Raw genomic sequence first — 210,786 nt, 5'->3', positions numbered from 1 at the left:
ACTAGCATGTGAGATGAGTGCAATTGTGTGGTAGTTTGAGCTTTCTTTGGCATTGCCTTTCTTTGGGATTGGCCACTGCTGAGTTTTCCAAATTTGCTGGCATATTGAGTGCAGCACTTTCACAGCATCATCTTTCAGGATTTGAAATAGGTCAACTGGAATTCCATCACCTCCACTAGCTTTGTTTGTAGTGATGCTTTCTAAGGCCCACTTGACTTTGCATTCCAGGATGTCTGGCTCTAGATGAGTGATCACATCATCGTGATTATCTTGGTCGTGAAGATCTTTTTTGTACAGTTCTTCTGTGTCTTCTTGCCACCTCTCCTTAATATCTTCTGCTTCTGTTAGGTCCATACCATTTCTGTCCTTTATCGAACCCATCTTTGCGTGAAATGTTCCCTTGGTATCTCTAATTTTCTTAAAGAGATCTCTAGTCTTTCCCATTCTGTTGTTTTCCTCTATTTCTTTGCACTGATTGCTGAAGAAGGCTTTCTTATCTCTTCTTGCTATTCTTTGGAACTCTGCATTCAGATGCTTATATCTTTCCTTTTCTCCTTTGCTTTTCGGTTCTCTTCTTTTCACAGCTATTTGTAAGTCCTCCCCAGACAGCCATTTTGCTTTTTTGCATTTCTTTTCCATGGGGATGGTCTTGGTCCCTGTCTCCTGTACAATGTCACGAACCTCATTCCATAGTTCATCAGGCACTCTATCTATCAGATCTAGGCCCTTAAATCTATTTCTCACTTCCACTGTATGATCATAAGGGATTTGATTTAGGTCATACCTGAATGGTCTAGCAGTTTTCCCTACTTTCTTCAATTTAAGTCCATGGGGTCGCAAAGAGTCGGACATGACTGAGCGACTTCACTTCACTTCTGGCAGGAAAACATAGAGTTGTTCAAATGGGACAGTGGAGGAGAATTTAATAAGAGAAGATTTATAAGAGTGTGGGGAGGGTTAAGGAAAATCCAACAGGGAATGGTGCTGTGTCCCAGTGCTAACAATAGCTGGGTCTGAAGAGGTGTGGCAGGGAGGTGGTTACAGGAACTTGGAGAGGGTGTCTATAGCTGTGAGGGAGATCTGAATGATGGGAGTTGTGCCTCTTGGCAGAAGACCAACCCCAGTGACTCTGTAGAGAAGGATATGGGGAAATAAAGACCCTTATCTCACTCTCTTCCCCTTTTCAGATAACCAGTACCTCCCATTGGCCAAATCCAACTAGAAACTAGAGGACAAGCCAGAATGTTACAGGCTTTAGAGGTCAGCTCTGTCATCACAGAGAAGGGTGTAGAGGGTAGAAAGTGGATATGAAGGGGCAAATGAGAAATGCCCAGTACACCAGTATTTCACAAACTTTTCCCATTCAGATATTACCTTCTTGAATTCATCATATCCCATGTATCCTATATATTCATCTATTCTTAATATTTTTTAAATGTCCTCACTTTTAAATATCTTATTAATAGGTCACAAAGAGTCAGACATGACTCAGAGACTGAACAACAACAATAATAAATGTATTACTAGTAATTCAGGTGATATGTGGCTACCTTAAATAGAAGAAAACCATTAAAAATATAATGAAAAAAATCATTTCCCCAAATTTAAAAATTAAAATTAATTGTTATAAGTGATTGTTTATCTTTTGAGGTCAGGTACCGTCTGGTCCTGCTGGCTTATCCTGTCCCCACTCCTGCTCCAGGTGTTCATCCTTCCATTTCAGCCATATTGATTTTTGGCCCCTCAAAACCAGCCATACTCTCACCCACCACAGTGCCTTTGCATAGGTTATTCTTTAGCATTAGTCAATGAGAGAACACTCTTAAAAATGCTAGGGAACTGAATAATACAACACATACTGGACAATCAGCTAAAAACAAGAGAAACTATGCTTTCCTGAAGACTATTCTAGAATTGCACTGGAATCACTAAACATTTGGTCATTAATCTGGGTGTCCAAGGTCTTGTCCTGGCATCAGACTTTAATTCTATGATCTTACATAAGATATTTAATGGAAATGTGACTCAGTTTTCGTCTATAAAATGAAACAAAAATTAGCATGGAAGCAGGAAACATGTGGGTACATATGCCAGCATCTCTTCACTTCTACAACTTCCAAAAAGGAAAAAAAATTACCGTCAAGAACATGGTAAATATACCAAATCAGCACCTAAATTGCTGAATACAGTTCTTGCCTATATTTGTTCTGTGACAGGAATATAGCATAATTTTCTAAACACCTAACCTTTACCAAATCTAAATTCTTTGTGCCCCACCAGATATCTTAATAGTGCTACATTTATTTATAGCTCTCCTTTGCAAAAAAGTCATCCAGCATACATATGTATGAATAAATGGGATAATAAATGGGGAAGAAGTATGGTCACCTTGAATACTGTTTAAACCCATTCTTCTTTCTTTTTTAATAGTGACCTCTGTTTTCTAGCTATAGCAATCAGAGAAGAAAAGAAATAAAGGAATCCAAATTGCTGCTTTCCTTGAGGTGGTACTTTCAGACATGAGGAGTTGACTTCATCTAGGCGTCATTCCTCTGTCTACACTGATGGTCAGGACGGTCTCCTTAGTTTTTCTCAGAACTAAGGAGATGCAGTTGACTAAGAAGGGACTTTTGCTTATGATTTGGCCTTTTCCACTGGACTTAAATCTCAGAGGATGCATTGATATCTTGAATAATCCACTCTCTTCATCCCTGCCCCTGGCACTGTGCCCTGAATAAAACTGGTCTGCACAGTCTAAGCTCCTTCTGACCAACTAGTACCAGCAGAAGATTGAGGGAGGGGGGAGAGGATTCCCTGTGGGATTCCCTTGTGGGACCTAAGGTCTCACAAGCTGCACCAAAAAGGTGGAAGGGAGTGAGGTTGGGCTATTATTCCCTCAATTCCTTCTCTGTGCAGTTTCTCCAAACTCATGTGTCCTATAAGACAGCCCTCTCTGTCTCAGTTTTGATGAACCGATCCCCTCTTCTCTTTTGCTCTTTGAAACATCATTCATTTAGTACCCTTGCCTTCAATTACCCATTTTGAGTGCCATGTCTTTCCCATCTTGAACCTTGACTAAAACAGGGGGTGATAGGCTGGACCTGCCCACCGCCTTTGAGTCACCTTGTGAGGTCTGAGAGTCAGGCCAACAAGAAGGAGAGAGGAGCCAAGGGAGGAAGAGGGACTGAGTCCTGGCTGACCACCTGACTTCAGTGATGCCCAAGGCTTTCACACACAGAATTTTTTTTATTATGTAATCCAGTATATATATTTTTCTTTGCTCAAAACATCTTGAGCTGACATGTCAATAGCTTGAAACAGAAATCTTAATGAAGGTGTTACTAAAAATATAGCTCTAAAGTGAAGACACCTGGATCCCTGATGGTAAAGACTCTACATCTGACTTAAATGCAGAACTGCCTTCTAGTTCCATTCCACCTGAGGCCTGATCCTACAGCTGATTCTGTTTTCAGATTTCTCTGAGATTCTGTCTCCCATACACCCTACGTGGGTATTACAATATTCATTGTCTTTAGTTAGCATGAGTGAGTCTCTGTTTCTTGGAGGAAAGTGAACATCATAAACAGTTCCCATTTTACACATAAGAAAATGGATGCCAAGATAAATGAAGAAACTTCATCTAAGTCAAAGGTAATGTCAAACGTGGACTTGGCAGGCAGGTCTTCTGGCCCAGGGCCTTTCCATGCTACCCCAGCTTTCTTGTGTTCCCTTTATCTCCCTCCCTTATGCTTTTCCCTTCCTATTTGCTCTGAAATTTTGTGGCCCTGTTGCCTTAGTAGTCTAGGTTGTGTCATTTTATCTAAGGGCATTGATGCTCTCCAACTGTCACAGAAGAAAAGTCATGGGCTTATCTTTTTCTGAGTTTCCATCCCTTGTTACTCATTTGCATTTAGCATGTGCTACCCTATGAAAGTTTGGGAGATGTTGGATAATGTTAACTTGTACTTTCCTTTAGCTCCCCAAGTATTCATAACTTACCATCTCAAGTGAGAGTACATTTATCTTGTATCAGATTCATCCTGGAAAAGTCTATAGTACCTAGAACAGTATTTAGCTCACATTAGAGAATCAGTATCCAGTATCCAGTGAGTATCCATCGACATGATTGATTCAAAGCATCTTATATTAGGCAAAATGCTGATGAAGCTGCCATGACACATTATAGTGGCTCCAACATGACAGAAGTTGGCCTATCCCACAGCCAGGAAGTGGGCAAACAGTCCAGGGTAATAGGCAGGTAGCTCTGTTCTATGAATTGATGCAGGGACTCAGTGTCCAACTTCTTACTCTGCCATTCTGCTTATGGTTAGAGCTGGCTCACTCATACCACATTCACATCTTGGCATAAGGAAAGGAGAAAAGGGAAAGGGAAGGGAAAGCAGGTAGTTTTCTTATTAAAATGTGATTTGAGTGCACACATATTATCTCTGCTTGCAGCTAATTGGCTAAAATATTGTCACGTGTTCAAACAGACTTGCAAGTGATGTTGGGAAATATAGAATATAAATGGTCAGCCATGTGGCTTGATAAAACTCAGAGCTCTATTGTTAAAGACAACAAAGACCATGTAATATCCAGTGAAATGACTAAATTTTTAAAAGAGCAGGTGGGAGAAATTCTTGGTCATTCCTGTCCGAGGTGTTTACCTAAGAGTAATGCAAACCTGTGTCCACAGAAAGACAAGTAGGTAAATGTTCATGGGCATCTTAGTCATAATAGCCAAAAACAGGAAACAGACCAAATGTTCATCAAGAGAATGTTTAAACATGTCATGGGCTATTCACCCAATGGACTATTACTCAGCAATAAAAAGGAACAAAACTGCTGATACATGAAGCAACCAAGGTTGACTTACCCATTTAGCATAGTAGGCACAGTGCCCAGGCCCATGAAAATGTTTTCTTTTAAAATCAGAAGGAAAAAATGAACTTTTAGGTTGATGAAAATATTTTATTACATAATGTATATTTGTCATTATAGCAACACAGTTATAGGAGATAAATTTTATTTTTTATGAAGGAAGGGGCTCATTGAAGTGCATAGGATCCATGAAAGTCATAACAGACCTACAAACAATAGAGATGAATCTTAAAAACATTATGCTGAGCAAAAAACTTGAGATATGGAAGAGTATGTGCTATATGATTACATTTAATGAAATCCTATAACAGACAAAACTAACAGATTAGAAAATGGTTGCCTTTGGGATGCAAGGGATTGAAGGCACTTTCTTAGGTGACAGAAATGTTCTGTATCTTGTTTCTGGTGGTAGTTGTGAAGATGAATACACAATTGTCTAAAAGCATGGAATAGAACCTTTTCCACCCATGCATTTTATTCTATGTATCCAGGCTGAAGAATTGATGCTTTTGAACTGTGGTGTTGGAGAAGACTCTTGAGAGTCCCTTGGACTGCAAGAAGATCCAACCAGTCCATCCTAAAGGAAATCAGTCCTGAATATTCATTGGAAAGACTGATGCTGAAGCTGAAACTCCAGTACTTTGGCCACCCGATGTGAAGAGCTGAGTCATTGGAAAAGACCCTGATGCTGGGAAAGATTGAAGGCAGGAGGAGAAGGGGATGACAGAGGATGAGATGGTTAGATGGCATCACTGACTCGATGGACATAAGTTTGAGGAAGCTCAGGGAGTTGGTGATGGACAGGGAAGCCTGGCATGCTGCAGTCCGTGGGGATGCAGAGAGTCAGACACAACTGAGCAACTGAACTGATTTTATTGTATATTAATTATGACACAATTTTTAAAAAAGAGAATTAACACTACAATGCTAATCATCTCTGCAACAGATTTGATTAATGAATTCTTGAGACAGTGTTAGCTGGCATGGTTTTAAGTTGCCTTTTAGCAGAAAAGCTCTAGGAACTCTAATAGAAGAATCCAACACTGTGGCAGAGCAGCAGGTAAGGAAACAGTCCACCTTGTATCAGTTAAGGTTTTTGGTTGCAAGCAACAGAAAATAGCTCTGGTTAGCTAAAGCATAAAGTGAAACTATTGCCAAAAAAAAAAAAAAAAAAAGAAAGAAAGGAAAGAAAGAAAAGAATAAGAGGAAGTATAATAAACAGCCTTTGAACACAGGCAGGAATTAAAGAAAGTGAAGAAACCAATCAGATCATCAGATCACTGGCCGATCCCAGGATGCCATTATTCTATACAGTTGCTCTGTCCAACCAAACTCAATCTCAGCTTCCCACAGCATCATTGTATAACCTTCCAAAGTGAAAAACCTAGATGAGAAGTGTCTGACTGGCTGCGCTTAGGTCTTACCTGCATGTAAAATAATTCCCTGGCATTTGGGAGAGGAAACATGTTTTACTTGACTTCTAGAGTAGGAGGTAGAGCCCTGTATCCCATTAATTTTGGAATTCCCTAAAATACGACTTGGAGAAGGAAATGGCAACCCACTCCAGTATTCTTGCCTGGAGAATCCCATGGAGAGAGGAGCCTGACAGGCTACAGTCTATGGGGTCACCAAGAGTTGGACACAACTGAATGACTAAGCACAGCACAAAATAAGACTAGTATTTGAATGCTGGGCAGCCAAAAATGACCAAAGTCCACAACACAGTCTATCTCTGTTGTACAGGTTCTGGCTTATGACTCTAACTCCTGTCCAGGACTTCCAAAATCCGGGACAGGCCCAGTGTAAATAGCTATGTCCTAATCCTGGTGGCTTAGACGGTAAAGCATCTGCCTACAATCTGGGAGACCCGGGTTCAATCCCTGGGTTGGGAAGATCTCCTGGAGAAGGAAATGGCAACCCACTCCAGTATTCTTGCCTGGAAAATCCCATGGATGGAGAAGCCTGGTAGGCTACAGTCCATGAGGTTGCAAAGAGTCGGACACAACTGAGCGACTTTACTACTTACTAATCCATGGATCTTGGCTCCGAAGAGTGTACAGGGGAGCAGGTGTAGAAGGTTGCTCTGGCTCAACCATCTAGAACCTAAGCAGGGAAACCTGTTGTACTGGTGAGACAAGGTGAGAGCCGGAATTGCATAAGAGAAATATTTGAAAGGCAGAGAGGATGGCAGGCCTTGGTGATTAATCTAGAATGTGGAAAGACCTGCCAAAGGAGTCAAAGGGGAGAGTCCGAATTTCTGACTTGAGAGGATTGAAGGTTGTGCAAATGAATAGAAAGTGACACCCAAGAGAGGCAAGGAACAGACTGGTTTTACTGCTGTTTGGGAGAGGTTGGAAGGGAAGGGTTACATTTCGATGTGAATTCAAGATGAAGATGTTCAACACGCAGTTGACATTATAGGTTTTGAAAAGGGTCAAACGCAGGTCAAGGCTACTGGCCGGAGGCCTTGGATGCAGGCCAGCTCAGCCCAGGGGGTGAGGAAGAACGCTGGAGAGAGGCGGCCAGAGATCCCCGACATTGAGATAGAGGTCTCCGAGCTTTCTACCCAGATGGGCGCGGCCACGTGCTCAAGGCGCGCCTGGGCCGCACCCTCCGACCCCGACCCGGCCCCATCCCTCTGGGCGGGGCGAGCAGCGATACCCGGAAGTCACCCGGAAGACGAAGTCCCGGTAGGCGTCGAGCTGGGAGGGGCCCCGCCGAGGCGTGCCAGGGGACGAGGAACGCGGGGCTGCAGGGATGGCCGGATGTCCCGGCCCGCAGCTCTGAGCGCCGCGGCTGCGGCGGGGGTGGCGGCGCTGGTAGCCGCCTTGCTCCTGCTACAGCCCGAGGACTTGGGGAAGGGGGCCAGCGTCAGGTAACTCCTCCGCTTGAGGGACCGAGCTGGGCTCAGCACCCCCTGTGGTTGGAGGAAGGAGGGGCCGGAGTCGGGGACACGGGCTCCCTGGTACCGGCAATTTGTGGCACCTGGGCGCAGCCCCTGTTCCAGCCCCTTCTGAGGTGTGGGTTGGCTCAGGTGTGGGGAACGGCCAGGGCGCCACGCCTTGCCGGTGACTCTGCACTTTCCCCTGGGCTCAGTCTGCGGAGAAGAATCGTACCTTCGCCCAGACCAACCCCCACACCCACCCTTGTTCCGGGGGAAGCACGGCCGCCCCTTAAACGTCCTGAGACCAGCACCTGTTAATGTTATTTCTTCAGCATGGCCGAGACAGAATCCCTGCCGAAGCTTCGGGAAGACTTCAGGATGCAGAATAAATCCGTCTTTATTCTGGGCGCCAGCGGGGAAACCGGCAGAGTGCTGTTGAAAGAAATTCTGGAACAGGGCCTGTTTTCCAAAGTCACGCTGATTGGCCGGAGAAAGCTCACGTTGGACGAGGAAGCTTATAAAAACGTGGTGGGTATTTGAGCTATGACTCAAAAGTGTCCCCGCAGGGTTTCTGCAGGGTGAGGGTATTTTCTGCTGCAAGGCTTGCTTGCAGTGGCCCCAAGAGGTGTTCGGAGCCACCCTCATAGCTCAGTTGGTAAAGGCTCATTGCCTGCAATGCATGAGACCCTGGTTCAGTTCCTGTGTTGGGAAGATCCCCTGGAGAAGGGAAAGGCTATCCACTCCATCCACTCCAGTATTCTGGCCTGGAGAATTCCATGGACTGTATAATCCATGGGGTCGCAAAGAGTCAGACACCACTGAGCAGCTTTCACTTCACTTCAAGAGGTGTTCAAGTGTGACCACGATTGGTCTGTGAGAGGCTTTACTGGAAGCTGGATTGTATGTCCGGGTGGGCTTCCTCCTCACTTGAACAAAGCCCTTCTCTCAGTCCAGACCCCCATAAGGTGGAGCCTAGGTGAAAGGGAGGCCAGGGACTAAGAGAAGAGCCAGGTTGCCAGGGTTCTCCAATATGGCTTCTAGAGAAAACAGTCCTGTGACCTTGGGCAATTTTCTCAACCCCATTGCTTGTTTTGTTTACCTGTCCACTCCACACTAATGTCAGTGAATCAGAAGATGGTTTGTGGAGTGGGAAACACTTTCTGGCACTGAGAGGTGCAGTTTTTCAGCTGCAAGAATTTGCCCTGCCTGACTTCTCAGGGCTGCAGGCTTGTGTCTGTAAGTTGAATCATCCTTTTACTGTCACTTACACTTTCTTGGTTGACCCACTGATACAGCAGATTGCAGTCTGGTGCTAATCCTCTAAATAGCTGAAGCTTGAGCTTGGTGGAAATTTGTAAAGGGAGTAATTTGTGAACTGCGGTAAATTAAACTGTAGTGTAATTCTGTTATCTCCAACTGTTCCCACAGGTTTCACAGGTGGAACATTCCAGTTAACAACTGTCTAACAGATAAATGTCCTTGACTCCTGGAGGTCATTTTGCATATGTTTTTGGTCTCTCAGGATTTTTCTGTTCTAAATGGACATCTTTGTTCAGACTTAGGCAGGTAATATGTGATCTTCATAGTGTGACTTCATGGGCCACAAAGTCAGATACTTCTGGCCGTTAGAAACTGAAATGGAGTTCTGTGCTTTGATGGTTGAGTTTTGTTGGCACTTCTTTTGGTCAGGCACTTTCTGTAAGCATTCCTTTCTTCAGCATTGGGTACAGTGCTTTTGAAAGAGAGGGAAAAGCAACATTTTATGTAAACTCCTGGATCATGGGAACTTCTGAAACTTTTCTTTTTGAAATTTCAAAGCAAACTGAAGAGGTTAGATAGAGTGTCATGAATATTCATAAGTGTGAGAATTAGCAAGGGTGCTTATCAAAAGTGCAGAGTTGGCATGAGACCTAGGAATATGGCTTTTTGTCAAGCACCTGCTGCCTGACTGTAATGCTGGTTTAGACTGATAGAAAGATTATTTTTCACATTTTATTGCTGAAGGAACTGAGGCATATGAATAACTCGGCCAAAATGATTATCATGCCTAGTAAGCAGCAAACCCAAGACTCAAACCTAGGTTTTGAGATTCCAGACACCATTTCCTTCCTTGACATTATACCTCATTGGTATTTCTCCTGGTAATATACAGAGAGGTCTTTTATTTTTCCAGAGAGAAGATTATATTCGAACCTGACTTAGGAGAGCTAGATCACCTGTAGTCCAGTTGTGTGTACTGTAGACATTTAAGTACAGTAAACATTAAGTTTAAATTTAGATTTATTGCTTTTTCTGGAAGAAAATGAGCTGTAAATGAATTGACTCTAGTAATATTCTCTCATTTATTCTTTAAATCTAGAGGGGGTATTTTTTTCCTGTTTGTTTTGTTTTAATAACATCAAGTAATATACAGCTATGTCTCTGTTGTCTAGAATCAAGAAGTGGTGGACTTTGAGAAACTAGATGACTATGCTTCTGCCTTTCAAGGTCATGATGTTGGATTCAGTTGCCTGGGTACCACCAGAAAAAAAGCTGGGGCGGTAAGGAAGAAATACACCCTTTTCCCTTTTCTCTTGTCAGTCACGTCAAAGATTCTGTTTTTGCTCCCCCTTTTGCTCTCTATTTGCTTTGCTTAAATGTATATTAGCACTTAACATTTAAGATTCCATGTGCTGCCCTAGTATTTGCTATACTTTGAATAGTACTGATAAATTCATCTTTCCTTCAACATAATCCTTGAGTTCGTATCCCATCATAGATATTTCATGGCCTTGCCTTTTGCAAATATTGTGGTCACTCCATCCTCTGACTAAGATTTGAGTAAAAGTAACTGGCTCATGCTCTTAGGAGTAAGTTTTTTGTTTCTTTATAAATGTCTTAAATTGATCTCTCTTACTTGAGTGATTTGCTTCAACTTATTTCCATGCAGAGCCTTAAGCTTTTGCACTAAAACATCAGAACAGAGGCACGATTCAGCTAGCTTCCAATGATGACTCAGCCTCCAGCGATGATTCAACCCCTGTGGTGATTCAGCCTTAACTGACTCAGAACTGTCTTCACACACATTTTATTTGCTTTTTAATGATAAATTGCATTCTAAATTGTATCGGCCCCTATCTAGAAGTCAAACTTTACTATGTAGTTAGAAATCAAAGCTTACTATATAGATCCTGGGCAAGTGTTAATTCGTACATCTTATTTAATTTATACCTTGACAAAAGTTTATCTCTCTGACAGAATTTACTTGCTGGAGTTAAACATGTCTGTTAATATGCAGGACAACAATGGTCCCATGCGGGCTTACCATAGGTTTATAAACAGGCCCAGGCATCAGAAACATTCAGAGAACACACAGTTAAGAACTATTGATTTATACCAACCAAGAAGTTAGGCTCAGATGTATTTCTCTGGGTTCTTTGGGTGATCCAAAGAATAATTCTATTTATGCTTTCATTAGGGATGAATTTCCAGATTTTCTGTAGTTTTGCCATGTGCGCAGAGGAACAGTCTGGTTTTTGAGTTCTTTGCTGAGAAGTGAGGATTATCAAGAAGTTTGACTCTCCCAGGAACTGGTACATCATCTCTCCTACGAAGGGTCATTTTCCTGCTGAGCAGCTCATGCAGTCTTTTTTGTCCCAGGGACAGTCACAAGCCTTGTGTCCTCTAAAAGCATGGAAAAATTTTTGTTCTAGTATACTGCAGGTTCCACGGTCTCAACTGCCAACCTGACTTTGGTGGTGACTCAGCAAAATAAAAAACACCGCATTAGGCATAGAGTGGTTGATTTTCATGACAGAAGGCAAATCTCATAGGGCTCTCCAGGGGAAGGTCTAAATTGTTTTATTGCATTCAAATTGTGTAATGCAATTTTAATCAGGATTTGGGTGTGTTCCCGATCTAGAATATTTTTCTTTTGATGGGAGTTTTTTCCCCACCCCACAGGCTGCTGCTCAATACCTTTTATTCTCCAAACAGTTTGAAAAGATAAAAGTAACTAATGAGTAAGGAAAAGACTAGTAAACCAAATATATAATCTCAGAAATTAGTTAAGGCATAAATGGTTTAAGAAGATAGTGATAGGAAATAAGCTGACGTTTCCTCCAGAAAGTCTTTTTTGTTTTTAATTTGACACTAATTTAGATTGGATGCAATATAAAGCTTGGAGGTTGTGATAACTTAAGGCAGTTTAAAAGAAGTGACAGTTCACAAGTGGCTAGGTACTTGTTTGATGAGGGCCTTACCCCACCTGGTATTCTAGTCAGGAACCCTGTCTGTTTTTTTTTTTTTTTTAAAAAAAGGTCATTGGATGGCTTTTGCAAAGTTGGTGGCTAGCTAAGTGTTGTTCTGTAGCTGTTTTGTAACTGAAATAGCCCACATTTTCGTCTAGTACCCAGAGTTTCCAGTAGAGGAACTTCAAGAAATTCAGGATTTCTATCTCTAGTGTTGAAGTCATCCGAGTAGTTCTCTTATTTCCCTTTCACATTCATTGTATTAGTTTGCTAGGGCTGTCATAACAAAAAATGATAACCTCCGTGGCTTAAAGAACAGCAATTCCTATCTCCCAGTCCTGAAGCTTGAACATCTGAGATCGGGGTATTGGCAGTGTTGGTCCCTTTTGAGAGCTGGGAAGGAGGGATGCTTTCCCAGGCTTCTCTCTTTGACCTGCAGATGGCTGACTTCTCCCTGTGTCTCTTCAGCAACCCACTCCAGTATTCTTGCCTGGAAAATCCCATGGATGGAAGAGCCTGGTAGGCCACGGTCCATGGGGTCACAAAGAGTCGAACACGACTGAGCAACTTCACTCACTGCGTGTGCATGCTAAGTCACTTCAGTCTGTCTGACTCTATGCGACCCTATGGACTATAGCCTTCCAGGCTCCTCGGTCCCTGGGATTCTCCAGGCAAGAATACTTGAGTGAGTTGCCAGGCCCCTCTCCAAGGGATCTTCCTGACCCAGGGGTCAAACCCGAGTCAGTGTCTCCTGCATTGGCAGGTGGCTTCTTTACCACTAGCGCCACCTGCCTGTGGCCAGGTCCACATTTCTCCTTTTCATAACAATACCAGTCAAACCATTCTCAGTATGGGGCTTCCCTTGTGGCTCAGACTGTAAAGAATCTTCCTCCAATGCCGGGGACCTGGGTTCAGTCCCTGGGTCAGAAGAGTATAGGTTCCTGGAGGGTATCCCCTGGAGAAGGGTACAGTTACCCACTCCAGTATTCTTGCCTGCAGAATTCCATGGATAGAGGAGCCTGCCTGGCTACAGTCCACGGGGTTGCAAGGAGTTGGACATGACTGAGCGACTACTCAGTATGACCTCATCTGAACTTTGACCTCATCTGAACTAATTACATCTGCAAACAAGGACACATTAACTGGAGATTAGGCCTTCAACATATGAACAACCATAAAATACAGTCTACCAAGATTTCTATTGACACTGGTGCTAGGGTCTGTTAGCCGTCTTGAGCTGTTTGGAAAACCATTTCCTTTAGCAGCAGCTGGTGAGATGCTGATCTTTTTACATTCACACACCATAGTTGTCTAATCAATGCAGGGACTTCATGACCTGGCCCTAATCCAGATGTGTTGTATCAGAATCTGAGGTTGAAAGCCTGTTTTTAATAGGCTTCCTGGGGGGTTCTGATGCAGCCAACTCTCTTCCTCTTGTTGGGCCTGCTTTCAGGAGGCGTTGGGCAGTATTAGTCCTCCTCACCTGCTGGTTTTCCAGGTACTGTTGACCCAGATGACTTTCACGTTGCTTTGGTATGTAACTTACGTGCCAGTGAAGTTTGAAATATCCCTTGAAAACCAGATCTACATTGGTTGTAAGTGAAGTGTAAAAAACTCACAGGTGCCACTGAGAATGGTGCTTTCTCCTTATTAAGAGAAGGATTTGGTTAGTGAGTTTGAGGAGGGTGTTATTGTAGTTTCATCTTTTCATTTATCTCCTTACCAGCTCAGCACAGGATTCTGAAGTCCAGGCTTTTGGAGTCTATCAAATGAACGGTGTCATTAATGTGGTTAACACAGCTATTGTCACGTTTATTAGGCATCATTGAAGTCTCTGGCCTTCTGATTCTAATAATACACTCTTCTATACCAGGCGCTTGCACACTGTTGTGGGCTGAATACAGCCTGCCTGTTTTTGAATAACCCTTGAGCTAAGAATGTTTTTATATTTTTAAGTGGTTAAAAATTTTCAAAGAGGAAAAATGTGTCATGACACATGAGGATATAAAAAATTCTAATTTCTGTATCCATAAATAAAATTTTATTGAAATATTCTCATTACTTTATATATTATTAATGGCTAAATTTGCATGATGATGGCAGAGCTGTGTAATTACAGTTGTAAATCTGCAAATATTTACTATCTCATCCTGTACAGGGAAAGTTTGCCAGCCCCTGTTGTCACCTCTACTGTTTTCTTTGATGTCTGTGAAGTGGTGAGGTCCCAGATGGTTCAGGGAACCCAGATTATAGGCTCTGTTTGGATACCGAGCGGCTATGGGGCCTTGGGTGTGCCAGTTAGCTCCTGTGGACCACTGCCTCCTTGTCTGTGCTGAGAGGGAGGTAACCACTGCAGCTCCTTTGGCCTGCAAAATTCTTTGACTTTTAAAACACAGAGAAAAGAGTGCCCTGAATGGGGAAAAAAAAAGAAATGCGTGAGAACATGGAGATTGACTCAGGAATCTCTGTAAGATTCTGTTTTTCTCTCCAGAGCTCCTTCGCTCACCAAGACCTTGCTTCTTACTCTGTACATGAAGTACAGATGTGCTCTCCAGGACAGGAACAAATGGGGTCTCAGGTCATACTGTCCATTGTTGGTCAGCATCTCTTTGTTTTCTAGTCTAATTTGTAGGGTTGGATTGAAAAGGGAGTGGAAGAGAAAGAATCTGAAGCAGAAATATGGCCAAGTGGGACCTTTTGCGGGATGATAGATCCTCCTTTCTTGGAAAAGATTCTTCTTGACTTTGCGTCATTCCCGCTGCTTGCTTGTCGTATCAGTCAGTATTGAAATACTGTGTCAGGATGAATTATTCCTAAGGCACAGTGTTCCCAGTGTGTAGGCGTTGGCAAGAATTAGAAAGAATACTTAGTAGCTTTGGATTGTCGTAAGACTTAAAGAGTAATTAGAGAATTGTCTCCCTAGATGTTTGTGGAGCTCACAAAGCTCTCTCTGCTGTGTCATATAAGTATATTGTGTTTATTCTTTTGAGCAGGTACTGGAAAAGGAAATTTATAGTGGCAATTTATTTAACCAATTCCTTTTTCTAGAAGGACTCTGATTCCTGTCTTAGAGTAAAACACACCGACTGTGGATCGTAAAGACTCAATAATAAAATGGACTTAATGCTCTCAGAAGAGACATCTTTTTTTCCCCTGCTATATGGTTAGAGAAACTAAATATGGTTTTTCTGAAAATTGTGTTTCTGGGATATGGAGTAGCATGTTTTAGTTTGTTTTTCTATTGCTTTTTTATTTGAGTTGCTAGAGAATAAGAAAGGGTGTTAATAATAAGATTTTAAAGATAGCTCCCTTCGGTCTATAAACAGCATCTTCCTCACTCCAGAGAAAACCAGCTGTGTGTCGGTGTCTCTGACTCAGTTGCTGGGATCCGTGTTTAGTTTGGTTTCCAAGTCCTTGAAAGCCGTTGACCCCTTTGCTTTTGAGTTTCATTCACCAGCTAAAAGGCCACGCATCAGGGTGGGGGAAGTGAAATTCAAAGTTTGTGGGCTTGGAAAAATGCGTATTTATAATCGGCTTGAGGGCTCAGAGGATTTGTGAAATCGTTTTGGATTAACAGCCATTGATTGCTAATAAAACAGTATTTCGCTTTGTCCAGAGAACAGCGGTGGAGAAAGGTATGGGCACCTTGTCAGCAGGGCCGATTGAGCAGGGCTGATGGGCCAAGCGTGGGGGTCGCAGCAGCAGCGTGGGTGCTCCTCCCGCAAGGGGCCCTTGTCAGCCCTTCACCAGGCGGGTGACAGGAGGGACGCCAGAGGCTGATGGCTGGGGTGCTATTGATGTGCCTTAGCTGACTAATCAGATTGAAAAAAGTCCCATGGTATTTATGTCACTTTAATTTTCATCAAATAATCGGAGACAACGGGACTCTATTAAGGAGAGGTTGATCCAGAACTAAAGCCAAATAAATTGGGGTCTCAGTTTAATCAAATTATCCCTTTACTGGCCCTGGATTAAGTGAGAGGCACAGCGTCGGTCTAGAGCCTTGTGATTGGCTGAAGCTTTCCCTTATTTTTAAAGCCGCTGATGAAAGCAGAAACATTTTTTAACAGGGATAGTTCTAATAATCCTTCTAAGAAATAGTGCTAAACCAGCAGCAGCAACAAAAAGGAATTCCACTAGTCACCAGTGTAATTTTATTGGAACTCATGGACCTGTTACCAAAGTCAGAGCTCTGCTGAATTGGAGTGAGGGGCAGAAAATAGGTATGGAAGAGAAGTAGAGTGTTTCCGAATTTTTCGATGTCATTTTGGGTAGTTCTTGGCACATTTTCAGCACATGTAAAAATCTCAATTCAGAGAATGGCTCAGGGGAGATCAGTCTCATCCCATTCTCAGAGTGTGCTGAGTATTAAAATCAGTGTGCTGCACACCCATTTGGAAAAGCAGCACTAGGGAATTGCAATCAGTGTGTACGACAGGTCTTCGAGTCCAGTATTAGGATTGAGTCTCAAAGTCTACAACACAAAAGGAGATGGGGATGATACCTGGCTAAGAGTTAAGGTTATGTCATCTAAAAAAAGGAAAGGCAAAGGAACAACAGACCTGTCCTGCAGGTCGTTTTCCTGGTCAAAGATTCTCTGTGGGGAGTGATGAGAAGAGAGGACAAAACAGGATTTTGGGGTAACAGTGATGCTCTGTTTTGGGGTCTGGGAGCTGGTTGCAGAAGATGTTTAGTTTATGAACACTTTATAGCCAGTCCTATACTGAGGATATGTTTTCTTTTATGATCTACTGCCATACAAAGTCTGGAAAGTTCGCTTGGACCCCTTGTTTTAGAATTGAATTCTGTATTAGTTCCTATTGCTGCTGTAACAAATTCCCTCAAAGTTAGTGGCTTAAAACAATGTAAATTTATCATCTTCTGGTTAGCAGGGTGATGTGGATTTTGCTGAGATAGAATCAAGCTGTTGACAGGGCTGCATTCTCTTCTGCAGGCTCTAGGGGAGAATCCATTTCTTTACCGTTTCTGGCTCTAGAGGCCACGGGGGTTCATGGTCCCTTCCTCCATCTTTAAGGCCAGCAATGGGGGATCCAGTGCGCCTCTCACTGCCTGACTCCAGCCTCCTTTTCTGCTACCCTTTTCCACTGTAAGGACTCTTGTGATTACATTGGGCCCACTTGGATAATACAGGATAACCTTTTTCAGTGTCAAGGTTGTTGTTACTGAATGTTGTTGTTCAGTCGCTAAGTCGTGCCCGACTCTTTGCGACCCCATCAAACTGTGGAAAATTCTTAAAGAGATGGGAATACCAGGCCACCTTCCATATCTCCTGTATACAGGTCAACAGTTAGAACCGGACATGGAACAAAGGACTGTTTCAGAATTGGGAAAGGAGTACCTCAAGCCTGTGTATTGTCACCCACTTATTTGATTTATATGCAGAGGAAAGCATGCAAAAGCCCAGGCTGGGGTGAATAACAAGCTGGAATCAGGATTGCTGGGAGAAACATCAACAACCTCAGATACACAGATGATACCACTTTAATGGCAGAAAGTGAAGAGGAACTAAAGAGCCTCTTGATGAGGGTGAAAGAGGAGAGTGAAAAAGCTGATTAGCAGCCATAAGTCCTCCTGCAGCCTTCATTCACCTTGGCCGTGAGGCCTCTAACACATTCACAGGTGTGGGGATTAGGATGTGGGCATCTTTGAGGGGCCATTATTCTGCCTACCACAACAATGAATTAGTCTTATCATTAGCTGGAGATGGTGTGAGGTAAGAAGGAACATGGGTACAAGTGGGAAGCCCTGCTTAGAGAGTCAGGAATTTGCATCCTGCTCTCATCTCTCTCACTTGTTAGCCGGGAGTTCTTGGATTGCTGGACCTTGTGGTCACATCTCCAACAGTGAGGGGGTTGGTTGTGATGTTTCCAAAAGTGCCTTCTATCTATCCTATGAAAGATAAATACATTAAGGGTCAATAACTACGAGAGGGCAGATTTTTAAAAATTTATTTATTCTTAATTGAAGGATAACTGCTTTACAGAATTTTTTTTGTCAAGCATCAACAAGAATCAACCTCAGGTACACCCAGATCCCCTCCCTCCAAACCTCCCTCCTGTATCTCTTCCCATCCCATCCCTCTAGACGGTTACAGAGCCCCTGTCTGAGCAGATTTTTAATTAAAAACAACAACAAAAAATCACTGGAACAGTAATTCAGCCTTCAGATTTGGAATCTTCCTTATGTGTAACTTCATTATATAATCATGGGTACTTGTGAAGTTCAGCTTCAGTGGACTTTAGACTTCTTTTCAGCTGTCCTGAGTTTGAAGATGCCTGGCTTTGTGGTGGTCCCAAGAAGCTATTACACGGAATTTGCTTTTCTGAATACAGGCATGTGTCCTTCAGTTAGACCCTAAAAATAAAAATTGTTTACACCATCCTCTCCCCTCTTCCTTTGATTGCCTCTTATTTTTTTCCTAGTTGGATTTGCCTTTTTTCCTGCTTTCACTGGACTTTTATTCATTCCAGTATTTTTGGAGCACCTATTATGTACTGGGTGTGTACAGATGCTTAGATGTGAACTAAGAAAGATCCAACTGCTACCCTCACTGGACTGAGTCTAGATCAGAGGTCGCCCAACATTCTTAATTATATGTTGTTGTTTATTCAGCTCTTTTGTGACCCCATGGACTGTAGGCTACTAGGCCCCTCTGTCCATGGGATTTCCCAAGCAAGAATACTGGAGCATGTTGTCATTGCCTTCTCCAGGGGATCTTCCCAGCCCAGGGATCGAACCCATGTCTCCTGCCTGTCATGTAGATTCTTTAACACTGAGCCACCTGGGAAACCCCCTTGGTTATACACCTGTCAGTAAAAAATTTGCAGATGTACTCCTTACTAACATGTAAAGTATGTTGTAAAACATACATAAAAGTTGGAAGTTAAATAGACTTCATTGTCATAGTGCCTGGATAGTGTCCGCAGCCATTCTTCTGAGACACTCCCACGTTAAAGTTAACACTGAAAAAAACAGAGAAGACAGGAGGAGGGTGGGTAAGGTTGTAAGCGACTCAAGACAAAGAAACGTGAGGCTAAACACCGTTTCCAAGCCTGATAGTATTATCGTTCGTTTGTGCTTTGCAGATTTGCTCGGTGTCTGTGTTTCAGTGTCACTGTCCTTGTTTTTTTATCACAGTCTGGCCTTGCTACCGAAGCTGGAACATCCATCCTGAGCGTCTTATCGGAGCCCTTCCCAGGGTCTGAGCCTGACGTTCATGCTTTACTCAGATTCATTTTGCTTGGATCCCCTCCCCTCCCCACCGCAGGACTGCTTACCTGCCACCCAAGCTGAGGAGTAATTTTTAAGGCAAACTCTCAGCTGTTTGGAAATAACTCATTCTTTTTGCCCTTAGGAGGGATTTGTCCGTGTTGATCGTGATTATGTCCTGAAGTCTGCAGAGCTGGCGAAGTCTGGAGGGTGCAAGCATTTCAACTTGCTCTCCTCTAAGGGAGCTGATAAGTCAAGCAATTTTTTATATCTGCAAGTCAAGGTTTGTGCTTGTTTCTGTCTTTTATATACTTTGGGAAACCTTGGCTTTTTGGCAGTAATATAAAATGCTAGGTAATACCAAAATGCATTAAATGCATTATGTTATGCATTTTTTTATAGCTGCAGGGACTGCTCTTTTGCAGGGATATATTTAGTAATCAAGAGTGATTTGAAAGATAGTTTTCAGTGTCTTCCCCTTTGTTGATTATCTGGTAAGCATGAGATGAAATGTTGCCATCTCTGGTATTGAAGATAAGCTCAGAACCCTAGCATCAGAAGAGACTGAGAGAGTTCAGTGCATCATCTTTCATTTTCTACTACATGTCATCTCTTCCTTCACTTTCCAGACTCTAGAATCTAAAACTTGGGAAGAGGATATTTACAAATATTGAGACCTGCAGAAGCAGATTGTCTTCAAAACCCCAAGTTACTCTTGTTGCTGGCATTACAGCAAGTCAGTCTTGATTACATACTAAACGTTTCTTTTGCTAACAGGGGGAAGTGGAAGCTAGAGTTGAAGAGTTAAAATTTGATCGTTACTCCATATTTAGGCCTGGGTGAGTATTCCTACTGCCTAGGAGTACCCCTTTAAGTTGGTTATTCTCTAGGAGCTGGTTTTTCATTTGAAGAGACTGACAAATAAGATATCTATGACGTGAATAGAAGTTGTATGGAGGGAGAGCACTTCCTCGAAGAACCCAGCTTTGGGCTTTCAAGAAAGGGGTAGATGGTTGTTGGTACCACGTTCAGAATAGTCTGGAATTTCCTGGGTAGCTTTTGCTACCTTCTTCAGAATCCTCTTCATGCCCAAATAAGACTGTTTTCACACTGGATTGGTGTTTGGGCTGCCCTAACACCACAAAATGGGAGGTTACCAGTCCAAGATCAAGGTACCATCAGGGTTAGTGTTGGGTGATGTCTCACTTGGGGTTACGGCTTTAACATGAATTTGGGGATGTTCAATTAACATCCTGTATGGGTTAGTGTTGGGTGACGTCTCACTTGGGGTTAGGGCTTTAACATGAATTTGGGGATGTTCAATTAACATCCTGTGTGGTCTGAGACTCCGGGAGATAGGGGAGGACAGGGAAGCCTGGTGTGCTGCAGTCCGTGGGGTCACAGAGTTGGACATGACTTAGTGACTGAGCAACAATAGTCTGAATGCAATTTACCATCTCTTCCCCTGCCTTTTTTTTTTCTCTTTAGAGTTCTCTTATGTGATAGGCGGGAATCTCGCCCAGGTGAATGGCTGGTTAGAAAGTTCTTTGGCTCCTTACCAGAATCTTGGGCCAGTGGGCACTCTGTGCCAGTGATAACTGTGGTCAGAGCAATGCTGAACAACGCGGTGAGACCAAGCGACAAGAAGAAGGAACTGCTGGATAACAAGGCCATCCATGACCTGGGGAAAGCCGATGACTCTCTCAAGCCATGACCACACTGGAGAAATGTTTTTTTTTTTATTGGCAGACTCAACACCTACCAGCTAATTGGTAATTTCAGAGTCTAAAAAAAATGTGCTTTAACTATCGTTTTCAGTTTTTGTCCAGTCAAAAAATTATTGTGCTCTGCCTCAGCGTTTTAGAACCTGGGACTTCCCTCATGGCTCAGATGGTAAAGAACCTGCTTGCAATGTGGGAGACCCAGGTTCAATCCCTGGGTGGTGAAGATCCCTGGAGAAAGGAATGGCTACCCACTCCAGTATTTTTGCCTGGAGAATTCCATGGACAGAGGAACCTGGCGGGCTACAGTCCATGGGGTTGCAAAAAGTCAGACACGACTGAGCAACTGACATCACCTGGGGAGCCTTTCAAAAACAGAGATCCACCAGCTCTCTGGTGGCCTGGTGTCTGGTATTCTGCACAAATAAGAGGTTCATAGGGGGACCTGAGTCAGAATTTTCTGACTCAGAACTTTTGCATTATGGGCACAGAAATCTGTTGTTGAATCTTAATGTTCTGATGCCGCTGGCATGGAGGCCAGCTTTGAAACGCTTTTCTGCAGAGTCACAGCAGCAGTGCACACTTTATGTATCATGCAGATGAATTCTGAACTAAAATTGTTTACATTTGTGTCTCTGAGTTACCCTGTGCTGACTGCGTGTTCATTGTGTAAGTGAACGTTGTGCCTTATTACTTTTGGATATATAATAAAAGTTATTATGTAACCGAGCTTATATAATTCATTGGAGAATTAAATAATTAATATGAATGGACAAGTCGTGGGTGCCCTTAGATTGCCCAGGTTTCATTTGGAATATGCAGTGTATTGACCAGTGGGGTGATAGTATAGCAGCTAGTATTTATCAGGTGATTGCTAAATGCCAGCCTTTATATGTGCTGTCTGTCCTTTAACCCTCCAAGCAATCCTTATAATTGACATCATCCCCATATCTTAGATGGGGAAACTGAGGCTCACTGTGGCTAAGTGCCTTGCCCAAGGGCCCAAAGCTAAAGCCAGAAAATAGCAGAACCAGGATTCTAACCCAAGTAAGCCTGAATCCATAGCTTCTCTTTTCAGCCACTCGGCAAGAGGGTCCAGTATCCATGTATTTCCAGGAAATTCCACCTAGGAATTTGTTGTTACTGGATCAGTACATGCCATGGATGCATAAGATAGAAATATCTGGGTTTCTCTGTTGGTCTAGAATCTAATGATTAACCACAAAATGTTCACATAGCCAGTTAACATGTCTCAAAGTGCTTCACTTTAAAAACTATGGAGAAGGAAAGGAAGATGCAGAAGGAAAGGTTAGAGTCAAGAGGAGCACACATCATGGGGCAAAGGATAGCAGTGAACTTCGTCTTAACTTCTGTGCTGGGGGAAGCCAAGTAGCGAATCTCAAGCTTCAGTGGACGCCAGAAGATAAAGGCTGTCCCCTTTAATGGTGTGTATGTGTCGTGCTTAGCTGCTCAATCATGTTGGACTCTTTGCAACTCCACGGACTGTGGCCCGCCAGGCTCCTCTGTCCATGGGGATTCTCCAGGCTAGAATACTGGAGTGGGTTGCCGTGCCCTCCTCCAGGGGATCTTCCCAACCCAGGGATGGAACCCAGGTCTCCCGCACTGCAGGTGGATTCTTTACCATCTGATCCATAAGGGAAGTGCAGACATGTGCGTGCATGTGTCTGTCTGTCTTTAGAAGGTATTGGACGTTTCCAATGTCAGTCATCTAGGAAAGAGGCATATCTTAGGATGGGATAAGCCCAATGTCAGTCATCTAGGAAAGAAGCATATTTTAGGATGAGATAAGATCTTGGAATGTGGGCTTTAAGAAGGGGGTAGAACATCTTCCTTCTTCATGGAGGGTGGGTTTCCTTTGGGGCTTAACTCTTGAAGAGTCTGTGTGTTTGGGTGATAACAAGCATGGGCTGCAAGAAGTGTGTCATGAAGTGAGGGGACCCCGTGAGGATATCTTGAGGCTGGTGGGCTCTAAAAGCAGCTATACCCAGTGCTCAGTTTTAAATTATTGTTTGTTATTTCCTTACCCACAAACCTCTGTCGGGTCTTCAACATTCTATTCTGATCTCAGTAGTGAAGCGGGGTGATGGGAGAGGGTCTGTGTTTTATTTCTTTGGATTAAAGAAAAAAGCTGCTCCCTGCTAAGCCCAGCATTGTGGTGACAGATAAACTTCGGACCCTGTCACTCCTCTAGACTGGGTGTTATTTTGATTACTGTTAACATGGAGTTGTTCAGTCTCTTAGGCTGTTCATGTCCGACTCCTATGCAACTCCATGGACTGTAGCCCGCCAGGCTCCTCTGTCCATGGGATTTTCCAGGCAAGAATACTGGAGTGGGTTGCCATTTCCTTCTGCCGGGGTCTTCCCAATCCAGGGATCAAACCTGTGGCTCCACTGAGCTACCTGGGGTGTTAATGGGATTTAGCACATTTTCCTCCAAATGTTATGCAGACAGGGGAAAGATAAGCCTTGCTGGAGAGTGTGTTGGAAGGATGAAGGAAAAAGCTGGATGAGCCCAGTTAACAAATGACTTTGAATTCATTAGTTCATTCAATAATACGTGCCACTCCTGTGTGCCACTGGACATGTAGGCAGTGGGTTTACAACAGTAAACAGTAAGTCTAACCTAGCGAAGCCAGCAGATAGTCTGGCAGTATCCTACAACATGGGCTTCCCTGGTAGCTCAGCTGGTAAACAATCCACCTGCAATGCAGGAGACCTGGGTTTGTTTGATTCGTGGGTCGGGAAGATCCCCTGGAGAAGGGATAGCCTACCCACTCCAGTTTTCTTGGGCTTCCCTGCTGGCTCAGATGTTAAAGAATCTGCCTGCAATGCCAGAGACTGGGTTCAGTCCCTGGGTTTGGAAGATCCCCTGGAGAAGGGCACAACAACCCACTCCAGTATTCCTGCCTGGATAATTCCATGGACAGAGGAGCCTGGCGGGCTATAGTCTGTGGGGTTTGCAAAGAGTTGGACACGACTGAGTGGCTAAGGAAGGCAGAGTGGCACATCCTGATATAAGGGGACCTAAAAACTAGTATTTGATGGATTCTGTCCCCTAGGGGTTACAGTAAAAGGAGTAAACTTCAGAAGACTGTAGCAATAATACAAAGAATTCTCATTAAGGAATTTTTTTGTTCACTCGGCAAATTTATTGAGTACCTACTATAAGTTAGGCCACATATTATGTGCCAGAGAAATGAAAGTAGAGACATGGCCCTTCCCTCATGCTCAAACAGTATTGTGGCTAAAGACTGAAAGAAAGGAAAAAGGGCGTCCCAGGTGGCGCTAGTGGTAAAGAACCCACCTGCAATGTAGGAGACAAGGGTTCGATCCCTGGGTCTGGAATATCCCCCGGAGAAAGACATGGCAACCCACTCCAGTATTCTTGCCTGAAGAATCCCACGGACAGAGGAACCTGGTGGGCTACAGTCCATGGGGTCGCAAAGAGTCCGAGGCGACTGAAGAGACTTAGGACACACGCAGGTGCTGAGAAACTGACTGGATGCTGCTAGGATGACAACGGAAAGTACTTCAGAAAAATGGTCTGAGACTTGCTGGCGAAGACAAAAAGTACCTCCTCTTCAGTAGACCTTTGTTATCATAGACAATAGAGATGGGAAAATGGGTAGCACCAAGTGAAAGGCTGGAGTGAAAGTTTAGTCGCGTTGGATTGTAGGCTACCAGGCTCCTCCTTGCCATTGCCTTCTCCAGAGGATCTTCCTGACCCAGGGATCGAACCCAGGTCTCTCACATTGTAGACAGACTCTTTACCGTCTGAGCCGCCAGAGAAGTCCCTGGAAAGTGGGGCCCAAGGAGGAGGCATGAGTTGAGATGTTAGGCAAAAGCCTGGCAGGCCATAGCAGTCAGGTTAACTGGATAAAATTTGTGCCAAGCCCAGTGCTAACATCTGGTACTAGAACTTGGGACATATACTTCACAGACAAAACTGCTTAAAACAGCCCTTCAGGCTCTGGCCCCTGGCACATTCCATTCAATGGTCTCTGCAGGTCCCTTTCCCCAGTCGCACCCCAGAGGCGCCTCGGGGCCCGAACCAGGGTGGAGTCCCAGGCTCTCGCCTGCGCTTGACCTTCTCCGCCACCAGAGGACGCGGCAAGCAGATCGCCCTCTACTAGCCACTGTTCCCTCGAATAAGGGATGGACTAGGGGAGCGATGCGGGCTGCGGAGCCGCTGTTGGCTCTGGGCTGTAGGCGAGGGCGTCAACGCTAATGCCTCCCGCAGCCCGAGGAGAACACAAAAACTACGTACAAGCTGCAAGGCCCAGCCCAGGCTTCCGCGCACATTCGGCGCGCGCTGCGTCCTCCCTCGCCCCGCCTACCCCAGCTCACGCGAACGACGCCGCGCATCTGAGGCCGGAAGTGCTCGCGAGCCGGCGCGCGCGCTCTCGCGTTTCCCGGCGTCCCCGAGGTTTCCCCGAGCAACGGTGCCGCTGCGCGCTCACGTTACTTCCGGGATTCCCAGGCCGGCGTTGCTCTGAGGCGGCTACGCGCGCGCTGCTCCGGCAGTTCCCCGTCTCGAGGCGCGCAGGTCTCCCAGGGCAGCCCCAGCCATGTGCTCGTTAGCGTCAGGCACTACCGGTGGGTACCCCGACCCCTCAGCGCGCAGGCCGCGCCGCCGTGGGGCCAGTGAGAGCCCCCCTCTCGCCCTGCGCCCCGGTCGGGGCGGAGGGGCCCAGCGGAGAGGGACGGGGAGGTGCAGGGGGGAGGGCCGGCCGGGCCCAAAGCCTTCTCCACTCCCTGCCCCTCGTGCGCCCGTTTAGCACTGGTGTCAGAGGCCGTCTGACCGTTTGCGTGTGCTAGGCGCCGCGGAGGAGGAGGACCCGCCAGGCCTGTCGGACAGCGGAGATGAGGCCAGCTGGGAGGATGAGGACGATGCGGATCTCCCCCACGCCGAGCAGCAGACCCCCTGCCTGTTCTGTGACAGGTTCGTCCATCTCAGCGCCAGGCTCAGGCCCAGGGTGGCCGAGCCACGTGGGTTTTCGTGGTCGGTTCAGCTGCAGTCTGTAACCGGAGTGGCTGCCCTGGAAATGTGGAACCCGTGTTTGGGAGTGAGGGTTTGTCCAGAGGGAGGAGCCATGAACTGGAAGCCAGGTTACAGTATTGGTCTTTGACGGGCCTTAGTTTCCCTTGTGTAAAAAGTGTTCTGGACTGGATCTGTGGTTCCCTAGTCTGGTTGTCGCCTAAAACACTTAAGAAAAAAAATAACAGATGCTAAATTTTGCACCTCCGCCCTTCTAAATCAGGGTTAGTGTCTAGGAATCTGCTTTTTAACAAAGATACTGTCAGAAGTGATTCTAAAGAATAACAAATTTGGGAGTCACTAAATTAGATTAATCCCTCAGAATCCTTCCAGCTCTCCCTTTCTATATTTGTTTGACAAGTAGAAAGCTTTTCAGGTGTAAATAGTTCCATTTGAACCATTTAAAGAATCACCTTTGTTAGCGGATCCCCACCTGTTGAAGGTGAAGGAAATTGATGCCTTTGACATTGCAATACCAGTGACTTGTTCAGAGTTGCAGAGCTGTGGTTTGTCTTATATCAAAACAGTGTTCTTTCCATTTAAAATTCTACCTCTTCATCTCAACAAGCTTTGACTTTGGCTGCTTCTCTGGGCAAGTGGGGATGAAAGAGGACTGATTGGCATTGACTAGTATTACTTTAATAAACATTTTACTAGTTCCTCCTGAATTTGGGCATGGTGCTGATTGATGGTATATTAGCTTCTCTTGATTTCGTCAGTTTCCACATGTATCCTCATTTGGGTAAATAAGGGATGTGTGCATATACTCTAGTCACAAAATATTTATTGAGTATCAGGGAGGTACTTCTTTGTGGTAGGCTGCTTAAATAGTACAAAAATAACTTATTTTGGTAAATGTTTATTTAAAACTGCTGCCTATGTGCTAAGCATAAAAATGTGTCTCTGTTGTAAATTCCTAACATTGTGCATCCTTCAGTTTTGCAGATAACATAATAAAGAAGCTTGGGCCTCCCAGTGTCTGTAATGCAAATCCTTGTGGAGCACAATAAGACCACTTTTTGAAATATGGCACTTTGGAAATATGCCAGTTATAAAATTACATTTTATGCTTTATTTCTAAAAGATGTTTGAGCTGTGCCAGTTCAGAGCCTCTGAAAACAAGAGTTGATACTTTGAGGAAAAAAGAGTCTTACATGGGGAATGTTCATGTCTTGAGAGAGAGATTATCAAAAGGATTTCTCTCTCTCAAAAGCTTTGTGATAAATTCATTGCTATTGTTTGGCAAATTAATCTTGACCTTTAAAGGATAGTTTGTTTTAGGTGTAAAATGGAACTCAGAAGTACTAACTCTCTTTAGAAGTGCTGGGATCCTCTTTACAGGTGGTTATTATTATTATTAATTGGAAGTAAAACTGGAAACTTGTAGAGTGAGGGGGAAAAGTTTATATTTGATAAAGTATGAAATCAGTACTTAGAGTTGTTAGGGGACTATTCCATGAAGCTATTGCTTGATTTTTCAGGTTATTTACATCTGCTGAAGAAACATTTTCACACTGTAAGTCAGAGCATCAATTTAGTATTGATAACATGGTTCACAAACATGGTAAGTATTTTTTAGAATAAAGAAAATTTTAGTAATGAAATTCATATTCAAACTTTGTTTTTCCACATCTCTTCTTTTTCTATACAAGTCTAATATAGTGAAACATATAGTAACGGTTTATGAAAATAAGGTGTTTTTGGCAAGTGGCTTTTGAGGAAATATTAATAAGTCATTCTTCTAGATAAGAGTCACTGTATTTAAGCTTAAATTGGCTTCACAGCTAAAAAGGAAAAAAAAACCGCCCTTGGCATGTGATTGCATTTTAGTCATTTTAAGAGAAGGGGGGAATATTAGAATAGGGAGAATAAGGGTATAGGTGGACTTTGGAAAAAGAGGCAGATCATTATGAAAAAAGACAGCCTACCAGCTCAGAGCACAACACAGACTTCAGGGCATAGGAGACTGAGTTTATAAGGAGTTCAGTAAGAGAGTATGGAAGTAGGGAGTGATAAAGTTAAGGTGGTAGCCAGAGGTTCAGATGATGATTCTGTTCTGACTTGGATCTAGACATACTTAGAACCTTCTACTTTAAATAAATATTGAAGAGCTACAGTATGGTACTAAAATTAATTCAGTAGAGAATTGACTTTTTGGTCCCTGTGTTTACTAATAACTAGAAAGGACATTACTGAAGAATAGCAAATAGGCAGATTTTAGGTCTTGGATACACACATGATGCAGTTATGTTTGTGAACCATAAGTTCAACTGCAACTATTTTTGTAAGCCATAAAGTACTGTTTCATTGTTTTTTTTTTTTTTCATATTTCTAATGTGCCTTTTAAAACTGGAATCATGCTTAATATAATTTTATGTTTTCACTCATCAAATAGGGGTTTTGTATGTTGTTATGTGTATGAAACACTTTCATATACCAGTATGTCCTCATAACAGTCTTTCGCCAGGGCTTTCCTGGTGGCTCAGCCGTAAAGAATCCACCTGCAGTGCAGGAGGCACAGGAGCTGCATGTTCAATCCCTGGGTCGGGAAGATCCCCTGGGGGAGGGCATGGCAACCCACTCCAGTATTCTTGCCTGGAGAACCCCACAGACAGAGGAGCCTGGAAGGCTGCAGTCCGTTGGGTTGCACAGAGTCAGACATGAGAAGTGACTTCGCACAGCACATGTTCTCATAACAGTCTTTCTCCTGACAAATAATAATTGGTTGGACATGCTATTTGCTCTCCCTTATTTTAAATGCTGCTTCATTTCTGAAAAGATGAGAACAGATACAAGCCTTATTGTTTTTTCATTTGTATCATTTAACTTAATGTAAAAGCTAGTACACTTTGTCTACTCTGTGTCTTGGCAAAATGATAGTTTGGTAGATGCTATAAAAATTGGGAAATTAGAGAATTTGGCTCTAGTGTCAACTGCTTGGTAAAATCTAGGGCCTAATTTTCCTTACTGGTATTTTTCTGAGAATAGAATTCTAAAAATTCCCGTTTTCTAGAAATGCAAGGAAGGCATTTAAAAATTTGTTGTCTATGGTTGTTGTCTCACCAGAGAAGCATCTCTGGAGCAAGTCAGTGAAACAAATCTCATGTTGAAATAAGTGATTTTTTTTCCCTTTTAGGACTTGAATTTTATGGATACATTAAACTGATAAATTTTATTAGACTTAAGGTAAGATGGTAGCTTAATTTACAATTTCGTTTAAAACCTAAAGAAATACTGTAGTGATTATCAGTGCACCCATTTTTAAGAGAATGTGAATAGCTGCTATATAAGGAAGTGTTTTAAATTTGACATTCATCATATTGGAATCCTGGACATTAGGAACTAGCACAATGCATAGCACCAGGTAAATACATGGTGCTTACATACATATATAAGTACCATACTTACGTGTGGTACCATACATACTTACCATACTTAAGTAGGGTTTTTAATTGCATGTGAGAGATGAATCAGTATTATGTGGCAAAGTAATTCAGTGTCAGATAAAGAATACAGTCTTTATGTAAAATCAGAAATTTCTGATTTCTAGTGGGGTTTTTAAGTGCTTTGATTGCTCTTTTTTTAAACACTTTCTTCTGGTCAGTTGATATTTATATTGCCATTTCCCCCAAATCCAAACAGTATAAAACTGTGCACCTGAACAATTAAGCAATCATTCAGTCAAGTTAATGAAATGCCAGGTTAACACAGATTCATTTTAAAATAGCAATTGTGTATTAATGTAGACATGTTTTCCTTTTTTGTTTAATTTTCTTTTGGTAAGGGGATTGTGTGATTATGTGCAGTGAAAAAATATGCAATTGATTTTACTTCCAGAATCCTACAGTTGAATATATGAATTCCGTATACAACCCAGTGCCTTGGGAGAAAGAAGAATATTTAAAGCCAGTATTAGAAGATGACCTTTTACTTCAGTTTGGTAAGCTGAACATCCAGCATCTGCTTTAAAGTAGGGTCATTTGTTACAGCAGAATAGTGGTTAGGTTTTATAGGAGATATGTTACCTCCTTGATTCTCGAAAGACCTTTTGGGTAGTTGGTTTCAGTAGGTAAGTTAAGTCACTTGAAAAGTGAGTCACACTAACAGTTACCGGGAGGGCTATGAGCTTGGGATAAACATTGTGTACAAGATGTTTGGAAACATAGGAGAGTAATTTTTAGTTGGCAGACTAATTTTTAATGTAACTCAAATTGACAACTTTTAAATCTAAATTTAAAAATTTAAATCAGATATAATATTTATTAGATTTAAGTAAATTTAGCAATATTTGCTGCCTTTACCTCATCATTAGATAATTGACGCTTCTTAAGATATCTAATTTACAGAGCTGTTGTTTTGGTGCAGAGCAGACTCCATGCTGATTCTCATGGGCTTACCCATGTACACTAACTCTTAAGCCTGCCTTGTGGCAGGTTCACTCATTTCTTTTTTTTTTTTCCAGAAATGTAGATTTATTTTTATTCAGAAATACTTTCATATTCTCTAACTGTTCATCAAAAGTTTAAAAATTCAAAAGGGACACAAAAAAATTACATGGGTCTTAGAAGCTATGTCAAACATGCGAGTTTTAAGAGTGTCATTTATACAGTGTAATTTAGCCCTCATAATTTTCTTATAATCAAATTATAGCAGGAACACAAACATACCATATATTACTCTTTAAAATTTTTGTTTTACAATATGTTCTTGTCAATGGGACACGTCAAAATGTTTAAACCTGACAGAAAAGCATTAAAAAAAAAAAAAACCAATGGAAGAAAAAAGTATCAGAAGCATACCTGTCCTTGACCTGGTGTGGAAATGGGGAAAACAGCAATAAGAAACGCTGAATCCATTCTCCCGGGGAGCGCGCTCTGAACATCCACACTTGGGTCTAGTGCTCTTTAAAATCATTTTACACTTAGAATCAATTCTTGCCCACTTTCAATATTCACGTTCATTGATGCCATCTGCATTTCCTCTTAAGGGGTTGGTTTCTGGGATAGAGTTAGGCAGGGACACACTGTTTAAAGGAAACCCAGTCTCACAGCTAGCCACAGACTCAGGGGGTTCACTCATTTCTTGACTGTAGCTTTCTTTCTGAGTTATTTGCTCTGTGCTTTGGTTCATTCCTTATTGAACTGGTATCTTGTGAAAATTTATTTGGCTTCTTATTCGTCCTTTATAGATCTGATTTATTGGAGTTCATGATTTATTATTGTTATTTTTTAATTTGTTACTTTCTTTCATGTTTCTGTGCCAGTTGGGTGACATAGAGGGTTGCTGTCTTTAGATCAGCAAGACTGTTCTAAATAGACACATACTGTCACAGATAGTAGTTTGACAATATATATTTGAGCAGTTCTCTGATAAGTGAGAACTGTGGAAAACCACTCATTTCCTTAAGAAGTACCATTAACAGGAGTTGTATGGCAGTGTGATGCTGTAGTAAGAACCTTAAAGTATGATTCAGGGACTAAGTGACCCTGGACAAAGCACTTAAGCTTTCTGTTTTTAAGTCTTCATCTGTAAAATGAGAGCTGGGGCCAGATTTCCAACTTTAATTCTAAAATTTGGTGAGGCCTAGGTTGATTCTCTTGTTTTTATAACCTCTCTTAAATTTTATTTTCTCCTCAGAAGTGACCAGAGTGATCTCTGATACATGACGAAGTGCCCACTAGGTGGTCTTCATGACACCCTAAGCTCAAATTGAACACTCACAGGTTAAAAGTAGTATGTTAAATTTTGTACAAACCTAACAAATGAGTCCTTCCTGTAGAGAACCCATAATCTAATAGTAGGTATGTTTTGTTTTTGAGTGACTGTCCTGTATTATATTAATAATATATGGTGGAATGTAGTAAGTTTCATGAGATGTAGAAAGAATAGGGCAGTTCAGAAGAGAAAGCAGTTACTCAGATCAATAGATACTGAGTGCTGTGTGGTGATTATGATGGATGCAGACCAGTATTGAACTCTTTACTTCCCAAAGGCATATAAACTTCTTTCAGCCTTAATTTTAATTTGTAAAAAGGAGATAATGACACCTGTCTTACAAAATTGTTGCAAATGTAATGCATATTAGCACAGTACCTGTCAGGGTAAGTGCTTAATGACAGAGAATTTGTTATTATTAGTAAATAGATGGAGAAGGCAATGGCACCCCACTCTAGTACTCTTGCCTGGAAAATCCCATGGACGCAGGAGCCTGGTGGGCTGCAGTCCATGGGGTCGCAAAGAGTCGGACACGACTGAGCGACTTCACTTAGACTTTTCATTTTTATGCATTGGAGAAGGAAATGGCAACCCACTCCAGTGTTCTTGCCTTGAGAATCCCAGGGACGGTGGAGCCTGGTGGGCTGCCATCTATGGGGTTGCACAGAGTCGGACACGACTGAAGCGACTTAGCAGCAGCAGCGGCAACAAACCTGGACATGAACTTTTAAACTGAGCAGTTTCTCTCATAAGAATTGGTCTTGAAGATACACCTCTAGCACTCTGAAAATACATAGAAAACACGGTTATTCATTGCAGCATTGTAATTTCACAGTGTTGAAAACATCCTAACTGTCCATATATGGAAGAGTGGTTGAATAAACTGTGGCACATCCATACCACAGAGCAGTAATCCTGTATTACAAAGAATGAACTGAGCTGGTGCAGAATGCTGTCCAGGACATTCTGTCTCTTTTGTTGTTTTCGTTTCTTTTTTGTAATTTTTTGGTTGCTCTCTGTGGCATGTGGGATCTTAGTTCCCTGAACAGGGATCAAACCTGCACCCCCTGCATTGGAAGCATAGAGTCTTAATCATTGGACTTCTAGTGGAGTCCCAAGACGTAGTGTCAAATGAAAAAGGCAAAGCTCAAAAGAATAGTATGATACTCTTCGTGTAGGAAAGATTTGAGAAAATGCTTATGGGTCTGCTCATTTTTGCGAATGAAATATAGGAAGGATAAACTAGAAATTGAGATTGGTGACTTACTTGGATTTGTGGGACAAGGCTGGAAAGAAGAGAGCAGAGACAGGTAACAGAGATGAGGGAGTGACATCTTCACTGAACATATCTTTGTACGGCTCTGACTGAGGACTGTAGTCATGTTTTTTGTAGCCTTTATACAGTTAAATCAGCAATGATGAGTCTGAATGGGTATGAGGGTGGTGTTGGTGTGAGGTGGAATGCAAGAACTCACAGATGAACTGAACTGTAATACAAAGGAATAGTGTAACCATACTGCATAGAGAGGGGAGGAAAAGAACTACGTGAGACCTTGGCTGGATGTTGTGCTGAGGCTACAGATAAAAAGTACTGCTGTAATCCAGAAAGAAAAGAGGTTTCTTGCTGGTGTGTGTGTGTGTGTGTGTGTCTGTGTTTGTGTGTCTGAGTCTCTGTGTGTGTGTGTACTCAGTTGCTCTGTCATGTCCAACTCTTTGTGAACCCGTGGTCTGTAGTCTCAGGCTCCTCTGTCCATGGGATTTTCCAGAAAAGAATACTGGAGTGGGTTGCCCTTTCCTTCTCCAGGGGATCTTCCCAACCTAGGGATTAAACCCATGTCTCCTGCATTGGTGGGCAAATTCATTACCACTGGCCACATGGGATGCCCTTCTTGGAGAGTATGGATTAACAATTCTGACACTATTTTCACATATGCCAGAATGGAAAAAGTAAGTTAGTATGGAGAAGAGTCAGGTTTCTCATTGTTGGAAAAGGAGGATGAATTGAAGGATGAAATAAATCTTGTGATGAGAGATTAGAATCAGAAGTACAAATTCACAGTATTTCTTATGTAGACAGATACAGAAATATGGATGTGTGTGCATATAGACAGATACAGAAGTATAGATGTGTGTGGATTACTATAATACATATTTATATACTGTCTAGCTCTGCTGAAAGGGCCTAAAAAAATGTCAGTAGCAATGAGCATCCCTCGTGTCTAGACCTTGATTTACAATCCTTTATTAATATAAGGTGCCAAGGGTCCTGAGAGAGGTGATTGATTCCATGATAAGGCAGGGAAAATACAAGATAAACCTGGGACATTGTTCCAGAAAGTAAGGAAGTACCTAAGAAAAAGTGAAAAGAGACTTTCCTGAAGAACGCAGGAAACCAACATGAAGGAGCTCCTAATGGCCAAAACTAATGGAAGAATTCCATGAATTCATATTGACATGAATAATCAAATGGGAAGAAGTAGCTCCACTTTAGCGTTCAGTTCAGTCACTCAGTTGTGTCCAACTCTTTGCGACCCCATGAACTGCAGTACGCCAGGCCTCCCTGTCCATCACCAACTCCCGGAGTCCACCCAAACCCATGTCCATCGAGTCGGTGATGCCATCCAACCATCTCATCCTATGTTGTCCCCTTCTCCTCCTGCCCTCAATCTTTCCCAGCATCAGGGTCTTTTCAAATGAGTCAGTTCTTCGCATCAGGTGGCCAAAGTATTGGAGTTTCAGCTTCAACATCAGTCCCTCCAGTGAACACCCAGGACTGATCTCCTTTAGGATGGACTGGTTGGATCTCCTTGCAGTCCAAGGGACTCTCAAGAGTCTTCTCCAACACCACAGTTCAAAAGCATCAATTCTTCAGCATTCAGCCTTCTTTATAGTCCAACTCTCACATCCATACAAGACCACTGGAAAAACCATAGCCTTGACTAGACGGACCTTTGTTGGCAAAGTAATATCTCTGCTTTTTTAACATGCTGTCTAGGTTGGTCATAACTTTCCTTCCAAGGAGCAAGCGTCTTTTAATTTCATGGCTGCAGTCACCATCTGCAGTGATCTTGGAGCCCAGAAAAATAAAGTCAGCCACTGTTTCCACTGTTTCCCCATCTATTTGCCATGAAGTGATGGGACCAGATGCCATGATCTTCGTTTTCTGAATGTTGAGCTTTAGGCCAACTTTTTCACTCTCCTCTTTCATTTCATCAAGAGGTTCTTTAGTTCCTCTTCACTTTCTGCCATAAGGGTGGTGTCATCTGCATATCTGAGGTTATTGATATTTCTCCCGGCAATCTGGATTCCAGCTTGTGCTTCTTCCAGCCCAGTGTTTCTCATGATGTACTCTGCATATAAGTTAAGTTAGCAGGGTGACAGTATACCTTGACATACTCCTTTTCCTATTTGGAACCAGTCTGTTGTTCCATGTCTAGTTGTAACTATTGCTTCCTGACCTGCATACAGGTTTCTCAGGAGGCAGGTCAAGTGGTCTAGTATTCCCATCTCTCTCAGAATTTTCCACAGTTTATTGTGATCCACACAGTCAAAGGCTTTGGCATAGTCAATAAAGCAGAAGTAGATGTTTTTCTGGAACTCTCTTGCTTTTTCCATGATCCAGCAGATGTTGGCAATTTGATCTCTGGTTCCTCTGCCTTTTCTAAAACCAGCTTGAACATCTGGAAGTTCACGGTTCACGTATTGCTGAAGCCTGGCTTGGGGAATTTTAAGCATTACTTTACCAGCATGTGAGATGAGTGCAGTTGTGCGGTAGTTTGAGCATTCTTTGGCATTGTCTTTCTTTGACATAGAATTTCTATTAATAAATGTTGGAGAAGAGAGACAGAAAATCAGCATTAGGCAAGTACCACAGTAGTAACTTGCGGAGAAGAGCCACCCATGGATGCTAAGATTAGTGGGCAAAAACTTAGTTGGGTGAGATAGGATTTGCATAGTTCAAAGTATCTCCCCTAAGAAATCTGTTACAAAGGAGATGTTAACTTTTGTGGAAAAACCAAGCAGACCCCACCACAACCGAGTGATCAAGGTTAACATCACCAGTAATAACCATATTGACATCATGAACCCCTTTGTGTAATGCTCTGAGGAGACAGCATTGTTTCTCTGTTGTTCTTGCCAAAAGTGTAAAACCTCATTCCAGTAATGAAAAAGTCATCAGCCAGTCCCAGGTTGAGGGACATTCTACAAAATTACTGATGAGTATTCTTCACGAGTGTCAAGATAGTTATTGGGCACATTATTGTATAAATGGATCAGAGTGCTAGTATTTTTCTTCAGATCTTTTATGTCTTTTTGGAGTTTTAAAAATCTGCCCCTATCAATTGTTGATTGAGATGTATTTGAATCCCTGACTGATTAGAGGATTTTCTCCTTTTACCATTAATTCTGTCAGCTTTGGCTTCATGTCTTTTGAAGCTCTCTTGTGAGATTTATTCTCATAATTGTTAGGTCTTCGTGATAAACTATCTTTTGTGGTAGCTTCCAGCAGCCAAGATAGTGTCCAGGTGATTTGAACTTCCTCAGATAGAATGCAGATGTGGCAGTTCTTCCTGAGTGTGGTTTAGGACTTTGAATTAGACTGTTTGGATATACTATAGGTATGAATGTTAATGTTTACTGAATCCTTTCTCATTTTCAAAGCTGTACACTTAACCTTTAATTTATAATTATTTGTGTGCAACTGGCCTGTTGTATGCAGGAGTTCTGCATCTTTGGATTCAACCAACCTTGGATCAAAAATATCAGGAAACAAATTCCAGAAAGTTTAAAAAAAAACTTGAATTTGCTGCCCAGTGCCAACTACTTAACATTGTATTTACAACTATTTGTATAGCATTTATATTGTACTAGTTACTATAAGGAATCTAGAGATGATTTAAAGTGCTAAGTGTAAATTGCCATTCTATACAGGGACTTGAGCATCTGTGGGTTTTGGTATCTGAGGGAGGTCCTGAAACAGAGCCCTTGCAGATACCAAGGGAAAACTGTGTTATTAATACTTAAAGTTTTTATTGTGACTAACCTATTGTAGCAGAAAGCAAAACACAGAAACTAGCTGAAACAAGCCAATTTCTTTGTTCAGTTCTTTAACAAGGTGGTTTGCAAACAGTTCAAAGAATTTTGAAGACACGATACACAATGAGAGTTACAGTAGGAAGTAGAGAAATGGTACACCATCCTTTAACAGTTTGGCAGTATTTTGTTGCTGTTGTTAATTTTGGATGAATTAAATAGTGGATGAATCTATAGTTTTTAAAGCAAAGAGTCAGTATTCTGCCAGACTGATTATCCTGCACTGCTTTTATAACAAGGTCAATTTAGGCGTTAGTCTTTAAGTTATATAATATTATTGTGAATTTGTTAAACTTAGTATTTTGTCTCAGCTCTAAAGAATTGTTGCAAGTAAAGACTAAATGGGGGAAAAAAATTCCTGTTTCCCTCAGTGCTGCTCTGAGGAGACAGTATAATACCTGTATTGTTTTTATTACTTTAGGTTGATGTGAAAGTTAATTAGACTAGTCAATGGATATTGAAGTTTTGTATAACTCACTAGCTCCGTATATTAATTTCTGTTTGCAGAATTAATGATTTACATACATTAACTTCTATAGCAGAAGTTACTAATTTACATATAGTGAAATTAAATCTATTTTTAATAATATTAGGAATTAGGATATTTAACAATATCAGCACTAAGACGGTGTATAGATTGCATACCACCTTACCCAAGATGAAAAACTTAGTGAATGTATAAAATTCCTTACCTCCATGTTGTCCTTAAGGAATAGCTAAATGTAATACCTGTTTTTCTATAGGTAAAGACCCAGAGACTAGAGGTGGCCCTCTGTGATGGCAGGACATGGGCTAGAAAGGCAGGCATGGGTTTGAATCATAGTTCACTCATTAAACAGCTGTATGACTTTGGGCTAGTCATTTTCTCTGAAATTTATTTTTCCCATGTCTTAAAACAGGGAAGAATGTTTATATTTTAGGTTTGTTTTGAAGATGAAACGAGATGTGATACATGAATTTGAAGGATACCCAATCAATAAATATTAGCATTTTTTTTCCTGCTACTTTTTTCGTTTGTCCTGGGTTTGATTCAGTGCAGTTACTGTTTGTTTGTGTGTTCCGTTTAGCCAACTAGTGAAAAACTTAGACTAATAGCAGGTTCTTTATAAACTCAAAATTTGGATATTAAATATTAAATGTACTGATTTTTCTTGGCACTTAGTATATATTTATTTGTAACACATGTATATGTGCTTCGTTGTTATAAAATGGCCTGAAAACAATGTCCATTCATTTTTTTAGATGTAGAAGACCTTTATGAACCGGTGTCAATCCCATTCTCATATCCCAATGGGCTCAGTGAAAATGCATCTCTTGTTGAAAAATTGAAACACATGGAAGCCAGGGCACTATCTGCTGAAGCTGCATTGGCTGGAGCACGTGAGGACCTGCAAAAAATGAAGTAATTTATCAATCTTACAGAAAATTAATGGTTTAGATCCCCCAAATAATACAGTTCAAGGTGGAATACAGTAAAATATTTCATGTACTAGAAAGCACAGTGTAGATATTTAATTTTAGTAATATTGAGGATATGCAGTATTTTTGTACATTGTGGCTATAACTAATTAACATAAAATTCTATTCTCATATACTTCTATGTAATTACTTTTATATTAATGGTAATTGTTCTCGGGAGTGTTTTCCTCTTGAGTGCTTTTGTTCCTTAATGCTACCTTCTTTTGAATTAGCTTCTTTCTAGTAGCTTTCTTCAGTTTACTTTTCTTCTCCTAGGCTTTTTAAAGTATAGGGATTAATACTTTTTAGATTTGGGGAAAATACACAGTTGCGATATTTGCTTTTAAAGAATCAAATGATAATTATGGTGAAGTATGTAATCAGAAAACTAAATCGATAAGATGGTTTTCTACAGTGCGTAAATTAGCATTCTGCTGGCTTAGTACTTGTCAGAATTTTACGTCTATACAGATCACCTGGGCAACACAGTAAACTATAGATTCTGATTCAGGAGGCCTTGAATAGATAGAGTCTGAGATTCTGCCTTTCTATCAAGTATATATATACCTCCAGCTTAACCTGTTAGATTTGTAAGTTGGTTGCTACTGCCTGAGTACCCATTTGATGGTTTGCCAGAATGTCCAGCAGGAAAAATAGTCAAGCGAATTGTAGTTTCCCTTCCTCTTTTCTGATATTTTATGCTGAGTAAACTAGTAACCAACAACACTTTATCTGCCCCTTTACACTTTCCCATGTATACATGATAGGTTCCTGATGTGTTGTGATCAGAGAGGGAACTGAGTTTTAGAGGCTGAGTGGATGGTGTTGGTGTGTGTAAATAATTTCCAGTTTGAATCTGCTTTCTGCCCATATAACCCTTCCACGATGTAATAAGATTTTGGAACAGTAGAAAAGTGAATAGAGTCATCGTATGCTTATTTTGTTGGTCGAAAGGTATCAACAGCCATAATTTGCAGTTGGCTATGCTTTTGTGGTTTGCAGAAGGAATGCTTCCAGCTGGGTTTGAGTACATCCATTGCTTAAAATCCAGCAGGGGGAGCTTTTTGTTGCTTAAGATAGAGCGTGATTTAGAGGCTCATCACACTCCACACTCCCCTCCTACCTCTGCCTCAGCCTCTAGCCTTTCCTTTTTTCATGGTCCAATAAACTTGTCTCAAGGGTGTATTTCAAATTGATTACAGACAATTTGCTCAGGATTTTGTGATGAACGCAGATGTCAGAGCCTGCCCGTCATCTACCACTGCCATTGCAGACCTCCCGGAGGATGAGGATGGTGTTTATTTCAGCTCCTACGGGCATTATGGGATACACGAAGAAATGCTCAAGGTTAGAAAAGAGCACAGATGTGCCAAGTCCATGCTGAAGGAAAGATAGAGTGAAACTGGTTCTTAACACACATGCTGTGTAGAACTGCCTTTTTCTTTTTTTTGAGAACTGCTTTTTAGATCTTTTTGGTACTTGATAGCTCATCTTACGTTGAAAAGATTATAGAAGTATCAGAATTACTGTAAATTCTACTTAAGATCATTATTAATCTTTATTATGAGATTACTTTTGCTTAAAATAGAACAATGGTAAAAATTGGTAATGATTTTAGGCTTCTCAAGAGCAACTTTTAAATAGGAAGAAATAGCTTTATATGTTTGTCTTTTAATGTGTAAAGGAGAAATTAGTGTTTTAATTAGCAGTCCTGTCATTAGTTTAGGCAAAGAATAATTCTTTGGTATAAAGTTAGTTGTAGATAATTCTCACAGTTATAGCATAACTTTTTTACATTTGAAATCAATGATAGAATTTCCTAAGTCAGATCAGATACTTGAACTTGGTTGGTTTTAATTTTTATAATGGTAATGTTTATATAAACTATAAGTAGATTTCTAGCTGTACCTGGTATAATACATTTTATCATCTGTTATAGATTATAAAATAGAAAAGTATAATTTTTTAATTTAATAAAAGTGAAAATATCTAACAAATGTTGGAGTTTAAAAATTACTGAAAATTTTCGATGTTTATCTGTCAATTTTAGATGTCACTACCTTCTTTTTTTCCTTTCTTAAAACCAACAAAAGAAAAATTCCCTTTTGAATCCTTCCTCAGATTGATTTATTTTACAGAAGCCTGAAGACTGTGTTCCTTGAAACACCTATTTAAAATAACCAGGAATATTTAATAACATGTATATATTTTGTTGAGTCAGTTTTGCAGGATTGCAGAGTTGGAGGTTTGCTGATTAATAGTAATTATAATTATTTGGAGTCTTAAAGCAATGTCATGTCATTTCTTCACTAATGACTTGTCACGGTTGGTTGTGCTTTTTGTTGTTCCTTGGGTAGTTGCATAGGATTGAAAATAACAGTTATAAATAATAAATTAAGTCTAGGATGCATTTATTTAAAAGAAATGGACATACATCGTTTTCCTCGTTAAAATTAATTTTATTGTGTCTAGAATATTTTCTTTTCTTTTTTCAAAAATTTTATTTATTTTTTTTAAATTTATTTTTACTTTATTTTGCTTTACAATACTGTATTGGTTTTGCCATACATTGACATGAATCCACCACAGGTGTACATGAGTTCCCAATCCTGAACCCCTCTCCCACCCCATATCATCTCTCTGGATCATCCCTGTGCACCAGCCCCAAGCCTCCTGTATCCTGTATTGAACATAGACTGGCGATTCGTTTCTTACATGATAGTATACATATATACTTCTTCTTCTTCTATTGTGTCTAGAATATTTTCTTTAAAGGAATTTTTCTTTGCCCATGTTTGTCATTTTAAATCACCCCATCAGTTTCAATGCCATGAACCTTTAATGCTTTTGATAGGGAAATTGTATTGGATTTTTCAGATTGGTAAGTTACTGAGACTCCTAGAAGATGGTACATCTGAGTGCTCTCGGTTCAGTCATCTGGGAAATCCAGTTTGGACTTATTTCCAAATCTCTCTCCTGGACCCTTGTAGCTATATTTCAGTAACTAGAGGATTTCATACCGGATAGAGTATCTTTAAGTCCTTTTGATCTTTAAGTCCTTTTGATGTACATTAAGAAGTTCCAGCTGAAAGTTCCCAGTGCTGTCTTTTCACTTGTAGATCTGGAATCACTTAAGAATTTTTATTAATATAATTTCTCATGCCTTAATTCCCCTTAGCTGATATACAGTGTAACCACCTCTCCTTGGATCATAGGAAATATGGATATAGTTCATTCAAAAAGACTATTTGTCCATTTTATATTTTGCTAAGTTACATACTGTGGGCGAATATGGAATAGTGCCTTATGTCACACAATATTTCTTCTGTTTCCTGTCAAAACAATTCTTAGCACCTATAATTTGTTCAAGGTTGTGCTACTACCAGAATCTCACATGATCTTTACATTTAAGATCATTAAAATTGATCATCTCACATGATCATTTAAAATTGAGAAGCCATACATACAGGACTTATTTTTATGCTTAGAATTGGCCTTGCTTTTATAAAAATATTATTTGGATTTTTTATTGCTTAGTCTCAGATACAGTTTTTTAATGACACTATTTTGTATATGCCTTATTTAGTGATTATAAATAAGGATAGTTTGCAATCTTATTTTTCAGAATCAAGATGAAGGTAATGTAGTTGATCAAGATGTAGTTGATCGCAGAATAGATGACATGAACTTTCAAAATCCTTCACCACTTTATCTTTCTGAAAGGAATTGTTGCTAATGTTTTAAATCTGAGATGTATCTCTCTCTCTCTCTGTTTTTTTTTCCCAAGAAAAATATTGTTTATCTTGGTGAACATTTATCCAGACTATAGTACCATTAAATAATTTTTCTTCATTTTCTTCATTGTATTTGTAGCTGACTCAGGCATTCTATACACCTTCATAAGCCTGTATTTTAAAACATGCTGTTACTTATATCGGTAAAATTTATAGTATATAATTTTTCTGTTGTCTTTAGTCTCATACTTAAATTTTTAAAATATTTGTAGGAATAATTCCATGACACCATGTATTAGTCTTAAAAGATTATTTTGCTTCTTAATATTGAGAAGCAAAAGAACCTCTCGTTCTTTTGTGTTTCTTAGTTTTAATAGGTGAGTGAAAAGATTATTTTATTTTTGTTTATTACCTTATTTTATATAGAACAGTTTTAGTGCTTTGTTGGAATAAATTTTTAGGAATGGTTTGAGGGCTTGTCTTTAATTTGTTTGGATTTTCACATTCAGTGGATTTTCCTCTCAAAAATTCATTTATTAAATCAAAGCTCTGCTATGTCCAAAGCACTGTGTTTATTAGTACACTTTGAATTTCATTGCACCAGGGTAAGCATCTGAATGAAAGCAGACGGATGTGTAGGAAGAGCCGGATGAAGGATTATCGTTGAGCAGCAGTGCATGGACTGAGGACAGGAGTTGGGGTGCTAGTGATTAAATTAGAGCAGTGTGATTGGTGAGAGCTTTCTGAGTGACTGCCTTCTTGACTGATGTTCACCCTTTGTGGGTATTGTTGTGTCAGCAAAAATCACTGGTTCTAGTGTAAGAAGAGTATAAAAATAGTATGAATGTATGAAATGGTATTTTTTTAAAGATTTGTAAAATTAATTACTTAATAGTATGTTTAAATTCATTTGAATATTAGATTCTCATAATAATTCTTAAAATACATAAATTTAATAAACCTGATCTAAAATTTTGTTTGTAAAGCAGTTAGGACTAATTCTATCATAAAACATGGAATTAATTATGGAATTCCCCCTGTAAAACAACTTCTAATTTAAGACTTATATATATCTTTTTTTATTTTTAATTCCAATATTGGCATAAACATGGTTTTGTCAGGGATGTGAATGGTATAAGTGCTATAGTGTTTGATGTTAACTACTTTTTACCAAGTGTGAAATTTTAAATTCCCGGTTTGAGATATTTGTATCAGACTCATTTTACTCCCTTAGCAACTGTGCCCTTACTGCTTAGTTTGCTGTCAGTACATGTCTCAGCTGAAGTGATTGAAAAGGGAATCGGCACTGTTCAGGAACCAACATAAATGTTAACGTTCAATGCCTGCCTGAGTCACAGGTCATATGAGACTCCGGAGTGGAGAAGTCTCATAATGTGGGCTGTAGGGCTCAAATGATTTACTTTAGGCTTATAGGCTTTTAAGTATCATTTCCTACTACAGACAGTTCTAGAAACAAAACAGTATTATAAATCACGTAGGTGCTGATTGATGACTTTCTTAGAAAACTGTACTCAGGTTAGCCTCATTTTTCATTATGTAACTGTAATTTTCACATCTGTCTGTTTTGTCTTTTTTCTCATATTTTAACCTAGTTCTACTACAGGGAATCAGGCCCGTTAGTGTTAATTATCACTTGAAGTCTTACAGTGATGGTGCACGTCAAGACAAAAATATGTACATTTTTAAGAACTTAGGTCTTATTTGACTTTCAGTGATGTTATTAAATGTTTTCTTTGTGTGTTGTTGCTGTTACTGTTCCTATTTTCCTTTTGAAAAAATATTTATTTGGCTGTGCTGGGTGTTAGTTTCACCACACGGATCTTTAGTTGTGGCTTATGGGATCTAGTTCCCCTACCAGGGATCGAACCTGAGCCCCCTGCATTGAGAGCTTGAAGTCTTAGCCAGTGGACCAGCAGGGAAGTCCCTATTATTTTCTTGTAGCAAAAAAAGATTAAACATGGGTTTCTAGGCAAAAAGGAGCTGTAGAAATGTATGTGATAATTAGCAGATATCTTCCTTAAAAAATTTTATTTGTAAGTATAATGTGATGTTTTCCTTTCTCTGCCCTAGGACAAAGTACGAACAGAAAGTTACCGAGATTTTATATACCAAAACCCACATATCTTCAAAGACAAGGTGAGTAGCATAGTCTATAGAATTACATGTTTCATGTGGATCTCAGGTAGCAGAAATCCTCTCTTAGGTCATTGTGACAGCAGTTGATTTCATGTGTGTGCTGTGCTTAGTCACTCAGTCGTGTCCCACTCTTTGCAACCCCATGGACTGTAGCCCGCCAGGCTCCTGTGTCCGCTGAGATTCTCTAAGCAAGAACACTGGAGTCGCTTGCCATGCCCTCCTCCAAGGGGTCTTCCCAACCCAGGGTTCAAACCCAGATCTCACGTGTTGCAGGCGGATTCTTTACCGTCTGAGCCACCGGGAAAGCCCAAGAAGACTGGAGTGGGTAGCCTATCCCTTCTCAAGGGGATCTTCCTGTCCCAGGAATCAAACCAGGGTCTCCTGCATTGCAGGTGGATTCTTTACCAGCTGATCTACCAGGGAAGCCCGGTTTCATGTATACTGGCTTTATTTCATGGAAGACTTTTGTGATGCTGATCTGTGGTGCAGAATACTGATACCAGAAATGCTGATTGGTGTTATTCATTACATTTTTTAAATTGAAATTCATTAAATATAGTGATTTAACTTAAACTTTGCTCAGTTAGGTAAGTTTTTCTTAAACCATGTTTTTGATTTACTGTGATTCTTGTTAATATCAAATGTACAAGATAAACCCCATATCAAAGCATTTAATTATTATTTTAGTTCACATTGATTAGTTAAAACTTAATTTAAAAACTCATTTGGTAAATAGGGTCAAATATTTTCAGGTAGAATTTATTTTATGTGCTTTTTTTGAGACCATTTTATGAGATACTTTATATTTCATAATTAGTCTTTATACTGCCTCTGGTTATTTCAAAGATGATCTTTCATGATGTGTATGAGTATGTGTGTGAAATTTGTGTCATATATTTTTTCCTCCCTTGTGAATTTTTCCATTTTTTCTTCACTTTCTCTTTCCCTCCTTCTCTTCTATTTGTTCCACCTTACTGGAAGTTAATCCACTAATTTAGTCTAGTATGTGATTGTCTCTGCCACTCGCATACCTTTGCTTGGAAATTTTCCCCCTCTCTTTCTACGTCAGGGGTTTCCCAGGTGTCTCACGTGGTAAAGCGTCTGCCTGCAGTGTGGGAGACCTGGGTTCGATCCCTGGGTCGGGAAGATCCCTTGAAGAAGGGTATGGCAACCCATTCCAGCATTCTTGCCTGGAGAATCCAATGGACAGAGGAGCCTGGTGGGCTGTAGTCCATGGGATTGCAAAGAGTCAGACACGACTGAGTGACTAACATACACACACACTTTCTACTTCAAGAATATGTATACTGGTAACATCAGGTTTTCATAGTTCCCCTTAATTTTAAAAGATACTTTTCTAAGATTATTTCATGGACCTTATATGATATTGCTGTAGTGACCCACGACCTTAATATATTGAAAAGACTGTTTTCCTGAGTTTTATGTTGCTTGGAATAACATATATATATATGACTGGCTTTTCATTTTCCATACCTGTTTCCTAAGAGCAGTATTTAACTTGTGACTTAGCTGAGTTGGAGATGTGAAATTTATATGGTTCTGATATCTTTTGGCCAACGCATTACCTATAAGGTAATGATGGCATGTATTTCTTTGTTTTTGCTAATTCCCCAACAGGCAGATTATTTCATTTTTTAAAATATTAGTTTTTATCAGTTCTTTGTTGGCTTTTTTATTTGCTTTCTATTATTATAGTGAAGACTAATCATTACTTTAGTAATTTTTATATTTGCACCTAAAATTCTAGAACAGTTTATTTTATATCTAAAAAAACACTTTCCAGTGAAGCAAATAATGTTACTATTAAAATTTTGCTTTGAAGTTAGATTATGCCTAGGTTTTTATTTTATTTTTTCCTTAATATGTTGTATACAATTTAAACATGTACTAGTCTGGGAATCACTAGTTCTGCCTGGCTACTCAGGATCCAGCCACATAATAATTTTAGACAGTGGTGAGTCTCTGGGCCTCATCTGTAAAATGATTAAAAAAATTTTTTTCTGGTTCTAAAACTTTAGGACTTCTGTTTTTATAAAAGCAGTATCTTTGAACTATCTTGTAAAATATTTTAAAAATACTTTTGGATACCAATGCAGTAAGAATTTTTTAAGTAAAAGTAGTTTCTTTTTCCGGAGAAGGCAATGGCACCCCACTCCAGTACTCCTGCCTGGAAAATCCTGTGGGTGGAGGAGCCTGGTAGGCTGCCGTCCTTGGGGTCGCTGAGAGTCGGACTCGACTGAGCAACTTGACTTTGACTTTTCACTTTCATGCATTGGAGAAGGAAATGGCAACCCACTCCAGTGTTCTTGCCTGGAGAATCCCAGGGATGGGGAAGCCTGGTGGGCTGCCGTCTATGGCGTTGCACAGAGTTGGACACGACTGAAGTGACTTAGCAGCAGTTTCTTTTTCAATATGTTCTGAATAGACTTTTGTCTTGTATTACATAAGAAAATAGTGAAAAGACAAAAGTATTAGTAATCATAAGATTAATCAGGAAATTAAGTAATTATGAATATTTCTATGTATATGAAACACATCTTACTGGGTTCATAGACCTGTACACAGTCATTATCTGCTGTTAATTGTTTGATAGTAACTGTTATAGAAATACCATATATATTATACACTTTTGGACAAAATACATGACCATGGAAAACATACAAAGTTTATTTTGTATTGTACCTACTGCTTTTGCTGAAGAGATTAAATCTGTCACAGTTAGGAGAGGGCTTATTAATAAATTGGAATTTGGCTACATGCTTTGTTTTATCAATGTGTGGTTAGGTTTGCTTGGCATTTATGGTTTCTTAAGAATATAATATAAAATATGTATCAATTTCTAATTCTTTAAAGCATATTTAGGATATAATTCTCTGTAATTAACAATAGTATTCAAGAGATTTTATGTGATTTGGAATACTCTTTTTTATATTATACTATGGCTGCAGATGTAGAAAATATACTACCCTACATTTAAATAGTGTTTGATAATTTATAGACTATTTTCAAACATATTTGTTGTCTCTTTGCTGTATAATATACCTGTAACTAGGGATGGTAGGTATTTATCTCCATTTAATGCATGAAGAATTTGAAACCAATAGGTTAAAGACTTGTCCTAAAATAGGTAACTAGAAAAACAGGACTTGAAGGTTTTAGTCCTAGTCTAGTGCCCTTAACCCTGTGCCACTGCAATTTAAGGAGAAAATAATTAGGGTGGGATTCATTAATGATATTTTAATTCTCACTATTTTTCATGCATAGGTCCTATGTGGCATGACAGAACATGTGCATGAGATTATTTAAATATAGTTCTTTTTAAAAATGTATGGAATAACATTTCTTCTTAAGTTTTATACCATTGTTTTTGTTTTCATTTTTCTTCATTAGGTAGATAAATTTCATATCACAGCTCTAGCTTCTGTATCATATATTTTTTAGGGCATGGTAGAAATTTATTTTTCAGAAAAGGGATTAAAATTAGAGTTTCTTTTCCTCTCCTTCCATCCTTCCTGCTTCCTTTCCTTCTTCTCTTTCTTAATATTGTTTTAATTCACAATTCCTGTGGAGGGCATATGGTTTCTCAGATTTAATTTAACTTTGGGTGGCATAATCTTGTTCTCACTTACTCATAATTAATTTCTATTTGTAGTTCATTGAAGAAATTCACAGTTTGGTGCCTTTTTTATGCTATTGATTATTATCTACAGTTAAAATGTTTTATATACATTCCTTCATTGTTTTATAAAATAATGTTAGTGCATTCTGTTATCATTCTCCCTCTTTCTTGGTTCTATCAAGTTTTAGTTTATTTGCCCGAACACCTAAATCTGAGCTAGACGTAATAAATAATTAGTATGCAACTAAAAATATAATTTAAGTATGCACTTTAAAAAAAGCAGCTTGACCTATGTTTGAGTTTCAGCTTTACAAATTACCCCCTGTATGATCCTGAATCTGTTTCTTTCTCTAAAGCTCTCTTTCCTTCAGAAAGAATTAAGTAAGATTTTATATATATATATATATGCATATATATGTAAATTATGTATGTGTGTAGTTTTACAAGAGAATAATACATACTCGAATTGGAGTACATGATATATATCCTGCTGTACTTCATTGTTGTCACTTAGCAGTTTCTCTAAGATAATCCCTTATTAATGTTATTTTAATGGCTCAAAAATTCAGTGTAAATTGTCCATAAGTTCTAATTTTTTATATTAGAAATAATGCATGTAAAAATATAAAATATTAAAAATCTTTTTATAAATGTAGGAATAGAATAATATAAATTCTAGCAGAGGACTCTCTGGGTCAGAAAGGTTCTACCCTGGATGGAGTTAGTGCTGCCAGCTTGTCTCTCCAGAAACAGTGCATGAGTGTTGATATTCAATGTTCCCAAACACCATCACCAAAGCACTGTGCTGTCAAACTTGGTAAATTGTACACTGATCTTTTATTTTTAATTTTGCAAATATTTCAATGAAAGTTTCTGGGAAGTCATCACTTGCTGTTGTGTTGTATATATTTTTACATTTTATTATCATTTTATGCCATGTAATATTTCAAGTTGATATACTATAACCATGCTATAAATATATATGCTCTGTGTTATAGTATTTACTTGATGGTGTGGTTAGTATATTTTATTTGTAACTTAAAAAAGTGGTTTTGCAGTGGTATTTTATAGAGTTCATCTTACAGTTTTGAACTTTCTTAACGTGTGAAGTGGTTATATTAAAATGTGCTGACTCACCCAAACAGGTAACATTATGGTCAGGGACAGTCGCATTCTCCCTAAGCAGCCTCTACCTTCTAAGAGGAGCAGAGAGGATAGGGGACACAGAGTAGCAGCCTTTTGACAACCTTATTTCTTCAATAGAAATTAAGACTGTTCAGATTCTCTCCTCTGGAGTCAGTTCTGGTATATTTTAAAAATGTAATGGAACAGACTTCCCTTATACTAGTAAACAGTGCAGAAGATAAAATGCATAGGAACAGATTTTAACTAGTGTGCAGGACTTACATGAAAGAGATTTTTAAAAAATCCCAAACTCCTAAAGAACATAAAAGATGATTAAAACAAATTGAAATTCTTACCATGTTCCTGAATAGAAAACACAAAATGAAATTGTCTGTGTTCTGTAAATTTATATTTTAGTTCAGTCCCCATAAAAATACTAAGACTTAAAAAAAAAATAGACAAGCTGATTATCTTATGCTTGTGGAAAAATGAATATATTACCTAGTGGAAAAGTAGTTGTTGAACAATGTAATAGATTCTTTTTAAAAAAATTTTATTTTATATTGGAGTATAGCCAATTAACAATGTTATGATAGTTTCAGGTGGACAGCAAAGGGACTCAGCCATACATATACATGTATCCATTCTCCCCCACATTCCTCTCCCATCCAGGCTGTCTCATTGAGCAGAGTTCCCTGTGCTATATAGTAGGTCCTTGTTGGTTTCCATTTTAAGTAAAGCAATGTGTACATGTCTATCCCAAACTTCCTAACTATCTCTTCCCCCAATTCGCCCCGCTCCAGCAACCATAAGTTTGTTCTTTAAGCATGTGAGTCTGTTTCTGTTTTGTAAATAAGTTTATTTACAAAGATTCATTTACATAGATTGAACATTGCTCAGTTGCTCAGTCGTGTCTGACTCTTTGCAATCCCATGGACTATAGCCCACCAGGCTTCTCTGTCTGTGGGATTTCCAAGGCAAGAATACTGGAGTGGGTTGCCAATTCTTCCTTCAGGAGATCTTCCCAACCCAGGGATTGAACCTTCATCTCCTGCATTGCTGGCAGATTCTTTACTGTTGAGCCACTAGGGAAGCCCTATAGATTGAACAGTATGATAGATAAATTCTAGCTCTGTTTTTCTTACAGTGGCTTCCCAGGTGGTGCAGTGGTAAAGAATCTACCTGCCAAGCAGGAGACGTCTCACGGGTTTGATCCCTGGGTCGGAAAGATACCCTGGAAAAGGAAATGGAAACCCATTCCAATATTCTTGCTAGGAAAATGCTTCATGGACCTATTTAAAATTCTAAAAGAGTGTGTGTATCCTCTCCCCTTGCCCTAAGCTCTGTTCTGTGCTTGAGTTTTCTTTATCACACTACTATTCTCTATTACTCTCTATTCTTTATTCTTGGTTGTTTCTGAGTATTTTGCTTAATGTGTTTCCTTGGTAAATTTTTTTTTTTTTAATTGTGAACCATGCATATTTCATTATTACTATTCTGGGAAGAACCGTATGAAATTCTTGATTAGAAATAATTGTTACATTCCAATCCCCAATAACATCTTAAATTTCATAATTCTTACTGTTTCTACCATTGATAATGAATATCTTTTTGAAAACTTAAATTCTCAAGTTACTGAATTCTAAAAGCTGTTTTTTATTGTACCTCTATAATTAAAATGAGTTAAATATTAAACTTTGAAAGTGGAGTGGGTTATTTCTGTTAAAATTTAGAATTACTGAACCTAAATTAAAGACAGAGTACTTCCCTAGTAAGTCTGTGGGAATTGCTCATTTCATATAAAACATTTCTTAAATTTACATTGTTGCATATGATTGCAATAAACTGTGGCCAAAAACAGTTATGAATTTAAAATAATTTAATGTAATTATATGTTCAATTTACCCAAATAGAAATTATTACCATGTTTGACTGGTAAAGTTTAAATTTTGTTATCTATTCCTAGCTAGAAACATCATCATATATGAATAGGATTTAAAGTGTTAGACCTTCTCAATAACATCTGTTCTTTTTCTTTTATTATTATACCAGGTAGTTTTGGATGTTGGTTGTGGAACTGGAATTCTTTCTATGTTTGCTGCTAAAGCAGGGGCAAAGAAGGTTCTTGGAGTTGATCAGTCTGAAATACTTTACCAGGCAATGGATATCATAAGGTAAATACATTTTAAGGCTTCAGTTAAGATTATTTTTAAATTTGATGATTAGTAGATTTTCTTGTCTTTAATAGCTGTCCAGTGCAGACCTAAGGCCCTTATCTTTTAGTAAAATTTCATTCCAGTACAATAAGATTTTAAGTTGAATTGACCTAAACATGTTTGAAGTATGAACAATCTTTTCACTCCTCTTGAGAATTATTTTTATATAGTTTTCAATTATGACTGTGGATATGCTAATTATAATAATATTAAATTAGAAATCATGGATGTATAGGGTAATGTTAGAAGATATGCTACAAAATTCAATATATCAGTAGTATTTTGTTTAGCAGATAACAATTCAGCTAAAAGAAAACTAAAGGTTGTCATTTTCCTTTTGACAGTACTGGTAGCCCTGTGCCTACTCAAATTAAAATGTGAAGTCCAAAATGGCTACACACATATTAGAGTGGATTTAGTTTATCCCCTAAAACTTAATTTTATTCTCTAAAAATACATCCTCTCTTTGAGGAATTAAGTTAGGTTAATTGACCAGTGGTTGATTTTACAGTTGGCTTATATTCTAGTAGGAAGACCTTTATTTGAATTACAACTTATAAAACTAGATTTTGTTAGTTGTATACTTAACCAAAGCATGTTACATTTACAACTTAGGAATAATTTCCAAAATAATTTTAATAGCAGGCTTCTCAGCAATTCTTTTTCCCCCGAGGGTTATTGAGATGTAATTGACACAGAACATTGTGTGAGTTTAATGAAAACAAATTATAAATGTATTTCTTTGATACATTAATGTATTAACATAATAGCTAGCACCATAGTGTTAGTTAACACCTCCATTGTGTCACATGAAATATTGGGTTGGCCAAAAAGTTTGTTCCGGTTTTCCCTCACATCTTACAGAAAATCCTGAATCAACTTCTTGGCCAACCCGATAATTACCATTTCTTTTTTGGAGGGAGAACATTAAAGGTATACTCTCTAAACAACTTTCACCATGCTTACATTACATTCTTGGCATGATCCTTCAATGGTCCTCTCACTGATGCGTATATTTTATTCTTAAAATTGATTAATGTTGATCTTTTCTGATTTGTATAACATCTAAATACAATTGTGTAAAATGTTTAAGATTTTATTGCATAGTGTAGAGTGTAGTGTTGTGGTTAAGCATGCAGAGTTTCAGGCTTCCCTCATGGCTCAGAGGTGAAGAAACTACCTGCAGTGCAAGAGATCTGGGTTTGATCCCTGGCTTGGGAAGATCCCCTGGAGGAGGGCATGGCAACCCACTCCAGTATTCTTGCCTGGAGAATCCCCATGGACAGAGGAGCCTGGCGGGCTACAGTCCGTGGGGTCACAAAGAGTTGGACACGACTGAGCAACTAAGCACATACATGAACAGTTTCAGTTGGACAGTTTTGAGTCCTTGCTCTGCCCCTTCCCTATTGTTGGAACTTCGATTAAATATCTAATCTTTTTGAAACTTCAGCTGTTTCATTGTAAAAATGAAAGTAATGATGACAAGGAGTCAGTAATGGTTGTGAGCAAGGTAAATAAATAAGTTGTAAGTAAAATACACACCTCAGTCTCTTTGGCATATTGCCTGACCTGACATATAGTAGGTATTCAGAAGTTAGCAACTGTTACTATTAACAAGCAGCAAATGAATGTTAATGAAAAAACGACATTGCTCTTGCATAGATTTTTTCATAGATAGAGACTGGTGGTTATTATTTTCATATTGGAGAATATGCATATATGTTGCATATGTGTATGCAATTCCATAATCTGGGAAAGTTTTTTTAGTTCTTTTGTTACCATTAACTACAACATCATTTTGCGGGTTCGGTAAATAGCAATAGCACCCTCTTTTGCTTGTACCTTGGTTTCCAAACAGGTGTGAGAACTACTATCCCAAAGAAGAGATTGTTTTACGTAAATTAACGAAATTTATTGTTGATTGTAAGATTATGTAAGATAGGGATCTATTAGAAATATGGGAGACCCATGTTCATTTATATATTTATTTGTCATTTTTGATTTCTACGAGACTAGATGTTCTCTCATTTTTTTTAAAGAATAATTTTTAAAAATTATTTATTTTTGGCCGCTCTGGGTCTTTGTTGCTGTGTGCCGCCTTGAGTTGGATTGAGTGGGGTCTACTCTTTGTTGTGTTGTGCAGGCTTCTCAGTGTGGTGGCTTCTCTTGTTGTGGAGCATGGCCTCTAGGTTTTTGGGCTTTGTAGTTGGTGCTCGTAGGCTCTAGAGTTCGGACTTAGTAGGTGAGGTGCATGGGCTTAGTTGCCCTGTGGTATGTGGGATCTTCCCCGTCCAGGAATTGAACCCATGTCCCCTGCATTGGCAGGCGGATTCTTAACCACTGCACCACCAGGAGGGTCCGGTGTACTCTCATTTTATTCCTCTATGGAAGAGAAGGATGGTGATACCACTCATTTGATTTTCATTTTATGTCACAGAAGCCCTAATTCCTAGTGACATTTTAGAGATACATTTTTACAATAATTATATTCAGATTCTTTGTATATAAAATTTAGTGCTGGAATATATAGAAATTTTACATGAGAGCATTTATTGAAAATGACTTAGCATTCCATTTTAGGCACTTCAACTTAATAATAAAAGTTGCTAACATTAACTTAGTACTTCCTATTGAATTTTTTTTTGAGGTAGGTACAAAAACAGTATAATAGCATTTTTTTAGTAGAGATTAAGAGCTTGAGACATGGGGAACACATTCGTTTCCTTATTTGTAGTAGTGCCAGGCTTGGATCCCATAGTTGATCCTGACAGCCAGTCTGCTGTGCTGTGTCTCCATTGCACTGCTCACAGGGCACATATTTATTGTGGCCAGTAGTTTGCTTTACTTAGAACCTATAGCATTTGAATATTAGACCTTTTTGTTTTGGATGAGCCAACATTATACTTTTCTTCAAAGATGTTCTCCTTTGCCTTTTTCATATCGTGAAAAGATAAGATAGCTATTTACATAGTGTTCATAGTCTCTCTCCGTCGTTTTCCATTCAGAAACTTGAAATGTACACTGTGGATGAAGTAACCTCCGTTCTTCTGTTTGTGGATTTATCTGTAGAAGAATTTTCATGAAACAGTTTATTGTTAATATCTGCAGTGTTTTCTGGCTCATTTTTCTACCAGATGAGAAAGCAGAATAGCATACTTCTCTCAGCATCTAGAACCATATGACTTGATTTCTAACTGGCTTTTTGACTAGCTTTATGCTGATGGGCAAATTGCTTAACTTCTTTAATCCTGGTTTCTTCATTTATAAAATGAGGTTGATGGTAGTATCTGTCTCACAAGATTGTTATAAAGATTGGATCCACTTACAGTGCTTCGCAAAGTGGCTGACATGTAAGTGAAGTGAAGTGAAAGTTGGCTCGGTTGTGTCTGACTCTTTGCGACCCCACGAACTCAAATGTGACCCTACAGACCCCAGGCTCCTCTGTCCATGGAATTCCCCAGGCCAGAATACTGGCAGTGTGTAGCTATTCCCTTCTCCAGGGGATCTTACCAACCCAGGAAGGAACCCAGGTCTCCTGCATTGCAGGTGGATTCTTTATAGTCTGAGCCACCAGAGAAGCCCGGTTGATATGTAACTGCTTACTAAATGTTAGTAATAATTATGATAATATTAACAGATAATTACAGTGATATGTTTGATTTGGCACCAATGCCTCCAATAATACTTTACATTTGATTGATTATGTTTCTGAAATGATCATTTCTTGCCGCTATCCCACCAACATATGCTGATTCTCTTTTCTGTATTCTGTTTCATGATCTCTATTCTTTTATACCATAAAGTTTCAAGCTTTAGTCAGCTTTATTATGTATTCACTCTCCTCCCTTGAAATTTATTTTCAGCTTCTCTTATACTTGTCTGTTATTGCACTGGAGCTTTCTAGAACCATCATCAATCAATGAAAGCAGCTCTTCTGATTAGCAGGCTGTGAATTGTCTTTAGCAATTCTGAGGCTTCTTTTGCTGCCAGAAATTTGTACACAGCAGAATTTCTGTAAACCTCCCTAAGCTTACATCTATAACAAGATACTTTAAATTCTAAAAGATAGATAGTTCACTCCACCCCGCCCCCCCAACCTTTGGGTAGGAAAACAATTTTTATTGTACCAGTCATGGAACTAGATTTCAACCAACAAAATCTACCACTGGCTATTTTAAGTCAAACTGATTGAAAGAGATTTGTTTTGTTTGTAAATATATTTATTTTTAATTGGATGATAATTGTTTTATAGAATCGTGTTGGTTTCTGCCATACATAAAAGATGAATAATTACATGTTTCATATTCTTTTAAACATATTCAACTTAACAATCCCTGAATTGTGCTCAAAAAGATGATAAAATAATTTTATCTCTTTCATTTAAAAAGGAGATATAGCATTTCTAAAGAAATGAAAGATGTTTTATTAGTAGGGGCAAATAGGACTCAAAGTAATACGTGGGAGGAATGAGAAATTGTTTCTTTTTCTTGCTCTCACTTTCTGGTGAATAATCAGTCCAGAAGCATAAACGTCCTGAGGAAAGCTATTCAGTTGTCAGGCGATCGTATCCACTGTTCACCTTCAGGAAGCAGAGGTAGCTTCTGGTAATATTTACCTTTACTCTGACTGCCTTTGGTTTCTCATTGACTCTGCAGTGGAAAGCTCATTATTCAGATTTTTGGATGTTTTTGGAAAGTTTTCATGAGAAGGTTGATCTGTCATATGACTGTAATGCAGTACTTTCAATCTCAGTATGACTTTAAAGATGCAATCTTTTATATTACCTGTGCCTAGAATACTGTTAGAAATGAAACAGATCTGTTTCATTTTTATGCCTAGATCTGAGTCATATTCATGTAAGTGTTCTTCTCTAGATTCCAGGACAAGAGCTTTATCTTCTTAATATTTTTAGGCACTTAGTAACGAGAAGGAAATGGCAACCCACTCCAGTGTTCTTGCCTGGAGAATCCCAGGGACGGGAGAGCCTGGTGGGCTGCCGTCTATGGCATCGCACAGAGTCGGACACGACTGAAGTGACTTAGCAGCAGCAGCAGCAGCAACTTAACACAATGAATTTAAAGATAGTGGTGGTGTATATAAGATTTGGAACAAGATCACAAAATATACTAGGATATATTTTTGAAGTAAGGGATATTCTGTCATATCTTGTTTCTAAATTCATTTATTTTTGTTCATTTATTTATTTTTAGCTGTGCTAGGTTTTCGTTGCTGCGTGCAGGCTTTCTCTAGTTGCGGCAGGTGGGGGCTACTCTTCACTGAGGTGGCAGCTTCTTACTGTGGAAGCTTCTCTTGTAGAGCACACTGGCTTCAGTAGTTGCTTGCGGGCTCTAGAGTGTGGGCTTAGTTACCATGGTGCACAGGCTTAGGTGCTCCATGGCATGTGGAATCTTCCCAGACCAGGGATCGAATCCTTGTTAATAGCATTGGCAGGTGAATTCTTTTTTTTTTTAATTAGAGGGTAACTCTGCTTTACAGTGTTGTGTTGGTTGCTCCCTACATCAACCATAGGTGTACACGTGTCTCCTCCCTCTTGTACCTCCCTCCCACCTGCTACCCCGACCCACCCCTCCAGGTTGTCACAGAGCACCAGGTGAACCCCTTGTGCTATACAGCAACTTCCCGCTAGTTCCCTGTTTTACACATGGTAATGTATATATTTCAGTGCTACTCTCTCAATTCGTCCCTCCCTCTCCTTCCCCCACTGTGTCCATAAGTCTGTTCTGTCTGAATCTCTATTCCTGCCCTGGCAGCCATATTCTTAACCACTGAACAACCAGGGAGGTCCTCTAAATTTAACAGAAATAATAAAAGAGTAAATGAAAGCTGAAGGAAACTTTGAACCAGTGATGAGGATAAAAATGGTTAAAAACAATTTGCTGCTCAAAAGTCTTCTAATGAAGGTGATTAAGGTGGTTTACATGGAAACTAAATTCTGTTTTTCTCACATCCTGCCACCTCCTTAATTTCCTGTCTACTCAATGGTCTTGTCTTGGGGATCCCATGACTACCTACTAGTTCAGTGATTCACTGAAAGAACTCAAATGATTCAGTATAAAGTTGTATGCACAGCTTCACTGCTAAGATTTATTATAGCAAAGAATACAGTCCAGGGACAGCAAAGAAAAGATACCCATCAGTAAAGAGGTCACATACAGGCTCCCACAAAGTCACACAAGATGTGCTTCTCCCTCTAGCTGTGAACCTCAGAGACTCAAGAGATGCCTCAACCCAAGGAAGTTCGAGTCCTAAGAGTTTATGGTGCTCAAAGAGAACTGGGGGCATAGGCACATGACCACTGTGTGATCAGCCATTGTGCAGTGGTGTCAGATGCCAGATGCATATCAGGAATCTTCCTGTAAACTTCACACATGCTGTTCTCCTGATTTGTTTTGGTTCACATCTTCAGGCGGAGAAGGCAATGGCACCCCGCTCCTTTAATCTTGCCTGGAAAATCCCATGGATGGAGGAGCCTGGTAGATTGCAGTCCATGGGGTTGCAAAGAGTCATACACGACTAAGTGACTTCACTTTGACATTTCACTTTTCATGCATTGGAGAAGGAAATGGCAACCCACTCCAGTGTTCTTGCCTGGAGAATCCCAGGGATGGAGGAGCCTGGTGGGCTGCCATCTATGGGGTTGCACAGAGTCAGACATGACTGAAGCGACTTAGCAGCAGCAGCAGCACATCTTCAGGTGTATTGAATAGCATCATTAACCAGTAAATATAAGAATGTTCAGGAGTTTTGTTTTTAGGGTTTGATCAAGAGTTATTGACATGGTTACAGAGATAAGAACCAAGAGAACAGACCTGCATTAACTCTTCTCACAGGTTAAAATTGAAAACCTGGGGCTGATACTTGACCTCGCCTTCTCTTTTACCAGCACACTTAGTGGAGATACAGTCCTCATGAGAATCCTTGCTGTTTCTCAAATCCATCCTACTTCTACTCATTGATGTAGCTTAAATCTGTGCCTTCATTCACATTCTTGTATTTTTTATATACTTACCTGGATTAATGCATTTGTACATAAGTAGCTCAGTTATTTGGCTCTCTGTCATCTACTCTGTTAGTGTGGCCAGGTTGATTTCCCTACCAGTTCTCATCTCTTCTAAATAAATAAAGGAAGAAAGGGAGTAAACAGATGTTTTTGTGTTGAGAAGATGTGAGAGGAATATGGAGAAACTAAAAATTACCTCTGATCCTGGTATGAGATCTCACTATCAACACTTTGGTAAGGCTTTTTAAAGACTTATCACATGAAAATGTAAGCTTTACTAGAATATCAGCACCCCAAGATTAGACAGGGATTTTTCTCTTATTCATGGACATAGCGCAACCATCTGGAAGGGTACCAGGCATGCAGGTATTCAGTTAAATACTTGTTGAATCAGTGAATGGGTTTTTAAGACCCAGGACATGAAATATTCAAAGCTTGATGAAAACCCATTATCTTTCTTCTTGAATTCGCATTATTCTCTAACCGTCCCCCCCCCCCCCATTTTATAAGAAGCTAAGCTATTGCTAACTTTAAACAGTAAATGTCCTCAGTGTTAGCTACACGCCTATAAACAGAAATTATACATTTGGGAGGGAGACAGCTCATGAAATACACTTAATAAAGGTAATTGATATGTGTTTTCTGTTATCTGCCTCAGAAGAAAAGAGGGAGATCTGCTCTGGGCAACACTTTAGTCTTCTGATGTGTGCAGTGAGCACTGGATCCTTCCTCACAAGTTTACCAAATGGTTTGATTGCCCTTTCTTCCTCCACTGAATTATATCTTTGGTTCTTTGATAGTACCATCTAAAATCTCCATGCATTTATCAATTTATTACATTTTGTATTACTTTATTGTCATTTCGGCATGCTTGCGGAACGGGAAAAACATGTATGTTTGGGTGCCATAGTGAACTGAAAACAAAATAAAATGCCTTGTATATTTTTGTATCATGGTATTCCCCCCACCCCACCCCGTATGCATTTTGAAAAAATAATTATCACCTAGGTATTCTTCTAGGTGAATTTTACAGTCATTTTGTCACCAACTTTAAACGTCATTTAATTGATAAGGTGTTCATTGTATGAACACTGGTCGTACTTTATGCTGTTTACACGTCTGTCTCCCTGCTAGACCATGTTCTTCCTTAGAACCTAGACTGTGTCTTTTTTTATTAAAATTGCATTGGGCAGAAGTACATTACAAATTTGATCCTATTTTCTCACTCTAAAAATCCTGAAATGGCTCCTCATTGCCTCTAAAAACTAGACTCCTTAGCATTACCTCTAACTACGTCCCAACTTTGTCACTACATACTGCCTCTTGTTGCTCTAATCATACTAAACTATTTATAGCTCTTCAAATTTGCGATTTGTCTTCCATACACACGTACGTACACACACAGGCAGTTTGTGCATACAGAGATGAGGCACCTTTTACCCCCATATTCATATACATCTCTGTCTTGGATGCACTGTCTTTTTCTGATTAAATTCGAATGTCACTCAGGTAAGGTCTTATTATATTAGCTCCTATGAAGCCTGTGTTCTTTACCCTTCTCATTGCCTTAGACCATGTTCTTAAGTGCACGGACTCTCTCTTATCTCTGTAAACCCAGTATCAGATAATTACTCATGATGATGTCCCTGTATCATGAGATAAAAGTTAAATTGCTGCTTCTGAGATAGGAAATAATATAGGATAGTGATTATTGCTCTAACAAAATATCCACTCGGAAAAATAATTTCAGTGTATATTGGATTAGTTAAGAGACTTAACATACCGTTTATATTATGGTGTTGTATTTCTGAAAATTAAAGCTATGCTAGTTTTTGAGCAGGTGTTTCCAGAGATAGAATTCATTTGGAATGCTTTTATGCTAAAGTAATGTTTAGTGATTGGCCTCTTGAGAGAAAAAAAGTAAGTAAAAATCTATAGTTTTTTTTTCATGAATGGTAAAATCAGGTGGTGATTAAGATGAGCAGGCTCATAAAAGGTATTATCTCTGTGAATCACGTCTGTGTTGCAGTGTTTTAATATAGAATCACTGGGAACTATGGCCTTTTGTCTTTTTTTTCTATGTATTCCCTGAAATCTTAATCTTTCCAGTTGTATTTATATTCCAACAAGTAATTACTGAGGCAGATAGGATTATGACTTGTAGCAGACAATAAACAGCCTGAGCAGATGGCCTTTTACAGGACATGTCTTGTTTCAGCATGAGCATCCTGAAAATATTTCTAAGGCAGTAGGAACATTTTGATCTTCTAAGAAGATTGCTCTTTGTTTCTTTTCAAGTGTTTGTATTTGTTAAGCCTTAATAAAATATTTCAGTAAATGTAATCAACTACGGCAATTTCATCATAGAGAATTTTATTAAATACCTCTTTTAAAAAGCTCAAATATGATATATAAGCATCCTTTTTAAACTTTGTGTGAAATACAAAGGTACATAGCACATGAATTACGTGGTAACCTAAGTACAAATAAGTAATAGGAAAGAGAATATTTCCAGCACTTTAGATTTCCTCCCATCGCCATCTGTCCTTTATCATTTAGATGCTCTCCCTGCTTAATTGAGGTAATGACCATCCTGGCTTTTGTAGTAATCACTTGCTTAATATTGCTTTATATTTCACTTTAATCATTTATTATGCATTATTTTGGTCTAGCTTGTTTTGTTCAACATTATTTTTAGTGTTCATTTATGTTTATTGTTACATAGAATGGTATTGATTAGTATATCCCAATTTATCTTTTCTATTCTTGACGGGAATTTTTGTGTTTTCCAGTTTAGGTCTATTTAGAACAATTTTGTTATGAATCTTTTTGTCCATGTGCCTGGTACACATCTGTGGGGTATATATTTACAAAATAGTTCAGACTTTAGGGAATACATATTTTCAGATTTTCTTGGTATTGCCAGACTGTTTTCCAAAGTGGTAATACCAATTTATACTTCTACCAGTAGTATATAACAGTTCAGGTTGGTATTGCCTACCTTTAAGAATTTTTTCCATTTGGTTGTATAGCAGCGTCTCATTGAAATTTAAATTTCCATTTCTGTGATTGTCAATGTGACTGAGCACTTTTTCCTGTGATTATTGGCATTTGGATTTCCTTTTCTGTGAAGTATGTGTTTATGTCTTTTGTTCAGGTTTCCATTGACTTGGGCCTTTTCTTATTTATTTGTAGACTGTCTTTATTTTGTGTGTGTGTGTTTGAAATGTTTGTAAGCTTTATGTAATGAAAAAATTCTTCTATCTTGCTTTTTTACTCTCTTCAAGTATCTTTTGATGTACTGAAATTCTCAGTTTTCATGTATCATCATTGTTTATGGTTACCACTATATGTGATTTGGGTAAAAATCCTTATGGAGGTGTTTTCCTATGTTCTTGTGTAAAATTTTATAGTTTTTTTTAATATTTAGATTTGTAATCTACTTGGCATTGTTTTTGTATATGGTATGAGGAAGTGGTCCAGCTTTTTAAAACTTAGTAGCAGTAGTAATAGTAGTATCAATCTGTTTAAAAATGATCTAGTTGTTCCAAAGACCATTTTTTCCCCTCTACTTTGTACTATGTCATCTTTGTCAGGACTCGAGCATCCATATATGAAGCCAGTATAACCTTTATACCAGAACTCTACTAAAGCAGGACAAAAACTTACAGGTCAAACATATATGGAGAACATCCTATTCAAACTGTTAGGAAACTTAATTGAGCAGTGTGTGCTTAGTTGCTCAGTTGTGTGTGACTCTTTCAACCCCTTGGACTGTAGCCCACCAGGCTCTTCTGTCCATGGAATTCTCCAGGCAAGAATACTGGAGTGGGTTGCCATGCCCTTCTCCAGGGAATCTTCCCTACCCGGGTCTCCTACATTGCAAGCAGATTCTGTACCTTCTGACCTATCGGGAAAGCCTATTGAGCAATATATTGGAAGATAAAGTTTATCCCAGGAATACAAGTTTGGTTAAATTTGAGAAAATTAACCAGAAAAATTTATTGATGTATCTCAGGAAAGAAAGTTTGATAAAATTCCATATCCTTTCAGTCTATATATTAAACTCTTAGCAAACTAGAATTAGAATGTGTTATAACACGATACAGTGTATCTCCAAAAACAAAAACTACAGCCCACAACTTGATGAATCTTTGAAGTTTAAGTTCAGGAACAGGACAGGGACACTTGCCATCATCTCTTCTATTCGACACTGTAAAGGAGATCCTGGACAATGGAACAAGGCAATAAAAGAAAGATACAAGAATTGGAAATGAAGGATCAAGACTTTTCATGTTCCCTAGTAATATGTTTATGAATATAGATATCAGAAATAAACTATAAATAAGTTATTACAGCAATAAAAGTATTAAGGTGCTTAATATTTTATTATGTATTTTTAAATGTGATACATAATTTTTAAATTTGACATGATTTACAGTGCTGTATTAGTTCCTGGTATACAGCAGAGTGATCAGTTATACATATATATATTCTTTTCCATTGTGGTTTATTATAAGCTATTGAATATAGTTCTCTGTGCTATTCAGTAGGACCTTGTTTGTATCTATTTTATATATAGCAGTTTGTATCTGCTAATCCCAAACTCCTAATTTATTCCTGCCCTCTCCTCATGCCACCTTTCCCCTTTGGTAACCATAAGTCGAATTCTATTTATGTGAATCTGTTTCTGTTGTGTGTATACATTCATTTCTGTTACTTTATAGATTCCACATATGAATGTCATACAGTATCTTTCTCTGACTTATTTCACTAAGCGTGATATGCTCTAGGTCCATCCATGTTTCATATTTTAACGGCTGGGTAATATTTCATTGTGTATATCTCTGTGTGTGTGAGATCTTAAAAAAAATTATTTATTTGGCTGCCCCTGGACTCAGTTGCAGCACGTGGGATCTTTTGTTGTAGTGCAGAGACTCTCTGGTTGTGGCATGAGGGCTCAATAGTTGCCGCGCTTAGACTGCAGAGCGCTCGACCTTCAGCACTTGTGGCACACGGGCTCCACAGTGTGAGGGCCCAGTTGTCGTGGCACATAGACTTAGTTGCTCGGCGGCATGTGAGATCTTAGTTCCCTGACCAGGGATCGAGCCTGCATTACAAGGCAGATTCTTAATCACTGGACCATGAGGAAAGTCCCTGCCATATCTTATTAATCCAGTGATCTGTTGATGGGCACTTGGGTAGCTTCCATGTCCTGGCTTTTGTATATAGTGCTGCTGTGAACGTGATGGTGAATGTATCTTTTTAAATTAATGTTTGTTTTTTTGGATATTTACCTAAGAGTGGAATTACTGGATCAGATGGTAGTTCTATTTTTAATTTTTTAAGGAACCTCCGTAAGGTTTTCCGAAGTGGCTGCACCAGTTCACATTCCCACCAGCAGCGTAGGAGGGTTCCCATTTCTCCCCATCCTCTTCAGCATTTGTTAATTGGAGACTTTTTAATGGTGGTCATTCGGATCACAGAGGTAGGATAATATTATAGTTTTGATTTACGTTTCTCTAATAATTAGTAGTGATAATGAGCATCTTCTCATGTGCCTGTTGACCATCTGTATCTCTTTGGAGAAGTGCCTATTTAGGTCTTCTGCCTATTTTTTGATTGATTTTTTTTTTTTTTTGTCATTGAATGAGCTTTTTGTTCAGTTCAGTTCAGTCGCTCAGTCGTGTCCGACACTTTATGACCCCATGAATCACAGCACGCCAGGTCTCCCTGTCCACCAGCTTCCGGAGTTTACTCAGACTTGTGTCCATTGAGTCAGTGATGTCATCCAGCTATCTCATCCTCTGTCATCCCCTTCTCCTCCTGCCCCCAATCCCTCCCAGTATCAAAGTCTTTTTCAGTGAGTCAACTCTTCGCATGAGGTGGCCAAAGTACTGGAGTTTGAGCTTTAGCATCATTCCCTCCAAAGAAATCCCAGGGCTGATCTCCTTCAGAATGGACTGGTTGGATCTCCTTGCAGTCCAAGGGACTCTCAAGAGTCTTCTCCAATACCACAGTTCAGAAGTATCAATTCTTCGATGCTCAGCCTTCTTCACAGTCCAACTCTCACATCCATACATGACCACAGGAAAAACCATAGCCTTGACTAGACAGACCTTAGTCGGCAAAGTAATGTCTCTGCTTTTGAATATGCTATCTAGGTTGGTCATAACTTTCCTTTCAAAGGAGCAAGCGTCTTTTAATTTCATGGCTGCAGTCACCATCTGCAGTGATTTTGGAGCCCCCCAGAATAAAGTCTGACACTGTTTCCACTGTTTCCCCATCTATTTCCCATGGAGTGATGGGACTGGATGCCATGATCTTCGTTTTCTGAATGTTGAGCTTTAAGCCAACTTTTTCACTCTCCTCTTTCACTTTTATCAAGAGGCTTTTTAGTTCCTCTTCACTTGCTGCCATAAGGGTGGTATCATCTGCATATCTGAGGTTATTGATATTTCTCCCGGCAGTCTTGATTCCAGCTTGTGTTTCTTCCAGTCCAGCGTTTCTCATGATGTACTCTGCATAGAAGTTAAATAAGCAGGGTGACAATATACAGCCTTGATGTACTCCTTTTCCTATTCAGAACCAGTCTGTTGTTCCATGTCCAGTTCTAACTGTTGCTTCCTGACCTGCATACAGGTTTCTCAAGAGGCAGGTCACGTGGTCTGGTATTCCCATCTCTTTCAGAATTTTCCACAGTTTATTGTGATCTACACAGTCAAAGGCTTTGGCATAGTCAATAAAGCAGAAATAGATGTTTTTCTGGAACTCTCTTGCTTTTTCCATGATCCAGTGGATGTTGGCAATTTGATCTCTGGTTCCTCTGCCTTTTCTAAAATCAGCTTGAACATCTGGAAGTTCACAGTTCACGTATTGCTAAAGCCTAGCTTGGAGAATTTTAAGCATTACTTTACTAGTGTGTGAAATGAGTGCAATTGTGCGGTAGTTTGAGCATACTTTGGCATTGCCTTTCTTTGGGATTGGAATGAAAATTGACCTTTTCCAGTCCTGTGGCCAAATTTGCTGGTATATTGAGTGCAGCACTTTCACAGCATCATCTTTCAGGATTTGAAATAGCTCAACTGGAATTCCATCACCTCCAGTAGCTTTGTTCGTAGTGATGCTTTCTAAGGCCCACTTGACTTTGCATTCCAAGATGTCTGTCTCTAGATGAGTGATCACACCATTGTGATTATCCGGGTCGTGAAGATCCTTTTTGTACAGTTCTTCTTTGTATTCTTGCCATCTCTTGTTAATATCTTCTGCTTCTGTTAGGTCCATACCATTTCTGTCCTTGATCGAGCCCATCTTTGCATGAAATGTTCCCTTGATATCTCTAATTTTCTTGAAGAGATCTCTAGTCTTTCCCATTCTGTTGTTTTCCTCTATTTCTTTGCATTGATCACTGAAGGCTTTCTTATCTCTTCTTGCTATTCTTTGGAACTCTGCATTCAGACGCTTATATCTTTCCTTTTCTCCTTTGCTTTTCGGTTCTCTTCTTTTCACAGCTATTTGTAAGGCCTCCCCAGACAGCCATTTTACTTTTTTGCATTTGTCTATTCTGGAAATTAAGCCCTTGTCTGCTGCATCATTTGTGAATATTTCTCCCTTTCTGTAGGTGATCTTTCTGTTTTATTTATAGTTTCCTTTGCTGTGCAAAAGGTTATAAGTTTGATTAGGTCCCATTTGTTTATTTTTGCTTCTATTTCTGTTTCCTTGGAAGATTAACCTAAGAAAACATTGTTATGATGTATGTCAGAGATTGTTTTGCCTATGTTTTCTCCTAGGAATTTTATGGTGTCGTGTCTTTGAGTCTTTAAGCCATTTTGAGTTCATTTTTATATATGCTGTGAGGGAGTGTTCTGACTTCATTGATTTATATATTGTTATTCGCCTTTCCCACCACCACTTGCTGAAGAGACTATCTTTTCTCTATTGTATATTCTTGCCTCTTATGTCAGAGATTCATTGACTGTAGGTATGTGGTTTATTTTGGGACTCTTTGGTTCCATTGACCCATGTCTGTTTTTGTGCCAATACTATGTAGTTTTGATGGCTGTAGCTTTATAGCATAGTCTGAACTTCAGGAACTCCAGCTTTGTTCTTTTTCCTCAGGATTTCTTTGGCAATTCTGATCCTTTTGTGATTCCATATAAATTTTAGAATTATTTGTCTAGTTCTTTGAAAAATGTCATGGGTAGTTTGATAGAGATCACATTAAATCTTCGGCTTGCTTTGGGTAGTATGACCATTTAACAATATTAGTTCTTCCAGTCCAAGAGCATGGGATATCCTTCCATTTTTTTAAATTGTCTTCAGTTTCCTTTATCAGTGTTTTATAGTTCACAGTGTGTAAGTCTGTCACCTTGATCAAGTTTATTCCTCAGTATTTTTATTTTTTTGATGCAGTTTCAAGAGTTTTTTTTTTTTTCCTATTTCAGTGTAAAGAAATGCGATTGGTTTTTGTATATTAATCTCCTGCTACCTTGCTGAATTTGTTTTTCAGTTCTAGTAGTTTTTGTGTGAAGGCTTTAGAGTTAAGTATCATATCATCTGTATATCATGACAGTTTTACCTCTTCCCTTCTAATTTGGATACCTTTTATTTCTTGTTTCATCGCTGTGGCTAGGATTTCTAATACTATGCTAAACAGAAGCAATGAGAGTGGACATTCTTTTCTTCCTGTAGTCAGTTGGAAGGCTTTCAACTTTTCCACCATTGAGTATATGTTGGCTGTAGCTTTCTCATAAATGGCTTTTATTATTTGAAATATGTTCTCTCTGTCACCACATTGATAAGAGTTTTTATTGTGAAGTTATGTTGAATTTTTTTCAGATGCTTTTTCTCCATCTGTTGAGATGATCATGTGGTTTTGTCTTGTCTTTTGTTGATGTGGTGTATCACATTGACTGATTTGAGTGTGTTGAAATATCCATTTGACCCTGGGATGAATCCAGCTTGATCATGGCATATAATCTTTTTTATGTGTTTTTGGATTTAGTTTACTAATACTTTGTTGAAAATTTTTGCATCTGTATTCATTAAAGATATTGGCTTCTTTGATGAATTCATCAAAGATATTAGAGACCAAAATATGTATATATTAGGTATTCTGGCCTCTAATTATATATATATATATATATATATTAGGTATTATCTTTGATTTTGATATCACTGTGTTGATCACTTCCTAGAATGACTTTGGGAGTGCTCCCTCCACTTTAGTCTTTGGAAGAGTTTGAGATGGATCAATGTAAATTCTTTTTTGTGTGTTTGGTAGAGTTCCTCAGTGAAGCCATCTGTTCCTGGACTTTTGTTTGCAGGGAATTTATTATTATTATTCTTGCAGATTCTATTTCACTTCTAGTGGTTGGTCTCTTCAAATTATCTATTTCTTCTTGATTTAGTTTTGGTAGGCATATATTTCTAGAAACTTGTCCATTTCTTCTAGGTTGTTCAGTTTGTTGGCATATAATTGTTCATAGTATGAAAACATAGTATGTAAAAATTTGTTGTATTTCTGTGAAAAACACAAAACAAGACAGTGAAAATTAAAGCATATAAAAGTGTATTGCTAATATTTCTAACAACTTTTCAGACAATGCTAGGACGGTAAGTCACATTTAATGGAAAATTCATCCATGAAATGAATGTCCCCCAGTAGGTGCTGTGCATGAACTATTTTAACAGCTTCTTCCCCAGTGTACCCTCTGACATTGGTCAGTATTTCCTTGCTATGTATTTCTCCAGTATCTTGCAACATTTTCTACAGTGATAATCTGCAAAGAAAAAGCCTGTGAAGATGCTCATGATCACCAGGATTTGAACCATTCCCTACAAAACTTATTAATAACTCAGTAGAAATGTTTTCTGATTTTTTTTTTTTTTGAGGATATTTTAAATATTTATTTTTGCCTGCACTGGGTCATTGTTGCTATACACAGCCTTCCCCTGGTTGTGGCAAGCAGGGGCTACTCTTCCTTGTGGTGCATGGGCTTCTCATTGAAGTGACTTCTCTTGTTGCAAAGGACAAGCTCTAGGTGCACAGGTTTCCGTAGTTGCAGCATGCAAGCCCAGAAGTTGCAGCTTATAGTCTCTAGGTAGGGTGACTTCAGTAGTTATGACACATGGGTTTAGATGCTCTGCAACATGTGGAATCTTCCCGAACCAGGGATCAAAGCCATGTTACTGTATTGGCAGATGGATTCTTAACCACTGGACCATCAGAAAATGTATCTTAAGTAACAGTAAATGAATGCTGTCACCTTATAACTGAAAATAAAACAAGGAATGTCCACTCTTACCAATTCTATTCAGCGTTGTCTCGGGGGATCTAACAAGTGCCATAAATAGGTTTAAAGGAAGGCAATAAATGGCAGTAAATACAATAGATTTGAAAGAACTAAGACTCGTTACTCCCAAGTGACATGATCAAGTACACGTAGAATCCTAAGAAATCTATAAAATAGCCACTAAAACTGTGCTAAAGCTAAAACCTTTACAACAGTCAGTGGGATTCAGGGTCAAAATATGAAAATCAATTATGCTTCTGTTATTATCCATAAACAACTAGAAGTTGAAACTTAAAAAGTACATACCGTTACAATGCAATCAAAATCATTAAACGTTTACGGGTAAATTTAGCAAAATATGTTTATGTTCAAAGTATAAACACACTAAAAAATGCAGAATGATACCATGAGCTGATCCTAAAATTCACATGGAAACACAAATGGCCTAGAATATCCAAAAGAATTTTAAAAGAAGAATGAAATTAAAGGATAGATACAGTCAGACTTTGTGACTTAAAAGTATAAGAATCAACAAAGTGTTGTATTAGCGCAAGGACGTGCATCTAAATCTTGGGGCAGAATTGAAAGTCCAGAGATAAGCTTACACATCTGTGCTTAGCTGGTTTCTGACAATGATTCTGAAGTAACTCCATGGGTTGGTGAAACTTTTTCTCAGTAGAGTTGCAGCTATCACTCATGATAGTTTTTCTAACAAAGTTTTTTCATTATATATTTATATATGGGAAAAAAGATCATGATGATATATTGGAAAAATTAACTCAAAATGGAAACAAAAAATTTAGAAGAAACCATAGGTCAAAATACTTGATGTAGGCAAAGATTTCTTGGATATGAAAAGCAAAAGATAAATTGGTCTTTATTGAAATTAAAAACTTTAGCTTTTAAAACATATTACTACAGAAATAAAAGCCACAGGTTGGAAGAAAATATTCACTATTTTCTTCCAGAGTTTTTATCCAGAAATGTAAAGAACTTTTAAAATTCAAAAATAAGAATACAACTGACCCAGTTTTTTAAATGGTTAAAATGTTTGAGCAAAAGATAATAGGGGATTATGACTAGTAAGCATATGGAAAAAAGACTTGCATTAGGAAAGTTCAATTTTTAACCATAATGAGATCTTACCACACAGTTAATATTAAAAAGATACTATACTAAGTTTACAAGGATGTGAAACAATAGAAATGCTCACATGTTGCTTGTAAGAATGTAAAATCATATATGAACTTTGTAAAACAAACTGGCAATTTCTTAAAAAGTTCTATCACTTCCATTTAACTGAGTACTTCTTGTACATACATGTTTATAGCAGCTTTATTCATTGTAGTCCAAAAGTGGAAATCCAGAAATCCATTGTCAGATGTGTGGATAGACAAAAAGTGTTTTATTCATACAGTGGGATACTACTCAACAATAACTAGGGATTGAACTTCAAATATACAGAAAAATAGGCATGAATCTAAAAAGTATGCTTATTGAAAGAAGCCAGACACAAAGGAGTACATTCAATATGATCTGTTTATATAAAACTCTACAAAATACAAATCATAATATGTAGTAAAAGAAAGAAATCAGTAGTTACCTGTGGATAGTAGGGTTTTGTGGGAAAGGGCAGTGATGAATCTTTTTGAGAAAATTGTAATATTCTACATAAAATAATAATCTGTATGATGATGTGGCCGCTCAGGTCTCTCTTTTTTTTTTTAAGTTCAAAAAAATTTACCCTTAAAAATGCATTTAATTTTATGTATATGTATATAATACTTAAATGAAATTTACAGGAGGAGAATCCCTCCATTGTTCGCAGAAAAAAATGTTTTGTAGTTCAGATATACAGCCTTTGAAGACTGTAAATTTATTTAACTAGATACAAACTTAGTAGCTTAATTTTAGCTTTTTGAAATTATCTGTGTTATTTATTTGAAATTGCAAAGGGAGGGGATGAAAAATACGTGCTAATCTTGTCACCAGGGATATAAAAGTGTCTAATGAATGCTGTTGGACAAAGTTAAATAATTTATGATTGGAGGAAAGTTTCAAGTTTATGTAACATGCAATATATTGTTATTCATGGTAATGCCTTGCTGTTATGTAGTGCTAGAGGATGTGTACATAGCTTTCACAAATATCTCATCCTCATAATAGACTGTTAGTAGAAGTGTTAATAGTTTGGGAAGGTATCTATTTCTGTTTTATACATGATTTCAGGCTCAATGAGATGTTACATGATTTGTTGAAAATTACTTAGCTGACAAGTGCTAGAGGACCTGGAATTCAGAGTAAAGGTTCTGGCCCTAACTCTCTCTGCTATGGCAAACTACTTCCCTTTAAAATATACTTTTGTTGTCTGGTCTGTTTCCACCTCTCCTTTTAAAAAAGTTTTATTTTTAACTTTATTGATATGTATTCTTAATAGCATTTGAGTTTCTTTTCATGCTGTACTTTTAAACACTGGTTCAGCTGTATTGTGTTATTAACGACAAACATTCTTGGGGATTCATGAAGTGACCAAAGAGCGATTGTAATGCTGGGGAATAAGAAAGCTTTGAACAAACATACTTTGAGTTCTATAAAGTAATAAGAACAGTTGCCAAGAATTTTTGTAGTTTGACTAGTTTTCAGAATTTGTTTTAATTTGTCCATTATGGCATTTTTCAGATTAAATAAACTTGAAGATACTATTACACTAATTAAAGGAAAAATTGAAGAAGTTCGTCTTCCTGTAGAAAAAGTGGATGTTATTATATCTGAATGGATGGTAAGTGTTTGCACACAAAACTACTTTCATTAATTTTTTTTAAAGGCAATGAATAAAGTAGCAAGCATTCTGTATTTTATTATATTTGATAAATGGCAGAATGGTAGCATTATTTTAAAAACAGCTACAGTGTTTTTATGGTAGTTTATTCTGCAGTGGCACTTATTTACTGGCAATTTGTAATCTTTAAGAAGATAATATATTATCTTTTTAAATTTTAAAGTCATAATACTACTTTCTAGATTTGTTGAGACCTAACTATGTTTGCTTAAAAGCCTACAAGGATTCTTTAAGGATTTACTAAGACTATTCATGTCAAAATAATGTGGTGTTGCTACTGTTGTTGTCATATTGAATAGCCTATCTTTCTGATCTCTTTGGTCATGTGTCCTATACCACATAAAGTGAAAGTGAAAGTGAAGTCACTCAGTTGTGACTCCTAGCGACCCCATGGACTGCAGCCTACCAGGCTCCTCCGTCCATGAAATTTTCCAGGCAAGAGTACTGGAGTGGGGTGCCATTGCCTTCTCCGTGAGTTATTGAAGTGAAGTCGCTCATCTGTGTCCGACTCTTTGCGACCTTGTGGACTATAGCCCACCAGGCTCCTCCGTCCATGGGATTCTCCAGGCAAGAATACTGGAGTGGGTTGCCATTTCCTTTTCCACCTATACCACATAAAATAGTATTTATTGGCATTATTAAAATAATGAAATAAAGGTATATTATTATATAGCTTTATAGTTTGCTTTTGAAACCACAAATCCAGGTCAGAGTATTTAAAGTGTTTATAAAGTTAAAATTAATGGTATTTGTCAACTGATTTGACCTGTTGATATGCAACTTCTATTAAGACAAGTATATAGTAGTTCTGGATAACTATTTGGAAAGTATTAAGGTTGTTTTTTTTTTAAAGAAACTGTATTTGATACCTGTGTTTTAATTAAGTGAATTTATCAAAACTTCTTGAAAAGATTGAGTTTTGCTTTATAATTATCTATAAATTTTGAATAACAATTCTAGCAAAATAGCTAGAATTAGGGTGCTTTTAGATTGAATGTTGTGATTTCAGTTCAGAGCCTGTGACAGTCACTGTCATTGGCAGTTTCTCTTTTGCATCTGAAACAGTATGTTGAGTTTTTTCATGCTAAGGTTGTCTTCTAACAATTCTTGATCATAATACCCTTGTTCTTCTTAACCAAGTAATGTGTATCAGTACTCTGATTTCCCTTAAAAATTGAGTGAGAAGGAATGAATTTAGTTACATCTAACTGAAACCTAACACCTCTTTAAAGACTACAGAAAGGTGCTTTGGAAAAGTGCATTTGAGGCATCTGCCTGACAGCAGCTTAAGTAGTTTGTACTAAGTGTTTGTACTAAGGACTCTAATGCAGTCTTTATTTCTCTAAGGATCATTTTATTTTTCTTGGGAAATGCATCTTTTAAATTACCCCAAATTACACTGTAAGCAAACTAAAAAAAGACCTTACTATAACTTCCTGTCACCTCAGTTAACCAGCTGATAGTTCTTGACCAGGCTAGCAGAATTATCCTTCTGGATATTGATGTTTCAGGAACTTTGATTTTGAAACTTGAAACACTGTCTAGAAGTATTAATTGTCATTCAGTCGCTCAGTCATGTCTGACTTTTTGCAGCCCCATGGACTGTAGCACACCAGGCTTCCATCCTTCACTGTCTGCGGGAGTTTGCTCAAACTCATACCCCCATTGAGTTGGTGATACCATCCAACCATCTTATCCTCTGTCCTCCCCTTCTCCTCCTGCCCTCAGTCTTTCCCAGTGTCAGAGTCTTTCCCAGTGAGTCTGCTCTTCACATCAGGTGGCCAAAGTATATGAGTTTCAGCTTCATCATCAGTCCTTGCAATGAATATTCAGGACTGATTTCCTTTAGGTTGGACTGGTTTGATCTTGCAGTCCAAGGGACTCTCAAGAGAAGTATTAATATGAAATTGAAATCTTAGAGCCAGTTGCTGCTGCTGCTGCTAAGTCGCTTCAGTCGTGTCTGACTCTGTGTGACCCCATAGATGGCAGCTCACCAGGCTCCCCCATCCCTGGGATTCTCCAGGCAAGAACACTGGAGTGGGTTGCCATTTCCTTCTCCAATGCAGGAAAGTGAAAAGTGAAGTCGCTCAGTCGTGTCTGACTCTTAGTGACCCCGTGGTTGGTATAATAACAAAAACCTGGCTAGGTTGAGTGAATTTATCAGATTGTCACGATTATGATGTGAGCTTTATTGAAAGCTGTGCTGGTCTTGGGCTTGTTTCCCAAAGACTCATTTTACACCCTTCTGTTTTCTGCTGTCTGATGGAGAAGGGCTAACACTGCAGGTGGCTTTTCCTTGGCTCCTGTGACAGCCAACTTCATTTGGGCTTGGGAAATCTAATGGGAGAAATATCAATAACCTCAGATATGCAGATGACACTACCCTTATGGCAGCAAGTGAAGAGGAACTAAAAAGCCTCTTGATGAAAGTGAAAGTGGAGAGTGAAAAAGTTGGCCTAAAGCTCAACATTCAGAAAACGAAGATCATGGCATCCGGTCCCATCACTTCATGGGAAATAGATGGGGAAACAGTGGAAACAGTGTCAGACTTTATTTTTGGGGGCTCCAAAATCACTGCAGATGGTGATTGCGGCCATGAAATTAAAAGACACTTGCTCCTTTGAAAGGAAAGTTATGACCAACCTAGATAGCATTATTAAAAAGCAGAGATATTAATTTGCCAGCAAAGGTCCGTCTAGTCAAGGCTATGGTTTTTCCTGTGGTCATGTATGGATGTGAGAGTTGGACTGTGAAGAAGGCTGAGCGCCGAAGAATTGATGCTTTTGAACTGTGGTGTTGGAGAAGACTCTTGAGAGTCCCTTGGACTGCAAGGAGATCCAACCAGTCCATTCTGAAGGAGATCAGCCCTGGGATTTCTTTGGAGGGAATGATGCTAAAGCTGAAACTCCAGTACTTTGGCCACCTCATGCGAAGAGTTGACTCATTGGAAAAGACTCTAATGCTGGGAAGGGTTGGGGGCAGGAGGAGAAGGGGACGACCAAGGATGAGATGGCTGGATGGCATCACGGACTCGATGGACGTGAGTCTGAGTGAACTCTGGGAGTTGGTGATGGACAGGGAGGCCTGGCGTGCTGTGATTCATGGGGTCACAAGGAGTCGGACATGACTGAGTAACTGAACTGAACTGAATGGGAGATTTATGAAAGGAGACGCCAGGGCATTTTCTTTTTTTTTGCCTCTGGTGGTGTTGCTGGCAGAAATTGTTTCTTTTGTGGCTCCAGTTCCTACCTGACAAACCTCTCATAATTCCAGCATCCACTGTGTGACCCTGACCTTGGGCTCTTGTTGCAGTACTTTTTTATTTTGGGGGTTTGGTCAGGAATGATCTCTGCCTCTATCAGGAAGGCAGTCACATAAGCAATACAGAGTCACTGGAACCTGAGATGAAAAGGGTGCATTCTTTGCAACCGAGATGCTTTCAGAAACCCTTCAGAAAGCGAAAAAAATACTTGTGTCCAGCATGTGATGGCTAAGAAATTTCTTTTTCTCCGCACAAAGGTGTAATTTTAGAGTTTGCATTATCTTGCTGTCAGCCTTTCCTTGTATGCATCAGTGAGGTTGGTGTCTAGTAGATTTGTTAAACACGTTAGAGGGAGCATTTGACACTGTAACTTACAGCAGTTATAGAGTCATCTTTGTGGCTTGGCAATATCATTTATAATATATTCTAGATTCTCTCCTAACTTTGGTACACATACTAGAATTTCTGAGCCTGGATGCTGGAAAATTCTAATTACGTAACTAAACAAGAAGCAAGTATGCTTCCTAAAATACAGCCAACATTTTTTCAGATATTCCTACTTAAACCCAAGTTGTTTAAACAATGATTTTTAAAGCCACGTTTTCTTGAACCAGCATTTTAGAATTCTTTCTTTTTTTTTTTTTTTTAACATATAGCAGTAGGGATGCAAAAATTAGAATAATTCAAATTTTAACTATGGCATAGTGTTTTTTTTTCTTTTTAAAAGTATTTTGAACCAGAAAGAACCAAAAAAAAAAAAAAAAAGAATGTACCTTGAGGAATTGGACACAGATGTTTAATGAACTTGTAATCCAATATAGCAATGTAGGCATCATATATTGTAGAGATGTACATCTGTTTGCTTTGACTATGGTCCACTAACTGTTTCATGGCTTAATTTAGATATGTTTTTTGTCTGCAGATGTTCATGAACTTTGCTTTTATTTTGCAAGATGTTCTCAGATAAGAATGTGTTTTTAAAACCCAAATCATTGTTGTTAGCGTGTCATTTAATAAACTTGCCTCTTAGATTTACGAATTTCCATATTTAGGCCTCTCTTTAATTTTACATTTTTATTTTTATTGAATGAAATTTCTAAATAGATAAACTTGTTATCGGTTAAATAGAAAGTTTAATTTCTATAGGATGTTACTATGCATGCTATGAATATCTGTTCTCATATTTTACATTTTATTGTACCAATAGAGTCATTCTTTATGACCTGTCATTTCTGATGGCCTAATAATTCTGTTCAAAGTAAGCATCCTTGATTCTTGTCCTGTGAGCCAGTAAGCCCAGATAGACTGATTTGATGTTGTTTGCCAGCTAGGTTTTCAGCATGGTCTCCTTACAAATGTTTACATAGATAAGATCGTGGCACTGCATAATACAATTGCCAGAGATGAATCTTGCTTGGACATGTTATTTTCTGTCATCAGGACCATCAGCAAAATTACACATTAGGTGAACTTTAAGTTACATTGTCACGATCACGTACTATATACATTCAAATTGTCGTTTGTGATTTTTCTGTCTAGGCTTGCTTTTCACAGAAATGACCTAAAATTTTCTCAGCTTTTCCATCCCATTTTACCAGCACTGGTGTCTGTGTAGTGTGCATGCATGTACTGCCCACACCCACAATAATGGGGTACCTTTCATTCTTTATTGTTGGTAAATAGCTTTTCAGGATTTTATCACTTTAGACTTTATCACTTAGAAACATGACTTGTCATTTGGTTTATCAACACTGTAGAATCTGGGCCGTGAAGCGTGTCATAGGTTACATTTTCAACTGTTGAAATGTTTTTGTTGTTTTTAGTTTGGTCTGGCAGTGAAGCCATGCCATGTCAGCCCTGCCATGAAGACCAGGTGGCCTTTCCTGATTTCTCTTCTTACCTTAAATGATGTAATAATAATTATGTAAGTAGTTTAGTAAGTTAGATAAGCTAAATTAATCTTAGTGTTAGGGAAAGTATAAGAGATTGATTCGCAACACAAATTTTTAATTGTATAGGTACATTTTTGCCTTTCCAGTCCTTGATAAGAAATATGCTTATGACCTGAATTTAAGGATTTTTTTAGTCTTTTTTTTCTCTTTTATGTATATTACTCTGAAAATTTTAAGCAAAATAAAATTGTCTATATCTAGTATGTATTTTGTTTACTTAAAAGTAGACATAATCTAATGTCCAGTGGTTCAAGATAAGGAATGTAAGATGTAACTTTCAACTCTATATTCTCTGGTCAATCTTTCCCCTTATTTTTCTTATTTTTTTGTTGTTTCATCAGAGAAAAAGTCATCTTTTTATTGCCCGACTTCTGGGATTTTTTAAAATCAATCAGTATGATAATAATTAAACAAATGCTTGCTTAATCACTTCAGTTGTGTCTGACTCTGTGCACCCCTTTGGACTGTAGCATGCCAGGCTCCTCTGTCCATGGGATTCTCCAGGCAAGAATACTGGAGTCAGTTGCCATGCCCATGTGTCCTGCATTGGCAGGCACGTTCTTTACCATTGGGAAGCCAATAAACGCTTCAAAATAAAAAATAAGGTAAATTGTTACATAAGATTAATGGTAAAATATGTTCTTTTATTACAGAGACTACTGTTGTTTTAATGTCCTTTCTCTTTCTAAAATCATGCTATTATTTATATTTTTGACAAATAATCTGTCTTTTAATGGAATATACTGATGATAGAAATCTGTGTTAGCAGATCGACTTATTTCATTCGATGTGTTCTACTTTCCCTGTCTGGCAACTTGCCACAATTTCTGCACGACTCATTTCAGACATCACCTCACCTGTGCAGCTTTCCCTTTTTGCACCTTGATCACATAAAAAATCTCTTTCCCCCTTTCTTTGCAATTTAGTTTAAGCTTCTGTTATATACTTTTACAGTGATTAGTATTTGTTCATAAACCTTTCTCCATTCTCTGAGATTGGGAACCAGGATTTACTTGATATGGTCAGAATTTGTCAAAGGGATCAGTATGAGTAAATGATGAGAGAATATATAAGAGAACTTTTCCAGGCAGAAATTCACTGGCCACAGACACAATCTTATTTATAATTTTCTATACATCAGAGGAAGGCACAGATGAGACAGAGGTAAGAATATTTAAGAGTCAGACCACCTGAATTCTTGGTGCTCTTTTGCTGCATCTTGGTTCGTTACCTTGGGTGTATTACTGAACCTGTCTGTGCCTCAGTTTCCTTCTCTCTAAAATGAAGACAGCAATAGTACCTACTTTATAGGGATTTTGTGAGGATTAAATGAATTAATACATGGAAATTTCATAAAACATTCTGGCACATAATATGCTATGCTAAGTTGCTTCAGTCATGTCCGACCCTGTGCGACCCCATGGAGCCCACCAGGCTCCTCTGTCCACAGGATTCTCCAGGCAAGAGTACTGGAGTGGGTTGCCATTTCCTTCTCCTTATACCCTAGAGAACAGACTAAAATGGTAAAATATGGAAAGATAAAGTTGAAATAATAGAGATTCTTTGCTTACTCTTCATATGCCTCCAATGCGGGAGACCCGAGTTCGATCCCTGGGTTGGGAAGATCCCGTGGAGAAGGAAATGGCAATCCACTCCAGTATTCTTGCCTGGAGAATCCCATGGACGGAGAAGCCTAGTAGGTTACAGTCCACGGTGTCGCAAAGAGTCGGACACGACTGAGCGACTTCACCTTCACCCTTCACCTTCGTACTCCTTAGTTAAACCTCACTCTCATGTCTCTCAGCAGGTAGGGTCTTTTTATTTTAAAAATTATACTGTCAAGGATTTTTATCTTACTGTAGCCAAAATTAAGAAATATCCAGAATATCAGAATATCAAAAAAATTATTTTACATATCATTAACCTCCAACCATAGTTTGTCACTCTGGCCCTCTGGCCCTTTATCTACATTTTATACACACATACACGTATGCATAAATATGCATATATAGAGAAGGCTAGAATATATTTTTATATTTACATAGAAATAAGCATTCATTTATTATACAAAGAAGAAATCAAAACTAACCTACCTTAGACTCTTACAGCTTGGAAATTCTATGACTGCTCATTTTATAACAACCCCTATTTAAAATTTTTCAAGACTATGCTGGGCTAAAAAGTCTAAAAATTGGTTTATCAAGGCACCTACTGTAGTATGGCTAGATACAGGGCACCTAGTGAAATCTGGATTTCTGAAAAAAGTAACAAATAATTTCTTACTGTAAGTATGTCTAAAATCCAGGTTTTGCTAGGCATCCTATATTTTTATTTGCTAAACCTGACAACACCAACCTGTGGGCTCCTATAAAGATACCCCTTCCAATAAAAGAAAAAAAAATTATTGGCATTTCTTGCTATGTCAAACAGAAATGAGCCAGTATATATACAATGCCAAAATTCAGTGTGAAACTCAACCACATTAAATCAGTAGTTTCTGATTATGATTAATTCTCTTTTGAAAAATAGCTTAAGTTTTTTAAAATTCTAGGGAAAAAGGCATGATTTTTTTAAAAGTCCACAAGCTATATATTTCTCAGTAATAAACACAAAAAGTATATTGAGACTATATTTCCACATGAATATAAATATTAGGTATTCAGTTGTTACCTTGAGAAGTTGTTGAGGTAGACCAGCTATTTATTCACAGGCACCATGAAGTATAAAAGTGACAAATCATGGCATCTGTTTAATTCAGTACATGCCCTCATGTTCAGATAGACCAATTACCTCACAGGATTACTTGTCAAAAAGACACACAGAGGGACTCCAGGTACGTGAAGAGTCTTTCATCCACAGACCCCATCTGCAGTTCATAGATGAATTCCTGAGGTGAGATCTGTCAATTACTCTTAAGACTTCATTTTGAAAGTTGTACAAACTTTTAAGGACTCTGTAACTAAAGAATGAGCTGCTTGAGTAGATTATTGAGTTAATAAAAGCTGGAAATGATAATATATGTGAAATCAGGAATATTAATACTTGAAGGAAGAACATACTTGGTGCTTCTCTCTTGGCTTTTGAGCCCTTAGTAAAGGCAGAAGACCCTCTATTTCCATGGCTAGTATTTACTAATTGACTCTGCCTATAATGAATGCAAAGAAATACAAACATCAGCTGATGAATGTGGATTATTGGGGTTGGGATTTTTAATATTTTTCTTCATATTAAAATGTATTATATATATATTTCAGGAATAATTCTCAGTTTGCTGCTCTGTAAATAAATTAGAAGCAATACTAATATTACATAATTATTTCAGGTAAAGTACAAAATATACATTCAATAGGCTTTTTTTTTAGTATTTTAAATATTAACAGAAATAGTTACAGTACTTGAATACTGAATCAGAAATTGTGGTTTGTAAGTATTTTTTTTTCTTACATTTTTTTCTTTATTCTGAATTAAGAATAAAATGAAAACAGTAAAAATATTAAGAATAGGCCTCTTATGTTCAGTTATTTCAGTTTTATAATCTTTACATATGTTTTTGCATTCTTAATCGCTCCCCAGCCTCTCCTTTATTTAATACTTGTTTAGATTAAAATTTAGATCACACTCTGCAGCCATTTTATTTCTTACTCTAGAGAGGAGGCTGTTTTGTAATCTTGAAAGCTATAGGAGAAATTTAACCCTTTGGGGCTTGAGACCAAATGTAAGTGAAAATATTTAGTCCTTTAAACAAAGTGTTTATATTGAAACACTTATGTATTGTGGATAAAGTTTTTGCTTTTGAAATATATTTTAGATGTTTTGTATCTTTCATCAAAGTTCTGGAAGTGGCATTTACCAAGAGATTCTGTGCTCATATATGATTGATTTGATTGGATTTATTTGGTTTTGGCTCTCCATAATTCCCTGTGCCATGTTGCATTCTAGTTGTGCTTAAGTCCTGTATGCATTACTTTAAAAAAAAAATCATTTTGCTCAATAAGTTGTAAATTATTTTAATTATGATGGTAAAGGGCATAAGTTACTCAGGAGTATGAATCAACTGTCCTTACAAAAATTTTTCAGTATATTAGCCAGAGAACAGGAAGTTTTTGTTAATTTTGATTTTAAACTCTAAAATTGTATAACAATTAAGAAAAAAATTTTTTTCAATAATACTGTTTACCTTTGCCAGGGAATGAAAGTAAACTCCTAAAATTTAACAGTTTGCATTTGCAAGCAGATGGGTGTTCATTACAAGCTCTGTTTCATGTAACTGAGTTGGCTTAGTCATAATTATTATAATAACTAGTATGAAGTGGTTCTACTTAAGGATTATCCTGGGACAGATATTTGATTCACATGCCATGAGTAATCATATAAATTCCACCAGTTTATAATAAATAATCTAGCTCCAGTGCTTCACAACATGGATTTAGAAAACCCCTAATCATGTGCTTGAGAAATGACAAATTATATCTGTATGAAGCTTCAAGGGGGGGCATCATCATTATTTTTGTGGAGTGAAATACAAAATTCTCACAGCCTCTTAAAACACCTACCTTTCATACTTTTTTGAGCCCTTACAGAGCTGATTTTAGTTAAGTACTCCCTAATTCCTTGGAATTTCAATTCATTCTCTTGAGCTATTCTTAGTACTTCGAGGGACAAGTTAAAGAAGCCATGATTTTCATTACCTTAGGAGGTGGGTCATAGAGGATCTTGTTGTGATTTATGACCAAGAGTGTTCTGTTTATGTTTCTCTCTAACAGTTTTATAGTTTCTGGTCTTACCTTTACGTCTTTAATCCATTTTGAGTTTATCTTTGTGTATAGTGTTAGGAAATGTTCTAATTTAATTCTTTTACACATTGTTGTCCAGTTTTCCCAGCAGTACTTATTGAAGAGACTATGTTTTTTCCATTGTCTTAATATATTCTTATTATATATCTTAGAATATATTCTTAATATATCCTCCTTTGTCAAAGACAGGTTGCCCCTAGGTATGTGAATTTATCTCTGGGCCTTCTATCTTGTTCCATTGGTCTGTATTTTGTTTTGTGCCAGTACCATACTCTCCTGATGACTGTAGCTTTGTAGTATAGTCTGAAGTCATGAAAACCAACTTGATTCTTCTTTCTCAAGGTTGCTCTGGATGTTTGTGGTCTTTTGCATTTCCATACAAATTGGGAAATTTTTGTTCTAGCTCTGTGAAAAAATGCCATTGTAATTTGATAGGGATTGCATTGAATCTGTAGATTGGTTTGGGTAGTAGTCATTTTCACAGTATTGATTCTTCCAATCCAAGAACATCGTATGTCTCTCTACCTGTTCATTCATGTCTTATAGTTTTCTGTATACAGCTCTTTTGTCTCCATAGATAGGTTTATTCCTCAGTTCAGTTCAGTCACTCAGTTGTGTCTGACTCTCTGCGACCCTATGGAATGCAGTACTCCAGGCTTCCCTGTCCATCACCAGTTCCTGGAGCTTACTCAAACTCATGTCCATCGAGTTGGTGATGCCATCCAACCATCTCATTCTCTGTCGTCCCCTTCTTCCGCTTTCAGTCTTCCCCAGCATCAGGGTCTTTTCCAAGGAGTCAGTTATTTGTATCAGGTGGCCAAAGTATTGGAGCTTCAGCTTCACCATCAGTCTTTCCAGTGAATATTCAGGACGGATTTCCTTTAGGATCTCCTTGCTGTCCAAGGGACTCTTAAGAGTCTTCAACACCACAGTTCAGAAGCATCCATTCTTCGGCGCTCAGCTTTCTTTATAGTCCAACTCTTCTAGGTATCTTTTTTTGGTTGTTGCAGTGGTGAGTGGATTGATTTCCTTAATTTCTCTTTCTGATTTTTTATTGTTAGTGTCTAGGAATGCAAAGGATTTTTGTGTACTGATTTTGTATCCTGGGACTTTACTGTATTTACTGATTAGCTCTAGTAATTTTCTGATAGTATCTTTAGGGTTTTCTCTGTATAGTATCATGTCATTTGCAAACAGAGTTTTACTTCTTATAAAAAATTGCAGCAAAGGAAGGCAAAAAACAAGATAAAAAGGCACCCCTCAGAATGGGAGGATATAATTGCAAATGAAGCAGTTGACAGAGGATTAATCTCCAAAATATATAAGCAGCTCATGTAGTTCAGTATCAGAAAAACAAACAACCCAATCAAAAAATGGGCAGAAGACCTCAACAGCCATTTCTCTAAAGAAGACATACAGATGGCTGATAAACACATGAAAAGATGCTCAAGATTGCTTATTATTAGATAAATTGAAATCAAAATTACAACAGGTTTAAATGAGCTTATAGCTCATTTCAGCATTGTCTTCTATTAAATTTCTGTTCATTTCTTTTGCTTATCATTCTGTTTGTGACTTTTGTCTTTTTATTTTCTGAAAGAGTTTCTTATCTATTACAGTTATCAAACTGTTACTTGGCCTACTCTGTCTTTTGCTTCTCTTTGTTTTGAGGCACATAATAGAATGTTTCTTTCTGTCTCCTTTGAAGTTAGATATGGATGGCCCTGTGACTTCCCTGATCCCTGAGTGATTATAATAAGCAATGTTTTTGTCAATCTGTCATATCGGAAAGAAGTCTGTTTTGGTTTTAGTTGGTTATTTGGGTGTTTGTTAGTGCAGAGTAACCTAGCTTGTCTTGACAGATACATTATTCTCTATCAATTATATTTGTTGGCAGTGTGTGGCTTGTCATTTTTCTCTTTTTTTTTGGTGTAATTTGATGAATAGACGTTCTTAATTTTGTGTATCAAATTTATCAAACTTTATGGTTTGAGTTTTTTGTATCTTGTTTTAGTAAATCTTTCTAAAATTACCATTGTATATTTATTAGACTTCTCCATTTTCCATGCCTCTTCACCTCTTTCATATTTTCTAATGTTTTGGCTTTCTGAACTGCACTCTGGATAATTTTTCAGTCCACCTGTTTTTTTCTGAAGTTATTTTTCACAGTCTGTTAAACTCATCTGTTTTTTATATCCTCTTCTCTAGATTTTTATTTTTAATTGAAGGATAGTTTGATTTACAATATTGTGCTATTTACAATATGTGTGTTATTTACAATATTGTGTTACTTTCAGCATGATTCATGATTTTTGCGGATTATATTCCATTACAGGTTATTATAAGATAATGGGTATAATTCATCTGTTATATAGCATTTCCTTGTTGCTTATGTATCTGGTGGCTCATACGGTAGAGAATTTGCCTGCCAATGCAGGAGACCTGAGTTCGATCCCTGGTTCAGGAAGATACCCTGGAGAAGGAAATGGCAACCCACTCCAGTATTGTTGCCTGGACAACTCCGTGGACAGAGGAGCCTGGCGGGGTCACAAAGAGTCAGATTTGACTGAGTGACTAACACTTCACAATTTGTATCGGTTAGTCTGTACCCCTAATTTGTCCCTTCTCCTTTTTCTCTCCTCTTTGGTGATCGCAAGTTTGTGAGTCTATTTCTGTTGTGCATATACATTCATTTGTGCTATTTTTTAGGTTCCATGGATAGATGATATTATATAGTATTTGTCTTTCTCTGACATTTCACTAAGCATAAAATTCTCTAGGTCTGTTCACGTTGCTGCAAATGGCAGTGTATCACTATTTTTTATGGCTGAGTAATATTCGTGTGTGTGTGTTTCACCTCTTCCTAGGCCAGTCATCTAGTGCTGGGTACTTGAGTTGCTTCTGTGTCTTATTGTTCAGTCTCTAAGTCATGTCTGATATTTGCAACCCCATGAACTGCAGCACTCCAGGCTTCCCTGTCCTTCACTATCTGTGTCTGAAGTATTACAAATAGTGCTGCTATGAACATTGGGTTATATGTATCCTGTTCAGTTAGTGTTTCTGGTTTTTTCCGGATGTACACCCAAGAGTGGAATTGCTGGATCTTATGGTAGTTCTGTTTGTGATTTAAGGAACCTCCAGTCTTTTTTGTATAATGGCTGCACCAATGTACATTCCCAGCAACAGTGTAGAAGGATTCCCTTTTCTTCACATCCTCTTCAGCATTTGTTATTTGTAGACTTTTGATGATAGCCATTGTAACAGATGTGAGTGATGTTTATTTCATTGTGGTTTTGATTTGCATTTCTCTAATAATTAGCAACAATGAACATCTTTTCATATGCTTGTTAGCCATCTGTATGTCTTATTTAGAAAAATATCTATTCAGGTCTTCTGCCCATTTTTAAATTGTATTTGTTTGTTTTAATTCTTCAGTTATTCTAAAACTGAATCATACAAACTAGTCACGGATTTAGTACTCAGAAGTAACCACTTTCCCCATCACAACGTTTTACTCTATTCCATGTGGCTTTAGTGGGGTTGTCATGGTGGAACACTCTCCCCTTCCTTTCCTCCCTTTTTCTGTTCTCAGGATCTTAGTTGGAATTCAAAACAGGAAAAAAATTTCCCTGTCAGTGTTTGACTTAAAGATTTTAGAATTCATTGAAAATGATCTCTTAGATTCATTATTTCGTTAGAAATTACAAAATTGTGGTATTCTATCATTTATTCTTTATTTGTTACTAAGTACTTTCATCAAATACTTGGTTATGAACTATAGTTTAAGGTTGAAAGGGCAATAAATGCTGGATATTTTCTATGTAACATTTTTAGAATAATGAATTGTTCTGCAGCATTTTCTAAAGGAATTTTTGGAGTTTTTTTTTTTTTTTTTTGTAGTGTCATTATGAACTCATATTTGATGTGTTTTGAACCATTGTAATTATTATTTTGATTTTTGAATTGGCCCATGTTTAGCTAATGATGAGCATTTGAATTAACCTCTTAGATCCCTTTAACAATTTCTAGTTATCCTCGGTATAATGATGAAAAGAAAAAATGTATGTTTGTATTTCAGATTATACTTTCTGATAGTATAAAACTCTTTACAGTCACTTTATACTGCCTAAACTTGGAAGGAACCAAAGAATCCTGATTCTTTCACTGGGAAATAGTATCTAGAGATCACAGTCTGGGATCTAGGAGTGCTCATTACTACTGTACTGTCATTGGTTGGATGTTATTCTTATAGCTATTTTTTTAATTAAATTTTTATTTTTACTTTATTTTACTTTACAATACTGTATTGGTTTTGCCATACATTGACATGAATCCACCACGGGTGTACATGAGTTCCCAATCCTGAACCCCACTCCCACCTCCCTCCCCATATCATCTCTCTGGATCATCCCTGTGCACCAGCCCCAAGCATCCTGTATCCTATATCGAACATAGACTGGTGATTCGTTTCTTACATGATAGTATACATGTTTCAATGCCATTCTCCCAAATTATCCCACCCTCTCCCTCTCCCTCAGAGTCCAAAAGTCTGTTCTATACATCTGTGTCTCTCTTGCTGTCTCACTTACAGGGTCATCATTATCATCTTCTAAATTCCATATATATGCATTAGTATACTGTATTGGTGTTTTTCTTTCTGGCTTACTTCATTCTGTATAATAGGCTCCAGTTTCATCCACCTCATTAGAACTGATTCAAATGTATTCTTTTTAATGGTTGAGTAATACTCCATTGTTTATATGTACCACAGCTTTCTTATCCATTCGTCTGCTGATGGACATCTAGGTTGCTTCCATGTCCTGGCTATTATAAACAGTGCTGTGATGAACATTGGGGTACATGTGTCTCTTTATTTTTTTAATATTAAAAAAGCCATGAGTTTACACTGATATTTCCAATTTAAGATTATGGAATTTTTAATTCTTTGATTTTATACTGTATCTCTTCGTAGAAAAATCTTGATTCTTAGAATAATAATTGCTTATTTGTTCTATCATATATCTATATAATAGTTTCAAAATTTTTACATGAATTTTACTGGTAACAAAATTTGTAAATGAAGTTTTATAACTTCACTTATGATTTCCTTATATTTTCTTTTGTCCTAGAATATATATCTCATGAGAAATATGTAAATACTGTGTTTTAAAGTTTCTTGAGGGGGACTTTCCAGGAGATGCAGTGGTAAAGAATCTGCCTGCCAGTGCAGGAGATGCAAGAGACCTGGGTTCAGTCCCTGGAGTAGGAAATGGCAACCTGCTTCAGTATCCTTGCCTGGAAATGTCATGTACAGAGGAGCCTGGCCGAGTACAATCCGTGGAGTCACAAAGAGTCAGACACAACTGAGCATACACACACAGTTATTTGAAGTAATTAGTTTCCTTTGGTTATGTAACCAACTGGACATACCTTCGGATGTATTTGTTTTCTTTCTCCTCAGCTTGGAAGAATTGCTTTTTTCTCTTTTTAGTTTAAATTTATGTTTTAATGACAAAAAAGTTCAGTGATTCCATTCTTCTATATCTCAGTTAATAGATAAATTTTTGTTTCCTTTTTAGCTTTTGGCTTATTTTTAAAATATTAGATATGTATATATTTACATTTTTACCCTTGTGTTATGCAGTTAACATACTCTATGTATTGTTCTATGCTTTGTGTAAAATTAAAAATTTAAAATTATATCTTGACCATCATTCTATATCATTATAGAGAAATACTCCTCATTCTTTTCTATGGCTGGATAATATTCCATTGTCTAGATAAATGTAATGTAAATAACTAACATTCATGAAAATGTCTATCATTCTTTTGCTATTACAAATAATAATGTATTGCATATTCTTATACATTATTCATTTTATTTCATGTTCCCAGAGGTGAGATTGATGGGTCAAAGACTTAATGCATATGCAGTATTAACAATTATTACCAAATTCTTCATAGCACTTATCTTACCATTCTGCTTTCTTGCCAACAGTAGTATGAGAATTCCTGTTTTTTCAGTCTTACCAACAAAGTATTTTGCAGAATTACTTTTAAATGATTGAAGTTTTTCCTGCCACCTGGACATTGTAAATTAGCTTGGTGAATTAACAAGAGGACTAGCTTATGTTAAGAATTATTGGAAATGGTGTTGGGGTGGGGAGATGATGTATTTGACCACGGTTCTAAACTGGGTTAGCAGGGAGGGGGCAAGGTGGCAGCAGATGAGATTTTAAGTTTATATTTACTCTGCAGATATATTTGGTTGTCTCTATTTTGTTATTTAGGATCATTTCCTCTTCTATTCCTCACTTTGGCTGGACAATAGGTTTTATCTCCTGTTTCCCAGTTTATTCACTTTATAATAGGTTTAGCAAATGACTCTCAAGGTGACAACTAGCTTACTGATGCATCTAACTAGATGGTCTGTTTTTTTTCTTCTGGTATATATGTTGAACTCAGAGGATCAGTAGCTCCTAAAATGCATTTTTGCAGGAAACAGAATGCGATCTTGTTCTTCAAGCCTTGAATCCATACTGTTAATAGAGTTCATCTTTCCTGTAGTCTCAAATATCTATAACTTATGAATATTGTATGACTACCCTGTTATATAAATGTAACTTAATATGTCAATAATTCTCTTTAATAAAAGAGCTAGCAAGTAATTGCTTTATTTTTATAAGTAGAATATCCAGTTATAATTAACAATTTTTTTCAACCACTGTGGGGAATTGGGAATATTGTTTCAGAAATTCACATATATCTTTCTCCAAAGAAGGCATACAAGTGGCCAGCAGGCACATGAAAAAATGCTCAGTATTACTAATTATTAGAGAAATGAAAATCATAACTACAATGAAGTACACCTCACACCAATCAGAATGGCCATTATCAGAAAGTCTACAAATAAAAATACTGGAGAAGGTATGGAGAAAAAGGAACCCTACTACACTGTTGGTGGGAATGAAATTGGTGCAGCCCCTATGGAGAAAAGTATGAAAATTCCTTAGGAAACTAAAAACAGGGTTACCATACGATCCAGCTATTCCATGCTTGGGTTTATAAATCTGGAGAAAATTCTAATTTGAAAAGATACATGTACCCCAATGTTTATAGCAGCACTATTTATAATAGCCAAGTCATGGAAGCAACCTGAATGTCCATTGACAGATAAATGGAAAAAGAAAAAACTCTGTGTGTATGTGTGTATACACAGAATGGGATATTAGCCATAAAAAAGAATAAAATAATAATGCTTTTTGCAGCAGCATGGATGAACCTAGAGATTATCATAGTAACTGAAGTAAGTCAGGTAAAGACAGCTCATCATGATACTATTTATATGTGCAGTCTAAAAGAAATGGGGCAGGGACTTCCCTGGTGGTTAAGTGGCTAAGACTCTGTGCTTCTAACGCAGGGGATGCGGGTTCAATCCCTGATCAGGGAACTAAGATCCCATATGCCACGTAGCAAGGCCAAAAAATAAATAAAAATATTAAAAAATAATAAAAGAAATGGGGCAAGTGAACTTATTTACAAAACAGAAGTGACTCATAGATATAGAAAACAAACTTATGGTTACCAGAGGGGAAAGGGGTTGACATATACACACTGGTGTATATAAAATAGATACACCACAGGGACCTCCTGTATAACGCAAGATATGCGCATGTACACGCCCAGTCACGTCAGACTTTTGCAGCCCTATAGACTAGCCCGCCACGCTCATATGCCATGGGATTTTCCAGGCAAGAATCCTGGAATGGGTTCATTTTCTCCTCCAGGGGTCTTCCAGACCCAGAGATTGAACCTTCATCTCCAGCATTGACAGGAGTATTCTTTACCACTGAGCTACCTTGGAAGTCCATAACACAAGGAGCTATATTCAGTATCTTGTAATAATCTGTAATGGAAAAGACTATGAAAAAGAATTTGGGATTAGATTTTATAGGCTTGTTTAGTTTTTGGAATAATCTTTTATTTTTATCTTTAAATCCATATTATTGCCTGTTTGTCACTAGACTTTCTACAGATTAGCTTTTTGTTTTATTTTTGCTTTCCCCTAGCCTCACTTTTTTAACTAGTTAATTCTGCCTAAGAGTGTATCAGTAATTCAGTTATTTGAACTGAAAAAAAAAAAAAGAGTCAGGAGAAGCACCTTATTCTGAAGGTATCACAACTTTCTTTTTATCATTAATTTGTCTATTCCAAGAATAGATATCATGAACAGGCATTTAAAAATAAGGTTCCATTATTCATTGAAATGAATAATGTTAATGGCTCTTTTAGTTCAGATTTGATCCAGTGTGTTCCTTTTGTAGTAATTAATTTTTGAAGTGTAAATGCAAATTTTAATTTTAAAAAATGAATGTCAATTTGGGAAGAAGAGTGCTCCATGAGCATCATGGGAGAAAGTACGGAGTATAATTCTCTTCCAGATGGCACCCCTACAGGTAAGGCAGCAGCCTGTGAAATTACAGTCTGAATCACACTGCAGACAAGCAGGGCATTTGGAGCAAAGCCTTCTGATATCAGTAATAAATGACTTGGTTCAGAACCAAGGACAATTCCCAGGAAATTAAAGCCCATTCTGTCACGTAGGGAGCCTATAGTAAAATGAAGTTTAGCAAAGTGGAAAGTTGAGAGAAAGGACAATAACTGCGAGCAGTCCATATATGAATCTTTTCATCTGCTAATATACTTAACTAGACATTTTAATTTATCTCACAAATAATTAAGTTTTGTTTCTACATATATTCATGGATTTTCTAAAGTAATATTTTTCACAGTGAATGCTGGCTAACAGCCACATGCCAACTAAGCTTTCACTCTGAAATATTATCAATCAGGTACCTGTTGTAAATCTAATCTTGTTTAATATGTGCTGGGTATTTTTTATTTCAGAACACTTGAGTCCTTAATTACAAACGTGGTATAATATAATACAAATGTGTGTGATAAGTCATGTCTGACTCTTTGCAACTCCATGGACTGTAGCCCACTGAGCTGCTATGTCCATGGGATTTTCCAGGCAAGAATACTGGACACTGTTGCCCTTTCCTTCTCCAGGGGACCTTCCTGACCTGGGGATCAAACCTGTATCTCCTGTATTGGCAGGAGGATTCTTTACCACTGAGCCACCTGGGAAGCCCCATAATATAATACGAATACCAAGTCTTATTTTTACTCAGGTAAATCAATAAGAAGCAACATAGAATAGTTACTCAGAACTTGGCCTCTATAGTCAGATGGACCAGGATTCAAATTCTGACTCGTTCAACTGTTTCTTTAACTGTGAGCTATTTTTTTTAAGTCTCATGATTTTAAGTTATTTAACATTTCTAAGCCTTAGTTTCCTTGTCAACTGAATGAAAATAACAACATGTGCTTTAGGGATGAATTTAATAAGATATTCCATAAAGGCCACATAATATTACTGTGATGATATTTACCACTATTAACATTTGAAAATTAATTTTAGAAAGCAAAACAGCATTTTAAAATAACCAGTTTTCATTAAAGTGCCATGATAGAGTACAAAGCAGAATAAAGAGATGGAGTTTGGTGGGGAAAGAAGATATTTAATATGGAGAATCCAGAAAATCCTTTTTGAGGAGGTAGTAGTTGAACAGATATCCAGATACTAGTGAAATAAATGACTAGTAAAATTGTCAGTCTTCATCAAGTATTAAATAATGTGGCTTAAGTTTTCCCTGGTTGTCCAGTGGTTAGAGGGGCTTCCCAGGTGGCTCAGTGGTAAAGAATCCACCTGCCAGTGCAGGAGACACAGGTTCAATCTCTGGGTCAGGCAGATTCCCCTGGAGGAGGAAATGGGAACCCAGTCCAGTATTCTTGCCAGTATAATCTCATGTCCTGAGGAGCGTTGTGGACTAAACAGTCCATGGGTTTGCAAAGAGCCAGACCCAGCTGAGCATGCACGTACGCCAGTGGTTAGGACTCAGCATTTTCACTGCCAGGGCCTAAGTGATCCCTGATAGGGGAACTAAGAGCCTACTAGCTGCAAAATTAGACCATAATAATAATAATGTGGCATATTTAGTAGATAGGCTAAATATGAATATGTGTAATCTGTTGTTGTTTTGAAGAAATGCTATTCTACTGATTTGCTAGTTCAGTTGATCTTTACCATAAAGTTTAGAAAAGTACTCTGACAGAATAGAGCCCTTGTCATATACTTATACTAGAAATATCTTACTTGTTGTTCAGTTGACAAGTCGTATCCGATTCTTTCTGACCCCATGGACTGCAGCAAGCCAGGCTTCCCTGTCCCTCACCATCTCCTGGAGTTTGCCCAAGTTCATGTCCATTCAGATATCTTGCTACAGAAATGAAGAAAAGTATTATCAGAAATTGATACAGGGTCTTCCCTGGTGGCTCAGTGGTGAGGAGTTCGCCTGTCAGTGCTGGAGAGAGGCTTGATCCCTGTTTGGGGAAGATCCCACATGCCACAGAGCAGTTAGGCCCATTTGCCACAACTGTTGAGCCTGTGCTCTAGAGCCAGGGATCGGAAACTACTGAAGCACCACCCCCACCCCCCCGCCCCGCCCCCGAGCCTCGCTCTGTAACAGAGCCACCACAGTGAGACCGTGCCCCACAGCTAGAGTGGACCCTGCCTGCTGTAACTAGGGAAAAGTGCAGCAGTGGACCTCTGGCACAACCAAAATAAACAAGATTATTAAAAAACCAAGGTTAAATAGATTTAAAGTATTGTTTAAAATTATACACCAATGAAGAGAGAAAAAGGTGGGGAAGGGAATGGGGAAAGAAGAAAACCTTCTGCTTCTACCATTTTAGCCCAGTTCTATCCCATAGTAGCAGACCCCAAATGGCTTCTGCCAAAATAGAGTCGTGTGATATAGTCTTTAATAGGTTTTATGTGTTAACTCTGTGCCAGGCACTGTGCTAAATCCTTTACATGTATCAACAAAAACATATGATCATTTGCTTTCAGAAATTCTCCTACCTAATAATGGCTCACTCTAAAAATTGTGACATAAAGGCATGGCATCTAGGAAAGGATGTTCGTGCTTCAAGGGATGGTTATCCATCCTTTGTTTGCTTGCCCTCTATCTCAGGTTGAGTTTGGTTAGCAGCATTTGGAATTGAATCTTAAAGCCAGTGTTTATGATGAGATCTGAAGATTGTCCAGAGTTATTTTTCCAGCTACATATCCTAAAATAAGTCACTTAACCTCACTAGTACTGATTTCTCTGATGTGAAAATTACGTTGTTTAAATAGAACCTCAGAAGCGCTTTCTAATATTGTTTGATCAGGATTCTGGGTAATCATTCTGCGGTATGTGGAAAAGGGCTTATTGATATTTTTTATTTTGAATGGAAGTAGACATATAGGAAATTCTTTTAAGTATAAATACCAAACTTCAGAGGATTAAGAAAAATTGACATTTTTAACCCAGGGGAAAAAAATCTGAGAACCTTGAAGTTGGAATTGGCACTAATTTGGCCAACTTGATCAGATTATTTTGATTGGGTTTAAAATTTTGTTTATGAATTTCAAAGAAATTTCAAGGATTTTAAAGAAGGGTCTTTTTATTTTTTGTATGCACGCACATATAGATAGTCTTGGATAGTCTGGAAAAAAGTGACTCCTGGGGAAAAAAGAAAAGGAATTTTAGTTCTGAGTCAAGGATTTTTAATAAAGGACCATTCACTAAGTAAATACTGTATGATTCTGAAGAATCTGGTAAACCTTCCTTCTCTAATGTATTAAACATAATTTTAAAAATCTCAGCCTTTACAAATATAATTTTAAGTACTTAGTTTTTTTAGTTAAGCTGATAAGATTTATTGCTGTAAACCCTTTTACATTTATTAACATAGTTAGGTCTCACAACAGCACTATGATATAGAATACCATTGTTATTGTCACTTTTGTTATCATGCATGTATGCACGCATACTCACTTGTGTCCAACTCCTTGAGACCCCACGGGCTGTAGCCCACCAGGCTCCTCTGTCCATGGGATTTCCCAGGCAAGAATACTGGAGTGGGTTGTCATTTCCCTCTCCAGGGGATCTTCTGGACCCAGGGATTGAACCTGGGTCTCCTCCATTGCAGGCAGATCTTTACTGTCTGAGCCACTAGGGAAGTCCAAATCCTTAATTTACCTAAGTAAACACATTAATAAAAGAGTTTTGTTGCTAAGTCTGTGTTTTGTAGGCAGTTTTCTTAAATAAATTAGTGAGTTGGGGGGAAAAGGTAAATGCCAGTGTAGAGTTGCTAGCAGCAATTTAATTAGGTTGTACATTTAAATTTGCTGTTAATCTCTTGGGAAAATTACCCATTCAGGCTTTGCAGATTTTTCTGGTTGTATAGAAACCTTTGAAACATCGTTCATTGTGTTGTATATTGATCTTGCTAGACACTTAATTTGTGCACAGAGCAAATGAATGAAAACAGTTTTGTTTCACAATGCTGAGTGAGGGTAACACTCATATTTGTTCACCTTTAGCAATAATTCATTCATTCAGTCAGTCAGTCGCTCAGTCGTGTCTGACTCTTTGCGACCCCATGAATCGCAGCACGCCAGGCCTCCCTGTCCATCACCAGTTCCCGGAGTTCACTCAGACTCACGTCCATCGAGTCCGTGATGCCATGCAGCCATCTCATCCTTGGTCGTCCCCTTCTTCTCCTGCCCCCAATCCCTCCCAGCATCAGAGTCTTTTCCAACGAGTCAACTCTTCGCATGAGGTGGCCAAATTACTGGAGTTTCAGCTTTAGCATCATTCCTTCCAAAGAAATCCCAGGGCTGATCTTCAGAATGGACTGGTTGGATCTCCTTGCAGTCCAAGGGACTCTCAAGAGTCTTCTCCAACACCACAGTTCAAAAGCATCAATTCTTCGGTGCTCAGCTTTCTTCACAGTCCAACTCTCACATCCATACATGACCACAGGAAAAACCATAGCCTTGACTAGACGGACCTTTGTTGGCAGAGTAATATTTCTGCTTTTCAACATGTTATCTAGGTAGGTCATAACTTTTCTTCCAAGGAGTAAGTATCTTTTAATTTCATGGCTGCAGTCATCATCTGCAGTGATTTTGGAGCCCCCCAAAATAAAGTCTGACACTGTTTCCGCTGTTTCCCTATCTATTTGCCATGAAGGGACCAGATGCCATGATCTTCATTTTCTGAATGTTGAGCTTTAGGCCAACTTTTTCACTCTCCACTTTCACTTTCATCAAGAGGCTTTTTAGTTCCTCTTCACTTGCTGCCATAAGGGTGGTGTTACCTGCATATCTGAGGTTATTGATGTTTCTCCTGGCAATCTTGTTTCCAGATTGTGCTTCTTCCAGTCCAGCGTTTCTCATGATGTACTCTGCATAGAAGTTAAATAAGCAGGGTGACAATATACAGCCTCGACATACTCCTTTTCCTGTTTGGAACCAGTCTGTTGTTCCATGTCCAGTTCTAACTGTTGCTTCCTGACCTGCATACAGGTTTCTCAAGAGGCAGGTCACGTGGTCTGGTATTCCCATCTCTTTCAGAATTGTCCACAGTTTATTGTGATCCACACAGTCAAAGGCTTTGGCATAGTCAATAAAGCAGAAATAGATGTTTTTCTGGAACTTTCTTGCTTTTTCCATGATCCAGTGGATGTTGGCAATTTGATCTCTGGTTCCTCTGCCTTTTCTAAATCCAGCTTGAACATCAGGAAGTTCATGGTTCACGTATTTCTGAAGCCTGGCTTGGAGGATTTTGAGCATTACTTTACTAGCATGTGAGATGAGTGCAATTGTGCAGTAGTTTGAGCATTCTTTTGTATTGCCTTTCTTTGGGATTGGAATGAAAACGGACCTCTTCCAGTCCTGTGGCCACTGCTGAGTTTTCCAAATTTGCTGGTATATTGAGTGCAGCACTTTCACAGCATCATCTTTCAGGATTTGAAATAGCTCAACTGGAATTCCATCACCTCCAGTAGCTTTGTTCATAGTGATGCTTTCTAAGGCCCATTTGACTTCACATTCCAGGATGTCTGGCTCTAGGTGAGTGATCACACCATCGTGATTATCTTGGTCGTGAAGATCCTTTTTGTACAGTTCTTCTTTGTATTCTTGCCATCTCTTGTTAATATCTTCTGCTTCTGTTAGGTCCATACCATTTCTGTCCTTTATCGAGCCCATCTTTGCATGAAATGTTCCCTTGGTATCTCTAATTTTCTTGAAGAGATCTCTTCTTTCCCATTCTGTTGTTTGCCTCTATTTCTTTGCATTGATCACTGAGGAAGGTTTTCTTATCTCTTCTTGCTATTCTCTGGAACTCTGCATTCAGATACTTATATCTTTCCTTTTCTCCTTTCCTTTTCTTTTTTTTTTTTAATTTTTATTTTTACTTTATTTTACTTTACAATACTGTATTGGTTTTGCCATACATTGACATGAATCTGCCACAAGTGTACATGAGTTCCCAAACATGAACCACCCCCCCACCCCGTATCATCTCTCTGAATCATCCCCATGCACCAGCCCCAAGCACCCTGTATCCTGCATCGAACATAGACTAGCGATTTGTTTCTTACATGATAGTATACATGTTTCAATGCCATTCTCCCAAATCATCCCACCCTCTCCCTCTCCCTCAGAGTCCAAAAGTCCGCTCTACACATCTGTGTCTCTTTTGCTGTCTCACTTACAGGGTCATCATTACCTTCTTTCTGTATTCCATATATATGCGTTAGTATAGTGTATTGGTGTTTTTCTTTCTGGACTCCTTTGCTTTTTGCTTTTCGCTTCTCTTCTTTTCACAGCTATTTGTAAGTCCTCCTCAGGCAGCCATTTTGCTTTTTTGCATTTCTTTTCCATGGGGATGGTCTTGATCCCTGTCTCCTGTACAGTGTCACAAACCTCCGTCCATAGTTCATCAGGCACTCTATGTATCAGATCTAGGCCCTTAAATCTATTTCTTACTTCCACTGAATAATCATAAGGGATTTGATTTAGGTCATACCTGAATGTTCTAGTGGTTTTCCCTACTTTCTTCAATTTAGTCTGAATTTGGCAATAAGGAGTTCATGATCTGAGCCACAGTCAGCTCCCGGTCTTGTTTTTGTTGACTGTATAGAGCTTCTCCATCTTTGGCTGCATAGAATATAATCAGTCTGATTTCTGTGTTGACCATCTGGTGATGTTCATGTGTAGAGTCTTCTCTTGTGTTGTTGGAAGAGGGTGTTTGCTATGACCAGTGCATTTTCTTGGCAAAACTCTTGCCCTGCTTCATTCCGCATTCCAAGGCCAAATTTGGCTGTTACTCCAGGTGTTTCTTGACTTCCCGCTCTTGCATTCCAGTCCCCTGTAATGAAAAGGATATCTTTTTTGAGTGTTCTAAAAGGTCCTGTAGGTCTTCATAGAACCGTTCAACTTCAGCTTCTTCAGCGTTACTGGTTGGGACATAGACTTGGATAACTGTGATATTGAATGGTTTGCCTTGGGAACGAACAGAGATCATTCTGTCGTTTTTGAGATTGCATCCAAGTACTGCATTTTGGACTCTCTTGTTGACCATGATGGCTACTCCATTTCTTCTAAGGGATTCCTGCCCGCAGTAGTAGACATAATGGTCATCTGAGTTAAATCCATATTAGCAATAATAGGGTTTACTGTATGCTAATAAGCACTGTACTGAAGACTTACCTTTCCCTACTGTTCAGGGCTATTGGGAGATGGTTCCAGAAGAAGACTAATAGAAACTGGCTTTGATCTCTCACTTATAATTACTTTATCATTTCTATAATAAACTGTGTAGCATACTGCTAGAAGATGCTGTGTATGTGACACCCATACAGTAAGCCCTCTACATACGAACCTTCAAGTAGCAAACTTTGAAAGATTCAGATATGCCCAGCTATCACACTATTGTGCTACTGTACTTTTCAAGTTGCTTTACTGTAAGAGTAAAAACATTTTCTTAATTTTTTGTTTTTTATGTTTTATTGTATGAAACATATTATAAACCTGTTATAGTATAGTACTATATAGCCAGTTGTGTTAGCTTGTTACTTAGGCTAACTTTGTTGGATTTACAAATCGGACTTATAGCCGTGCTCTCAGAACAGAACTGGTTCGTATGTAGGGGACTTACTGAAGTGGTGAGTTATCTTTTCATTTATGCTGTGATTATCCGTTTTTGGTGAAGGAGTCAGTGGTGTTCTCCAGAATCTGTAGTGCACTGGGGCCAAGTTTCACGCAGTGTGTTTCAGACAGCAGAGTTGTGCAAGATGTTGATATATGTTACATAGAAAAAGAAAGGTCTCTAGTCAAAAAGTGGGAAATATGCCATACTGTAACACTTTTCAGAACTTGTTAATGTGCTGTTGTGCATTAGGAATCTCTCTGAGGAGAATAGAGCATCTGATCTTCCTCACCTCTTTGATTAAAATCCCCTCCTGTCTTTTTTTAAAAAAACTCTTTAAAGAGATTGTCTTTGGGCGGAAAATAACTTCGGAAAAAGATATTCTAGACCAGTTTCTCAGCCTTAGCCCTATAGACATTTGAGATCAGACATTTGTTTGAGGGGCCATCCTGTGTCAGTAAAAGATGTTTATCAGTAAAGGATGTTTACCTCCTAAATAGTTGTGACTATCAAAAATGTTCTCTGGGGGCAAATAGAACAATTGGTTTAGATTCATACTGCAATATTCCAGGAAGTTATACAATATTAGCAATTTCTTTGTGAAACTTTGCTTTTAATGGAGAAGAAACAATAGTCTAGGAAGTGGAAGCACAGGTGGGGAAGGTTCATTACATTTTACTGTAATAAACATTCTGGATCCACTTTGTACCCTGGCTTGATTTAATTATTACATGGGGAATTTCCTGCAAAAAGTAATTTCAAACTTTGAAGACTATTATATGGTAGAGTCAAAAAATTATTTTTTGTTGAAATAGTAGCCTAGATATTTAAAGTTATCTGCTTATGATGATATTGGACATTTCTGAAATCCATTTTTTCCTTTTTATTTATATAGGGCTATTTTCTTCTCTTTGAGTCTATGTTAGATTCTGTCCTTTATGCAAAGAACAAATACTTGGCAAAAGGAGGATCGGGTGAGTATAAAATTCTAGGTTTGGTAATCTAATTTTAGTCTGGCAGAACCAAATGAACCTTTGGATTTCAAATAAACTATGCATGACTGAGAAAGTTCCCAATAGAGATGAAAGATGTTTCCATTAGAGGAAGCTTTAAGACATTTGTTTAGTGTACTGTTGGTAGTAGAACATTATATTAATATAAGATAGGCAGCACTCCCAAGTTAATGGTATTCTCGTAAACACGTGAGTCTTATGATTTGTTTGTTTGTTTTTATGACATTAGTTGTTGTTTTTCCCCAAAACAGTGTTTCATACTAGGTTGAAAATCATTCACTTTGGTAGCAAATTTTCCATGGCTTCACTAAATGTATAAACCTGTCTTCCCTGTGATTTAACAAGAACATTTAAATATTGGTTTCTGTTAAATTTATAAAGCACCGCAAACCAGTCAGTATTTTATAATAGATCCCAATAAATGTGGCTTCCTTTTCATGTTTGTAGTGAACTTTCACTCACATTATCTGCATACTCGGTGAGATTGTGTTTTATAGGCTTTCTGCTGTAAACAGCTATATACAAATAGAGTGTCCTCAGGATTATGTTTTGCTCATCTTTGGCTCTTTACTGAGCTCTACAGCTCCTGGACTATAGATAGAACATAATACATGTTTATTGCATTGAATCATTAAAATTGAGTTGAATAGCATCTGTCTCCCTTCACTCACCTTTCCCTGGACCTTCTCTTTCTCAAAGCTTTAGAATTAGTAAGTCATTTCAGTGGTCAGAGTATAGTTGATAAAACTGCTATGTAAAAGTAGATGAAAAGGAGGATACATTTTGAACTGCTATCATAAAGCACTTGAGCATACATATGCTTCCTGCCCATTCATGTTCTATGAAATTACTTTTGCAGTAAAAATCAGTAAGGCCAAAACAGAAAGTGCACAGAAAATTCTCCAGTACAATTGAGGTCTTTTTATGATAACATTTAAGTGGATTGCCTTTCTTTTGCAAAATGCTCTCATTTTATCACTGTATTTTCTGCAACCAATTCAAGGTATGTTTCTGATCTGTGACATGAATGTGGCTAGAATGTTTTAGATATATTTTACCCTGTAATAATTGGCTATGTCTTTTAATAATTGCAGTGGTTTTTTTTTATGACAACTATATTTAATGACTAAAAACTAGTATTATCTACTGTTTGTCTACTAGTTGCCAAATAATACAGTCTACCTTTATTTATTGTATTACATATAATCATCACAACAGCCCTTTGAGATTTTAGAAACATAGATGTCCTGGATGGTACATTTAAATATCCAAGCCTTGAACTTGTTTTTCTAAACAAAGATCTGCCAGACTCTAGTATTCATGTTCTATTGACTGTCCCTTGTTGTTTCTTTACTAAAGTGCATTTTATTGAATCTCATTCTTGCCTTGAAGTTGTTTCAGGGGAACATTTCAGAAAACTGTTTCCATACCTCCCTGAGTGGTGTTCATTGATCTTACTGAAGGACTGACAGCAGCTTAATACATTTAAATTGAATTCTTGATGAAATTCATTAAGAACTTACAGCCATGTGAATAAAGAGATTGTAGCTGAAACAGTGGCAGAGCTATTTTCCATCATTGGAGGGATAAAGTAGAGACACATAAATCTGTCTCTTTCCATATTTTTATATAGCTGCTTTTAGCACTCATATTTTCTAGGGGTGTATTAAAGAGAGGTCAGCATTCAGTTGCCTCAGTGGTGCTATTGAATGTCACTTGTCAACAGAATCAAAAAAGTAGGAAAAGACAGAAGTGAGTAACATGAAGTGGTTTAGCCTGTCTTGTGTGTTTGAGCATGGTTCAGTGAATATCATCGGTCATCTAGATGCTCATTCTTTTATTGCAAACAAGAGTTTTATGTTTTCCTTAATGAAAGATTTACTAAGCAATTAGTAATGTAAAGTTTTAAGAAAGAATAACTGAATTATGAGAAACAGACTGTTGAAGACTATATAAGTATGAAGGGACCACAATTTATTTTTACAGGAATCTTAGTTCAATTTATGTCTCTTTGTATATAATGGCAAGGCCTTTATAAAACGTAATCAGCCAATAACTGAAGTATTCACTCTCCTAATCACCAAGTAATTCCACAGTACTGTAGAGGCGCTCATTTCTGCTGTTATCACTAATGAAACTCCCGGGGGGATTCCCTGGCAGTCCAGTGGTTAGGACGCGGTGCTTTCACTGCCATGTGCCCGTGTCCAGTGCTCGGCTGGGGAACTAAGATTCCGCATGCCATGTGGTGAGGCCAGATAAAAAAATTAAAAATAATTTTTTTTAAGTTTTGTAAAGTTACTGAAAGTGGGTTTACTACTTTCTGCTTATTATCAGTTTACCAATTGTATATCAGAAATGTAGTGTTTTTACATTCAACCAACCAAAAAATCAGGAGGAAAACCAGGAAAATGTTAGATCATGACCAGTGCATATTTTTACAAGGAAGTTGAAAACCAATGTATATTTTAGGATTGAAGCATAGATATAATTGTTTTATACACTAAAAGTGTCAAAATACCTACACAGATTTATCTTTAATAGGAATTTATGGAATTCATTATTTCATAATTTGAGGGTTGGCTGTTTATGTCATTTAAAATTGACAACTAACATAATAGCATTATAAGTACATTTAGCACTACAAAGGTAATATTAAAATGATACTGTTGATTAAAATTGAATGGTGAGGCTTGTGGTCATCAATCCTGTCTGTGTCTTGATTGTGGTGGTGATTGTATAACTAGCGTATTTGACACATCACATAGGATTATACACCAAAAAGGGCAAAGAGAGTGAGTTTTATTGCATGTAAATTTTACCTTAGTAGAATTGACTTTAAAAAAAATGAAGCAGTATTACCTCCGTCAGGTCAAATGAATCATGATATAATTTGATTTCTAGCTATTTTGAAAAATAAAGCTATGTACTAACTTTATGGCCACTTCTGTAATTTTTGTTAGTATTATCAATATCTCTATCTATAACTAAAAAATAATTGGGTGATTAAGAAGAGGAAAGGAAAGGGGAAGAACCAACTAAATACACTAACTTTATCATTACTCATGATAGGAGATTAGTAAATACTATTAAAAAGAGACAAGATATTCTGTAAGGTTGTAATTATAAAGTTAGCTATTAGAACAAAAAAGGCATATTTCATAAATAAAAGAATTAATACTTAAGAAAAAAGGGAAAAGGTCGTGCAGTTGAACTGCTTAAAAAATAAAACAAAAACTAACAAGAAAATTTTTCATATCAGTAGTGTACATGGACTAAACTAATCTATAAAAGAAAAAGAATTTTAGGTTGGAACACAAGAGAAACCCTGATTCTATGGTACACCTAAAACAAAATTACATAGAAAAGTCAGGACAAAAAAAAGATACTCAAGCAAATAAGAAAAAACAGTTATGATATTGATACCTAACAAAAGGGAATTTGGGCAAAGTATTTAATTAATCATAAGAATAAGGCTTAGCACTAAGGAGCAAAATCATGCCCATCTTCATAGCTACTGAAAAGGTTGATGTATATAAAATATATGAACAATCTGAAAATTTGGTTAAGAATGGCATACTTAAGTTGTTTGTTTCTGAGAATCTCCCCCACGAAATATCTTCTCATTATAAAAGGGAAAAGAGTAAATTTCTCTGTAGAAGCCTAGCAGACTCCACTTTTAGTCGTAATCAGAGTTGGCATCCTCCAGAATTGGACTAATTGATACTGTTGGAGCACGAAGAAATAATTTGTTGCTTTGAAACTTCCTCAGAACTGATAACAGTTTTGTAAAATTATAGTGTTGCATAGAAATGTAGAGGCCCATTAAAGGAGACATCTTCTCTGGTATTGGAAAAGAATGTTATTTTCATTGCCCTTCATTACAAGGAAGATGAAAGTTTTCTTCCCCTCTCATACGGTCAGAACAAAGTTCAGCTTCGTTATGAGGTCCTTTTCAGTACACTGCTTCTCTAATTTATAAATTGTCAGGATTATCAAGTTGAGAACTTTGTTTATGCAAAGCAGAGTTTTCAGATAGCCATTTCCTAAGTCATCATTTCCCAGTCTTGACAGACCATCACAATGTCTGGGACCTTTTATTAAAATTCCAAATACTTTTGAACCAAAAAACACATCAGATACTTTTGAACCAAAAACTCGGGGAATCATCCTATTTTTCAAATTTATTTAAGGTGTACACAGTAGTGGACTTCTTTGGTGGTCCATTGGTAAAGAGTCTGCCTGCCTAGCCGGAGACTCAGATTGGATCCCAGGGTCGGAAAGATCCCCTGGAGAAGGAAGTGGTGGCCCACTCCAGTATTCTTGCCTGGGTAATCCCATGGACAGAGGAGCCTGGAGGGCTACTGTGCCTGGAATCGCAGAATCTGACATGATTTAGCAAGTAAACAGCGACGATACACAATAGTAGGTATTGCTGCCTCTGAAAAGTAGACAGAGATTTAGGTGTGTATCATTAGTGGAGCCTCAGTCATGGACTCGTGCCTAACTTGCAAAGGAGAGAAAGCAACTTTTTCTCATTTTCAGCTTCTGTAAAAGAAAGCAGATCTGCCTCCTAACAGGAAATCTCACACACAGTTCAGAAGAGGGCGGCAGAACAGAGTGGCAGATACATACATTGGAATCTTGGTCTATGCTAATAAGAAATTGCCTCTGTTATGAATTCCAGGTTTATGAATGCCTTTCCCTTGCAAGCTGAACTCCACAGTGTATTGACTCCTCCCCCATTTCTGCTTGGTTGCTCTCCTTTTTAGTGTCTGTTTTTGCTTTGTCACCTCATTCCTTTACTCAGATGGCATGGGTAAGGCAGAACGTTCCCATTTTCCTCACTTTGCCCTGAAGTTTTATTAATCTTTAGTCTTTCTCAACGCTTTTCTCTTTCCTCATTCTTTTCCAACAGGTGCTCATTAGGGCACTTGAGTTCCTCTTTCCTTTTTCTCTGTTTGAAAAGCACAAAATGTGGCATCATGAATAATGTAAAGCACAAAATTTTGCAGTCAGACCTCGAATTAAAGCCCTGCTTCATCAGATGACTAGTTCCTAGTTAGCTGATTAAGAGCAGTAATTTGGGCAAGTTACTTTATTCCTCTGAACTTCAGTTTCCTTATCTGAAAAATGAAGATTATAATCTAGCTTTATAGAATCAGTCAAAAGTCTAAATTAGGTGCTTGACATAAAGTAGTTGCTCAATAAATGTTAATTCCACTCCTGAGTTATAGCTGATAAACATGAGATTCATGTTAAATTTATACATTATAAAAGTTTGCAATCAATTTAGGCATCTTCACCTGCCTTTTGTATAGTACTTGACTTTTCCATAACTTATCTCAGCATAACCAGTCACTCATTCTGTGTCATAGTGCTTAGAGGTTTCCTTCAGTATTTCCATAATTCACTGTGTACTTCCTCATCTTCAGATTCATTTTCCCCACATTTATTATTTTGGTTTTGTTCAGTGATATTGCAGTACTATCATTTTCTACCTTTTTTAGTATAATTTTTCAGTGTATATTACAGCAACAATTTAGCCTAGCTAAGCTTTAGTGTGGGCCCAGTCAGTATTATGTGAATGATGAGAAAATGTTCCAATTTCCAAATAGTTGATTTTTAAGATAACCTTATTATATAAATTAGTTTTTTAAAACTCTGCGATTATTTGATGATGTAGTTACCTAGTAGTACATTTTCCTTGATGTGTGACAGTCATTTTATCATTGACTATTATTTCACTAAAGTTTTGCTCTATGTGGTTCATATACTGTGAAAAGAACAGTTTGTTTTGACTTATTTATTATCTCCTTTTTGTTATAAACCTTTTCCTTCTCTGGTTATTTATATACAAACAATGATGGTAGTGTTTACTAGGAGTTGTTTCTTCATGCATCTCAGTCTTATCCTTTAGTGTCCAAAAGTTTGTGAGGCATTTCTAAGGGATAAAGGATTTCCCATCTTTATCTGTTCACCATGTGAGCTGTTCTAGTGACAAATGAATTCTGGGCAGTGAATCGAGAAGGACACAGATGTCAAAGCCATGAATTTATAAATGGTCTGCTAAGAGAAGGCTTTTGTCCAGTCAGTGCTTTGTTAATTTCACCTACAAGAGGGAATAATTATTCAATTATGCTTCTATCTGACAAAAATCAGATGACAAATGTATCAGAATGCAAAGGTAGAGGGTTAGTCAGGATTCTGGCAGGTGGCCCAAATGTTAGCCAGCTGTGAGGAGGTGGATAAAGAATCAAATTGACCTATAGCACTGATAGCAAGTCTTGCATGAATATTCATAGATCTTACTAACTGAAAGATAAAAACTTATTTCTAAATTCTAACAAATATAGAGGCCATGACTTTTTATATTTTTGTGAAATATATTTGATAATTAGCTTGAAAAATAAACTTCAAAAAATTAAGTCATGTTCCTCTTTAGTTTGTTTCTTATTACCAACGTATTTTTTAAAGTTTTTTAACAGTTAAAATATGTTATTGTTACTTCCTATAATATGCTAATTGTGTTAGCAAATTTTTTTAGTTGGAGGATAACTGCTTTACAGTATTGTGTTGGTTTTTGCCATATATCAACATGAACCGGCCCCAGACATATATATGTCCCCTCCCTCTCAACTCCCCTTCCATCTCCCTTTCCATCCCACCCCTCTGGGTCGTCCCAGGGCGCTGAGTTGAGCTCTCTGTGTCACACAGCAAATCCCCACTGGCTATCTATTTCACATATGGTGATATGTATGTTTCCATGCTGTTCTCTCGGTTTGTCCCACCCTCTGCTTCCGCAGCTATGTCCACAAGTCTGTTCACTGTGTCTCTGTCTCCATAGCTGCCCTGCAGGTAGGTTCATCAGTACTGTCTTTCCAGATTCCGTATGCATGCGTTAATATACAACGTCTTTCTGACTTCTTTACTCAGTATAATAGGCTCTAGGTTCAACCACCTCATTAGGACTAACTCTAATGTGTTCTTTTTTATAGTTGAGTAATATTCCATTATACACACACACACACACCACGATTTCTGTAAGATTCATCTGTTAATGGGCATCTAGGTTACTTCCACGTACTGGCTGTTGTAAAAAGTGCTGCCACAAACATTTGGGTACATGCATCTCTTTCAGTTATGGTTTTCTCAGGGTATATGCCCAGTAGTGGGATTTTTGTGTCATATGGTAGTTCTGTTCCTAGCTGTTTAAGGAGTCTCCATAGTGACTATATCAATTTATATTCCCACCAGTAGCAAGAGGGTTCCCTTCTCTCCACATCCTCTCCAGGATTTATCGTTTGTAGAATTTTTAATGGTGGTCATTCTGACTGCTACGAGGTGATACCTCATTGTAGTTTTGATTTGCATTTTTCTAATATCAGAATTGCTTTTTAATTAATTTTAGTAACTGAGTTTTTCCTTATAAAAACAGTGGAAAAGTTATCCTTACTTCTTAATGCTATTTCTAATGAGTACATCATATTACTTGACTCAGTGCCTGACTTCAGACATTTCTACAAAAGGCTAGATAGTATTTTAAGTTCACTAAGATTTTTAAGAATCTAAAATAGAAGAACTCTATGAAGTGGCTCAGATGGTAAAGTGTCTGCCTGCAATGCGGGAGACCCGGGTTCGATTCCTGGGTTGGGAAGATCCCCTGGAGAAGGCCCTGGAGAAGGAAATGGCAATCCACTACAGCACTCTTGCCTGGAAAATCCCATGGATGGAGGAGCCTGATAGGCTACAGTCCATGGGATCTGCAAAGAGTCGGACACAACTGAGCGACTTTACTCACTACTACATTACATGAACCATGTTAAGTGGCTTGAATGTACACTGCCTCATCTGTGTTAGGAATATCTGTAAGACGCTTGCTCCTTGGAAGAAAAGTTATGACCAACCTAGACAGCATGTTAAAAAAGCAGAGATGTTACTTTGCCAACAAAGGTCCGTCTAGTCAAAGCTATGGTGTTTCCAGTAGTCATGTATGGATGTGAGAGTTGGACTATGAAGAAAGCTGAGCACCAAAGAATTGATGCTTTTGAACTGTGGTGTTGGAGAAGACTCTTGAGAGTCCCTTGGACTGCAAGGAGATCCAACCAGTCAATCCTAAAGGAGATCAGTCCTGCATATGCATTGGAAGGACTGACGTTGAAGCTGAAACTCCAATACTTTGGCCACCTGGTGCGAAGAACTGAGTCATTTGAAAAGACCCTGATCCTGGGAAAGATTGAAAGCAGGAGGAGCAGAGGACGACAGGGGATGAGATGGTTGGATGGCATTACTGACTTGATGGACATGAGTTTGAGCAAGCCTCAGGAATTGGTGATGATGAACAAGGAAGCCTGGTGTGCATGACTGCAGTCCATGGGGTCACAAAGAGTTGGACATGACTGAGGGACTGAACTGAACTGATATCTAGTGTCCTGCTTATTTTTGTAGATAAAGTTTTATTAGAAAATAGCCATGCTCATGTATTTATAATTATCTGTGGGGCTTTTACATCATAGCACCAGAGATGAATAGTTTCAGTAAAGACCATATAGCCTACAAAACCTAATACAGTCACTTTATATAAAATTTTTGCTGACCCCTGATCTATTATGTTCCTCTTTAAGGGTAAAACTACAGGACATAATGTTGGAAAGCTTCTGTGATGGTCATATTAAGTCTGACAAAGTGTAAACTTGGTGGCGGTTTAGTTGCTAGGTCGTGTCCAGCTCTTGTGACTCCATGGACTGTAGCCTACCAGTCTCCTCAGTCCACGGGATTCTCCAGGCAAGAATACTGGAGTGGGATGCCATTTCTTTCTCCAGGGGATATCTAAAGTTGCTTCTATTTCTTCTTCAGTGTTCCTCATCGTAAGGTCCTAGTTCAGGAAACTAAACATGCATACCTTTCCTATAGCAGATAACTCTTGCTGAATCACCATTTGCAGTAGCATATCTTTTACTTTGAAGAATTTATATCAATCAGAAATTTAAACACAGTCAAGAGGCTTACCACGTTAGTGGAGGAAGAGGAAAATGGAAGTAATTCAGGTTACCCAGCAGTCGACTCCAGCCCAGTGCAGCTGTCACACCTGACTCACTCGCTGCTTTAGACAAGACTTGGGAAACTTCTTATCAGTATCATAGCACCAGGGTTTTTTCTGGGTATCTCAGATGTCAGGTTTGGAAGAAGCAGTTGCTTTGTTGTCAACAGATCTTATCATGGGCTTTATTTAGAAGATAATTTAGTACTGCTGTCGTTGAATAATAAAATTCCTACAGCTGTGGAGAGAAAGTTTGGAGGAACCAGGGTTATTTCTCTGATGTTTAAGTCTGAAGGCTAAGTTAATAATAGTGAAATTATTTCTTTTGTTTCTTCGGCACACATGTACTTGGTTTCAGTGTGTTGATACAAATTTCCTAAATGTTGACATTTGAAGGACAAAGTTACTTTTATTATTAGTCCAAAAAAAAGAGCATCAATATTTTAAAAATTTTGTGTTACAGACTTTTACTTGTTACTAGAAGAGGGTTTCTCTCAGCTTCCCTGGTGGCTCAGTAGTAAAGAATCCACCTGGCAATGCAAAGGACACAGGTTCATTCCCTTATCTGAGAAGATCGTACGTGCCATGGAGCTACTAAGTCCACGCGCCACAACTGCTGAGCCTGTGCTCTAGAGCCCATGCTCCGCAACAAAAGAGGCCCCCGCAGTGAGAAGCCCACGCACCACAACTAGAGAGTAGCCCCTGTTCTCCGAAACTACAGGAAAGGCCACATAGCAGTGAAGACCAGCACAGCCAAAACTAAGTAAATAAAAAAGAAGAGAGTCTTCTCTGAACACACTATTCCCCTACCTCTCAACACTTACTCGCTTGGTATTAAATCCAGATCACCTCTTTTGAATTCCAGGCCTATGTATCAGCTGGTGATTGGGTATTTTTATCTATTTATCTAAGCATTAAACTCTCATAGTCCTCTTGAATCTGCCCTTATTTTATTCCCTGTTCCCCTGGTTAGTACCATAGTTTGCCCAGTCACTGAGTATAAATCGTGTCATCCTTGCCTCTTCCCTGTTTCTCGCTTTCATAGCCTGTCTTAGTCTGTAAGTTCTGCCTCCTAAACTTCCCTTGACTGTATCCCCTCCTCTTCATTCCCACAGCCGTCACTCTACTTCAGATGAGCTGATACAGTGCCTCTTTCTTAAGTCTTGCTTCCTACCATTTATTCTCCACGTTGCACTCCAGGTGGCTTTTCTGAAACCAAAATTTGACCAGGTGCTTCCTCATATAAAATTTTTCACTGGCTTATCCTTATTCTCAGAATAAAGTCCAGTTTATTAACGTGGTTTACTCAGCACTGGCTTTATTTTTTTTGTTTTCTACTTACCTTTGTAACTTAGTATTCCTTACTTATTCCTCTCAAGTTGGAGTGTACTATGTTCCTAGACGCCCACTGCCCACCCTATCTAGAACATATCTCCCCCTCCCCATTCCAAACTTGTTCTTCAGCTCTCATTGTAATAATATCCTTGTCTCCCTGCCATAAACAAACCTGAGTTAGCTGGGTTGTTTTTTTTTCTTTTCTGTAGGTCTCTTAGTACCTTATGCTTGCGCTTTCTTAGTATTTATTACATCACAAATAATTGTCAGTTTATTTGTCAAAATTGTATAAATGTAAGTTTGAGTAGGGTCATGTATGCACAGTCTGTAAATTAGTAACTTATTAGCACGTATTTAGTGCTCCTAAATATTTACCTTTTATAATAAATAAGAGAGTGTAATATGAACTGGTCTCCTGTACAACTATAAAATTCTGTCCCATAATTTTCTTTACATGTCACATAATATCTTTAGAAATGACTTGTCTTTACACGTTTCAGAGGAACATATAAGGTAAAATGTAGTACCTTTTTACAGTCAGCATGTTTAATATTAATAAATTCAAGATTGTGTCACCCTTTTAAAATAATTTGAATAGGAGCTCATCATTGAAATCCTTATTTTAATCTTCCTACCCTCCATTGCTAGTAATCAATTGCTAGTAATCTCTATTTTGGATTTGGTATTTCTGTTTAGCCTTAATGATTGCATTTTGTTATAAAGGGAGAAAATACTAAATTGTTGGGTGTTTTATTTGTTACAGTCTACCCTGATATTTGCACTGTCAGCCTTGTGGCAGTAAGTGATATGAATAAGCATGCTGATAGAATCGCTTTTTGGGATGACGTCTATGGCTTCAGCATGTCCTGCATGAAGAAAGCAGTCCTTCCGGAGGCTGTGGTGGATATTTTAGATCCAAAGACACTTATTTCAGACGCCTGTAGTATTAAGGTGGGTACTGTACTAATTTTCTTTAACAGTGTGGCTTTTTCTTATTTTTCATTTATGAGGTTAGTATTTCAAATTAATGAATTGATTTTAAGTATGGGTCTTCAAAACTAATCATTCTTCATTTTAATTAAAGCAACTTGATGTCATAATATTTACCAGTTGACTGTGCCATCCGTTTGGAATCATTTCTCTTTATGTAGTAAAGTTTCTTACACTGAAAGCTTGAATCATTGACTTAGTAAAGGCAGAAAGTCCTGTTGTATTGTCATTTCTGCTTCACCACCACCTCCTGCCCTTAGTTCTAAGCTTCTTATTTACAGCCAGGTTATTCATTCATGTATATTTCACACAGTTTAACTTCTCATTCAGATTTCTTCCAGCCTATTCAGATTAAGTAATTATAGTGACTATGTCCATGAGACTAAAACCCTGCTATTTTAATTTTATATTCTTCACCATGTTAATCTCTAGTTTTATTGACAATTTGCTATGTCGAATTTGTATAGGTTGAGTAATTTTGCAGTTAGTGATAGTACTGTTGGTTTTGGTGAAAGACTCCTTAATTTATCTGTTTCAATTGTATAATTAAATATAGTTTGTTTAGTGTTAAATTCAGAACACTGTCTCTTTTTAGTCACACTGTTACTTTCATAGTATCAATAATTATTCTTGGCACAAAGTATTCAACAGATAATCAGTAAAAGTTCATTAATTTTCTTAAGTGGATCAAGTCTTAATATGTAAAGTTTCTCAACAAGAAAACAAGCTGATTAAATTTGCATTCAGCTTTTAAGAAAAAATATAGCATGGTTAATGACTATAGGACTGTTCAGTGCCCTAGTACACTGAGTGTAAAGGATTTATTTGGATTCTTCCACTCAGGGAAGGATGTATGGTTATAGCCAATTCAATCTTAAGACGGAACAGAAAGAGAAGGGTCCCATGTTGTGGTTCTCATTTCTCTCTCAAGTTATTTCTTGGCTTAATTCCCAAAAATGCTATGGGTAAATAAAATAGTTGAAATAGAAAATTTAGGACTGATAAACAAAGGTGTTTAAAAAGTATACATAGCCTTTCTCTTTTTGTTTAGGTAAATGTTGCCTGTTCTGTATTCCCCAATTCTGTTATACATAAAAGGCAACCACAATGTAGCTTCTTTAAAATTTTCTCACTGTTTAAAATAGAATAATGCCTCAAGTAGTCGTGTGAATTGTGTTCACTGTGTTATAACCTATTCATGGTCAGCCAAATGCCAATGAGAGCCTTCACAGCACAGCATCCTTTGGTCACATTGCTGTACCCAAGTCCATCTACTCTCCATAGTGAAATGGAGAAGGCTTTGAACTAGGACAGAACAGGAAAATAAGGATATTTGGCCATTTTTTTCCCTGAAGTGAATCTTCATAGTTGATTTTGTTCATTGGTTGGAATTGTTATGGTTGTTCTTAATATCTAACAAACTTCAAAGGCACTTACAAAAATTAATTCTAAAACACCTTGTTCTTTTAAATAGCATATGTTTTCAAGTTGACATTTGCTACAATAAAGATTTACTTACCACACATAATTTATTGTGAATGTGTACCAGTGGTGGTTTACAAAATGATTTTAGTTGGAACACAGGAAAACACTTTTTATTTGAGAGTATTTTAATCTACCTTAGAAAAAACTTTAGCACAACAGAGCCATGATTTGATATATATTATTCATATAACCAGTCTAAGTAAAAAATACTAATTTGATTTAAAGAAGATGTAATTAAATATTAGTGTTAGTAGCCCTTAAGTTTAGAAATAATCACCAAAGTAGAGTGTGGGTGATTAAAGTTTGCAAAGCATTGGTTTATAGTAATTTTTTTGCATAAAAAGAAATATTTATGTGTTTCTGATTTTGTTTTTACTATTTTTCCTTCCCTCTACTGTTTTTTTTAATGGGTAGCATATAGATTGTCATACGACATCTGTCTCAGATTTGGAATTTTCTTCAGATTTTACCCTAAAAATCACAGAGACATCATTGTGCACGGTAAGCTGTTTCATTCTACTTTCACAAATCTCTTTAGTAGTGTGGTTGATTGGCAGGCTAATGAATTAATTACCAGGTTTGTGATAAATGAAAAAGACTATTGCCTTTGACAGTCTATGGAATCTGTCTGTTGAATAGATCTGTTTTAATAAGTCAGTAGATGTCACAAAGTTGAGAAGAGAAAGTATTAGGAAACCATGTTTACATAGTGATATTTCTTTATAAACTCTTCACTGTTACTTATCATATAATTAATGGAGAGCACTCAACTTTATCTTCATAGATAAAAGTGAAATGTCCTGCTCCTCTCACTGACTCTTAACACTCAATTTAGATGGAAATAAGATGATTATTTGGTATAATATTTTATATTCCTGTGAGAAAAATAATGAAGAAACTGATGGTGTACCTGTCTTGAAAGATTCAGCCTGCTTTAATAGAAAAAAGTAGGTGCTTTAGAAAAGTTAGACAAATCTAGATTCACATTTGGTTCTGCCACTCCATAGTTTGTTACTTTGTTCAGCTTACCTGAAGTACTGCAGACTAATTAACTGCTTTAAGAAAAATGGTTATTCTTTCTGTGTTGAAGACTAGTTATATAGATTAGTGAGATATAATATGTGAAAACACCTACAATGTAGCCAGAAATGTTATTACTAAAATATATTACTTTTTCTTAAATAATTTCTAAATGTGTATTAACACTAAGTTTACAGTATATACCTTTACCAGGAGACTTAGAATGTTAACAAAATGTGGACCTTTCCTTACCAATGTATAAATTTACATAGGTATTATAGGTATATTTTTTTCATTTTAAAATTTAATTACATGGTTTAAAAAATACTAATTATATCTTGAAAGTGAAAATTTTTATTGAAAACTGTATCATCAGAAACTGTGAAACAGATTATGGTCATGTAAACTTTGACTCTTCAACCTGATTCTTTTAAATAATTTGTTCAGATCAACGTACAAAAGATTATATGATTTCTTTAAGAGTTTTTTCAGTTCATTTTGAGCAAATAATTATTTTATATCCAAAATGTTTTAGCTATTTTTTTTGATGTTATGAGAAAGTCTTTTCATCAAAGTTGGTTTTATAGTTTTAAAAAATATCTAAATCCCAGACTTATGATTGTTAAACACCCATTATATTCATGTATTTAATTGGTGAAAAGCAAAATTTCATTTTTCCCGTTTGTTTATCCCAGACTTTCTAATTCTGCTTTTTATTAATAGAAACTGAAGTTATTTGGTCAGTTGAAATTACAGACTCCAGCCTTTAACTCCTAGATTTTGTGTTTTGATATTCATAATCCTTGAGTGTTAAAAATGACCTTGTTTTTTAAAAAATTATTTTATTGAAGTGTGGTTGATCTACAAATGTGTTAATTTCTGCTGTACAGCAGAGTGATTCAGTTATACATCTATATACATTGTTTTTCATATTCTTTTTCTTTATGGTTTATTATACGATGTTGAATATAGTTCCCTGTGGTATACAGTAGGACCTTGTTGTTTATCCATTCTGTATATAATACTTTGCATCTGCTAATCCCAACCACCCACTCCATCCTCCCCACTACACCAAACCACAGTCTGTTCTCTGTATCCACAGGTCTGTTTCTGTTTTGTAGGTAATTTCATTTGTGTCATATTTTAGATTCCACATACAGTTGATGTCATATGATATTTGTCCTCTGACTTATTTCAGTTAGTATGACAATCTCTAGGTCCATCCTTGTTGCTGCAAATGGCATTATCTCATTCTTTTTCTGTGGCTAAGGAGTATTCCATTGTGTATATCTGTACCTCATCTGTTTTATCCATTCATCTGTCGACATTTAGGTTGCTTTCATGTTTTGGTTACTATGAATAGTGCTGTTATGAACATAGGGGTACGTGTATCTTTTTGAGTTATAATTTTTTCTAGATATGTGCCTAGGGGTGGGAGTGCTGAATCATATGGTAGCTCTATTTTTAGTTTTTTTAGCAACCTCCGTACGGCTTTCCATAGTAGCTATACCAATGTACGTTCCCACCAATAATGTAGGAGGATTCCCTTTTCTCCACACCCTCTCCAGCATTTGTTATTTGTAGATTTTTAATGGTGACCATTCTGACCAGTGTGAGCTGGTACCTTGTTATAGTTTTGATTTGAAAAGTGAAAGTTAGTCATTCAGTCGTGTCCGACTCTTTGTGACCCCATGGACTGTAGCCCACCAGGCTCCTCTGTCCATGGAATTCTCCAGGCAAGAATTCTGGAGTGGGTTGCCATTTCCTTCTCCAGGGGATCTTCCCAACCCAGGGATCAAACCCAGGGCACCTGCATTGCAGGCAGACTCTTTACCGACTGAAATTTGATTTACATTCCTCTAATAATTAGTGATATTGAGCATCTTTTCATGTGCCTGTCAGTCATCTGTATGTCTTCTTTGGAGAAATTTAGGTCCTTATTTAGGTCGTTTATTTAGGTCTTCTGCCCATTTTTTGATTGAGTTGGTTTTTTTGTTACTGAGTTGCATGAGCTGTTTGTATAGTTTGGATATTAGTCTCTTGGTGGTGGTGGTGGTGGTTGTCATCTTTGTAAATATTTTCTCCCAGCCTGTAGGTTGTTTTTTCTTTTGCTTATGGTTTCCTTTGCTGTGCAAAAGCTTATGTGTGATTAGGTCCCATTTGTTTATTTTTCCTTCTATTGCCTTGGGAGACTGCCCTAAGAAAACAGTGGTTCAATTTATGTGAATGTCTTGCCTACGTTCCCTTCTAGTTTTATGGGGTCATGTCTTATGTTTAAATCTTTAAGCCGTTTTGAGTTTATTTTTGAGTATGGTGTGAGGATATGTTCTAATTTCATTGATTTACACGTGACTGTCCAACTTTGCCTACACTGCTTGCTGAAGAGACTGTCTAAAAGAGACCTCTTGATTAACGGCCATTGATCTATAAAGTAATTCTTAGAAGTTACTTGTTGTATTACCACTACTATTAAATAATATTATTTCAAATCGACTTGCAATGACCTCCGCACAAATCAAAGTAGAGCAAATATGAAACTAGTGAAGACCTCAAAACTGTGTTTGTTTTTAGTTGTGCATATTTTTGAACTTTATTAGATGAGTTTATTGAGTTTCATCGAAATGTTTTTTATTTTCTGAGTATTGGTCAAGGTTCTTAGTTTCAGACAACAGAATCCAGATAAGCTTGTTTAAGCAGAAAGAATTTACTAAAGAAAATAAGAGGATTTCCAGACACAATGGCAGAGCTAAAGGATAGGCTACATTTTGAACTTTCAGAAACAACTTATAGAACCACACCACCTTAGAACTGGCCTGCTATAAAAGCTGTCTTCCCCACTGCAGGCCTTATAAGCCCCAGTACCCCTGGCCCACTCAGGTAGCCACCACTGACAGCCCCAGATGAATAACCATTTCACTACCATTCTGTTCCTGTCCTCCACCCCCAACCCGACCCATGCTGTCCAGTTCCTCCTTACAAGTCTTCATTCAACACCTCCGCATAGCTGAATGCAGATTATGTCATACCCTAGTTACAGAAAGTCTTGGAAAATACTTTTAGCCACAGAAGTGTTAGGCTGGAGAAAGTATCATAACACGTAAGCTGGGTTCCCTTGCTATCTGAAAGTAGAGTGTTCTGTGAAACTTTTTATAAGCTGAAATGGTGTATAAAGCGAAGAAATGTGTTACCTTTGAACACATCTTGCTAAAGATGCATAAGCTAAATTGATATAAAGCGTAGATGCAATTCATAACTCTCGTGACTTGATGATGAGATGCCTAGTGTGAATCCTGGGAAAGGAGTGTGGCACTCTCCAAAACAAACACTGAATGCTACTTTTGCTTTTCACCTTCTTTTGTAAAAGCAAAAATCCTCTTCAAATTTATTTCTGTTAGGGAAAACATAATAATGTAGGTCTTTTGTAAAAGGGACATGGTGTAAAGTGAACTTTTGAAAAGCAGGAGATACCTATATAGAATTATTTCTATTGTTATTTGTAATAGAGTACAAGAAAGAAGCTTTATGTTAGAAGAAATTGTATTTATCCTTTGATGATCTTAGTTTTATTTTGTAAAGAGTAAAATAGAATGAAAAAAGGGAAAAAAAACTGGTAGTCTGTTTAATCCAAAGATTGTAATGAAAATATTTACGTTGAAAAATAATGTATCAAATAGGTGTTGCTGCATTTGTCCTTGTACATTTGGAGTTCCATATCTGTGAAGAACCATTTAGAATTACATTTTTATTCCCAGCTTGCCTGAATGATTTTAATGTAAAAGTCTGGATTGAGACTGGCCCAGAGTTTGAGAGAAAGTGGCAGGAGATTGGAAGGGACGTGTATGTGTGTGATCACACTGCTAAATAACGTAGTTCTGTAACTCACCTTGAGAGGAATGTATAGTCTCAAATCATATTTATTGGCTGCGTGCCAGGTATTGAAGATAGAAATTTTAGTACTCAACATTTATGCCAACTTCTCTGATACTATGTGGTCAAATAGTCAATATAAATTATCTTTGATGATGATACTGTCTAGCAGGCATTGAACATTTGTATGTTAGGCAATGTGCTAATCACTTTAAAAGCATTATTTCGTTTAGTTTGCATAATGACTAGTTGACACGGATACTAATATTCCCATTTTATGGGTGAAGAAAAAGATAAATTATTGTAATATTTTGAGAAATACACTTATTCTTTCCTAACTCAAAGAAACTTTCATAGTGGGATCATACAGACTATTAAAGGAACATTGAGAAACGTTATGAATGAGTTCTTCCAGGTGTGAAAGACAGGAGGTTGCATGTTCTCTATTTAAAACAGGTTTGAAAATCTTATTCCCAGCCAGTAGTCTAGCAGTTGTTGAGAGGGAGAGGGAGGAGAATGTGTATGATCACAGTGTGCTCTTCGTCAGGGGTAGGACTGACAGACTCATAGGATACAATAAGCCCCATAGCCCATCCTCTTTGCAGCAAAGAAAAAGTATATCTTAGAAAAATCTTCTCTTTACCCTGTCAGAGTAAGCTTATAGTTGTTTGATTAATCATGTACATTTTGTAAAACCTTCCTTTCCTTCCAAGTATGTTACTCTAACATGAACCTGACTTGAATGAGATTTTGTGGCCTAATGCTTGTATTGCATTTTCATTGTTTGTGAATCTCAACCCTCCACCCATATCTACTCCAGTTATCTTTTGCTCTTTTGTTGTTGTCATTGTTTAGTCACTCACTTGTATCCGACTTTTGCCACCAGGCTTCCCTGTCCTTCACCATCTCCCAGAGCTTGTTCAAACTCATGTCCATTGCATCAGTGATGCCATCTAGCCTTCTCGTCCACTGTCATCCCCTTCTCCTCCTGCCTTCAATCTTTCCCAGCATCAGGGTCTTTTCCAATGAGTCGGCTCTTCACATCAGGTGGCCAAAGTACTGGGGCTTCAGCTTCAGGATCGGTCCTTCCACAGAACACCCAGGACTGATCTCCTGGGTGTTCGATCTCCTTGCAGTCCAAGGGACTCTCAAGAGCCTTCTCCAGCAGCACAGTTTGAAAGCATCAATTCTTCGGTGCTTATCCTTCTTTAGGTCCAACTCTCATATCTGTTTTAGACTAGTGCATAAACCATAACTTTGACTATATGGACCCCTGCCATCAAAGTGATATCTCTGCTTTTTAATATGCTGTCTAGGTTTGTCATACCTTTTCTTCCAGGGAGTAAGTGTCTTTTAAATTTCATGTCTGCAGTTATAGTCTGCAGTAATTTTAGAGCCCACGAAAATAAAGTCTGTCACTGTTTCCATTGTTTCCCCATCTACTTGCTATGAGGAGATGGGACCAGATGCCGTAATCTTAGTTTTTGAATGTTGTCTTAAGCCAGCTATTTCACTCTCCTTTTCACCTTCATCAAGAGGCTCTTTTGTTCCTCTTTGCTTTCTGCCATAACGGTGGTATCATGTGCATATCTGAGGCTTTTGATATTTTCCCCGGCAGTCTTGATTCCAGCTTGTGCTTCATCCAGCCTGGCATTTAGCATTTGCTCTTTGATGGAGTGCCAACTCCTTACCCTCTTCACTTAACAAGTGTCTGGAGCTACTCTGCAAGCCTGGTCTCCAAGGCTACTTTTTAGATTTTTTGCCTGGTTACTTGGGAATAATCCATTAACCAAGGTTTTAAGAGGATGAGTACCTAATTGGAATTTAGTTATTCTGTTACATAATCAGAAGAATTAATTTTTAAATTAATTAAAATATGGGAAATAAAAAGCAATGCCTGGTAAAGAGATGGAGAAAGTTACCCTGGGGAGGAAGAGGTATGGCTTTCTTAGCGAAGAGAAAGGTACCCGGTTTGAGGAGAAAGTTGCTCTGGGAGGAAAAGGTGTGCCTTTCTTAGAGTGAAGAGAATGGTACCCAGTTTTGTATTGCTAAGTACAAACCTTCAAATACATTAAACTCTTTCTTTCTTGTGCTTGAAACCTGGATGCATAGCTAAAAAATAAGATAGAGAATTTCTCTGAGTAGTTAAGCTCATTTTAAATATATGCATAACCATTTATTTATTAATGAGATTCTCAATTTGTGGCCTAATTAATACATTGGAGGAAATTGCATTTTTCGAACTAGCAAGATGCTTAGAACACCCTCTTTGCATTTAATTTTGATTGCATGTGTGCTGTAAACTGATAGTGCTTTTAGATGGCTTTCTCAAGTTTATTAGAGCCTTTAATGGAAAATATCTTTTCTTTGCAGTCTCCTCCACCAACATACACACAGACACATATCCACACCACAAAAGAAATTTGATAGCATTTCTGATTTTGCATTACCATTTTAACATTTACCATTTAACATTTTGCATTACCAGACTTTATGTTTTGGGGAACATAGCAGGGTGCAGTATTTGTATGTATTTGTATGTAAATGTTTTGAGTCTTCAGTTCAGTCACTCAGTCATGTCCGACTCTTTGCGACCCCATGGACTGCAGCACAAGACTGTATGGACCCCTGTCATCAAAGTGATGTCTCTGCATTTTAATATGCTGTCTAGGTTGGTCATAACTTTCCTTCCAAGGAGCAAGCATCTTTTAATATCCTGGCTGCAGTCACCATCTGCAGTGCTTTTGGAGCCCTAAAATATAAAGTCTGTCACTGTTTCCACTGTTTCCCCATCTATTTGCCATGAAGTGATGAGACCAGATGCCATGATCTTCGTTTTCTGAATGTTGAGTTTTAAGCCAATTTTTTCACACTCATCTTTCACTTTTATCAAGAGACTCTTTAGTTCTTCTTCACTTTCTGCCATGAGGGTGGTGTCATCTGCATATCTGAGGTTACTGATATTTCTCCCAGCAGTCTTGATTCCAGTTTGTGCTTCATCCAGCCCAGTGTTTCTCATGATGTACTCTGCATATTAGTGAAATAAATGGGGTGATGGTAGACATCCTTGACATACTCCTTTTCCTATTTGGAACCAGTCTGTTGTTCCATGCCCAGTTCTAACTGTTGCTTCTTGACCTGCATACAGATTTCTCAGGAGGCAGCTCAGTTGGTCTGGTATTCCCATCTCTTTCAGACTTCTCCACAGTGTATTGTGATCCACACAGTCAAAGGCTTTGGTATAGTCAATAAAGCAGAAATAGATGTTTTTCTGGAACTCTCTTGCTTTTTTGATGATCCAGTGGATGTTGGCAATTTGATCTCTGGTTTCTCTGCCTTTTCTAAAACTAGCTTGAACGTCTGGAAGTTCACGGTCCACGTACTATTGAAGCCTGGCTTGGAGGATTTTGAGCATTACTATGCTAGTGTGGCAGAGAAGGCAATGGCAATCCAGTCCAGTACTCTGGCCTGGAAAATTCCATGGACGGAGGAGCCCAGTAGGCTGCAGTCCATGGGGTCGCGAAGAGTCGGACACATTTGAGCGACTTCACTTTCACTTTTCACTTTCACTCACTGGAGAAGGAAATGGCAACCCACTCCAGTGTTCTTGCTTGGAGAATCCCAGGGACAGTGGAGTCTGGTGGGCTGCCATCTATGGGGTCGTACGGAGTTGGACATGACTGAAGCAACTTTGCAGCGGCCGCATGCTAGTGTGGGAGATGAGTGCAATTGTGCGATAGTTTGAGCATTCTTTGGCATTGCCTTTCTTTGGGACTAGACTGAAAACTGACCTTTTCCAGTCCTGTGGCCACTGCTGAGTTTTCCAAATTTGCTGGCATATTGAGTGCAGCACTTTCACAGCATCATCTTTCAGGATTTGAAATAGCTCAACTGGAATTCCATCACCTCCACTAGCTTTGTTTGTAGTGATGCTTCCTAAGGCCCACTTGACTTCACATTCCAAGATGTCGGCCTCTATGTTGGTGATCACACCATCATGATTATCTGGGTTGTGAAGCTCTTTTTTGTATAGTTCTGTGTATTATTCTTGCCACATCTTCTTAATATCTTCTGCTTCTGTTAGGTCCATACCATTTCTGTCCTTTATTGAGCCCATCTCTGCATGAAATATTCCCCTGGAATCTCGAATTTTCTTGAAGAGATCTCTAGACTTTCCCATTCTATTGTTTTCCTCTATTTCTTTGCATTGATTGCTGAGGGAGGCTTTCTTATCCCTCCTTGCTATTCTTTGGAACTCTGCATTCAGATGGGTATTTTCTCCTTTGCCTTTTACTTCTCTTCTATTCACAGCTATTTGTAAGGCCTCCTCAGACAACCTTTTTGCATTTCTTTTCCTTGAGGATGGTCTGGATCCCTTGCCTCCTGTACAACGTCAGGAACCTCCATCCATAGTTCTTCAGGCCCTTTGTCTATCAGATCTAATCCCTTGAATCTATTTGTCACTTCCACTGTATAATCGTAAAGGGTTTGATTTAGGTCTTGGTTGTCTGTAATGATTGAAGGATAATTTTCCAATGACTGCTGGTGACACATACACAGCAGTTTCCTGAGCACTTTTTACTGTATCATAAGGTATTATCCACAGTTAAGGTTAAATCACTTTTGCTCTTATGAGGAGGTATGCATCTTTAGTTAGCAACTGACTTCCGAGCTATCATATCAGCCTGTCTAACCTTGCAGTAAGTGAACAATGAAGTCCATTATTTTCATGGAAAGTTCAGATGAACTTTCATATGATGAAGCAAATGATTTAAGGCTATATAATTTAGAACCAGTGTGTTTTATCTTGTGAGTTTAGGTTTATTTTTTACTGCCATTTATATAATTGTGTAATATTCTCTTACTCTATATTCTGGCAGCATTTATATTGATATCTGTCTGAATAAGCTCCATAAAGATATAGAAAAGCATCCTTTTTCCTAATCCTATACATTAAATGACTTCTTATAGTTCCTTTCATATAAAAATGAGTTGTTTATACCTTAAAAATGAAAATATTTAAGCTGGTTTTATCAGATTACATGCTCAATAATGTCTTTAACATGTAAAGATTTTTTATTTAATACATCATCTCTTAAAGCAATGATTTTTATACCTTAATTTTAGCATTATGTTTCTTTTATTCTACCTCTATAAAAGCATAGACTAATAATTAATAATGTTCAGTTTGTATAAACTTTCCTTAATGTTTTTAAACCTCATTTAAAGAAGAATATTTTTCCAGCCACTTTTTTTTTTTTACTGCACTTGTTAAACATAAAACAGTGGATTAAATTTAAGAAATCAGACTTTTTAAAAATATTTGGATTTAGTAACCTTTATTTTGGATTTAATGATCTCTTATAATAAAGTCTTTATTTTGAATTTTATCAGACTGCATGAGTTCAGTGGCATTTAAGAGCTATTTGGATTTTAATGTAACTTTTAAAATCTTTATAACAATGTAAAATTTTGTATCACCAGATATTTCAGTTTGTTAAATATTAAATGCTGACCATGTGCCAGATACTTGTTTGAAATGTTTGGTCACAGATAACAACAACAAACAAAACCTCTCCTGTATCCTGAAAAGGCACTTAAGTGAGAGGAGGCAGGTACTGACTGACTACATTTTAGTGTGAATAGTGAAGATAGGAGTATAGAGGGATGAATAGGGTGGTCTGAGTTTGGGGGCTCAGATATGAGGTATTTTTCTGATGGAAAAATTATAGTTGGTGATCAGATTTTATAGCCAAGATTTCATGACAAAGAAAGATAAAAATCATTGCCCCCTCAAAAAAAAAAAAAAAATCTGTATTTTAAACAAGAAAGTCTATCCTGTTTCCAAGGATGAAAAGACTGACAGAAAAGCTGAGGTATGGTAGCCATGTAATAACTTGACTTTGGGATAATTTTTGTTCATCTAATTTTTAATTCGCTAGTCTTTTCTTTATCTGTATTCTTTCTATTGCTAAGGTCACCAATAAATATTTTCATTTTAAATATCATCTTTTTTAGTTCTAGCATTCTTATTTTGATTTTTTTTTTTTTGAGTTATATTTCATCTTTCTAACCACTTTGGTTAGTCCTTTTATCTTAATTGTTTAACATATATATAATAATTCTTTTAAGATCTATTTACTGATTCTATTCTATGAGCTGCCTGTGATTCTACTTCTGTTGCTGTTTCTTTTGACTGTGGATCAGATTTTCCTATTTCTTCTAATTTTTCATAACTTTGTATTTTATGCTAGTCATTGTGTTGCATTGGCCAAAAAGTTTGTTCTGGTGTTTTTCATAAGATAACATAGAAAAATCTGAACTAACTTTTTGACCAGCCCAAGTTAAAAGATAGTACAGACTTATCTAATATTTTCACCTAGAAAGACCTCCACTTACCTCTGTCTGGTAGCTACTCTGTGGGTCTACATTCCACTGCAGTTAATTTACTTGGTCTTGAGCATAAAATTAGACCTCTCCCTCTTTCCAACTTCATGGAAAGACCATCAAAATAGAGCTGACTTTAGGGAGGAAAACAAAATCAGGATATTTGTAAGGTTTAGGAGATGTGATTTTTGAAGGGTCTCTCATTTCAGAGCAAGGGATTAGAGGGGTGAGGAAAGGTTCTGATCTGGGTTTGGCATGGTTCATGATGCCAGTCAAAAATTGTCAATTGCCTTCTGCCTCTGCAAGGTCACTAGCCACTGCAGTCGCTGACCTTCAACACTCTATAAAAGAGTTCAGAGTGGAATGATGCCCTCCGTGCTCTGGGAAAAACAGGAATGTACAGATAGATATTTTGGTAAAATCTTATGAGACCAGTTTCTTGGCATCCCTCTTATCTAGAAAATCACTAAAATCATTGAAGGAGACATCTGTCCCTCATGGCTAGCAACAGCTTTCTCGTGACTAGCAGCAACCCTCTGCCCAAATGTGTCCTTGACTGCACGTGTCCCCCTTCACCAAAATGACATGTGTACTAACCCTCCCCACCCCATCTCTTCAAAGCACTTCCTCAGAGCTGTCTTAAGATGCTGTCTCCTGGGCTTTAGTCCTCGTTTTGCCTCAAATAATATAACTCACAATTCTCACATTGTGCTTTTTTTTTTGGTTGACCATAGACATAGTAATGGTTGGGTTTCAGCTTGAGTTTTGAAGAGTTAACAATGTAGTTGAACCTTCTGTTTGAGAAGAGGCTATTTTACTCTCAGGGTTAGTTGGAAACAGGGTTATTGTTCATATATATGGATTTTCTTGAGGTACCTGAAACAAACTGCCTACAAGAGAGCTGAATAGCAAGACCAGGCTAATGGTGCAGGTGAACCATGTGGTTGCAGATGATTTTGGCTTTGAGATCTAAACACCACAAGAAAACCTCTCTCTTCCTACTTTCTAGTATAAGCACCAGCTTCATCAACTTACTTAGCTTGAAGAGAGGACTAGCCAAGCCTTTGAGAATTTTCCAGAATCCAGTGCACCATGCTACCCCAGACTTGGCCATTAAAAGTTGGCTGGTTTTTCCTTGTCCTAGCAAGGTTCCTGTGCCGTGACATTTTTGCTTCTTTGCCCCTGCATTGAATAGATGCTCGCAGGTGAAAGCAACTGTTTGCTTGACTAGGAAGTGCTAATCCCTCTTCAGTTCAGTTCAGTTGCTCAGTCGTGTCCAACTCTTTGTGACCCCATGAATCACAGCACGCCAGGCCTCCTTGTCCATCACCAACTCCCAGAGTTCACTCAAACCCATGTCCATCGAGGCAGTGATGCCATCCAGCCATCTCATCCTCTGTCGTCCCCTTTTCCTCCTGCCCCCAATCCCTCCCAGCATCAGAGTCTTTTCCAATGAGTCAACTCTTCTCATGAGGTGGCCAAAGTATTGGAGTTTCAGCTTTAGCATCATTCCTTCCAAAGAACATCCAGGGATGATTTCCTTTAGAATGGACTGGTTGGATCTCCTTGTAGTCCAAGGGACTCTCAAGAGTCTTCTTCAACATCACAGTTCAAAAGCATCAGTTCTTCAGCTCTCAGCTTTCTTCACAGTCCAACTCTCACATCCATACATGACCACTGGAAAAACCATAGCCTTGACTAGATGGACCTTTGTTGGCAAAGTAATATCTCTGCTTTTCAATATGTTATCTAGGTTGGTCATAACTTTCCTTCTAAAGACTAAGTGTCTTTTAATTTCATGGCTTGTATCCAAAGCTCTTTGATGGTTGAAAAATATAGTTGTTCCATTTACTCAGTGTTTTGTTGTAGTAGCTATATCAGAATGAGAAGAAGGTCTTTTGCACACTAGAAAAAGAAGTCCCTGATAGCTTTGTTTGAAAAACCCTGTGTTTTTGAAGATAAATCTTTAAAAATCTGGAAGGTAAATCTGGGTCTGCTTATTTAACTTTTTTTTTTTAAGTTAGGAAAAGTAAATGAAAAAATTTTTTTTAAAGTTAGGGTATTTCGGATTTTAAGTTAGAGTAAATAAAAATTTTTTTTTAAAGTTAAGGTATTTAGGATTTTAAGTTAGGAAAAGTAGAATTTTATGAAAATAAAAGTTAACTGAAACTGAATTATGTGTTACCTCTCAGTTCTTTTTTTTTCTATTTTAAAAAAGTATGATATACTTGATAAACAGTAGAAACGTATTTAAGAGGCACTGATACTTAGAACAGGTCTTGAGCTACAGTTTTGTAAGGCTAATACAGATGTTATTAAAAGAAGCTTTAAAATGTTTGCCATTCAAACTTTCATGGTTCTCAAGGAGTACTCATGGTACTCCTTGTTTTCATTTTATGTTTTAATTAAGCTTTAAATTTTTCTAATGGCTTAATAAGAAACATCAAAATGAGCCCATTTCTTTGCAGTTGTATTCTTTAAGTCTTCTTTTAAAGCTCTTGAAAAACTCCTGACAGTTGAAGCCTACTAATTTTAAACTCATTCCTTGGTATTGAATCCGTTCTTAGTACTTTTGGGTGTAAATTGACCTAATTTTGACCCAGCAGAGCTAATCAGCTAAAGAGACTAATTATTAAAACACATCTGCACTGCTTCAAAATAGTAAGATTTGTCTTGAACTTGCATCATAGATTTTAATGGGACATCTGCTATATATTTTAACAGGCTTCATTAAGTAAGTTTTATGTCTTAGAGGGAGAGCATTTCTAATTATGAGATTCCACCTCTACAGTCAGTTTTAGGTTTCTGCTTTAATGAATGACCATACAATCTAGAGCCTGGTCCTGAACTTCCTGCTTTTTCTGTGAACCTTTGGAGTTAGGCTTAGATGTTGTTGAGAATACTTAAATCTATTTCCATGAACTGGTTTTTGAGTAGTAGGATGTATTAAGAGCTAGAAGGTATTGGGAATATAGTAATAAGCCAGAACAAGCAGCTCTTCTCTTCATGAGGCATTAACGGGGGAGATAGAGGTTAAAGTTCACTTTGTGGATATTAGATAATACCAAGGAATTATTGAGAATTTAGTTATGTGTGATAAAGGTATTGTAGTTATGTTAGAAAATGTTCATATTTTTTAGAGATGTACACAGGTAAGGGAGAAATGACGTGTCAGGCATTTATTTGCTTCAAGATAGTTGAGCAAAAAAGGGGAAAGCAGAGGGAGAATATATGAAGCAAATGTGCCAAATATTGGTCACTGTTGCATATAGGTGATAGGTGCTCAGGTTCTAACAATCGTGTATATGTTTGCAGTTTTTTCACAGTCCTATCTTTTTAAAGAATCATACTAACAACAGTATTCTAAGAAACACGTAAGAGTGATGAGGCAAAGTTGCTATCCTGCATCGTTTCTGCAAAACACAGCTCTCTGCTGTAGCTACCAAGGCTTAACACATGCTTGCACCGTGCTTCACGTTTTCACACTTAGAGATGTGTTCATGTGTTCACCAAAAAGACCTGTACAGGAATTCTATTGCAGCATTGTTTCTGGATACCTAGACTAGGAGTAAGCCAGACATTCATCAGTAGTAGAATAGATAAATGGTGCAGTATATTTATGAAGTAATATACATCAGTGGGGAGAAAAATGTGATCTTGACTGTACACTATGAAATGGATGAATTTCATGAATAGAACATTCATGAAAAATGGGAGGAGAAAGCCAAATACAGAAAAGCTTTTGTCTTTAAATTTTCATAAAAAGCTAAATTAATATAGTGATACCCACTCCAGTGTTCTTGCCTGGAGAATCCCAGGGACGGGGGAGCCTGGTGGGCTGCCGTCTCTGGGGTCACACAGAGTCAGACACGACTGAGGCGACTTAGCAGCAGCAGCAGTATAGTGATAAACATCAGAATAATGGTTACATTTTGTGGGAGGACTTAATGATTCAGTTCAGTTCAGTCACTCAGTCGTGTCCGACTCTTTGTGACCCCATGAATCGCAGCACATCAGGCTTCCCTGTCTATCACCAATTCCTGTAGCTTGCTCAGACTCATGTCTGTCGAGTCAGTGATGCCATCCAACCATCTCATCCTCTGTCGTCCCCTTCTCCGCCTGCTATTGATCTTTACCAGCAGCAGGGTCTTTTCCAATGAGTCCATTCTTTGCATCAGGTGGCCAAAGTGTTGGAGCTTCAGCTTCAGCATCAGTCCTTTGAATGAATATTCACGATTGATTTCCTTTAGGATTGACTCATTTGATCTTGCAGTCCAAGGGACTCCCAAGAGTTTTCTCCAGTGCCACAATTCAAAAGCATCAATTCTTCAGCGCTCAGCTTTCTTTATGGTACAACTCTCACATCTGTACATGACTACTGGAAAAACCATAGCTTTGACTAGATGGACCTTTGTTGGCAAAGTAATATCTCTGCTTTTAGTAGGCTTTCTGTGTTTGTCATAGCTTTTCTTCCAAGGAACGAGTATCTTTTAATTGCATGGCTGCAGTCACTGTCTGCAGTGATTTTGGTATCCAAGAAAATAAAGTCTGTCACTGTTTCCATTCTTTCCCCACCTATTTGCCATGAAGTGATAGGTCTGGATGCCATGATTACTTGTTTTTTGAATATTGAATTTTAAGCCAGCTTTTTACTCTCTTCTTTCATTTTCATCAAAAGGCATTTAGTTCCTCTTCAATTTCTGCCATAAGGGTGGTGTCATCTGCATATCTGAGCTTATTGATATTTTTCCCAGCAATCTTGATTCTAGCTTGTGCTTTATCCAGCCTGGCTTTTCACATGATATACTCTGCATATAAGTTAAATAAACAGGGTGACAGTAAACAGCCTTGATGTACTCCTTTCCCAGTTTGGAACCAGTCTGTTGTTCCCATGTCTAGTTCTAACTGTTGCTTCTTGACCTGCATACAGATTTCTCAGGAGGCAGGTCAGGTGGTCTGGTATTCCCATCTCTTTAAGAATTTTCCAGAGTTTGTTGTGATCCACACAAAGTCTTTGGCATAGTCAGTAAAGCAGAAGTAGATATTTTTCTGGAATTCTCTTATTTTTTCTATGATCCAGATGTTTGCAATTTGTTCCTTAGTTCCTCTGCCTTTTCTAAATCCAGCTTGAACATCCTGAAGTTTTTGGTTCATATACTGTTGAAGCCTGGCTTGGAGGATTTTGAGCATTACTCTGCTAGCGTGTGAAATGAGTGCAATTGTGTGGTAGTTTGAACATTCTTTGGCATTGCCTTTCTTTGGGATTGGACTGAAAACTGACCTTTACCAGTCCTGTGGCCACTGCTGAGTTTTCCAAATTTGTTGGCATATTGAGTGCAGCACTTTTAACAGCATCATCTTTTAGGATTTGAAATAACTTAATCATTGGAAGGGGAATAATAGAGGCCCTGCATCTTGATCTGGGTAACAGCTGAATGTCTTTACTTGTAAAGACTCACTGTGAAGTTCACTGGGCTCTATCAGTGATTTCCTCACTTTTAGATATGTGTTGTATATTTTATTCTTATATTCTTCAGTAAAATACTTTTTTAAAATAAATGATTCTTCAGTTCAGCCGCTCAGTCGTGTCCAACTCTCTGCGACCCCATGAATCGTAGCACGCCAGGCCTCCCTGTCCATCACCAACTCCCGGAGTTGACTCAAACTCACGTCCATTGAGTTGGTTACGTTGAGCTAAAAGAAACATCTCTAGTTTTGCATGTATATAATATTTCGGTTAAAAAGTTTATAAAGAACAAACTACAAAAGGGCCCTCTTTGGTCAGAAACGTGGTGATTAAATGGAGCTCAGAAAAGCCCAGTGTGGCTGGAAGACGTAGACTACTGTTGAAGAAAAGTGGTAAGCTGTCCAGGTCATTTAGCACCTGTGCTGTTTACGCTTTTCCTTAAATCAGTGGGAAATAATGGAGGTTTTTGTTAATGTGACCTGAAGGGCACATTGGAAAGATCATGGATGGAATATGAAGAACAATTAGGAGACTAGAGTATATATATGGATGTGAGAGTTGGACTATAAAGAAAACTGAACACCAAAGAGTTGATGCTTTTGAACTGTTGTGTTGGAGAAGACTCTTGAGAGTCCCTTGGACTTCAAGGAGTCCCAAGGAGTTCAAACTAGTCCATCCTAAAGGAAATCAGTCTTGAATATTCGTTGGAAGGACTGATGCTGAAGCTGAAGCTCCAATACTTTGGCCACCTGATGTAAAGAACGGACTCATTGGAAAAGACCCTGCTGCTGGGAAAGATTGATGGCAGGAGAAGGGGATGACGGGATGGGATGGTTGGATAGCATCACTGACGAGATGGACATGAGTTTGAGTAAGCTCTGGGAGTTGGTGATGGACAGGGAAGCCTGGCGTGCTGCAGTCTCTGGGGCTGCAAAGAGGTGGACACGACCGAGTGACTGAACTGAACTGATGGGTCCGCTGTCACAGTACCTCAAACAAGAAATAGACTTACATAAAGATAGCTTTAGTGGAGATGGAGAAAAGCGGATGTGTTTGAGAGCTACCTAGAAAGTAAAATGTCCAGACTTGAGGATGGATTAGATAGGGAGGGATGAAGGAAGGAAGTCACAATGGTGACTGCTATGGTTTCTCTCTTTTACTGTTTGAAGAATGATGATACTATTTTGTAAGACAAAGAAACCTGGAAGAAGAACAGGTTTAGAGGTAAGGATAAGAAGCTCATTTATTGGTGTGTTGAATTTGAAATGCCTCTGAGATATCCAAGTGGTGATCTCCAGTTGAAAATTAGGATACTCTTCCATGGTCGGTTCTGTCAAGTCAGACTTGTGACATATTCCATCCAGATATGATGTATGATAGTGGAAGCAAAAGCAGTCATAAAATTACACCAGTTGCTCTTGAACTAGGAGGCATTTTCTAACCTGTGGTACTTCTCAAGGTTAATAGGCTCTAGAATTTTTTTTTCTCTTTTTTCTTTTTAATAATCAAATCCAATGGAGTAGCATCATGTGCAAATAGAACTTAATCCAAATTAACTATTGAAGTAGAAGAAAAAGAGTCTGAGAGAAATAATGGTCTAATTAGTGCAGATGATACTACCCTCCATTTTACTTAATGAATATGTGCCCTAGAGTGAGCCTGAGATGGGAAACACATATGTTCTTTCTTCAGTTATGTTCAGTTTGCAAGTTTATCAGTAGTATGAATATCTTGCTGGATTGCATGTGATTCTTGTCTCTCAAAGTATTTGTAGTAGTCACCTTCATGCTCAGAGGACACATTCTAAGACATGCCTAAAATCAAGGATCATACCATACTTTTTATATACACTGTGTTTTTTCTTATATATACATAACCTGTGGTAAACTTTAATTTATAACTAGACGTCATAAGGGAGTGTTCAAACTATCTGCATCATACTCTTGCACTTCGGGGCCATTACTAAGTACAGTAAGGTTTACTCAACAATCTGATAACTGAGTTGTCTATTAAAGTGATTAATGAGTAGGTAGTGTAAACAGCAGTGATACTGTGGACAGAAGGATGATTGTCAGCCTGAGTGAAATGGAGCAAGAAAGCGTGAGGTTTTGTCGCACTACTCAGAGGGTCTTGAAATTTAAAACTTACTGTTGCTTCCTGGAAATTTTCATTCAGTACTTTCCTGGGTAGCAGATAACCAAAGAATGAAAAATTGCAGGTAAGTGGGGAGTACTGTATTTTTAATACAGCATGACACCCTGAAAGCCATCTACTTCATCTGGATTCCAACCAAAGAAATGTTGATTTTTGCCATTGCCAGGAGAACTGGTTGTCTTGAACATACTGAGGAATGGTTTATATTTCACTCTCCAGTGCAAAACCTTAAGGGATTTTCCTGAGTGATTTTGATTATCTTAAGAGTTTTCCTTATGTGACTTACCCACTATATCATATATGACTCTACTGTAATAGGATGCTTTGTCCCTTATTTGAAGGGATCCTAGTTAGTTCTCATTTTTTTATATTTGATTAAAATCCAGGTGTACCCTATGCATTGTCTACAAAATTTTGGACATTTCCACTTAATCCTCTCTTAGTTTTCAATCTTCCCAGCCACAGAGGGAAACTGGACCCCTGAGGGTTTTAACCTTTTAAAATCTAGATTTCTTAAACCCATTTTATGTTTAGTTGCCTTCTTACCTACTTCCATTCTCTCTCCTTGGAAACATATCATTAATAAAAACTTAATTTTAAAAAGTTATCTTTCACACTTCATATTAACTTTGAATCCCTTCAAATAAGAGACAAAGCATCCTATTAAAGTCTTTTCATGTTCATTGAGTAGAACAGTGGGATTATCTGCACTATTAAACCATTAGTTAACCTACGCAGACAGAGTGCAGAAGTCCACAAAATGAGGAACCCTGAAATTGAGTAAAGGATTCTAACATCAGTTCTGAAATACAATTAGAGTGGAACGTTAAAATCTTAAGCTACATTACAATCACAGTTTAATTCTAGATAGGTATAGGGTCATGCTTGAAGTCAGCCCAGGGTCAGAATAAATTTATGAGAGAAATAATCACACTCAGGCAGGACTAAAATATTGTCTTCAGCACAGCAATAAGCATAAAAATGAAATAATCAGTATTAGTGAACTCTTGATTAGAGATGTCAGGGGAGTTCTCTCCAGACTTATCTCAGAGGCTGCCAATTACATTGTTATGTTGTGATAATAAATGAGTTTGACCAGGTATTTTCCTGTCTGATTCAGGCAGTTATCCCTGGAGTAATGACCTCTAAGTAATTTTCTCAGTTCAAATTCCCTTTGACTTATGTTCTGGCAGAAACCATCATTAATATTGGCATCCAGGTCTTCAAAAAATCCTAAAACATCCAATGTTTCCAGACATATATATATATATTCATAAGGAAAGATCAGTTCTTGTGGAAAGATGAGTCAAGAATAGGAAAAATAAATTTTTGTTCTATATACCAGATGGCTCAGAACTTAATATTTACCTAAGTCAGTCTTTCTCTTTTCTAGAAGACTAGATGAGAAAAGGACCAGTCTTAAAATAGAGTTTTCTAAAAAATAAATCAAAGAGGAAGTTTAGACGATGGTAACATAGTGCTGCAGTTATAAACTTCAAACTTTAAACCCAGTGGGCCATGTTTACCAGTATGATTTTTTTTTTTTTCCGGCATGACTTTAGAAGAGGCATTTAACTTCACCTGACCTTGACAATTTTCATGTGAAAAGTGGAGATTCAGTTCAGTTCAGGTCAATCGCTCACTCGTGTCCTACTCTTTGCGACCCCATGAATCGCAGCACGCCAGGCCTCCCTGTCCATCACCATCTCCCGGAGTTCACTCAGACTCACGTCCATCGAGTCCGTGATGCCATCCAGCCGTCTCATCCTTGGTCATCCCCTTCTCTTCCTGCCCCCAATCCCTCCCAGCATCAGAGTCTTTTCCAATGAGTCAATTCTTCGCATGAGGTGGCCAAAGTACTGGAGTTTCAGCTTTAGTATCATTCCCTCCAAAGAAATCCCAGGGCTGATCTCCTTCCGAATGGACTGGTTGGATCTCCTTGCAGTCCAAGGGACTCTCAAGAGTCTTCTCCAACACCACAGTTCAAAAGCATCAATTCTTCGGCGCTCAGCCTTCTTCACAGTCCAACTCTCACATCCATACATGACCACAGGAAAAACCATAGCCTTGACTAGACGGAGCTTAGTCGGCAAAGTAATGTCTCTGCTTTTGAATATGCTATCTAGGTTGGTCATAACATTTCTTCCAAGGAGTAAGCGTCTTTTAATTTCATGGCTGCAGTCACCATGTGCAGTGATTCTGGAGCCCAAAAAAATAAAGTCTGACACTGTTTCCACTGTTTCCCCATCTATTTGCCATGAAGTGATGGGACCAGATGCCATGATCTTTGTTTTCTGAATCTTGAACTTTAGGCCGACTTTTTCACTCTCCTCTTTCACTTTCATCAAGAGGCTTTTTAGCTCCTCTTCACTTTCTGCCATAAGGGTAGTGTTATCTGCATATCTGAGGTTATTGATATTTCTCCCGGCAGTCTTGATTCCAGCTTCTGTTTCTTCCAGTCTAGCGTTTTTGCATGATGTACTCTGCATATAAGTTAAATAAGCAGGGTGACAATATACAGCTTTGACGTACTCCTTTTCCTATTTGGAACCAGTCTGTTGTTCCATGTCCAGTTCTAACTGTTGCTTCCTGACCTGCATACAAATTTCTCAAGAGGCAGGTTAGGTAGTCTGGTATTCCCATCTCTTTCAGAATTTTCCTCAGTTTATTGTGATCCACACAGTCAAAGGCTTTGGCATAGTCAATAAAGCAGAAATAGATGTTTTTCTGGAACTCTCTTGCTTTTTCCATGATCCAGCAGATGTTGGCAATTTAATCTCTGGTTCCTCTGCCTTTTCTGAAACCAGCTTGAATGTCAGGGAGTTCATGGTTCACGTATTGCTGAAGCCTGGCTTGGAGAATTTTGAGCATTACTTTATTAGTGTGTGAGATGAGTGCAGTTGTGCGGTAGTTCGAGCATTCTTTTGCATTGCCTTTCTTTGGAATTGGAATGAAAACTGACCTTTTCCAGTCCTGTGGTCACTGCTGAGTTTTCCAAACTTGCTGGCATATTGAGTGCAGCACTTTCACAGCATCATCTTTCAGGATTTGAAACAGCTCAACTGGAATTCCATCACCTCCACTAGCTTTGTTCGTAGTGATGCTTTCCAAGGCCCATTTGACTTCACATTCCAGGATGTCTGGCTCTAGATTGGTGATCACATCATCATGATTATCTGGGTCATGAAGATCTTTTTTGTACATTTCTTCCGGGTATTCTTGCCACCTCTTCTTTATATCTTCTGCTTCTGTTAGGTCCATACCATTTCTGTCCTTTATCGAGCCCATCTTTGCATGAAATGTTCCCTTGGTATCCCTAATTTTCTTGAAGAGATCTCTTCTTTCCCATTCTGTTGTTTGCCTCTATTTGCATTGATTGCTGAAGAAGGCTTTCTTATCTCTTCTTGCTATTCTCTGAAACTCTGCATTTAGATGCCTATATCTTTCCTTTTCTCCTTTGCTTTTCCCCTCTCTTCTCTTCACAGCTATTTGTAAAGCCTCCCCAGACAGCCATTTTGCTTTTTTGCATTTCTTTTCCATGGGGATGGTCTTCATCCCTGTCTCCTGCACAGTGTCACGAACTTCATTCCATAGTTCATCAGGCACTCTATCTATCAGATCTAGGCCCTTAAATCTATTTCTCATTTCCACTGTATAATCATAAGGGATTTGATTTAGGTCATACCTGAATGGTCTAGCAGTTTTCTCCACTTTCCTCAATTTAAGTCTGAATTTGGCAATAAGGAGTTCATGATCTGAGCCACAGTCAGCTCCTGGTCTTGTTTTTGTTGACTATATAGAGCTTCTCCATCTTTGGCTGCATAGAATATAATCAGTCTGATTTCTATGTTGACCATCTGGTGATGTCCATGTGTAGAGTCTTCTCTTGTGTTGTTGGAAGAGGGTGTTTGCTATGACCAGTGCGTTTTCTTGGCAAAACTCTGTTAGTCTTTGCCCTGTTTCATTGCGCATTCCAAGGCCAAATTTGGCTGTTAATCCAGGTGTTTCTTGACTTCCTACTTTTGCATTCCAGTCCCCTATAATGAAAAGGACATCTTTTTTGGGTGTTAGTTCAAAAAGTTCTTGTAGGTCTTCATAAAAGCGTTCACCTTCAGCTTCTTCAGCATTACTGGTTGGGGCATAGACTTGGATAACTGTGATATTGAATGGTTTGCCTTGGAGACGAACAGAGATCATTCTGTCGTTTTTGAGATTGCATCCAAGTACTGCATTTCGGACTCCTTTGTTGACCATGATGGCTACTCCATTTCTTCTGATGTATTCCTGCCCGCAGTAGTAGATATAATGGTCATCTGAGTTAAATTCAACCATTCCAGTCCATTGTAGTTCGCTGATTCCTAGAATGTCGACGTTCAGTCTTGCCATCTTTTGTTTGACCACTTCCAATTTGCCTTGATTCATGGACCTGACATTCCAGGTTCCTATGCAATATTTCTCTTTACAGCATTGGATCTTGCTTCTATCACCAGTCACATCCACAACTGGGTATTGTTTTTGCTTTGGCTCCATCCCTTCATTCTTTCTGTAGTTATTTCTCCTCTGATCTCCAGTAGCATATTGGGTACCTAATGACCTGGGGAGTTCCTCTTTTGGTATCCTATCATATTGCCTTTTCATACTGTTCATGGTGGCTGGCACAGGAGGGCCTAGAGGAGCTATCCCACGTTGAAGGTCAGGAACGGTGGCGGTAAGGAGATACCCCTCATCCAAGGTAAGGAGCATTGGCTGTGCTTTGCTGGAGCAGCCATGAAGAGATACCCACACATCCAAGGTAAGAGAAACCCAAGTAAGATGGTAGGTGTTGCAAGAGGGTATCAGAGAGCAGACACACTGAAACCATACTCACAGAAAACTAGTCAATCTAATCACACTAGGACCACAGCCTTGTCTAACTCAATGAAACCAAGCCATGCCTGCGGGGCAACCCAAGATGGGCGGGTCATGGTGGAGAGGTCTGACAGAACGTGGTCCAGTGGAGAAGGGAATGGCAAGCCACTTCAGTATTCTTGCCTTGAGAACCCCATGAACAGTATGAAAAGGCAATATGATAGGATAACAAAAAAGTGGAGATTATAACACCAATAATTACCTCCTGGGTGTTATTTTGAGGGTGAAATGAGGTGGTGCATAAAAGCATTTACCACTATGTCTGGCACACAGAAATGCTCATAAAATGATCTGATTAATATTTCCGTTCACTTCCCTATCTTTTTAAAGAAGGGTTTGTTTATTTATTTTTAACTTATTCGTTTGTTTATGGGGAGTGTGATTTCATAGGTTGAATTTACTTACTCCGTCAGGATTAAATAAGTGTCACTGGTTTGTCTGTCGTGCGTGCTAAGTTGCTCGAGTTATGTCCGACTCTGCAACCCATTGGACTGTTGGCCATCAGGCTTCTCTGTCTGTGGAATTCTCCAGGCAAGAATACTGGCATGGGTTGCTAGGCCCTCCTCCCAGGCCCTTCCCCACACAGGGATCGAATCCACATCTCATCATGTTTCCTGCATTGCAGGTGGGTTCTTTACCACTACTGCCACCTGGGAAGCCCTGATTTGTCTGTCAGTACCAATTTCTTTACAGCCAAAGATATGCAGTAGCTGTTCATATCCCTGAATACCTAATGTATTAGAGAAATGAGTCATTCTTTCACAATGCCACATTTATCCAACCCAGGTGCTTCTCAAAGCAAAATCACTCTTTAATGCCTACTGTTTTTCAGAGTCACAGTTTTCCCTTCTAGATCACTAAGACAGTGACATAACTATTACAGCAGACCCCTTCCTTTAACAGGTGATATGTCCTGGCTGTCCCTGAAGACTGTACCATAGCCTTAAATCTGATTTCTTTTTTCTCTTCTTCTCATCCTTTTATTCAGCATCCAACCCCATGAATATGGGATGGGCTAGTCTAACTTAGTATTCAAAGATCACAATAAAAAAAAAATCTGAATGTCTACTAACTAGATTTTTAGTTCTCACCTCAGATGTTGGATGCTTTTTAGAAGGGCTCAAATGGAAAGGTAATAGCCGTCTTTTTAGTTCACATTTCAAGAGAAAAAAAAACAGCCCTATTATTCCTGGAAATTAAAGTATATCACATCTTCTACCTGCCCCCCCTTTTTCTTTCCTGTCTGTCAGGATTTCTTTCAGTATTCCATCTCTTAGTTTATACTTCTGAGGTTTATAAAAACAAGAAGTATCTTGTAGAGCTTGATCTCCTAGCCACAAAATGAGTTTTAATTGTTTTTGATTTTAAACCTCTGTAGCAGTTAGAAAACTAATTTTTTTTGTTCTGCATTGATTTTTTAAATTCAGTTTATCTACTATTTTGTTCTTAAACTTTTAAATTTAATGTTTTCTTACCATTGATAGTATTTTCTGCCATTTGAAGAATAAGTAATGGGCCATATAGTTCTTACATCTTTTATGGAATATTGGAAAGCAGCATGAAAGGTGGAATAATAATGAAACAGTAACCATTGACATTGAGCTGTGAGAAACTGATGACGTGAGGAAGCAAGAGATAGAAAGCTCAAGAAGCAACGGCTGCAAGAGTTCTTAAATGGCAAGCAAGCAAGCGCACACACACACCTTTTCACGATGACTTTTTATTCAGGCATGTATTGGATTCTAGTGCTGTATTAGGCATCGTGAGGGCAACAGAAAATATAATCTCTGACACCAGAGACCTTCACTTAGTAGGAGAGGTCAACATATAAACAGATAATTGTTCTATGGTGCTCTGTAATAGAATTTTAATGATACAGGCATATGTAAAAGGTACCCTTGACCTGGCAAAGTCTTACTCACTCATATTTAAGGTTTTACCTTAGGCATGACTTTCTTCCAAAAAGCCTTCATCATACAGTTTGCACTAAATTAGTGGGGAGTGATTATTTGTTAGTACAGACATCAAGAAATATTTCTCTAGAGCAGTTGACATCAAATTCCAGTTTTGAATAAAAAGTAGGAAATGATAAGAGAAGTAAAGCATCATAGTTTCCTTTTCCTGAAGGTTGATAGGAGTGGAGCATATTATTTCATTCTTTAATTGTTCTCTCAATTAACAAATCTTTATTAATTTCCTGTGGTCCCTGAACATCCCAGGCTATTTCATGCCCTTGTAACTGCATGGCTGTTTTCAGATTAGATATTTAGATTGAACACCCGGTCATTGTGCCTAGGCAGTGAATATAGGGAGGTAAGCACAGATGCAGAGCGATTGCCCTAAAGGGCCTATTGGGATTTTCAGTCGAACAGAAAGCATTATGAATATAATGAATATTGTTACAGGAAACGCAGGAACATTTAATGAGTGTGTTATAATATCTGGGGAATTAGGGAAGGCTGCTCAGGGAAAGTAACATTTAAACTGAGACATAACAAGTGAGAAGGAGCTAGTTTAGAGGATGACGGACCTTAGATAGGAAAAAAACCAAAAACAGTCCAGTGATGAATCTGCCTCCTATAACAGCAGACTGTGTAAAATGGAGTAACCCTTTTACTGAGACCAACTTCAAAAGCTGAAAAAAACCTAAATACTGTCTGTTTGAAAGTACCAGAAAGATAAATCAATGAAGCATTACCAAGCCAAGACTCAGAAGGAACTCCTAAGAAACAAGACTGGCATTTGGGACTGCTTTTGCCCTGTAGGCATTTACCACTTCAGGGGAAGCATCTAACAGACTTGTGTAACCCTTTTGATAGCTTCACATGGGCAGAAATACAAAAATGGAGCCATTTAAAGTTCCCTAGTGCTTTGCCTTGGAATCCAGAAAGATTGCACCCAAGAATAGAGAATAACAGAAGTAAATGAGCCCTTGGAGGGGCTTCAGGCCCACTTCCTATCATCTGCATGGCCCAAAAAATTCTCAAACCCCATTATTAGATTAAGATGACCTTGGTTTTTGCCAGCACCCTCATGTTCCTTGCAGGAAAAAAGATTCTTTCCAGAAGGGCATTTTATACATCTGGAATGATTTCTCTAGTTTTTCATATATAATGGTCAGAACATAATCAAAGGTAATCAGTTGCACAAGAACACAAGACAACATAATCAGGAACCAGGTAAAACAGGCAATAAAAATAGAGCTCCAGGGACTTCCCTGGTGGTCCAGTGGCCGAGAGTCTGCACTCCCAATGAGGGATCCCGGGTTCGATCCCTGGTCGGGGTGCTAGGATTCCACATGCTGCAACCAGCAGTCATACCACAACAAAGATCCTACAGGCCACAACTGAGACTGTGCAGCCAAATCAATAAACATGTTTTTTTTTTTTTTAAATACAGCTCCAGGAGTTACAGATGGTAGATAGATTAGATATGGACTTTAACTATGCTTACTAAGTTCAAGAACAAAAATTGAAAATTTCGAACAAAAGAGTTGGGAATATTTAAGAAATAACAGATTTGAAAAAGAACTGAACAGATATTCTAAAACTTAACTAAAGATGAGTTTAGTGGCAAATATTAAATCACTAGTGTAGAGAGGATTATTGAACTAGATTTTATGTCAGAAGGAAATATCCAGAACAACACACAGGGATGTCAGAAGGCAGCATTGGGAAGGGCAAGAGATACAGAAGAAACAAGAAACAGTCTCCTATATGTTTAAATGGGGGTCCAAAAGGGAAAAAGAGGTAAGAATTTTCAAACTGTTTGAAGAGCTAATGGCTGAGAATTTCTCAAAACAGATGAAAGACAATGAACTACAATTTAAGAAATATAGCATATCTTGAATAGGAGTGATTTTAAAAATCCTTCCATTTTTAGATACATGCCCAGGAGAAATGAAAACATACATCCATGCAAATACTTGTTCATGAATGTACATAGCAGCACTATTTTTAACAGCTAACAAAGGGAAGCAGTCCAGATGTCCATCACCTGAAGAATGAATAAACAAAACGTGGTATAGCCATATAATGAAATATTATGTGGGTATAGAAAACAGTGAAATCCTGATACATGCTGCAGAATGTATGAACCCTGAAATAATGAGTGAAAATGCTAAGTGAAAAAGGCCTGCCGTGAGACGATTCCATTTATATGATGTTCCAGTTCTATGATTCCACTTATCTGACATGTTCATACTAGGCAAATCTGAGAACTGAGGATAAAAGGAGCAGTATGGATACAAGGTTTCTTTGGGGTTGATAAAAATATAAAATTAGATTGTGGTGATGATTGTACAACTCAGTTTTTAAAAACTGAATTATACAGTGTACTTAAATGGGGAAATTTTTATGGTATGTGAATTGTATTTCAATTTAAAAAGGGAAAAGACTTTGCCTAGAATATCCCTGGATACATTCTACTAAAACCAAAGAGAACATCTTAGAAGCCTCAGTGGGGCTGTAAGAAGAACACTGAAATTATCTTCAAAAGAACAATAAATAGATGATTTCTCAGCAGGAACAATAGAATTGGAAGACAGAAGGTAATTCAGTGATGACATCCTCACTGTGCTGAAAGAAAATAACTGCCAACCCTGAATTTTACCCAACTAAAATAACTTTGCCAACAAAGGTCCGTCTAGTCAAAGCTGTGATGTTTCCAGTAGTCATGTGTGAATGTGAGAGTTGGACTATAAAGAAAGCTGAGCTCCAAGAGTGATACTTTTGAACTGTGGTGTTGGAGAAGACTCTTGAGTCCCTTGGACTACAAGGAGATCCAAATGTTCAATCCTAAAGGAAATCAGTCCTGAATATTCATTGGAAGGACTGATGCTGAAGCTGAAGCTCCAATACTTTGGCCACCTGATGCAAAGAATGGACTCACTGGAAAAGACCCTGCTGCTGGGAAAGATTGAAAGCAGGAGGAGAAGGGGACGACAGGGGATGAGATGGTTGGATGGCATCACAACTTGATGGACATGAGTTTGAGTAAGCTCCGGAAGTTGGTGATGGACAGGGCAGCCTGGTGTGCTGCAGTCCATGGGGTCACAAATAGTCAGACACAACTGAGTGAGTGAACTGAACTGAACTGAAAATAACTTTTAAGAATGAAGCTGAGAGTTCCCCTGGTGGAACAGTGGATTGGAACCCACCTGCCAGTGCAGGAGACATGGGTTCTGTCCCTGGTCTGGGAAGATCCCACATGCCACGGAGCAGCTGAGCCCATGTGCCACAACTAGTGAAGCCTGCACCCCTAGAGCCTGGGCTTCGCAACAAGGGAACCCACCTCCGTGAGAAGCCTGTGCACTGCAACGAAGAATAGCCCCCACTCACTGCAGCTGGGGGAAGCTCACATGCAGCAGTGAAACCCAGCACAACCAAAAATAAACTTTAAAAATGAAGAATGAAGCTGAAGTAGATATTTCAGGTGAACAAAAAAAAAAAAAAAGAATTTGCCCCAGGAAACTGGTTAATGAAGATAATAAAAGCAAACAAAAAGTGATCCTGGGTGGAAGTCCAGAAATACCGGAAGCAATGAAAGTGAACAGAAGTGGGGTATGTGCGTGGAGCGATAGTTGCACTCCTAGGTGTGCACCCAGCAGCACTGAGCACTTCAGTTCAGCAAGATACAGTCACAGAAGAATGTCCATGAAAATGGCACTTAGTACTTGTCAGCAGTAGACTGGATACCTACACTGTATAGTCACATATGTCTTAGAGCCAGATAACTATTTAGGTAATATGCAGTCGTATAAGTGAATGTCAAAAACAATAATTTAACTAGCTAGGCACAAAAGACTATATGATATTGGTGAAGCATGTAATAGGGAAAATGAATCTGTGCTTAGAAATTGGAGAGAGAAGTCTTGGCAAGGACATAGAGAAAAGGGAACTCTGTACACTTTTAGTGGAAATGTAAGTAGGTACAACCACTATAGGAAACAGTGCAGAGGTTCTTCAGAAAATTAAAAATAGAACCACCATGTGACCCAGCAACCCTGCTTCTGGGTATATGTCCAGAGGAAGTGAAAACAGGTTCTTGATTATTCACAATAGTCAAGATATAGAAACATCCAAGGTGTGTACAATGGACTAGATAAAAAAGATACGAGATTATATATACACACATGTGCAGTGGAGGAGTAAGAAGGAAATCTTGCCATTTACCACAGCGTGGATGGATCTTGAGGGTATTAGGCTAAGTGAAAGAAGTCAGAAGGAAACAAATAACTGTTTGATATCTCTTATACATAGAACCTAAGTGAAAAGGCCAGATTCAGAAACAGAGAACAGAATGGTGGTTACCAGTGGGTGGGGGACTGGAAAAAATGGGGAAATGTTGGTTAAGAGTACAGACTTCTAGTTAGAAGTTGAGTATGTTCTGGGGATCCATTGTACATCAAGGTGATTATACCGTAGTTAATGATGCTATATTATATAGTTGAAGATTACGAAAAGTAGATTTTAAATGTTCTCACTGCAAGAAAAAAAGTGATAATCATGTGGCATGACGGAGGTTTAGTTAATGCTCTGGTGGTAGTCATTTTGCGATATGTAAGTGTATCAAATCAACATACAGCACACCTTATATATTGTTAGGTTAGTCGCATCATTGACTGTGTAACTTAATAGTATCTTGTGTTTCTAGCTAGGCAGAAGTGTTGAGGAAGTAAGGTCATATAAGCTATTGATCTATGAAATGTCAGAATTTGCACCTATGTTTTAGTCTTTGAGGCAGGGATCCCTTCTGCTCTCTAAAACTGCCTTTGTAGGTGGTTTTGTAGGTGAACTACAAGGGAGCAATCTTAGTAAATTTTAAAGGAATTTCAGTTGTACTTTGGGAATATTTTAGTAGATCAAAAATGATTTATGTTGAATTTTTTTTTTAGTAAAAGTACCTTTTAAAAATACTCTTAGACCTATTGTCTGTTTAGATGCTTTCCATATTGCTTGATCTGTTTCTAAATGATCCTCCGTTTGGGGATGCCCCTTGAGAAGTATATGGCACTTAATGTGTATCGCTCCCTAGAGGAATCCGGAAAGAAAGAAAAGATGCAAATTTCCTCCTGGGACAAAGCAGAAAATTAATTGTAGAGGGAAGAGTCTATAATTTAAGCTATAGTTAATATTGGAAGAATAATGTAATATGTAATTTTCATTTTCTTGGTTATATCTTCTTAAATACCAGTTATCACCAGCAGAGTTCATGCTCTTTATGCAGCAGCTTTTTATGGCCTGTATTTGTATTTTCATCTGATTGGTTTATAGACAATGATGTAAGTTTAAAATGCATAATCTTTTTTACGCATTATGTTCTTACTGTTGCTTTACTTGCTTTAGACTCATCATCAGTTAGCGTTTGAATTCCATGTTAAGATTTTGAAAGAAATACTCCAACAAAAAATGAACTGTATTTTTGTTATAGCGATTCTGCTGCATGGATTACAAGCACTCTATCTCCATGCTTGGATAAACTCCATCAAAAGCACATTATCCTCCTATTTCTGTGGCCAGCTGCCTAATTGTATCTGCTGTAACCACACGCTGCTGGAACATGATACCAATGAAGAACAGAAATGATAAATTACTCCCTGCAGGTGATAGTGATAATGATAATTTTTAATTTCCTTCTTCCTCATAAGGTCTAGTCTGATCTCACTTCATTGGCTGCCATCTTGTTATATACACACAAGATATGTCCTCTTTAAAGAAATACTCATCACACTAAAATACATGAGAAAGCAATTCATTTTTATTCCATGTCATTGTTCTTCAAATGAGCATGTATCATACTAATTTGTATGTATGGGATGAAAAAACAAAATGTAGCTTAAAACAGATTTTTTAAATGGTTCAATGTATACATGAAATGATTTGTGAAATCCACAAAGCAGAAACAAATAGCTTATTCTGAAACTCTCTTGTAATACTTCGGAATATTTAAGATGCACAATAAAGCTACGTGTCAGTATTATTTTCCTATGTACTTCAGAGTAATTATGGAAGATTCTCACCAAATTATAAGCATGATCAAACTATCCCAGAAATTTACTATATGCATATATATTCCTTTCATTCTGTTTATGTCGTTATCACTGTTCTTAATTACCATTAACTTTCTCTCCGTCTTAGTGACTTTATACCTGTATTTTTCTGCCTGTGGTATAAGGCAGTGAATTTTATTTATTTCATTGTGACCTTGCCTTTGCAAACTAACCTAGCTCCTATAGATACTTAATTTCAAAGCTTATTTCTCTCCTTAGCATTCCCCTAATTAGAGATATATATGGAACAAAAGGGAAATTCATTCTGTGGCCAGGTCTTCCAATCTATCTGACCTTTTTTAAGCACATGTCAAGTTGTGCTCCAGTTATTTATTGCCATTGCCTGTTTGGCATCATTTTCAATTTCCTGTGCTGGTTGTTTATTCTTGTATTTGAATGACTTCCACAGAGAGAGAGTGAGTTCATTGAAATGAACATTTAAAACACCTAGAGATATCGTGTCAAAGTGGTGGTAACAAGGAGGTTAAACTGTAATTGAAAAACAGTTGCATGTTTATATTCTGCAGCAAAATGAATAGTTTTGTCCCCAAATCATCTGACATATTTGACTGTTTATAACATCCTTGCAGAAATAAAAACAGTGATCATAGTTGAACTAGTTTATATGATGTTTCAAGTTTAAGGATTTTTTCCTCTTTTTTTCCTAATCTCTATTTTAATTATCAAGGATCACTTATATTTAAAAAGAAAAAAAAGCTCTTTCCTTAAAGTGGCATTCTAGGCATTGCTTGTGTTAGAGGGTATGAGTACATTATGTGCATGTGATTTTAAATCCCAGGTGAATTTTTTCCTGACTTCTCATGCTTGTGCTTAATGTTTGCAGTGGAACTGATCTTAACACTACCCTTAAGCAAACATCATTAGGAAGGTCGATCTGCATGAAGAGTTGGAGATCCTATAATGTCCTTCACAGGGAACTATGATATAGATGTGTCTTCTATTTTTCTTTCTTATTTTATTTATTTGTCTTTGGGTTTATAAACTATTTGTTTTTTGGTTATGCTAAACTACCCAGTATTTCTTTCACTGTAGTTTTGGGTATCTGTGGGAAGGTTAGTTTCTTTTTTGAGAACTAAATTTCATAGAAAATTATATTTAGGGATTGAAAGACAATTCTAAAATGCCTTTATATTCTCAGATCTTTTTTATTTTTTAACTTTTTGTAAACTTGTGTATCAGCCTCTTGTGTTCATTAAAACCTATACTCCATGATTATAGTTCTGTAATGTTCTGTTATATTAACATTACCAGTCTTTTTTTTTTTTAACCAAAGTTAAATAGGTCATTTCTCTTCATATAGTTTATATATTTCAAACTCTGGTTGCATTTTCTGATAACGTTGTAACAGCTGCTTTTCAGCCCAAATTTGTTGTTTTCACAAAAGGTTTTATTAGGTCACTGAAGTTTTTCTTTCTTCACTTTCATTTTTGGTAACATAGAGTATACAACATATGTATAACTTAAAGAATAATTATAAAGTAACCCTCTCCCTCTAGAACCCACTTACTAAAATCTTTAGAAGTCTTCATAACGTTTTCATATATACAGTGTGCTTGCTCAGTTGTTCAGTCATGTCCGACTCTTTGCAGCCCGACAGACTCCTCTGTCCATGGAATTATCTAGACAAGAATAGTGGTGTGAATTGCCATTTCCTGCTCCAGGGGAATCTTCCCAACCCAGGGATTGAACCTGCATCTCCTGCACTGGCAGGCAGATTCTTTATCACTAAGCCACCTGGAAAGCCCATCCCCGTATATACACTATGTATAAAATAGGTAACTGTGTCACTAAAATAGGTAACTAATGAGAACGTACTAGATAGCAGAGGGAACTCTACTCAGTGCTCTGTGGAGACCTAAATGAGATGGAAATCCAAAAAGAGGGGATATATGTATACATGTAACTGTTTCAGTTTGCTGTATAGCAGAAACAAATATTATAAAGCAACTATTCTTCAATAAAAATTAATACAAACCAATACAAATAAAATTTCTCATTTTTCAACGATTTTATAATAAGATATATATACATATAGAGAGGGTTTGAATAATTTCTATTGCTGTTACTTTCCCATTTGCATCTTTTCTTCTCTACTTGCAACTTAAGGGACTTCCCTGGTGGTTCAGACGGTAAAGTGTCTGCCTACAATGTGGAAGACCTGGGTTCGATCCCTGGGTCAGGAAGATCCTCTGGAGAAGGATGGCAACCCACTCCAGTACTCTTGCCTGGAAAATCCCATGGACGGAGAGCCTGTTAGTCTACAGTCCATGGGATCGCAAAGTTTCGGACATGACTGAGTGACTAAACTCTCACTTTTGCTACTCTCCTCATTGGAAAATGTGTGTGTTGGTTGTTCAGTCATATCTAACTCTTTGTGATCTGTGGACTGTAGCCCACCAGGCTCCTCTATCCATGGAATTCTCCAGGCAAGAATACTGGAGTGGCTGGCCATTCCCTTCCACAGGGGATCTTCCTGACCCAGGGATCAAACCGAGGTCTCCTGCATTGCAAGCAGATTCTTTACCATCTCAGTCACCAGGGAAGCCCTGGAAAATGTTATGTTTCTAGAATTACTAGCTGGGTAAAACTTGTCATTCTTTAAATCAGTTTAGTTCCTTTTACATGTTAGACACTGCCCTAGCTTTTGGGGTACAGAGAGGACTGATTTTTTTGAGAGTCACTAAGGGAAATAATCAGAGATAACAGCTGAATTGAATGCCTCTCCATGCAATGCTATGGATAATTTAGCTCAAGTCCTGGTAAAAATAACTTACCACAGTTCTTCATATTTGTGAGAAATGGATAGATAAACATGAAGAATATCAATATTCCCAATCTGTCCAAACCTATCTATTACTCTGAATAGCTTGGTCAAATCTTTCCAGATAGTTACATATTCACATTTGTGTAACACAGAATAAGTGCCCCAAATAAATACATATTATTCTTTTCACTTAATAGTATACCACAACTCTTTTTCCAAATCAGTAAATACTTATCTGTAGGTTTACTTTTGATGGCCAAACAGTATTCTATTATTTGTAGATTTTGTGATTTATTAACTGATTACCTGTTGTTGAAAATTTGGGCTAAAATTGACATAGTTCAATCTTTGCAAGCATACTTAATAATTTCCTTATAATAACTTTTTGGAAGTTTTGAATTACTGGATCAACCAGTATTATATTGTAAAAAATCTTAGTTGAGTGGACAAAAACAGAAAAGTACACAAGTCATAAGTATAGTTTAACAAATTACACAAAGTGATTTTCCCCTCATGTATATATACCCAGCATTCAACTTAAGAAACAGAATATTACTAGAAACCCAGTAATGGGTTGCAATTTCTATCCTTGTTGCAAGGATAACTCCTCTTCTGACTTGTAACACTGTGAATTAAGTTTGCTATTTTTGGATTTCTGTATATAAATTGAGTCATATCATGTGTGCTATTTTGCGTCTGATTTCTTTTTAATATGTATTAGTTATTTTCCCTAGAAAAGTTATTTCATTTTCCCAGCATGAATGCTTCTTTCTCCACTAACTGTGAATAATGTCATTTAAAAAACACAATCAAAGAAAATTGTATCCAGTTGTCTTAATTTACTTATTTTTTTCTAAGTAGGTGAAAGTTTTTTTATATGTCTATTAATCATTTGTTTTTCTTTTATAATTCTCTTGCTTTGTCTTTTGTTAGCTTCTTTTGATGCATTGCTGTTTTACTAATTTGTAGTAGCTTAGGGAGTTGACTCATTGGAAAAGACTGATGCTGGGAGGGATTGGGAGCAGGAGGAGAAGGGGACGACAGGATGAGATGACTAGATGGTATCACCGACTTGATGGACAAGAGTTTGGGTGAACTCCAGGAGTTGGTGATGGACAGGGAGGCCTGGAGTGCTGCAGTTCATGAGGTCGCAAAGAGTCAGACACGACTGAGTGACTGAACTGAACTGAGTGTACAAAGAACAGTGACCCTTTGTTATATGTATGGCAAATATTCTCTAATCTCTTGCTTATCTTTTAGTTTTGATACTAAAATTGAAATTTTTCTTATATTAAGTTTCTGCCTTGTGTATGCTGCTTGAAGAGCCTTCTTTATTTGCAGACTTTATAGACATTATTTATTGTTTAGATTTCATTCTTCCTCCTACCCTCTAGCCCCTGCACTGATTTTTGTGCTTATGTGTGCTTACATTGAAAACCCCACCAGATGATGTTATAATTTTTGCCTTAAATAATCATAGGTATCAAAGAAATTCAGAGGGGGAACGTAGTGTTTTATAGTTATCCAACTATCATTTCTGTTGTTTTCTTATTTTTGATATTTCAGGTTTCCTTCCAGTATAATTGCCTGTCAGCCTAAAGAACTTCCTTTAAAATATCTTCTAAAAAGCCTGTTGTCAATGGATTCTTTAATTTTCTGTCACTTGGAAATATTTTTATCCTTCGTTCTCTAAAGGATATTTTTCCAGGATATAGAATTTTAAAAGTTTTTTTTTTTGTTCTGTTCTATCATATTTTTCTTTTCAGTCTAGACCTCCAGTCAGATGTCTGTTAGCTCCATAGGTCCCCGAGTCTCTGGGCATTTTATTTCAGTCTTTTCCCCTTGTGTTTTAAAATTGGTTCGTTTCCATTGGTTTCACTTCAAATTCACTGACTTTTTTCCCTGTGTCTTCTCCATTCTACAATTCAGCCTAGGAAGTTTTTTGTTTCAGTTAATTGTGTTTTTCAGTTCTGAAATTCCCTTTAGGTTCCCTTTTTGTCATTTCTGTTTCTCCACTGAGAATTTCTCTTTGATTTATTTCAGTGTGTCTCTGTTGTGGCTTTGCTGTTAACTCATACCAGCATAGTTATAGTTTCTGCTTTACGTCTTTGTCTGATAGTCCAGCATCTGGGTCATCTCAGCACTGACATCTGTTGACTGTTTCCTCTTGACAGTTGGTTCCATTTTCCTGGACTTTGTATGCTGAGTAGTATTGCATTGTATCCTGGATATTGTGGACTCTTTGCTGACTTAATCTGGACCGTATTGATGTTTGGTGTTAACAGGCAGTCAGTCCAGTGAAAGTCAGAACATAAGTTCTGTCAGCAGTGTCTCAGTAGGCAGTGGTTCAAACCTCATTTCTGTCCTCTGAGAGTGTGCTGTTCTGTTTTGGAGTTCTGTCCTGCAGGAACGCAGTTTAGGAATTGGTCTGAGACTTACATGGTTTTTTTTCTGTTTGACAGAATTATAAATAGTATTTTGATTATCTCTTGGTATCTGAAGCATAATGAACCTCAAGGTTAAATACTGAATTTGATTTGGGCTCAATCTGCATTAACCCTGTGGAATCAGTAAAACTCCACGTTTTTAACAAAAGCAGGAAAGTACACAAATTAGCTTTATATGACTTTTTGATAATCAGTTTCTAATTTTTACACTTTATAAGCTTTATTTAATGCCAGTTTTAAAATAGGTTGAGTCAAGCCTGTCCACTAGTAAAAGAAAAAGGAATGATATCATTTAAATTTTAAACAAAAAGAAATTAAAATTTATATTTGATTGAACATATTAATTTCTTCTAGCAGCCTTTTATGCAATTACAGTGAGCCTTACAGTTACATTAGATTTCTTCTTTGAGTATATACCTAAAACATAAGTTTTATTTGAATAGTGTAATTTTTATTTTCAGAAACAAAATATGTAATATTTTAAAATTTCATTTATCTCATTACAAACATAATCATACTACTTTGCTTTAAAATTGGATGAATTAAATCAGAAGAAATGAACTGGGTTTGTACAAAAGAGTATGTGTCAGTTATTTATTTCTGTGTAGCAAACCACTCCAAAACTTAGTGGCTTGATGTCAAAATCATGTAGATTTATTTGTCTGTGTTTCTATAGTCTGGACTGTTCTGCTGGTCTAGTTCAGTACTAGTTCTGCTGGTCTCTCCTGGGCTGTGTCACTGCTGTGGCTGTATGAGACTCACATGGCAGCATCTCAGTGGGAGAGTCTGGATGGGTAAGGGGCCGGATGAGCCTCGCTCCATGTAGATTCTCACTTTTCAGTGGTCCAGCACTGTCATTTCTCTAATTGAACACATATTGAGTATCTGATTAGCCTTATTACCCTTATTATCTTGTTTATATGGGGGAAAGCCAAGTTACATTACTTTATTTTTATTTATAACATCTTTTTTTCTAGAGAAAATAGTGACCTGCCATTTGTTTAAGAGTGTCTAATCTTTGAAATGGTTTCTTTCTTGCCATTACTTAAAAGACCATGAAATCACTTGTTACATGATTAGTTTAATAATTATATTACTTCTTTTAAAAAAACAGGCAATTGCTGGCTACTTCGATATATATTTTGAGAAGAATTGCCACAACAAGGTAAGTATTTCATAACTAGGCAAGTATTTTATTTTTGTGCCCCAAGGTATTTGATCATAAGCATTTTGCTTTTGTAAGTAGTTGGAGCTTGTATTTGATGTAGTAAATTAATGTACCATGATATTAAAAATCTTATACTTCATCAGACATTTTTGAACTCTACCAATGCAGGTTGTGTTTTCTACGGGCCCACTGAGCACCAAAACACACTGGAAACAAACAGTATTTCTATTGGAAAAGCCATTTTCAGTTAAAGCAGGTAAGAAAGAAAGAGGGGTAGGTGTCTTATTCATTCTGAAATAAACAGTATTCATCCATTCTACAACCACTTTTTCTGTGCCCACTGTATTTGAAGCAATATAGCATACTAAGGTAAGTAGGTCTTAAGAGTTTACCATGTACATAAAGTTTAGGTGGCATATCATTTCATTATATAAGTAAGTTAAAGAAAACTTTTATTTGAATCTGATGTCTGCCAGTTACAATGTATGTGCCATTGTGTAGCTCTTATGTTGAGTACTATACAGTAATTCAGAAAATTTTTCGTTAAGCATTAATTAGTATATACTAAGTTGAAACTATAACTAAAAGAAAATATTTTAATTTCCCAAATGACTAAACAGAAATATCACCAACAGAAGTAAGTGTAAATTAAGAGAGACTGTCATTCAGTAGTTATTATATTCAAAATCTATTTGTTTAGAATGCTCTCCACTGGGTCCACCTCCTCAAATCTTGCATAGTGTTTAAAGGCTGATCCGATGCTACATTCCTTTGTTTTACATCTTGTTGATTGTTCACTTACATAAGCACCTATAGTTCTTATATATCTACACATTTAACACCAAAATTTAGAATTTGATTATGGAATCTTTTTTTTATTTTAACTGCTTGTTACATGTATGCCTTGTCCCATCTTCACTGAAAGCCTCTTGACTGTGGGAAAACTGAATGTACACCAAACTTCAGTGCAGAGATACTCAACAACAGATTACTTGTGTGTCTCTTAAAAGCAACATTGAGCAAAGATTTGCAGAAGGATTCCTAAAATATATGAGTTTGATTTATATGAAGTTTTAAAAACATGTAAAACAACAGGCTATACACACACATAGTAAATTAAGAAGCAACACTTACGATAACCACTGAATTCATTGACGTGGTCACCTCTAGAGGAGGATAGAAATACGATTGCAGAAAGGGGCTTTAGTGCCATATATATGAACTATTTCTTTGAAAAACTGAAGGAACTGTGCAGAATGTCAAGATTTGACAAAACTGAGCAAGTGGTCATTATATCATTCTCCATGTTTAAAATATTTCATAAAATTGTAATATAGTTTTGATTTCACTATTGAAGCGTAAAGGAATTTAGTAGATGCAAATAAACACCATTAGAGTAAAGCAGTGCTGTCTTGTCATTCTTTCACTTTGAGATTGTAATGCTATGGAAATAAAACTTTGATGGTGTCATTTGCTGTTTCTCTGGAAAGCTATAGCACAGCAAAACTGAAATGAAGCAAAGACATCTTCATTTATGTTTCTTTGCTTTTTTTTAGCTCTGCTATTTGGATTAACTTTGGGAAAATTGAAAATACTGCTTTTTCCCTCGCTGTAACCATTTGTTGTCTTACTACTAGAATTCTAAAGGCAATACTAATTCTTTCATGTTTTAATCTTGAGAGAGATTTAAGATAGCCTTTGAATTTTCTCCTACCTAATTGCAACACAATATTATTTATATCTAGTGAAATTTTGAAATCCTAACTATTCTTTACACAGTAATCCTTCGAGTACTTGATTTCTCAGAATACTGTGAAGAAGATATATGATTCTAATGTTGCCCTGTGGCACCATCTACATTCTGTTTTTCTTTTAAGTCCAATAGGCTCCCCTAGAAGAGTACAACCTGAGGAAAGTTTGTGAAAACAAAATTTCAAAGAAAGGAAAAAATAGTCATTCTCAGTTACAAGAATTTTTTTTTACTCTACTAATCATTAGCCTCTGATGGTATTACTGATAAATAGAAGCCAGAAGCTGTGGGGCAGAGTATTGGGATAGAAGCTAGTCAGAAAAAAGAGCTCTAGGGACCTCTGTATCAATATCGAACATGTTGATAATTTTATTAAATATAAATGGTCCGTACATCTAGAAGATGAAATTTCATTCAGTGCTAAAAAGAAATGAACTATCAACCTGTGAAAAAACATGGAGGAATCTTAAACCCATTACTGAGTGAAAGAAGCCAACCACTTAAAGAAATAACACCAACTCTACACAGTCTCTTTCAGAAAATAGAAAAGAACTGATTTTATGAGGACAGTATTTCTTTGATATCAAAAATTAGACAAAGTACAAGAAAATTAAACTATAGACCAGTGTCCCTCATGAATAAATCCTCAACAAAATAGTAGCAAATTAAATCCAATGATGTGTAAAAAGAAAATACACTGTGACCAAATGGGTTTTATTCCAAGAATTCAAGGCTGATTCAGTATTTTAAAATCATATAATGTAGTCCACCATGCTAGCAGTCTAAAGAAGAAAAGCTACATGATCGTATCAGTGGATGCAGAAAAAAAAGTTTGACAGTGTAATATCAATTCGTGACAAATACAGCAAAATAGAAATAAAAGAGAGCTTCATCATCCTGACAGACAGCATACATACAGCCTATCACTAGCATCATGCTGAATAAAGAAAGACTAAATTTGAGACAAGGCTATGGTGTCTACTTGCTCCACTCCTATACTGTTTTGTTTTGTTGTTGTTTTTTTTAGAATTTATTTTAATTGGAGGATAATTACTGTACAGTATTGTGATGGTTTTTTCCATGTATCAGTATGAATCGGCCATAGGTAATACATGTGTTCCCTCCATCCTGAACCCTCTCCTGCCTCCTTCTCTATCCTGTCCCTCTGGGTTGTCACAGAGCACCAGTTTTGGGTGCCTTGCTTCATGCATCAAACTCGCACTGGTTATCTATTTCATATATGACAATGTATATGTTTGAATGCTATTCTCTCAAATCATCCCACCTTCTCCTTTTCCCACTGACTCCAAAAGTCTCTTCTTTACATCTGGGTCTCCTTTGCTGCCGTTTATGTAGGATCATTGACCATCTTTCTAGATTCCATGTATGTGCATTAATATGCAGTATTTGTCTTTCTCTTTCTGACTTAATTCACTCTGTATAATAGGCTCTAGGTTCATCCACCTTGTTAGAACTGACTCAGATGCATTCCTTTATAAAGGCTGAGTAATATTCCATTGTGTATATATACCACAACTTACTTATCCATTCATCTGCTGATGGACCATCTAGGTTGCTTCCATATCCTAGCTGTTGTAAACAGTGCTGCATTGAACATTCAGGTACATGTGTCTTTTTCAGTTCTGGTTTCCTTAGAGTATATGCCCAGAAATGGGATTGCTGGGTCATATGGTAGTGTTATTCCTAGTTTTTTAAGGAATCTTCGTACTGTTCTCATAGTGGTTGTATCAGTTTGCATTCCCACCAACAATGTAACAAGGTTCCCTTTTCTCCACACCTTCTCCAGCATTTGTTATTTGTAGACTTTTTGATGATGGCCATTCTGACTGGTGTGGGATGATACTTCATTGTGGTTTTGATTTGCATTTCTCTAATAATAAGTGATGTTGAGCATCTTTTCATGTCTTTATTAACCTAAGCAAAAATTAGACAAAGATGGTACAAGAAAATTAAACTACAGACCAATGTCCCTCATGAATAAATCCTCAACAAAATAGTAGCAAATTGAATCCAGTGATGTGTAAAAAGAAAATACACTGTGACCACAGTGTTTATGTCTGCACTCCTGCACTCTTAAACTCGAAGTCTTAGCCAGTGCAATAAGAAATAAAAAAGAATTAAAAACCATTGGGAAGGAAGAAATAAAGCTGTTATTATTTATAGATAATGTATACATAGAAAATTCTAGGAAATCTACCAAAATAAAAAATACAGAGCTAGTAAGTGAATTTAGCAAGAGAGAAATTAATGTGCTGATTCTAAAATTTATATACAAATGATCTAGACTGTTGTAGCCAAACAATTTTAAGAACCATATTGTACTTCTTACACTATGTAAATTCTGAACTTAAAAATTATATTAACACAAGTAGTATAGTATTGACATATAAAAGATGGATATATAGATTAATACAGTTAGAAAATCCAGAAATAGCCTCATTTTTGTATAGTCAATTAAGTTTTTTCAAAGGGCCAGTATAAATTTAATTGGAAAAGGATAGTCTTTTCAGAAAATTGTGTTAGAACAGCTGAATATTCATAAAGGAAAATAATGACTCTTCTTCTCTGACACCAAATATATAAAAACTGACTTTAAATGGATAATAGACATAAACATAAAAGCTTAAAACTGTGAAATTTCTAGATAATAACATAAGAGAGCATCTTGATACTTGAGGTAGGTGAAAGTTTACAAAAGTGAAATATTAAGTAAAACTCATTGAACTGCAATTTTACATGTTATAGTTTCATTATATATAACCTACACCTTAATAAAGTTAAGGTGAGGGTGCAATGATTTGAGAGAAAAGCACTGAAACATGTATATTATCATATGTGAAATAGGTCGTCAGTCCAGGTTTGATGCATGAGACAGGGTGCTCAGGGCTGGTGCACTGGGATGACCCTGAGGGATGGGAAGGGGGTTCGGAATGGGGAACACATGTACACCCATGGCTGATTCATGTCAATGTATGGCAAAAACCACTACAATATTGTAATTAGCCTCCAATTAAAATTAATTAATTAATTAAAAATTAAAAAAAAAGCCCTCACTGGACCCTCAGTATATCCAGGATGAAATCCAGATTCTTTACCATGACCTTTTACAGTCTGACCATTTTCATTGTTTCCAGCCCTGGCCTGTCAGAACCCCATAGAGGCCCATCATATGCTCCAGCTGTACTGCTCATTTTTTAGCTAGTTTTCTGTCTTTTCTTCCTCATTGCCTTTATCTGAGATACTTTTCTACCTAGGAAACTACTTTGACCTCTTTCACTTGATGAATTACACTTTTCCCTTTATAACCCAGCTTATTTCTGTACATCTTTCCTCATTGTCTTAAACAGTTAACTGTTCTGTTATTTTTTTCTCCCAGATCAATTCATATGTATATCTGTGTTACAACATACCAGTGTGCTCTGATAAGGGGTTCTCATAGATGAGTTATTTGCTCTTCTCACTTCTTTTTTATCTGGTGCAGTATTTGGCGTGTCATAAATACCCTCCTGAATGAATGAATAAGTACAGTAATATGCATTGTCATTGAAATATAACTTCCTTTCATCACCGTGGGTGACACATGCCAAGGGCATTTATCTAGTTGCTATATTTGGTTGCCCCATTTTGTCATTTCTGATGTTCTCCGAAATTGTGGCATGGCTGAGGAGAGTATTGTTGAGTCGAAAAATAGCTTGAGTCAAAAACTACTTTTTGACTTAATATGGTGTACAATTTTTAGATAAATAAAGCCAAGCGTCTAATCATGACAGTTTGCTGTGCACATAAAGTTTATTTTACTGTCCGGATAGTAATGTGACAAGACTTTTTTTAACAAAATATTGTGAACATACCTATACAGTTATTCTACCCAGCTTGTGTGTGTGTGTGTGTGTATGTATGTGTACATGTTAATATTTTGAATAATGATAAGTCGTTTTTTGGTAATGGTAAATCTGCCCTTGGACTTCCCTGCCAGCTTAGTGGTAAAGAATCCACCTGACAATGCAGAAGACATGGGTTTGATCCCTGGGTCGGGAAGATCCCTTGGAAAAAGAAATGGCAACCTACTCCAGTATTCTTGCCTGGGAAATCCCATGGACAGTGAAGCCTGGCAGGCTGTAGTCTGTGGGGTCACAAAGAGTTGAACACAACTTATCTACTAAACAACAACAAAATCTATCATTGGGGGCAGACAGGATATTTGGAAAGCAAAGAAAAAGACAGTGTGAATAGGAAATTTCTCAGAATAGGAATTTTACATTTGACCAAAAGCACAAGGTAACTATAAGATGATGAACCTAATGTGTTTTTGCTTTGGTGTGGGATTTTGTTTGTTGTTGTTGTTATTTTCACAACATAGTTCTAACAATAATTTCCAAAGAAATACTCTACAACATTTGAGCATTTCCAGCATTGTGGGAGTTAGAGAATGAATACTTTTAAAGGATTTAAAGGTCACTTTTAAAGTTTAAATTCAGAGTGGTTTTTTCCCCCCTTTTTCTTTAAAAAATAATGTGCAATTTTATTGTACAAACTTACGTGACAGTATTTATTTTAAAGATCCAGATTTTTTTCTTGTGGTTTGGCTTTGAAAAATATTAAAATCATACTATTTAGTTCTCTTTATATGTTATTAGTAAGCTTTTATGTGATGGAGAATCCTTTTTTTTTTTTTTTCTTTTCATTTTTTTAACTCTAAGCTTTAGTAGTGATAATACTGATTTTTATTTATCCCCCTTGTGAGGAATGAAATTTTATTGCTCTGGAAGAAACTAATTTGAAAAAACCACTAGGACCGAATTGAAATGAAATCAGTTTTGTTCTTAATTGAACTGCAGTGCTGCTTTGTGATATACTAATAGCCGTTTGCTGATGATAAAAACAAGGTGATACAGCTCAGCTGCATAGAGACTGTCCTTTGCAGCTCTCACCAGTTTACACACTTAACAACATCAGTCACTTTATATCTATTTGACACTGATTAATTACTCCTATCTCTACTGCATTATAGCTGTTACCCTGGCACTTTAGCTAGGCTTGAACAATTGAAGTGGGTGCAGCAGTGTGAACTGTGGATTTATTACTGTGACCCTTCATGCTGTATAATTAACTTAAGTTAATTGTTTTGCATCTCCATTTTGAAATTAAGGTTACAAAATAACTATTGCAGCAAGAGTTATTTTGTTTGTGTTTTGTTTTAAAACACGAAAATTACAATATTAGCTTATAAGACAGTGTTAAGACTTTTTAATTACTCAAATATTTTATTTTATATTGATGCTGAAAATTTTTTCTTCTGTGAAAATTTAACAAAATTATCTGTTACTTGTACATGTTGAGCTGTATTTTAAGTTAAGGGATACATAAACCTCTTAAATACATTCTTCCTTTTTAACATATTTTTTTAATTTGAAATGCAGTATTTGATAACCTGCTTTATAGGCACCAGGGAACATTTCCATTTTGACCCTACACTAAGGATCGGCTAGGATATTTATAAACAAGCCAACTTAACATTTTTAACATGTCTAAAGCCACTTAAAGAGCAACCACCCTTAGGGCACATCAACAAGAAAATGACTGAGTTAAATAAAATGCTCAAAGAATCTTTTTAGATGGTGGTTAAACATTTAAAATAATAGCATCACTACTGATAATCACCAAAATGCAAATCAAAGCAGTCAGATACTGGTGGTTGGTTGTTACTGGTTTCTTTCCTTCTTTTTCTGTTGTTGCTTGGATTCTAATAATAGCCAAATTTTGGTGAAGATGGCTGGAATGTAAAAGTGGAACACATTTTATGCCTTTTTAAAGTATCTTGCTTTATAGAATTTGTTTCATTTTTGTATAAACATCAACCTTTTCCTTTTGGTTTTTAACTTTTTTTCCATACTAAGAAATATTGTGTTACTATATTTATACATTTCTGTTGACTCCTTTCTTTGCTCAGTGATGTAAAATGCCCCAATTAGAATGTACTGAATCTCTATAATGAATCTTTATTCCATTTATCTATGAATTTATTCCTAAGCCATCACATTTTTAAAAACACTTTATTCTATATTTACATACAGTAAAAATTTAGGCGTTTTATTTATACAGTTTAATAAATTTTGGCAAATGTATGTTCCACTCTATTCAGTTCAGTTCAGTCGTTCAGTCATGTCTGACACTTTGTGACCCCATGAACCGCAGCCTCCCTGTCCATCAGCAACTCCCAGAGTTCACCCAAACCCATGTCCATTGTGTCAGTGATGCCATCCAACCATCTCATCCTCTGTTGTCCCCTTCTCCTCCTGCCCTCAATCTTTCCCAGCATCAGGGTCTTTTCAAATGAGTCAGCTCTCTGCATCAGGTGGCCAAAGTATTGAAGTTTCAGCTTCAACATCAGTCCCTCCAATGAATACCCAGGACTGATTTCCTTTAGGATGGACTGGTTGGATCTCCTTCCAGTCCAAGGAACTGTCAAGAGTCTTCTCCAACACCACAGTTCAAAAGCATCAATTCTTCGACATTCAGCTTTCTTCACAGTCCAACTCTCACATCCATATGTGACTACTGGAAAAATCATAGCCTTGACTAGACAGACCTTTGTTGGCAAAGTAATGTCTCTGCTTTTTAATATGCTAAGTTGGTCATAACTTTCCTTCCAAGGAGCAAGCATCTTTTAATTTCATGGCTGCAGTCACCATTCGCAGTGATTTTGGAGCCCAGAAAAATAATCAGCCATGGTTTCCACTGGTTCCCCATCAATTTCCTATGAAGTGATGGGACCAGATGCCATGATCTTAGTTTTCTGAATGTTGAGCTTTAACCAACTTTTTCACTCTCCTCTTTCACTTTCATCAAGAGGCTCTTTAGTTCTTCTTCTCTTTCTGCCATAAGGGTGGTATCATCTGTATATCTGAGGTTATTGATATTTCTCCCGGCAATCTTGATTCCAGCTTGTGCTTCCTCTAGCCCAGTGTTTCTCATGATGTACTCTGCATAGAAGTTAAATAAGCAAGGTGACAATATACAACCTTGATGTATTCATTTTCCTATTTGAAACCAATCTGTTGTTGTTCCATGTCCAGTTCTAACTGTTGCTTCCTGACCTGTATACAGGTTTCTCAAGAGGCAGGTCAGGTGGTCTGGTATTTCCATCTCTTTCAAGATATAGAATGTTTACTTCACCCTAAAAAGTTTCCTTGTTGATCCCTTGTGCATTTAGTCATCCCCATCTTCAGTTTTCAGTCTGGACAAACATTGATCTGCTTTCTGTCACTACGTATTATATTACTATTAATAATAGTAAGGCATTAATTAGTATTCTTTAGAATTTTATATCAAAGTTATTATAGAGAACATACTCCAGCTTCTTTGCTTTTAGCATATTTTAAAGTGCATCTGTGAATCAGTAATTTGTTCTTTTTTATTGCCAAGTAGTGTTCCTTTGTATGGACTTACTGTAAATAGGCCTTCACTTGCTGATAGACTTTTGGATTGTTTTCAGTTAGGCACCATTATGGATAAAATTAATATGAACATTCTTGCAGAAGTTTTTGTGTGAACATATGTTTTCATTTCTCCTAAGCAGATACCTAGGAGTGGAATTACTAGGTCTTACGATAAATAAATACTTAACTTCATAAGAAGCTGGCGAACTTTTTCACAATGACGATACTATTCAAGGTTCCTACACTGTTGTGGGTTTGTTTTCTCCACATCTTTGTCGACACTTATATAAAAGGGCAGTCATTTTAATATAAGGTTTAATATGTCATTGTGTTGTAAGTGTATGTAGTGACAGCTGTGTTTTTAATTTGCATTTACCTCGTGACTAATGATGTTGAGCATCTTTTCATATGTTCATTCGTCATTTGTATGTTTTCTTCGGTGAGGCTTCTTTTAAGATATTTTGCTCAATTTTTGGTTGGGTTGTCATCTTACTGGGTTATAAGAATCTTAATAAGGTACTAACATCACAGCTTTTCCTATACGGTTCTTCTAAAAGCTTTATATTTTTGCCTGTACATTTAGGATTATAAACTATTTCATGTTGATTTTAAAAGTAATATTCATCTTTTTCCAAATTTATATTATATTGTTTCATCATCATTTCTTTTTTTTTTTTGTTTTCATCATCATTTCTTGAAAAGACTTTTCTTTTCCCATTTAATTACCTTGGTTCTTTTGTCAGAAATTAATTAACCATGTATGCATGTCTGCTTCTGAACTTTGTTTCCTTGATCTATGTGTCTTTTCTTACGCCAGTAAGACACTGTAAGATGATATAAATCCTCCTGCTTTATTCTGTTCTCTCACCATTCTGAGCTCTTTAAATTTGCATATGCGTTTTCAAGTCAACTTAAATTCTGCCCAAATAAAACAGTCCTGCTGGGATTTTGATTGAGACTGTGTTGAATCTATAGATTACTTTAGGGAGAATTGGCATCTTAAAACAGTATTGTCATCCACAAACAAAATGTCTCATTTACCTAGATCATCTTTAGCAGTGTTTCATAATTTGATATAACTAAATGATGCATATACGTTGTTACATTTATCTCAAGAATTATATGCTTTTTCAATGCTATTATAAATGCTATTGTTTTTTATTTCAGTTTCTCATTCTTCATTGCTCATGTATAGAAATGCAATTAATGTTTTATATTGATCTTTTGTCCTGAGATTGCTAAACCTTCTGAGAGTTTTAGTAGCTGTTTTCTTTTCTTTTTCCAAGGAGTCAGTCCTTCACATCAGGTGGCCAAAGTATTGGAGCTTCAGCATCAGTCCTTCCAATCAGTATTCAGGATTAATTTCCTTTAGGATTGACTGGTTTGTTCTCCTTGCAGTCCAGGGGACTCTCAAGAGTCTTCTCCAGCACCACAATTCAAAAGCATCAATTCTTCAACACGCACAGTGTTTATGGTCCAACTCTCACATCCATACATGACTGCTGGAAAAACCATAGCTTTGACTATAGGGACCTTTGTCAGCAAAGTAAAATCTCTGCTTTTTAATACACTGTCTAGGTTTGTTATAGCTTTTCTTCCGAGGTGCAAGCATTTTTTAATTTCATGGCTGCAGTCACCATCCACAGTGATTTTGGAGTCCAAAAAAATAAAGTCTGACACTACTTCCATTCTTTCCCCATCTATTGGCCATGAAGTGATGGGACCAGATGCCATGATCGTCATTTTTTGAATGTTGAGTTTTAAGGCAGCTTTTTCACACTTTTCTTTCACTTTCATCAAGAGGCTCTTCAGTTCCTCTTTGCTTTCTGCCATAAGGGTGATGTCATCTGCATATCTAAGGTTGTTGATATTTCTCCCAGCAGTCTTTGCCAGCTTTTGTTTCATCCAGCCCTGCATTTCGCATGATACTCTGCAAGTAAGTGAAATAAGTGACAATATGTAGCCTTGACGTACTCCTTTCCCAATTTTGAACCAGTCCATTGCTCCATATCTGATTCTAACTGTTGCTTCTTGACCTGCATATAGTTTTGTCAGGAGGCAGTTATGGTGGTGTGGTATTCCCATCTCTTTAAGAATTTCCAGTTTATGACTGTGGTCCACACAGTCAAAGGCTTTAGCATAGTCAATGAAGCAGAAGTAGATATTTTTCTGGAATTCTCTTGCTTTTTCTGTGATCTAACGGATGTTGGCAGTTGATCTGTGGTTCCTCTGCCTTTTCTAAATCGAGCTTGTACATCTAGATAATACTCAGTTCACATAATGTTGAAGCCTAGCTTGAAGGATTTTGAGCATTACCTTGCTAGCATGTGAATTAATTCTTGTGAAACCTTGCCTTTTACTGCCTTCCAACCATCCCCAGTCCTCTGTGCCAGCATACCCTATTAGACCTGTTGCGTAATTGTCAGTACCTCTCTTTTCTTCGCCCTGAACTGTGAACGCTTTGAGGTCAGGGAACATGTCTTTTTTATAATATGCCCAGGACATACCTCGGGGCCTCATATTGAGGAGTCCAATAAACAGTCCCCAACCCTGCAGTGACCACTGTAGTTACGCTTTTTCACAAGCATTTGACACCCATGCTAGCTAAATTAGATCTTCTTTCTTCAAAAATTAAACATAAAATTGTCCTGAAAATTTTTAAGTTAAAAAAAGTGAAACATTCTCCCAACAAAAAATAAGAAGTATCAATTCTAAGTGTACCATGTTGCTTTTCTGTTACACTGTATTCCTTGAATTCTGAAACCCAATTTTTGCCTTTCTTCTTTAGGTGAAGCCTTGAAAGGAAAGATCACAGTGCACAAGAATAAGAAAGATCCACGTTCTCTCATTGTGACCCTCACATTGAACAATACAACTCAAACTTATGGTCTCCAGTAAAAAGGCTACAAAAGCGCCAACTAATCTGCAGCTTTTATGGTTGGGGAGGGGTGGGCAGAAGGGGAGGAAGCTTATGTGAACACATGGATGTTGAGACTTTGAATCTGGTGATTCAGCTACAGAGGGAACTGATCCTCGTGATCCACCTCTGCAATCACATTCTTAAAAGTCTGGTCAGTGAGATTTAACAAAATGTAATCCCTGCATTGAGTTCAGCTGTATTGAAAGTCATTCAAATCGGCCTAAATTTGGAACAGAGGTATAATCTTTTGTTGTTTTTAATAATTTTCTTACTATAAATTTTAAACACTGGTAATTGATTGTTATTTGGATAATGTTTTATGAAACTAGTAACTGTACACAAGGTATTACACATTTTATTGAAAATTTCCTTTCTAAGAAATAGTTTTAATTGTATCTGCTAGACTATCAGGATATAATATAGAGCAAGTGTAAGGGACTAAAATGTGGAAAAGAGACGACACAAACTGTATTTGAAGACAGCTTAGTTGATTGTTGTATATAATTCTGTTCCCATTTTTTAGCTGCTTCTCTCTTTGCAAATATTCTTCAGTCATATAGTTTTCTACTACTGCCCAGGACATCTAGTTTCAATACATTTGCCCTAGATTTCAAAAAAAAATTTTTAAGATTGGTTTAAATATTGTATTTATTTACTAATACTTTTTTCAAATTAGTTTTATGTACAAAGTTAAACATGTAACTGTTAATATACTTTTATCACTCTATTCAATTGTGTCATTTACAATTATTGACCCAGTTTGAAATACAGAAAACATTCAAATAAACATATACAATAGCCATTAATATTATAAAGTGACATTTCCACATACCAAAGCCGTTTACAAAATTAGAAACATTTAAAACAACTCTTAGCAAAGGAATCATTTTTAAGAAAATAGGAATTTTAAGGAGAGGTGGATCACATGGTTCATTTCCATTCATCAGCTGATTCATTTTCACAACAAGACACAAACAAAGCAGCATAGCGTTGTGTTGAGAAGCATGAATTCTGGAGCCCGTTCAAGCCTTGGCTGCAGCTCTTACTTGCTGTGTAATCCTAGGTTCCTTAACCTCTCTCTCCCTCCATAAATGTGCCAATTCATGAACTGATACATTTCAACTACTGAAATGTATACATTTCAACTGATAAATTTCAACAACTTCTGTGTGCCTGGCACATAGAAAACACTTACTCCATGCTCAGTGATATCATCATCAGCATACAGTCAAGGACCCCTTCCAAAGACTGTGGTGGCATCTACATTACATCAGTTTGAGAATTGTCAACCTTATGAGATACTATTGTAGTGTGTGAGTGAGTGGGAAGATTACAAGAGAATTTAATATTTATTTAGCAAAAAAATGCATCAAAAAGAAGCTGTCTTTTGGTCTTCAGTAGAAAACTGGAGTTCCAGCAATAGGAAAAATAGCCCCATCAAATGATGGTATTTCGGACCTTAATGTAAGTCTTCGTTCTTCATAAGCATGGTTTCTTTTTTCACTGAGCCAAACTAGTCAGCTTGTTTTCACCATGGTTGGATTCCGGCCACTACTGGAAATGTGTACTATTGCTAATACAGCTCAAAATATTTTAAATTTCTGTCTAGAGTGTTTCATGTAACAATTTGAGTAATGGGATGATGGATCAAAAGTAAAAAGATTTACCATTAATTTTTAAAAAATTTTTAATAGCATATAATTACTTTACACTGTTGTGTTAGTTTCTGCTGTACAACAACGTGAATCAGCTATCTTCTATGTCTATGTCTATCTTCTATGTCTATCTTCTCCCTCCTGAACCTCCTTTCCGCCCCCCCATCCCCCTCTGGGTCATCACAGAGCCCCGAGCTGAGCTCCTGGTACTTATACAGCAGCTTCCCACTAGCTATCTAGTGGAAGTATATATATGTCAGATTTACCATATATGAAGATTTACCATTACATTTTTTAAGTAACCGAAAAACATTTAATTTTTTTTTTCTTTCTTAACAAGTAGTTTTTACTATTTAAAAAAGTACTTCTCAAAAATGATTTCTCGTTAAAAGTCTTGTTTGATTTTCAGGGGGTTTTCAGCCAGTGTCTCTTTTGATATTCTCCTGGTAGCCTCCCCAGGCTGGAACATCCTAATTTGTGTACCTAAACATTTTCTGAGATGTGAGAGTCTGAATATTAGCTCTTTGGTTAGAATTTCAGCTGTTAAACTGCTATAGAAAATAACTACTTCATAGCTCTTTATAGTGATAAATACAGCATTCTTTCCTGCTGTGGCAGATGGGCATTTAGGGATAGCAGTTTGTTCTGTCCCAAGAATCTTATTCCCATTAAGAAAATACATTTTTCTCCTATTTTCCTTTGTGAAAACTAATGTTATAATGTGTGGGGTTCATCCAAGGTTAATAGTCATCTCTGGTAGAGCAGTATTTTCTAAGCAGAGCACTTTGGAAGAAGTGTTTCAAGAAAACAGAACTGCAGGTGTACAGCATTGCATAGACAAGGTGGTCCAGTGAGTAGCCTTAAATGTTAGGAACACACTCAGAGTGAATCAGGGAGCTGTCTGATAACTTTGAAATAATTCCCCTTTGTGGAGGTGAGTAAGTAATATTGCTTAAATGTTGAGCTTTTTTCTTTCTTATCACTTAATCTAAATTATAGTCTGGTTCACCTGTGTCTTTCAGCATTCTACCCCTATCACTTCTTAGAATGGAATATTTAGAATGTATGTGTGACCTTATGCATTTGAGATCACTTTATACTAATCTCACTGATCATGCCCATGTTATCAAGTAGAGGAAGTAGGGTAACAGTGCTGCTAAGAGCATTCAGCAGAAAAAATTAAAACAGGATGAGGCCCTGTTTAGCTTCTGCTAGCCATATATTAAGCTGCTGGACCATAGCAAATCTAAACATCCCGATATTCAGACTTTTTCTGTGTAGTGAAATATCTCAAAATGCATATCTCTTATGCAGTTACTGTCATGGAATTTCAGCCTATTATGAAAACTTAGGTAAGTAAGATATAGCTAAAGTGTCAAGCATTGTCTATATTGGATTGGTGAACTACAGGCCAGAGCCAACTCCACCATGTTGCTCATTTCAGTAAATAAAATTTTACTGAACCTGAGATAGGCAATATTTTAGAAATTGTATTTCTTCATATGACTCGCTAATGGCCATGGCAAAGAAGATACAAGTTACAGCTTATAAGGACTATTTCTTAAAATATGGAGACCTTCCATTTATGAAGACTTCAAGGATTGACCAAGACGTACCTAAAATTACAGTATTAATATTTATGAGACTGATGTCTTAAACTGTAACATTTAATGCTCTGCAACAGGAATCAATAAGTTGAAACTAGCTGATTATCAGGTTCATGTAGAAAGTTTTAAAAAAGAGTAGAGAAATGGACAAATTTTCAGTTAGAGTTGGTTGAACCTTACCCACAAGCTGCAAGCAGAGTCAGCTAATGAATGACTTCTGAGCCTAAAAGAAAGAATTTGCATGCAGCTCATTAACCTCTGGGTTTTTAAGAGACTTGGGGCCCGAAACTGTCAACCTTAGGAAAGACAGTTGGGGGAATGGCTTTCTGTCAGTGCTTTTCAGCATGACTTGAGGCTCCTCGATGCCTTCCTTGCTTGGTTTTAGCCTAAAATGTGGTGTTGCTTTTGTACTAAGGTACTAGGCATCCTGGGAAGGTATGTGAAGTCCCTTCCCAGCTATCAGATAAGACCAGGTTGCTTTTTCTTTTTTAAGATGTGTTCATTTATTTATATTTATTTTTGGTTGCACTGGGCCTTCGTTGCTGTCCGTGGGCCTTCTCTAGTTTCAGCGAGCAGGGGCTGCTCTTCGTTGCGGAGTGCAGGCTTCTCTTGTGGACCACAGGCTGTAGGTGTGCCGGCTTCAGTACTTGCAGTGTGCATGCTCAGTAGAGGTGGTGCATGGACTTAGTTGCGCCTCATCATGTGAAATTTTCTTGGACCAAGGATTGAGCCCATGTCCCTGTGTTGGAAGGTGGATTCTTAATCACTGGGCCACCGGGGAAAACCCAAAGCCATGTTGCTTTAAGATCTTGTGTCTGTTTCCTTCCCAAAAAGGTAAACTTTTCCATGCAGAATGATGAAACATGGTTAAGGTTCATTTACATCTAGAGTATAGTTGAATGCATACATAAAGATGGTCACGGAGTTATTTAAAATTAAGGTAATCAACAGCAGTCTAAACCTCATTCTTCCAGCTCAAGTCCTTGTTGCCTATTTTACCAAGAAAATCGAGCTAGTCCGAGGAGAACTTAACAGGTTTCCATACTATACTCCCCAGCCAACTTGGATGCCCACGTACGGGCTTCCTACCAAGTGAACTGTGACCACGTCTGGCCAAGCCAGCTCCTCGCCCTGTGCCTCACAGCCATTCCCTCAGTCACTCAGATATTGCTTCAGCACGTCTCCTGTGTCACCAGGTTTTCCCTCTGCTGCTCCATGATCAGCATGAAAGTGAAAAGTTACTCACTCAGTCTTGTCCCACCCGTTGCAACCCCATGGATTGCAGCCCACCAGTATCCTCTGCCCATGAGACTTCTCAGGCAAGGATACTGGAGTGGATTGCATTCTCTTCTCCAAGGGGATCTTCCTGATCCAGAGACGGAACCCAGGTCTCCTGCATTGCAGGCAGATTCTTTACTGTCCGAGCCATTGTCCAGATATGATCAGCATTCAGAAAGGATATTGTTTCTCCTACAGTAAAAAAAAAAAAATTTCAACTCCCACTTTTACCTCCCATTGTTGTCACAGTTCTACCTTCCCTTTACATTGAGACTACACAGAAAGGATTGTCAGTGTTCACTGTTTTCTCTCTTCCCATTATTTTAAACAACTGTAAAGAGTTGGCCCATATAGAAGGCTGAGCACCGAGGAATTGATGCTTTTGAATTGTTGTGCTGGAGAAGACTCTTGAGAGTCTCTTGGACAGCAAGGAGATCAAACCAGTCAATCCTAAAGGAAATCAAGCCTGAATATTCATTGGAAGGTTTGATGTGGAAACTTCAATACTTTGGCCACCTGATGCAAAGAGCCAACTCATTGGAAAAGACCCTGATGCTGGGAACAATTGAGGGCAGGAAGAGAAGGGGACAACAGAGGATGAGATGGTAGAATGGCATCACGGACTCAGTAGACTTGAGTTTGAGCAAACTCCAGTAGATAGTGAAGGACAGGGAAGCCTGGCATGCTGCAGTTCATGGAGTCGCAAAGAGTGACATGACCTAGCAACTGAACAACAACAAATTGAGGTATATATACAATAAAATGTACAAATTCCAAGTGTAATGAGTTTTAATAAATGTATGCCTATAATCAGCATCCCTGTTAATAGTTTAAAAATTTCCTGAGTACCAAAAAGTTGTGCCACTTTGCAGTCAACACTTATCCCCAGTCCTCTCCCTAGGCAAACACTAATCTGATTTCTATCAATATAAATTTGTTTTGCCTGGTTTAGTACTTCATATAAATGGAATCATGTAGTATGTACTTCATTTCCAGCATAGTTTTTTTTTTGAGATTCATCTATGTTGATGTGTGTCTCTAGTATGTGTTTTCATTACTGGATATTCCACTTTATAAATGGAATTCTGCTCCTTTTTTAGCCATTCATCTGTTGGCGAACACTTGGATTATTTCCAGGTTGTAGGTATTGTGAATAAAGCTGCTGTGAACATTTGTGTACAACTCTTTGCTTGAGCCCACCCTCACCAGGACTTTGCCTCCATAACTCCATTGAAACTACTCATCATAGTCACCAGCGAACTGCATGTTGCCAGTCCCAGCCAGTTAGCTTGTGACAAATTTTCAACCCTGGTTTTACTTGCCCCACCAGTAGCACTCAATGCTGATGATCACCCTTCCGGAAACAGTGGGCTTGGCTTTCCCCACTCTCCTCCTCCCTTTTTGGCCAGTCTTCAGTTTCCTTTGTTGGCTAAAACCTTTTACATGTTGGCACCTTAGTCTTGAGAATGTTTTTCTGTCCATCTTCCCTCCCTTGGTGATTTCATCCAGACTTACGGTTATAAATACCAAGACACTGATGATTCCTAAAACTATCACTATGGCAGTCTGTATCCAACTTCTCACATAACATTTCTATATAGATGCCTCCTGGGCATCTCCAAATTAACATTCAAAACTGAATTTCTGATCTCCAAACCCTGCTATTTTCCTCCATCTTACTAGGACAGGAAACAGAGACATCCTTGACCCCTTTCTTTCACTCTGCATCCAAGTTAGGCAGCAAGTCTTACAGAATCTACCTTCAAAATATGTCCAAAACCAAAATAGATCTCTATGCCAAGCTGCCATCATGTTTCATCTCGATCACTGGTTCTCAAACTGTGATCAGCAGACCCCTCATGACTCCTGAAAACCTCTTAGAGGAAGTCCAGGAAATCGAAACTATTTTTGCAATAGTACTAAGGTATTGTTTGCCTTTTTCACTGTATTCATATTTACACTGACAGTACAAAAGCAATCGGGTAAAATTGCTGGCTCTAGCACAGATCAAGGCACCAAACTATACTAAGTCGTGGTATTCTTCACTGCCACATACTCTATTTAAAATGTCCTTGATTTAAAAAAAAAATTTCATTAAATCTTGACCCTTGAGTACTCATCTTGTTAACATGCTATATGATATACTAATAAAGCACTTTTATTGCATATGGCAATAACAATATCTGTCTCCACAAAAGCATTTGTGTGACTGAGTTGCAAGCTGATCTGGCCACTTTTTTAATGTAACATTTTTACTTGGAAAGAATGACAGACATTGTCCTGAAAAGAAAAAAAGTGACATCACTTCAAGTGAAGACAACTGATATAATTTGTTTCTAGTTTCCAGTTTTTAAGCTAAAGTTATAATTTTGGAAAGTATGTATCCATCACCAATGCCTTGACAGCTTCCTAATTCTTTTCAGACTGAGATAAGTGGGAAAAGCAAGGAAAACCTCTTTAACACTTGATGGAGAAGGAAATGCCAACCCACTCCAGCATTCCTGCCTGGAGAATCCCAGGGATGGGGGAGCCTGGTGGGCTGCCGTCTATGGGGTCACACACGACTGAAGCGACTTAGCAGCAGCAGCTACCACTTGAAGTTCTCAACTGAAACCTCTGTAACAAAAGACAGATTAACAAGAGAAGAGCATATGGATGTATCTAATAGAAGTTTTTATGTGACACACAAGCCTTCACAAGGAAGTGAATGAAGACCTGAAGAAGAAAAAAGCCCACGTGGTTTTATGTTAGGCTGAATGAAGAGTGGAAAGTCTTGGAAAGATGTCATAAGACAAAGCTGAGCTGAGCTTAGTAGACAGGGACACTTTGCAAGCCCTGACTGATCGGGTTCTTCCTGGCACCCTAGTGTCTTTGGATATAAGGATGTGCCTTTCCTCTGGGCACTGGGAGCGCAACTCTCATGTGAGGGTGTTATGACCTGCTTCAGGGGAAGCCTAGGAAGTCCTTCCTGAAGATGAAATCACCAGAACAAATCAATGTTTATTCTAATGGCCTCTGTTGGACACTGTGGGTTTCAATTCACCTGTTTACTGAGAAGCAATGAGTCAAGCAGACGAGCAAAAAAAAAAAAAAGACTCTTCTCACATGCCATCTCTCAGATTTCTTCAGCTTGAAATACTATGCCAAGGTGCCATATTTGGAGGTCACATATGGTGAACCAGTAATGGTGGTGTAATAACTGATTTTTGATGCTGTATAATAAAATGTCAATCTTGGAAGATGATTCGATGAGCTAAAAGTCTATCCCCCACCAGCACCAAATTGCATAATGTTAACAAATATTCTTTCAAAGGGTAAATTATTGGTCCTGTTTGGCTTTAGTATTGAAGATTATATGAGGCTGTAGGGAAGATTCCCTGGAGGAGGAAATGACACCCCACTCCAGTATCCTTGCCTGGAGAATCCCATAGACAGAGGAGCCTTGTGGGCTACAGTCCATGAGGTCACAAAGAGTTGGACACAACTGAGTGTCTAGGCACAGACCACATATTTTCTTCATATACTTCAAAACAGTGTATCATAGCAGACCGCATGCAGAAGCCACTATGATCCAGCTGTGTGCTATTCTAAACCTGATAATAGAGATTTGTAAACATGTTATATTATACCACTCTGGTCATTAAATATTATTTTTTTAAAGTTATTTTCATTAAAAAATTATTCCTGTCAACGTGTGAGTTTGTTATTCAGTATAATTAGTCCAGAAATGGAAGTTCCAGACGAAAAAGGATTTTTGTGTATTTTATTAACTGCTATATTGTGCCCTGGCATATAATAGGAGCTCAATAAATATCTGTTGAATTTAAAAATGAATGCAAGTAATTCCCTTGTGGTCCAGTGGTTAGGACTTGGTACTTTCACTGCTGTGACCTGGGTTTAATCCCTGATTGGAGAACTAAGATCAACAAACAAAAAAAGGAATGTATCATCTAACTGGCCGATCATCTAGACGAGTCGTTTACTGCAATTAACCAATGATACTATGCCAATTTCTTCTACTTAATTATTATCTATGAATTTATTTTTGCTTTTCTGAATTAGGAAACCTCTTGCATATCACTTTTACATATTTGAATGTTTATTTTTCTCAACCACTTGGATGTTTTAAAATGTCAGAGCCTGTGACCATCACATGGTTTTGAGCCCACAGAACCCTGGGTTTGCAAATGGATAAGTCGTTTAATCGACATATACACATTAACACAGTTTGTAATTGATTTGTATGTTGATCCTTTTCAAAAAGTAGATAATTTTGTATAATTTAGATTTGGCAAAGGCTACTTCTGGTGTTTCAGTAAGTGTGTGGAAACAGCACACAGATATAGTTTAAACTTTTAAAACATTTTTTAAAAATCCAATAAATTATTTCTAAAACAATACAGTTTTTCTTCATTAGGAATTAATAGCTAAGAAAATAACGACACAATTATGAGGGACTCTCAAAATCTCTTCAGCACACAGCTACATAAACTAATGACAATAATAATTAGGAACATTTTAGCTAATGAGAAATTTTAACCAGGTTACTCTTCCAAACCTTACAGAGTTTTATAACAGTAGTGACAGCAAGGAATTTTTTAAGTCAAAATTTTTGTCCCCATCTCTACCTTAGAGGATGTTTACCCCTAGAAAGACAAAAGGTCTTGTGTGGTTTAAGCAGTGCCTTTGGAATGCTTTTTGGAAGCAGACAGCACATTTTTTCCTCCTCGGTGACTGGAGCTGAGTCCGCGTGAATGTGAATGCAGCCCCAGGTCTTTATTTCATTAGCGTGTGTGTCTCTCCAAGGACCCTCCTGCTGGGAACCCTAATAGGATTTCTTCCCCTTACACCTTCATCTGCCCTGGCTTCTCATTCTGTGCTATGCTGTTTGGTTTAATGAGTCAACTCCTGTGATCCAGGAAAAAAAAAAAAAAGTCTTTTTCCTTAAGTAGATAGCTGAGGAAATTCAAAATTATGTTCTCTGTTTCCTGCCATTATATGTGACCAATATTTGATGATGGGCCTGAATATGTTGAGCCCGGAAGATCACAGTGGTTACTTAAGCTCAAATCTCAGCTGTGGCTGGGCAGGTTAGATCTCACAAAAGCCCACCTAGCCTTCATAATGTAGAAAGACAAGCCACAAGCTGGGAGCAGAAAGGCGTGTGTGCAGGAAAGCAGAGAAGAAAGCATGGACACTAAAATTTTTCTGCTGAAGTAACTCAAAACACAATCTAGTGTCAATGGGATAAGCCAAAAAAAGTTTATGTGTAAAGTGTTTAATCAATTATGGACATAGGAAGATGATTAGATGCTATGAAGGTTAAAGTCCTCTCCTACTGTAGAGAAAGACAGTAACAGATGTTGCCTAAAATGGATGTGTCAAAAAGCAGTTACATTATTTAAGGTTTTAAAGGTGATGGCAAAAATTTAAAGCAAATTGTGTAGCAAGTTAAAATAGGTCATTTCTGGGAAGGAGGGGTGGAGTTGAAGAGGAATGGGAAAATGGAGTCGTCTTATGATCTCTTATAGTTTTTTATTTTGTAACCAATGTGTATGGTCATATAGATATATCTTCTAGGTAATAAAACATTTAAAATTGAGCCAAAACTAGTGACCCCTCTGAAAGTGAGGCTGGGATGGGCTGGAGTGGCAGGATGGTTTCTGGGATGTCTGGGTCAGGGGTCTGGTTTGGTACATCAGCTTTGGTTGGCTTTTGGTCTTGTTCAGGGGTTTCCCTGATGCCTCAGTTGGTAAAGAATCCACCTGCAATGCAGGAGACCCTAGTTTGATCCCTGGGTTGGGAAGATCCCCTGGAGAGGGAAAAGGCGACACACTCCAGTATTCTGGCCTGGAGAATTCCATGGACTGTGCAGTCCATGGGGTCGCAAAGAGGCGGACACAACTGAGCAACTTTCACTTTCACTTTCCGGTGTGAATGATGCATGGAGAATTAGAGCGGCCTGTACGTAAATCCTGGTGTCTCTGCCTTGTTGTTGAGATTTGTTTGCAAGACAAGTTAAAATGTCCTGACAGTAAAAAACATTACTAAATAGAATTTCAAAACTATATTTGCGTATCCTTTAGATGGCCTAGAAAAAATGGTCCTGGCCTAGTTTGGTTACTACAGAGAATAATAGACACAAAGTAGCTTTGAGGAGCAGGGGAACCCTGTCTCTGCCTCAGCTCTGATGTTGTTATTCAGTTGCCAAGTCATGTCCAATTCTTTGAGACCCCATAGACTGCAGCACGCCAGACCTCCCTGTCCCTCGACATCACTTAAAGTTTGCCCAAGTTCAGGTCCATTGAATTGGTGATGCCATCCAATCATCTCATCCTCTGTCACCCTTTTCTCCTTCTGCCTTCGATCTTTCCCAGCATCAGGGTCTCTTCCAATGAATTGGCTCTTTGCATCAGGTGGTCAAAGTATTGGAGCTTCAGCATCAGTCCTTCCAATGAATATTCAGGGTTGATTTCTTTTAGGATGGACTGGTTTGACCTCCTTGCTGTCAGTGGGACTCTCAAGAGTCTTCTCCAACACCACAATTTGAAAGCAACAATTCTTTGGCACTCAGCCTTCTGTATGATCCAACTCTCACGTCCGTACATGACTACTGAAAAAACCATAACTTTGACTATGTGGATCTTCATTGGCTAAGTGATGTCTGCTTTTTAATACACTGTCTAGATTTACTATAGCCTTCTTTTGAAGACTCAATCATCTAATTTCATGGCTGCAGCCACCATCTGCAGTGATTTTAGAGCCCAAGAAGAGGAAATTTGTCACTGCTTCCACCGATTCCTCTTCAATTTGCCATGAAATAATGGGACTGGATCCCATGATCTTAGTTTTTTAATACTGAGTTTTAAGCCAGCCTTTTCACTCTCCTCTTTTACCCTCATCAAGAGGGTCTTTAGTTCCTCTTTGCTTTCTGCCATTTGAGTGGTATTATCTGCATACCTGAGGTTCTTGATATTTCTCTCAGCAATCTTGATTCCAGCTTATAACTCATCCAGCCTGACATTTTGCATGATGTGCTCTGCATATAAGTTAAATAAACAGGGTGACGATATATAGAATTGTATACTCTGAAGCGACTTAGCAGCAGCAGCAGCATACTCCTTTCTCAGTATTGAACCAGTCAGTTGTTCCATATAAGGTTCTAACTATTGCTTCTTGACCCACATATAGGTTTCTCAGGAGACAGGTAAGATGGTCTGATATTCCTGTCTCTTTAAGAATTTTCCACAATTTGTTATGGTCCACACAATCACAGGCTTTAGCTTAGTAAATGAAATGGATGTAGACATTTTTCTGGGATTCTCTTGCTTTTTAGTGATACTCTTCCATGGTGTGATACTCTTCCATGGCTTACTTCAAGCTATCAGCATGACATCACTGAACTCGGAGATGGGAAGAGACGCCTAAGAGATCACAGATATTTCTATCCTGTATATATGACAACATAAATAGACATATAGACAGAAATAACCTTAACAGCACAGATTAAGGTATAATAAAACAATTAGGAAGTGGTATATTTTGAGTATCCATTACCTGTGTTATATAAGTGTAAAAAGTAAAGTGAAAGTCGCTCAGTCGTGTCCAACTCTTTGTAACCCCATGGACTATACAGTCCATGGAATTCTCTAGGCCAGAATACTGGAGTGGGTAGCTTTTCCCTTCTCCAGGGGATTTTCAAAATGCAGAGATCAAACCCAGGTCTCCTGCATTGCAGGCAGATTCTTTACCAGCTGAGCCACAAGGGAAGCCCTTTATTCAATTTAATTTTTAATAATGATTGAGTTTAACAACTGGCTTTCACAGTTCCTGAAAATTTAACAGTTGGCTCTCCTGAGCTGATGCCAACCGGCTCCAGTGGCCTCATGTGTCTGACCCCAAAACCCTCTATCCTAGTGTTTAACACCATGTGGTCTATGGAATATGAGTTCTTAAGAGTCTCCTGAAACAAGATTTTAAAGGATCAAATTTGTTAGGGAAATGCTTCCAGGTTAATTTGCTTCTTTAAAATCTACCACTGAGTCCTAAGAAGTGCCAAGGGAAAGAGGCCTGATAACCCCAACCCAAAGATTCCTTTCTGTTCCTTAGAACTCCCTTGGAGACAGGCTTTGCATTTGGGCAAAATCTAGCAGGTTGATTAAAGCATAGACTCTGGAGCCAACCAGACAACTTGAGTTTGAATCTTGGCTCCACCATTTACGAGTTGTGGATCTTTGGGAAAACATAACCTTCTTGTCTCGGTTCCTCAGCCATAAAATAGGTATAATAATTATAAGCTTATCTCAGATATGCTGCAGATATGGTTCCACACCACTGCAATAAAAGCATGTTGCATGAATATTTTGGTTTCCCAGGGCATAAAAGTTATGTTTATGCCATACTGTAGTCTATTAAGAGTGCAGTAATATAATGTCTCAGAGAAGGCATTGGCACCCCACTCCAGTACTCTTGCCTGGAAAATCCCATGGACAGAGGAGCCTGGAAGGCTGCAGTCCATGGGGTTGCTAAGAGTCAGACACGACTGAGCGACTTCACTTTCACTTTTTACTTTCATGTATTGGAGAAGGAAATGGCAACCCACTCCAGTGTTCTTGCCTGGAGAATCCCAGGGACGGGGGAGCCTGGTGGGCTGTCATCTATGGGGTCGCACAGAGTTGGACATGACTGAAGTGACTTAGCAGTATAATGTCTAAAAAAAATGTATATGCTTTAAAAATACTTTATTGCTAAAAAAGCTAACTATCATCTGAGGCTTCAGCAAGTTGAAGGAGTAATGTCAAAGATCTCTGATCACCGGCCACTATAACAAATAGAATAATAATGAAGTTTGAAAGATTGTGAGAATTACCCAAAACGTGACACAGAGACATGAAGGGAGCAAATGCTGTTGGGAAAATGGCGCCCGTTGATTTACTCAGCACAGGGCTGCCTCAAACCTTTGGCTTGGGGGGAAAAAAAAAAAAAAAAGGCACTATATGCAAAGCACAATAAAGTGAAGTGCAATAAAATGAGGTCTGCAACCAAAAGACATAGACTGGCTGAGCAGATGAAAACATGCATATACGCACTTCCAGTTGCTACATCACTCTGCTTGACCGCCCTCCCCCCAAATTATATGTAATTAGTTTATATTGTTAGGTTAAGCATGTTTCCATTATGGCTTGCAATTGTAATTATCTTTTTTTTTTTTTTCTGGCTATTGACTACATGAAAACTAATAGTAATAGTAAATAGTAAAATACTATTACTAAATAGTAAAAGATTTTACTATTGTGATTATGTAACTGTTACTCAGTGCCATTGTATCATGATTGGCCAATGGAAAAGTAATAGAATTCTATATCACCAAAACTACCATTCAATAGAAAAACTTGTCATCACTTTTAAAAATCCAGATGTGCCGGGAGCCTCCACGGGAGATCGCACCCATGACAAGCTCATGTGGAAGAGAACTGTTAAGTAAGGCTTCAGAACTCAAGGGGCTCCCTAGGCTTTCTCGAGCATCTACCCCAAAACCAGAATCTGTCTGTTTTACTATTTCATGACTTTCACCAACTCCTCTGACATTAACAGGGAGCTAACCCTGACCATTTTCTCTGGATAAAATCAACTTAGGGCTATAGCTATAAGTCTCCTGGACATGAGAGGAATATTTCAAATCAAACCCCCTCTGTTAGCATTCTAGCTGGCTCGGCAGGTATATCCAGACTCTTACAGCTACGCATGTGATTATTTACAGCCTCCCAACTGTGAGAGGCACGGAAAGCCTAAAACATAGAGCCTTTGAAAGAGTTAAAAGTTATTAGAGTAGTGCTAGTGTTGGTGTAGGATTTCATTATTGGGCCAATGCTTGTTGCTAAGTTCCCATATCTCTTATCCACTGTGCACCTGGGAATGCATTAGTTAACATAGTGAGAATGCTAGAAAAACAAGTGTAGCCTTGAATTTAACCATATCAGACTTTTGAGCTAATTGGTTCTTGTAACTCACTGCACCTTTGCTCTGTGAAAAACGTAACTCTGTTTGGCATTTTCTGAGGCTGACATAGATTAGAAATATAAAGAAAAAACACTTTGAGGGAAAATAAGTCTTCTGGTTGAGCAGCCTTTATCAAAAGAGGGTCATAAAATATTCACAGGCCTCCAAGGCCAGAAGATACTGTACACAACATCATTTGTGGAAAAGGTATGCAAAAAAATCCTGGTTTCGATAAGGGCAAAACTGCTGGAATGTTGGGCTGACTCTGTACGACCTTGCATCTTTCATTTCCCTGTATGTACAAAAAAAGTATATAAGTACCGTTTAAAAATAAAGCTATGGATCTTGCTCATCAAAGCAGCTTGATCTCCTCATGTCATTCATTTTCTCCTCTTACTCTCTCTCTGGCTAGTTCCCTTCTGGAGTACAGAGATCCACCGTGTCTACTTATTTGCCTGGGTTTCTAAGACCTGAATGGGAAGGCGCCCTGCGCCTTCACTCCCTCGGGAGACCGGGAGGGCACCTGTGGCCTCACGTAGACGGTGCAAGTCTCTTGTCTTGAGACTTTATTGATTTTCTGTATAAACCAAGGAACATCAGCCTCTTTTCTTCTCTCCTCTATTTTCTTATCTACAACATTCTTAACTATCTCTCTCTAAATCAATCGCAGTCGCTGACGCCGTTTCTCCTTCGGGTTTCCCTGGATCCTGCTGGGGCTGGACCCCCACGCAGATGCATAGCAGAAATATCTTGAAATTCTTTGCAAAGTACAAATGCCCCAGGTATTGCTTTTTTTCCTCCAGAGCTCAAGATATGTTTCTAATGAGCAGCCACGTTTAAAAACAACTGGACTACATGAGAATCTTTACCTTTTATCTAGTTTGTTTCACTTTTTCTATTTTACATTCAGCGCTCCCATTTCATTTAGTTTATGTTGTCCAATTTCTCCATCTCTTTTATTAGATGTTCTTTCTCAAGCCTTTATCAAGCATAATAGAAAAACTTGTGTATACATATATATAAATAATATGTATGATAATATATTTTAGGAAACTTATAAATTTTTGCCTAACTAAAAATGTATGACATTTTGATGCCACTTGTTTGACTTAGTATGAATAGAATGCTAGATTTCTAATTTAGAAAAATAGATATGCAACAAGCAACAAAGGTTTACTGTATAGCACAGGGAATGACAGTCAATATCTTGTAATAGCCTATAATGGAAAATAATTTCAAAAATAATATATGTGTATATGTATAACTGAATCACACACACAAAAATTCTACTTTTGAAGGAAAAAAAAAATGAGGTCTGCCTGTAGTACCTATTTCATATGGTTGTTAGGATTAAGTGAGGTAACATTTAAAGTTCTTAGAGCAATGCCAGGCATCTAAAAAGTGCTATGTGGTTTGAGCTTGTGTTGTTGTTAATCTCATGCCATTCGGCTTCCAGCCCAATCATTCCAGTCTCCCCAACTCTCAGATCTCCTGGCAAGCAATCTGGAATAAGGCAGAGGGATGGGAAGGAAGCATCTCTTGACATTCTTTTCTGAGTTCAAAGCATTTCTAACCACACTAGAAGGATATAGGATTTACCAGTTTCTTTCTAGAACCTGCCAGCTGGGACTGTGGTTTTAGATGTGCATATATTTAGATAAAAATGCCCTTAACTGGAAACCATTTAGATATCTCATGACACTGGTTATAGAGGAATTTTCCCTTCCTTTGGAAAAAAATAAAATAGTGATTTTTAGTAGGCCTCCCTCTTCCTTCTGAGCCAGCATCATCAGGAGCAAGAATCGTTACCCTTCATAGAGGATTGGTTCCAGGTTCAGACCCGTAGCTACCTCATATCCCTGACTTTTTCCCAGTCAAATGAAGGGCATGAACGCTCCAATGCTTTGTCTTCTTGCCAACTTGGCTGATTGCATTCTTCTCAGTAAAGGAGATGGTCGTGAGGTATACAGAATTCCATCAGAGCTGGGTTAAGAGAAGCTAGCGGTGACTTCATCCTAGTTTTGTGAAAATGATTTTATTCAAAAAAGAGTGAGTTGAAGTAAAGAGCATGAAGAAGTTATTCCAAAAATATATATCTAAAAGGCCAACAAACACAAAAATATTTCTAACCTCACTAATCATCAAAGAAATGTAATAAAATTAAGATGTCATATTTCCTCTATCAGAGCAAAGTTTTTTTTGTTTTTGTTTTTTAGATGATAAAACCTAGAAGTGGCAAAAGTGAGAAAATTAGTACCTTATACAGTGTTATTTGGAGTATACAACCTTTCTGGAATAATATTAGATAATATGTCTCAGTATTCAAAATGCATGTGCACTTTGACATAACAATTTGTCTTTAGAAATTTATTACAAGAAGAAATTGAACACTTAACAAAAATATACATTCAAAGAGGTTCGTACTGGCTCATAATAAGAAAAAATTGGAAACTATGAGTCCCTTGGACTGCAAAGAGATCAAACCAATCAATCCTAAAGGAAATCAACCCTGAATAGTCATTGGAAGAGCTGATACTGAAGCTGAAGCTCCAATACTTTGGCCACCTGATGTGAAGATCTGACTCATTGGAAAAAGCCCTGATATTGCGAAAGGTTGAAGGCAACAGGAGAAGGGGGCAGCAGAGGATGAGATGGTTAGATAGCATCACCAACTCAGTGGATATGAGTTTGAGCAAACTCTGAGAGAGAGTAAAGGACAGAGGAACCTGGCGTGGTGCAGTCCATGGGGTCACAAAGAGTCGTACACAACGTAGCAACTGAACAACCATACTAGTTATCTATATAATAGACTGAATGGTTGGTCCTCTTCACCTCCACCTGTATATGTCATCATTGTAAGCAATATCTGTTTCTCCACCCCGTGACTTTGGACTTGGCCATGGGTATGCTTTGATCAGTGATATGTGGGCAGAAGTGACATTAAGCCTAAACTTTAAGAGCCTTCAAGTGTTTCTGCTTTCCCTCCTGTGTTTTTGTATTCTCTCTAGCATTCCTCAGTTGGCTCTTTGGCTCCAGAGAAAGGATAAAGAGATACATGGGGAAGAGCCATCCTTGGTAATCTATAAATAGAGCAGCTATAGATGGAAGCAGAGTTGCCCAGCTGAGGCCAGGCTAGGTCAGCCAAACTCCAACCAACCTGCAGACATGTGATATGTAAATGAAATTTACATAGAATATGTATGATTTATATGGAATATGTATATTGCTTATAATTGTTTTAAGTCACTGTTATGTAGCACTAGTTATCCAATACGATCTATCAGTAGAACATATTTTAATAAACCATACTATGCAACTGTTATAAATGGTGATATGATCAATATTTACTGACATAAAAAGATGTCTATTCAATATTATTAAGTGAAAGAAACCAGATTTCAGAACACTATCTAGGCACAATTACACACACGAACATACACACACAGAAGTAAGAAAGGATGTTTTATAGTGGTTATTTCTTGGGTGGGTGGGGGGCTGGAATCTGGAAATTGTTTTCCTTTTCTCTGTAGTTTTGTGTATTGTTTGATTTTATTTCTCAAAGTGCATCCACCCATTTTATAATTGGAAATAAGGCAATGGCAATGATTATCATATGTCCTGTCCTGGGAGAACAAAAAGATGAACCTTTGTAGAATAAAGAGAAATGTTAGGAAAAGAGGAGCCTAGATTACATGCAGCCTTGAAAGGTGTCTAGAGATCAGAGTTGATGTATAAAGAACTCGAAGTAGATACAGTAATATAGTTAGCATTGATTATTGCTTATGCTAAGTATGCCAGTACATACAGAGCCGCATTTGAGGGGGCCTCCCTGGTGACTCAGTGGTAAAAAAATCTACCTGCAATGCAGAAGACTCCGGTTCAATTCCAAGGTTCGGAAGATCCGCTGGAGAAGGGAAAGGCTACCCACTCCAGTATTCTCAGGCTCCTCTTGTGTCTCAGCTGGTAAAGAATCTTCCTGCCATGTGGGAGACCCTGGTTCAATACCTGGGTTGTGAAGATCCCCTGGAGAAGGGAAAGGCTACCCACTCCAGTATTCTGGCCTGGAGAATTCCATGGCTTGTCCATGGTGTCACAAAGAGTTGGACATGACTGAGTGACATACTTTCACACAGCTTGGATTTAAACCCAGTCTGTGTCCAGAGCTCATCTTCTCTCTGGGATACACACTTTTTTTCATTGCATGCTGTGAGCAGGAGTGACATGGAGAAGTGACCTGGAAGCAGCAGTTATGGAATCCAAATACCTGAGGGTCTGTGAATAAGAGATAAGTGGAGAACGTTAGAGCATAGGGCATAGGTCACGGAATCAGCCAGAGTCAGAGGTCAAATCCCACGCCTGCACTTAGGAGCTGAGAAATTGTGCACCAGTAACTTCGGCCCCTCCACCTCTGGCTTTCTCCTTCCATGAAGACATAGAGTAAATAACAAATATCTCTGTCATACTCGTAGGAATCACTTCAGCACCTGGCACCAAAGATACCAATAAATGATTGGTAATATTTTAATTTAAGTAGAGGCACTCTGGAAACTGTAAAATGCTGCTGCTGCTGCTGCTGCTGCTGCTAAGTCGCTTCAGTCATGTCCAACCCTTTGCGACCCCATAGACGGCAGCCCACCAGGCTCCCCCATCCCTGGGATTCTCTAGCCAAGAACGCTGGATGGGTTGCCATTTCCTTCTCCAATGCATGAAAGTGAAAAGTCAAAGTGAAGTCGCTCAGTTGTGTCCAATTCTTAGCGACCCGATGGACTGCAGCCCACCAGGCTCCTCCGTCCATGGGATTTTCCAGGCAAGAGTACTGGAGTGGGTGCCATTGTAAAATGCTGATCAGATACTAATCGTTGTGATCTGTAATTTGAGTGAACACAGTAGTTAAAGGAAATTGACCAAGTAGGCTGACATGAGATTGGAGTCAATTGAGAGCCTGCTCACCTGACCTCTGAGTGTAGTGATGAGCTTGGCTCATGGCCGGCAGTGGGAATGCTGGTCAGGCAAAATAGTGATGATCTTCATTATCTGTTTGTTGAAATGTATTGAAAAGTCGGGAGAAAACTCTCTATGAAGCATTTGTTCATTCATTCATTTATTCACAAATGTGTGAAGTGCTTGCCATGTGCCTGGCACACTAGTCTCTCAAGTAGCTTAGGGTGTGTGTGTGTGACACAGTGAGGGACAAATACTAATCTAATGTGCATACAAATAAATGTAACATATGCCTGTGATACAGGAGGTGATGGAAGCATAGAACTGGAAACTGTTTCCTGGGAAAGTGATGATTCAGCTGAGATCTGAAGGAGAGTAGAAATGTGAGCAGAGTTTGGCTCAGGCTATTACTCCATAGATGCACAGATCAGCTGTCCCAGAGGCCATTTATATCTCACTGTATAAACCAGAGATTGTCAAACTTGGTGTTCCCTTGAATCATCTGGGAGGGCCTGTTAATGCACCGACTGCTGGGCCTTCCCTCTCTGAGTTTCTGATTCTGGATGTCTGGATGGGGCCTGACTATGTGCTTGTCTAACAGATTCCCAGATGCTGCTGATCTGGGAGCCACCCTTTGAGAACCACTGCTCTCAGTGAACACCCACACCACCTCTTACCAGTTCATAGTTCAAAACACGAGCAACTTTTTAACAAATGTTTCCCAGGTTGCTCACCACAAAAATCAATTTCCAAAGTCTTTGGGTTGAAATGTTTTTACACCAGGTTGAATGTTAACATTCCAAGTTCAACCTTTCTCTTGATTGAAAAAATAAAATAAAAGACTGCACTGTAATTGTAGAATTGCCCTGCAGTTAGCTCTGGGTGAACAAATGTCAAGGCACTGCCAACAACTGTAATGGAATCTTTGAAAGGGGATGATGAGGGCCTGGCCACTGGGATGGGCGTGGGAGGCAGAGGACTGAGTGCAGAGCCAGGCGAGGCACATGCTGTGGGAGGGGGTGGTTTGGGGTGATCCTGTAATTTATGGAGTAGGAATTCTGTTCCTTGGAGCCTAGGAAAAAGGGAGACTGCCAGCCATCAACTGCTAATATATTTTAATATTTGAAAAAAAATCTTTAAGGTTACACAAGTCATGCACATATACGTTGCCTTTCTAAACAAGTCAAAGCAGTAAAGACAAGGTTTTCCCAGCAGTGATTGTCTCCCTTTCCCCAGCACAAATTTATGCTGTCAATTTGGCGTTTATGTTTCCAGGCTCTCTTCTATACAGTTTCTATGGGAACAATTGATTACTGTTTCCTGTGATGGTATCATACTCTTTTATTCTACAACTTACCCTTTTTTTCACCTATGGGTGTGTGTTATGGATTTTTCCATGTCAGTACATAACACCACCACACTTTTCTTTTTTTTTTTGAAATGTAGTAACATATGCAACTTATTTTATTTTTATGTTCCATGAGGGTTTTTAATTTTGTTTTCCACTGGAGTATAGTTACTTTACAATGTTAGTTTCACACTCTTCTTGTTTTGCATATTACGGCATAACTTCAAACACAAGTTTATTTATAGACCAGCATTGAAGCGGCCTCCTCTCCTATATTTGTGGCTGTTTTGTCTTGTTTGTGTAGAAATGACAAACAATGCTGGAGTCACCGTGCTTTATGGGTATCCCCATAGGCCGGTGTGGGTGCTCCTCTAAGGGACATATTGAGAAACAGAACCACTGAGTCCCGATATTTGAAGGTTTTACATTTTAACAGCTACTGCCAAACTGTCTCCCCCTCCCACCAGCGGGGTCACTGCTTGTCCATTCAGCAGGCTCCTCTTGTCTCCAGGTTTCACACAGCCCCAGGAAAACCACTCCTCCAGCCTCTGCCTGTCTCACAGGTGAGTCTGCGGGACCAGGCGGGGACAAGCAGCTGAGCAGACACCCTCCCCCAACCCTGGTTTTAACTCCAGCCACATTTCAGGAGTAGGAAGCCCAGCTCATCTGTTCATCTCATGGATGGCGGAATCCTACGTTTAGACTTGAACTGAGTCTTCTGGTATACCTGACCGATAAAGGGTCCCCAGGAATTTTACTACTGCTGATGCCTGTGCTTCAGGTGGAATCATTTTCCCCGGCCCTGAGACATAGCCCAGTGGCTCTCATTCACTCTCAGAACTTAGCTCAGCCCCGGTGGCCCCAAAGCCTTCTTGGCGCCCCTTCTCCAGACAAGTGGAGGGCTCCTTTTGATCTTCAGACAGAGACCTGTGAGGGATCTGACTCCTGTCTGACTTGGTGGCAGCCGTTTATGTTTTAATTTTTAAATTAATTTTCTTCACTGCATAATGTGGGGTCTTACGTGGCAGCACACAGACTAGCTGTGACTCGGGGGCTCAGTTGCTCAGCTTAGTTGCTCCACAGCACGTGAGATCTTAGTTCCCCGATCAGGTATCAAACCCTTGTCCCCTGCATTGCAAGGTGGACTCTTAGCCACTGGGCCACCAGGAAAGTCCCAGCGGCTGCCAGTTTTAGTGCTGCCACTCCCATCAGATGCTGAATCTTAAGAACAGATTATCCTGCTTGCCTTTTAAATTCCATTTACAACCCGGAGCTTCTAGGCACACAGAAAAAGTTTTTCCAGTGATTGAAGGAGGCAATGAGACATTGCGATCTGGAAAGTGGAACTGTCACTAACAGATGAGTTCAAACACTGACCAGCTCGACATGGCAGAGTAACATGGAGGCCTCTCAGTGTGCGCTGGGTGACATTTGTCCCTTTCTCTAGGCTGTGCACTCATGACAACAAAGACCCCTTCCTGCTCACTGCTGTATCCCCACACCTAGAGCAGAGCTTGGCACAGATAGGCCCTCCTTCAATGTTTATTGAATAAATGAACGAACTCCAGGCGTATTTCCATCTGTCTTCTCTTTGGAGACACTAGCTTGATTTTCTGGTTTTCTTCCCCTCCTTGGGGAGGAGGGCATGGAGCTAATATTTCTTCCCCCTCCTAAAATGATGGTGTACTGCAAATGCATTTTTGCACATGTAAGCTTGAACCTCAATAGTGGCAAGACGGAAGTATACCCTAGAGAGCTGTCACCCAGAGTGACGGTGAGCTGTCTCCCGGAGTGACGGTGAGCTGTCTCCCGGAGTGACGGTGAGCTGTCTCCCGGAGTGACAGTGAGCTGTCCCCTGGAGTCACGGTGAGCTGTCACCCAGAGTCATGGTGAGCTGTCAGCCGGAGTCACGGTGAGCTGTCAGCCAGAGTCACGGTGAGCTGTCAGCCAGAGTCACAATGCTATGGATGGGCTGAGGGCAGGTGAGAATTTGGCCACTGAACCAAAACTGTAGGGCAGAAGGTAGAAGTTATTATGCTATATTTTTCTTTGATGTAGTGCTTTTGTAAGAAGTGGCCCATATATCCAGAGAATGATAAAGGTAATGTAAGAATCACTACAAACCCTGCACTCCTAAGGCAGTCACTGTCAACATGATGATGGACATCCTTGCAGGAATGTTTTTAGGCGTGTGCACACCCATGTGTGTGCACACGTTAGGTTATGCTTAGCTACAAATGATGGACAACCAAAATATCGATGATGGAAGTGGGATAGCAGCTCCTTCCTCTCTCACGCGCAGTGCTCGGTGGGTGGTTCAGGACTGGCAAGGTTCTCCCTGGTGTCAGTTGTACAGGCTTGTGCCATCTTCTCATTCTACTGTTTATGGCCTCCACCTCCTTGTCCAGAGGACAGCATCTGCATTCTAGAAAGCAGGAAGAGGAAGAAACAGAAAGAGAGATTGAGAGAGAGAAATGCCAAACAAATGCATAATATTTCTCTTTATATCCCATTGGCCAGAACTAAGTTACATGATTATACCCAGCTGCAAGGGACTTTGGGAAATGTAGTCCTTACTCTGACAGCCATGTGCCCAGCTAGAAATCGTCTTACTAAGAAGTGGAGAAGTGGGATATGAAGGGGTATCTTGCAGTCTTTGTCATACTGTTTATGCAGCATTACTTAACAGGATCACAGAGACAGGATAATAGAGATTACAGGCTCTGAAGATGACTATGGACTGAAATCTGGCTTCCCCAGTTACTTTTCAGTTCATTGGTTTATAAATTAGGGATCATAATAAAACAAGCCTACTTCACAGGACCAGTGTGAGGACTGAATGAGCTAATGTATATAAAAGGGCTTAGCATGGCGCCTGGCAGGAATCTTTCAGCACTAGTTGTTAGTCTGCTTTTTTTTTAAACACCAGTGTAACATGGGTGAAGTTCTGTGTTATCACCTGTATTATATTATCCTTTTCAATAGCTGCATAGGATTTCATTATATGGCGAGAACATAATTTATTTAACGAGTCCCCCGTTGACCACCATCTTAGATTGTTCCTAGTTTTTTCCCAGTGTCAACAATTCCTGCATCCACATCCTTTTGAACTTGCTTGATTATCTCCTTAGGATAGATGTGGGCCTAGATGTGTGCTCGTTGGGTCAAACCTACACATATTTAACATGTATTGACATATCATGAAAAGTGGGTACAGTATTATTAACAGCTGATTTCTGGGAACACTGGAGCATTGCACACTGACAGCAAGTTTTTGAGCCCCTACTGTGTGCTGAGCCTTGTTCTAGGTGCTACAGAGAGTCCAGAGATAAACAAGACATGCTCTGACATTGGCAAGGAAATAACCGATCAGGATTTGTGGATAGGAAATTCAGGACGTAAGAATGTCTCCCTGAGGAAGGGCTATTTCACCTCAAATCTGAGGCCTAAAATGTGTGGGTGTTGTAGGAAGGGGAGAATTGGAGAAGGAGAACATATTCTAGGGGAGAAGGAATGCCTGTTGAACAGTAGAATGTAGGGGTGACACGTATGCGTTGGGCAGCCAGAGTGTCTAGGTCTAAGTCATGGCTCAGCCATTTATTACCTGAGAAATACATCTATGTCCCAGTTTCCTCATCTTTACAATGGGGGGAGTAGTAACAATAGGATGGTTATGAAGATTGACAAAGATAATGCACAGAAGTACTTAGAAGAGTCCTGGCTGGATGGAAAGTGCACTGTGTCCGTTAATATCAATAATTTCATTCCGCCTTTGCTTAAAAGTCTTAGCCCAAGACTGTGAGGGTTCAACAGCGTCGAAGGCCCCTTTTCATTTTCCCCAGTGTTGAACTCATCCATTCCACGAGTATGACTGAACTCCTCTAGGGGAGATGTTGTAAGGAAAATCCTCCCAGACCCAGGCTTCAAGGAACTAACTGGCTAGTGGTGAAGGTATTTTTTTTTTTACTTTAAATTCATGTATTTTTAATTGGAGAATAATTGCTTTACAGTGTTGTGTTGGTTTCTGCCATACAGTAACATGAATCAACCATAGGTATACATATGTTCCCTCCCTCTTGAACCTCCCTCCCATCCCACTCCTTTAGGCTGTCACAGAGCCCCAGGCAGAGCTCTCTGTGTTATGTAGCTTTATGTGCTATATAGCTATATAGCCATTAGCTATCTGTTTCACGTGTGGGAATGTATATGTTTCAATGCTACTCTCTCGGTTCACCCCACCTTCTCCTGCTGTGTCCATAAGTCTATGCTCCTGTCTGAGTTTCTGTTCCTGCCCTGCAAATAGGTTCATCAGTACCATTTTTCTAAATTCCATATATATGTGTTACTATACGATACTGGTTTTTGTCTTTCTGACTTATTTCACTCTGTAGAATAGGCTGTAGGTCCACCTACCTTCTTAGGACTGACTCAGATTTGCTCCTTTTATGGCTGAGTAATATTCCATTGTGTATATGTACCATAACTTTATCCATTCATCTGTCAGTGGACATCTAGGTTACTTCCATGTCCTGGATATTGTAAATACTGCTTCAGTGAATGTTGGGGCATACGTGTCCTTTTCTGTTATGATTTTCTCAGGGTATATGCCTAGTAACGGAGTGCTAGGTGGTGGTGAAGGTGTTTCGAATGAAAAACCCCAGACAAACAGAAGCCATTTAGCTACAAACCCAATCTGTGCCCTGTTGAGAAGCACAGGGTGATCTATGAGAGCCCGTCAGGGGCTTGTCCAGCGAGGACGTGACAAAGAAGACAAGCCCAAGGGGATGAGGAGGCTCCAGCCAAGTGGAGGGAGTGAAGGAAGACAATAGACCAGGCTGAGGGAGAGCCTGTGCAAAGACCCTGAGAAGGGATGTCTAGCACATCAGAGGAAATGGGGGAGGGGACAGTGAGGGGAATGCCTGGAGCAAGTGGGGGAGAGGTCAAGGGTGATGTGCAGAGGCGGGCGGGGCTGGGTCTCATGGGGTTTCCAGCTCCCCAGCCAAAATGATCCCTGGAGTCTAATGGTGAGTATGGAGACCTCGTCCCCTCACCAACACATCTGTCGCCCCTCTAAGGTCTTCCTTCTTGCCAGCCAAAAGATGCCACCTACCTAGTCAGGCCTCAAAACTTTTCTTGCCTTTGGCTCTCAAAGAATCCTGAGACTCAGCAGAAAAGTCCTCCACACCAGCACTTTCTCAGGAAAGAAAGAGCATTTAATGAACACTTGTTAGGGGCCAAGGAATGCTCTGAGCCTTCACCCATCTTACTTCATTTACTGCCCAACAAGCTGTGAGATCAGTAGTAGGAACAGGAAAATAGAGACTCAGAGAGCATGAGCCACTTGCCCAAAGTCATGCAGCTGTCAAATAGTAGAGTCAGGTCACTGAAGGTACAGTCACGATCACTGACTCCACGTTGCTCTGACCGTGGGGCAGGCCTGGCCTGTTTCACACAGGCTTCTTAGAATCTCAGGAAGCCACTTCCTGTGTAGTGTGGTACATTTTCAGGCAGCAGTGAGCTAAAAATTACAGAAAACTCTCTTCTACCAAATATAGAGTTCATTAAGCTGCAGGGAGCTCTTAATATCTTTGGCATTTCCAGGCAGCTCTATGCTCCATGAATAAAGGAAAGAACTAATACCCATCCCTAAAAAGGTGAATGAAAGCCTTTGCTAACTAATACTGCAGATAAGCATCTTCCCCATTTGACTGCAATTACCTTGGTCCCAAGTTACAGCATTGCTAGCGAAATGATTAAGAAAATAATGGTAATGATACCGATGGTAAATTAAATGGAAATAAAAGGAGCTCAGTGTACTGTTCAATTTCCCACTTGGGGACCACTCCTAAGTTGTATTCTTCAGCTTCCCACTGGGAATTTCCACATGTAAATAATATGCCTGATTGAAACTGCAAACCTAGACCTCTGTGCATGGCTAAGCCTAGGATTGCTTCTCTCCATCCTAAGACTCATGTCAGGGAAGATGGATTTTCCCCTCATGAAATGTTCTAATGAATTATGTAAATAGAGATAAACACCTTATAGGACTGACCTCTGCCACAGAATTTGACATCCTCCTGCCCTGGCCAAACCAAGTGGAAAATTGGATTTAAAGGAAAAGGATCAAGACTTCATGGCAACCCAAATGCTTGTTGTGTCTGGGTTCTCACCTCCACAAATCAACACAACCCCACCAAGAGAAATTACCACAGATGTGACAAAGAGTGGGCATGACAGTTGGGGTCCAGTTCAAGTCATCAGGAGATTCCTATCTTGTTAGAAGCCACTTATTAGGGTTTCAGCAACAATCATTCGTTTTTCTAATAGGACACCCTACAACAAGAGCAGGAGCCGTGAGTTTAAAACCCAGCTCTGCCTCTTGTTAACTGTGGGACTTTTAAGAAAGCTTACTTAAAAAGCTTTCTGAGCATGCATTTCCCCATCTTTAAAATAAGGATAATAATAGCACTTACTTACTATGTGGCTTTGAGAACTAGAAAGTGAATACATGTTGCATAGTGCCTGACCCAGACTGATTGCTCAAGAAATGGGTTCTGTTCTTATCATTACTGGCCTCAAATAAAAAGTTGATTCTATTTAAGGGTGAATATAAATTGGGTTTTAGACTCTGATTTTTTTTTTTCATATGACTTGAGACCCTCTTTGGTCTTAAAGTTATATTGATTTCAGATTGTACAAAATTAAACTATTTTTAAAAATTACATATCTGACACTTATTAGCAATGTAATTTGGAGCAAATCATACCTTCACTTGTTCTTAGTTCCCCTGTTGGTTTAAATTAAATAGTTGAAGCTAAAACTATAAAATTCCCAGAAGAAAACAATGGAGTAAATTTTCATGATCTTGGATTAGGCAATGATTTCTTAGATATGACAAAAAGTGTATAAGCAATAAAAGAGAAGTTGGGACTATATCTGAATTGAAAATTTTGTGCTTCAAAGGACACTATCAAGAAAATGAAAAGAGTAATCGTCAGTCAATGGACATTTGGTTGTTTCTACTTTTCAGCTATTATGAATATTGCTGCTGTGAATATTCATGTACAAGATTCTGTGTGGGCATATGTCTTCATTTCTCTTAGGTACCAGGACTGGAACTTCTAGGGCTTATAGTAACTCTACGTTCATCCTTTGAGGAACTTCCAAACTTTTCCAAAAGTGCCTGAGACATTTTACTTAACACTGGCACTGTATGAATGTCCCCATTTCTCCACATCATCACCAACACTTGTTATTGTCTTTTTTATTATAGTCATTCTGATGGGTATAAAGTGACTATGACTCTTGAAAGCATTAGGCTAAGTGAAGAAGTCAGTGACAAAAAACTACATATTATATGATTCTATTTTTATCAAGTGTTCAGAATAGGCAAATCTATAGGGACAGAAGTAGATGAGTAGTTGCCCAAGGCTGGGGGCTGGTGGGGAGAGGAACTAGAAAATGACTGCTCCCAGGTACCATTTTTGTGCGGTGGTGTGATGAAAATGTTTCAAAATTAGATTATGGTAATAGTTGATCAACTCTGAAAATATGCTAAAAACCACTGAATTGCACACTTAAAAAACTAAATGGTCTGGACATGATGATTTGTTTGGATCTTGCCCAATTTAACATTTTCTGGATGAGAAGCACATCTTAGAATGGAGCCAGGCCCTACTGGAAAAGAATAACTCTGGCCATGTGAGTGCATCAAGAAGAGAGAAGGGGTGGGTGATTTCACCTGTGTCCATGACAGGACCCCACCTCTGTAAGCATAGATAATTCACAAGCTAGCTGCCAAGTATACAAACTAGTGGTCACGTGATTGACAGTCACCAATGCTTGATGGGCTACTTGCCATTTGCCTGGGTCTAAACATCTATTTCTGCTTTATTGACTATGCCAAAGCCTTTAACTGTGTGGATCACAATAAAGTGTGGAAAATTCTGAAAGAGATGGGAATACCAGACCACCTGATCTGCCTCTTGAGAAACCTGTATGCAGATCAGGAAGCAACAGTTAGAACTGGACATGGAACAACAGACTGGTTCTAAATAGGAAAAGGAGTACGTCAAGGCTGTATACTGTCACCCTGCTTATTTAACTTACATGCAGAGTACATCATGAGAAACGCTGGGCTGGAAGAAGCACAAGCTGGAATCAAGATTGCCGGGGAAAATATCAATAACCTCAGATATGCAGATGACACCACCCTTATGGCAGAAATTGAAGAAGAACTAAAGAACCTCTTGATGAAAGTGAAAGAGGAGAGTGAAAAAGTTGGCTTAAAGCTCAACATTCAGAAAACTAAGATCATGGCATCTGGTCCCATTACTTCATGGCAAATAGATGGGGAAACAGTGGCTGACTATTTTTCTGGGCTCCAAAATCACTGCAGATGGTGATTGCAGCCATGAAATTAAAAGACACTTACTCCTTGGAAGGAAAGTTATGACCAACCTAGACAGCATATTAAAAAGCAGAGATATTACTTTGCCAACAAAGGTCTGTCTAGTCAAGGCTATGGTTTTTCCAGTGGTCATGTATGGATGTGAGAGTTGGACTGTGAAGAAGGCTGAGCGCCAAAGAATTGATGCTTTTGAACTGTGGTGTTGGAGAAGACTCTTGAGAGTCCCTTGGACTGCAAGGAGATCCAACCAGTCCATCCTAAAGGAGATCAGTCCTGGGTGTTCATTGGAAGGACTGATTTTGAAGCTGAAACTCCAATACTTTGGCCACCTCATGCGAAGAGCTCACTCATTGGGAAAGACCCTGATGCTTGGAGGGATTGGGGGCAGGAGGAAAAGGGGACGACAGAGGATGAGATGGTTGGATGGCATCACCAACTCAATGGTCATGGGTTTGGGTGGACTCTGGGAGTTGGTGATCGACAGGGAGGCCTGGCATGCTGCGGTTCATGGGGTCACAAAGGATCAGACACGACTGAGCGACTGAACTGAACTGAAGCATTTTCTGGTCGCTCAGATGGTAAAGCATCTGCCTGCAATGCTGGAGACCCGGGTTCAACCCCTGGGCCGGGAAGATCCCCTAGTGGAAGGCATGGCAACCCACTCCACTATTCTTGCCTGGAGAATCTCATGGACAAAGGAGACTGGTGGGCTATAATCTGTGGGGTTGCAAAGGGTCAGACATAACTGAGCGACTAACACACACAGAAGCATTTTCTATGGATCTCATTTAATCCTCATGAAAGCCCTTTGAGGCTTCAGATGAGAAACAATATCAGAGGGTTACAAAGATAGAAAGTTGAGGGGTCAGATGCAAATGCAGACAGCTTGACCGGTGGTCCAAGGCCTGTGGTCCTAATCTCCCTCCATCCTGCCCAGCTTTCTCTCTACTGCTTTCTGTCTACATCCACCTGGGTGCAAGAAGTGTGTGCTTCATCAGCAGTGAGCAAATAACTGAGTTAAAAATAACCTTACCATTTCTTGCTCTAGTTCTTGAAAGTAATGGGTATGATCATTTCATTTTTAAAAGCCCTTCATTCAGCTTTCTCAGTGCTCAGACAGGCACTGCTGTTTGCTTGCAAGGCACACACTCCAGGCTTCCCAGAGCTATATGTGCACTGCTCTATCTAAACCAGGCTGACTGTTCTCTTTCCTGTGCAAATGTCTTTAATTCAGCAGCTTCCTGCTGGGTTCCAGGAGCTCCAATTGCCCCACACCTGGGAAGTTTGCTACAGACGCCTTAAAAGAGCCAGATTTTAAAGTGCCTGCTATTTGTTTTGCCTCTCACCTCCAACCATAATGCTTTGTTTGCAACACAGTGACTGTTCCACAGCCAGTGATTCCTCCATCATAAATACGCGGAAAATGACTCTGGGAATGTGGTGAGCAGCAGGAGACAGGAATTGTGCTGCCAGCCTTTGCCGTGGGCTGTCCTGGCATCAGAGCCCAGGCTGCAGGGTGCTTGCCTCTCCGCCCACCTCTTGCTGCTCACCCAGGAGGCCCAGGCCAAAGCTTAAACCCAACAAAGGACTTAAACCCACAAAAGGACTTGTGTGTCTTTTAACTCCAGTCCAGCTTTGGAGCTTGCTGTGGCTATATGGAAGGCTGGTGCCCAAGCCTGGGAAGGAACTGCCAGCTCCATACAGGTGTCTGGGTCTCCACACACCTCACTTCCAGTGAGGGCCCCCCTGGGAAGGGCTGAGCCCAACCCTGGGATTCCTTGTCTACCACAGATTTAAGGGGTGATCCAGAGAGGGTTCCAAGGCCACCCTTGAGCTACCTTGTTGCATGGCCTGATCTCAGAGTCAGATTTACTGTTCTAATGAATGCTCATCTCTGCTTTAACTATCGAGGCTGCCGGGAGAGAGAGAGAAGAGACTGACTGGGCACAGAGCCAGGTCAAAGGGCAAATCTACTGTCTCCAGTCCCTGCAACAAGGAGCACCCAGAAAGCAGCAGTAAACTAAGGGAATGGAGAACATTCTGTATATTCTTCCAGGACTCCATGGAGGTAAAGGAACACAGGCATACTCTGAAAAATTACCAAGAGTGGTTGCCGGTGGGGAGACCTTAACACCATTTCTGGAGTAACAGGAGATAAGTGTTGCCTTCCGAGCTGGAAAGGTGGGTCAGGTTAACTAGAGGAGAGGCAAGCCTGAGCCAGGGCTGCTTGAGGCAGGAAGGGGACACAACTCTGCTCTCCACGTTCTCCATCTCAACGAGCGAGCCCCTACATGGCTCAGTGTTTAGTTGCTAAGTCATGTCCGACTCTGTGACCTCCTGGACTATAGCCCACCAGGCTTCTTTTTCAGGAAAGAATACTGGAGTAGATGGTCATTTCCTTCTCTTGGAGATTGTCCCCACCCAGGGATCAAACTTGGGTCTCCCGCTCAGACTCTTCTCTAAATGACTGCAGAATGTCTGACTGAAGAGGCATCTAATTACCAGGGCCCCTTGGATCCCCCAGACCTGGTCTGGCTATGGGACTGGCCCATCCCCCGACCCTGACTCCTTTTCCAGCCCTCCCTTTCTGATGTGTGGAATATAGACCCCCACAGGGCTCTCTCAGGGTTGGACCTTTTGCACCAGCCTGTCTGAGCTGTTATTCACGCTGAAACCCAGGTTGAGTTAAAGAATCTGAAGCTCTTCCTGTAAGTTTCATGATGGTTCTCATGGGTTTGCTTATCCCTTTCAGTCTCTCTGACTCTGGCCTGAATCTGAATCTAGGCCACAGTTTGATGATCAAAGCAACTGGTGCAAGACAATTGCTTAGATTTGCTGTTTGCTTCAAATCTGGATTACCGGTTACCCTTCTAATTAGGCCTTTCTGAGGACAGGATTTAAAAATTCACAGGTGTCAAAGTCCTTAAAATCACCAGTCCTGAAACTCTTTCTTTATAATACCCTCCTTACAATCCTGAAGTGAAACTCATATAAGCCACCTGTGTACATAATTTTTTAAAAATCACTGTTATATCCTTATTTATATATAATGATCCATGGCACAGTATGGATGAGCCTCAAAAAAATATGCTCAGTAAAAGAAGAGAAACGCAAAAGACTATATATACTGTATGATTCTATTTATGTGAAATTTTAGAAAAGACGACTCGGGGGAAAAATAAAAAAAGACAACTCTATAGAGACAGTAATCAGATCAGTGATTTCCTGGGGCTGAGGGTGGGCATGAAAATTGACTGCAAAGAGACCAAAGGGAACATTTTAGGAGGATGGAAATGTCCTGAAATTGCCTTTTGATGATGGTAGCCCAACTTATCAATTTTACCAAATCACTGAATTGATTAAAAACTTGCCTGAATTGTTAACTCTTTAAAAAGGAGTGGATTTTATAGTGTGTAAAATGAGTGAATTTAGTTGTCTTCTCTTTTTTTTAGAGTTTCACATAGAACCATACAGTATGTAGCCTTTTGTGTTTCTCTATTTTCTTTTTAATTGAAACTATATTTCAATTAGAAAGAAAAATAGTTATGATTTACATACTGTAAGTGTACTTTACTCTTGATTTACACGATAATTCCATTTTTAAAAAATTCAGTGTATACAGGTTGTGAAAACATGAATTGTGCTCCTAATTTTTCAAAGATGGATTCATTTCTAAATCCCAGCAGTTATTTTTGTGGGTTTTCGGCTGCGCTGGGTCTTTGCTGCTGTGCTCGAGCTTTCCTCCAGCTGTGGTGCGCCAGGGCTGCTCCCTCACTGTGGGCACGGGCTTCTCACTGCGGTGGCTTCTTGCCGTGCACAGGCGCTAGGGTGCTTGGGCTTCGGTAGTTGGTGAGCTTTAGAGCGTGGGCCCACTAGTTGTGGCACATGAGCTTAGTTGCCTGGCAGCGTATGGAATCTTCCCAGACCAGGCATCAAACCTGTGTCCCCTGCATTGGCAGAGGGAAGTCCTGCATTCATTATTTAAAGCAGAGCTACATTCCAGAGTCAGATAAGCTGCCTGTGTGCAGTAGCACGTATGATAGCTGTGTTGGGTATGGGATAATTCTTCACTGGGAGGGACTTTCCTGGGCACTGTAGGGTATCTAACATTCTTGTGCCCTTCCCACTAAATTCCAGAAGCAGCCTCTAATCACTGTGACACTGAAAAATGCCCTTACACAAGTCCACATCAACGCCTAGGAGTTCCTTTTATGTGACCAGACCTGGCGCTAGGTATTAGGTTAGAGTGGTGAGTAAGACAGCCTTGATACTGCCCACTGCTCAAACCCCATCCCTACACCTCAGAGAGGTCTCCTTGCTAATCTGGAACCAGAGCAGGTTCTCTCTCTGCTCTTCATTGTGCTGGGCTGGCGATACCCTAGCTTCCTAGCAGATTAGAGTGATCACAAGTATCTTTGAATAGGTCTCTTTCCTGGAGAAAAAGAAGGAAAAGAAACAACACAAACCAGATGGATCTAAATTGAACATGCTTTTCTCGGCACTTAATTTCCCTTACATGGAGCACTGAAGGCATTTTGGCGGCCTTCTGGGAATACTTCCCAGGCAACGCCTGGGGTTTTAACCATTCGACAGCCATTAACCATATTGAGCCTCACAGGGCTTAGCTCCCCACCCACCACTGAGGAGCTCGATCAGGAACTACCATTTACCCTGGGAAAATGCCCTGTAAGTATCACCAACCAATCTTCCCCCAATAAGGGCAGACTGCAGGCAATGCTGACAGTGGTACTCGGAGGGGCCTTGATCTGAACATGCCGAGGAGAACAGAGAGCCCCAAGGAAGCCCCTTAGCAGCAAAGGCCCCATCTTCCGCAGTCAAGACGTCCATGCCTCTGTGGTTACATTTTGTTGGTGGTGCTGTCCCTTAGCAATCACGGGGTTAAAGGCAGATCTGTAGGAGCTGGAGTCACAGACATTGTTACTATCATCTCTCATATCTAGTTGGTTATGGGTCAGGTCTACTCAGCGATGGGTCTTGTATGTCCATGGGATTCTCCAGGCAAGAATACTGAAGTAGGTTGCCATTTCCTTCTCTGGGGAATCTTCCCTACCCAGGAATTGAACCCAGGTCTCCTGCACTGCGGGCAGATTCTTTACCAACTAAGCCTCAAGGGAAGCCAGGATATCTAATCAGGTCAGGTCTACTCAGCGATGGGTCTTCTGTTCATCCCACTCTGTGCATTGCTAATGTGTATTTCCTAGATCAACAGAGTTTACTGCAACTATTAGAGTTTTGTCAACACTCAGCCGAGGGCACAAATCCTAACAATGCTCCTTTCTAATTGTTGACTTCCAGCAAGTCACTTAACTCTGAGACGTGGTCATAACAGTTTAAGGAAGAAACCAGAGATGAATGCATGTTATTGTAAAGATTAAGTGAGAGTCACATTACAAGTGCCCATTGCTGCTGATACCTACTAGATGCTCAATAAATAACCTGTTGGGCTGATGAAGTAGGAGTGGAGACTTCCAATTAAATGTGGTATAATTTACATATATGATTAATCCCTTCTCCAGGGGATCTTCCCAACCCAGGAAATGAACTGGGGTCTTCTTGCATTCCCTGAGCTATCAGAGAAGCCCACTCCTTTAGCAAACCACACTAAAGTGGTATTACAGAGCTAAAAAAAGGCTTAACCTGCAAGGACACATAGAACAAAAACAGCATAGCCTTGATATGTGAAATATACAAATGCAAAGGGAACCAAAGAGAACCTCAACGTAACACCTCTGTATCACTAACACTTCTGTAACAAACCACCCCAAAACTTAATAGTTTAAAATAAGTATCATTTTATTTGCTCACAAGTGTGTGAGTCAGTGATTTGGGCTAGGCTCAGGTAAGTGGCGGAGAAGGCGGTGGCATCCCACTCCAGTACTCTTGCCTAGAAAATCCTATGAATGGAGGAACCTGGTAGGCTGCAGTCCATTGGGTCGCAAAGAGTAGGACACGACTGAGCGACTTCACTTTCACTTTTCACTTTCATGCATTGGGAAAGGAAATGGCAACCCATTCCAGTGTTCTTGCCTGGAGAATCCCAGGGACAGGGGAGCCTGGTGGGCTGCTGTCTATGGGGTTGCACAGAGTCGGACACGACTGAAGCGACTTAGCAGCAGCAGCAGCAGGTAAGTGGATCTTCTGTTGGAATTAACTAGCTCACTTATTTGCAGTCAGCTGGGAGCTGCTATGACTGAGTGCTGGGCTCTCCCTCCATGTGGTCTTACCATCCAGGATGCTGGCTTTTGCTTCTCCACCCAATTCCCAGCAACCAAAGGATAAAACTCAGTATACTAGCCTCTGCATGCCTCACATTTGCTAATGTCCCATTAGCAAGTCACAGATTCAGGGAACGAGCCCAGACTCAATATGAGAGGGATCTACACAAGGTCACAGATACTCTGGTTCATTACTGCAACCGTCTACCACAACCTATGAAACACATATGCCATCTTCCCCAATTAAAACGATCATGTCTCTTGTCTCTTTTTAATGGCGATGCTACCCAGTGTTTCTGACAGTCAAAGCTAGATTAAAAGAGATGAAAAGCAGAAAAAAGTTGAGCAAGAAAGACCAGCTTAGCAGATCAGAGAAAATGGAAACCAAAACCTGACCGGTTCATTCTATAGAGTCCTAAAGACTCAGAAATTGAAGGCACCTAATGTATCTGAAATTCAGAGTGCAAGTGTGACTAAAAACAGAATAAGCTGAAAGTCTGTGTAAAAGGTAGTGTCTTGACCTTCTTTATTGCTGCCCGCACACAATCAACTGAATATCCTTCCATATCCCAGGATTGAGGGATACTCTGGAGAGATAAAAATGGAAAGATTCTTATATTGGGATATCAGGCATTGCTAAAGGTAGGGGCACCATACTGAAAACAGGGAGATAAGCCAGATGACACTGAGAAAATTAGATGATTCCACAACTGATTAATAGTAATTCCAAAGAACAAGAAGACAGAGGAAAAAGGAGGTTATCAAAGACTTCAATACATTTCAATAAAATTTTCCAGAACTTAAGGAAATGAGTTGGAAAAGACCTAGTGCACTTTGCAGATGAATTTAAAAAAAAAACACACACACACAGAACTAAGGCAAATCATTGTGAAATGGGTACCAGGATATTAGGATACCAGGGATAAGATAAAGAGAAACTCCTAAAAGCTTCCACAGAGAAAAGTTCCAAGAGACAAGAAGGAAAACAGGTGACATACAAAAATTCAGAAACCCACATGGCATCAGACTTAGTGGCCACAGGAGAGGCTAAATGATAATGGAGCAAAGTCTTCAAAATAAGGAGTAGAAATAATTTGCACACTGGAGTGCCATACTCAGCCAAACCAGAATTGTGATATAGACTAAGCATATTTCAGACATTGAAGATGTGAGGAAATACACCTTACATGCATTCTTCCTTACAGAGTTACAAGAAATGAGGAAGACCTAGAAATCTGACAGCAGGTGTGCCAGTTATTAGCTTCCTGACTCTTAGTTTCAACCCCACACTTCTATACTGTGCTGTGTGATGCTGAGGCCGACGCTCTACAAGCCTCTATGCCTTGGCCAGCTAGCCCCCTGTTAAGCTCGCTAATGGGGAGTGGTTACTAAAGGGAGACTGGAGAAGGAAGAAGTCACTTGCTCCTTCCTGTGTGCTTTCTGTGTGCTTGTAGTTCCTGAGAGAATCACACTGGACTCACCCCAGCAGAACCAGTTCCTTCCTGCAGTGACAGTTGAGTCCAGTTTGCAGCTTTCCCAACACCTGCAGAGGCAACTTTACTATGGCCCTTTAGAGATACCAGCACTGGCTAAGCCACCTCCTTCACAGATAAAATAACTGGCATGGTTTCTGAAGCCTGACTGATATACGGGGGATCCAACAATAAAAAATAAGAACTCCAAGGATAATACTGACAGGAGATTCCAGGGCAATAGTTATGCATCAGACTGGTGGGTTGCATGAGTTGAGGGCCCCAGTTCATGACCTTCTGTATCCATATTCTTTGCAGAGTGGCTTTTCAGATTCTTCCATCAAGATGGGGCGTCCATTTCTGTTGCTGATTCTGATCTTGTGACTTGTTTGGCCAATGAAATGTGCTAGGAGTTGTGGTGAGCCAGTAGCAATCCTACGCTCGAGAAGGTGTGCATATTTCCTTTCTCTCTCTTCCTTATCTCCTCTGTGAAGTCTTGCCTCTGCTGGAGGATAAGAGACCATGAGGCATGCCGTCCAATAGCCAGCTACCCAGCCTTTCCCCGGGCAGAGCTGCAGTTAACTACGGATGCCTGAAGGAGTCCAGCTCCTTCTGAGATCAGGAGGACCATCCAGCCGAATTCAGGCCTAAGTCCAACCTGCAGAATTGTGAGCTAAACAAATGATTATTGTTTTTAACCACTAAATGTCAGGATGATTTAGTATGTAGAAACAGCTAACTGATCCACAGACTGAGAGAATAACCACTCCACACTGGACCAGAAGGACCAGATGTATTCAAGAGTAAAAAAAGTGGTATCATTAGAGAAGCTAATGTGTTTTTTGAAGGCAGTGGGGTGAGTTGGGACAAAGGCTTGAGGCTTCTTATTGTAAGCCTGGTGAAAATACTCGATGTGAATTGTGTATATGGGTAACAGATAGAAACAAAATTCAGAATTATAAAAATGGATGGACTTTTTGGATTTCCTTCTGTAGTGACTGCCAACTCATGATCCTGGACTTGAATCCTTAGGCTTGGTTTCAGCAATCTTGTCTTTTCACGACTGCTGTTTTCACTATTGGAAATGGAGGCAGTATTCATCAGTAGTTCTCATCATGCTGCTTGGGCCCTCATTTCCAAATCCAAGCGTCATCTTTGATTCTACTTCCTAAACGCGGCAGTCCACCTCCCTCCACCGCCATGCCCCTGCAAGAGCACAGGACGCCATCGCTTTTCTGAACCACCGCAGCATCTCCTGAACTAGTTTTCCTGCCTCTCATCTTCCTTCTTCCCCTCCATTAATCTTGACTGAGATGCCAGAATGATCTTTCTAAACAAGTCATCTGGGGTTGTGGCCCTGTCTAAAATCGGTTACTGATTCTCCTGTGTCCACAGGACGAAGGGTAAGCTCCATAGGATGGTACATGTGGCCTCTTGTGCTCTGGGCTCTCACCTTTCCAGACTCACGTCTTGCCCACTGTCAAGCTTGCCTCCAGATACTGAGCCTCTTCCCGCCCTTCATTTTTGCCATGCTCTGCTTTTCTGTCAAGTTTTTGCACATTGGATTCCTTCTGGCAGATTTTGTTGGTTGCCTACTCAAAACTCTTTGATTTTTGTCTACAGAATCCTGAAGACCTCTTGAAGGTGAGCCTTAGCCCTGGTCCAGGGGTGGGCATGTAACCTAGTTCTGGCTAATTCTCAATGTTTGTTAGAGGAAGTCACTATGGAACCTATGGAAAGATTTTCCCTTCCTGCCAAGAGGAAGGTATGTCAGTCAAAACTCTCAACCCCATGCACCCCTAGCTTTCTTCCCTGGAAACCGGACCTGCTGTAGACCAGTAGGAGAAAAGAAAGGGAAGGTGACTAGAACCCAGACTTCATAGAGCTTCTGCATCAATGTCAGAAACCTCTTACAGCCAGACATTTTGTTATGTTGAAAAATAACCTCCTCTTTCTTTCTGCCACTGTTCACTGGGTATTTCTTAAAGCCTAAAGCATTTATTCTGGATATACCTACCTTCCCAAACTAAATCTTGCTTATCCTACCATACTCAGCAAAGTTACCTCCTGAACCAGATTGAAACACTCTGTCCCCTGACTGTGTGCCTACAGCTTCTTTGTGTACCAACATAATGGCAAAAAGCACCAGCTCTGAAGCCATGCTATTTAGGTTCATAGCCCAGCTCTCCTACTTTCTAGTTGGTCACCTTGAACAAGTTATTTACCCTTTCTGTGCCTCAGTTTCCTTATCTATTTAACAGGGGTGAGAATGTTATTAACTTCATCTAATTGTCATAGGGTTAAGTGAGTTAATGTATGTAATATACTTCCTATCTGGCTCCTGATAATCATTCAATTAATGTTTATTGTTATTAATACAAGCTTCATATTGTATTACAATAGCCTAAGAGTCATCTTCCCTGAGATTAATGAATGAATTTCATTCAGTGTATGAATAGGTTAATGAATGAAGAGACATATCTGTCAAATTTATTGTATTCTCAGGGATACTTTGCCTAGAGATACTGCCCAGTAATAGTTTCTTGTTTAGTTGCTAAGTTGTCTGACTCTTCAAGACCCCATGACTGCAGCATAGTAGGTACTTAATTAATGATAATATGTTGATGTGATCCCTTGATCTTACTTTAAGGCAGACTTTCCTTCCAGGAAAAGATTTCAGGCACCACAGCAATCAAAGGAGTTGTTCAGTTGCTCAGTCGTGTCCAACTCTTTGCCACTCCATGGACTGCAGCACACCAGACTTCCCTGTCCTTCACCATCTCCCAGAGTTTGCTCAAACTCTTGTCCATTGAGTCAGTGATGCCATCCAACCATCTCATCCTCTGCCACCCCCCACCTTCTCCTCCTGCCCTCGGTCTTTCTCAGTATCAGGGTCTTTTCCAATAAGTTGGCTCTTCTCATCAGATGACCAAATTATTGGAGCTTCAGCTTCAGCATCAGTCCTTCCAATGACTGTTCAGGACGGATTTCCTTTATGATTGACTGGTTTGACCCCCTTGCAGTCCAAGGGACTTGCAAGAGTCTTCTCTAGCACCACATTTCAAAGGCATCAATTCTTTGGCACTCAGCCTTTTTATTGTCCAGCTCTCACATCTGTACATGACTACTGGAAAAACCGTAGCTTTAACTATATGGACCTTTGTTGGCAAAGTAATATCTGTGCTTTAAATACGCTGTCTACGTTTGTCATAGCTTTCCTTCCAAGGAGCAAGCATCTTTTAGTTTCATAGCTGCAGTCACCATCTGCAGTGATTTTGGAGCCCAAGAAAATAAAATCCGTCAGTTTCCTCTTTTCCCCCTTTTATTTGCCATCGAGTGATGGGAATGGATGCCATGGTCTTGGTTTTTTGAATGTTGAGTTCAAAGCTATATTTTTCACTTTCCTCTTTCACCCTTATCAAGAGGCTCTTTAGTTCCTCTTCCCTTTTTGTCACTAGAGTGAATATCATCTGCATATCTGAGGTTGTTGCTATTTCTCCTGGCAATCTTGCTTCCAATTTGTGATCCATTGAGACTGGCATTTTGCACAATATCCTGCATGTTATTTCAATAAGCAGGGTGACAGTATATAACCTTGACATACTCCTTTCCCAATTTTGAACCAATCCATTGTTCCATGTCCAGTTCTAACTACTGCTTCTTGACCTGCATACAGGTTTCTCAGGAGGCAGGTACGGTTGTCTAGTATTCCCATCTCTCTAAGAGTTTTGCAATCTGTTGTGATCCAAACAACAAAAGGCTTTAGCGTAGTCAATGAAGCAGAAGTAGATTTTTTCTGGAATTCCCTTGCTTCCTCTATGATCCAGTGAATGTTGGCAATTTGATCTCTGGTTCCTCTGCCTTTTCTAAATCCAGCTTGTACATCTGGAAGTGCTTGGTTCACGTACTGTTGAAGCCTGGCTTGAAGGATTTTGAGCACTATCTTGCTAGCATGTAAAATGAGCACAGTTGTTCAGTAGTTTGAACATTCTTTGGCATTGGCCTCCTTTGAGATTGGAAAGAAAACTGACTTTCTCCAGTCCTGTGGCCACTGCTGAGTTTTCTGAATTTGCTGACATGTGAGTGCAGCACTTTAACAGCATCATCATGTAGGATTTGAAATAGCTCAGCTGGAATTCCATCACCTCCACTAGCTTTATTCATAATAATACTTCCTAAGGCCCACTTGACTTCACACTCCAGGATGTCTGGCTCTAGGTGAGTGATCACACCACCATGGTTATCTGGGTCATAAAGACCTTTTTTGTATAGTTCTGTGTATTCTTGCCATCTCTTCTTAATCTCTTCTGCTTATGTTAGGTCTTGCCATTTCTGTCCTTTATTGTGCCCATCTTTGCATGAAATATTCCCTTGGTATCTCCAGTTTTCTTGTAGAGATCTCTAGTCTTTCCCATTCTATTGTTTTCTTTCTTTCTTTTTTTTTTTTTTTTTTGCATTGTTCACTAAAGAAGGCTTTCTTCTCTTTCCTTACTATTCTCTGGAACACTGCATTCAGTAACATTTCCTGAATAAATATATGTCACACAAAGTGAACCGTGTATGAAAGGTAAACCAAGTCAAAGAGGGGTAAGATGAGGCAGGATGGTGATAGCTTACAGTGAATGGTGTTGGATTCGTGATCTCCAAAGAAGATTTAACTTTGAGACCAGGGACCAGGATTGATCACTCAAGAGCTTTTGTGTAGCAGAGTTTTATTACTGTATAAAAAGGGACAGAGAAAGCTTCTGACGTAGACATCAGAAGGGGGGTGGAGAGTGCCCCCCTCACTAGTGTTAGCAAGGAAGTTATATACTGTTTTAATTAGTTATTACAATAAATCAAAAGAATGTCTCAAGGTTGTAAAGATCTTACTAGACCCACTCCCATAATTTACATTTTAAGATAACAGGATTAGCCAGAAGGTTTTCAGGAACGAGAAACTGTCCTCAAGCAGGATACATTATTGTTATATAATCCCTAGTACAGAGTTTAAACTGAGTTGTTTGTTGTATAATCATCAGTTCCAGGCTTAAAGAAAATGTGACTAAGACTAAGTAATGTAAAGGAAAAAAAAAAGTTTGTCCTTTCCTCCTCCTTGAAAACCCCAGACCCCTATCTCCACCTCAAGAGCCCCAGATCCCTTTCTCCACCTCAGGGACCCTGGAATTCTTATCAACCTGCCTAGGAATTAACTCTCTCAATGGGAGGGAGGCTTAACAGGGAGGGAATGTATATATAATTATGGCTGATTCACCTTGTTGTATACCAGAAACCAACACAACACAACATTATGAAACATTTATCTTCTATTTTAAAAAAGAGAGCTGTATTAATCCAGTTGGGATGACTTTTTTTTTACATGAGGCCAGGAGAGGAGTTCAGTTCAGTTCAGTTCAGTTCAGTCACTCAGTCATGTCAGACTCTTTGCAACCCCATGAATCTCAGCATGCCAGGCCTCCCTGTCCATCACCAACTCCCGGAGTTCACTCAAACTCCTGTCCATCAAGTCAGTGATACCATCCAGCCATCACGGCCTCTGTCATCCTCTCCTCCTGCCCCCAATCCTTCCCAGCATCAAAGTCTTTTCCAATGAGTCAACTCTTCGCATGAAGTGGCCAAAGTATATGGAGTTTCACCTTTAGCAACAGTCCTTCCAGTGAACACCCAGGACTGATCTCCTTTAGGATGGACTGATTGGATCTCCTTGCAGTGCAAGGGACTCTCAAGAGTCTTCTCCAACACCACAGTTCAAAAGCATCAGTTCTTCGGTGCTCAGCCTTCTTCACAGTCCAACTCTCACATCCATACATGACCACTGGAAAAACCATAGCCTTGAGTAGATGGACCTTTGTTGGCAAAGTAATGTCTCTGCTTTTTAATATGCTATCTAGGTTGGTCATAACTTTTCCTTCCAAGGAGTATGTGTCTTCTAATTTCATGGCTGCAGTCACCATCTGCAGTGATTTTGGAGCCTAGAAAAATAAAGTCTGACACTGTTTCCACTGTTTCCACTGTTTCCTCATCTATTTGCCATGAAGTGATGGGACCAGATGCCATGATCTTAGTTTTCTGAATGTTGAGCTTTAAGCCAACTTTTTCACTCTCCTCTTTCACTTTCATCAAGAGGCTTTTTAGTTCTTCTTCACTTTCTGCCATAAGGGTGGTATCATCTGCATATCTGAGGTTATTGATATTTCTCCCAGCAATCTTGATTCCAGCTTGTGCTTCTTCCAGCCCAGCGTTTTTCATGATGTACTCTGCATATAAGTTAAATAAGCAGGGTGACAATATACAGCCTCGACATACTCCTTTTCCTATTTGGAACCAGTCTGTTGTTCCATGACCAGTTCTAACTGTTGCTTCCTGACCTGCATACAGGTTTCTCAAGAGGCAGATCAGGTGGTCCAGTATTCCCATCTCTTGAAGAATTTTCCGCAGTTTATTGTGATCTACACAGTCAAAGGCTTTGGCATAGTCAATAAAGCAAAAATGTTTTTCTGGAACTCTCTTGCTTTTTCAATGATCCAGCGGATGTTGGCAATTTGATCGCTGGTTCCTCTGCCTTTTCTAAAACCAGCTTGAACATCTGGAAGTCCACGGTTCATGTACTGCTGAAGCCTGGCTTGGAGAATTTTGAACATTACTAGCGTGTGAGGTGAGTGCAATTGTGCAGTAGTTTGAGCATTCTTTGGCATTGCCTTTCTTTGGAATTGGAATGAAAACTGACCTTTTCCAGTCCTGTGGCCACTGCTGTTTTCCAAATTTGCTGGCATAGGAGTGCAGCACTTTCACAGCATCATCTTTCAAGATTTGAAATAGCTCAACTGGAATTCCATCACCTCCACTAGCTTTGTTTGTAGTGATTCTTCCTAAGGCCCACTTGACTTCACATTCCAGGATGTCTGGCTCTAGATGAGTGATCACACTGTCGTGATTATCTGGGTCGTGAAGATCTTTTTTGTACAGTTCTTCTGTGTATTCTTGCCACCTCTTCTTAATATCTTCTGCTTCTGTTAGGTCCAGACCATTTCTGTCCTTTGTCGAGCCCATCTTTGCATGATATGTTCCCTTGGTATCTCTGATTTTCTTGAAGAGATCTCTAGTCTTTCCCATTCTGTTGTTTTCCTCTATTTCTTTGCATTGATTGCTGAGGAAGGCTTTCTTATCTCTCCTTGATATTCTCTGGAATTCTGTATTCAGATGCTTATATCTTTCCTTTTCTCCTTTGCTTTTCGCCTCTCTTCTTTTCACAGCTATTTGTAAGGCCTCCTCAGTCGGCCATTTTGCTTTTTTGCATTTTTTTTCCATGGGGATGGTCTTGATCCCTGTTTGCTGTACAATGTCATGAACCTCCGTCCATAGTTCATCAGGCACTCTATTAGATCCAGTCCCTTAAATCTATTTCTCACTTCCACTGTATAATCATAGGGATCTGATTTAGGTCATACCTAGTCTAGAGGGCTACTGCAGGGAAATTCCCATAGTTGGCTCAAAGGACAAATACCCGTGTGCTCACAAAGCCCCTGACTATCCACTCAGTCAAGAAGATAGTCAGTAGAGCCACCAAGAACTATTCAGCAGTCAGTGCTGGGCCTTAGCAATTTGCCCTGTCCTTGTCCAAATCTGGCCTTCTAAAGATGGAGTCTGTAATCAAAGACGGAACGTGGAAAATACTAATGAATCAAAGCACGCTGATTCCAGATAATCATTCCCTCAGGATCGTCCTTCTTTCATTTTGACTCAGGATGCTTTCTCTTGCCACTCACACTGTTAGCAGGGCCATTTCCACTCTCGGGACTTTCAGTTCATCCTTAACCTTTACTTGGGCTGGAACCACATGACCGAGCTATTCTTTGTAGTGTGTATTTGCATGTGTGTGTGTTTGTGTAAAAGTAGTGAAGGAAGATCTAGTGAAGGGTGATTGCATATGTGTATTTTGTGGTGAGCATGTAGTTTTATTCCCTCATGTCTGCTGACAAGTAAGATGGGAGAAGTACTAGCTGGGTCTTCAGAAAGCTGCTATCATCGATCTTCATGATAATTTACTTTCTTATCTCTTTCTTTTCCACTCACCTTGAGCTATTATGCCTTCTTTTTTTGTTGTTGTTATAGAAGCTCAGTAATTGGAAAACCGGTTTGCAAGTCTGCTAACTTTTTATTCACTGAAAGTGTTTTTCCTTATCACACATAGAACCAAGGGAAAGAGAAGAGGAAGGGGGGGAAAGGACACATTTTTGTGAAATCTAAAAGGATGAAATTTGAATTTATTTAATATTTCCAGTTACTGTTTTTCAGGAAGAATGTGAAAAGGGCACAGGGATTTGATATTTTGAATAATACACTGCTAAAGCTACATGAGGGAGTTTTTTCAAAGATCTGTTTTAGAGACTTCCCTCAAGGTCCATGTCGATAAAACTGTACTTTTCCACTGCAGGGGCTTGGGTTCATCCCTGGTCAGGGAACTAAGACCTTCCATGCCACGTGTGCAGCATAGCCAGGAAAAAAGAAAAGAAAAAAAAGTATTTAAAAAAGATTTTTAGTCTCTGGACCAGAGACTTTGAACTATCCTTCTGGAAGGATGTCAGCTTCAGAGAGCATTCCATAACAGAGAAATAACAACAATAGCAGTAATAATATTAACAATTGATCATGTTTATTAAGGATCGTGCTAAGTACTCCGTATGTCATTACAGTATTCATTGCCAGCAAACCCAGAAGTAGTTTCCATTATTACCTCACTTTCAAAAAATGAAACCAGGGAGGTGGGAGGGGGGTTCAGGGTTGGGAACTCATGTACACCTGTGGTGGATTCATGTCAGTGTATGGCAAGACCAATACAGTATTGTAAAGTAAAAAAATAAATAAATAAATAAATAAATATCAAAAAATAAAAATCAGGAAAATAAGAAATGTAAAAAAATAAAAATAAAAGCCTTGACCTTAAAAAAAAAAAAAAAGAAAGAAAGAAACCAAAGCTGAGAGAGGTTAAAAATAACTTACCTATGGTCATGGAACTAAAAAGTCAGACCCCAAACTAGGTCTGACTTGAAAGCCTACAATATCAACCAGCCTGAAAACTCATAACATGCATGACCAGTATGGGAAGGCTTCCTGGATGATTGCAAAACTGCCTCCATTTTGTCAGGGGTCTCCCATTCAAGTTCTCATGGTTTGAAAAGCCTGGTTTTGGTCAAAATTATAGCTGCAAACAAAGTGTTTAGGCAGAGAGGGCAAAGTACAGCTCCACATATGCTTTGCTTAGTTCAAAAACATTTTTAAAGACTATGTAATTAGGCAGGGCTTTTTTTAAGTTAAAAAAATATTTTTAATTGAAGGATAATTGCTTCACAATATTGTGTTGATTTCTGCCACACATCAGCATGAGTCAGCCATAGCTAAACACTTGTCCCCTCCCTCTTGAAACTCCCTCCCATTTCCCCCCCATCCCACCCCTGAGTCATATAGCAAATTCCCACTGGCTGGCTCTTCTCCATACATATGGTAGTGTATCTGTTTCCATACTACTCTTTTAATTCGTTCCACCCTCTCCTTCCCCACTGCACCCACAAGTCTTGCTTTCTATGTCTAGGCAAATGTTTGTAAGTTGCAACAGCCAAACTGCCCATGCCTTTTGGGGGCCCTCTGTAAATGCAGAACCTCTGTGGACAGAGGCCACGTCGTCAGACTGCTGGTAACGTCTCCTTTGTCCGCTGTCCCCAGCTGTAGGATCTTCTCCAGGTTCCTCACCTCCTTTCTCTTATCTGTAAAGTGAACATAATAATAGCACCTGCCTCAAGTCATGAGCCCTGAGAACAGAGCTTCCAACCCAGAGGATCATCCCCAAGCCTTGAAACCTAACGGAGTTTGCCCTGCTGGGTTTTGACTCTTTCTTCTTTGCCTTTTCTCCCTTTGGAATGGGAATGTCTGTCACTGTCCACCCCACCATTTTGGGGGCAGATGACTGGCTTCCTAATTTCATAGGTTCACAGATGGAGGGGAATTCTGGCCTAGGATGTTATACAGAGTCTCATGCTTGATTTAGATGATTTAAATGATGAGATTTGGGGATTTTGAGCTGATGATATTTATATTTTTAATTAACTTATTTATGTATTCAGTTTGGGCTGCACTGGGTCTTTGCTGCTGCTGCACGTGGACTTTCTCTGTAGTGAGCAGGAGCTACTCTCATTGCCGTGTGAGGGCTTCTCATCGCGGTGGCTTCTCTTGGTGTCTCTTGTTGCAGAGTACAGTCTCTAGAGCATGCGGGCTCAATAGTTATGTATGGTACATGGGCTCGCTTGCCCCACAGCATGTGGGATCCACCTGAACCAGGGACCAAATTCATGTTACCTGCATAGGCAGGCAGATTCTTAATCACTGGCCCACCAGGGAAGTCTGGGTTGATGATATTTAGATGGGAGTTTCAGACACACTGATGCTTTAATGGGTTGAAATTTGGGGGAATGTAGGGATGGGGGTCAATGCATTTTGCCTGTGTGGGACAGGCATGCATCGTTGGAGCCCAGAAGACAACCCACAGTAGGCTGAATGATGTTCCCCTAAAAGATGCCCTTGTCTAATTCCTGGAACCTGTGGATGTTATCATATGACAAGAGAGAAAGAGAGAACTTTGCAGATGTGACTGAGAGTTTTGAGATGGAGAGATTATCTTGGATTATCAAGGTAGGCCTAAATGCTTTTTGTTTGTTTTTGATAGTATTATCATTGTAGGCATTGGAAGGTTTTCAGGAAATAGGACTCTGCTGCTGCTGCTGCTGCTAAGTCGTTTCAGTCGTGTCCAACTCTGTGTGACCCCATAGATGGCAGCCCACCAGGCTCTGCTGTCCCTGGGACTCTCCAGGCAAGAACACTGGAGTGGGTTGCCATTTCCTTCTCTATGGATCTTCTCCACCCAGGGATTGAATGTGGGTCTCCTGCATTGCAGGCAGACTCTTTATCATCTGACCAACCAGGGAAGCGTAAACGATGATAAAGTACAGTCCATGGGATTCTCTAGGCCAGAATACTGGAGTGGGTATCTATTCCCTTCTCCAGGGGATCTTCCCAACCCAGGGATTAAACCCATGTCTCCCACATTGCAGATTCTTTATGGTCTAAGCCACAAGGGAAGCCTAAGAATTCTGGAGTGGGTAGCCTATCCCTTCTCCAGGGGATCATCCCAACCCAGGAATCAAACCAGGGTCTCCTGCATTGCAGGTGGATTCTTTACCAGCTGAGCTACCAGGGAATGATATGGATATAAAGTACCAAACTCTGTCTGGATCCTAGCAGGCGTGCAGAGACCCATTATCATTATGAGTGGATACAATTAATGAACACATACTCCACTCTGCCCCTGGGAGTCTAGCTCAACAGCAGCACAGAATAAAGGAGCAGAGGCGGCGACTCAGACTCTCCTTTCCTTTCAATCTGAGACAGATGCTGCTTGCCTCGTGGATGTGACCTTGGCAGGCCATCCTGACAGATATGGCTTTCAAGAAAAATGTCTCATCGGTCGTCCAGTAAATCAAGGAGGCAAGGAATCCTTCAGTCAGTTGCATGGACACTGCCTCAATTTGACAAAAGACTTTTGCTCCCACTAGGGGCAGGGGCCTGTTGATGTTGTATGGAAGGTCCAATGTGTTAGGGTAAAGTCTGAGCTGCTGTAACTAACAGACCCCAAATACCAGTACCTTAAACTAGATAAGAGTTTGTCTTTATGTCATAGTAGAGGCATGAGTGAAGGGGTGCTAAGTTGATAGGCAGCCGTGCCGTTAACATGTGGCTCTTCCTTGTAGGTGCAAAGTGGTGGCCATCATCTCTTACCTAGCAGGAACGGAGAGCGTATGCTCAAGGTTTTAAGTTAAGACCCTGGGTTCACCCATCATTAGCTTATATCTCATTTGGCCAGAAGCTAGTGACAAGGGCTCATCGAGCTATAAGGAAGGCTTAGATGCATTCTTTTTTGTTGTTGCTGCTGTTGTGTTTGGCAGCAGGCAGGAGTGGTGGGGGTGGATTTCTTTTATTTTTAGCTTTTTGTTTTTTATTGCAGTATAGCTAATTAACAATGTTCTGACAGTTTCAGGTGGACAGCAAAGGGATTCAGTCACACAAACACATGATACACTTCGCTTTTTGTTGTTGTTTTTCTTCTGGCTGTACTGCATGGTAGGTGGGATC

The 210,786-nt window shown here is 38.7% G+C and overlaps 2 protein-coding genes and 1 long non-coding RNA gene across 5 annotated transcripts; all 3 read left to right on the top strand.

The window, feature by feature from the left end:
• The first annotated feature begins 7,549 nt into the window (after positions 1-7,549).
• On the top strand, positions 7,550-21,674 carry HTATIP2 (HIV-1 Tat interactive protein 2). Of its 2 annotated transcripts, none has more exons than XM_040255667.1 (6): positions 7,550-7,571; positions 8,098-8,293; positions 10,198-10,305; positions 19,370-19,507; positions 20,002-20,063; positions 20,713-21,674. In XM_040255667.1, exons 2-6 carry the CDS (start codon positions 8,099-8,101, stop codon positions 20,936-20,938), a joined length of 729 nt encoding a protein of 242 aa, XP_040111601.1. In that variant the 5' UTR covers positions 7,550-7,571; position 8,098; the 3' UTR covers positions 20,939-21,674. The 2 variants fall into 2 exon arrangements, with proteins under 2 accessions (XP_040111601.1, XP_040111600.1); XM_040255666.1 differs by having other exon boundaries at positions 7,564-7,756.
• Positions 21,675-25,347: 3,673 nt separating this feature from the next.
• Positions 25,348-163,258, top strand: PRMT3 (protein arginine methyltransferase 3). 2 transcript variants are annotated; one of them, XM_040255664.1, is made up of 16 exons: positions 25,348-25,562; positions 25,785-25,908; positions 27,486-27,568; positions 29,141-29,190; positions 29,842-29,944; positions 38,056-38,215; positions 39,474-39,618; positions 44,097-44,162; positions 50,980-51,101; positions 71,139-71,238; positions 98,313-98,391; positions 109,566-109,753; positions 111,692-111,778; positions 149,477-149,527; positions 149,699-149,786; positions 161,529-163,258. In XM_040255664.1, exons 1-16 carry the CDS (start codon positions 25,535-25,537, stop codon positions 161,636-161,638), a joined length of 1,584 nt encoding a protein of 527 aa, XP_040111598.1. In that variant the 5' UTR covers positions 25,348-25,534; the 3' UTR covers positions 161,639-163,258. The 2 variants fall into 2 exon arrangements, with proteins under 2 accessions (XP_040111598.1, XP_040111599.1); XM_040255665.1 differs by lacking the exons at positions 25,348-25,562; positions 27,486-27,568 and having other exon boundaries at positions 25,826-25,908.
• Positions 131,545-135,512, top strand: LOC120874310. Its single transcript, XR_005723632.1, has 2 exons — positions 131,545-131,780; positions 135,245-135,512. It is a non-coding gene; the product is annotated as an uncharacterized LOC120874310 (long non-coding RNA).
• Positions 163,259-210,786: the final 47,528 nt, after the last annotated feature.

The sequence above is a fragment of the Oryx dammah genome, unplaced genomic scaffold (assembly GCF_014754425.2).
Source record: "Oryx dammah isolate SB20612 unplaced genomic scaffold, SCBI_Odam_1.1 HiC_scaffold_15, whole genome shotgun sequence".
NCBI classification, from domain to species: Eukaryota; Metazoa; Chordata; class Mammalia; order Artiodactyla; family Bovidae; genus Oryx; species Oryx dammah.
This window is presented reverse-complemented; position numbering and strand designations above follow the sequence as displayed.

Excerpts from the sequence above, each read along its gene's own strand:
- HTATIP2 (XM_040255666.1), top strand. The coding sequence starts at position 7,647 with ATGTCCCGGCCCGCAGCTCTGAGCGCCGCGGCTGCGGCGGGGGTGGCG. Across the intron at positions 7,757-8,097 it reads GGGAAGGGGGCCAGCGTCAG|CATGGCCGAGACAGAATCCC; the intron begins GTAACTCCTCCG and ends TTATTTCTTCAG. Across the intron at positions 8,294-10,197 it reads AGGAAGCTTATAAAAACGTG|AATCAAGAAGTGGTGGACTT; the intron begins GTGGGTATTTGA and ends TCTGTTGTCTAG.
- PRMT3 (XM_040255664.1), top strand. The coding sequence starts at position 25,535 with ATGTGCTCGTTAGCGTCAGGCACTACCG. Across the intron at positions 98,392-109,565 it reads CTTGGCAAAAGGAGGATCGG|TCTACCCTGATATTTGCACT; the intron begins GTGAGTATAAAA and ends TATTTGTTACAG. Across the intron at positions 111,779-149,476 it reads CAGAGACATCATTGTGCACG|GCAATTGCTGGCTACTTCGA; the intron begins GTAAGCTGTTTC and ends TTAAAAAAACAG.